Source organism: Diospyros lotus, chromosome 7 (assembly GCF_014633365.1).
Source record: "Diospyros lotus cultivar Yz01 chromosome 7, ASM1463336v1, whole genome shotgun sequence".
Taxonomy (NCBI): domain Eukaryota; kingdom Viridiplantae; phylum Streptophyta; class Magnoliopsida; order Ericales; family Ebenaceae; genus Diospyros; species Diospyros lotus.
Window position 1 is genome coordinate 72,418 of NC_068344.1, and position 246,280 is coordinate 318,697.

General features: G+C 36.7%; 7 protein-coding genes across 14 annotated transcripts; 5 read left to right on the top strand and 2 right to left on the bottom strand.

Annotated features, from left to right (window-relative positions):
• The first annotated feature begins 18,783 nt into the window (after positions 1-18,783).
• Positions 18,784-39,503, top strand: LOC127806716 (uncharacterized). 2 transcript variants are annotated; one of them, XM_052344178.1, is made up of 6 exons: positions 18,784-19,417; positions 21,584-21,695; positions 21,793-21,886; positions 22,013-22,190; positions 22,270-22,339; positions 39,060-39,503. In XM_052344178.1, the coding sequence occupies exons 1-6, from the start codon at positions 18,834-18,836 to the stop codon at positions 39,390-39,392; spliced, it is 1,371 nt and encodes a 456-aa protein (XP_052200138.1). In that variant the 5' UTR covers positions 18,784-18,833; the 3' UTR covers positions 39,393-39,503. The 2 variants fall into 2 exon arrangements, with proteins under 2 accessions (XP_052200138.1, XP_052200140.1); XM_052344180.1 differs by having other exon boundaries at positions 39,069-39,503.
• A 24,402-nt stretch (positions 39,504-63,905) lies between these two features.
• Positions 63,906-141,967, top strand: LOC127806013 (probable polyribonucleotide nucleotidyltransferase 1, chloroplastic). 2 transcript variants are annotated; one of them, XM_052342951.1, is made up of 25 exons: positions 63,906-64,389; positions 76,944-77,012; positions 84,684-84,790; positions 84,880-84,922; positions 88,790-88,873; positions 89,340-89,404; positions 89,648-89,804; positions 94,658-94,714; positions 97,625-97,738; positions 99,964-100,227; positions 102,568-102,642; positions 105,429-105,542; positions 106,599-106,691; positions 126,560-126,738; positions 127,395-127,578; positions 127,786-127,833; positions 128,125-128,197; positions 132,567-132,640; positions 132,731-132,838; positions 132,922-133,016; positions 133,614-133,677; positions 135,118-135,171; positions 135,250-135,291; positions 137,426-137,928; positions 141,601-141,967. In XM_052342951.1, exons 1-24 carry the CDS (start codon positions 64,057-64,059, stop codon positions 137,852-137,854), a joined length of 2,925 nt encoding a protein of 974 aa, XP_052198911.1. In that variant the 5' UTR covers positions 63,906-64,056; the 3' UTR covers positions 137,855-137,928; positions 141,601-141,967. The 2 variants fall into 2 exon arrangements, with proteins under 2 accessions (XP_052198911.1, XP_052198912.1); XM_052342952.1 differs by lacking the exon at positions 94,658-94,714.
• Positions 141,968-143,676: 1,709 nt separating this feature from the next.
• LOC127806229 (replication factor C subunit 3) lies at positions 143,677-187,350 on the top strand. 2 transcript variants are annotated; one of them, XM_052343381.1, is made up of 11 exons: positions 143,677-143,904; positions 144,010-144,120; positions 144,260-144,292; positions 170,327-170,495; positions 170,772-170,953; positions 172,423-172,559; positions 172,675-172,773; positions 173,691-173,760; positions 173,840-173,890; positions 184,199-184,244; positions 186,913-187,350. In XM_052343381.1, exons 1-11 carry the CDS (start codon positions 143,818-143,820, stop codon positions 186,969-186,971), a joined length of 1,044 nt encoding a protein of 347 aa, XP_052199341.1. In that variant the 5' UTR covers positions 143,677-143,817; the 3' UTR covers positions 186,972-187,350. The 2 variants fall into 2 exon arrangements, with proteins under 2 accessions (XP_052199341.1, XP_052199340.1); XM_052343380.1 differs by having other exon boundaries at positions 143,678-143,904; positions 173,840-173,914.
• Positions 187,351-188,160: 810 nt separating this feature from the next.
• Positions 188,161-211,685, top strand: LOC127806211 (probable zinc metalloprotease EGY1, chloroplastic). Of its 2 annotated transcripts, XR_008024371.1 has the most exons (11): positions 188,161-188,761; positions 191,959-192,423; positions 192,565-192,705; positions 194,686-194,787; positions 206,130-206,341; positions 206,839-206,889; positions 206,961-207,030; positions 209,592-209,660; positions 210,639-210,689; positions 210,828-211,040; positions 211,135-211,685. XR_008024371.1 is itself a non-coding variant. In XM_052343350.1 (10 exons), exons 1-10 carry the CDS (start codon positions 188,387-188,389, stop codon positions 210,984-210,986), a joined length of 1,695 nt encoding a protein of 564 aa, XP_052199310.1. In that variant the 5' UTR covers positions 188,161-188,386; the 3' UTR covers positions 210,987-211,119. The 2 variants fall into 2 exon arrangements, 1 of the variants encoding a protein (XP_052199310.1); XM_052343350.1 differs by lacking the exon at positions 211,135-211,685 and having other exon boundaries at positions 210,828-211,119.
• A 6,788-nt stretch (positions 211,686-218,473) lies between these two features.
• LOC127806188 (histone-lysine N-methyltransferase SUVR3) lies at positions 218,474-224,859 on the top strand. Its single transcript, XM_052343311.1, has 2 exons — positions 218,474-219,411; positions 224,212-224,859. The coding sequence occupies exons 1-2, from the start codon at positions 218,709-218,711 to the stop codon at positions 224,598-224,600; spliced, it is 1,092 nt and encodes a 363-aa protein (XP_052199271.1). The 5' UTR covers positions 218,474-218,708; the 3' UTR covers positions 224,601-224,859.
• Positions 224,860-225,054: 195 nt separating this feature from the next.
• On the bottom strand, positions 225,055-231,248 carry LOC127806187 (probable inactive leucine-rich repeat receptor-like protein kinase At3g03770). 4 transcript variants are annotated; one of them, XM_052343308.1, is made up of 9 exons: positions 230,682-231,248; positions 230,311-230,385; positions 228,453-229,963; positions 227,510-227,643; positions 226,859-227,099; positions 226,473-226,678; positions 226,327-226,376; positions 225,816-225,927; positions 225,055-225,510 (listed from the first exon to the last, which is right to left on the bottom strand). In XM_052343308.1, exons 3-9 carry the CDS (start codon positions 229,822-229,824, stop codon positions 225,223-225,225), a joined length of 2,403 nt encoding a protein of 800 aa, XP_052199268.1. In that variant the 5' UTR covers positions 229,825-229,963; positions 230,311-230,385; positions 230,682-231,248; the 3' UTR covers positions 225,055-225,222. The 4 variants fall into 4 exon arrangements, with proteins under 4 accessions (XP_052199268.1, XP_052199269.1, XP_052199267.1 ...); XM_052343309.1 differs by having other exon boundaries at positions 230,677-231,248; XM_052343307.1 differs by lacking the exon at positions 230,311-230,385.
• A 6,668-nt stretch (positions 231,249-237,916) lies between these two features.
• LOC127806320 (LOB domain-containing protein 29-like) lies at positions 237,917-238,465 on the bottom strand. The gene has a single exon (XM_052343540.1). The coding sequence runs from the start codon at positions 238,463-238,465 to the stop codon at positions 237,917-237,919; it is 549 nt and encodes a 182-aa protein (XP_052199500.1).
• Positions 238,466-246,280: the final 7,815 nt, after the last annotated feature.

Genomic DNA, 246,280 nt, shown 5'->3' on the forward strand with positions numbered 1-246,280 from the left:
TTCATATTTAGATCTCAATTCAATTTAACACTTTTCAATAAAATTTGTATTCACAATTATAATTCAATGAATGATTATAATTGGTCAACTTGTGAATACATCCAAATATGACACTCAAATAGATCTTTCCTTCATCCTGAAATCTTTCCATCATAATTCAATTGCTTTTCCAGATATGCTCCATCCAACTGGATCATACATAGTCTTTGGTAGCATTCCAAGATAGTTGCACTGAATCATAATTTCAAGAAACAATTAAAGGTCAAAGGGTCTTTTACAAGATCCTTGTGACTTCGAGGCTCTCACACAACTAAAAGAAGAGATACATATCTTTTGTTACCTTGTTTTGGTTAAACTTTACACACGTGGTATGAAACAAGTGCTACTGTATTATTCTCCTTTTCTCATGGAGCGTATGTCTGTCATTGTATAAATACCGTACAGGTAATAGTTCAGATATACTCAGTATCTAACTTGAGTTCACAACTCTACTTTTCACATATTTTTTAAACATGACTCATACTTGACATTCTTAGACAAATAAGGTGAAAAGTGGGACCTTCACATTTCGACTACTCTTTATAGCCTTATCTTGATGACACATCAAGGCGATTTTGTTTTAAACTTGAGCTCTCATTTGCTCGCATTTATGATATGCTTAAAACTTATCTTTCATCTATGCACCACTCAGTCATGGATGCGGTTTCTTATGTGAGAAACCCAACCATCTGCCCGACATACCTTTAATTATTGCATGAAGTATTGTATATATGTGTAGGCATTATAAATTTGTGTACTAAACACAATTGGCATTAATAAAAAAAAATAGCATGAATCATTTAACTACATAAATTGGGAAAAAAATAATATTACATATCAATGTTCATAAGAATACATTTAACATCTATGCATTCCCAAAGATTTAACATAACTCTGAAATAAATCTCTTGAAATGGGTTTTGTGAATGGATCTGCTATCATTTTATGTGTAGAGATATACTTCAAGCACACATCTTTCTATACAATAATATCTCTCACAAAATTATATCTTGTGTCAATATGTTTAGTCTTCAAATGATATTTGGGATCCCTAGTGAACGCTATTGCAACTTGACTGTCACAATTCACAATAACAGAATTCAACAAGTCATTCACAACTCCCAAATGGTTCAGAAACCTTTTCAACCAAACAACTTCTTATATTGCAACTGATAATGCTACAAACTCGGCTTCCATAGTAGACAAAGCTACAAAAGTTTGTTTCTTGCTACTCCAAAAGATAACTCCATTGCCAAGTAGAAAAGCATATCCAGAGGTAGATTTTCTTTCATCTAAATTTCCTCCCCAGTCAGCATTAGTGTATCCCTCAAGATGCAGATTTTTTCCTTGATAACAAAGGGAATAAACTCACATAGACAAATAGAATATGTCATTTTCTAGGAAATTCTCTAGTGTCTTGGGCAAGCAAAAAGCAAAACATTGTTGCATTATCATCAACAAAAACTGAGTATGTAGCAGCTAGTCTTTGTTGTACACAAGTACTTTGGATCAAGCACCAACTAGAGGACTATGGCATACCCTTAGATAAAATACCAATCAAGTCTGACAACACTAGTACAATAGCTTTGTCTAAAAATCCCGTATTTCATGCAAGAACAAAGCATATATAAATTAAACATCATTTCTTGAGAGACCATGTTCAAAAAGAAGAAATTATTTTGGAATTAGTGAGCACAAATAATCAAGTAACTGATATTTTCACTAAGCCCTTGGATATTGCAAAGTTTAAACACTTTAGATCGTGTCTAAACTTGTTAGAAATTAAATTCTAGGCAAATCTCTCTCAAAATTCGGGTTTTAAGTGTTTTTGTCTATGTGAGTTTCGAAACATCAATATTAGGTGTCGAAACCTTCCATTCCAGAACATCATGTTTCGAAACATCGTGTTTCCTATTTCAAAACATAAAGCAGTTTATTTTCAATTAGGATTTGCAGAAAATTATATTTCGAAACATGTCTTCATATATTTCGAAACATGTCTTCCAGAAAGTTTTATTTCGAAACATTTTGTTCCATATTTTGAAACCTTAGAAAACATTGAGTTATATTTCAAAACATAGGGTCAATGTTTCAAAACATAAAGTCGACATTATAAATAACCGCGAGGGTCCGACTGCTTAGTTTCTTCCAGTTCTTCTCTTTGTTTCGAAACCCTGGCCCGCAAATCTTCTCATCTCTTTGTTCCAATCCAAAATCTCTACAAAATCACCATGGTTCGCACCAAGAAATCAGCCTAGAAAATTCAATGCACTGATCTCTTTCCTTATCTTCCTCGTCTTGATTTTCATGAAGGTTTTCCAGCCTTCAATCTTTTCCAATCTGATTTCTCCAAATGCGAGGTACTTCCTGATCATGTTTTTTATTTAGAACTGCTAGGTGAAGCAATTTTTTCATTTCTTGCCACTCTTCGTAGCAAAAAATGGTTACCCCTTCTAGAACTCAAAAAACTCGTATTGTTATATTATGTTTGCATGTTTTATTCCAATGCCCAAAGTTCCTTAATGGGCACGATTATAGTGATCGTTTCCAAACATTTACGCAAAACTCCGAATTTGAATTCACTCCTAAAACTCTAGCTCAATTTTTAGAAATTCTGGACAAAGGTGCCATTTATGTTCCTCATATGTTCGACTCGTTAAAAGCTTGTAAAACTATTTTCAAAAATCCAAATCTTGCAAAGTCCTTCACGAATTTGAATAACCTTTCAGTTGGTCTTCGTATTCTACATCTGATCGTTTATCAAGTGTTAAGTCCTCGAAAAGGAAATTTTACTAGACTCTACCCCAAAGATCTTTGGTTTTTGGAAAAACTTGTCAAGAACAAGGATATCAATCTTCCTTCAATTATGTGCAACAAAATGGTGAATGAACGTCATTGTCAGAACCAATCATTACCTTATGGATGTATCATCTCATGCTTCATTCAAACCCATTTTCGTCACCTAAAATCCTTAGCTATTTTGTCCAACAAATCCTCATCCATTTTTCCCGTCTCTCGACTTCCTATTTTCAATCACATCTCTTCTCAAAATGGGGTGTGTTTTCGACCAAACCCATTCCAAATATATTAAATTAGTCCATCATCACAAACATTTCCATCATGACAAAGACTCCGAGAATGCAAACGAAGGCAATGCTGAAGCCCCTATGCATGTTGCCCCCACACCTCACGAAGAAGCCAAATCCTCCTCTCAAGTTACCTCAAATATGTTTGCATCCCTTCAATCCTCCATAACTGAAGGCATTGCCACCATGTCTAAAAGATTTGAAGAAGCCATAGCGCTCCAACAAGCTTCTTTTTCATTTCACCTGCAAGCCCTAAATGATATAATGGATGTCAACTATCACCATAAATAGGAAACCTAGAAGAGTTAGTCAACAACCTTCATAGGGATGACTCTTCTAGCTCTCCATCTCATTAGACTTGTTTGTTGGGTTCCATATAATTTTTTGTGTCTTGTTAAACTCAAATGTAGTTATTTGAACTATGTCATGCATTCATGAGCTATGTTTTGTTGCTTGATTAATTCTCTTTGCTTATCTATGGTTCATATTTTTTGATCATGATAAAAAAAGGGAGAAAAAATATGGATCACATGATTGCTTGGTATGATTGTTTAGTAAGTGTTAATGAACTTGTATATTATGTGTTTTGGTATTGATGATGACAAGCATTCCAAAAGAGGAAGACTCTCTACTCGTCAGGTTTGTTCTATCACTCCCGTGTGAGTTTAAAGGGGAGTTATTGTGTTTTTCAAAAGTTTTATCATTATCAAAAAATAGGGGGAGATTTGTTATGACATATTTTTTGATATATGAGAAAAAATGTTGATGAAAAACCAAATTAGAGCCTTCAAATTCAATTTGTTAAATTCATATTTCAAATCAAGCATTTTATGTTTCGAAATTTGCATATATAGTTTTGGCTCGAAATTTTAAAAGTTTGAAAAATTCTGAAGTTTAAGCATAATGTTTCGAAACATTGTTGCTCATATTTCGAAATATATGTTTCTATTAGTAATGTTTCGAAACTTGGTGAGTATATTTTGAAACCTCTGAAAAACATGTTTTTATGCTATGTTTTGAAACATCTCATAATGCATTTTTTGTCTGAGTATTCATATTTTGAATCTTGCATTTCATGTTTCGAAACTTCTATCGTTTCAGATAACAAATTAAAGAAAATTTGAAATACATTCTTATGGAAATTTTTCTTCTTGTATCTAAAAACTTTTTAAGTTGTTGGAACTATTTTTGTGAAACATATTTCAAATTTAAAAAAGGTAATCATAGAAAATCTGGTAGGTAAGAGTCTTTGCTTTGCATTAAATGCAATCTTAGTCTGCAGGGACCAACTGTAAGGTCAAAGATTTCGAAACATGGGATACATGTTTTGAAACCTTAGTGCAAATTGGGATGTTTTAAAACCTCATATGTTGTGTTTCGAAACATGTAATCAAACTTCGTGAAAACTTGTCTTTAACAGCTAGAAATGGCCAAAACTTTATGTCTTGATATAAATAGCAAATGTTTGAGGAGAGAGATAAGATAAAGAAGAACAAAAAAAATTATTGAAGCATCAAGCTACATTTCTCAATAAATCTTGTGCATTGAATGTGAAAAGGAAGAGCAAGTGAATTCAAGTGGTATATCTACTTCTAAGCTCTCCATGTCTAAAGGCTTGGTAAAAGGTTGGTACAGCCATTGGTAAGGAGTTATTGTTATAAATCCTTTTGGGTTATAAAATTAAATCAATTACTTTTATCAATTGGTGTGAGGTTTGAGTTTAGCCTTGAAAACTCATTGTATGTAACAATTTTAGGGTGAACCTTGATAAAAACCCTTGTTTATTTTGATTGATAGTGTTTGAGATTGAAAATCCTTCAAGTGGGGAGACTTAAAGGTAGTGGACTAGGATTTAGTGTCGAACCACTCTAAAATTTTTGTGTTCTCTATTCTACTTTCTTTATTATCTATTGCTCAATTACTTTTAGGCATTTTATTCAAAGTTAAAAATAATTCTTTTTTTCAAGCTAGGAAAATTGATTATAAACATTGTCCCCATTATTTCTCAAGAAAGTCCTTACTTTGATAAAATTGAGGTTTTGAATTATAAGTTTAAAATTTTGAAATATCCAAAATCAAAAAGCTTTATTTCGAAACATTACAATCATATTTCAAAACTTGTCAAATAAAAAGTTTAGTTTCGAAACATTGCATTCATATTTTGAAACCTGTCAAACAAAAAGTTTAGTTTCGAAACATTGCATTCATATTTCGAAACCTGTCACATAGAAAGTTTAGTTTTGAAACATTGCATCCATATTTCGAAACTTGTCAAACAAAAAGTTTAGTTTTGAAACATATATTGTTCTTCCTCTATATAGTGTTATTAAAATTTAAAATTTACAGATATCCCATTTCACCCCCCTCTCTTGGGATATTTTCGCCATTCATCAAACTATCAATGGCTCTTGAGAAAGAGCTAACAATTTCTTTAAACGATCTCTCTTAATCTTAACACCAAGAATGTATGTTGCTTCGCCTAAGTCCTTCATCTCGAAATTGGAGGACAACCATTCTTTGATACTCAAAAGATACTCCTTATCATTCCCAATCAAAAGTATGTCATCAACATAAAGATATAAGATTACTAACTTATCGTTAGATCTTTTGACATACACACAGTGGTCTTCATCAATCATTTAAAAATCACATGAGATAATCGATTAATGAAATCTTAAATACCATTGTTTGGAAGATTATTTTAATCCATAAATGGATCTCAATAGTATGCACACTTTATGCTCTTGACCTTTTTTTTATGAAACTTTTGGATTGTTCCATATAAATTTCTTCTTCCAATTCACTGTTTAGAAATGTCATTTTTACATCCATTTGATGTAATTCCAAATCTAAACTGGCCACTATTGCTAGAATAAGGCGTATAGAGGCAAATTTTACAATAGGAGAAAATGTTTCCTCATAGTCAATTCCTTCCTACTGAGCATGGCTACTAAACATGCCTTATATCTCTCAATGGATCCATCAATTTTATGCTTGATTTTCAGAACCCATTTATTTCCAATAGCCTTGCGATCCATTGGAAGGTCCACCAATGTCCAAACTTGATTTGATTTCATTGAATCAATTTCTTCTTCCATTGCCTTTTGTCATTTTTCTTTAACAAGTCCAGAAAGAGCCTCTTGTATAGAATTAGGTTCTTCCTTATCTTGTTGAGCAATTAAAAAGACTTCAACCTCAACATCAAAATGACATCGAGGTATGTGTCCACAACTACTTTTTCTAATTTAAGATTCACGTGAAACAAATTCAAGAACTCTCGTCTCGCTCCCATTTGGGTCAGATTCCCTAGGTACATTTTCAGGTAAATGTACTAGACGATTTTGAACAATGGAATTGTAATATCCCGAAATGTTGGAGACGATAATAATTATTAAATTTCGGTATTTGGGGTCCGTAATGAAAATTTGAGGATTTAAGGTAATCAAATAATAGTAAAAATAATACTACTAATAATAATAAATGTGTAAATTATGTTAACTTAATTTAAATTAATGAATTAATATATAAATACATATATATATTGCCAATAATAATAATAATGATAATGATAAGTTAAATCAAATTAAATTAAATTAATTAATATGTTTATAAGTGAGTGGTTGTGCGTGTGTGCTTGGAGACTAAGTCGTGCACAGTGACCATTTCTTTTAAATTGAAACAAAGGTGAGAGAGAGGGAGAGTTTGGGAGTGATATAATATATATATATATGTGTGTGTGTGTGTGTGTGTATGCATGTGCGTGCCCTTCTATTGGCCATTTATTTTTGTGGCTTAAAAGCCACTTGGATTGAGTATAAAAGGGCCAATTTTGGCCTTCTTTGAGCCAGTAAGCGAATGAGAGAAATGGGAGAAAGATGGGAAAGGCGCACAACAACGAGGAAATGAGGAAATTTGGAGATTTTTTAAATTAATTCGTGATTTAAGTGTATAGGTGAGTAGGTAAAATTAGTATAAATATCATATTTTTAAATTATAAATTTTATACGGTTAGATTATATAGTTTTCGAGGTTAGATTTAATTAATTTAAGCCACGATTTTATTAATTGTTAGGAAAACATTTTACTTCGCAACGGGAGCACAAAAGAGGTAGGAATCAGCTGGCTTCAGGCAAGTTCCTAACCCTATCCTCGCATTATTTATTTCCCGTAAAAGTCTTCGAGGTTTCTTGTATTTTAAACCCTCCCTCATCTTGACTCGGTTCCACGCTTTAATAATAATACTCCACGTGGCAACCACCCTACGATTTATATGTTATTAATGAGGTTATTGTTGATGAAATAAGTTAAGCAAATATATCTTGGTGTCTTTCATTTTAACCGTTACGGAGCTTTGTATCGCTCCATTTCCCTTGGGAATGATGCCGAACCCACTGGGGCTAGGTTCTTAGAACATGATATGGCATTATGGAAACATGTTAAAAGTCTATTATGTATGTTGAGATGGTTTTCTACGAATGAGAATGGTATCATGATATTATGTGGTTATGTACATGAAAAGTTATGGAGAAATGATGGGTAATGTTAAGTTTAGAAGATATAAAGTTAATAATGTCAATAAGTGTGTCTAAGGGTATGGGTACAAAGCCATTGACTGTCGACCGTGGGTCGTCGCAGTTGATGGCTGGATGTATGGGCGTCAGTCATCGGTTATTACGATAAGCGCTAGACGGCCAAAAGAACTGGTACTCCAGATTCCCGCTTTGATTTGTGCATATCATGATGTGTGTGCTACAAGGGGCTGGGTTGCATTCACGTGGGGACATGCTTTGTGTGTGATGGGATGCGTGAGCATTTGCATAACCCGGTTGGTCTAAGAGCCAATTTGGGTATCCTAGGTAAGCATATGCATTTAGAGTATGTCGCATGTGTGAATTCTTATGTGTGGGCGTAGTAGGGCTTGATGCTTGGTTTATGGGGGCCTTGTCATCATGTTTATACTACAGAAGCCCTTGCATTTCTTATGTGTTGCATTGCATGGTTCTAATGTTACTGTTATTCTGGACGGGAGTATCATGCCAGTGTCGGGAGTACCGACTTGGTGAGCTTCGGCTCGGCTTAGATATTAGCTCGAGGTTGGCCCGAGAGAAGACCAAGATCGCGGAAGTATATGATAATGTGATGATGATAGGAAGAGCACATGAGGGTATGATGGGTAACAAGAAGAACATGTAATGAGCATCAGGAAAAGTCAAATGTTGAATGTTAGGAAAAGCCGACCATGGTCAGGAAAATGTGGGTCTTTATGGATAATGAAATGGTAGCCTATGTTAGGCTGCAACAGGTTTGTATGCGGAACCTGGGTGCCAATGTGTGACTTATGTGGGCTCCTGGTTCCTTATGTGCAATTAATTTTATGTTATGCATGTAGAAGTAAGGCACATATGGCTCATGACATGGCGTGGTTGCATTGGCATGAATTGCATGGGGTGTCATGGGAAGAGTCTTATCCTAAACCCTCAACCTTTCCTTCTTGAGCTTGCTGAGTCTCTCGACTCACGTTTGCTTTACATCATTCCAGGTAGGAGTATCCTGAAATCGCAGGTGTGTACGCGCGAGGTTGGGTTCAGGCCGTCGAGTCATGATAGCAAGTGCAGAGTCCTCCCGAGACTAGGTCCTGAGTGTCGCTGTGCCTATGTTAGATTAATGTTTATATTTTTGAGATTATTGTATGTTATGTAAGCCCATGTGGGCCCAGTTGATGAATGATTTTGTAAAGACGATTATGTGATGTGCTATGATAAAAATATTGCGATTTTAGTAAGAGAGTAGTTATGTTATTGTTCGATATCATTTTAGTAATAACTCTCTCACGGATCCTCTTTGTACACGAGGAGGCTCCAGGAGACGGGCCGTTACAAGAATCGTCCTGATCCTTAATTTCATAAAGAGACAAATTATGATTTATCTCTCCCCTGCTATGAAACTCATTTTCCAAGAAAAATGCATCCCCAAATTCAAACTCGGTAACACTCCCACTTACCTGATCACCAATAAAAACATATCCCTTTGAGTGTGCTGAGTATCTTACAAATATACTATTTTTACCTCTCAAACCCAACTTTCTATGTTTGTGAGAAGGATCATGAACATAAGTTGCACATCCTAGGCTCTCAAATGACTTAGATCAAGTTCCCTTCCAATCCATAACTCATATGGGGTAGAAGGTACAAATTTGAAAGGTACTAAATTGAGTACTGTCAACAATGCATCACCCCAAAAAGTGATTGACAATTTTGCCCCTAACATCATTAACCTAACCATTTCTAGAAGAGTTATATTTCTTCTTTCCACAACACCATTTTGTTGTGGAGTATATGGAATGGTTAATTTTCTCTCAATTCCTTTTTCATCACACAACAATTTAAATTGTTCAGACAAATACTCGAAACCTCTATCGGTTCTTAATGCTTTAACTTTTCTGTCTAATTGATTTTCAACTAAGTTCAAATATATTTTGAAGCATTCTAAAGCTTTAGACTTATGGGGAATCAAATAGATAAAGCCAAAACGGGTATAGTCATCAATGAAAGTGATGAAATAAACACCTCAATTCCTGGCCCTGACATTCATTGGACCACATATGTCGGAATGAATTAATTGCAATGGATTTTCAGCTCTAATCGCTTTGCCAAATGGTTTCCTTGCCATTTTTCCTGCCAGACAACTTTCACAAGTTGGTAGATTCACTTTTTAAACTTAGCCCAATAAGCCTTCTTTTGTTAATCTATCCAATCTTTGTTTTCCTATATGGCCTAATTTCGCATGCCATATATTCTCTTCTTCATGCGAATTTTTAGAAAAAGTAATGAGGGGAGAAATGGTATTTTGTAATTTGCTACATGAAGCATAATCTACATCAAGTACAATTAAACCATTTTGCAAATTATCACAACCATAATATATTGAATTTAAAAATAGTTCAACCATTGTGTCATGGAAATATATGGCAAAGCCATAACTAAAAAGAATAGGTATAGAAACAAAATTTTCGTCTAATTTCTGGAACAAACAATATATCATATAAATACAAGGTTTAACCACCACGCATACCCAATTTGTAGGCACCAATGCCTTTAACTTCAAATCTTGTATTGTTTCCCACATAGATCCACTTAGTTCCATATGGTATTCGACAATATTTCACGAAAGAACTTATGTCTCTTTCTACATGGTCTGTGGCTTCTGAATCAACAGTCCACGAAAGATTAGATTCAATTAAGAGTATTGAACTCAAAACATATATAGCATTTGAAAATACATTTAGGGCATGTACCTTTTTTGGTTCATTGCATTCACGTGCAAAGTGCCCCTTATTGCCACAATTATAGCACTTTACATTTGCCATGTTCTTTTTTTTTTTTTTTTGAGGGATTGTGAGCTGATCCCTTACCCTTGCCATGGTGACTCTCAGATTTTTAAAACGAGCATCTTTGCTTTTCTTTGGGACATGATTCCTTTTCTTTCCTTTGTAAAAAAAAATTATGCTTAAACTTGGAAGCGCCTTTGGAGCTAGATGCCATCGTATAGACATCAGTATTAGGTCTAAAGGCCTCAATAAGGTCCTCCTCTAACTCTAAATGACATAAAGTATCAACCATTGTCTTTTTGTTCACGTTATGAGTAAGGTAAATTTTCATATGCTCCCAGTTGTAGGGTAAGGATCTAATAATAGCTTGCACTTGTTGTTCATCAGTGAGGTTCACACCAGCATCTTTAAGTTCATTGACCATTTGTAACATCTTACATCGAGTGATAGGAAGGACCGGATCAATTTACCATGATGGGCCTACACGAACTTCCCAGAGGTCACCCATCCTTGAGTTACCTTAGCTCAAACACATTTAATTTGGGAGTTATTTATCCACATTCAATCCAAAAGATATTCAACTGGTGTTATTTTCTTTCTTAGTATCCTCGATATATATACTAAGTTCTCTAGAGTCCCTTCTTAGACCTGATCTTCAGTTCTCGAATATATTAGCTTTTCTAGCCTTTCTTAGACCTGACCTTGGCCTCTCGGATATACTAGCTTCTCTAGAGTCTCTTCTTATACCTAACCTTGGGCTCTCGGGTATAAGAAGGGACTCTAGAGAAGCTAGTATATCCGAGAACCCAAAGTCAGGTCTAAGAAAGGAATCTAGAGAAGCTAGTATATATATCGAAGATAGTAAAGAAGGAAACAAAACCAGCTGAATAACTTTTGGGCTGAATGTGGATAAATAACTCTCGGATTAAGCGTGCTTAAGGTATGGTAGCTCAATGATGGGTGACTCCTAAGAAGTTCACGTAGGCTATCAGGATATGTTGATCCGATCCCTTCTATCGCTTGATGCAAGATGTTACAATGCATATACAAAAATGCACATTTACATATACATACGTATATATATATGTATGCATATATACATATATATAACATATATGTAAACATAAGTATACGTGTGCATAAATTTACCTACATATATATACAAACATTAAGTATTTATAATATATATACATACATAAATACATATACATATAGACATGTCTATACATATATATCTACAGATAAATAAACAAATATAACATACATATATGCTTATGTATACAAGTATATATACATACATAAGTATATACATAAAATTATATATATACATACATCCATATATATAAACATATATACATACATATACATGTATATAGATACATTAACGTGCATATACAGATATATACATATATATTTGAACACATAATACATAAACATATATATACATTTATAGATAAATATATGCATACATATATATAAATATATGTGCATATACATAGAAACACATATTCACATATGCATATGCGTACATACATATATAGGTTGATACATGCCTACACAGATATATACATATAAATATAAGTATATACAAAAATATATACCTATATTTATATATAGGTATATATGCATGGATACAAAATATATACATATATACATTTGAATACATACATAAGTGTATACACACGAACACAGATACATATATATACACATATATGTAATATATTATATATATACGTATAACATGCATATAGAAATATATATACATGTATACGTATTGATGTTTATGTATGCATTTATATGTACATATAACATTTATACTATACATACATATAAATTATATATATATTTGTAAATATTGTGTATATAAACAAATGTACAAGATAAGCATATGTATAAATATACTATATATGTATACAAATTTACACATATACATATATATATATTTATATTTGCATAAATAAACATATATGCATGCATTTTGCACATATACATATACATATAGCCATATCTATACAGATATATCCATATTTACATATCCATAATATATAAATAAATATATATATATATATAACATACATATATGCTTATGTGTATAGGCATATATATATAAACAAATATACATACACAAACATACATATATATGCACATAGATAGATACACACACACATATATATATGTATACATAAATACACATGGGTACATACTTACATTGATACATACCCACACATATATAGATATATATATATACACATATATATATATATATATGCTTACAAATAAATGTACATAGATATATATATTCACATGTACACATACAAATACAACAGTCTATATACATACATCCAGCTATACATATGTACATACACATATACATATGCATATAAATACCTATGCACAAATATATACAAATTTAATAATATACATATCTAAATACATACATATATAATTAATAAATATAATAACTGTATACATGTATATATACACAAATACATATATATTTATATATACATAAATAAACATATATACATATCTATAAAATGTCTATACTATATATTCAAATAACAAATGTATACACATATACATACATATAGACATATATATACATACATAAATATACAAATATATTTACGTATATATGTATGTATGTTATATAACTCTTTATGTATATATATACTAGCATATACCCGTACCTAAAGGTATGGTGTAAATAATATTAAGATAAAAATGTAATTATAATTTATACGTTTTATGTTAAAATTTGTGAAGAATTTATAATAATTTTGTTTGTATTAAATGCTATACAAAACTCAACAAACATATAAGATTTATAATATTCACTAATATTGCAAATCAAAATAAAAAAACAAGTAAAAAAAAATTGTAAACATTAAACAAAAAACAAAAAACAAAAATTAAAATTATTATATACTTGTTAATGTTTTATAATAAAAAGAAAAAAATACCAACTTATATTCTACATACCAGTCTGTATTATAATAAATTTCAATATAATAATGCAGCTTATATTCTATATACATGTACGAATTCTACAATTCCAGCTTATATTCTATAATTAAATACCAGCTTGTATTATACAATTCCAAACAAATAAAATATAAAAAAATAAATACAAAATAATGCACAGCAATCAATGCTCTGCAATCTAAAAGAAATTAAAATCAAAATGCACACCAATTAGTACTACTAACATCAAATTATAACTACATAAAAAAAAAATTACATTATCATACACCGATTGATATCCGCCAGCCGATATATATACATGTGAGTATATATGTGTCTGTGTACATAAATATATATGTGTGCTTGTGTGTATAGATATATATGTGCCTGTGTATGTGTATGTTTGTGTTTGTATATATGTATGTGTGTGTTTGTGGACGGAAAAATTATTAATCTCAACCATTCAAATGTATCAAAACTTCATCCCATCCATTGAAATGTATCTCTCATACATTTGAGACATTTTCAAAAACCATCTTGTCGTTTGCATCCATACATATATAATATATATATATATATACATAAACAAATACATGCATATATATTTATATATGTTTATAGGTACATATATGACCATATACATGTATATACTTACATTTATATATATATATATATATATATACACATACATATAGTCATATATGTCTATCATTATACATAGAGACATACAATTGTTCACATGCATATGCATATATGTGTGTATATACCAACATAAGGTTATACATAAACATATATATATGTGTACGCATATTTACATTGTATATACTTCTGTATGTATTGTGTATATAAACATATGTACATATATATAGATTTATATATACATAAATAAACATATATAAATGCATTTTGACATATACATATATACAAAATATCAGCATGCATTTATTTAAATCAGTATACATGTACAAATATACATATATACACATACATATATGCATAGATATATGTAAATATAAGCATATACGTAGATACAAGTATATACATATATACATTTGCTTAAGTACATATGCTTATACATGTATTTCTATGGAAACATATATACATACACATATATGCACACATATATATACCTATATAAATACATACAAATTTATTTATATACATATCTATACGTACATACATATAGAAATGTGCATATTTACATATACACCCCCACATATATCTACATATATACATGTTTATAACATACATATATATATATCCATATATTTAAAACATACATATACATATGTATATATATAAACATATATAGATGAATATACATAGATACATATATACATGTAGATGTTTATGTATACATTTATATGTACATATAACATTTATACTATACATACCTAAGCATTATATATACATTTGTATGTATTGTGTATATAAACAAATATACAAGATAAGCATACATATATATACTGTACATGTATACAAATTTACATACATACATATATATTTATATTTGCATAAATAAATGTGCATGAAGTTTGCACATGTATACATATAGCCATGTCTATTCAAATACGTCCATATATACATATACATAAATATATAAATAAATAAATATATATAACATACACATGCTTGTGTATAGGTATATATACAAACATGCATATATATAAACAAATATACATACACATACATACATATATATGCACATAGATAGATACACATATATATATATGTATACATATATACACATGGGTACATACATACATTGATACATACCCGCACATATATAGATATATATACACATATATATGTATATGCTTACAAATATATGTATATAGATACATAGATACATGTATTCACATATCACAAGCATATAGAACAATATATATACATACATGTAGATATACGTTTATATGGACACATATATACATACGCATATATCCCACGACGTCATTTATCTCGCTTTGATATATTTTCAGATTTATTTTTTATTATTACTTTTTTTTCTTTTCTTTTCTTTTTTTCCTTTTCTTATTTCTTCTTTCTTCTTCTCTTCCTTCTCCTTCTTCTACTTCTTTCTTCTTTCTTCTTCCTTACGCGCATGCTGCTGCCAGCTATCCTTGCATACCAGCCCACATGCCGTCATTTGCAACTCCGCCACCACGCAACTTTAATGCTGCTATTACATCGATCAAATCATAAGGCAATATCAAACATGACTTAATTGCCTTTTTCGAGATGCCTCAATCCCTTATCCTTCCCTCGATCGCACATCCATCTTAGAAAATATCTCAGCATTTTGCAGTTGTTTAACAATTCATCAAATCCCAGTAAAAATATATCATCTCATTCAAAGCCTAAAAATCTACATCCTCAATCAAGCTATACATAGTTAAGCATCCAAAAATCTCAAGCGATCGAACATTTATAATTTATAATCTCAAATCGCGCATGCACAAATATATGTATATATATTACACATTTGGTCCACATAATACATCCTTATATCACTTGGGAATTTCCCTAATTGCAAATACACCCTCTAACATTTGAATAAATTTGCATTACGATATTTAAAATACAAAATTAATAACTCCAAACTTATTCGAAGAAATCGATTTCGCTTCGGTATCCTCACCGAGCTATTGATTCATCCCAAAATCATCTCATGATTGCCTCATTCTCAAAATCGGATCACCTCTAGGGTTCCCTCAGCTTTCCAAAGGCCCCCTTCAACCACTCGATTTTTCAGTCCGAAACACAACTGCATTTTAGTTGTACCAAAAATCGTCTTTGATCCAATTTCTTTTAATACCATAAATCTTATCTTGGAACGCTCATTGAGACTCTATCATTTTCCTTAAACCTTTACATTCTGAGACATTCCCCGCAGTCGATTCGGTACATATAACTGTAAGAAATTATACTTAAGCCCCTAATCTCTTGATAATTTTACCTACGGCCCAAATTAAATTACTACAATAACATACAAATACACACATATATATACATATATACATACAATCATATGGATACATTCGTTTATGTGTACATATATGTCTATATTTATGTATGTATACATGTATATAAAAATATATAGGCACATATGTCTTTATATATTTATTCTGATGTATACATGTATCGATATATATATTTTATTTTTTATATACATATATATACAAATACATATATGCATTCATATATATACCTATGCACACAAATATATTCAAATTTACTTATATACATATATATAAACATGAAAATATCCAACTGCACAACATATCCATTAGTGCAGACAAATAGATCGACCAATGTGATTGGTTGTTCAAGAGCTAGAGACTCCCTTAGTGGCAAAATGGTGGTCCCTTACAAAAAAGCCGACACAGCTACAATTTTACACTTCCAACATCGCATTTCTAAAACAGTCTAGATATTGCCTCAACGTCTCCATGGGACCTTGTCGGATGCTAATGAAGTATATAGGGTCGTTCTTTCTTGAGGCGTTACCTGTGAAAGCCACAACAAACTCTACTTGCAACTGTTCATAGAATGTGATGTAGCTAGATGGCAACTCACTGAACCAAGCGTGAGCATACTCTAAAAAGATTACAGGAAAACTACGCATGTGGCGTTACTTCATTTGTACAGGGATTCGAATCATTGGGCATGGATGATGGGATCCCATCTCCCACTATATTCAGGTAGGTGCGAGAGCTTGAACTTGGGCTAAAGGGCATGACTGAACACATCTTTAGAGAAAAAAATCCTCTGCGGTTGCCTGTCATCGGATAATGCCCCCGTCGTCTTTTTTCTCAAAAACTTCCTAAATTAGCTTCTTGATTTCCCAGCCTCAAGAAGCTAGGAAGGCCTCGGGTTTGGAATCCCATGCAAGTCTATGCGCATCCCTACTAAAAGTGGTGCTTCCTACAATTTCATCCTCTGTAATGGCTTTACTAGTGTTCCTACGCCTTTCTGAGTACAAAACCTCGCAGTAGGAGGTAGGTTGCTATGATTTAGGAGGGGCCACTGGAGACTGAGATGAGTGTTGTTGCGGGGGCATTGAAGTTTGTCTAGAAGTGCTAATGCAGATTCCTCTTGAGACAAACGTCTTTGGGGCTTGAGTTTCCCTAGGAGTAGAAAGGAGCCTGCACAACAACTCAAATAGGTGCTTCAAGGTTTTGGATTTTTCCTCATCGTTTTTCCTTAAATCTTCATATCTTTGCTCCGACATCTGGAATTCCTTGAGGGATACGATAGAGGACTTCTTAGCCCCAAAGGTTATGGGAATATTGGCTTGCACTTGGCCGCCTTCAGTGTTGCTTGGTTGGACTAGTTCGGGGATCTATCTGGGGGATGTCCTTGTTACCCAGAAGGCTACCAAGGGTGTCCAGAAGTTTAGCGTGTAGAGGAGTAGGTGCAGGAGAATTTTGTTCAATGGACCAATCTTGCTCTAGCAGGCACCATTCATTGGCCACCTCGCTTCTCTGTCTCCTCTAGGAAGTCATGGGCTCTGGGGAAATAGCTGGCAAATGCTCCCTAGTAGTAGCCTCTCGTTGTACTAGGGTACTAAAATGTGTAACTTTAAGCTGAGGTCCTCTTATTCAAGTGGATCTTGTAGTCTTCGGAGAATGACTTTTTACCTATTTTTCATAAACGATGCTAAATTGTTATTTTTTAATTACAACATTAAGTTTATTTATTTTAGGGAACAGCTCAGGCAAAGTCCAGACAAAAGCTCAAGATCTAGGTAGAGAAGGGTCAATAGGCATATATTTATATCTAGCTCAAGATATATAATTTTATTAATTAATCATATATTTAAATTAAATGTATTAATAAAAAATCAAATTTATTTTATAACTACTTTTGATAATATATGAAATACTTCATTACAAGGTACAATTAGTAAAATCCTTTACCCAAAAAGTCATTTTTTGAATGGATTTATTTGTAAAAATAAGTGGTATGTTTTTTATTCATTACTTTCTAGCTTTTCACAACTTATAATTTTTTTTTTGTTTATTAAACATATAATTATGTAACTAACAGTTTAAAATTCATCTTATTCAAACACTTTTAATATTATATTATTACCATAAGCTATTGTAACTTAAAAACATTATCGAACTTTTAAGTGAAACAAGCTCTTTAAGGAAATGTAAAATGTGATAGGGCTAAGCTTAAAATGGAGTGAAGTGTACAAAATATGTCTAAAATTATTTAGCATTTTTCGTATTTTAATTGGGTGCTATATTAAAAATTATTTTTTAACATAATGCTATGTTGGTAAAATTTAAAAAAAAATTCCGTAATACGTGTATTATCTACGCTCGTTGAATCCCAATCCCAAAGAAAGAAAGTATGAGAGGGCTTCCCGTTATTCCCTTCCTCGCTGGAAGTAGGCAGCGGGCGCCATTATGGGAGCAACCAGTACCACATTCTCGTCATTACCATCTGCCACATCTGCTGCTAGGTATGCTAATCAATCAGTTAACCATAAAGCCGGCATCTTGTCTCCTTCACTGCCGTCAATGGTACGAGGTCTTGGGCCTCTGCCGATCGGCGAGCCTCACGGATTCACAGGTAGTTTCTTAAATTACAATCGTCATCCACTGAACGGTATTGCTGCTGGTCATTGTTTCCGCAAGCGGAAGAATCCCGTAATTTCCATTATCTCTGAAATGAATGTCACGAATAATGATGATGAAGCCTCATCCGTGACCGCTTACGCAACTTTCTTCTCCGATTCTGCCGTACCGAGCATTGGCAGAGATACTCAGAGGAGCACTGGCAACCACAGTAGCTTGGAGTTGTCTTTGGAAGTTAGAGAGATAGAAGAAAGGTGCAATAAATGGCAATGGAGGGGCCACGACATTAATTACTTAGTTCATCATGGTAGAGGGGTCGAAGACGCGAACAATCCTTCAAATTCAGATTCTAATATTCGGCCGCCTCTCCTCCTTGTTCACGGGTTTGGTGCTTCTGTTGCTCATTGGCGCAGGTACTAGTGATTTTGCTTCGTCTAGGAACTCATAAATGCTTGCTTCACGTCCAGTGTCCTAGTTGGTCTGGTAATTCGGTTTATGTTTCCGTAAATTTCATTTTAATTAACTCTTGCTACAGCGCAACCCATTTAGCTTCCTAATTTAATATTCTCTTCCCTGCTTAGCTTTTTTAGCATGTTCCGTTGGTCTTACCTTTTTCATTCTTTCTAATCAATACTTGATTTTTTTTTTTTGTTCTGAATTGGAAGTAAGAATTGCCATGACAGATTTTCTTCTAAATTATTGAAGCGTTAGGATGAGCTTGAGATTAAACTGAAGACAATGAGTGTAATTTTTTTTTTTTTTTTTTTTACTTCTGTAAGTTGGCTACACTATGTGATAATCTTTGTATAATTTTTCCCAAGTTGAATTTTCTGTGTTAATTAAATTGCTTGGTGTTGGTTAGATCATGTTTTGTTTGGAGGCGGAAAAGGAGTTGGAATTTGTATTCTAATTTTGCTTAATTAGGTTAATCTCCTATTAGTAGCATTATTGGGGGGAGGTTAAGCCCTTGCCCCAGAAGCGTGAGGTGTTAAGAGGAAGGCAGCCTAGTGCTGCCTCAATTCCTCACCTCCCCATGAGACAGCTGCACCCAGCATGCACACTTGTCCAGCTATTCATCTGGCCATACCAACACATGCTCCATCTGAAATCAACCATCGAAGCCAAACTTTCGTGGGGTTAGGCTACTTTGGCCAATGTACTGAGACTTGGGGTTGCTTTAGCAAGGAGAGCCATTTCAAAGAAATGTGAATTACTGGTCTGTCTGATTGTCTCTTTTTAGTGCCCTCCCTTTCCCTTTTGCCTGTGTATGTTATGCACTCCAGTTGAAGTCAGAGTACCAAATGGATGTCACTGTGGAGTCAGCTGAATCGTCCAACAAGATAGCTATCGTGATTGAGAAACAATGTTGATGGAAATGATGTATGGTCCTATACTACCAGTACTTCTTTCATGAGAGGCTACTGTTTGTGTTTCCAATATTCTGTGTATTCTAGTTTGCGATAACTTATGTTGAACTACTAATGTATCAAAACAATGGTAAATCCTCACTTGAATGTTGGATTCTGACTTATATCTGGACCTATTGGTTTGCAAGCAATAAATTCTTTATCCTGCCCCTGGGTACAGATAATCGCATTTTTTTTATATGAAAGTTCTAATGGTCATAGTTTGTGATGTATGTGATTATCTCCTACCTGTCTGCCACTGTCATCCTTCCATCTTCTCGATCTCGTACGCCATTTCATCGTTTTGTCCGTTGCCATCGTCCTTCTGTCTTCTTGATCTTGTCCTGGTTTTGCTATTCCGTCCACCACCGTCGTCCTTTCATCTTCTCAATCTCATAGTGGTTCTGCCGCTCTGTCGTTCCATCCGTCTTTGACCCACGATTGCAACTCCGAGCTCTTCAACTGGCAACCAGTGGCCAGTGACCATCCATCTTCTCATTTGTATGTATTTATATATTCTTATTCCTAACTCTTTTCTGGGTGGACTGTGAATGTATTATGAATGTATAAATATATTTATATATATATATATTGTGAATGTATGTATATAGTTGTGACTGTGAATATATGTACATATATAGTTGTGATTCTGTGAATATATGTATGTATATATATGTGTGTGTAGAGAGAGAGTGATGATGAAGTGGAAGAACTTTCATAAATTTTATTGTGTTTAATTATCTTCTTTCTTTGGATTTATTGTTTGTTTTTAATTATTAAATCATGATTCATGAGTAATAGAACTTGTGTTTATGTTTGTTTATATTTGTTTGAATGGATTATGGAATTTATGTTTATGTTTGATTGAATAATTATTTTTTTTAAACTTTTATATTAAAAATTATATTTACAAAAGGCTCCTATCTTTTTCTTTATTTACGTTCTTTTCCCGCGTTTCCGTTTCTTATTTTTTTGGAGAATGCCATTTTTCCATTTCTGTTCCGTATCATATCCATTTCCCATTTCTATTTCCATGCAAGCTAGTTACCTGTTACTGGAGAAAGATTGTCATTCTTTACTCATCAAGTGAGTGGAGATGATGACTATATGTTTCTAAGTATTGCTTTAACTTATACTGCTTTAACTTTTAAGTGATATTTAAGGTCTCTCCAGGAATATTTTGACACTGGCTCAAAATCACACTGTTTATGTAATTGACCTTCTTGGTTTTGGTGCTTCTGATAAACCAGCAGATTTTCCATATAGCACAGAATCATGGGCTCAGGTACATCTTTGAGAGAACTTTAAATTCGTGGTTTTTGAATGTCATTGGACTCTTAGCATTTGGAGTTAGTCTCACATCAGTAATTCAATGTGGGCAGTTAATATTGGATTTCTTGAATGAAATTGTTCAAAGGCCAACTGTACTGATAGGGAATTCTGTCGGAAGTCTTGCTTGTGTTATTGCTGCTTCAGGTATGTTCTCCTGTTCTAACTGAACGAATAAATATTTCCTTATTTGTGAGATATTGGAATGGACCAGTAAGTTTGGAAACATTTTGACACTGATGTTCCGTTTGTTTGCTTGTTTTCTCCAATCAGAACCTACTCAGTCCTTGGTTCGAGGGCTTGTTCTTTTAAATTGTGCTGGTGGCATGAACAATAAGGCAATTGTTGATGATTGGAGGATCAGGCTGTTGTTACCACTCCTTTGGTTTTTTGACTTCTTATTGAATCAAAGGAGGATTGCTTCATTCATCTTTGAACGTGTGACACAGCGGTACTTTCTCTCTTAGGTGTTTATTTTGATTTGGGATGTTAGAAGGCTGAATGTGAAAATTCACATTTCATGGATGCAGAGATAATTTGAGGAACATCTTACTCTCTGTTTATGGAAATAAGGAGTCTGTGGATGAAGATCTGGTACAGGTACTATAATTTTCCTGTCAATGCTTGCTTTTGTATGTCAATGATATAAGGGTTTTTACATCTACCATAGCCTGAAGGATTTGCATTGATCTCTAGACAACTTAAGTGCATACAGACTAACTTCTGAACATGTAATGACTCACCATGGTCTATCTGGTCAATCCGATTGTAGTACTGCACCTTAATTTAAAAATCACAGTTAACGTACTGGGGTGAGATGTCGCCAAAGGAGGATGATGCAAATGCTTTGCTATAAGTTAGTTTTGACCAGGGTACTTCCCTTTATAATTAATATTTCTTAACACCCTGCATCCTGTTTGAGGCTTAAAGGAAGAATAAGGGTGAACGGAAAGTTGAGAGCCTACCCATTGTAGGGAGAATTGATGTATTTTTTAATTGACTTATGGAAGCAAGAATGTTAAAACTCAAGTAAGCAGCTGACTTAAAAGTCAAATTTGGGAGACTAAATGAAGAGACAATTAATTGCATTTTTGGGTATGTTATTAAGCTTAATGAGATAGTTCTAATGACATAGAATTATTAATTTTGGTTGAAATTTGTAAAAGTTGGGATTAGAGGCCAATCAAAGTGATCAAAAGTAATTGAGAGGGTGGAGGTTAAGGAACTTCTAGCTTTCTCCAGCAATCTGGAATAAGGAAACGGCTTCTAGAATAGTGATGAGGTGTCCTATGGTTGCTGAAATAGGTAATGTTATATCACACAAAAAATTGCCACCACAAGAATGACACGTGGCAGCAGCTTTTGTTGGAGCAGGTAACTGAGTATTGCATAAGGATTTTTTTTTTTATGGTTGCTGAAATAGGTAATGTTATATCACACAAAAAATTGCCACCACAAGAATGACATGTGGCAGCAGCTTTTGTTGGAGCAGGTAACTGAGTATTGCATAAGGATTTTTTTTTTTTTTTTTTCTGAGTGTTGCATAAGGGTAATTATAGGGGTGTGCGTGGTTTGGTTTTTCAAAAAAATAGAACCGAACTGCTTGGTTTGATTTTTTTTCAGTTCTGGTTCTTGAAAAACATAGCCTTTTCTCTTTTTCTTTTTTCCTGTAAATAATCTTTTTCCTTTTACCAAAATTAAAAAAATTGAAATGGTAATTAGGAACCTGTCATGGTCCTAGGGTTTAGCCTAGGATTGGAATGGAAATCGGAAGGATCCGATACAGTGAAGGTCAAGAACAGAATGTATAGAAGGGAAGTTGAAGAAGAATGAGGGAGAAATTAGAGAGAATTGAGGGAGAATGGCAGACTTCCAATGCAGTGAAGGTCAAGAACAGAATGTATAGAAGGGAAGTTGAAGAAGAATGGGGGAGAAATTAGAGAGAATTGAGGGAGAATGGCAGACTTCCAATGCAGTGAAGGTCAAGAACAGAATGTATAGAAGGGAAGTTGAAGAAGAATGGGGGAGAAATTAGAGAGAATTGAGGGAGAATGGCAGACGAACAAGAGAGAGAGATTAGAGAGAAATCTTGGGAGAGAAATTGGAATTTCTATTATCATTCAACGTAAGAATCCCATCCATTCATAGCAGCCTTATATAGGCATACTTGTCTCCTAACAGCCTTGCACATGCAGCCATGTGCTCCTAACTAATTGCTAAAATATCTCCTAATAAGCCTATTACTACATTATCCCTTTAATGCTCCTTGGGTCATGACAATTCCTCCCTCTTGAGAGAGTTCTTGTCCTCAAGAACTTATAGCAAGTAGCCATTGCTTCATCCAATTCCTGCCTTTGCTATCTGATCTATCTTTATTTCTTTCTCTTTCTAGGCCTCTTCTTCTTCCTCGTTCTGAAGTGTTGAAGATCAACTCCAAGCCTAAGTTGTCCCACTTCCATAGGAGAAACTTTATCAAATGCAAGCCCCATACAACCACCTCCTCCTATAACTGTCCAATCAATTTCGGTCTTCCATTGAAAAACATGATCAACCACGCCTAGCCTGATATGGTTAGTAGTTGGAACTTGGAGTCTAAAGGAAGAGTTAATTGTATCCATGGCTTCCTTAGATAGTTCATCCCCGTCCCATACAAGTAAGTTAAGCAAGTATCGCTAGCTGCAGTTATTGCATTTCCATCCAACCCACTACCATGTTCTATTGCAAAATTACCAACATCCTGGAAATGCAACAATGGGAAATTGTTGACTTGCCTTAGAAACTTAGACAAGGCTTGCTTGTGAGCTTCAGAACTAGGTGCTGCCACAACCCCAATTCTAGCAGTTGGTTCCTCTGTCAATACAGTAGACATAAACATGAATTTTCCCGTTGGAGCAAGAACCACTAGAGCAGCTGTAGTTCCATTCCTTACTATCAAACTTTTGACTTCTTCAGTTATCTCTCTTAGCTTCCCACCAGTTATCAGATGTCCCTAAAATTCCTTATCCAATCCACACATCTTCACAACGTTAGAAGATGTTTCCACAGGGGATGCATGTTCAATCATGCCATTTCTAGTTATAGTAAGGGACTCAATCTTCCTTGCCAACCAAACCTAGCCCTGATATTGCAGCTCACCAACCATAATTTGAACAATTGCAACAGCAGGAAACTCCTTTCCTAGAGCTGTTTCCTGATCATTGTCGTACACCCCATACGTATCTTCCCCACTTTCCTCTTCCAGCCTTTCAGTAGGTGCTTCCTGAGGTATTATTTCTTCTTTTAACTCCTCAATCACTACAACTAAATCCCTCTCCAATTCTAGAGATTCCTTTGTGTCTCTTGTCATTCCTGACAACTGATTGAATGCCTCAAGCATCTCTTGTCTTGGACTTTCGATATTATCATCTGGATCATCCTCATCAACAACCTCCTTTCCAAATGAATCAGAGTACTCCTTTAATTCTTCTTTTATCCAAACACCTTGAACTAACCCCTCAGACTTTCTGTTGTTGCTACCAGCACTGTCCTGACAGTCACTCCTCCTACTTCTCCTTCAAATTCGAGTTGACACTAACGTCCTTGTGTGTCGGAATCAATTCTGAGATTCAATGGCCGTCTCCGTCTTCAAAACTCGAACATGAGTGTCTTTGATTTGCAACTGAATTGCCGTTCAGAACCGCCTAACGCAATGGATCAACCACCTCCGTACTCTAGTTTTAATCACTGAAATTAATTTCAGTAGCCTTCTAATTGAATCGGAACCCAAGCCAGGGACAGCTACAGCCCCATCACTATCCAATCACTCCAGAACCACTGGAATTCGCCAAACTCTGATCGTTGAATATTAATAGGATTTGATGAATCATAGCCGAGAATCGTTGGCTATGATACCATTTGTCGTGGTCCTAGAGTTTAGCCTAGGACTAGAATCGAAATCGGAAGGATCCGATACAATGAAGGTCAAGAACAAAATGTATAGAAGGGAAGTTGAAGAAGAATGGGGGAGAAATTAGAGAAAATTGAGGGAGAATGGTAGACAAACGAGAGAGAGAGATTGGAAAGAAATCTTGGGAGAGAAATTGGAATTTCTATTATCATTCAACATAAGAATCTCATCCATTTACAGCAGCCTTATATAGGCATATTTGTCTCCTAATTGCTAAAATATCTCCTAATAAGCCTATTACTACATTACCCCTTTAATGCTCCTTGGGTCATGACAGAACCATGCTCTAAATATTAATTTCTCTATTCCTCCTTAATTCTGAAGAAACCAAAGCTTGGGCTGTTCCAAACTTCCAGTCATTCATCAATGGGAGGGCATGTTCTATTTGGTAATCTCCTCGCAAGCACAAATCAACTGATACTTTTATAATTTTTTAAAAATATAAAACAACTATAAACAATTAAACATATTGATTTTTTTTTAAAAAATTTAACTGCAGACTCAAACCATTGCAACTGCATCAGTCTTTCCATCTTAATTTATCATCAACAATGGCCAGCTTACTACAAATTTCTGTGCACTCTTGATACCACCATTGTTACTTGTTTAAATCTCTTGCTGAACATTCACATTTCCAAAGGAATCTCTCTTTGTTATTCACAGCACATGAACTTTCTCTATTTATATTTTTCAGTTTCTATTCTGCAAAACAGAACCAAAAATGTATAAAAATACATAAAATATATAAAAGAAATTCAACAAAACAGTTTCCTGATGGTTAAATATTAACAGCAAATAGGTGTTTTTAGTTGTTTTTTGTACAATAGGTCGAAAATAACATTTAAAGCCTGTTTGGAACCAATTTCAATATAATGGGAATTCAAATTCCATAGTTTTAATGATTCCGACAGAATTGGAATTCTAATTATTTCGTTTAGTGCAAATCCTTAAAAATTAGAATTGAATTCCAATTCTTGAGTTTAGAACAAGATGAGAATAAAATTAAATAAATGGTTTGACCATATTACCCTTATCAACTCAATAAAAAAAAAGTTAATGGATAACATTAAACAATTAATATTAAGTCTACATGTTCTCGATAAAATAAATAACATTGAATTACATATTCTTGTATTGTAGAAAAATTTAATTAAGATATTAAATGTCAAAAATAAGATTACACAGCCATCATATATATAACCATGACATTTTATCATTGAAAATATAATAATTAATAAAATGTTAACTTAAATAATGTTAAAAATATGATTTCATCAAGTATTTTTTTCACAATTTCTAAGATAAGGTAAGAAAATTAACATTACAAACATGAAGAAAAAGAATGAGGATGAGGATGTAAGAAAACCTAGGAAGATGAGAAAATCATATATATATTATAAATAGAATTCTAGCTCCAGAGTTTAAGCGTAAATGGAATTCCAATCCCTACATTTTTTAATTCCAAACACAATAATTCATTAAAATTGTGGAATTGGAACTCCAATTCTGAAGTTTTTGAGGATTCTAAACAAGCTGTTAAGATCCCAAAATTGGAATCAAGATTCCAATTCTGAAGTGGGGTTATGGTTCGGTTTTTTGGTCCCATTCGATCGTTTAGCACTACTAACCAAAATCGATACAAGGTCCTTGGTTTTTTGAAAAGTAAGAATCAAACCAAACCGAATGGTAACAAAACTTGAAGTGGACCAAATGGAAATGTTCAGTTTGGCTTAGTTTCTCAATCTTTCTGGATCATATGCACACAGCACACCCTATGGAGAATGCAACCAAGCAAAGGCTATGAAGCACATTTAGTTGCTTCAACACCTTAGAATTTGCCCATAAATAGGCCATTTCCCTGTTACGACCCTAAGGGGTTGACAAGGGCCTAAATGTAATTAGTTTTCGGAAGGAGCAAGTTGTAATTAGCCTCTTATTGTAATAACCCATAGTTGTACCAATTAGTTACAGCTATCTCCACTTGCGCATGGCAGTTAGAAGCCATGCAAGGCCTATAAAAGGGATGTAATACCGAGGATGGGATTTTATGAAAGGAAATAGAACATAAATCTTTCCCTCTAAATTCTCCCTCCTATCATTCAAACATCCTTTCTCCCTCCAATCCAAATTCATTCCCTAATTGTATAAGTCTTAGATCCGAGACTTATCATTTGGTATTAGAGCCAAACATCCTTGGCGATTGAAGCGGATAGTACTTGAAGCAAATTTAATGGCGAAAGGCACACGTATGAAGCAACTGGAGACGCGCTTGGAGGCTCTAGAGTTTGGGATGAATCAAACTCATGAGGCGATTGCGCAAGGTCGGGAAGATCAAGTTGCTGCCAGGGAGATGATGCAAAGGGAATTGGAGAAGCATCGGGAAACCATTGATCAGTATGGCCAGAGAATTCACAGCATATTCAATATGCTCTCTGCCCTCCCACAATTCAGGTTGCCACCTGAATTTTCCCCACGATCGATAGTTGAAACCAGCCATTCCGGCCACGGAATACTTCCATGACTTGACGAACTGATGGAGACAAGCGAGCCGTCAAAGGCAGACACTGGAGCACCGGTAAGAGGTCCGAATTCTTTCACTCCAAAGCCTCGTTTAGAGATTCCGTTGTTTGACAGATCCAACCCGAAGTGGTGGATCCGTCGATGTTAGAGGTTCTTCCAATTATATAATGTGGCCGAAGGACAGAGGATCACCATGGCAACGGCGTATCTCAATGATACTGCTAACTCATGGTATCAAGGGTGGACTAAGGTGAGAGAGGTGGAAGCGGGATGGAATGAGTTCGCAGAGGAACTTTGTGTCAGATTTGGGGAGAAGAACATGTCCGACGTGATCGAGGAGTTCAAGATGTTAAAACAAACGAGCACGGTGAACGACTATCTGGATAAGTTCGAGGAACTAAGAGCACTCATGTGGAACGCACAACCATGTTTAACGAAACAGTACTTTGTCTCAAACTTTGTGAGTGGCCTCAGAGGAGAATTGCGATCGATGGTGAAGATGATGCTGCCTACGACAGTGAGGCAGGCTGCAGAAAAGGCCAGGCTCCAAGAAGCAACACTAGAAGCCATATTCGAGAGGGGAAAAACGTAGCTTAGAGGTAATACAAACCCTTCCCCATCGCTGGGGATGGGAATAAATTCGAAGGGATTGAATGTGGGGGTAACCCCAGGGCTCCCTAAGGCAAATTACAATGGTGCAAGAAGTATCACAATGGAACAGAGAAGGCAGCTCGGGCTATGTTACAAATGTGGTGAGAAGTATGGAATAGGCCATCAGTGTAAACGACAACTATTGAAAATGGAAGGCAAGGAAGAGGAAGAAGGAGAGATCAAGGAGGACGACCTGGAGTTGGTGAAAACAACAGAGATAGAAGATGAAGGGGGAGAGATATCCTTCATGCATTAAAAGGAGAACCCAAGGGGAAAATAATAAAAGTCAAAGGAGAAGCTGGAAGGAGGAAGTTGATGGTTCTCATAGACAGTGGCAGCACACATAGCTTCCTGAGTGAAGCCACTGCCACTGATCTTCAGTGTGAACTAATGGCCACCACACCGTTGTCTATTACGCTGGCCAATGGTAACCGAATGTTCAGTTCAGCCACTACAAATGCGCGGGATTCCAGTGGATCATGCAAGGGCAGGAGTTTTCGATGGACCTAAGAGTGCTCGATTTAGGAGGCTATGATATCGTCCTATGGGTGGATTGGATGAGGACCGTCAGGCCCCTTACATTTGATTTCAATAAGCTGGAAGTGACAGTAAAGGTGGAGGGTAAGAAGCTAACACTGGTGGGAAGTCTAGAGTTAGGAGAATGCAGAATCATCACAGGGAAAAAGTTGCAAAAATTGCTCGCAAAAGGGAAGGACCACATCTCACAGCTATTCTCCATTCATGCTGTGGAAATGGTGGAGACTAGCTACACGGAACTAAGAGGTAGTAAGGAACAGAAAGAGGAAGTCGAACCACTTCAGAAGAGGTAAACTCCTTCGATGTAATCAATGAACTTTTGATTGAATTTAAGGATTTGTTTACTGAACCCACTTCCCTTCCTCCTACCCGAACCTTAGACCATGCCATTCCCTTGAAGCCAAATTCAGAACCCGTTAACATACAACCCTATCGTTACCCTCCCATACAGAAGTCTGAAATAGAAAAACAAGTCAAACAAATGCTTTCTTCCTCAATTATACAACCCAGCCAAAGTCCCTATGCATCACTGGTTCTACCTGTTAAAAAAAAAGATGGCACCTAGTGATTTTGTATAGACTACCGCCAACTCAACTCCCTAACCATCAAAAATAAATTCCCTATTCCTATCATAGAAGATTTGATGGATGAATTACATGGGGCAACTATTTTTTCTAAGCTAGATTTACGATCTAGATACCACCAGATCAGAATGAAGCCTTCTAACACCCATAAAACCGCATTTCGAACTCACCAAGGCCTCTATGAATTTCTTGTTATGCCTTTTGACCTCACTAATGCTCCAGCTACCTTTCAAGCCTTAATGAACCAATTATTTGCTCCTTACCTCAGAAAATTCATATTAGTATTCTGTGATGATATACTAATATATAGCCATAGCCTGGAACTCCATCTTTCCCACCTACGAACAGCATTTCAAATCCTTAAACACAATCAATTGTATGTTAAGAAATCAAAATGCTTGTTTGCTCAAAAGGAGGTGGAATATCTGGGACATGTGATATCAGAAAAATGAGTAAGTACTGATCCAAAGAAGATCACTGCTATGAAAAAATGGCCGCAGCCTACAAATGTTAAAGAACTGAGGGGATTTCTGGGACTCATAGGCTACTACCGACGATTTGTGCCTCACTATGGAATAATCAATAAGCCTATGACAAAACTGCTAAAGAAAGATAAGTTTCAGTGGAATCCCAAGGCAAATATGGCCCTTACAACCCTGAAGGAGGCAATGACAAAGGTTCCCATATTGGCTCTTCCTGATTTCTCAAAGCCGTTTGTGCTAGAGACGGACATCAGTGACATAGGGGTGGGAGCAGTGCTCATGCAGGAAGGCAGGCCATTAGCATACCTTAGCCAAGCGCTAGCCACAAGGCATTCAGGGCTAAGTGTATATGATAAGGAGCTAATAGTTGTATTGGTAGCAGTTGACAAATGGAGGCACTATCTAAAGGGAGGCCCCCTTTCATCATCAAGACCAATCATGACAGTTTGAGACACTTAATGCAACAAAGGCTACACACTCAGCTCCAAAGGAAAGGGGTCTCTAAATTGTTGGGATTGGATTATGTAATCCAACACAGACAAGGGAGGGAAAATAAAGTGGCCGACGCATTGTCCGGACGGGAAGAAAAGGCCAATTGCAGTGCCATCACCGCCGTTATTCCTGATTGGGTAAAAGAGGTCACAGAAAGCTATGAGCACACCACACATTTGAAGGAACTACAAGAACAGTTGGCCGTAAATCCTAATGAAAGCAGAGGATATACAATGGCACAAGGATTGATCCGTTACCGAGGCAGAATAGTAGTTGGGGAAGACCCGAGACTAAGAAGACGGATTCTGCAATCCTTGCATGACTCTCCCGAAGGGGGCATTCAGGCATTCGGGCTACCTACCACAGGGTCAAACGTATGTTCTTTTGGACAGGACTCAAGAAAGAAGTAATGGAGTTTGTGTTATCTTGTCCTACTTGCCAAAGATGCAAACATGAGCATGTAGCCTTACCGGGACTCCTCCAACCACTAGCCATTCCAGAACGGGTTTTGAAGGGGTGTCTATGGACTTCGTTGAAGGACTTCCCCGATCTGAAGGTAAGGACACCATTCTAGTAATTGTGGATAAGCTGACCAAATTTGCTTATTTCGTCAGCCTCACCCACCCCTTCACGGCCCAAGAAGTGGCCAGGCAATTCCTTGATTCGGTGGTGAAGATTCATGGGATTCCAAAATCAATAATGTCCAATAGGGACAAAATTTTTACAAGCCATTTTTGGCAGGAACTGTTTAAGCACCTGGGCGTAGGATTGCATATGTCCACAGCATATCATCTGAAGATGGACGGACAAACGGAGAGGGTGAACCAATGTTTGAAGTCCTACCTATGTTGTATCTGTTTTGCTAAGCCTAAGAGTTGGGGTAGATGGCTTTCCATGGCACAATGGTGGTACAATTCCAGCTACCACAATGCCATCAAAAAGTCCCCCTTTGAGGCACTATTTGGATACCCAGCTCCTACCCTGCCCGCTCTAATGAATGCTCCCACAGTAGTGCCGACCGTGGGCGAATATCTGTAGCAAAGGCAGATGGTAACTTAGCTATTAAAGAAGAAACTAACCACTGCTCAAAATCGGATGAAGCAAGTGGCAGACAGAAGGAGAAGTGACCAGGACTTCAATGTGAGTGATAAGGTTTATTTGAAAGTCAAGAGGTTCCTCCAACACTCCTTCTCCTCAACCCCTGCCTCTAAATTGAGTCCCAAGTACTTCAGGCCATTCACTGTGCTTGCTAAAGTGGGCAAAGTAGCTTATAAGTTGAAACTTCCGAAAGGGACAGTCACCCACCCGGTGTTCCATGTATCGCTACTGAAGAAAGCAATAGAACCAAGGGCAACAACCAGCTCCCAACTTCCGCCAATGGATGAAGACATGGAGGTTATTGTAGAACCCCAAGCTATTGTAGACCGACGGATCACCTACAAGGATACTATCCTACTAACGGAAGTGCTGGTCCAATGGAGCCACTTGCACCCAGATAATGCAACCTGGGAGTACCTACCCGATCTACTGAAGCACACCCTCGAGCAGCCCAGCTACTGTCCTTTCTTGGGGACAAGAAAGATCTCAAGGGGAGGGGAAATGTTACGACCCTAAGGGGTTGACAAGGGCCAAAATGTAATTAGTTTTCGGAAGGAGCAAGCTGTAATTAGCCTCTTATTGTAATAACCCATAGATGTACCAATTAGTTACAGTTATCTCCACTTGTGAATGGCAGTTAGAAGCCATGCAAGGCCTATAAAAGGGATGTAATACCGAGGATGGGATTTTATGAAAGGAAATACAACATAAATCTTTCCCTCCAAATTTCTCTTCCTTATTTCCCTCTAAATTCTCCCTCCTATCATTCAAACATCCTTTCTCCCTCCAATCCAAATTCATTCCCTAATTGTATAAGTCTCAGATCCGAGACTTATCATTCCCATTCATTTCATAGCACAAGGAGTTAAGAGTGAGAAAGTGCTGAGAGGAGAATAAAAAGAGGGAAGTTGAGGAGGTTTTGTAGGAATTCAAGAAAAGCTTGAAGAAGTTGTTTATGGTTAATTAATGTTGGCATGATCCATGAAATCATTTTTATGGCAGCTTGCTATGCATTAGAGGAGCATATAAAGTTGGTTTATGTTATATTTTTATGATTAAGCTCAGTTGGAGACTAAAATTAAATGTATGTAGGCAGGCATGGAAAGACCAGTCGATTAGAAATCAATTGAATGCATGATAGTTGACTACTCTTGTGACTGCTGAAAAACTGAATCGAAGGAAGGTTAACTAGTAGCTGGGATAGTAGAAGGTCATGGTCAGCTGTCACTTGAAAGATTAGCTGTGTGAGGAAGGGACAATTGACTATGGGCTGACTATCCATAGCCAAGGCAGGAGAGTCAACTAGTTACACCGATTAATGGGCATAAAGAACTGAAAATGAGAAGAAATACACTTTCAAAGTGAAGGTTCTGCACAAATGAAATAACGGCAAGTTGTACTCATCGAGTGAATGCTATTTGGCATTTAATTCATGAAGAGGCTTTTTATAAATAATGCGCCCATATGAAAGAAAATCTTCTTTTGAGTGCAGTGTGTCATGCCAGCTTTGGTGGTCAAATTTTTGGATTAATGGCGGTAGGCTTGTTTGTATAGGAAGTATGCTTGAGTTTTGAGCCTTATTCCTTCATGCTTCATGCGATATATTTGGCATGTAAGGATTTGAGAGCTTTTCGGGGGTTGAGAGTCATTATTGTATATGTGTGCTTTTGCCTTTGTTTTGCATAGGGTTCACCCCCCATTTTAGTGTCTACTACTCTTCGTACTAGTTTATTTATCATATCATAGCTTATGTATAGATATTTAAATATATAAGTAGAAGCATAAGCTGAAAGAGCAACACATCTTGTTCATGTGCCATGTGGGTTCAAATGAATGCTCTTTTATTTTCCCATTTCTATTCCTCAAAGGAACTCTGCCTATGAATTCCTATATACAGTCAGTCCTAACCCTGAATAAAAGAGAAGGGTTATATTAGGTAGCTTTTTTTTTTTTTTTTTTGAAAGAAGATATGAATTTATTAATTAATTTAAGAGAGAACCGTGAACAACAAAAACAACCCAAACAGATCAAAACCCTCACACCACCAAATGAGACTTAAGATAGCCAACGTAATGCTCGTTGGATCAAGCAACATGAATTCTAGATAAATGACAAATCATTGGCTTTTGGTTTCATAGCTACACCATTGCACTCTTGCTTGTGGTGAAAAATGAGGTAGAGTCGCTAGATTGGTGCTTGAATGTAAAGTCTACTAGGGTTCCCACATTTTCATGGACAAATGCATGCTAAGAAGTTAGTCAAAGATCATAGATTAAAGATTAGATTATGGAAAATTGGGACTTTGCGCAGAAAATCTATATATGGAAGTAGTGGAAGTGATGATTAGGAGAAAGATTAATATTATGTGCCTCTAAAAAGCGAATATGATAGAGAGAGCTAAAATGTTGACAAAATCTGGATATAAACTTTGGTACTAAAGGAATATTTAGGCAAAGAATGAGTGGGCACTATTATGGATAAGTCTTTGAAGTACAGGGTAGTAGATGTGTAAAGGATAGGAGATAGGATTATTACAACTAAAATTGATCTAGGAGAGAAAAAAAAAAAACTATGAATGTATTAGTGCATATGCACCGCAAGTTGGGCTAGGAGAGGAGATAAACAAAGAAATTCAAAAAGATACATAGAGGGGTTGATACAAGAAATACTTAGAGGAGAGAATATCATCATAGGAGGTGGCTTAAATGGTTGTGTGGGTAGAGAAGGAAAAGGGAATGGGTATTGAGATGTACATGGAGGTTATGAATTTGAAGAAAGAAATAATGAGGGTAAAGTTATAATTTGGATTTTGCCATGACATATGAGCTCATAATAGTTAACACTAGGTTCAAAAAACGAGATGAACACTTACATATTAGGCATACATGTGTTTTTAGATCTTAAGATTGCTCCTTTGTAACTGGAAAGTCATGGGTTCAAGTTGTGAATTCGACTTCTTTTTGAAGCAAGGGTAAGGTTTTGTACAAAAATGACCCTTGCAAAGCAAGAAGCCTCTTACACTATGGATGCCTATAAATTTAATTGATCCTTAGTATCCATACCAAGGATTTAGAACATTCAAATTTCTAGATATCTTCATGTTGCTTTATTTTAGCAGAGGTATATATTTGGTTTTTTATGTGACACTGGGCTATTAGGATCTAGCTTATTGCAGTGTATCCGAACACCAAACTTGTACCAAGTCAACTTGCTCTATTCTGATGATTCAAATCAATATATCTAAGACTAGTTAGGAACTTGAATTACTTGACTATTATTGAAATGGATACATCTAATGGGAGCACATGGCCATTGGTACTCATTTATGATCATGTTCATATTGCTCCTAAATCCTAATCTAGGATTTTAGAGAGGATTAAACCTAGAGTTTTTTTAATTAAAATAATATCCAGTTCAAAATTTACCAAACTAGTATCCTACAAGCCACCTCACCTGCCAGAGTTGCAAAAATGCTAGTGTGGGCAGGCCAAGTTGAGAACTTGTAGTGGTATTAGCAGTTCTCCTCCAAGTTAAAACCGTTGGCATTACCAGTGGTTTTAAACTGAAGAAGAAATATTTCTGAAACAATCTGAAGATGCCTTAAAAGAGAAAAAAAACCCTAGCAAGCAATAAGAATTCTTTGTATTGACATTACTATTACACCCCCTCTACATCCCAAGTTTCAACAATGTGTCCTCTGATGATTCCAAATTTTCCCAACCATATAAGCATCCCAAACATATTCCATTTTAGAGACTTTGAAGTATGTTAACATACAAGAAACTAAAAAGAACAGTTGGAAAGTGCGCGCGCAATTATGGTTGTGCATGAATTACACATATATACACAGTCATATACATGATTATTTTTCATCTTGGGACTTCAATTAAACAACATAACAACAACATATCCAACTGTTATCCCACTATGTGGAGTTGGCTACATGAATTTTAGACTTCTATGTGGATTACATCCCAACAGATAGTTTGTCTAGAATTCATATTAGGATCCGACTAGGTTTTATGCTAGCTGTCGGCTACCTAACCCAACCCTCCTCTTTTATCCGGGTTTGGGACCGACAGTGGATAATATCCCCTGACGAAGTAATGATGAAATAAAATTTCAACACCATCTTCATATGGAGAAGTTTCATAAGATGGTGGTGAATGAAGATAATTGATATAGTTGTGTTCTATCACTTAGTTGACACGGTGAAACCAACAAGTACAATATGGAAACACAACACTTATGTTTTAATAATATTATGTTTAATCCTTTCACACTTAGATATACAAATAGGAAGTCTGTTCTAAAGGTGACATTGTAATAGATATATAGAGAGACAATTGTCAAAATATCCTAGAAGTATTTACTTGACTGCATGAAAATGGGCTATATGTGAAAAATATAAATATATACTTATATATATACACATTTTTTTTTTACAAGAATGAGTGTTCTTTCTTGGATATGTCAAGAAAGAAGAGTGGAAGTTATCAATATTATTCTTGACTTGTTCAGTGAACTTGGTTATATTATACTACCAATGGTTGCATATGCAAAAATTGTGCTCAACTCCAAAACAAAGAAAATTTGTGGAAATAAAGAAGAAATGGCCAATAAACAAGGATGCAACCAAGACTTTTCTATTTGCTCATCTTATTTTTGAAAGGCCAGGATAGACTAGCAATAACAGTAAACAACTAGAAGTAAACTAATCAAACACCAAAATCTTAGGGCCTTCTCAGTTATAGAAAACATTTTTAATTTTTCAACTCTAATTTTCTATTAAATGGTTGAATCTCCAATTAGAAAATAAAAAACTCAATTTTCTATGTTTTCAACTCTATGCCATGAATTGGAAAACATCAAAAAAGATGTTCTCTAAATTTTTTAAAAAATGAATTCTATTTCTTTTTGAAACATAAAATGTTAAAGTATGTTTAGTTGTAAATTGGAGTTGAAAATGAAAAAATATTTTCTACAACTGAATGGACCTTTAATTTCTTCATTTGGTTTAAAAAGTAAAGCCTGATATTTTATTTTACTCAAATTTTACTCTCCATGTCGTTTGCAGCCAAATCAAAGATGGTTTTTGAAACATAAGTTTTCATTTATGGATATATTCATACATGGGCACAAACAAGGAGGAACCTATGAATATTTGATCGAAAAATAGGGATTAATAGTCTTATATTTTTTTTTCAACAAATCTGTCCTAACAAAGCCAAAATGAAACTTTACAATAGGATATAACCAATTCATTGTGGAATCCTATGTGAAGTATAACTAAAGCAAAAAATAAAAGTTTATTTAGCATATACATGTTTGTGTTAAAGAAAACTCAAGGCAAAACTAGACTCTTACACATGGAGATGAAGCAAATGGATACTTTACAAAGTGAAGAGGAAATCTTATGAACCCGCTAACATATATATACACCTCAACCCCAACTTAACGAGCCTAAATCATGACAAAACACATGGTGATAATATGCCATTTGATTCATCATCTAACGGAATTTTATTATATTTTCATATTCAAGCCCCTCATGAAAATTTCTTTACATTGCAATGGACTGTGTTTTACCTGAAAAGTCTAACAAACAGATGGAGTGAGTTTTTTTATATAAACTTAGTAAGATGATATATAAATATGCATATTGATACAGAAGTACCAAGTCATTGTACAGGGGAGTCACATAATAGTTTAGTAAAACAATGCAGATCACATTGCCCCCATGATTACTCAGTATTTACACAGATTTGCATCGATGCTAGAATAGCAACCTTCTTGTTGCAATTTCAGAATAGCAACTTTGTTGTTGGCTTGTTGCATAATCAGAATAGCATAATCGAAATAGCAGCTGAGTTTAGTTGTATCGGAAAATCAAGTACAGTACCATCTTACCTTCCAAAATTTTGCTTCAAAAATCTTTTGCTTCCAGTCTCAAAGGTCTTTACTTAATCTCAAATTTTTGTTTTATTACCCATCACTAACACCTTCTCTCTATTCTTTCATCTTGTTTATTTACTTCCAGAATCTACTCGTTCTGTGCCAATTGTTAATATATATTTTTTTTCTATTTTCTTCCTTGACTGCCAAGCATGGTTACTTGAACTAAATTGAGTGTCCTTACCATTAGTTTGAAACTTGCTAGTTGCTTGTGGATAGGGACGTGAGACTTTGAGAGACTTGAGTTGAGTGAGATATATTTATTCTAAGCAACTGCCATGTGATACGGATGCTCCAGCTTGAGGGACACAAAGTGATATGGATTTTTTCTGGCCTAGGGCTACAAGTGTGAAGCATAAAATATGGAAATTGGTCTAAGTAACCAAATCTAGAAAGACAGGAAGGGCTAACATCAGGGAAATACTCTTCCTAATATGACAATTCAAAAATCTATCTAATCTAGGCATGGAAGGAGAATTCCTAGGGTTGGCACAAATGAAGCAACCATTCTTTTCTAGATGAATCCATAACCTCTCCTCAAAATCTATGAAATCCGAGAAGCCTAATCACATTAGGCTACAAGCCGCCTATCCAAATAAAACCGTGCTCCGGATTTTTTTTTTTTTTTAAAATAGATGATAAACAAAGAATAACCTCATACAAATGTGAAATCTTGGAGAGAATCTTTGAAACTGACAGGACCAAACTGCCCCTGGCACGCCCCATGTTTCCAGACTGCCCCAAGCTACCCAAGGTGTTCTCATATAGTCCTAGCAATATCTGAAGATACCAACTACGTCTTAAGTCTCTTAGAGGCACACCCAATTGTCCTTCCACTTTCTAATTAAGAAAGCATAATTCCGCAGTAAAGACTAATGCAGTTTAGTTTGAGGTTTTGTCTCAATCAAGGTTTTCAGTATTAGGTTTATAAGAGTATTATTAGTAATCATTTCCATTTGTGTTGTATGACTGCAACAGTGCAACTTATTGCTTCAGATCATGTAAATGCGATTTTTTTCCTGATAGTTTATGTATTTACTATTAATGGTTAAAAGAAATTGCAGATCATTAAGCAACCAACACATGATCAAGGAGCTCTTGACGCTTTTGTTTCCATTGTGACGGGGCCACCAGGGCCGAATCCTGTGCAGTTGATGCCAAGGATCACCTTACCTGTACTAGTTTTATGGGGTGATCAAGACCCTTTCACCCCTTTGGATGGTCCTGTAGGTAGATACTTCTCGTCCTTGCCAGCTCAACTACCAAATGTAAGTCTGTTTGTTCTGGAAGGCGTAGGACATTGCCCTCATGATGACAGACCAGACTTGGTACATGGAAAACTGATTCCGTGGCTGGATCTTCTCCCCGCTTCCAAGACATTGTCATGATTTGAGCGTCCATTTGTTAACTCGACGTGACTGATATTTCCAGTGGACGTATAACGAATGCCCCAGTGATTATATGACATAACAAATGGATAACTATGTTCTAAATCTTTCTACTTTCATCTGTGTATTCTTGTTTAGCTCGCAGCTACCTGGCAAAAATGACATTCGAAGAAAAAGAATTAGAAACAAAAAGTAATGATATAACTAACCGGACAGGTTGGGCATGGCCAATTTGGGGTTCAAAACAATGGTATGCGTCAGCTACTGATACAAGGAAGGAAACCGTGGAGCGGGATAGACTAAATATAGATTAAAAAAAGTAAAATATGAAAGTATTTTAAATAAAAATATTTTTTATTATATTTGTTAAATTTATTTTATAACCTTTGAAAAAAAAATTGTGATTTCTTATTTGGGATTATCTAGATAAATTTATTTCTTCCCTCATTTCAGATAAATTTATCTTAAATTTTATGGATAAGGAAAAATAATCTATATGCTTCCAATGCATTTTAAAAAATTTAATAAATAGTTTAATAAATATCTTAAAATGTTTATTATTCTTTTCTTAACTATTTCATATCTTGATTCGAAAAGTATTTTAATCGTATCTTAATGTAATCTTATTTTACTCATTTTAACAAACAAAATCTTAGCATATGTGTGTATATAATTTTCACAATTGCGCAAGCCCCCACTAGCTTCATTTAATTACCTTTGTACATTTAATTTTTTTAAATAACAAAATTTACCTTTAATAATTTTCTTTTGGCCCTCTAAATTTTATAAACTTTCTTTTCTAGACATTACTTCACTCAATCAAGTTTGGGGTCACTGAACCCAACCCAAAGATTCCCTCTTAAAGGTGCGCCCAAGCCTACTTAAAAAGTCATTAATCTATTCGGTCAATAACGAGTTGAGTTCTTTGAGTCACATATAATTGACATATTGGGACCTTTATTTCAATTTCAACTACCCTAAGATTTTATCTCACTTTAAATGGACCTTTTATGAGGCTTAGTTAATGTTCTTAAAGTCTCATTTGAAAAATTCAGTTTTCATAACCAGCACCACTAATTCATCCTAGGTGGATTATTTTGCCCCTAGAACCCCCATAGTTTTATTTAGTTCAAGTTGTTTTAGTTTCTTTCATGCTTACTTAAAATGTAAGCTTTAAACATGAGATATGACAATAATGATGAATAAGAATCATTGGCGAAGAAGATTTAAAAGAAGAAAAAGAATTAACAATGAACTATTGACTACATTTTCATTGTTGATGAAAAAAAAAATGTAGAAGGTGTCAACTATGAAGAAGAAGAAGGAGAAGAAATAACAAAAATGGTAATGCACAAATTTTCTTCAAAACTCATATTTGTTATGCCAATTCTTTTTTTGCCTCTCACTCTTTCTTTTTCTCTTTCTTTCACACTTAGATTTGAACGATGGATTCATTGAAATTTATTGTCTTAAGGTGTGATGTGCTAATATTTTTTATATATTTCTTATATTATGTTTAATTCTCATGTTTTTATATATATTTTTATATTAATTTTAGATAATTTGTTATTTTGATATAATTTAAAGAAAAAGTAAGAAATAAGAGCAAAAATTATGAATTTTTATTGTTCAAAAAATTAAAAAAAGGGGCAGCGTGTCATTGGAGGCGGAATTGAAATTGAAAATGTCTTGGAGAATTGAAAGTCAGGTTGACATGCTTTACATATAATAATATAAGAAGATTATTAAAAAAGAAAAAAGTTAAGCGACTCGCGCGCACATATACATATATATATATATTTATATATATTATACTAAAAATGAAAGAAAAATCAAGAAGGGAACAAAGGCCATGTTTTATATATAATATTGGAACAATCAAGTGGCAGCTGCGATTAAATAATTGAAAGGAGCGGCGACCATTAAAGAAATTAAAGTTGGAAGTTGAGGAAGAAGCACGGCCTATTAAAGAAATTTAAAGAAGTCCAAATTGGAATGGAAATAAATAATTGAAAAGAGGAGGTCGTGTCTATAAAGAAAAGAAGAATGCAAGCAGAGAGGGGGAGCGAGTTGATTTTTGGAGAAACTGGTGGCAGACGTGAAAGAGTTTGGAATAGTGGAGAATTAGAGCATTTTTTGTGAAGGATTTTTTAAATTTTCTTTAAGAATTGGTGACATTATTTTTTAGAGAAGAAAATTCTACACATCAAAAGAGTTTTTATAATCTTCTTTTATTTTTTAAAAATTTTATATTTATGTTCATTTATTTTGTTATAGATTTTATTATTTGTAATATAAATTAGGATATTTTGATGTGATCTAGATATGATAATTTGATCTCAATGGATTGATTTTTTTTATTCATGCAGGTGTTTATTATTATACTTAATGCTATCAAATACTTGTCCAGCATTTGATTCATATGTTGATATAGATTTAGACAAGAAGGAAAAATATATAACTTGATCTAAATAATAAACACAATAATATAATTAAAACAGAAATAAAAATTTAACTTATGTGATTAATTATCATTGTATGAACAATTAAATTTGAATTGACAATCATTTAAATTAAACTAAATTATTTAAGTGAAATTGAAATACCATAGTGCTCTTAAAAACTTGAAATTCTCCATTTTTTTTCTTAAATTAATTAATTCATCACTTAATCAATTGTTTAAATAACATTTAAGTCAATATAATTTTAGTAATTATCACCCGATCCTTATGGGAATAATATTCTTACTTACTACTATATTACTTGTACGACTCGTACACTTGTAAGAAAATCGCTATCAATTTGGATTCTTTAGAACCCAAACAACGATGTGTTCAAAATAACCCATGGTTGGTGGGCTCCCATCGTCGATGGATTTTTGGAACCCACTAATATTTGGTTATATCTCATCACTATCAATTAGTTTTTGCAAGTAGAACTGAGTCAAAAGGGTTGGGAAGAACCTAAGCTATTATTAATTTAGGGGTTCCCCAACCCCTTACTGAAAAATAAAAAAATTATTAATTTTATTTTAATAATAAAATTAAAATAATTATTTTATTTCAATAGCTTTCATCCTTTTGATCCCCCTTATTTTGGGAGCCCTAGGCACATGCCTCACCAGCCTACCCCTTGAGCCGGCACTGTCTGCAAGTTCTCTCTTTAGAATATATTTTCAAAATAGACGACAAGTTTTAAATCTTAATGATGACGATATATATATTTTTTATTTTCTATTTTTATTTGGGTTAAATTTAGATTTAATTTAACATAATTAGCATTTCATTTTCTATTTTTATTAATTAGCTTAAGCATGTTTTATTTTTTTATTTTCTATTTTTTATTTAAGTTAAACTAATTTGGGGGGTTTAGGCGAAAAACTTGGTCGTGGCTGTAATATCCTCAAATTTTTGAAAATAATAATAAAAGAATAAATTAATTTAATTTAATTAATATGTTATAATTTTGTGTGGCGGTGCGCGTGTGCTTAGAGGTTAAGCAAAGTGGCCACTTTCTGTCAAAATAAATCAAAGAAGAAATAGAGGAAGAGAGAAAGAGAGCTTGCGTGAGAGTGGGCCGAGAGATTGGGTGAGAGAGAGAGCTCAGCCAAGAGGGAGAGAGAGATAGAAAAAGGGAGAGGTGAGGACGCCATGGAAGCCCTCGGCCATGGCAGCCGAGCAAGGCAGCAGGCGGCCGCTGGTGCGTGGGTTGCAGGAAGAATGAGCAGCGAACGCAGGGGAGAAGAAGAAGAAGAAAAGAAATAAGAAAAAGAAGGAAATGAAGGGAGAAGAAGAATGGCGCGCAGGGAGCAGTGGGCGCGGGAAGGAGGAGAAGAAAGGAAGAGGAAGAAGAAAATGAAGGAAAGAAAGAAAAGAGAAGAAAGAAAAGAAAATAAGGAAAAATAAAATAATTTTGGAATTTTTCGGCATGAGAAGTGATCAAGTACGTAGGTAAAAATTAGTAGAAGCGTGATATGTCTAAATTATAAATTTTACGCGATTAGAATTTTATTTTGGGTCTAATTTTATTAATTTTGGGAGTTATTCTATTTGCAGCGTGTATTAATTTGGTGATGTTTAAACGGGGAAACGCTGTAAACGACTAGATACAGGCAAGCTCTCATCTGCCCTTACAATCTTTTTCCATTTTATGATCCCCTCGTCTTCCCTTAACTCGTTTCGGTTTCGCGTATTAATTATACGAAATGAGGATTTTATTAGCATGATTTAATTCGCATCGGGAACACAAGAAAGGCTGAAAGCAGCTATTTTCAGACAAGTTCCTAACCCTCTCCTCGTGTTCTTTAATTCTCGTGAGAGACTTCGTAGTTTCTCGTATTTTATCATCTCCCTTACTCTAATTCGGCGCATAGCCTTATTTGTTGGATTATTATCCATTTGTGTTAATGTAAATTAAATTCGAGGCTTCTAGAATTTTATTCGTTGTGAGCCTATGGGGGTTTGTACCGTCTCCACTCCTTTTGGGAATGATGCTGACCCATCCTGGGGACTAGGTTCCTAGACGTGTGGGTTATTTATGATTTTCTCGGATTTATTTATGGTTCGGTTAGAGCTATCGAGCAGTAGGGCAGGGGTCGATTGTTGGTGACATTGGGGTAGACTATTGTATGGCCCTGAAGTGGACCATCGGGTGGACACTCCTAGTCACTGGCCGTTGACCGGTGCCGGGCACTACTGACTAGCTCTGCCGGTATGTGATTGACTGCACGTTTAGATTTATTATATTGTTGTCCATGATTTGATATGCACATGGGTACGGGTTGCATATTGGGATATTCATTTATTGAGTATGTTTGGACACGGACATACTAGCTTAGTTAGGTTGCATCCAGCACGGGCATATGCATCGCATGTGGTTTACTATGTGGGCGGAGCATGGCCTGATGCCTGGATGTATGGGCGCTAGTGTATCACGTTGATGCTCACTATGCCATTGCATTTCTATGTGCATTACATGGCTACTGGTAGTATTTAGTTCTCGGACGGGAGTACCGTTCCGAGGGAGCCTCTGGCTCGGATGTCGGGAGTACCGACATGGACGGGTGACAGGAGTACCTACCTGGGACAGCGCGCGCAGGTTTGTTGGATATACATGTTGCCTTTCAGGGTAGCGGCAGGTTGGTATGGGACTTGGGTGCCAGGTGTCTTGTGTAGGCCCCAAGGACCGGTATGTATTTTTATTTTGCTATACTATTGTGTTGTAGCGTCTCATGGCTTGTGTGTGCCTGGGGGTTTATTCTCGGGAGAGATTTCTGGTTTTGTGTAGCCTTCAGCCTTTCTTTTCTTACGCTTGTTGAGTCTCTCGACTCACCTTGCTTTCCATCATTACAGGTAGAGGCAGCATGGGCCATGGCAAGGGAGTCAGCCTCTAGTGGCAGAATCCGTATGGTGTACAGGCAGTCCCGGCTAACTCTAATAGTTCAGTAGAATTTACTTTATTATTTTCGACTGTGCTAGGTCATCCCTCGAGTCTCATGTATGTTGGCACAAGAGTCTCTGATTATTTATTTATCAAGTGATCGCTGTGATAGCGGGATACCCGTAGTGCATGCATGTGTTTAGCTTCACTTCCGTTGTTCCTATTTTTGTGTATGCACGCCAGGGTAGTTTTGTCTCATGTTTCATTCTTTCTCCTTCCGTAGGCGCTCCCGTTAGGGTAGTCCGAGTGATTGGGAATATCCGAGCGGGGGTGCTTACAGTGGCCTTCTCAAGACCATTAATTTTTGTTGTAAAAAATAAATAATATACATTTTTATAAGAAAAATTCATCATTTCATTAAATTAAAAAAGAAAAAAAGTTAAAGTTCAATCAACTATAAAATACGATAATCTCTTAACGATAGTAAATTTTAAACTAAAATATAATATCTCAAAGAAAAGAAAAAAAAAAACACAAACAAACAGCCTACTACAACAAACAAAGAAAAAAATAAAACTATTTTTTTTTAAACTCTAAGAAGGCCGGTGCAAATAGAACAAAAAACTATACATTTTTTATTCTCCTATAGAATGAAACAAAACAAAGCATTAAATGGCTATGTATTGACATTTTACTCTTGTTAATGAATGTTTGAATCTAACTGCTTCACCAATTGAATGATCTCTATGAGGTGCTTGGCTTAAAGGGGAGTCTATTTTCATGTATGCTCTCAGTGTGTTCCAAGAGGGGGAATATTTAAATCTTTTTTATTTTGACAAAAAGAGGGAGATAAAATGAATTCATTGATTTTCATACTTGTTTTGTCATCATCAAAAAGGGAGAGATTGATATTTTACTCTTGAAAAATAAAATAGTTTTGATAATGACTATATAAAAATCAATCTCTCTAAATGAGTGAGTACATCTATATGGATAAGTTTGTTTTTGAATTAATCTATATGAATGAGAAAATCAATCTTTAAATCTTCTTGAAGCAAAGTTATGAAAATCTATATAGGAGAAATATGGAGTATGGTTGAGTGTGTTTAAATTCAAAATAAACATGTGTTTGATAATCTCATTCTGTTTTCAAAAGGATCAAAATGAGGATATGTTAAGTATTCAATTTTTCATAATGGATAGTCGACTATGTGTTAGTGTTGTCGATTATGCCTGTCAATAGTCGACTATGTACTTGAGGATAGTCGACTATGCTTATATGTTTTGTCGATTATATATGACATCTGTCGACTATTATATAAGGATTGTCGACTATGTGTTTTCTTCTGTCGACTATTATATAAGGATAGTCGACTATGTGTTTTCTTCTGTTGACTATATATACATATGATGTATTTTTGTATCTGTCAACTATGTAAAAGAATTTGTCGATTATTAGTAGATTTTGTTGAACAATAGTCGACTATACTTTCTTGTCTGTCGATTATGTCTTGTTTTATTTGAAAATATAATCGACTAACCATTTTTTTCTGTCGACAATTTGTTTCTCAGAAACTTATAATGGCTAGTTTTTAGCGCAATTAATGCTCGTCCAACCACCTTCAACGGTCCAAATTTTAAACTTATCCACCATCAACTATAAATATGAGTTGAGAGAATTAATTGCAGTTACTGAACACATTGAATATCTTCAACCACCAAGCTTTCAGTGTTACATCAAGTGTTTAATTTTTCTCTTTGTATTTTCATTTCTGAGGCTTTGATATCTCACTGGTCCATTCATTTTAAGTTTCGAGTATTCATCTAAAGAAAGAGTTTGTAATTAAGAGTTGTACTCTTAGACTCTCAATTTCAATATTTCTGTAATTTTCCTAGCATGAGCTAGAGGGCCCATTAAATTGGTAGGGTTGTATATTTCCTAATCAATGACTAGAGGACATGCTCGTATTGAGTAGGGGGTTGATAGTGAAGTTATTTCAAAATCCTTAGTGGGTAGCTAAGGTAGTGGACTAGGCTTGGAAAGCCAAACCACTATAAATCTTTGTCTCCTTACTCTCTGTTTGTGTTTGTCTCAGTTGGCATTTTTATTTTTATTTATTTAAATCGTTTATTCATAAGATCTTATTTTTATTCTTCAAAACGAGATTGTCTTTACACGATTGATACCTCATCATGCCATTTCAAGGTTTTGAGGTTTAACGAATCCGTGGTCTTAACAGACGATTTTTCTGTTTTTCAAAAATTATTTTTAATATACCAATTCACCCCTCTCTTGATGTGTGCCATATCATTTCAATTCTATCACAAACATGTGTTGAACATGTTCAATTTTATGTAAAATCAATTTTTCTTGCCTTTAGAGATACATAATTGTTGATTAAATTTCTACAATCAAGTTTATTTAATAAATCATGTTTAATGGATAATATAACTAATCAATTCAATATTTCTTGCGACATAGTTGACCTCAAATATGACTTTTATCAATTTCAATTTTGAAAAAACTTCTTTCTACAGAAGTCACTGAAATTGAAATTGTGAACAATACTCTATAAGCAATATATGCATTCGAAAAATAATTGAATCTTTTGATATAATGGAGAATTTCCATTATACTATTTTTTTCTTCTTAAAAAAATTATCTTAACACTCTTAATTTAAAAAAAAAAATTAAACCATCTATATCAAAAAGTTGATATTTTACTCTTGTGTTTAGTTTTGATGATGAAAAATTTCAAATGTCTTTTTATTTTCTCTCAATCAAAGCATATGGTTTGGAAACTAAAATCAATTTCAAAGTGCTTTGTTAAAATGATCTATGATCTTTTATATTATTTGGAGATTAGCATAAACAAGTTTTAAGATCTAAAAAGAATCTCCTTGAAATCGTTGGTCAAAATAATTCTAAGGCAAAAGACCAACTAGAACATGTTTTTGAAAGTATGTTCATTTTAGAAAACTATCTCCTAGTATTTTGATATCTAATATCTCTTAGTAATGAAATGGTTTTGATGAATGTCTATATGAAAATCAATTTCTACTATGTGGATTATATGAATGAGAAAATGAATTTTTAGTATATAAGCTTTGAAGCAAGATATGAAAACTTATAGAAGAAATATTGAGTATGGTTGAGAGTGATTTGAAAAACTTGCTTGTTGAGAGTGATTTGTTTCAAAATATACTTTTGATAATCTCAACTTGCTTTAAAGATAATCAAAATGAGTTTTTAAAGAATCAAATAAGGATGTATTGAAAATTCAAGATTTTCTATAGAATAGTCGACTATCAGGATCATTCTGTCGACTATGCTTCAAAATAGTCGACTATTTTTTATGTTATGTCGACTATTTAAGCATCTGTCGACTATTTTAGCATCTGTCGACTATTGAGTAAAAATAGTCGACTATGCCTTCTGATCTGTCGACTATTTTTGTTCATAAGTTTCAAAAATTTCTTCATATCTCAGCATCTGTCGACTATTGGAATGTGTCTGTCGACTATTGAAATTTTGTGTTATAAAATAGTCGACTATTCGTTTTGTCTGTCGACTATTTCTTGCTTTAGTTGTAAAAATAGTCAACTATATATTTCTTCTGTCGACTATTTCTTTTTGCAGAAAGTTCCAACGGCTATTTTTTCAAATCCCAACGGCTCCAAACGGCTATATTTCTCTTCAACTTCGTGGGACACTTATATATACATGTCATAGATGATCAAGAGGAGGCTAATGGACGGAAACGAGATGATCTAGCAATTGCAAACAATTTTATTCGATCTTACAGTGTTTGGGATTTCATTGTTTTATTTTTTCTCTCCAAGGCTTTGCTTTTCTATCATTGTAAATCCATTCAATTAAGCCTTGTATCATTTTTGAGAGATCATTGTAACTAAGAGTTGTACTCTTAGATTCTATATTCGATTGTTTGTATTTTTCCTAGCAATAGCTAGAGGGCCCATTAAATTGGGAGGTTGTATTTTCCTAGCAGTAGCTAGAGGGCCCATTAAATTGGGAGGTTGTTTTTCCTAGCTTGTGTAGCTAGAGGGCCTACTTGTGTAAGTAGGAGGTTTTAGTGAATTGGTTTAAAATCCTTAGTGGGAGCTAAGGTAGTGGATTAGGCTTGGTTTAAGCCGAACCACTATAAATCTTGGTGTTCTTGTGTGCTTGTGTTCTTTAAATCATCTTTATCTTTCCAAGCATTCCTCACTTGATTCACATTTGTCATTTTATATGCTTCACGTTTTAAATCTTTAAAACTTCAACCTGTATTAAAAGTTTTTCAAGTTCTATCAATTAAGTTTTTAATTATACCAATTCACCCCCCCTCTTGGTGTGTGCCATAGCATCTCCCGTTCTAACAAAAGTCCATCAAATTTAAGGACGTTTTCAAGATTCAAACAATACCCTTTTAAAACATCTTCATCAATTGATTTTAATTTCTTGAAATTGCATAGAAATCTATTTTTTTTTTCATATATTCCAAATTGCTCAAACCTATTTTAAAGTGAAGAAATGAATTAATCAGTCATATGTATAAAATAATCAACTCTAAAGAATTCTTCAACAAATTGTGTTTTATCATCATCGACATTTTTATCAAATTGATTTTTCCTACGAATCACATGTTTTTCACGAAATATGGGTTATACTTTTATTTCATGTGCAAGTTTTTTAGCAGAAATCATAGCAGATTGAAATTTGTTTTCCCTATAAGTTTAAAAAAAAAAATAAAAGATCTTTTAATTGATCTATAGCAATGTCAATATGCATATCTTCACTTTGAAAACTCTTACTAACTGAATTAAATGCATACAAAATATTATACCAAATAGTTATGCCCAAAAAAAATTTAAAATTCTCTAATTCATACATTGCAAGACATTTAACTTTATTCTTTATTTTAGGATTATCACTACTTTCTGCTAATTTAAACAAAATATCGTATTTTTTTAGCTTGAAATCTAATTACCTTGACACTTTCAATATAATTTTTCCAGTGAGTTTGTGACAATGATTTTACAGTTAAATTAGATATGTTATCCTTTAATATTTTTCATCTTTTTGGTGAAAAAGAGAATAATGAATATATGCGTTGTAGAACTCCGAAAAATGATACAGCTCTAACACAAGAGGCGGCAATATTATAAATTATTAAATTAAGATTATGACAACCGCATGGTGTATATAATGCTCTAGAATTTATCTCCAATTGTCTTTTATGCACTCCTTGTTGCTTTCCCTTAATGTTAGACCTGTTATCATATACTTGTCCTCTTATATCATTGATATTGAGATTCAAATTTTTAATTTCTCTTATAAGTTCACTAATGAGATTTTTCCAAAAGTGTCATCCAGTTTTTAAAATCCTACAAAGCATTCTTCAATTATTATTGGACTAGTTGAAATATCCACACACTTTAATATGAGAGACATTTGTTTTTTATGACTTAAATCTACATTACAATCAAGTATAATAGAAAAATATTTTACCTCTTTAATTTTCTTCGAAATCATGCTCTTGACTTCATGTGCTAACATTTGTACCAATTCATTTTGAATATTATGTTCCAGACAATGATTATGAATTTCACCATTTTAAATATGTCGGACATGTTCTTGTAATACTGGATTAAATTCAACTATAATCTCAATGTGACTTAAAAAATTTCCATTATTCACATGATAGATTTTTCATTTGTTCCACAAAATGCCAAATTATTTTTAGGTAGAGTTTTTACCATAACAATTATTCTTTTTAAAACATTTATCCAATATTCTTTTTCTTTACTAATTCTCACTTGCACATCCCTGTCATTTTCTTTACTCTTATAAAATCTCAATTCTAAATCAAACCAAGCATTAATATTAAGTAAGTGATCCTTACTTGTTTCATGACTTTTTTACTTAGTACTAAAATTTTTCCAATCTTTAGTTCATTCATTATCAAATTAACTCCCATTAGGTTTTGTAGCAAATAGTTTGTAACAAAAGTAATAAACTTTGTCAAAATCCTTTGAATATACCAATCATATTCTATCACGAGTTTCCCCGTTTAATATCCTCCTCGTATAATAAAAAGTTGAGAAATGCCTAGAAGTTTCATTATTCAAAAATTTTATATCACTTTTTCTAATTTGACATTTTTCGACTAACAAGTCTCTTACCTTAATATTAATATTTTCCCATCTTCTCGGATCATAAATATTAATATAAGCATACTCAGGTTATAATCAATATCCTTAGTTTCTACAGTAATTTTCTCATCTTCTATATTTTCTTCACATTCTCTACCAATCATATTATTACAGTTTTCATTGTTATAATTCTCTATGATTTGTTCTACCATCACCTCATTTTCTCCTATTTTATTTAAAGTTTCGTGTTCAGTTGGTTTATTACTTTGGCTATTTAGATATCTTTTATTATCCATGATAAATTTTTCAAGAGTGTCTTTTTGAGATTGAATCAAACTATCTATTCTCATTTTTTTCTTAAATTTCTCATACCCTGATATATATTTTCTATTGAACATATTAACTTGGCGATAAAAATTAAGTAATTGAGTAAAAAGAAATGTATTACCTATGAAATCTTATAAAGTATATAACAATTCCAAATTTTTTCAAAATTCAAATTAGACTTTTCAAGTGATTTTCTGCAATGATGATCAAGTCAACTGAATCATAACATGAACCAAAATAAATTTTTGCATGGGTTGATGACACTATTACACTCTTCCAAAATTCCTAGATTTAAACCACAATAGGCAGAGTCTTTGTAAAATTAAACTTAAATCATAAATTATTTGAATGGAATTTATTTAAAATTTGTCCAATTCCTGCATGCCCATTATTTAAATTTCATAAACATACTATTCAATAAAAAAAAAAAGCACACACATTGATGAATCCAACCACTAATTTAATCCCAAAAAATTGACAATAAACACTTATTTAATACAAACACAGAAGACCCATAAAAATGAAATTGACAATAAGCACCGATTGAATGACTTCCAACTTCACCCACAACGAGCATATAAAAGTATAAAGCAAAAATACTTGAAATTGGATCAAAAATTGAAGGCTCTTATCCTTGACCATCTAATCTAAACACCCAAAATTCATCCGCCCAAAACTTCTCTTTTTTTTCTCTAAATAATTCTCACAAACAGGGCATATGCATATTAATAGACTCATAATCAATGAATCATATAGCCAAAATGAAGGAAATATAGCTAATTGCAACAAATCAAAGTCAAAAAAATACCCACACAGTAATACTTAGAAAACCAAAAAAATAACACACCCAAAAATAAAAGTTAAAGTAAAAAGAAATCAAAACACCGACCGAACACGGATGCTGATTGTTGAAGCCTGAAGAGGCTGCGACTTGAACTTGAGAGAGAGAGGTAGGGGCCAAGAAGAAGAAAAACACAGATGCTGAAGCACGTGCTTAAGAGAAAGGGGGGGGAGTGGGAAAAATTGGGAAGGAAAAAATGGGTTTAATAAGAATAAGTAGCAGTAACAAAATTTGGGAAGAGAATAGGGAAGACAAAAGGTTACATTGTATTTTGTATTTAAATTTCTTTTAATAAAATATTTTTCATTAAAAATAAAAATATATAAATTACAAAATTTTGAAATTTGGAGCCTTCCTAATTTGGGGCTTAGGCATCTGCCTACCTCGTTTTACTGTTGGGTCGGCTCTGGTTATGATATTTGTGCAAATTAGTAATGGTGAAAGTAATTTATTTGATTGGGTATTATTCATTGTGAGATTGTGGTTAATAGAAAAAAAATCACTTATTATTAAAAGAGTAATGCTATTTACCTCTAATAGAAATAAACAACGGTGATGTGATAGTCCATAATACATAAACTACTTTTGAAATGAAACATGAGTAATAAGTTGTGCTCAATATTTTTTTTCCTTCTTAATATAATCTTTCTCCTTTGTTACTATGTATATTAGATCATTCACAGACCACTCTTTTTTGTAAGTGTTGTAGGAATTCTCAATACATCAAACTGAGATAGAAGGGATTCCCAACACTTACCAAACCAGATATAGTTGTGTTGTATGCATAGTCAGCCCATTATTCCTCATAGTTGGTCCCAGTAAGAGTTTTAACTAAAGTATTTGGCAGAGACATCAAAGAAACTGAGGAATATATATATATTGCAAAAGTTAACATCTTTATTTATTCAGCAAGTATAGTCAAATGAAGAGGCACAAACCTTATGTAAGGCCCGCTTTCGAATACTCGAAAGAAGGTCATTACAGAGATGATATAGAATAAAACTGAACTCAACTCATTTCATTTCTAGCAGCGAAAATTTAAATAAGATTTAATTACATTCCCAATATCTCATAACTCTAGGCTTGATGGCCATACAAAATAATAAGAGACTCAAATGCCCATAACATAATAAATTCTCATTATTACAAACCTCACCAAATCATTAACTATGATCTTTAAAGCTAGGACGCATCTCCGTACACCACTATCCCTGGGCTGCAGTCCTACTGGACTTGCCCCCAATAACCGTCTTTCCTTTACTTGGAATGGCAAAGAAAATCAAGTGAGCCACAAGGCTCAGCAAGTTCGAGAAACAATAAATAATATATATAGGATATCCAAGAACACGATGACACCAAGAAGAGTAATCAAGGATTCTACAATCATGTACAAGATTCATAATTCATGAATTTATCAATTCAACTTAATATATCATGTCACCATGTATCACTATGCAAATGTGCATAAAATTCCAATATCATTATCAATTCTCCCAGGCTTGCAAGCTATCATTCAATACATGCAAGAGTGCATCATTTCATTATCAATATCAATTTCCCCGGCTCACAAGCTGTAATACCCCATGTTCGTATGAAGTTGCCACGTAATTCTGATAAGTTTATAATACCGAAAAATTGGTTTGATAGCAATTATAAGTACCGAATCGACTGCAGGGAATGCCTCAAAGTGGAATTGTCTAAGAAAAATGATATGATTTCGATGAGTGTTCTGAGTTAGGATTTATGATATCGAAAGAAATCGGATCAGGAACAATTTTCGGTACAACTAAAATACAGCTGCCATTTAGGCTGAAAAATCGAATCGTTGTAGGAGACTCCCAAAAAATTGACGGAACCCTAGGGGGGCTTCGGTTTTGCGTAATGAACAACCTTTCAATGGTTTCGGGATGAAACGATAGCCCGGTAAGGACACTGGGGCGAAATCGTCCTTTTCAACTAAGAATTGGATTATTAATTTTGCATTTTTCAATATTGTAAAGCAAATAAATTCGATATTTAAGGGCATAGTTGCAATTAGAGAATTGTTCTAATAAATTTATGATTTGAGGTTTAAATGTATAAAATTGTTGTTAATATAGTATAATATATAACATTATATATATATATTGATATATATGTACGTAGCTGGGCGCCTCTGCAAGAATTTTATGGCCGAGATTTGCGCAAGATTGAAGGGATTTTAGCAGGATTTAGGGAGAGATATGGTAGTTAGAATTAAGGAAGAGGCAGCGAGATTTGAGGAAACAAAAACAGCGAGATTTGTGGAAATTTTCTGATTAAGTGCATGTTGGGCAAGCTTGTAACAGTGATATATATATATATATTTTTAGACGGATGGAGTGGTGGCCAAGGCGCTGTGGCTATAAATTGGAATTCATTTTGTCGATTAAGAGCAGCAAGCAAGTGGGAGATTGAGAGAGAGAGAGAGTTGCAGAGGGAGGAAGCAAGGGCCGATTCGGCCATGGCAATGAGTTGCCGAGAGTTGCCAAAATTACCGAGAGAGTGAGGGCATGGAGAAAGGCCATGAGAGCTTGGCCGAGTGAAGATAGTAGCCGAGGGAAGCCGCGACGGAAGCTCGCAAGAGCTGCGAGCAGCAGGTGGGAGCAAGCGAGGCAGCCATGGCTGCGCGCTGCAAGCAGGTCGCGGGCGGAGCTGGGCTACGCGAGTGAGCAGCGGTGGCCGGTAAAGCGGCCAAGGGCAATGGCAATGCGGCCGAAGGCCACGGTGAGTGGCGGAGGCAAGCTGCAGTTGAGGAACCGGTGCGCGTGTGTGTTGCAGGCTGGTTGTGCGCAGGAGCTCGGCCGAGCACGCATGCCTGTGCATGGGTGCGGTGAGAAGAAGAAGAAGAAGAAGAAAGAAAAAAAGAAAGAAGAAAAGAATGAAGAGGGCATGGCTGTGCGCAGGTGAAGGAAGTGGAGAAGAAGATAAACAGTAGAGAAAAAAGAAAAAAAAAAGGAAAAATTCTAGAAAAATAGGATTTGGATATTTGAAAATATTTCAGAGATTTTGGGTGAGAAAATAGTTCGGGCACGCATTTCGAGGATATGACACGCATACCGAGGAAGCCGAGGAAGCTAAGTTAAGGTAAGTAAAATTTCTTAGAAAATTTCAGAAATTTAGGAATATTATTTTATGAATTTTCGTAGTGAAATATTTGAAAAAATATTTTAGAAATATTAAATCTGGGAAAAATAGGAAGAAATAGAGAGAAAATTATAGAAAATGCCAAAAATTATGGAAAAATAGGTTTTAATATTTATTTAAATAATTATGGTTATTAGGATGCTTTGAGAAATAAATTGAAGTGACTTGTTGAATTTTGAGGTTGGCACGCAAATCGAGGCGATGCACGAGGTAAGACACGGATATCGAGGTAGCCCGATAAGCTTTAGAAGGTAAGTGGTACTCCCTAATTAAAGTTAGTTTTTTGAAAAATGGTTGGGTTGTAAGTGATTTATGTTTCTCGAAAATATTTTCATCATATTGACATGCCCTGATATGTATCCATTACGTAGACTGCATACATGACATGACTATAAAATACATAAATACACATTGATATCATTGATCACTCGCATTTGAGACCGTAGGGAGTATGAACTGGCACCGCTACTTTACCAAGGGTGCACCCATACACGTCGGCTTCGAAAGGTGGGGCCGCAAAAATGGTAGGTAGCATAAGGGGTGCAGTTGACACCTACGAAATAAGACATTATATACACACATGATATAGCATTATGTACCCTTACTTAGATGATTCATCATCTAACTTGAGCTTTGCCCCTAGAATATTCAAACATTCCAGGTGGAGTTTGTAGCAAATACAAGAATAAATGAGGCATGAAATGGCACTTAGCATAGTGCATGAAGAGTGAAATGTATGTGATGTAGCCCATGTATTTAAGTTCTGCTACTTTAAATTCTGAATGTTTTGAAGAATGTTAATGTATATCCTTGTGGTTAATGAAGATGTAAGAATTGATTTATGATCAATGTTAAGATATCATGTTTCAATTTTTGCTTCCGCATTTGATGCGTATAATGATTCTCTTTTGAGATTAATGTATGGGAATTCTGGGACGGATTCGAAGAATGATGTGGTTTAGTTTTAGTGTTTGAAAGAAAAAAAAAATTTGTCCTGGAATTGTCCCAAGTTATAACATGCCCGAGAAGCTGGGCGTTACACAAGCTATAAATCGATGCATGCAAAAGTGCATAAGTCCTATCAAACCTCACAAAAAAATATGGAGCCAACCTGCCGGGCTATGGCTACTTTGTCCCGTGTCAAGTGCTCTAGGGTACCCTTTCTCCCTCCGCGCAAAATAATAGGTGCGTAAAACATATATATATGTAACATGTACATGTATGCATCATGTATGCATTTGCCAATCACATATTTTTAAATTCTTGTTTCTGCGTTATTCATACTTTCAACATTACTTACCCATATCGGGTATTTTTCCATCATCAGATAAATTCAACATATATTATTTCATAACGTTTACCACATTCAAGATGTAATTTATGCCACAGAAATGCTTGATGTAATTTATAACACAGGAATAATTTTTAAGAGATGCTATTTAATATCAAATATCAATTCACCAGCTGAGAAGTATTATAAATTAAATAACTATTTTTCCCATCATATGATTGTTGTGATTTCATTTAACTAGTGATAGTATGCATTTATTTGCATTCGTGTCCATAGCTCAAATTCATGATTAGTCCCATGCAATCAAATGATCACACCACGTGAAATTGCTGACCAAACATAAACTTGAAATTTTTCTAAGGCGAAGGATCAATTAGAACATATTTTGAAAATGTCTTCATTTTGAAAAACTAACTCCCGGTAATTTGATAACTAGCATTCATTGTTGTAAAAATGATTTTTAATGAAATTTTCAAGAAACGGAAATTATGTATTTCGATTGTGGTAAAATTACAAATTTGTGAATTTGTACTAAAACCAAAATTCTATCTTTTTATTGTTATGGATTTTAATTTTTTTTGATATTTTTATTGAATCTAAATGGGGGGTACTTTCTTATTTACATTTATGTATTAAAGTAAATGAAAGGTAAAATATAAATTAAGGAAAATGCAAATATTTACTTAAGTTAAGGAAAGGTAAATAGATAGGGAGTGAGCAGGAATCTCCCATTCAAAGACTTATGAGAAGAGCTTGAGGTCATGAGCTCGCGGCTTACGGGAGAGCTCGCGGAAAGGACATGCGGAAAGAGCTCGAGACAAGCTCGAGGTTATGAGGTGAATAAGAGTTCGCTGAACAAGCTCGCAATCAAGGGGTTGAGCAAGAGCTTGCTGGATGAGCTTGAGGTCAGGCGCGCGGCAAGAGCTCGCGGCCAACAGCTTGAGAAATGAGCTCGCGGGAATGAGCTTGCGATTAAGCTTATGGTCAGCGAGCATATAGGTGTGAGCTCGCGGCAAAGAGCTGGAACGAGCTCGCTGAAAAAACTGGAACGAGCTCGTTAGAACATCAATGAAGTTGAACGTGTATATATATATATATATATAACTGGGTTTGTCGAACAAAACTAGGGCATTCGAACGACTGTTTAAGCATGAGTATATGGTGGATTAGCTAGGCAGGGCATGCTCTAATAAGCTTTACAAATCTCTGAGAGGTATTAGCTCGTTACGCATGTTGTATATATGTATTTATAAGTGGGTCTCATATATGGGTGAACAGTATATATATTCTCAATGAAATCATTCGAATGAGTGGCAGATGACTTAGCATTTTACATTCCGACATAACACATACAACTATAAAAGGCATGGAACAACGAGCTCATTCAGATGTGATATACATGCAGATATATATATATATATACATCTAACACTGCTTCTTTGGATAGAGAACGACAGAGGTTCTCATCCACACCTAGTTATATAAAATGCCATTCACGAAAAAAGTTTGGGGTGAAAACAAACCCCATTTCGAGACCGCAAGAAGACCCACAAAGAGATACATAAACATAGGTTGAACACAGTGAGCTAAATGAATACAGTGAGCTATAATGAACACAACAATCGTAACAGAAGCAAGAAGATACAGACTAACTCGTACAGGGATATAAAAGGATGTATAAGAGAACTTGCACTGAAAATCAAAAGGGAGTGTAAGAAGAACTTGCCTGATAACTTCACTATGCAGAAAAATTCTCCATTCCTGAAGCTGCTATCATTCCAGACGAAAAATACAAGCAGCCAAGAAGGAAGAGAAGAAATAAGAAGAAAAAGCCATAGATAGGAAATGTGGGTACACTCAGGAGAAAGGTTGCCAGTGCAGGTGCAGCACGAAGAAGGAAAATGTGCAGTCTGCACCTGCCACTTGGTCGAAATAACCTGATTACCCTTCACCTTTACCATGGTCAAAGGAAAGATCAAGGGCACTATTGACATTTGATGGCTAATTTAATTTATTATGATTTTCTTTTAAAGATTTCAAATTTCATTTCTCAATTAGGCTCAGCCCATGCCGTGGGCCATTCTATGGCCCAACTCATTAACCTAAATAAATTATCATAATCCAAGCCCATTCATAATATAATTAAAATTTCAAACACATCTCAATGGCCTAATCTATTTGGACCTTCCCCACATTTTGAATCCCAATTAGATAGGCTACCAAATTCTCTTCATTCCATAAACAAAGAAAAATATTTTCAACTCTCAATTAATTAAAGCAAAATATTTTAAACCCAAAATAAAATATCCGAAAATGTCTAGACCCCTAACGGGTCGTTACACCTTATGAACTATCTACCCATTGTATATGGATAGTTCATAAGAGTACTAAATACTTAAATAAATATATGTTTATGTTTGTTCAAAAAAATACCAACAGCAAAAAGTTAAAAATTATGTGCCATTAATTTGTGTTAGGCCAAATAGGATAACGCATATCTCAAAATCTTCATTGTTTTACTATTTTTAAGAGTAATTTATACACCATGCATGTTTAATTAAAATTTAACTTAATTATTAAAAAATACACATCACAGATAAAATTCAAAAGTAATTTAATTTGAGTGTTGGTAAATCATCAATCAATCGGTCAATAGCTCACTCATTCAAATTCAAAATAAAATTAAGGTTTTTATATATGTTTTGATTTTTTTTTGGTTATATAAATTTTAATCGAATGTCAAATAAATAACAAATTTAAAATTTTTAGTTTAATAATTTGGAGTAAAGTCTTTGAAACAATCAAAATACTATTATTTTTCTACTTCATTTTCAACCATGCTGTCGATGTTTGGAATTGGTCGACGGAGATTTGTTGACCCGCACTTGTATGGTAGATCCGAGAGGTGAACAACGAGGCGTCCGGTCTGGTTTGCTGAGCCGACGGTCCGTCCCTACAAGGTACTTCGAATCCCAAATTAGAGAGCGAGTAAGTAAGTTTATGTCGGATTTTTTTGTGTATATTCCCCAAAGTACATACCTTGGCCTTAAGAGAGCTGGTTGATATATACGTTAACCGAAAGCTTCTTTGCTTGTTCCGTACGTGTACAAATGATGGGATGGAGTGGCCGGCGGGGATGTCCCTGCCTCGACGAGGTGTCGATGAGACCCTCATTAATGTGGATGAGATCAATCATTAATGTAGATGAGATCAGTCATTAATGCGGATGGGATCTAAGGGGGATGTCCAGAAATTCAAGTGCGGCTGTAATGATGTTGTTGTTAGAAGGCCCGGATGGGACTGGCATGGGCCGAGAGAATGGGCCCAAGGGATCTAGTCAAGTCATCCCCTGGCTGGCTGGTATGCCGCAACACGCGCTTTTTCTGTGATGCAAGCTAACGAGCTAAGGCGACGAACTGTGAAGGTTGCTGAGAACTTGCCCAGAGTATAGCTGGGGGCCGTTTGAATATGCTAAAGAGTTAAAAGTGCTACCGAGAGCTCGCTTGGCCCCGATGTTTGACCTTGAGCTTTAGCACCATCCGAGCCTGCTTTAACGAGCTCAGTCGAATTTATTGGGCCTCGAACGTTTGGGTTGAATCATCATGTTGGGTCCGGCCTATGCAAAACAGAGCGATAAATACCCGTAACATTAAGCCCCCCAGCTCGCAGCGCGACCTTCGGGCTGGGAGTTGACACCTACCCGACTGCTTCAGCCTTCAATACGTCTTTTTAGCTTTCTGCCCAATCGTTTCAAATTACACTGTTTCGCGCTGCACGTCTTGTCTACGACACATTTAATGTGCACGTTTCCTATAACTGCTAATCATCATGTTCGTATTCCCATGCTTTCGCGCATTGCCATTGGATCTGGGGAAGCTCGTTGGTCTCTTCATCCAACGGCGGGTGTCCTGGATTATAAAAAGGGAAAGGGGGTCATTTGGCTACCTTTTTACGGTCTTACTTCAAAGATTTCCCTCGTTCCTTCGACTTGCTTTCTTTAGATTTTGAGACTCCATCGCTGTCGGTCCCGAAGCCTGTCCGTCCCAAATTCTCGACTGGTTCCTGCTTGTAACCTTCATAGCAATCGACTTAAGAACAGTGAGTTTCTCGTATCTCTTCAGTATGCTTCGGCTCTGCTTCCGTCTCTATTTTTTTTTTTATTTCCGCCTCTATACCTTGCTACTTAGCGATGGCGGGGCGGTTTATGGAGATGGGCTTCGCCTATTTCTAAAGCGTTAGTGATTTAGGAAACCCCCGCCCCTCTTTTTCCTTCCGAGTCATGCCCTATTGCTAAGTGCGCGACCTGACATGTAAAAGGCATCTCTAGGAGCTTTGATTCAACGCCCTAATTCTTTTCTTTTCCTTCTTCTTCCCCCCCTTTTTTTTTGTTTAGATGTCGACATTAGATCAGAAGCGTCGCACCTACAGGGTAGAAAGTGATGAAGGCTCCAACTTTTCGGGGCAAAGGGGAGTGTTGCCGCCGCGGACTGTTGAAGATGTGGCTTCATCTCGCTCAGAGGTCGCTGAGAGAGCTTTTCAGTAGGCCGTACCCGTTTTAACCCAGTGATCTACTGAGGAACATGCGACTCGCGAGATCTTCAAGCGGTATCCCTCAAGGCTGACGATCGGCGAACTGACGTCACATGCCGCCACGTATCGCCTCCCCTGTGGGACTCGTTTGATGGTCCCTTCCCCTGGTGACCACGCAGCTTTCCCCCCTATGGGGTTTGTTGCCATTAGCCCCCAACACTTAGAGTTTGGTTTTAGGTGTCCACTCCAGCCTTACCTCATAGATATTCTGAACAACCTTAAGCTCGCCCCTTTCCAGTTGACGCCCAATTCGTATGCCCAAATAACTTCCCTTGCCCTTCTCTTTAGAAAGAACAAACTCCCCATTCCAACTCCTAGAGTACTTAGGTACCTTTATTCTTTCAAGGGCACCAAGGATGGGCTGTATTACATGGCAGCTCGTTCCTCAGACTGCAAGAGAGTCTTGCCTCAGGGAAAGGCCAATGGTAGGTCTAACGTTGGAGACTACAAGTCCCAATGGTTTTAACTGTCATGTTCTTCTCTCAAAGACCTCAACAACTTCAGTTTTGTTCTTGTGCCGAGTGAGTAGTAATTTCCCACTCCCCACTCTCTCTTTCTCTTTGTTTTTTTTTTTTTTTTTTTTTTTCAGTTCGGCTGTGCTTACCTTTCCTTCATATGCCTTTTTGGTTTTACAGACGTCATAGGAGGTCAGCCCGAACTAACCCTTTCTGAAAGTCAAAATCTTCAAGCGGCTTTGGACTTAAAGACTGACGAAGATGACTGCGAGTTCTACGAGTCCGCTCTTTGCGACTATCAGCTCGCCCTTCCCTTTGGCATTAAGGAAGTCAGAAAAAACGACATCGGAATACGCGGCCAAAGGGATATAAGGTTGATTTTTTACGAAATTGACTTTGACGGGAGTCCGATTGGGAGAGTAGGGCTCGCGGTGAGGTTACAGTTGCAGCGCTACCGACAGCATCCGAGGCGATGAGGCTCCAGCTCGAACGACCCGGTTCTTCCGCCCTCTCTAGCGTTCCCAAGGCCGTCTGTGCATCCTCTTCCCCTACGAAGGCCCAGGGGCTTGGAGCCCGTACTGAAGCAACTAGTCCAAGGCGCGACCCCCCTCGGTCTTCCGGGCGCTAAGCCTGCACCAGTGGCCGCAGTTCCCTCAAGGTCCATCCTTGGGGGAACCTCTTCATAGCCTGGGGGGGCCGAGACCGCAGTCAGTTGCGGGAAATCAGTGGGTCGCGAGGAATCTTTTGGGAGCAAGAGGAAGATTCCTCCGATCTTATAGCTCGATCAAAGGGCCCAAGTGGACAAGAGGAAAAGACCGAGCACCTCCACGGGGCCAGACACGTCAGATGTCGTGGACGATGGGACGTACTTCGCCCATTTCTTGACAGCATGGACGGTGTCCTTGGTAATTATGCCAAGAGCCTGGACAGGAAAGAAGTATCGGGCGAGGCGCTCGAGGATTATGTCGCCCGCCATAGTCTCCTGGTGAGGATTACGTCGCCCTCCTTCTAGCGCCAAAATGTCGACGTTTGGAATTGGTCAACGGAGATTTGTTGACCCGCACTTGTATGGTAGATCCGAGAGGCGAACAGCGAGGCGTCCGATCTAGTTTGTTGAGCCGACGGTCCGTCCCTGCAAGGTACTTTGAAGCCCAAATTAGAGAGCGAGTAAGTAAGTTTATGTCAGATGTTTTTTTGTGTATATTTCCCAAAGTACATACCTTGGCCTTTAAGAGAGCTGGTTGATATATATACATTAGCCGAAAGTTTCTTTGCTTGCTCCGTACGTGTACAGATGATGAGATGGAGTGGTCGGTGGGGATGTCCCTTGCCTCGGCGAGGTGTCGATGAAACCCTCATTAATGTGGATGTGATCAGTCATTAATGAGGATGAGATTAGTCATTAATGCAGATGGGATCTAAAGGGGATGTCCAGAAATCCAGGTGCGGTTGTAATGATATTGTTGTTAGAAGGCCAGGATGGGACTGGCATGGGCCGAGAGAATGGGCCCAAGGGGTCCAGTCAAGGCATCCCCTGGCTGGCTGGTATGCCGCCACATGCGCATTTTCTGTGATGCAAGCTAACGAGCTAAGGTGACGAACTGTGAAGGTCGCTAAGAACTTGCCCAAAGTATAGCTGGGGGCTGTTTGAATATGCCAAAGAGTTAAAAGTGCTACCGGGAGCTCGCTTGACCCCGATGTTTAACCCTGAGCTTTAGCACCATCCGAGCCTGCTTTAACGAGCTTAGTCGGATTTATTGAGCCTCGAACGTTTGGGTTGAATCATCATGTTGGGTTCAGCCTACGCAAAGCAGAGCGAGAAATACCCATAACACATGCAAACTATAACTTTGGTGGGTTTATTTAATTCACAACTCTCAATATTTTTATAAAAATAAAATGTTGCTTTTATTGATATATTTCTTTATTTTTTTTATTAATTCTTGTAATTGAAATCGTGTTGAATATTTAAATCGCTAAGTTATATTTTATGTGATTTCAATAATTATGTGACAATTATTTATGATTTAAAAGATAAATATATCATTTAAGGGGACTCGATTTAGAAAATATACTCTAAACTTTTATCGCATACCTTGATTAAAAAATAAAGATTTATTTTGAGGGTATTTTAAATATTTTAGAGAAAATTAATTAATGGCGTTAAACAAATTATAGGGAGGGAGAAATGGTAATGAAGTTAACAAAATAAAAATAGTTAGACATTCTTATATGTCAAACATACTTCATGCGTTCATTAAAGAAAGATATCGAATGCATTTTTTTCCTAAAACAAAATACGGTAACATTCGATGCGAGAGAGAGAGAGCGCAAACTCTTTCTATCTATTTTATTTTCTAGCTCTAGAGAGCGAAGCAAACGGATAAGTCTTTCCGTCTCTCGTGCCAGCCAGCCAGCCAGCCGGTGTCAGCAGTCACGCATTCCCTTGTTGAAGCGGAGATGTTAGCAAACCCTAGCTTCCATGGAGGAGGACCTGCTTGTCCTACTGGGCTCGCTCGGTTCACGTACTCGGATCGCTACACACTTTCTCTCTCCTCTTCCATTGGCCCTTTCCGTATTCTTCCCAAGACGACCCTGGTGTTACCTTCCTCCCCTTATTCATTTTCTTTATCACTCAATCTACCAAGAAAAGGAATTATTAGAAGAAGCTCCTCTGCTCGGTTCCATCTTAAGTCTTCCGGCGAATCCGAAATTTTAGAGTCAGAGACCCATAGCAATACCGCCCAATATTGTCAGCCCCACTCTGTCAAAATTCCGGTTGGCGACAGACATGTAAGTGAATAGTGGTGAAGTCTGCTCATTTGAGTATGTGCATTACATTTTAGGATCTTACTTTCCGACAGTTTTTCTGTATTGCACTTTGCTGCTCGACTAACACTAAATGAAGTTCCTGTTGTAAATTCGACCTTTTGATACTGTTTTATCCATTGATTCCGAATAAATGATAATATCGGCGGTTTAGCATCTTGGTTCGGGGTACAGAACTTTACCTTCTCTTTAACGTTGATCAATGCGATATTAGTTGACATGTCCAGACTGTGTGAAGGATGTCAAACTGAATAGAGAGCCTACTGGACTGCGCGTGTCATCAACGAAACAAAAATTAACACAAAATGCAACATATATTTTGGCTCTGATTGCCAGCACCTTATTTTTAAAAAACTTGGCTTACAAAAAGTAGTAACAGAAGATGGTCTAAAAATTTAAGACGGTTAAAAAGTCTTCAATTTTTTTTTTTTACCCTCAATACGAGGACATCATCAAGATTGCATAAAAAGTTAAAAGTATATCTCACTTCTTTTATTACTCTAAAGAAAAGTAGAAGGGCTTTTGTTTTTTGTATTTCTTGCCATTTTAGCTTGTATTTTTTTAAATTAAAAAAGCTTGCATTTCTAAGCAAAAAGGAACAGCTTCAATAGAGTTGTTTATTTTTAGCATAAAAGATCCAGAAAAACATTTGCCGTTAACACCATGAATACCAGGGCCACGTTAGCTCATAAAAATAACCACCCCTAACATAGACCATTGGTAGCTCATTACTTAGTGACCTTTTCTCCTAAGCTAGATTCTTGGTAGCTCATTGTTCTTGAATTAGCTCCTGTTTCTTCTGTCAACTACACTATAAAAGGCTAAGCAAGGCCATGGCATCAAATCCATTGAACTTCAAATACAGAGAACAATACAATGAAAATGAACAAGCTTAATGCTAGTTGGTTTTGTATTAGAAAACATTATCTCCAATTTGTCATAAAATACTATGCATTTCTGAGGGAGAAAGAATATTTTCTGTTGAAACCGAGACTATGATCTCTCAAAAATCACTCAAGAACCTCACAAAATTCAAACATTATTGAAGATTGAAAGTAGATAATGAAAATAGAATTAAAAGTAGAGAAAATCAAACCAGATTGCAGCACATAAGATATACCCTGGTTCATGCCATTTACATGGCACTACATCCAGCAATCCAAGAAGCAAACAATCCACTAGAAACAAATTAGAAACCAGTACAAGAATACACGTCTTTCACTCCTCCTTGCCTCTCGAATACAATACTCTAATGAAGACAACAAGAACTAGAATCGCACAGCTCTTACTCTCGCCTCTCACTGTATCCGAACACAAGGAATGAAAGATATGAATGTTTTGATAATCTCGGCTAACCTCTGCACCCATCTATTTATAGACTAGGGGGGGCGGAATTACCTAAGGGAAAATAACTAACTCATAAAAGTCAAATCTACCCTTAATAAAGCAATTAGATACATTTATGTCCTATTAACTAATTGCTATCAAAACATCTTCATATCTTCCTGATTTCTTCATTAAATCCAGTATTCAATTACTTTAGGCAAAACAGTAACAAATCTTCACCATTTTGCTTTAAGTAATTCTGGAATTTCAACCTTCTAGCCCTGCTCACTTCTTGAATAACCTGAAAACACATCCATCAAAACACATCAAACTGTAACAACATTAAGCAATGAAGTAACTTGGATAATGGGACAACCTTAGTGAAAATATCTGCAGCATTTTCACTTCCAGCAACTTTTATAAGCTCTACCTCCTTCTTCTCAAGGACTTCTCTTATAAAATGATATCTAATGTCAATGTGTTTTGTTCTTTCATGATGACTCTGATTTTTGGCCAAATGGATGGCACTTTGACTATCACACTTTAAAGTAACCCTCACATCATATCCTAGGAGTTCACTAATCAAACCTTTCAGCCATAAAGACTCTTTAATAGCTTTTGTTACAGCTATGTACTCAGATTCTATAGTTGAAAGTGCTACAACTGATTGAAGGTTAGATTTCCAGCTAATTGTAGACTTCCACAATTGAAAAACATAACCAGTTGTAGATCTTCTTCTATCTAAATCTGAAGCATAATCTGCATCAAAATATCCTATAATGTTTGGCTTTTTAAAGTCATCAGCTCCACCATAAATCAAAACCTTGTCAATTGATCCCTTTAGATATCTAAATACCCATTTAACTGCTGTCCAATGTTCTTTCCCTGGATTTGCCATAAATCTACTTATCACACTCATGGCATGAGCTAAATTAGGCCTAGAACACACCATTGCATACATAATGCTGCCAACAACATTAGAATAGGGAATTCTTTTCATTTCTGATAAATTCTTTTCATCTGTTGGAGATTGAGCATGAGAAAGTTTAAAATGTTGAGCAAATGGTATATTTACTACTTTTGCATCTAACATATGAAATTTTCTCATAATTTTCTGTAAGTAGGCTTTCTGGGATAGCTGAAGAGTTTTATTCTTCCTATCTCTATATATTTCCATTCCTAAAATCTTCTTGGCTTCACCAAGTTCTTTCATCTCAAAAACTGACTTGAGTTTTAAGTTTTAAACTTTGAATTTCAGCTGTTGATTGACTTGCTATGAGCATGTCATATACATACAGCAAGAGATAAATTGCTATTTTAGTGAAAATATGTTTAAGATAGACACAACAATCAAAAGAACTTCTTATAAACCCTTGACTTATCATAAAAGAATCGAATTTCTTGTACCACTGGCCTATGGGACTGCTTTAGTCCATATAAGGACTTCCTCAACAAGCAAACCTTGTCTTCTTTTCCCCTAACTTCAAAACCTCTAGGCTGATCCATTATAATTTCTTCCTCTAATTCACTATGAAGGAATGCTGTGGTAACATCCATTTGTTCTAGGTAAAGGTCTAGATGGGCTGTTATTGCAAGCAGAATTCTTATAGAAGTGTGCCTTACAACTGGTGAAAACACTTCATTAAAATCAATTCCTGCTACTTGGGTGAAACCCCTAGCTACTAACCTAGCTTTATATCTAGGTTTGAAGTTATCTCCAGCTCCTTCTTTTACTTTAAACAACCACCTACAGCCTACAATTTTTTTTCCCAAAGGTCTATCCACTAACACCCATGTTCCATTTTTTCTTAAGGATTCCATCTTAGCTTCCATGGCTTCCTGCCATTTCTGAGCTTCCTTAGAACTTATAGCTTCTTCATAGGTTTGTGGTTCTTCTCCCGCTGTTTCTTCTGCACTTAAGAGTGCATATGCTACCAGATCCGAGAACCCATATCTCATTGGAGGCCTACTTATTCTTCTTTGTCTATCCCTACTTGCATTATACCTATCTCCAATAGGATCTCCAACTGTATTGGATGAACCAGCACTGTCCATGTGCTGATCTTCATCATAACTGGATGAGTCCCTAACTTCTATAGATCTATCAAGACTATCTTGGCTTGAGGATTCTTCACCAGCACTTGGCTTGTCCTGGAAAGGTTCTAATGGAGAATTTTGAATAGCAACAGCATCCTGTTGCTGCTGTTCAAAATTTACAGCTTTGTCTTTCCCTTCCCTATCCTCATTTTTATTTCCTAGATCAATAAATGAACTTTCATTAAAGGTTACATCTCTACTTATCATGGTTCTAGGCATGTCTTTTTCTAAATTCCACAACTTATACCCCTTAACTCCTGAAGGATAACCAATAAACACACACTTCTTAGCCCTAGGCTCTAATTTTCCTTATTTTATATGTGCATAAGCTATCCACCCAAAAACCCTAAGGTGATCTAGGTTTGGCTTATACCACATTTCATAAGGAGTCTTAAACTCTAAGGCTGATGAATGTGACCTGTTTAAAATGGGCTGCTGAAACAACAGCCTCTTCCCAAAATGCTTTTGAAAGCCTAGCATGGAATAGCATACATCTTACCCTCTCAAGGAGGGTCCTATTCATGTGCTCGGCCAGGCCATTTTGTTTAGGATTTCCAGGGGCAGTAAGATGTCTTAAGATGCCATTTTCATTGCACAATTGGGTGAATTCCTTATTACAAAATTCTAAGCCATTATCAGTCCTAATGACTTTTAATTTCCCACCCTTTTGATTTTCAATCATGATTTTCTAGGTTTTAAAAGTATCAAAAGTGTTATCTTTTGTTTTTAAAACAGAAACCCAAACCATTCTTGAATAGTCATCTATAATAGAAAGAAAATACCTAGCTCCATCATGAGTTGGAGTTTGACTGGGGCCCCATAAGTCCGAATGGACATATTCTAAAGGACCTTTAGTGATATGCAATGCTTTCTTAGGGGATTTTGTTTTCACAGATTTTCCATAGATGCAAGTTTCACATGTATCTAAATTTGTCATTTTTTTGGAACCTAAGATCCCTTGGTTAGCTAATCCTTTAAGCCCTTGGATACTTATATGAGCCATCCTAAAATGCCATAGTTTTGATAGTTCATAGGTCTTTTCTTCCCCTATGGCTGCATCTCCACATACTGTGGAAGCTATCATAACAAATATTCCATTTTTAAGGACTGCCTTCATACATATAAGTGATCCTTTAGCTACTTTAAGAATATCCCCACAGCCACTATAACTGTAGCCATTCTTAGCTAGTTCTCCCAGGGAAATCAGATTTCTTTTAAGTTCTGGGATATACCTAACAGATGTCAAAGTTCTGATTGATCCATCAAACATCTTTAGCTTAATATCCCCAATCCCCTTTATCCCACACTTTTGGTTGTTACCGAGTAAAACCTTCCCCCCCCCCTCATGTCTTTATAATTCAAGAACCATTCTATGTGAGGTGACATATGGAAGGAGCATCTGGAATCTAAAACCCATATCACTTCATCCGAATGTCTTGAAACCACAAGAACATCCGAACTATCATAGTCTAACTCACGAATTGAGTTTGAAACCTCTAATTTACCTTTATTAGAAAAATCTTGCTTCCTTTTAGGACAGTTTTTCTTTATATGTCCTTCCTCATGATAATGAAAACATCTAAATGTTTTCTTGCCATTTATGGACTTTGATCTAGACCTTCCTTTATCCTTAGAGTCTTTCTTTTCAGATCTATACCTAGTTGAAAGGGCATCACCAGCTGTTTTCTTTGATTCTACTTTCTGTTGTAAATCTTTAGAATTAAGGGCACCTATAACATCTTCTAAAGATATGGTATCTCTTCCATGCTTTAAAATGTCTACAAAATGCTCATATGACTTAGGCAGTGAATGCAACAGAATTAGGGCCTTATCTTCTTCTTCATATGATATACTTAAGATAAATTCATCAATATGATTTTGAAGCTTTTGCCCTTCTTGCATTTTGAAAGTAAAAAATTTTGCTTTCAGATATAGCCAACTTGAAAGGGATTTAGTCATATATAGGCTTTCTAGTTTGGCCCACAAATCCTCGGCAGTTTCCATTTTAGACACTTCTCTTAGGACTTTATCTCCTAAACTCAAGATTAGGGTGTTGAAAGCTCTTTCACTGATTTCTTGCCTACGATTATTGGCTTCTAATCTTTGTTCGGCAGTAGCAATTTCTGGGAAAGGTTTTTGGGGTGCTAAAGCTTCCTTTAACCCTAAATTTCCCATCAAGGCTTTCATCTTAATCCTCCAAAGTCCAAAATCATTTGTGCCATCAAATTTTTCGATATCATACCGGGCAGCTGGGGTCGCGGAAGCCATGATAGACAACTCGTCTATAGGTTTCTAAAGATTCTATGGGTTTCTTGATGTTTCTTGATTAAATGACCTAAAGCTCTGATACCAAATTGTTGAAACCGAGACTATGATCTCTCAAGAATCACTCAAGAACCTCACAAAATTCAAACAATATTGAAGATTGAAAGTAGATAATGAAAACAGAATTAAAAGTAGAGAAAATCAAACCAGATTGCAGCACACAAAATTTACCTTGGTTCATGCCATTTACATGGCACTACATCCAGCAATCCAAGAAGCAAATAATCCACTAGAAACGAATTAGAAACCAGTACAAGAATACTTGTCTTTCACTCCTCCTTGCCTCTCGAATACAATACTCTAATGAAGACAACAAGAACTAGACTCGCACAGCTCTTACTCTCGCCTCTCACTGTATCCGAACACAAGGAATGAAAGATATGAATGTTTTGATAATCTCGGCTAACCTCTGCACCCATCTATTTATAGACTAGGGGGGGGGGGGGGGGGCGGAATTACCTAAGGGAAAATAACTAACTCATAAAAGTCAAATCTATCCTTAATAAAGCAATTAGATACATTTATGTCCTATTAACTAACTGCTGTCAAAACATCTTCATATCTTCTTGATTTCTTCATTAAATCCAGTATTCAATTACTTTAGGCAAAACAGTAACATTTTCCAAAGTGGATTGGAATACTCTTGATGTTGAAGATGAAGGAGGCGTCCTCTCAACGGTTTAAAGGGGAAGACATTTAAGGAGGTTGATTGAATTTTTAATAGAAGAGCTCCTCTCTCCACTTCCCCACGGAAGGTAGTGGCGAGGCACTATTTTACCCCTAGCAAAGGACAGGTAGCACACCTTGTGATTTAACTGATAGCGGATATATTTGGTGGCCATAGGATTGATTGGAAATTTGAATAATTTATCTCTCACAACTGAAAGAAGTTGGGTGAACATATGTCAACTCACAGTATTAGGAGCTTTGTATTGTCGGGTCAAGCCCTAAAACTTCACTTGAAAGTAGCTAGATTGTCAAGTTTGCTAGTCTTTGATTTGACACTTTTTGATGAGGGAGGTGGATTAGAGTGGGCATTGTTTTAGATTTTGCTTCTTGTGTTGACAAGAAAATCTTTTCCAGAAAATTTGAACAGAATTCTTGGTTGGAGATAGTGGATCTTACCTAAATGCAGAGGGTTTGAAATATTGAGCATCCAAGCGCTGGAAGGTCCAACATGAATAGAGTTGAAGGAACTCTGTAGGGCATTCCACCATTCCACCTATTTGCGTTTTTGTCTAAGACTCTAAGGTAGAGGGTTGTAGAATTAGAAATCAAAATGGTATTTCTAAAATCATTTCCTATTGTTAGATTGGTGGACATTACTCAGAGGAACTAACTGTGAAGAAAAGAGTTGAAAGGGACACATGTAAGAGTTCTAGAGTTGCTTCACTTGTGGGGGTTTGAAATGTTTACTGCCATTGAGAACCATTGCATGGTTTTGTGGGCTTGGGTGAATAAATGGCTGCAAAAGCATCTTCAGTGGGTTTTTTGTTTAGCTGCTGATCACTTGGCAGAGTCAATCTTTGGTTCTCATCAGCCCCATGGTGATACTGTTCTTGCCATGTTATTGCTTCCCTTGCTAACCTATACCACCTCGAACCTTACAGTGATAATTTAGATGACCCTGTTGTGCACAGTTGAAATAAACTCGTGGTGTCCCATCACATTTGTATTTCAAAGACTGAGGCTGCCCACACTTGAAGCAAGGTTTCTGTGCTGGGCTCTGCTCTCAAATCTGGTTGCTTTGTGGTTGGCGCATTTCTCTTGTTATCGGTGCTTTGACTTGTGTTCCATAATTTTACACTTTATGATTCTTCTTAAATTGCTCTCTCCCATTAATCCTTTAAAGTCTTTGAACTAGAAGGGCCTGACTGACTGTCTCAGGTAGGGTTTTTGTCTGGAACTTTGCAACCCTTCCTCTAATTGCTGAAAATAACCCTTTCTAAGAAAGGACTGCCTTATCAACCCTTGCCAACTGTTGCCGGCGCAGACTGATTTAACTCAGTAAATTCTGCATTGTACTTGATTATTGTTATGTTCCACTACTCAACTGTAAGAAATTTCAGCTTGCTTCTGTTGTTGAATTGCCACTGGATAGCATTTTTTTTTTCCCGCGGGGGGGGGGGGGGGGGGGGGGGATTCAAACAACTTCATGAAGGTTCCCCATGTCATGTTTTGATTCTGGTTTGGGCAAATAGAAATTTCTCCTCCAAAGGTGTTCCTTTGCATTCTTTTCCAAGTAGTCCTTTGAATTATCAAGTAAAGAGTTGTAAAATGCCGCTATCTTCAATTACCAAAAGTAAAAAAAGCCACTATCTTCCATTCTTCTGGCCAAATCTCCCTAGTTGTGTTCCATTGTTTGACTGTGAATTTCTTCATGTCTCTCATGGTCATACATATTATAATCATCATATCATGTCAGATTTTTATTTTTCATGTATTCTTGGTAATTTCCTTGATAACTGCATTTGGGACAGGGATGTCTGACTCCTTCCTAAATGTCCAAATAATTTGTGGCATTTATGGCTAATCAAAATGCTTATTCTATTGAGCAAATGTAATTTTAATACACAATCTAATCAAAATGCTCCAATCATATCATATGCGTTAAAGATTGTCTAGAGTTAGTGATAGGTTAAATAAGCAGTTTTGTATGTGGTTTTCAGTAGTTGATAGGCGGGTGGCTTTCTTGTAATAATTAGTTATTAATGGAGGGCAAAACTGGTATTATCATAACCGGCCCTAGGAAATATCATCTTATTCTCTATAAATAGGGGGGGGGGGGGGCTAAGGGATAGAGAAACCGCATGTTCTCTTATGTTTTTGCGAGAGCCGAGAGAGTGAGAAAGCTGTGAATTAGAATATGCTTATTCATTCTTGGAAGGCTTGTATCGTGAGAGAGAGAATAGGGAAGTTTTTTACTGTTTTCATCAAATAAAGAAGGCTGCTTGGTGGTGGTTTAAAGGATGGATGTAGTGCCAATTCAATTGGCATGAACCAGGATAAAAGGCTGTCTTCTTATATGGTTTGAATGTTTCTTTCTTGTTCTGTTCTTACTTAAATTCTGTTCTTTATTGACTATTTGTGATGTGGTGTGTTGGATGGTGAGTTGTGAGTGTTTGGAGGGGTGTTTGATCGGTTTCTTGGAGGCTTTAAAGGCTGCCAGTGCTCCCAATTTATAACAATATGGATGCAAATCTATCTATTTTAGACGTTCTCACCCTAATAGGTATACTTACATACTCTAGGGACTAGAACTCTACTTACTAGCACCTTAATGGATTTTCCCATAAAGCATGCTCTAGTACCATTTTTGTCACACCTTTGGGTGGGATTGTTGGCTTAGGCAACATGAAAGCCTTAAACATTTAACACAAGTCATCTCCAAAATTGAGTTATATAAAACTAATATCAACCGTAGTAAGCCTTAATCCTACTAGGTGGTGTTGGCTTGATAAATTCTAGCTCATTAATCATTTCTATCTATGGCCATTTACTTTGCAAGAGCTTTATATCATACATAAGAGTTTTCCACCAAGTCAGTACACTTGATTCTCAAATAACCGAAAATAACCTCTGCTTTAGTGAGTGTTAAGTCAGCCTTTCATCTCTCCTAGAGATGATAAACATTGAAAAGAGGAGCTCAAGTTTGAGTCAATAGGAGACTTGTAATATGATGCGGTCACCAATCAAGACTCGGCCCAAGGCCGACCCAACCAAATCGGAACAGTATCACCAAAATAGTAGTGCCATAATGTTATTTTAATACTTCTCAAGTTTTAGAATTCTACTTGATTTAGGATTCTAGTTTATATTTCTACTTGATTTAGAATTCTATTTCATGTTTCTACTTGATTTAGGATTCTACTTCATGTTTGATTAGGGTTTTATTTTTATTAGGATTTTAGTTGACTTTTATTTAGGATTTATTTCTATTAGAATTCTAGTTGGATTTTGTTTACAAATATTAGATGGATTTGGATTAGCCAAATACTATAAATATGCCTAGGATCTAGAGTTTGTAATCAAGTTTTTCTTAATCAAATTTCAGCAACTTATTTGAGTTTTCTTAGCAAAACAGTCTTGTTTTTGCGTCTTCTTGAAAGCCAAGCTTTGGCCATTGAAGTTTGTTCTTTCAAAGGTTTATTTTGGTGTGTTTTTTTCACACACGCGCTACACGCTACGTCAGGTGGTATCAGAGTGGCTCATCAACCAATCAGATGGCCAATCTTGAAGGTAACGGTAGCAACCAGCCTCTTGACGGTGATCGGGGGCTGCCTGCGATTTGGAGAGCAATCGAAGAACAACGGGAAATAACTTGTACAATGGAGCAGCAATTGGAGCGAATCCGCAACCAATTGAGCATTTTACAACGAGTTAAGGATAATCGGAACCAGACTAATGGCGTGAATCAAGCCGGTTACATTAAACCGGGAAGACCAGCCATTAATCCTGTCCTTATTAATCCTAGAAGTCCAATGATGGATGATAGCGACGATGAGGATGATCTTGGTCGTATGATAGCTAACTCTAGTGGTAAAGTGGTTAGGAGGAATGCGCAGCAACACAACCATTGGGGAAACAACGAGTATAAACTAAAGAATGGCTTTTCGATGAGTTTGGAGCTTGATTTTGAAGATTATGTTGTCCCAGCAACCTCAACGTTTGCAAACTCAGGTCTGATTTATGCTGCTAACATGATAGAAACTCCAAGGTTATTGACTCATACAGGGGTATTTTCCAATCTTGAGGGCTCAGGCATTGCTTCGCAATCCAAGGATGGTGGTGTTTCTTTTGATCGGCTTGCGACTGTAAAGGAGATGGAGGTCATGGTAGCAAATCCTTCTACAGTTTATTCAAGTTCTGGCATGGTTGAATCGAAGGCAATAGGAACATATTCACCGTCGCGATTACAAAAGCAAGATGGTCACATGGGTCTCTTTGTGGATAGGGGTGTTGGATCTCCTGGGCTAGTTAACTCGAGTAGTGCAACTGCTTTTGATATTAATCTGAAATTAGATTTCAAAACTAAAAATGCTGTAACAGCTGCTGCTATAGCTGATCAAGTGCTTAGACCAGATGAGGATTCAAGCATCAATATTTTAAGTGATGGAGAGACTGCTGGTAGTCATGGAATAAGCCTTTATTCAAAGCAGTTGCAAAAGAATGCTTCTCCAGGCATGAAAAATTTACAGATGAATTCAGAAGCTGTTAAGGAGTCAAAATCAAAAAACTAATGAAAGGAGAAGGACATGTGATAAGATCTACAGATTAGAGAAGCGCTCAAGATGGAATGTTCAATTTCCTCTATTTAATGGTAATAATACAATGGAGGCAGAGGGCAACAAACATGGCGATGGTTGGACCCATGCCAACGAAGATAGGACTTAGAGGGGGAGAAATGTCTTTGCTCATGTTCCCTTAGCAGAAAAGTTCAAGCGGTTCGGGAAGGTGTCAAGCAAAAGTTGCACAAATAAGAAGTACAAGGCGATAGCTGACAAGCATAGGAAGCACAAGGTATTTGAGATTGGAGATGAAGTCATGATATTCTTGAAGAAAGAATGGATTTTAGCAGGACAACAGAACAAGCTCAATCCAAAGAAGTATGATCCTTACAAGATTACAAAGAATATCAATGATAATGCTTATGTTGTGGATTTGCCTAATCATATGGGTATTTCCAAACATTCAATGTGGTTAATCTCTCTTTGTACTTACTGGACGTGGATTTGTCATACCCAGATTAAAATTCGAGGTCGAATTTTTTCTCAAGTGGAGGTGAATGATGCGATCACCAATCAAGACTCGGCCCAAGGCCGACCCAACCAAATCAGAACAGTATCACCAAAATAGTAGTGCCATAATGTTATTTTAATATTTCTTAAGTTTTAGAATTCTACTTGATTTAGGATTCTAGTTTATATTTCTACTTAATTTAGGATTCTATTTCATATTTCTACTTGATTTAGGATTCTACTTCATGTTTGATTAGGGTTTTATTTTTATTAGGATTTTTGTTGACTTTTATTTAGGATTTATTTCTATTAGAATTCTAGTTGGATTTTGTTTACAAATATTAGATGGATTTGGATTAGCCAAATACTATAAATATGCCTAGGATCTAGAGTTTGTAATCAAGTTTTTCTTAATCAAATTTCAGCAACCTATTTGGGTTTTCTTAACAAAACAGTCTTGTTTTTGCGTCTTATTGAAAGCCAAGCTTCGGCCATTGAAGTTTGTTCTTTCAAGGGTTTATTTTGGTGTGTTTTTTCACATACGCGTTACACGCTGCGTCATAATACTAGAGAAAGGAAGAATATAACTTTAGGAGTTATCTTCTTGGATCTTGAAGGATGGCTTGGGCAAATGAGGCCTCCTCCTCATAATGCGCTCTTCACCTTATAATGGGCAGTAGAGATTAATTACAATGAATGTTCAGGAGTGAATTCTAGAACATTCTACTCAAAATATGTAAGATATTTACAAAGGAGAATTCAAGAACATGGAGTGTACGGAATCATTTAGAATCCCTATAGCCTTCCAGAAAACGCTAGCTTGGGCTATAAGTTTCTTTATCACAAGGCCTTTCTCCTTGCAAGAAGTGCTACCAAAAGTGCCATCAAGTTTTGCAAATGTTTCCATCCTGGATTACTTTGTGCATTTACAGTCATTTTGTTAATAGATTTACCTAAGTAATGAGGTTACATTATTTAAACTATGCTGAGTATGCTCCTACGGATAAATGCTGATTTCATTGCAATTTATAGATATTGGTTGAGACAGGTCACATGGGGAGACAAGCTAGTGCAGCTGTTACAGTAACAGATGGAGAAACTGTATGCTCTCTCTCTCTCTCTCTCTGCATGTGCGTGTTCGCTCCCACACATATATCTAGGTTTATTTGTTTAATATTCTCAAAAGTCCTAGATATATTAATACCAGATGGAGCCTGGGTTTTATTTTGCTTTCTTTATAATTATTTAGATCTGTTAAAAGTTCATTCTTATTTTATTTGTAGAGTTCATATTGCACATGTCTTGAAATGATACTATGTAATAAGCAAGGATCAAAATTTCATTTAGATTTGCTGTTTTGGTTCATTTAGAAATTGAAATGGTTTGAACACGGAACTGAAACATTAAAAAAGGTTAAAAATATTTGAAAATAAATAGAGTTATATAAATGCTTATACAATATTAGAATTAATAAGTTAAATGTTCTTTGAGTTATAGGCATCTTTTTAAATATAGTTGCAAGTAAGAAAATAGAAGTGCATTCAACCCTATGAAATTAGTGTCTAATAAATTAGTTAAATGAATCAGGTACCTATATTTTCAAATATGATCAGCATTCTTAACCAAATGAACCTACAAAGGTATTAATAATTACAATAAAGAAATGCTAAAAGGTCCTGATATATGAGAGGTCTGTAGTAAAGCATGCCAATTTTCTTTTTCATAACAACATTAAGAATGGGGTTTAATAAAGAGTAACAAATGCTAAAAACTTTGGAATTCAAAGTTTTAGTTGGTTAGTTGCACAATAGGTTACCAAAAAAAAGATAGATAGGTATAGTAGGAGGGTATAGTGAAGATCTCATTATAACACAACAATAATATATCAAGCCTTTATCCCACTTTATGGGGTTAACTACATAAATTCTAGATTTCTGTTCATTTTTATCCATTGTCTTTTCTTTAGTAAGGCCCATATACTTAATATCTAACCTGAGCGTCTCTCACCAAGGTTTTTTTTGCCCATCCTTTACTTCTTTTATTAACTACTTGCTCCATGCCATTAGCTCTCGTCACAAGAGCTTTTATTGGTCTTCCTTTTATGACCAAACCATCTCAATCAAGTCTCTCGTATCTTATTTTTAACAAGAGTCACTCCAACCTTATTATGAATAAACTTGTTGAATTGTTAACCAATTTCTCATCTAAAAGCATAAGCTGCTAGATAGAGGGTTAATTTTATCTTTTTATATGACTATTTTTACTATTTACATGTCCCTTCATGTGTGACCAGGCTTCATTGCATAATTGGTCCAAACACATGCAACAATTTAAATATTGGGTTAGTGGTGAGGTTTGAACTTAGAACATTTTCTTGTTTTAATATCATGTTGAATTGTTAACTACTATCTCTTCTGAAACCTTAAGTTGTTAGATAAAATAGATAGGCGATTAATTTTATCTTTTTATATTACTAATTTTCACTCTCAACCAAACTCATTCTAGTTTTATATTTTCTGGTATGGCTACACATCCATCTTAACATCTTGATCTCGACCACACTTATGTTTTGCACTTGTTGGTACTTTATGTCACAACCCAAGGGTATAGAAGTAATTGTTCAATATATGTAATTCTTCTTTGTTGTACTGTAGGATGCTGTAGTATTGTACCTTTCAGTTAATTACTAACTGAAAGAAGAGAACAACCTATAAATAGGTTAGATTAGTTAGAGAATGTTGTTGATGAATGAAATTGGAATTCTTCCTACTCGAATTCTCTCTCTCCCTCTGATTTCTCCCTATATTCTTTCGATTTCCCCCTCCATTCTTTTGAACTCTTCCGTCCCTTCTATTCTCTCTTCCTTCCAAATTCCAATTCTAAACCCTAGGTAAACCCTAGGTGCATGACATTTGGTATTAGAGCTGGTTGATTCTCGGTTGTGATTCCATCAATTCCTAGCAGCTAATCAAGGTTCAAAGTTGGAGGCGATGCAAGCCAACGATACTTGGCTGTGATTCTGGCGACTTCTGTTAGCTGCAACAGAGTTGATTAGAGCAAGGCTATTCTCGGAAGCTGATCGCAAGCGATTTTCAAAGAAGCTGCAACGGTAATTCACTGTAGATCTAAGATGACTTGAGGAATGGTAGAAGGTACCAAGATGAAGTAGCTGGAAGCAAGGATGGAGGTGATGGAATTGGGACTGCTGAAGACTTTGGAGCCGAGGAGTCGTAGCAGGAAGAGAACTCTGCCATACGAGAAAGTGTGCAGAGAGATGTCACTGCAACTCGAGAGAGTGTGTAGAGAGAATTGGAGAAAAGTAGAGAAGAAATTGTGAGAACATTGGATCATTTTGGCCAAAGAATAGATAGCATGTTCAACATGTTGAAATTATTGGCTCAATTTCGTTTATCAGCAGATTTTCCACTGAGATCCACTTCTAATCCAGTCTTGCCTGGTGATGGAATTCTTCCTTGAGTTTCAGGATTGGAGTTTCCACGGAGATCCATTTATGATCCTATCTTCCCTGGTGATGGAATTCTTCCTTGAGTTTCAGGAATGCAAGAGGCTGAGGAATTTCAGATTCTGGAGCTAGCAGTCCAGGTAAGAGGTTCTTCTCAAACCTCGCATTATACTCCCATGCCAAGGTTGGAGATACCAGTTTTTGAAGAATCAAAACCGAGATGTGGATTCATAGATGCGAGAGATTTTTTCAGCATTATACCTATCTCAACAATAGGGCTGACTCGTGGTATCAAGGTTGGAATAAGATGAGGAGATTTGAGGCTAATTGGACTGAGCTCGTGGAGGATCTATGGGACCGGTTTGAAGAGAAGTCAATGACTGATGTGGTTGAAGAATTTAACAAATTAAAGCAAGACAGATCTGTGATGGAGTATCAGATCCGGTTTGAAGAACTAAGGTCTTTAATTCTGAATTCTCAGCTTGCTTTAACCGAGCAATATTTTGTTTCCAACTTCATAAGTGGCCTTAAGGCTGAATTAAGGCCAATTGTAAAAATGATGCAACTTGCTACTGTTAAGTAGGCTGCTGAGAAGGCAAGGCTACAGGAGCTTGCATTGGAAGCGATTATCAAAAAGTACACTATCTTACTGGAAATTCAGCCTTCGTTCAGCCAACAGTTGTAAGGAAATCAAGACCATTTGAATTCTAGCGTTTATCCTAACCCTAATGCAGTTGAATCATCTACTATGGAGCAGATAAGAAAGTTAGGATTGTGCTATAAATGTGGAGATAAATTCAGTCTCGACCATCAATATAGAAGATAGTTACTGGATTTGGAAGGCTTAGAGGAAGAAAACGAAGGAGGAGAGCCAGCGGGAGTTGGATGAAGAACGACGACTCTGTTGTTTCTTAGGAACAAGAAACCTCTCAAGGAGGGGGGATTATCACGACCCAAGGGTATAGAAGTAATTGTTCAATACATGTAATTCTTCTTTGTTATACTGAAGGCTGCTATAGTATTGTACCTTTGAGTTTATTACTAACGAAAAGGAGAGAACAACCTATAAATAGGCTGGATTAGTTAGAGAATGTTGTTGATGAATGAATTCTATATTCTTTCTTCTTGAATTCTCTCTGATTTCTCCCGCCATTCTTCTGATTTCCCCCTCCATTCTTCTGAATTATCCCTTCCTTTCTATTCTCTATTCCTTGATTCCTTCCAAATTCCAATTCTAAACTCTAGGAAAACCCTAGGTGCATGACACTTTTCTGCCCCTCCATACAATAAAGTTGGTCTTATTGTTGTCTTATAAAATTTTTCTTTTAGCTTTATTGGAATCTTACTATCACATAAAACCCTGATGCACTTTTCCATTTTAACAAGCCCACCTTAATTCTATAAGTAACATTCTCATTAATCTTTCCATCTCTTTGGATTATTTATCTTAAATCTAAGTTGGTCGTTTCTTAATATGATTTGATTTTCCAATTTTACCATAACATTATGCATACTTATATTCTTACTAAACTTACATTCCATATATTTTGATTTCACCCAACTTAATTTAAATCCTTCAAATTCTAGAGTGTTCTTCCATAACTCGAGCTTAGTATTCGCGTTTTCTTTTGTCTCATCCTCTATAACACTATGTCATTTGCAAATAGCATGCACTTTGGCACCTTTGCTTGAACTTGTTTAGTGAGTTTATCCATCACTAAGACAAATAAGTAAGGACTTAATGCAGATGTTTGATGTAATCCTATTGTAATTGGAAAAGTCTCAATATCTCCTTCACATGTTTTGACACCTATTTTTGCTCCATGATACATGCCTTTAATAACTTGTATATAAGCAATTTAGACTCCTTTTTTCTTTGAAACCCTCTGTAAGACTTCTCTAGGCACTTTGCCATACACTTTCTCAAGATCTATAAACACAACATGTAAATCCTTTTGGTTATCTCTATACATTTCCATTAGGTGCCTCAACAAATATATGGCTTCCATTTTTGACCAACGAGGCATGAACCAAATTGATTTTTAAATACCTTTGTTTCTCCTCTTAATTTTTGTTTAATCACTGTCTCCTAAAGTTTCATAATGTGGATCATTCACTTGTTTTATTCATAATTTCCACTATTCTGAATGTCTCCTTTGTTCTTGTAAAAATAGGCACTAAATTGCTCTTCCTCCACTTGACTGACATCCTTTTTGATTTAAGGGTCACATTAAATAATTTCGTTAACCAAAAAATGCCCTCTTCTCCCATGCATTTATGTATTTCTATTGGTATATTATTTGGTTCAACTGCTTTACTATCCTTCATCTTTTTTAGTGCTTTTTTTTTTATTTCAACATATACGTCTATAAAACATGTAATTTTTATCTTCTTCAGAATTACTAAGATGCCCCAACATAACACACTTGTTTCTCTATCTTCATTGAATAACTTCGTAAAATACTCCTTCCATCTCCCCTTGATTGCCCCCTCAGTCACTAATTTTGGTTTTCATCTTTTATGCATTTCACTTGCCTTAAGTCTCTTATTTTACTTTCTCTTGCTTTAGCTAGGTTATATATATACATCTATCTTCCTCCATCTTTTGTATGAAATTGTTGTTATAGATTCTCATCAACTTTTGACCTTGCATCACTAACGACCTTTTTTGCTTCTTTTTTGGCCAAATTGTATCTATTTGGGTTTTTCTTCATTATGACACTTTTTTGAAGTCTTGTAGGAAGCTATCTTAGTTTTGATTTTCTCTTTTTCCTCTTCATTCCACCACCAAGACTCTTTGATTTGGGACTTTTCCCTTTGATTCTCCAAGAACCATCTTCACTGTACTTCAAACAATCGTAGCCATTTCACTCTGCGTTTGATTAGTCTCTCCTTCTACGGTTCAATCTCTTCTAGACCACACTTTTTCCTAGAAAATGATTTGTTTTTCACCTTTTAAATCCCACCATCTAGTTCTTGAACTTCATTTTTGTCCTAGAAAATGATTTGTTTCATTTTTTTTTTCACCTCTTAAACTCTATGTTGAGTAATCAAGCATTTTGTTGCTATAACCTTACAATCCATGCATCATAACCGATCCTCTTGTCTCATAAGAATGTAATTTATTTGGCTGGTTGATTCACCATTTTTATTAAAGATCTATTTATAGTATCTGTACAAAAAGAGTAACAATATGTGGCAATGAACAAAGAGAAAGATGACTAATTGTTGTGTAATCTTCTTTCTATTTTATATATTTTGTCCAATCTTCCTAATATATATTAAAATTCTTTTGGTTCTCAAATATATTCATAATGAAATAAATCTATAAAATGACTCTTATTAGATTTCCCTCATTTTGTTGAAACAAGTCACCATTTCAAAATGAGATATGAAAGAGTTATTGCTTCAAAATATGTCGGTGTATTTTGATGTCTTATGAGAAACAATGGAATTTTTCTTTACCAATAATATTTTGTATCATTGCTAGGAAAACAAGCGTTCAACCATTTCAGTGGAAATGTAACTAAATTTTATTCCATGTATATAATGTTTGCTCACTACTAGCTATTGAATTATTGTTTTCCCAATGAAGTATATTACAAATAGTGGGCAGTTTTTTCTAGTTCTAACATGCTACTTGAGATGTAGTCTTAACTGTCTGTGGTTGATCTCTTGTATTAAGATGGGATGTAAAATTCATTTTGCTAACATAAAGCTCTTTTAGATTTTGGTTGCTCTGTTATATTAGGATGGGTAGGAAATTCATTTGGGTTATATAAAGTTCAACCTCTCCGTGATTGTCTTAAGTGGTTTGTGGGTCCTGCAGTTGTAGAAGGAGGTCCAATTTTAGATGTTTGGCTAAGTCCATTAGGGCCTACTTGGTTGGACGAAATGGTTTTGAAGGGAATGGGATGGAATAGATTTTATTGCCATGTTTAGTACGGGTAGGAATGGGATGACCATTCCGTTCCATTGTTATGTTTGGAGATGGCTGTTTCAGCGGTTTGTGGTGGCTCCGACAGAAGGAGGGTCAAGTTGGTGGGGATGGTGGTTGTTAATGGTGGAGATCGATGGACAGTGGTTTTGGCAGAGGAGGTGGTGGATTGCAGTGGAATGGGTAGAAAAATAGGAAAGAAATGAGAAAGGTGAAGAAGGATATTAGGACGATTTCCAGCTCACAGTGGCAGACGGCAGCTCATGGTGGTAGGCTGCGGTGGCAACTGTTGGGGAGGAGTTGGCAGCAGATAGGTGTAGATGGAGAGGTTATAAATGATTTTAGGGCAGGCTTGTATACATGGCATGCTGTAATTTCATGAAGAAGTTGAGGGTAAATATGTAAAGTGTACACCCATTCCATGGAATCGATATCCATTCCATCCATTTTGTGAGGTTCCCATTCAATCAAACGTTACCTTAGCATTCCTATTAGGTCCTGTTTTTAAAGTGTCACAAGGTTGAGACAGCCTAGTTTCAGTTATGATCTTCGAACTTATTTTGTTAAATCAAAGCTTACCTGCTTAAGTAACATAGGAAAAAGCTGAAATTCGGGGAAAAGCAGTCACCAGAACTGGATGTTTTATATTTAACCCATGCAAAGATTGGGCGAGCAGTCACCAGCCATGCAAAGATGCTTTATATTTAACCCATTGAGTGTTGAGTTGACAACAATCAGGTATCACATTCTAACCAGAACTGGATGTCAAACTGCAACCTCTGGTTGTTTTGGCAAGAGGTCTAGAGTTCATGTAGCTGACCCACCTAGTGGCATTAAGGCTTTTGATTATTGTTGGAATCTCGGGTAAAGAGGGCAGGGAAGACAGCTGTTACAGCTGTAAATATATGGTTAGTATGGAAAGGTTGACCATAGTGGTGCAAGGCTGTAAATGGCTGATTCTATAGCAGTAATCAAGGAAGACAACAAAGCAATCAATATAAAATAATCGTGAATGTATATATGCTGTGATTAGGATGTTTCTTGTGTATACTTTCCTTATGTATTCTTTCCTTTTTTAGATTCTTAAACTGTAAATTCTGAGATTATAAATAGAGGATAATCCGAAGAGGCAAGGAGTCTTTTGCCTACAATTTCAAAGCCTAGATGCTGCTATTTTTACAATTATTGTTATTCCAATAGAGCCTGTATATGAGTTTATGTTATTTTTAATTTTTCCCCTTTTCAGCGTTGTACTATGTGTATTGCTGCATCAATGGGTTCTTGAATTTTAAACTGTTGGGGTGTGAATTCTACTATTCCATTTGGTGCTGTTGCTCATAAAAAAATAATGAGTATGTGTTTGTTCTTTTAGATTGTCTATACATCTGTTTGTTTGGCCGATGTTCCGAGTGAGCCTGCTGATTTTTTCCCTCTTTCTGTACATTATCAAGAGCGTTTTTCAGCGGCAGGTCGAACAAGGTATGACTTAAAATGTTTTTCTTCTGTAACTTCGTTTATTAAACTGTAATTAAGAAAGCTTACCTTTGTGCGGCTGTCTGCTATTTCAGTGGGGGTTTTTTCAAACGGGAAGGAAGGACAAAAGATCATGAGGTATGAATTACTTTTATTTGGACCTAAAGAAACTTAGTTCTTCTGGCAACTTTGGGATTTAATGATTTTCTCCTTTTTTTTTTTTTCACATGGTGTTATTTTCCATTCCATTTACCCCTTGATTGGACAGAAGGTATAGAGGGGGTAGGGGAGTGCTATTCCTTGATTTTCATAATTTAATGGAAGGGGAAGTGAGGGTATGATAGCCTCCGATATCACAGTTTTCCTTACACAGTAATTTCAGGTGTAGGGAGGGGGAGGAAACACATTAATAAATAATTTTATTGTTTTTACTATTTTACCCTTATCATTTTTGTCTAAACCCGGTGTCATCCTTAGTCTAAAAAAAATCATATAATACAAACCAAAGCTCAAAATATTATAATTTAACACGATATATTTTATGTAAATACTCAAAATAATATGTATATATATCTAGAACACAATCAAAAGCTCATCCAAAATTAGATTTTTCCCATACAATGCAAAAAGAAAAAACATATTTTGTATGTTGTGATTTATTTTGAAAGTGATCAGGGGTATAATTATCACTTTGTTTTATTACTTTACTATTTCGTCCCTTCCATTCTCTATCGAAACAAAATGGAGTTATTTTCTGCTCTTTTTTTGCTACATTCTTCCCAAACAAGGTGAGAGTACAATCTTACGTTACTTTCTTTACTGATCCATTTTATTTCGTTTATGTACCATTTTGTCCTCTACCCTACCCCTCTCCAATCAAAGCCTTAGGTATATTATGGGAATATATGCTTATGGTGGTTAGTCTACAGGTATAAATTTGTGACTTGCATAATACATATAACCGTGTGCCTACTATTCCATGAACTAAAAAGAGAAATGAGGCATGCTCAAGTTTCAAGATTTCACTTGAGAAGAAAGAATATCTTTTAGTGGGGTGAAAGACATTCTTCATTTGGTGGACAATGGCGAGGGATTATTGTTGTGGTGGAATGATGCATAGAGATACACAAATCAATTGGTTGATTGAGGAATAGTTCTTGCTGTTGGGTGCTGCTTGTTGAAGGATGGAGGTTATTTATAGAGTAGGGGAATGGTGAATTGAGATTTTAGGTGCCTAGCTAACAATGGAGGTAGATGCTTGGTTGTTTCAGTGGGGTGAATGGTAGGCACAACTGGCTGTTCATTCTGTTGTTGAAGGATGGAGGTTGGGGAATGTGTCTTTCACATTAAGATCATTTGTGGTACAGTATTTGGTGAAGCATACTCTAGTCCAAGAGCTTCTTTTCTACAAATTGCTGGTTTAGATCTTAGCTAGACTCTTTCATTGTGCATAAATCTTCAACTGTCTGTTTAGTTATAGAAAACATTTTCTTATTTTCTATCTTTAGTTTTTCACTTCATTAGCTAGTTTCTTTCGGACAAAAAAATTTACAAAATGTGTTACATTCTTGAATGAGAAAATTATTTTTTTATGTTGAAAACTGAAAAATGTTCAAAATGGTTGTACATAATGTTTTCAATGTTATATAATCTAATATCATGTTATTAATAATATGATCATAATATTAAAATATTAATAATTATATTGTTATTTGTTATAAAATTAATACTATAAATAAATAAAACTTCCTGCTTTGCAGGGGTTGGTGGCTGATTGTTCTTGTACTCAATCTTATTTTTGCTTTGCAAAGAGGCAATTTTCAACACTCAAACTTGTGACCTTCTAATACAATAATGTATTGTTGAAATAATTTAGTAGTAATATTATAATATTTAAGATTGTGAATAAATTAGATTGATAATGTTTTGTTTACCATTATAAATATAGTATTCTTGATATTGCTAATATTGTAATATCAGTAAAAATCATTAATGGTATTGATGTTAATTTTATTTGTTCCACAATTTTAGAAATTTATAATAATTACATTTTTGTTATTAATATTTTGGGTAAAATACACCTTGGACTCTTGGGGTTAGGTATAAATATAGGGAGCACCCCTCATTTTTAAGATATTATACTGTCTACACCTATTGTCCAAAAGTTGTATCAACTTACCCTCTTGCTGTTAGATATTTACGTCACACAGGGTACTTTTGACATTTTACATACTTGCACAAATTTTTTAATGTTCGTTTATTGGAGGAGAGGTTGATATGATTTCCAAAATGTGGGGGTTACAAACTGTCATTTAATGAAACCTCAGGGATGCCAAGTATGGTGTACTCTAATATTTTTACTATTTATGATACTAATATTGTTGATATTGTTAATATTATAATATTATTTGTTATTAGCCAATTTTAATTTTTTTTTATTATTTTACAATTTCTAATAAGTAATAAGAATTTTTTTTGCTATTGCTCATATTACAATATTACTTATTGCTATTCAGTTTTTCTATTTATCAATGTGTTTAGTATTATAAATACTAATATTGTTTTTATTTTTAACATATATTGTTAGTTATTGTTAATCAATCTTAAAATTTATATTTTTACTATTTATATTGATATTAATATAGGTACAGTTAATATCGTTTTTGGTTGAGCTAGAAAAGAAGATTTTTTTTAAAAAAAAATGGGAAACATCTTAAAATAATCATTTGAAAACTGAAAAATAGAGTCCTTTGTTTTTCATTTGAAAATTTTTCTCACTTGAACTCAAGACATGTTTATTCTTCTTCTTTTTGTCAATTGAGATAGCAGATCCTAGAGTTGGTTTTTTGAGAACCAAGTTGAAGATGCTTCCTGTAGAATCAGGACATCCCAAGAAAATATAAACTTAGATGTCTTGGGTTAATCATCTAAAAAATGGGTAGATTAATGAGGATGTTACCAATAGAATTAAGCCTGGTAGATTAAAATTGAAAAGTCTATCAGACATTTTATGCGATAGTAAAATTCTGTTAAAATTAAAAAGAAAATTTATAAGACTACTCTAAGATTAGTTTTGTTGTATGGCACAAAATGTTTAGCAGTGAAGCACCGACATGTGCAAAATAGGAGTTTACCGAAGGTGAGAATGTTATGATGGTTGATGGATGTGCAACAATACAAGGAAGGATAAAATTAGAAATAAAGTTATTTGTAATAAGGTCAGAATGACTGCTATTGAAAATAAAATGTGTTAGACATGACTAAAATGATTTTTTTATATGAAAAAAAGATCAATAGAGGCTTCTGTGAAAAGAGTGGATGGAAGGGATGAAGTCTTTGGCAAAAGAGGCAGAGGAAGATTAAGAAAAATACAGTGGGTGTTTTTAGGTATGATAGTGGTTATATGGGGCTCATAGAAGATAAGTAGAGGTTGGAGTGATGGACACAAGTGGTTATTGATCTATTGAGGATTTTGTTGAAGCAATCTAGGTGAGAATTTGTATCTTGTTGGGTCATGTAGGTTAAAGTCTTGGGACCAATAGTTGATTAGTGCAATGAGTTTACAAACTTGGATGAAGTATGTAGGTTAAAGTCTTGGGACCAATAGTTGATTAGTGCAATGAGTTTACAAACTTGGATGAAGTGACAGTCAACAGAATCCAATTTGTGGTGGACTAGGGTGCGTGTCAAGGTTTGGGTGTGAGTTGTGGATTTCACACACACACACACATCCTAAGATTTCTTTTTAACAGGACTTCTTGTTACCTGCTGCATCCTTTATTTACTCTTTCCTATTTGAACATTGGATAGGATAATATATTTTTCTCAGCATCTTTTAATATCCTAAAATTTGACTGATATTATGTTCGGAATATAAAGGCCCTGCTTTAACTAGGGTTCCAAGTAAGCCAGTATTTGCTATTTTGGATAAATGTGATACATGACAGGTTTACGAGAGCTTTATATGTCATTTAGTTGTCTAAGTGTATTTTTTATTGTGTATAGGTTCTTATTTGTAGATTGATTGATAGGCCTCTGCGTCCAACCATGCTTAAGGGATTCTATCATGAAACTCAGATACTATCTTGGGTATGATTTCTGTGCACATCCCTTAAAGTATTTCTTTGCTTCAGCTTCTTCTTTGGCTAATTATTCACTTCATTTATTTAATACATGCACATAAAGGACAACCTAGTTATAACCCTTTTATTGGATGCCGTTTTAAGTGTGGTCATGTATCAATTGTGCTTCAAATTTGACTGAAATTTAATTTGTAAAAATTGATGATTTAGTAGCTATGATTTGCATAGTGGCATGATTTCTTAAGCAATTAATTTTTAGGGGATTTATTTTGAATAAAGAAGCGAAATTAATCTTAGTTTTTTTTTTTTCATGGAAACATTAAATAAAACTAAAGATTTCTTTCTTTCTTTCTTTCTTCATTTTTCACTCCCACAAGAATTGCTGCTACATTAAAATGAAACACATGCACACACATACAAATAAAAGAGAGGAAAAAAGAAATGAAATTGCTGATCTCATGTTATGGTGCCAGGTCTTGAGCTATGATGGTTTGCACTCTCCTGATTCCATGGCAGTCACTGCAGCAGGAATCGCAATGTAAGTTTGATATTTTCTTTTGCCTTAATAACTTTGGGGCATTTAGACTTGTTTGATATATTATATTTGTTTTCATGTTTAGTTACTTCAATATAACATAGCAGATTTTTGAAGTGCAGCAAATTCAAAAGTTAATTCAGGATTTCAAATTGATCATTGGTTTTGCTGCGATAGCTTTAGGAAAATTCAGCCTCATTTGATGTTAAACATTTGTTTTCAAGTTCTAATTGCTTGATGTCACAGAGCACTTTCTGAAGTGCCAAATACAAAAGTTGTTGCGGGAGTTCGAATTGGTCTTGTTAATGATAAGTTTATTGTGAATCCAACAACAAAAGAGATGGAAGAGTCTGAGTTGGATTTGTTGCTAGCTGGTACGGACAGTGCAATTTTGATGATAGAGGTGGGCGCTCTTCACCCTTCTTTCATTCTTAGGAAGTTAGTGGATCTTATCTTAATTGTCATGCTCAAATAGTTGACTATGCACTCCTGAAAGCATATGTATAGTTTATCTGTACTCAGCTGCAAGTGTTAATTTTTTTTTTTCAATAAGACAAACGTGCTCAACACAAATGTGCTCAACTTTGTTATGAACATTAGGTTGTAAATAAAATCATAAATTTCTGTTCTTTCTTTATGCTATTCATGTGACCTTAATCACTGGTGTGGAAGATCCTTGCATGTCTCAGAATATCTATGCATGTTTCTGATGGTGGCAGAGAGTCTTTTTTCTCTTACAGATTGATTGCATCACTTTTATGCTATTTCAATGCCATATTAGCGTTTTAATGTAAAGCTGAAGAATGCATTGATTGGCAGCCATACTAGTCTGAATTCTCTGTTCTTTCTAATGTATGCATACTCACAGAACTGGCCATTGATTAATTTTTGAATTCACGGGCCACAATTTGCAGGTGGTGGGGACATTTTGAGCCTAACAAAATTTAGAAACTAGAATGTAAAATATATATTTTGCAGTATGTAGTTTAAGGTTGGAAAAATATCCAGTTATAGTGCATATAATTATTTATAATGATTTGTGGTAATAATGGTGAGGTGGCTCTTCTGTAACTGGAAGGTTATAGGTTCAAGTTGGGGAAACAGTCTCCTTGCAAATAAGCAGCTTAAAGAAATGACCATCTCCATGACAAACCCCCCCCCCACTGCAACATTGACCAGTACTAACCTTTAATGAATCATAGGCTCATTAGGGTCAAACAGGCCTCCATACCAATGATAACAATAACAAATAATAACTAATAAACTGAACCATAACAATATCAAACAATCAACATCACTTTCCTCCTTTTGAGAGGTATCGTCAACCTCTGTTGTGTGCTTGTGATTGGGAAGTTGACTTCTTCTGCCACCACATCCCCTAGTTGGTTCAGTCATGAAGCTTCCAACAAGTCCCTTCTAGTGTGTTTAGGCTTCCCTCAATAGTCACATTTTTAAGTGCTCCTTCCCCCCTAAAAACTGCTCACTAAGACGGCTTTGCTTGTTATCTTGCTGGATAGGTTTAACAGCCATCACTGGTTCTTTTAGAAGAGTGGACTGCAACATAGCATTCCTCCTGCTCTCCTCTTGCTGCACATAAGATTGAGCTTGCCTCAAGGATGCAAATGGGTCCTTGCCAAGAACTTGGATCCTAATTTGATCATACTTACTCAACATTGAGACCAGCCCAAAAATCATAGATATACTCTTTGTCTAAGAGCTTCTGAAATTTGGCAGCGTCTTTAGGGCCCTCTGCTTGAAAATCTTGGTCAAAGTCCTATTCTTGCCACAAGCTATTCAACTCAGCAAAGTATTTTATCCATAGTCATCTCACCTTGTGTGGCCTCATGAACCTTTTTCCGATGCTCATATATACTCGAGCATCATTGCCTGTTTGAGAGTAATTTTATGAAACAACATTCCAAATCTTATCTGCAGTATCCAAAAGTATGTACCCACAGGCTATATGTGGCTGCATCGAGTTAATAAGCCAATACATGATCAAGGAATTCTCTGCTTCCCACTTGTTGATGGCTAGAGGATCCTTAGTCGGTTTCTTCATTTCTATTGTTAGGTAGTCATATAGTCCTCGTGCTTCAATGAACAGCACACACGATTTGGACCAAGGAAGATAGTTGCTGCTCCCATCTAATTGTACAAGACTGATTTGAAATGACGGGCTATCATTTAGCAGCCCAGACCTGCTCCAGCTACTTCCTTCCCTGGATTGCGAAGCATCACTAACCTTCGATGTGTCCATAGAGGAGAGTGAATACCAACACTGTAAGAATCTGAATTCAATAAAGGAGTTGTGCACAAAAGAGACTGGCTCCAGAAAGAGGCAACTCTCAAGAACAAGTATGAACCCGATTTAGCATGAATAGACCATAAACCAGCAACTTATCATGACTATCACACACTAATGGAGATGGAGCTGCAATGCAATCAAGGCTTCATTCAAATCAATGGATAACAACACTCCAGAGCCAGTTGAACCTATTGGACCAATATTGAAGTCAAATCATCACCGTAAAATCGGATTTGAAGAAATCACACTCAGTAGGATTTTCTGCTACTGAGCTGAAATCTGCCAAATTGATTGTTGAACGGTGGCTGAAACTCCTAAAAAATTGAGGGGATTTGCTCACTGGCGAGAGAGAAGTGTCCAAATGACGAGAAATCCAATCACTCTTTCATTCAAAGGTTACAAGAAATATATACACAGCCTATTCTAACATATAAGCAGTTTCATAATTAGACACTTTCCTAAACTAGATTAGGAAATATTTATAACTACAATTACAAATACAATCAAAATATAATCTCCTAGAAATATAGAAAGATACATCAACTGAAATCAATCCCCATATCAATCAAATATGGACAGTAATCTCTCGGATTTCTAACAAGAAGGCGGCCGGTGGTCTTGCTGGAGCTCAATGATATGCTGACATCAGCATGATGTCATTGCTGATGTCAACAACTCAAGCCTGCTGATCATTCTAATGCAAGTGAACCTGGCTCTGATACCAAGTTGAAAAACAGAGAATTTATGGAGAGAAAAGAGAGGAAAAAAGGTTTATAAAAGAGAAGAAGAAGAATTAGAGGAATACTGTAGGGGCATATTTTGCTTCTGATCTACTACTCTATTTATAATGAAAGCAGGAAAGATAATACAGCTGTAGAACTAGAATATTCTGTCAACCTTCCTAATAATCAACTCCTAACAATTAGCTAATCAATCACCCTAAATCAAGTAATCAATTAGCTACCAATCAATCAATCTCCCAAATTATAGCAATCAACAAAAACCATAGCATTTTTCAAAGTAAGTTTTTAAATTTTACTATTGAAAAAATGTCCGGAATAATAAAGGACTTGTTCTGATATTCTAAGCTGTACAGTTTAACGACAAACAATTTTGCATGTAGGGAATTAAGAAAGAAAGGTTTTGAGAGAACATTTTTTTGTTTCTCAAGTATTTCAAATTCCATTTTGTGCAATCATAGAAAAAATATTTATTTATACACATCCATACATGCCGATTCCTACATGGATTTGGGAAGAGATACTACCTATTCTTGTATGGATTTAGCATGAAACATATGTATTCCTACATGGATTAGGCAGGGTATATATACTTATTTCTATATATATTTAAGTATATGTACATATCTTACATGGATTTGATGTTGCATCTATTCCTACATAGATTTGAGTTTTTATAGGCTGCCCTTTAGTGATTCAATTTGGTAAAATCTCATGCATGTTGTTCATCATTATCGTCATTATTACTTGCACCTTATCCTAATTAAGTTAGGGTCAGTGGCACAACATTCATATGTCAGTTGACTTCTTAAAAGTCACATTGACAATGCAAATCTATGCAAAATAACAAAGTGACAATTTTTTTGTTTTTTTGCTAGATGCCCTTCCTAACACAACCCTCTAGTGACAGAATGATCAGATAAAGTTTCAATACCTTCATGTGTAAAAGTTTCATGAGACGATAGTGAATGAAGATAATTAATATGGTTGAGTTCCATCTCGTAGTTGACATTTTCATGAGTAATTTCTATAGACTGGTACCTACTGTTTTTCTCCTGGTTACATTTGGATTTGATGCTGGATACTTTTTTTTCTTCAAAATCCTTTACCTTTAGGTCATATCTTTTTGAAAGGACCCAGGTTTAGATTTTTAGACAGGAGTGTCTTTGTCTTCTTGAAATGATCATTAATTATTACTTTAATTTGTATTGAAATTATATGTTCCATTGTCTTTTATATTGCACATTCCAGAAATGCATGACACACAACATATTCCGTTTAATAAATGATAATGCTATTCCCCTTTGGGCTTGTCATGTGGCATTTCTGTCCTGATTATTTGGCAAGGATATTCGTCAACGTCTCTTGGGACTTGTAGGTGGATTTAGCACCCCCTGGTTTTACTGGAGATTGTAGGCGAGCTTGATGTTTCTCCATGTGCATCTCCACATGACTGGCTGAGACCTACGCTATGGTAAGGTCCAAGGCTTCTCTTCATGCAGAACCTGGGTGACTTTTGGATTAGATCCTAAGGTTTCTAGGTACCTGCCCCCTTGGAACTGGTCACTCATTCTTGATCAATTAGGAGATAAACAGACTTGTCTTTCAGACAGACTTCAGTTCCCTACTTTGCAAGGACATGCCTTTATCTGGGAGCTAACCTAGCATCATCACTTGATGCAATAGTGAAAAAAATCTCAATCCTTTGAAGGCATTGTTGTTGACAGTGCTATTTCTCAGAGCATAGATCAACTCCTCCCTGTCTCGGGCCCCAGAGGGCAAGTCATTAGTACTTTGAGAGAGGATCAGGCCTCCTATAATCACACTTCTGTAACATATTACAACATATCCTAAAAGGCAATCTTCCTGGCTCATCCCATCCCCTCTCTCCTCTCTTGATTTGGTTTTCTTCCTCCCAGTACCTCTAACATTCCAATATATTAGTTTACACCATTACTGTGTTGTCTAGTGCTTTTTCCTAAGAACTCTTTCATCCACAAGAGCATGGTGTAGCGCAATGGTAGACCAATCACCAGGACCAAAGAATGTTATATGATCACATCTCCAGGAATAATACTGGAAGATGCAGCCATTGAAACTCAAATTGTGGCATGTGATACAATTATGTATCCACAAATCTATTTGTTGCGAACTTGTTCTTATCACCTGCCTTTATCATCTCACTGACAAGTGCAAAGTTGTTTACCACAGGGTTACTGCAATTTCCTCCCTGAGGAGAAGTTACTGCAAGCAGTAGAAGTTGGGCAGGTTGTGTATCTAAAATGTTGCTTCTTGCAGTAATTTATTTCAGTTTAATGTTGTTTTTACTTGAAATTAAGTGTTATTTTAGCCATTCCTCTTCTTTTATTCATTTGGATTCCTAGATTTCCTTGACAAGGTATTTCTTGTTTCATCTTCGTATCATCATGGTTAATTACATCTAGACTGTCATAACTGGCTTATTCTTGGTTGACACCCTCAACACCCCCCCCCCCCCCCCCCCCCCAACACACACACACACACAGATTTTAGACTATACCAACAATTGTATTCTTCAGTGGTACCTCGCCCCTGGTCGGGCCTCCTACAAGAAGTTGGAAGGGTGCCTTTCCGCTAGATACCTTAACATGTGGTTAGTCCCTCAGTTCCCATTCTGATCCCAAGTCTAGCGTTCATTATCAGGGGTTTCACTTTTCTCACATCTATACACAAAGGCAAGATAGCGTCAAGTATGAATTTTATCACTATATCCTCATTCTATTTATCTCATGTATAGCTTTATTACATGAACATACTATTGAACATGCTATGACATGCTTTGATATCATAATACCCAAACACACATGCTTCCAGGTAGAAGACATACTTTCATTTATGGCATGTCTTCAGATTTAGTTTGCACTTCAAAATAGAAAGTCTGCAGTGCACATGCTAACAGCTCCCTTTCTTCTTCAGCTTTTTCCTCACTTTTTTCTCTCCTTCATCTCTCGTTTCCTCCCTCTCTCTATCTTGTGGAGAGCTTCTATCTCTACCATTTTGTGTTGAAAGTTGAAACCAAATGGATGGAAGGCCTATTTATTGGCATTCCAAGCTGCTGAAGCAGCTGATGGGTGGCAGCTTGCTTGGCCCCTAGCACTACATGTGGTCACTTTTGTTGAGTCAAACCTAGCCACCTACTTGAGATGAGAAGCTGTTGCCACCATTCTCTCATCTTTGACTACCACCTAGACCTGAATCCACCTGACTTGGCTTTCCAACTGCTCTGCTTGCTTCAGCTCTCTAAACCTCTACAAGTTTCTTACAGCTAGGGCTTTACTAGTCTTGCTTAGTTAATCCTGATTACCCTTCATTAGGCTCTTAATCCAACTCTTTAGATCTCAACCAAAATTAATAACTTTTATACAATTAGAATCCTCTTTATGCTTAATAGCATATCTAAAATAGCTAAGGTATTTCTTCATTTAGTCCCTCAAAATTGAGTTTAAAATCAGCTGCTTACATCACCAACACACATGTTTGTGTTCCCTTATATATATGTGTGTGTGGCAATAATTTTAGAATTTAGCTTATTCTCTTTAATCTCTATCTCTTTACTGGCTTGTGATGTAGCTTAATATATTATATTTAAATATTGCCACCTCATTCTTTACATTGCAAGACGCCTTCTATGTTAATGGAAGATGATGCCATCGCTCTAGTTTATCTAAGGTGTTACGCTAAGCTTGCCACCTCCCCATGTTTAAGCCACCCCCTACATTCATCCATCGATATTTTACATTTTCTACATGGTGGAATACACGTGATATCTCATCTCACCATCACACCTCAAGCATACCATACACATTAAAGTTTCTGGAATTTATATCAACAAATGGCACCCAAAAGGGGAATTCGATAAAATATGTATAATTTCCGAACACATGCCTCACTTTGCAGGATTGTTATAGGAGGTGACTTAAATGCTCATGTGGGTAGAGAAGAAACATGCTTTTCCATTTTTCCATGGCATACGAGCTCATCATAGCCAACACTAGGTTAAAAAAGCAAGAACAACACTTGATCACACATAAGATGGTGTATCAACCACCCAAATAGACTACTTTTTTATTAGGCAAGATGGTGGTTATGCCGTAAGGATTGTAAGGTTATACCGGGAGAATGCTTGCATACTTAACATAGAGTTTTGGCCCTTGACATCCATATCAAAAAATGGAAGAGAAAAAATAACACCAAAACAAACCCAAGGATTGAATGGTGGGATTTAAAAGGTGAAAAACAAATCATCTTCAAAAAAGTGTGGTGTATAAGGGAATAGATCGTAGAAGGAGAGGCTAACCAAATGTGGAGTGAAATAGCCATGACTATTTGAAGTATAGTGAAGATGGTTCTTGGAGAGTCAAAAGGGAAAAATCTCAAATCTAAAAGAGTCTCGGTGGTGAAATGAAGAGGTGCAAGAGAAAATCAAAACTAAGATAGCTTGCTGCATAACTTTACGTAAGTGTCCTAATGAAGAAAACCCAAAGGGATATAGTTTGGCCAATAAAGAAGCCAAAAAGGCCATTAGTGAAGTAAGGTTAAGAGCTTATGAGAATCTATGTCAACAACTCGATACAGAAGATGGAGAAAGATATATATATATATATATATAAACTAGCTAAAACAATAGAAAGAAAAACAAGACTTAAGCCAAGTGTAATGAGGTGAGCGAGGAGAGATGGAAGGAATACTTCTTGATGTTATTCAATGAAGATAGAGAAACAAGTGTCATGTTGGCACATCTTAGTAACTCTAAAGAAAATATAAATTACATGTTCTATAGACTTATATATCCAAAAGAAATAAAGTAAGCATTCAAAACGATGAAGAATAGTAAATTAGTTGGGCCAGATAATATACCAATAGAAGTATGGAAATGCATCATTTTCTGTTGTTTTGCTTGTTCTGTAAATGTTTGGAGTGAAAATTGTGAACACTAGGTTCTCATTTTGGTACCACAATGTGACCGTTTTGTCATTTCACAGTTTTATCTTGTTTCTTCTGTGATATTAACTGTAGTTTTCTTCAATAGAATTAGTCATACTTGGAAAGGCAGGGTCTTGATTCACGGATTTCACTTCAAATATCCATTCAGAATGCAAATAAATTATCGTTATTGTAACTCTCTTCGACAATTACCAGGTTGCAGTGCAAGGAATTTGCAATGAGGTCGAGGCTTTAGCCAGAAGGTGTGGGAAACCAAAAATGCTTGATGCCATCAAATTACCACCCCCTGAACTATATAGGCATGTTGAAGTATGCATCCTTCTTTGCTGTTTTATTCAATCACGAATTGTTATTATTTTCTTTTGGACTTTTGAACCTTTGTTTTCATTTGTATGTAGGAGTGCAGTATATTAAAAATTTATGTTTTGACTACAATGAATGAAAAAAGTTGAAGATTCAGAGTTCATCTGAAGTCTAGTAGTCATGGGGCTTATCTTAAGGTGCTCAAAATAGATAAAGCTAGTTTTTTGGTAGTTAAATTAAGCATTAGGTAGGTACTGTTGCTTAAGAGTAGGATGAAGAAATTTCTTCTGAGAAACTGTTTCGAAAGCCTGCGACATGGTAATTGGTTCTGCTTTTCCCCATTTAGGATCTGTATAACTTCTTTCTTTGAGTAGTATACTGGACTTTTTCTTTCTCAAATTTGATTGATTAAGTAAAAACTTGCTGATACTAATGCCAGGTAGGTTGCAATAACAGAATTAGAGCCCATATTCAAAATTGAGCTCTTCTGTGAATTGTTGAAAAGCAATAAGGATTTATGAACTTCATTAAAAGACAAAAATGAAATGTATAATACGAGTTCATTAAAAGACAAAATGAAAGGTATAGTACGAGGTCATCTACTGTCTTCTTTGCATTTGCAACACATCAACCTCTGTTGTCTGTAGGCAACAAGTATTGCAAAATCAGAGTTATAGCCCATGTTCAAAATTGATCTCTTCTATGAATTGCAGAAAAGCAATAAGGATTTATAGAACTTTATAAAAAGGCCAAAAGTGAAAGGTATTATACAAGTTCATCTACTGTCCTCTTTGCATGTACAACACATCAAACACAAAAGTGGTGGGAACTCTTAAAGCTCTTCATTCTCTTGGAGCAGTTATGTGTCTCTGAACACTTAAAAGGTAGGAGCGTGCCAGTATAATATCCAGGGATAACAAAATAGAGAAATGAACTCCCCTGCTTGATTACCACATCACAATTGTTAAATTGTTAACCACCATCTCATCTAAAAGGTTAAGTTTGTAAATAGAGGGTTAACTTTATCTTTTATCTTATTATTTTTATTCTCAACTATAAATGAGGAGTTAACCTACCAACTCTTCTACTTTCCAAAAGAACCATTACTGGGGAGCAGGTTCCTGTTTTTCGCTTGAGTGTTCATCAAGAAAATGGTATCAATCACTGATGAACAAATAAAAAGTTCCACTTTGGAAGGAACTTCTATAAAGCATCAAAATATTACCCACCCCCTTGAATTCAAGATTTGCAGTTTGAATAGAGATGGTGGTCATGCAATCCTTTGATTTGTGATCAAGCAGTAAGTTGTAAAGCATTCTTATCCTCCTAAATTCAAGAAATCCTGTGAATTGTTAAATGGAGAATCATCCACACAAACCATGGCACTATCTATGGTCTTAGCCCATCTGCAATAACAAACGCAATGTTTTGGAAGAGATCTTGCAATCGTTTTTTAATATCCTTCCATAAACTCACTTTGGAAAAACTGTGCCTATTGAAGTTCATACTTGGAGCCATATTGCAAGAAAAATCCCCTCCCCATGGAGGTTCTCTCTATAGCACCCCTCCCAACCCGACCTCCTACTCAAATCAATTCTTCATTAATCATTTTCAAGTGCTTCATTCCGAAACTTCTCCTTCAAGGGGGAACACAGGGGTACTTTCTCTGTGTGTGTTTTGGATAAATAACAAAATAAAGTGTCTAAAAGGGGACACATTCATTAGAATAAAACTGCAAGGGCTACAAACTCCGTGAGCTCATTTATAAACTGAATGAAATAAAAGAAGGAAGATGGAACAAAATGGAACACCTTGTAAAAAGTGAAAAAAATAATAGAACCCTTGAGATTGTGGATAGAAGGGTCCATGCACTCCAAAGCTTTATTATGCCATTCTTCCTAGATGTGCCACCAAACAAAACAAAACAAAACAAAAAAAAAAAAAAAAAGGAAAGGAAAGGAAAAGATGCTAGAAGTACCTCTGGCTAGAGCATGAACAACCCAGCTCCAGGTGCAAAAAGAATCATTCATGGATGTTGGCATAAGCCAAGATCTATCAAAAATGTCGAAGCTCTCTAGCTACATAGTAGTGGAGAAGAAGATGATATGTATACTCTTTTTTGCTGTTCTGTCATATGCATTGTCCAATAAATAAAATAATTATTCACATAGTTATACTCTCTTCATCCTTTAAAATTTGGCAATTGGTAAACCCATTATGATTGTATACAGGAAATTGCTGGTACAGAATTTGTCAATGTGCTTCAAATTAAGAACAAAATACCTAGAAGAAAGGCTATCTCATCATTGGAAGAGAAAGTTTTGACTATACTCACAGAGACAGGTTATGTTAGTAAGGATGAGGCTTTCGGAGCTACTGAGGCAGTACCAGACTTGTTTGAGGATGAAGATGAAGATGAAGAAGTGGTTGTAGATGGTGAAGTTGATGAAGGTGATGTTCACATAAAGCCAGTTTCACGAAAATCTACTCCCTTGGTAAAGTTAAACTCCTTTTCACCCTACATTTGCACACGCATCCATTAGCATATCGGATAAGTCAAGAATTTATTTTTTTCCTATCTCCGTCTTACAAAATAAACATGCCCTTTCCAAGTCTTTGAATCTTCTGTAACAGGGTGTTGATTTTTTGTGGTTTCTTTTGACAAGTTTAACAACCCCTATTTCCACTAAGCTTCAATGCTATTTCAAATAGACTTGCAGAGTTATCCATTGCACTGACTATTTCTTTCCTTGGGGATCATTGTATTGTGATTGAGGATAATTATGTCATTTCTGTTTTTTAAGGATAAATTATCAAATTAAATCAAAATATTGTTGAAAATGGAGCTTGTTGATTCAGTCCCCTTTCTTCTTCATCCTTTGCTGTTGTTTAATAGGCAGTTCTTCTCTCTCTCTCTCTCTCTCTCTCTCTCAAATGATTGGAAGTTGGGGATTTGCCTCCAGTTGCCTGGATGGAAACAGGGCTCATCTTGCTTTGGCTGGGAAACTCTGGAAAAAGAGAATGTCTTTGGCTGCTACACATTTTTGAACTGTAATAGATTTCAACTTTGTTTTTGTTTTTGTTTCTGTTTTTTTTTTTTTATTTGCTTGATGAAAGGTCAAAAGGCCAGAAAACAAACAGAAATATGAATCACAGGACACCTCTCTAGAATTCGCAACAGCAGCAAGGTCCTCTTGGACTAGTGACTACAAACAGTTGGGAAGATTGGAATGAGTCCACCTCAACTATAACACGACACCACCCCTGATCAGAAGCTAGCAGCAGTACCTGCTGTAAAGCTTTGGCCTCCCCAGCTTCTATTAATACTGCACATCCAAGAAAGGTATGTGAGGTAATCACAGCACCTACATTATCACATGCTGTAATACCAGCAACCATAAAATGATCCATAAAACCAGCCTTGAGTTATTCTTGATAACTCAGTCCGGGGAAGATTGCCAATAACTTTCGATAATATCCATAATACTAAAGTTAAGATTCTGAAGGGTATCCTGTTGCGAAGCTTTGGAAATGCAAATCAACAACTACCCATCCGTGTATTTTTCCCATCACTCGTACCAAATTGCCCAAGCTGTGGGGCAATGCACAAATAGATGAAGAAGAGATTATTCCTCTTGACTACACAAATAACAAGCCAGATCAGAAATAGGAAATCTCCCGGGCAGAACATACTTAGCTGGCAAAATATCAGACAGAACTTGCCAAATCAACATCTTAAGCCTCCCATGTAAAGGACTGCTCCAGATTTTATCCCATGGAAATGCTGTCTCCACAGTGTTCCACTCAATTATAGTGAAATAGACTGATCTAGTTGAGAATGTATGAGAGTTTGTATCTAGCCAGCACCAAGAGTCCTCACACGGGAGATGAGGAATAGGGATATCAAGGATGTAGGGAATAGACAACAGATGAAATAATTGGATAAGCTTGTTTGTCAACCAAGTTGTCCTTACGGGGCACAAAACTGGTAATAACACCAAATTATTTGGACCAATGGAAGGGGCCTAGAACCTGGTAATCCGGGAAGCCAAGTCTCATTCCAAATGCAAATAGAAGAGTTTGATCCAATCAGTTTACAAGTCCTTTTGGAGAGGATGTTGCGATACTGCAACATAGAACACCATATTCTAGAATCTTAAGCCGATGACACTTCCATAAAAGACTGATTTCTGCAATATTTGTGCCTCATAATTTTAACCCAAACAAGGCTGGATTTTGTTTGATGCTCAGGGAGAAATTTCCACCACAACTTAGCCAAAAGAGCACGGTTCATAGCAGCAGATTGGTGGAAACAGAAGCTGCCTCCTGATTCCAGTCTACAAGAAGCAGCCCAAGATTTAAGAAACAAGCCTCTCTGATTCTCCTCCTTTCCCACCAAAAATAACTCATGCTCCTATCTAACAATGGCACACCTTCTTGGGGATACTCATGGTGGACATGGCATATATGGGAAGAGATGCTGCTGCTGCTTTAAGAAGAATAGCCAGCTTGCCTTCCAACTTAGTATCCAATTAATTGACATTTCTAATTGGTAACCTATTGGATTTCATTTCATGCTAAGAGATCACATTTCCTTTGTCTAATCATATCTTGTCCATCCATGTTCATAGTTCTACACTTGCATTGCTCTATGGGATTAGTAGTTATGCACCAGCTTGTTTATGTTTCAGTAGGATCATACTTTTTCCTTTAAAACTGTATCTTGAATTCTAAATCAATGAATTCTGGGTACTTTCTCAGTATCTCAATGATGATTTATGATTGAAAAATCATGAGTCAAACATATTTACCTGATAATTGCTTTCCTTGTATAGTTATTCTCCGAGGTAGATGTGAAGTTGGTATTCAAAGAAGTTACATCCAAATTCCTACGCAAACGCATTGTCGAGGTATGTAACTTTGTTAACTGGGACACTTTCTTCTAAATGTATTATTCTTTTGCTCTTAGTTATTTCTGGCCCTGAACTGTCAATTAGATAATACTCGTTGAAGTTACCATTAAAAAGGGGGGATGTCTCCAATTTGTGGAATTTCATTAGGAATTCCTTTGTCAACTGCTATGGTTCAGTGTTCAGTTTGTTGGTATTTAGAATGTAGTTAGAGGGATTGTTGATTATCTTTCTTCCCCATTGAGTTATTTCTAAGCAGCTAGCTATATCTTCCAAATTGGAGGTTTGGGAACTCAATAATGAGTACCACATTATTCATCTGCAGCCATGACCCCCCCCCCCCCCCCCCTTAAATCTTTGTAGTCCAATTAAAATTTCTCCTTTTATTACCTGAATTGAGTTGCTCAATTAATCATGAAGGTGAGTTAGCAAGGGTATGCCTGTAAAATGAGGAATATCGTGTTGTCGAGGTTCATGACCCTAGGCAAACCTTAACTATGACACCTTGCTCCATTGAACACACATTACTCTTCCAACTAGAGGTAACTTAACCCACCCCAGCTGTACCTTTGACTCCTCAAGGATTAAAACTTCATGACTTTCTGATGTTTAGAGACATCCTCATTATCATCTGAAAATTGTTGATATTAGGACTATCAAAATAGGACCAAACCGAAAAGAATTCTCACTCGAAAGCTTGCACACTCACAGAACTTAGAAACCAATTAAGAAAACAACAGAATGAAAATTAAATTGCAGAAAGATAAAACAAACCAACAAGGAGACAGTAGCTATCCTGGTTCGGAATGCCTTTAGCAAACCTACATCCAACAGTCAACACCCACACACAGAGCAACCTTTATTCAGATGAAAACGATCAGTACATCAAGCGTCTAATCCCTCATCTATATCCCCGAGTACATGCATTCTCTCAAGAACACAAGACTAAACACTAAGCCTTTCTTTCTCAAGAATGGAAACCAGCACTCGATCATAGATGAAATAGAAACTCTCTCTTGGATTGCTCTTCCCGACTAACTCCCGAGCCCTCTTATTTATAGAAAGGGCGGACATCCCAATATAATTAACTACTATTGGGATATTACAATTAGGCCCCCTAAATACTAAGTAATTACACTTGGTATTTTAACCCTAATTGATCTAATCTTCCAGCCGATGCATCTCCAATATTTTACTGATCTTCTACCGCATAAACTCTAGGCAAACTCAACAAAAATATTTCCCACTTTTTGAAATCATTTAAAAATAGGTCTCAAGTCCTCCTTTCATTCTTCTGGAGAATGCTATTTCGAGACACCTTCCTTTAGATTTCAAAACATTGCATCCTGATTCTGAAACTTGGTCCCCGTTGTTCTCATTCTGGAAGCTAGTTTCAAAGCCTCCCCTTCTCCTTTTCAAAACTAGTAGCCTGGTGTTCATATTTTGGAATACCTGGGTTCATCACACAGCTCTCAATGTTTTGTTCAAGTTTCAAAACCTCCAAAAATCAAGGTTTATATCTTAAAAATCATTGGGTATTTTTTGTATTTCAATCTCCTTAACTTATTCCAAATTGTGTATTTAACATTACCATGAATATGATTTATTGAGACTAAGCCCAACATCTTGCTGGAAAACAACGCATTTCATCCCTTTTTTTAAAAAACATATTGTTTGAAGAGTTACATATCTAATACAACAAAACAATTCATTTGAGGGATATAATAGTTGAGGGAGAGTGAGGGATGCAATAGTTAGATAAAATTCCAACCTATATCATGGGACGAGCTAATAATTCTCTTACCACATTCACTAAGCTAAATGGACTCCCAAGCCCAAATCTAGAGCCTCCTTGCTCAATGTTGGCTGACCCAACCTTGGTGAACAAAACTCTCAATGCATCGAATAACTTGAAGAGAAATAACTACACATTTTTCATGCATTATTTCTAGTTCTAATGAACCCTTACCAACTTGTCTTCCTGTCATTTATAGCTCTATCTCATTTATTTTCTTTGTAATACACTTGTAAGTGTACTTTTGGAGAGAGATTTCATCCCCCCTTCTTTGTCCCTCCCTCACTCCCCCCCACCCACCCCCCGCCTCTCACATCTAAAAGTTTAAGCTATTAGATATAGGATTAACGTTATCTTTTATATTATTGTTTTTTTTTCCCTGTAACTTTCATATTATTGTTTTTACCCTCAACATAACCAACTGCCCAATTACAACCATCAGTTTGAATCGTCTCTCCTCTTTTTCATATCCATCAAGTCACACTGATTTGCATCTATTCATGACCATGTCATGTCTTATCTGTACAACAAGGTCGCATCATATGTTGTAGATAAATTCGTTATCTTGCCTGCCATGCACTGTTTTCACCTAAAAAATTGTGCCAACTGCATTTTCCCAGAATTTATTATCCATAATACCATTGTCCTCTTCTTGGGGGTGAGGAATCTGAATTCAATCTTCATATTTCTGAATAGCCCCTTATATATATTTACATATATTTCATTATTTTGTCAGCAAGCCTTGAAACCTCCCTCTATATCTGCATTCTGGAGGACTCAGTTCAAAATGCCCTTCCCAGGTTTCAAAACATGACCTTTCCTTGACTTGCATTTTGGCTGTCTGTGCACTTCAATTTACTGTTTTCTCAAAATTTGATCCAGAAATTAACTTAATTGTGAGTAATAATTACAGAATAGGATTGGGTATTTTGTTGATGATATTATTTACACTCGGTTATCCCTATCCTTAATTTATCCTGTGGTTATTCAGGGAGGGAAAAGAAGTGATGGACGAGCTGCATCTGAGATACGATTGATTGACTCAAGATGTGGATTACTTCCTAGAGCACATGGAAGCGCTCTTTTCACACGTGGGGAAACACAGGTCTATCGAAGTGTTATTTTCTGTACACAAATGAAAATCATTGGGCAATTTGATATGGGCATATGATCTTAAGTTCATTTTTGGTGTTTTCTTCATGGTATTGATCTGTGAATTATTACTTTAACAAAAATATGTTTGTTCAACAAATCTTCTGCTTTTGACTGCATCAGTCTCATAATTTTGTGAGAAAAATTTAAAATGTTTTTGTATTTCCTTTGTGTAAGTTATGCCTTTCACCTTTTCTCTTATTTAAGTATTAACATTTCTGTTATGTTGTCCATGAAAATATCAGTGCATTTGAGCATGCACTGCCCATATCTTTTAACTCAAGTTGTAAGTAATTTTCAACTCTGTATCTAAAGTGAACCTTGTGGTTCACCTAAGTTATTCTAGTTTCTTTTTTCTAGATTATGACGCATAGGTTTCTTTGAACTTGTTTTAATGAATGTTTCAGTATCCTTTGTTGGTCACCTTTCTTCAATTTTTTTGGTAATGCTTCTTGATCACCAGAATGTGTTTGATTTGAGGCATTCTTTGCATGTGTCCTGGCTGTTTTGATTTATTCAACAAGCACATGGCTCAACTTTTGTACCATAAAAGACTTTGGTTTCCTTCCAAGCAACTGAGTTGCATATCTGGACTATTTTGTTTTGCAACATATCTGTTATTCATCCAACATAACTACTATCTAGATCATTTGGAGTTTTCTTGTATCTATTTTGTTGCAGATAAATCTATTTTCATCTGGTAAACAACTGAGCATCAAAGATTTTGAAGTCTAGTTCTTTGCTTGTTGTAGTAATAAACTAGTGCAGAGTCTAGCTGTGAGCTTGCAAGGGATTATGCCTGTATAAATTTAAACAACCCAGGAAAAGACTTTCCCCTCTGATCTCCTGTTTTCTTTTAGTTTTAGTTCTCAATTCAGATTAATGCCCAGAAGGTGCAGCTGGAATGCATGTGAAAAAGTGCAAGCTATTCTTTTCTCTTGTCTATAAGTACCACAGACTAACTCCTTAGTTTTGCTTTTTTCCATCCTCTTTGTGTCTCCTGTTTCAGTCGCTTGCTGTTGTTACTCTTGGTGATAAACAAATGGCGCAAAGAATTGACAACCTTGAAGGTGCAGATGAATTTAAGCAATTCTATCTTCAGGTGCCTCTCCCAAACCCCAAAAAACATAGAGTTCTTTGCTATGCTTGTAATTATAATTATTAGGTTTCTTGAGCTGCTTGAACTTTGCAACAATTTTTTCTTTCCATGATTTTGCAGGTAAGTGATGGTAGTAGTTATCAACCCCCCCCGGGTTGTGTGACCAATCATGAACCCTAAGCCAATGCTTAAAGTTCATGAAGCCTAAATATTTATCCAATTTATCATCAAAGAAAATAACCAATATTCTTAACTGTAATAACTAATATTCCACTGAACTCCTTGGTCTCACACAATCTAAATAGGTGACATTAACTGAAAAACAAACTAGCCTAACTGAATCCACTTGTGAATCCTCTAGTATGAGTTCACACATATAGCGCAATTAATCTTGGTCACCTGAAAAATGTTAGGAGAGGGGTGAGCTTAAAGCCAGTGGAGGTTACCCCATATAATAGATCAATATCCAAAATAAATAATTTGATACATATAATAAACGGAATTCAATTTCAAAATTTCACCAATATTCCCCATGCAACAACACATATTAACAAAAGAATCATTTCATGCATCTCTGTTATTCAAGTTTGCATTGAGTGGTTGGAAAGTTTGGAAGGACTCGGATATTCTTTAGGGGATTATGTGCGGCAGTGGCAGTTAGAGAAATTAGGCTAACTGTATATATTATATTAAGTGAGGGGTAGTTAGGGAAACTTCTCAGTTATATCATCCCTCTTGTAACTCACGGCCTTGTGTCTATAAATAATAGGTGTGGGGTAATCTGTCGGACACTTGTGATTGATCATTCTTGTTGATAGTTTTCGAGAGCTGTATTGTAAGAGAAAGCCTAGAAAGATAGCCTTGTAATCTTGCAGTGAGAGTTCTTGTGTATCAGTGAGGGAAGAGGGATTGTGCGAGGGTGATTTTTGTACTGTTTTTCATCAAGTCCTAGTGGATTGCTCTCTCTATGAAGGCTGGATGTAGGACTGATTTCAATCAGTCTAAACCAGGATAAATCTCGGTGTATATTGTGTGGTTTGATTGCTTTAACTCTACTTTTTGTCAATTCTTTATTTTCTATTTATGTTGTATGGTTGAATCAATGAGGGAGTGCATCAAGAGTGTTTATATTTGTTGGTTTATTGGGTGAATTCATAGATCGACAGTGCTCCCAATTCTAACAAATTGGTATCAAAGCCGAGTCTCTCATCAAGAACCTTCAAGGATCATTAGAATTTGACACATACCCATAGGAATGGCTTCTACAGCCTTTGCCACACAGTATGATGTGGAGAAATTCGATGGCCAAAACAATTTTGGCCTATGAAAAATGAAGATGAGGGCCTTATTGGGAAACCTAGGTCTGGAAGAAGCCTTAGAGGCTGAAAAGAAAATACCTGAAACTTTCACTGAGGAATAGAAAAAGGAAATCTGTGAAAGGAGAAAGAAAATCAACAAGAAAGCATTTAACACTCTAATTCTTAGCCTTAGAGACAAAGTGTTGCGGGAGGTGTCAAAGATGACAACCGCGGAAGACCTTTGGAATAGGCTAGAAACTCTTTACATGACTAAAACTCTTTCTACCCGATTATATTTGAAAACAAAGTTCTTTTCATTCAGGATGATTGAGAGTCAAAGGTTACAAGATCACATTGATAGTTTTAATAAACTATGTTTAGATCTTGAAAATATTGATATTAAGTATGATGATGAGGATAAGGCATTAGTCTTATTGCACTCACTTCCAAAATCATATGAGACTGTTATAGACATCTTGAAGCATGGTAGAGACAAATTGGCTCTAGATGATGTTATAGGGGCTTTGAATTCTAAGGAATTACAACATAAAGTAGAGGCTAAGAAGACTACTGGAGATGTATTAGCAGTGAAATTTAGGACAGAAAAGAGAGACCCTAGACATAAAGGTAGGTCTTAGTCAAAGTCTAGAAGTGGCAAGAAAGTGATTAAGTGCTTCCATTGCCATGAGGAGGGGCATATAAAGAAGCACTGTCCAAATAGGAAGAAAGAGTATCATGATAAGTCTAGCCCAGAATTTTCAAACTCCATTTGTGACTATGATAGTGCCGATGCACTAGTAGTGTCCAGTAAGGATGAGAAGGATGTGTGGGTGTGCTTGATTCGGGGTGTTCATTTCATATGACTCCTCACAAAGAATGGTTGTTAGACTATAAGGAAATTGGTGGAGGTAGAGTCCTTTTAGGAAACAACCATGAGTGTGGAATAGTGGGAATTGGAAATATTAGACTTAGGATGCATGATGGATTAGTTAAAATTTTAAATAATGTTAGGTATGTTCCTGATTTAAAAAGGAACTTAATATCACTTGGAGAATTAGATAAAAATGGCTACTCCTATAAGGGAGATAGTGGAATGCTTCAGGTAGTGAGAGGGTCCCTAGTGTGCATGAAGGCTGTCCTTAAGAATGGCATTTATGTGCTGCAGGCAGCCACATTAAGTGGTGATGCAGCCTTAGGAGAAGCCAACTGTTGTGTCAGTCTAGTTTATGGCACTTTAGGATGACCCATATAAGTGATCAAGGCCTTAAGGAGTTGTCTAATCAAGGAATCTTAAGTGCTGGAAAATTTACAGCATTAGACAAGTGTGAAACCTGCATTCTAGGAAAGTCTATTAAAGACAAATTCCCTAAGAAAGCCACCCACTCATCACAAGCCCCATTAGATTATATCCATTTGGATTTATGGGGCCCTAGTCAATCCTTAACCCATGGAGGGGCAAGGTATTTCTTATCCATAATAGATGATTTCTGTAGGATGGTTTGGGTTTTTGTTTTAAAATCAAAAGATCAAACTTTTGAGGTATTTAAAACTTGGAAAATTATGATAGAAAATCAAATGGGTAAGAAAATAAAGATAATTAAGACTGATAATGGGCTAGAATATTGTAATAAAGACTTCTCCCATATGTGTAGTGAAAATGGCATAGTGAGACACCTTACAGCCCCCAGAAACCCTAGGCAAAATGGCTTGGCCGAGAGGATGAATAGAACCCTCTTAGAGAGGGTGAGATGCATGTTGATACATGCTAGGCTATCTAAGTCCTTTTGGGGAAAAGCTGTAATTACAGCTGCATATTTGATTAATAGGTCCCCTTCTGCAGCTATAGGCTTTAAAACACCTTATGAGATGTGGAAAGGTCGTAAGCCAAGCCTTGAGCATTGTTAAATAAGATAAGTAAGGGGTATTAGTGTATTTATTTTTAAGTACATGTATGTATATATATATGCTTGTATTGTACACTTGTGGTAGAATACATACATACAATTTATTTTATACTCATAACATGATATCAGAGCCCAAACCCTAGCCGCTGCTGCTGTCGCCAATCGACACCATCACCGTCGGTCGCTTCGCCCGTTGTCGCCATCACCGCCGGTCACTTCATCGGTTGCTAGTTTCGTTGGTCACGCGACCATTTCGTTGATATCGTGACTCTCTTTCTCCAGATCCGACCATCTTCTTCAGGTCGCGCCCAGATCCAGATCTCGCCCTCGCCCTCGTCGACCGCCGTTGCATCCCAGATCTCGCCCTCGCCCTCGCCCTCGCCCTCGCCCTCGCCGCGCCTGCCCAGATCCGACCATCTTCTATCGACTGCCCCTAGATCTCGCCCTCATTGTCACCGTGCCTGTCTAGATCCGACCATCCTCAGGGCGACCCCAGCTTTGGCCGTTGGTCTTCAAATCTGGTGACTCTCAGCTTCAGCTTTTCTACGCCTAGATCTGCCATTGCTCCAGATCTGCTGTTCTTTCCGCATCATGTCTTCATCCACAAGCCACTCTACCATGTCCACACCTGTGACCATTCCCCATTTTTTCGGGCACACCAGTTATTACCATGGAGAAGTTGAGTGGACAGAATTATTCCGCTTGGTCATCTGCAGTTGAAATTTGGTTTCTTGGCCATGGCCTTGAGGATCATTTATTAAAGACTATTTCAACTGTTCATGCGGGCAATCAACTTCTTTGGCAGAAAGTGGATGCTCAATTATTGAGTTTATTGTGGTAGACCATTGAGCCGACCTTGATGCTGATATTTCAACCTCTTCGGGAGTGTAGCGCCCTTTGGACTCGGGCTCGTGAGCTGTTTACTAGTGACATCACTTGTATTTATGATGTGATTGGTGCTTTGTTCAATTTACGACAGGCTAATTTGGATATGACCACATATTTGGGTAAGCTTCAAGCTTCTATTACTGACTTTAACGAGTTGATGCCCTTTGATACTGATATCAAGAAACAATAGCAACAACGTGATCAAATGTTTACTATCCTCTGTCTTCATGGAATTCGACCGGGGCTTGACTCAGTTAAGACAGATTCTTGGCAGTGCTTCTCTCACTCCTCTGACAGAGGTATTTGCCAGGCTACTTAGAACCTCTTCTATTACTATTGATCGTGGCATGTTTGTACCTAGAGATCACTCTGCCCTTGTTACGACCTCGATTGATCGTGGTCGTCGGGGTGGTGGTTGTCCTCGACCTCAGTGTTCTTATTGTAATCGTCTTGGTCACACTAGAGAGACTTGCTATCGCCTACATGGTCATCTACCACACGCAGCCAGTACTGCTAACATGGTTGTGGGCGCTTCAAAGGGTCAGACATCTATCACACCCAGTGATTCCTTACCAGTGACTATCTCCGAGGGGGAGTATGCTCAGTTTCTTTAGTTCCGGAAAGCACAACATGGTACTTCACTTGTGACATCCTTTGCTGACACTGGTAACCCTACTGCCTGCTTTACTAAGTCTTCATCTTCTCTTGGCCCATGGATCTTCGACTCCGGTGCCATCAATTGCATGTTTGGTAATCGTTCTCTCCTATCTCATGTTTAAACTTTGCAGTCTCTACCTCCTGTTACATTGGTTGATGGCTCTCAAGCCTCAATCATGGGTATTAGCACCGCTACACCTTTTCCTACTTTACCATTATTATCTGTTTTACATTTACCACAATGTACCTTTAATTTGTTCTTTGTCAGTCAACTCACTCGTAGTCTTAATTGCTCTATAACTTTTTTGTCTGATTCTGTTCTTGTGCAAGATCGGAGGATTGGATGGACGATTGGTATGGGGTTTGAGTCTCACAGTCTCTACTATTTGTCTCTCCTTGCTTCTTCAGTAGCATGCACAACGACAACTTTCCCACTACAAGTCCATTGTCCGCTGGGGCACCCATCTCTTCCCAATCTCAAGAAGATGGTTCTCAATCTCTCTAGTATTTCTTCCTTAGAGTGTGAGTCTTGTCAACTTGGGAAACATAGTCGTAGTTCTTTCCCAAGTAGAGTCAATAAACGTGCTAGTTCTCCTTTTTCAGTAGTCCATTCAGATGTATGGGGTCTCGGTCGTGTCAGTTTAAAAGATGGCTTTCATTATTTTGTAACATTTATTGATGATTTCTCTCGAACTACATAGCTATATTTAATGAAAATGCGTTCAGAGTTATTTTCAGTCTTCACTACATTTTGTGCTAAAATTAGAACACAGTTTAACTTTCCTATCCGTGTTCTTCGTAGTGATAATGCTCTTGAATATTTGTCTATCCCCTTTAGATCTTATATGGCATCCAATGGGATTCTTCACTTGACTTCGTGTCTTGGAACCCCACAACAAAATGGGGTAGTTGAATGCAAGAATCATCATTTAATTGAGATAGCCCGCACGTTTCTTCTTCATATGCATGTTTCGCTTTAATACTGGAGTGATGCCGTTTTAACTGCATGTTACTTAATTAACCGCATGCCATCTTCTATCCTTAATGGCCAGATGTTACCTTCTTTGAGTCATCTCCTTATTTCCCTTCTTTGTCTGAGGTCTCCGAGTCTGTGTCTGCTGGGTTACCTTTGCTTGTCCCTTTTCTTGACCTTAGATCATCTCCATCTCCAACGTCTTCACCGTCTCCACCATCCTTTGCCTCTCGCCTTGATTGCCCCGATCTTCAGGTCTATTAATGGCGTCCACAACTCGTGGTCTAACTAGCATCGACTGTTGTCGCTAGTCCGAGGGAGTCGTCTCCTGGCTCATCCCCTGTGCCGATTCGTTCTTCCTCCTTTGGTTTGTCGCCTTTGACTTCTGATCTTGACTTACCTATTGCTCTTCATAAAGGTACTCGCCATCCCATTTCCCATTTTGTTAGTCATGATTCTTTGTCCCTTGGATAATTTGCTTTTGTTTCTTCTTATCTTCTATTTCTCCTCCTAAATCTATTCCCGAAGCTCTTTCCCATCCAGGGTGGTGGGCTGCTATGGTCGAAGAAATGTTTGCTTTACATTCCACCAGGACTTGGGACTTGGTACCTCTTCCCAAGGGTAAGTTTACTGTTGGTTGCCGCTGGGTTTACACTGTACACTGTTAAAGTTGGCCTTGATGGCCGGATTGATCGTCTTAAGGCTCGCCTTGTTGCCAAAGGATACACTTAGGTTTTTGGTCTTGATTATGGCGATACATTTTCTCCTGTTGCTAAGATCTCTTTTGTTCGCCTTTTCTTGTCCCTTGTTGCTATGTTTCACTGGCCTCTTCATCAACTAGACATAAAAAATGCCTTTCTCCATGGCAATTTGTAGGAGGAGGTGTATATGGAGCAACCTTTTGGATTTGTTGCTCAGGGGGAGTTTTGGCTAGTGTGTCGCCTTCGAAAATCTTTATACGGTTTAAAATATTCTTCTTGAGCTTGGTTTGGTTGATTTAGTTCAGTTGTTCTTGAGTTTGGGTTAACTCGAAGTGAAGTTGATCATTCTGTTTTTTATCGTTCCCAGTCTGGCCGCCACATTTTTTTAGTGGTGTATGTTGATGATATAGTACTTACAGGGGATGATGATGTTGGTATCACTGAATTGAAGGTACATCTTCACCAACAGTTTCAGACTAAGGATCTGGATCCTTTGATATATTTTTTGGGTATTAAGGTAACTCGATCAAAACAAGGCATCTATATTTCTCAAAGGAAGTATGCCTTGGATATGCTAGAGGAGGTAGGATTGCTTGGATGTAAGCCTACAGATACCCCTATGGATCTAAATATTAGGTTGTTACCGAGACAGGGGGAGCCTCTTTCTAATCCTGGGCGCTACTGTCGACTAGTTGGGAAACTTAATTACCTCACTGTCACTCGTCCTGATATTTCATTTGTTGTGAGTGTGGTAAGTCAGTTATTGAATTCACCTTGTGACAATCACTGGGATGCAATGATCCATATTCTTCGGTATATGAAGGCTACCCCTGGTTGGGGTGTATTGTATCAAAATCATGGGCACAGTTAGATTATGGGATATACGGATACTAATTGGGCAGAATCACTTAGTGATAGGAGATTCACATCTGAATACTGTGTATTTGTGGGTGGAAACCTAGTCTCTTGGAAATGTAAGAAGCAAATTGTTATCGCCAGATCTAGTGCAGAGGCTGAATACAAGGCAATGGTCGTAACATGTGAGCTAGTGTAGTTGAAACAATTAATTGAGGAGTTAGGAGTTACACATATTAAGTCTATGCAATTGGTTTGTGATAACTAGGCTACAATGCATATTGCTTCTAATCCTGTGTTTCATGAGATAACCAAACATATTGAAATTGATTGCCATTTTGTTAGAGAAAATGTGCTCTCTAGGGATATAGTTACAACATATGTGGGTTCCAGTGATCAACTGGACTTAAGCAACCCTCTAGACAGTGGTACAAGAAATTTGACACATTCATGTTATATCAAGGGTTAAAAAGGAGTGATTTTGATAGTTGTGTTTATTTTAGGCATGTTTCTTCTAAGATTTCCATATATCTCCTCCTTTATGTAGATGACATGCTGATTGCAAGTTAATCACATGTGAAAATCTAAAGTTTAAAGATGAAATTAAATTCAATCTTTGAAATGAGGGAATTAGGAGAGGTTAGGAAGATCTTAGGTATTGAAATATCTAAAAATAGACAGCTAAGGAAGGTCTAACAATCTCAAAGGTCCTATCTTGAGAAGTTCATTAGGAAGTTCCATATGCTTGAGGCAAAGGAAGTCAATGTTCCTTTTACTCAGCATTTTAAATTGTCCCACATGCAATCACCGAGTGATGAAGAGAGCATGAGAGAGATGAAGAAAATTCCCTACTCAAGTGTTGTAGGTAGTCTTATGTACTGTATGGTGTGTACAAGGCCGGATTTAGCCCATGCTATGAGTGTTGCAAGTAGGTTCATGGGAACAGACCATTGGATAGCCGTTAAGTGGATATTTAGGTACTTAAAAGGAACAATCAATATGGCATTAGTTTATGGTGGAGGTAGTTTAGATGTAGAGCCTAATATTCTAGGGTTCACTGATGCTAATTATGCAACGGATATAGATAAGAGTAGATCCTCTACAGGATATGTGTTTAAGCTATGGAATTCAACCATAGGTGGAAAACTAATTTACAATCTGTAGTGGTTTTCTTCACCACTGAGGCTGAGTATATAGCTGTTACTGAAGCTATAAAAGAGGCCTTATGGTTGAAGGGTACAGTAGGTGAACTCTAGGGAAAGATATTAAGGCTACTCTAATGTGTGATTGTCAAAGTGCTATACACTTGGCTAAAAATCAAGCTCACCATGAGAGAACTAAGCATATTGATGTGAATACCATTTTATTGGAGAGATACTTGAAAGAAAGGAAGTAGACCTAATTAAGGTGGCTGGTGAGGATAATGCAACCGATATATTCACTAAGGCAGTGCCTATGGGTAAATTACACCATTGTCTAAGACTCTTGCAGGTTATATTATGTAAACGATCAGTTTTATGTAGATCTAGATGATGAGCAGCTTGATGAGGGCAGGTTTTAGGCAGCAACTCAATGCAAAATGGTGGAGAATTGTTATTCAAGTTTTGCATTGAGTGGTTGGAAAGTTTAGAAGGACTCGGACATTCTTTTGGGGATTATGTGTAGTAGTGGCAGTTAGTGAAATTAGGCTAACTGTATATATTATATTGAGGGGTAGTTAGGGAAATGTCCCGATTATATCATTCCTCTTGTAACTCACACCATTGTGTCTATAAATAAGAGGTGTGGGGTAATCTGTCGGACACTTGTGATTGATCATTCTCATTTATAGTTTCTGAGAGCTGTATTGTAAGAGAAAGCCTAGAAAGATAGCCTTGTAATCTTGCAGTGAGAGTTCTTGTGTATCAGTGGGCGAAGAGGGATTGTGCGAGGGTGATTCTTGTACTGTTTTTTATCAAGTCCTAGTGGATTGCTCTTTTTGTGAAGGCTGGATGTAGGACTGATTTCAATTAGTCCAAACTAGGATAAATCTTGGTGTATATTGTGTGGTTTGATTGCCCTAACTCTACTCTTTGTCAATTCTTTATTTTTTGTTTTCTGTTGTATGGTTGAATCGGTGAGGAGTGCATCTAGAGTGTTTATATTTGTTGGTTTATTGGGTAAATTTATAGACCGACAGTGGTCCCAATTGTAACAATCTCAAAGTTATCTATCAAATTTCCATAGTATTAATAATTCATCATCTCAACAAACATTTCAATGGCAATATAGCCTGGATTCATTGATGCAAGAGAGGACCCAGTACTCTTTTTGGATCTAGCCAGTAACTAGTTGGTGCCCCTATCTTCTTAGAATCTATCAGTGTTCAAGGTAACCCAATACTCCTCTCGGATCTAGCCAATACCCTATCTTCCTGGATTCACCATATACAAGGTAATCCAATACTTTTCATGGATCTAGTAGGTACCCCTTTCTTCCTAGAGTTTACCAATGTACTAAATTTCACAACATTGGATTTCCATATGCCACATTCATGGTGAATCCAGCCTCCAACTAGTTACTGGCTATACTTTGGGACCACTGTCGGTCTATACTTTGAAAAGGAATTCAAGTTCAAATTTATTTTAATCTGTAATGTATTGTTATTTAAATTTGTTGTATCCCATTTTTGTATTTTAGGAGATTTTTTAGGATATCTTGTGTATATATATCTCAACCTACGGATCAATGAAGTATGAAGGAAGAACTTATTTTATCCAGCCTCCAAACCTTCGATATATCTCTCCTATCTAGTTTTTATTTGATATATATATCATTCTAATTTATTCCAATTTATTCAAGTCCTAATTTCTGAGATCAAGTTTATCGTCAATTCAAATTTCTAGCCCAATCTAAATCCCTCCACAACTATGATACTCCCTCTCATCTCAATCTCCATTTAGAATATAAACTCAACTCCCAATCTCTTTGAAATTATGATTAAATTATCCTAATCTACAATGGCTTCAGCTAGCCTATTTTCTTTTGAAACTATATATAAATATATATTATTGTGTTTCTTTCAAAAATTCAGTTGTTACAGCAATGCCTTTACATTCAGCAACTTTATCTCTCCTGTTAGTTTCTAGCTATGTGAAACATAGCTACATTGAATGTAATCGTGATTTGCATAGTTTCCAGGGCTCATGCAATATTTAGACACTGGTCAAAAAAATTTAGTTAGGGAACTCCAATAGGATAAGTATATTACATGGAACCCTAGTCCTTTATATTTTATTTGAATTCACAGTGCTAGTGGTGGCTTTCACTGGTTGATCCCAGATTAGTGTTGAGCTTGATGACAAGGGGCAAATTTCAAATTGCATGTATCATATGTCTATCTTTGTGCTGGATTTTAGTTCGGTAACTATAAAAGCTTTGCCAATTGGTTGTAGTGTTGGCCTATTATTTATTTTGGTCTTCTTGTTGGCTTATTGTATGTTTGTGTTAGGTTCAGAAACATTCTTATCACTTAAAAGAGTTCAAGTTTTCTATCCTTCATGGTCTGAGCCTATTGAGCAGGGAAACAAATGGTCATATGATCAGTAAAGCTACAAGAAAATAGAGAAAGGAGTGTAAACTGCTATTATCAGGTGAACCTACCCAATGAACATCTGCAAGGGCTTCAATTCTCAAATGACCATGGTTTACAAACAGCAACCTCCTTCCAGGAACACACTTCAAATTTCTCAGGATGCAATAAACCATTTCAAACTAGGGTGTGGTAGGACTATCAATTATGCATGAACTAACCACACTAACAACATAAGCTATATTTGGATGAGTGTAGGAGAGAGATATCATCCTACCCACCAAATCTCTGATATCTTTTTGGTGTCTGTCTTTCTCCCTCCCTACATTTTGAGATGATTATTTACATCAATAGGTTATTCTGTAGGTTTACACCCTCACATATTGGATTTTTCTAAAAGATCCAAAACCTACTATATCTATGAAATAAAGATGCCCGTAATCTTACTTCCATCTTAGATCACGAAGTGTTTCCTACCAAATCCTAGGATAGAAAATACTAGACAAAGAAAAAATGTAAAATATATAGGAGGAAGACAAGGAAAAAATATAAAATATATAGGAAGAAGACAAGGAATTATATGAAACAAAGTTGCATATTGGATGTTGAGTTCAAGATTGAACTCCTTTTTTTAAGATCAATATGAATGTTGATATAGGAGATGGAACATGGAACTTACTACAAATTGGAGCTAAAGATTGTGATTGAGCAAGATCCAAGGATGGTTTTGCTTTTGTCTGGAGCATCTTACTAGATCATCTTTCTCTAGTTCATCAAGAGTAACATAATTTGTGCTCTCGTATTCTCGAACAACATAACATGTGCTCTCGTTCTTCATCTTGTACCCCAAAGTGCTTTGCCAACCTTGCCTTGTCTGGGGCTACCATTCCTAGATGCCCTTCTTTTGGACCTCTTCTTTTCCACTATGCTTGTGTCATTCTTCATTGTGTTGCCAATTGCTTTTACCAAACTTGCCTTATATAAGGAAACCAATCTTGGACATCTATGAAGTAGGGATACTTTACTTTGAGTATCATTCCCATTTTCAACATGTATTAAATGCATAATACTCCTTAGACATGCAAGGATGCATGTTAGATATGTCAAATGGTATGTCTTGAATTTTTATTATTACTTTGTCCTCATGCACTTTGAGGACATGCAATTGACCTTGCAAAATAAGGAGCCTCATTATCACACCCCCCTCTACGAGTTGTGTGACCAGCTATGAACCCTAAGCCAAGACTTGAGGTTCATAAAGCCTAGAATCCTTCCATATTTATGTAAAATAAGTGAAAGTTTAAATTGCCCTAAACTGAATCCAATGGTAATCCCCCGATTCAAGTTCACATCTAACCCCACTAATCCTATTCACCTAAAAAATATGTTAGGGAGAGTGGTGAGCTTAAAGCCTGGTGAAGGTTATCCCACATAATAGATCAATATCTAAAGTAAAGATTTTTTTATACCTATACAATGAAAACATATCTCAATTCACCAATATTCCCCATGCACTAGCATATATTACCAATAAAAATCACATCATATCACATGGTGTAACCGACACTTTCCATGAAGTATAAATCACCAATAAATCAAGGACCTAGTAATTTCCTTGGGATCTACCCTTGAGTACCCAATGGAGTGTGACAAAATCATCATTTCATCTCCTCTCATTGAGAAACTAAAGTTCTCATGGCATCGTATAGAGAGCCAAATTTTAATTGTCAAATCAACCCCTTGACTTCCCTAGTGGTTCCACAACAATTTATATCAACATGCTAACACCATCAATAATCTTTTCAAATCGTTCTGAATTTGTTTTTAAATCAACAGTTTTAAGAATATATATCAAGTAATGAAATTGAGAACATATATTTCTCAAAATAATTTTCAACATGCATGAGAATGACTTTTAAAGCATAATAGTGCAAGACTAACCACTCTCCCAACCCCTTTGTAGAGAAAATCCACAAATATCTAGCAACTTTTTTTCTCATTGATTTTCGTAGCCGAAAGCTTCTTAGGGTTCATCCAATTCCTCTTTGGTTTTGGATTCAATTTTCCCTTTTGTTTCTAAGTCTCCAATTAATAATAATCCTTATCAAATCCTATAAAGATAATATATAGGCTTTTCTTCTAATTTATCCTCAAAATCTACATCTTTAATCCTAATCCCTCTTTAGTAAGGAATTAGTTTGCTTCCAAATTTTGGATAAATAATTCTTGTTTAACAAGGAATTGGTTTGTTTCCAATTCTTTAATAAATCCCACTCCTCAAATTTTCTTGCAATAATATATATATATATATATATTGTTGAAATCCAGAATGATTTGAAGAGGATTTGGAGGAGATTGTGGTGATTGAGATCACAATATTTGGAAGGTTTAGGCTGATTATTTGGGGCTGATTTCTTGGGTTAAATCTTATGTTTCCATTTTTGTTCTCTATGTACATGATAAATAGGGACCAAGTATGTAAAGGAAGAGTAGACTAATTGAATATAAGTCTGATTTAATTTTCTCATCGTCTACATGGTATCAGAGCCTAGGTCACTCTAAAAACCCTAGAAGCCATGGCCGCCAGCCATGAATCTATCCAGTCGGTAACTTAGGAGGGAGAATCAGAGATAATCCCCTCCATGGGTTTGACTGGTGGGTTTGAAAATTCTTCAATTTGTCTTACCGTAGAGAAGCTAAATGGGAAGAACTACCGAGAATGGGCCCAATCCATCAAGCTGGTCATCGACGGCAAAGGCAAATTGGGCTTCCTTACCGGCGAGATCAAACAACCATCTTCCAAGGAGGTAGCGGCTTTCCAGAAATGGCGGTCTGAGAATTCCCTCATCACCTCTTACTTGATCAACTCCATGCGACCAGCGATCGGCAAGACATACATGTTCCTGCCGATAGCAAAGGATGTATGGGAAGCAGTTTGCGAGACCTACTCCGACGCCGAGAATGCCTCTCAAATCTTCGAGATAAAGGCTCGATTGTGGCAAATGAAGCAAGGAGAAAGAGAAGTGATGGAATACTGCACGAAGATGCTGGGTTTATGGCAAGAACTGGACCTTAGCTGTGAAGAATCTTGGGAGTGCACGAGTGACAGTGTGCGATTCAAGAAGAAGATGGAGAACGAGAGGGTGTACGAGTTTTTGGCTGGGCTCAACAGAGAGCTCGACGATGTGAGAAGCCGAGTCTTGGGTTGTCGGCCATTACCTTCCATTCGGGAGGTATTCTCTGAAATTCGGCGAGAAGAAAGTAGGCGGAAGGTTATGTTGAGGGAGAAGAGTGCGGCTGGGCCTGAGGCTTCAGCCCTTGTATCGCGTGGGCCTTCATCTCGTGGGCCTTTCACAGCATCTGGGCTGAAACAAAACAAAAGGCTTTTCTGTGACCATTGCAAAAAATCAAGCCATTCCAAAGATACTTGCTGGGTTTTACATGGCAACCCTGCTGATTGGAAGCCCAGGCAGCCCAATAAACCTCATGGGTACCAAGCCTTGACTGAACAGCAAATAGAATCAGCCCATCATACTCAGTTAGCCCCTACTGGGGGTTTTAACTCCGAGCAACTTGAGAAGTTATATGCTTTTTTTCAACCTTTCAAGCCTCGGGTCAGTCTTCCTCGCCTCCTTGATCAAGTTCCTTAGCCCACAAAGGTACTTTTTTGACTGCTCTTAGTACTACTTCGCGTTGTACTCCCTGGATTATTGATTCTGGCGCATCCGATCATATGACTAATTCCCATCATTTATTTTCCACATACTCACCTTGTGCCAGTAACTTGAAATTAAAAATTGCAGATGGTACTGTATCCCCGGTAGCTGGCAAGGGGAGTATCTGTATCTCTGAATTTATTACTTTGGAGTCTGTCCTTCATGTTCCTAATTTGTCTTGCAATCTGTTGTCTATTAGTCAGCTAACCAACCAATCTCATTGCTCAGCTACTTTTTTGTCTTCCCATTGTGTCTTTCAGGAGCTATCATCGGGGAAGACGATTGGCAGTGCTAAGGAATGCGAGGGACTCTGCTACTTTGATGACGCTCACATGAGTAAACAGTGTCATCATTCTTTTTGTAATTCTGCATCTAGTCCTAGGCATAATGACCTATTGTTATGGCATAAACGAATGGGTCATCCAAGTTTTCAATATCTAAAACGTTTGTTTCCTTCACTTTGTTCGAATAAAAATCTTTTGGATTTACAATGTGAAGTCTGTGAACTTGCAAAACATCCTCGCACTACTTTTCCCTCCAGTCCTTATAAACCATCTCTGCCTTTTACTTTGATTCACAGTGACCTTTGGGGGCCTTCACATGTCCCCAATAGGACCCACACAAAATGGTTTATTACCTTTATTGATGACCATTCTCGTCTTTGTTGGGTGTATTTACTACATGATAAATTTGAGGTTAGTTTTGTCTTCATGAACTTCTACACTATGATTTATACCCAATTTCACACAAAAATTCAAATTCTTCGTACTGATAATGGCATTGAGTCTTCAATCATTCTTTGGGCCCCTATCTTCAAGCCAAAGGTATTGTTCACCAGAGTTCTTGTGTTCACACCCCCCAACAAAATGGGGTTGCTAAACGGAAAAACCAGCATATTCTTGAGGTAGCTCGTGCCCTCTTATTCACCTCTCACATGAAAAATAATTTTTGGAGTGATGCCATTTTGACTGCTGCATTCCTCATCAACCGAATGCCTAGTCGAATTCTCTCATTTGCAACCCCTCTCCAAAAATTTCAAGAGATCTTTCCTAATTCTCGACTCAGTTCATCTCTCCCGCTTCATGTTTTTGGGTCCACCGTGTTTGTCCACATTCACGCCTCCCAACGTACCAAGTTGGATCCAAGAGCCCTCAAATGTGTCTTCCTTGGTTACTCTCCTACTCAGAAGGGTTACAAGTGTTATGACCCTCTTTCACATAAATTATATATTAGTCTGGATGTCACATTTTTTGAGCATACTCCCTACTACTCGCCTCAGGGGGAGTCCTTGAGTGAAGCTCGTCCCTCAGACACCGACTTTGATGTTGCGATCTTTGAGTCTGCTCCCTATGATATACCATCTCCATCTCCTTCTTTGTCCAACGCAGAAGGAATCTTAAACTCAGGGGGAGATGTGGAAGAACAAATAGACAAGGAGCCACTTGTCTACTCAAGGAGACCTAAATCAAAACCCATTGAGACTCTCGCATCTGAAGCATCAAAAGAGTTTGAACCGGTGATAGCTCCAAATACTCATGAGCCAAAACCCAATCCTGACCAGGTAAAAAATCTTGATGACTTACCCATTGCTCTTAGAAAACAACCTCGTTCATGTACTCTCCATTCTATCTCCAAATTTGTATCTTACAATGCCCTTTCTGCCAAGTGTCGTGCTTTTACGTCTAACCTTGACAAAACCCAGATTGCTAAGAATATTCAAGAAGCCTTGGAGATTCCAAAATGGAGAGAAGCAGTGATGGAAGAAATAAGGGCATTAGAAAAAAATGGAACTTGGGAGGTGATGACGTTGCCAAGGGGGAAGAAACCAGTGGGCTGCAAGTGGGTATTCACGGTGAAGTATAAGGCGGATGGCACAGTAGAGCGGTACAAAGCCCGCCTAGTTGCAAAGGGGTTCACCCAAACATATGGTATTGACTACACTGAGACATTTGCACCAGTAGCCAAGCTGAATACTATACGAGTTCTCTTGTCCTTGGCAGCAAATCTAGATTGACCACTCCATCAGTTTGACATTAAGAATGCCTTTCTGAATGGTGAGCTAGAGGAAGAAGTATTCATGACATTACCACCAAGATTTTACAAGGAGGAAAAAGAAACCAGAGTATGTAGATTGAAGAAATCTCTATATGGGCTCAAGCAATCACCAAGAGCGTGGTTTGATAGATTTGTGAAGGTAATTAAGAATCAAGGATATCAATAGGGGCAGTCAGATCATACTATGTTCTTCAAACTATCCAATGATGGTAGGAGGACCATTCTGATTGTGTATGTGGATGACATCATACTTACTGGAAATAACATAGGAGAGGTGGAGAGGTTGAAGAAGGTCTTAGCCACAGAGTTTGAAGTAAAAAACCTAGGTTAAATGCGATATTTTTTGGGGAATGGAAGTCGCCAGATCAAAGAAGGGAATTAGTGTCTCTCAAAGAAAGTACGTTCTTGACCTTTTGACTGAGACTAGAGCTGGCAATTTTGGACATGACACGATACGACACGGAGTTAAGCGGGTTAGGGTTGGGGTTAATCGGGTTCGGGTCATAAACGGGTCAACCCGTTTAACCCGTTTAGACACGAAATGACATGTTTAATTAAACGTGTTAACGGGTTGATCCGAACACGTTAACATGATTATATACGAAATGACACGTTTAATTAAAAGGGTTAGTGGGTTGATTTGAACACATTAACATGATTATACACGAAATAACACGTTTAAAACTAAATAACACGTTTAACAGGTGATACAACACGACCCATTTAAATTAAACGGGTTAAACAGGTTAACAGGTGACATGACACGACACGACATGTTTAGTTAAACGGGTTAAACGGGTCGTGTCGTGTTACACGTTTAATAAACGTGTTGTGTTTGGGTTTAAGAAATTTGACACGATTATTAAACGGGTCGTGTTCGGGTTAGCCTGACACGTGTTATACATGTGTCTCGACACGACACGATTACGACCCGCCAACACGAATTGCCACCCCTAACTGAGACTGGTATGCTTGGTTGCAAGCCAAGCAATACCCCGATTGAGGTAGGAAAAAGAATGGAAGACGGTGGAAAGTCTGTGGATAGAGAAAGATATCAGAGGCTAGTAGGTAGATTGATCTACCTATCTCACACTAGACCCGACATTGCTTTCGTCGTAAGTGTTGTCAGTCAGCATATGCATTCACCAAAGGAAAGTCACCTAGAAGCAGTGTATAAGATTCTCAGATATCTGAAAAGCTCACCAGGGCGGGGTCTATTCTTTAAGAAAGGAGATGGTAAGAAGATAGAGATCTATACAGATGCAGATTGGGCAGGCTTAGCAGAAGATAGAAGATCTACTACCGGCTATTGTACTTATGTTTGGGGAAATCTAGTAACATGGAGAAGTAAGAAGCAGAACGTGGTAGCCAAAAGTAGTGCTGAAGCTGAATTTAGAGCTGTTGCTCAAGGGATGTGTGAAGGGCTATGGTTACAAAAGCTTTTGGAGGAACTACATATCACAGTAGAGGTTCCCATCAAACTCTACTGTGACAACAAAGCTGCTATTAGTATTTCCCATAATCCGGTCCAGCACGACAGGACTAAACATATATAAGTTGACAAACATTTCATAAAGGAGAAAATTGAGAAAGGAACAATCTGCATGATCTATATTCCTACTAGAGAACAATTGGCAGATATATTCACTAAGGGGTTACAGAGATCTAGTTTTGAAGAGTTTATCTCCAAGTTGGACATGATCAACATCTATGATCCAACTTGAGGGGGAGTGTTGAAATCCAGAATGATTTGAAGAGGATTTGGAGGAGATTGTGGTGATTGAGATCACAATATTTGGAAGGTTTAGGCTGATTATTTGGGGCTGATTTCTTGGGTTAAATCTTATGTTTCCATTTTTGTTTTCTATGTACATGATAAATAGGGACCAAGTATGTAAAGGAAGAGTAGACTAATTGAATATAAGTCTGATTTAATTTTCTCATCGTCTACATATATCATTCTAATTTTAAAGAGAGAAAAATATTCTATATATTGCAGACTCATTACACTATTATACATACATTCTAGATCCTAGGATCATGCTTAGGATATTCTACTTTCTGTATTTACAGATTTGACTATCCTACACATTCTATTCTTACAATATTGAATGCGTTAGCTGTCTAGTTTCTATATATTTATATAGTTTCTATAAATAACACTAATTTATCCCAAATTATCCAAGACAATTTTTGAAATCAAGTCTATCCTCAATTCAAACTTCCAGCCCAATCTAAATCCCTCCACAACTATGATAATGTCTCTCATCTCAATCTCCAATTAGAATTTGAACTCAATTCCAATTTCTTTGAAACTTTAATTATCCTAATCTACAATGGCTTTAGAAATCCTATTTCATCTTGGATTTTTCTCTCCCTTTTATTTGTCTCTTTATAAAAATTTGGGTGTCACTCACAGACTAGGCACACTCTTCAGTGGGTGTTTATTTCTTTTTTTTTTTTTAATATTTTTATATGTGAGAGTTACTATTAGAGTGGAATGGTATCTACATATGGACTAGTGTACTAGTGCTACTTTTGCAATAATTTTTTTTTACTTTTTGTTTTTTTTTTTAAATTATGTTCACAAATATTATAATTTGGGCAGTAAGTCCCAAGATTTGCAAATATGAGTGTAATTGAGATGAGGATGCCATGGTGGATCTGCTGCCTCACACACACACACACACGATTAAAATGGTATGGATATGTAAGAAAAAGGCTAATAGACATGCCTATGAGGAGTGTATGAAATGACAAAAGTTTGTAGCAAAAGAGGGAGAGGAAGGCCAAAGTAAATATGATGGGTAACTCTTAAAATAAGATATAATGGTCTTAGAGAGAAGCTAGGGATAGAGATGGTTGGAGGTCTAGAATTCATGTAGCTAACCTCACCTAGGGGGATTATGGCTTATGATTGTTGTAATTGTTTTAGTATTTTTATTACTGGACAATATCTTTAAAAGTACCCATCTCCTTATTTTTTCCAAATTACTCCATTCCTTGTCTGTACCCTTATCATTGTCCATTTAATTGCTTCTTAGCTGGACACCCTTCTTTGGACTTCCTGTGTTCATCTTCCATTCATGAGTGAGTTGTGGTTACTTGACTTGAAACTGCTCATGCTTGGATAATCTGTTTTTGTATTTCCCAGTACTGTAAATTAGAGATCCTTATCTAATTTGTACATTTTAGTTTGTTCCTATTTCCTTTCAGAAGCTACTCCCTGATCTACTAGTGGTTTTATTTGCAGTACTCTTTTCCTCCATCATGTGTTGGGGAAGTTGGGCGAATGGGAGCACCCAGTAGAAGAGAAATTGGTCACGGGATGCTTGCAGAGAGAGCCCTCGAACCTATTTTACCTTCTGAAGATGATTTCCCTTATACAATACGTGTTGAGAGTACCATCACTGAGAGCAATGGCTCTTCAAGGTGGGGAGCCTGTATTTAATGAATATAAAGGAAAGGGTTCAATGGATTTTATGTCATGGACACCACACAAAAACATTTTTATTTACGTACTATTAATCTTTGTTCATGTTGTATTTTTTCTTTCTATCATCATCTTTGGATTCAAATTATTTAGATTTTTCTCTTTTGCGCCTTCATATTTACTTAATATTGTGTAGCAGTAATGTTCTTTCAATCTTGCAAGATACTCGTCAATGATGAGTTCAATATATCATATTCAGCAGAATGACAAATATCACTTGCTCACTTTTTTAATAGAAAGGAAGAGATTTATTCATTATTAAACAACTACTTATCCACGAACCTCATGTGGGACTAATAGTTTTCATTTCCCAAGTCATCAAAATCCTTTTTCCTCCACTTAGCCTTATCCCCACTAGGGATATTCTACTGATTGGTTCCCTAGAAACTAGACAATCCTTAATTGGTCAAGAACCTATCAACAAACTCTTATTTCCTTTCTCTTGTTGATTTTTGAAGAAGATATTCTTAAAATGCATTAGGGAACTTTGAAACCATGTTCACGATCAATGTTATCTTTCTGCCCATTCTCTCCAGATCTGATATTTCATTTAGTTTTATTTTAAATCTTAACATCATGTAGTATTATGTGTCAGCATGGCCTCTGTTTGTGGAGGATGCTTAGCGTTGCAAGATGCTGGTGTCCCTGTTAAGTGCCGTATTGCTGGTATTGCGATGGGCATGGTTTTGGATACCGCGGAATTTGGGGGAGATGGAACACCTCTCATTCTTTCTGACATCACTGGATCTGAAGATGCATCGGGAGACATGGATTTCAAGGTATCATCGTTTGAATTTCTTCTATACATACTATTACAGCGTGTTAAGTTAGTTTTTTTAGTCTTTGTTGGTGCAGTTTGTCAAAGTCTTTGTTGGTTCATATAATATCCATTTGGCAGAAATCTTGAAGAATTACATTAGTACTTCTTAATGCAGAATCTGAAAGCATGGGAAGGGAATACTTAACTAGATAGTGTACTCTTGCAGGTTGCTGGAAATGAAGATGGTGTAACGGCATTTCAGATGGACGTAAAGGTTATATAGAACTTAGATTTCAATTCTTTGCTTTACCCACCGAAATAGTAGTAGTTCTTTGGGTTTCTTTAAACTTGGTGTGTACATGCCTATCTTCATTCCTTTCCTTTGCTCCATAATGAATGAAATGTTTTCTCTGAAGACATTTCTACTCTTGTTGATCACTGTCATGCTACTATAATGACTTTCATGTTTTCTCTGAAGACAGCTTGCTCTTTCATTTTGTAATTACTTTTTAGGTACCATACAAATTGCCAGCTAAAACTTCTCTACCACACTGTTTAATGACAGGTTGGAGGAATTACTTTACCGGTCATGAGGCATGCACTCCAACAAGCAAGAGATGGCCGGAAGCATATTCTTGGTAAAGTATATTGGTGACATAATTTATGAGTCTCTGGTTGGCATTCATAGATATAAACCCTTTTCTGTTTAGTTGTGTTTGAAAGAATTAAAGTGGTCTCCAGATTCATAGGAGATGACCTTATTTATCAGACATTCATCAGAGTGTGCCCTGTTAATTCTTAACTTTTGCACAACCTAGAACTTTAGAGACAATTTGGTTGTACTTGTGTTTAAAGTGGGAAAAAAAATGGCATCACTTATATATTAAGCCCACATTTGAAGTTTAAAAAGAATAAGATGAAAATGGATTAGATAGTACAAACTGTATGAGTATCACTTTTATCACCCTTTCCTCTCTAAAATTTTGAACTTCAAGAGTTTGGGGACCTCATAATTTTTAGCCTTTTTAATGAAGTTTGCTTTGTAAAAGAGTCGTTACAAAATCTTTTCTCTCCTGAATAGGTATTTGGACTTTTCTTTCCCCTTTAAACATCTTGTCCGTGTCCCATGTTTGTATCTCTATTTTGTGATCATATCTATGTCAATGCTTCTTATACGTCTATGGTTTAGTGTGGCATATGATATTCTGCACCAAGTCTAACTTATCCCGAAAACCATAAAGAAAAAGGAAGCACTTTATATGATGTGGAGAAAAGTTCGAATTTTGGTGGCTGTAGGACACTATTGTTATGTTGTGGGAGTTTTTCCTTTCACATTGCATCACCCTGTGTTTAACTAATATTCTTTGCATTACAATAGTGTGCTGGTTGATAGGGCTGAAGTCAAGCAGGTTGGAACTTGAACTAGTCAAACCAAACCTTAGCTTATTTTTGACATGGGCAACTTTTTTCAGTTCTTATGTGGGGCTTGGGCATTTTTGTTCTTCTCAGTTAATAGGTTGGCCCTCAATAAAAGCTCAATCGTAAATTCATTTGTTTGGTATTTTATGTGCACTTCATTTATAAAATAATAATGATATTTTCAGCATTTGCCCCTCAATGACAAGAGAACATACTTTAACCAATGTTAACATCATAATGCAACGAGGCAAGAAAACGAACCACTGCATGTAATTTAAATCACTGCCCAAAATCAATCTCCCAAAACATGTGTCCTTCTAAATCAAGACAATCACTAACCTTAGGCTACCATTCCAAGCTAGCAAAAAATGTTTCAACTTCTCATCCTACAGCATAGTTGGCATAAGAATAGACCCTACAAAGTAACATTGTGTGCTTATTTGCTTCAAGGTTGGTGGCCTTTTTGGTTCATAGTCATTTTTAAAGTTGGTTGTTTGGATCCACTTCAATGGCCCATGGGACTGTAGTTTGGAGATAGTATGTTAGTTTGGAGGGTTGTCTGCTGCTCATGGTCATGGAGCTATTTTCATGATTGATAACCTGCAGAAAAGAAGTCATTATTTGACTGACTGCTATTTTATGTGTAAGACCAACTTTGAGTTGACCAAAAAACTGTTTCTTCATTGTTAAGTTGTCAGAGGAGCTTCTGTTTTGCCTATTTGGTTCAGTGGATCATCTAGGCTTCAACAACTGATTGGCAGTTTACTTGGGGCTCAGATTCCTCACTCTTGCCACAAAGATGGTTTTGGCATTTCCTTCCATTGTTAGTGAGACAGCATTTTGTGGTGTGAGAAGAATGATGTTAGGGAACGAATCAAGCGATAAAGAAAAATTGGAACAAAATCACACACACAAGACTGAATTTACGTGGTTCAACAAAGAATGCCTACATCCACTACCAAACTAGGTGTTTTTTTTCACTATTTGAGAATGTTACAATTACAAGAATTATACCCACATATTTATATACGAAGACTAGGGCAAAAATAGAATTCCTAACTGGGGCTTGTTTAGATTTCGGGGACTCTGCCCCCTTGACCCTTGCCCGTTGATCCAGTGGCTGGACCCCCATATTGGCACTGAGTAGGTGTCATAAATTGAATTAGACTCCACATCTCCAACAAATGTTATAGCCTTTGAAAGAGTGGGCTTCATCCATTTCCTTGGGGTTTCATCTATTCTCTTTGCATCTTCTTTTGTTGATTTACTATATGAATTGTTTTAGTTTCAGCTCGTGAGTTTGCTTTACAGGACATGGTTTTCCCATTTATGGCCTTGCTTTGTGATGTTTATCTTACTGATATCTTTAAAAAATATATCCTTACACCATTCCATTCCCAAACGTGAAGATTTGAGTCTACTGAGGCTGTATTTAGATTCTTAGTCACAAGCAAATTTCAGCATTTTCAAGGGTATATTTTTTCCTTTCCAGTAGTATTGAATAAAAAAATTGTGTTGGAATTTTAGAAAGAGAATGCATAGGGGCAGTGCTGTAAATAGTAGTATCAGTTCAGAGTTTAGAAAGTTAAGAGGGTTCAATTAAAAAAGGGAGGAGGGGAAGTGCTACAATAGGGAGTGTGGGCAGAAATGGGAGTTATTTGGCAGTTGTTTCTTCATGAAGTAAAAGTTATCGTTGGGAATGGGCAGGACAATGAGATTAATTGGAGAAGTTCGGAATGAAAGCAGTAAAAAGTATCAGGGGATCATTCTTGAATAATTGCTCATGGACCAGGAAAATGTTTATTCCACTGAAAAGACTGTAATGCCAAGCTCTAACTAAACTGCTGCCTCCTGCCTGTCACGACCCTAGGGGTATAACTGTAATTGAGAGACACTTACCTTGTATGAGCCGTTGGGCTAACTGGAAGGGGTAGGTGGGTAAAAGCTAAATGTACAACAGCTATCTGTTTTGGCTGGCTGTTAGGTGGTTGCATAGTTGATGAATTGTGCTAGAGGCTTTATATAGAGACCCATGGCAGTAAGGAAAGTATCCTTCGAGAATAATACAGAATTCCTTTCTCTCATTTCTGCTTCTCTCTCTCTCGTTCTCTCTTTCTTCCTTCCCTCACTCTATCTGTTCCTTTCTCCCTCCAGTTCTGTTCTTTCTTCTTCTAAATTTCCTATTCATTTCCTATTCAAACCCTAGTAAACCCTAAGGTTGTGACCTATTTTCCTATCAAGCTGCTGGAATCTTTATTATTTGTTATTGAGTGAATTTGGATACTTCCTTTAGGAAAATTTTGCAACTAATCCCTCTTTAGAACCCGCGATCCTTCCAATCTTCTAAAGCTAAAACACTTCTTCAATTCTTAAAGCACTAAAAGCAGAAATTTTATATCTTTTCCTGCCATAAGAACATTAATGAACAGCATTGACTTAAAACTTTTCAAATGTCAACCCCATCCGGAACGGAGGAAACTAACTATGTGGACACAACATAATGCACAATAGATATATAAACATAGCAGACCTAAGAAACAAGAGCACAAACACCAAAAGGACAGACTGTTTTCTTCTTTGGTTTTTTTACAAAAATCATCATGCATTTGTGTTGCAGCTATGTTTCTCCCTTATCATGCTGCTTTACTGGAACCAACTGTATAGCATACTCCTTTTAGAGAAGCTCTCTTCATGCCTCCTGACGTCAGATGTGTTTGCAATATCAAAGTCTTTCCATCATAATAACAATTAGAAAATTAGGGTAAATATGCCATCATACAATGGCAATGCTGGCCTTATGTCTATGCCATTTCAAAAGGCAAGTTTACTGCAAAGAGGTGCATTTAAGATGAGAGTGCCTATGCCGATCTAGTGTACCTGTGTGCTTATTGAATGGAGGCATATCAGGGTTGGAAAGCTGGTAATTAGAACACTCTTATTTATGGTGATGGTGGACTTGCAGCGCATATTGATTTGTATGTTACAAGCCCCTTGGAGGCAAACACACTGAAAGAGTTGGGCAGAAGAAGCAAAAGGCTGCTCCTAAAGAGTGAGATGAGAAAGGATGAGTAAATAATGTTAGGAATAGAGATATCCAATCTCCATCTTTCATTACCAATGACCTCACCTGATTGCCACCTGAGAACTTCTGTTGAACAAATGCTGTTGTGAGTTCTGCTTGCTGCTTCACATGGATCAGAATGCTGAATTGCAAGATAATAAGTGGTTAATAAATGCAGATAAACATATACCTTCCCATTGTAGTTCGAAGTATTTTTTAAATAGAGGGCCTACTCATCTTGTTTGATGACATAGAATTACTTTCCACCCACTATGTAGTGCTTATTTTTATACTTAATATTCTGTTCTTGTTTAAAATTTGCTTGTCAGCACTGGTTCACTTTGTGCTATCGTTTTACACATGTGCATCCATCATTTGTTTATGGTTCAAGATGTCGTGGAATCCTTGATGTATGAGAGATTATTGTCTTGTTTTATGTTGAAAAATCATATTACAATTTATTTTGTCTGCTTAAATTTTGAAGTCAAATTGCTTACTCTTCTCTATCTCATTTTGATCACATTCAGATGAGATGTCAAAATGCTCACCACCTCCTTCAGAAAAGCTTTCAAAATATGCTCCATTGATTCATGTTATGAAGGTTTGTTAAGCTTCCAGATACTGTTTTGTGTGTGACTTGATATAGAGTTGATAATTATGTATTGTTTGCATTTGCACTCGAAATTCATAGGTGAAGCCAGAGAAAATCAACCTTATTATTGGTTCTGGTGGGAAGAAGGTGAAGAGTATTATTGAAGAAACTGGTGTAGAAGCTATTGACACAAGAGATGATGGAATGGTAATCTATATAAGGAGCTCACCTTCAAATACTTCTGATTGATGCTTATTATACTGTGGTTTAACATCTATGTGATTTTGTAGGTGAAAATTACTGCCAAGGATCTGTCCAGTCTAGAGAAATCGAAAGCCATTATCAGCAATCTGACAATGGTTCCCACTGTTGGTGATATCTACAGGTTCCTCTTCCCCCTTATTTTTCTCCATTTTTCTCTTGTTTCTGTATGTAGGAGTGTATGTGTTTGTCTATAGCCCTACTTAAAAAGGATTGGTTGAAATGGTGTTAATTGATGAATGCCTCTTTATCAAAATTGTGTTGAACATTCTTTTCTTAAGCACTTAATTTCTTAATTAGAAATTTGTCCCCATCAGGAGAGCATTTTCTTTGCATGAACTTGACATTTTTTGTTGCCCCCTTGTCTCTTCTTTCAGTATGTATCTATGTGTATGCCAAACTAAAATAGATTGGTCAGAATACCTCTCATAAAATGGATCCCCCTTTCTTACAAATGCATTCCACAATTTTCTCTTGAGCACGCATTTCCTATTTTAGAATACGCTGTCCAACAGAATGATTCTCTCTTGGCCTGTTGAAACTGACCCTTTCTATTGAGCCTGCATAAGTCGTTTTAATTAGATTTAGCAGACTCGTAACTGATGCTTGCTGGCTTCTTTTCTATATGAACTGTATTTAGTTTGCTTTACTAGTTAGAATTTGATCTCCTGTGATGAGATTTGTATATAACTTTTCCTTTTCTTTTCCATTTTTAAATCAGAAACTGTGAGATCAAATCAGTGGCCCCTTATGGAGCTTTTGTTGAGATAGCACCTGGGCTTGAGGTATGTATTGTGTCTCTAGTTTCACTTGCCAAGTTCTTCATTCATTTTTCTATGTTGCTTAGGAAATGGTTGAGAAGTATCACGTGATCGAATTCCATGATTATGCTGTTTAGAATGACAAAACCATAAACACTGAGTGGATAATCGACACATTTGAATATAGGAGCATATGGAAAAAGGATGAGAACTTTGCAATGAAGATACGTAGATCTACCTATCTATTTATATTAGATAATTTAACTTTTACATTTTTATCTTGTAAAGGATTGAACCAAAAGTTCCATTTCATTAAAAGCCTGAAGCAATTAAAAAATAGGAACTTGTCGGGTTTAGTAAGTAGGAAAATTTTAGTTAAAGTATATGATGTATATGAACTTTAGCTTCATCATCAATTAGACTAGAGGAACTTGTTGGGTTTAGAGTTTTGAAAAATAAGTCTCTAAGTAGGAAAATGTTAGCTTAGTCATCTAATATGGTTTTCATCAATTGGCTCGAGTGGGCATTGTCATGTACCTAGGGTTTTCCTAGGGTTTTGATAGGAAATTGAGAGACATCAGAGGAAGAATTAGACGGAGAGGGAGGAAAAGGCAGCAAGAATTGGGGGAGGAATAGAGAGAACAACAAAGAGAGAGAGAGAGAGATCAAAGGGATCGTGAGAGGGAGTTTAGGGACACATACGAGAGAATTCAAGAGGGAAAAATGAGGGAATTCATTCATCAATCAAAACATAATCCTCCTAACCTTAGCTGTGGCTTATATATAGCCTAACAGTCTCCCACATGCACCCATGTGCATTGCAACAAATAGCATAACTACCTATAGTTAAGGACAAAGCCCTGTAACAGAAAAGGGAAAGAGAATTACAATTATTGTGCAATGCAAGTAGGCTAACTACTACTATATTTACTAATCTATCCTTGGGAACCCTTGGGGTCATGGCAGGCATTTGCTTGGATTCATTTTACGATTAGCTTAACTATCTGGAATGGTTGCACCAAGTTGATCTTATAATTTTTGAGATTAGGTTCTGAAATGGTTTTCGTCAACCGGCTCAAGTGGTTTTTTTCTTGGATTCGTGTTACTATCAGCCTAGCTATACGGAATGGTCACGTCAAGTTGCTCTTTTAATCTTTTGAGATAAGCTGGAGTTCAGGAGCTTTCTCTTGGCCAAATTCTCCCCTTGCTTTTTGAGGAATATATCATACATAAATCACAAGCTGGAGAAGCATGTCCGTGCATCTTGCAAGACCTCTGCATCTGAGAGTTGGTTTTGCTTTCTGTCATCTGTTTAGAGTTCCCTTATTGAACCTCAGACCTGTGTCTGGAATTTTCTTATTTTATTGTTGTTTATCTGTATAAGTGTTCTTTCATGGAGGTTGTGAAAAAAAGAAACAAGGGGGGAAATCAAATAAATCACAGTATATTTCAATTTTATTGCAGGGACTTTGTCATATCAGTGAGTTGAGTGCAAATTTCCTGGCAAAAACTGAAGATGTAAGCACACCTTTTATTGTTGAAATAGATATGTAGCTATGATAGTAGATTATCATTTCTTTTGTTATTTGACTGTAGGCTTTCAATGTCGGAGACCGTGTCGATGTGAAGCTTATTGAGGTCAGGAATTTCCTATCCCTTTCATTCATTATTCAAAGATTGAAGTTTTTTCAAATGATAAATAGCTTTCATATTTTCAGCTTTAGATCTTAAACTCGTCTTATCTTACTTATCTTAATATATTTTTGTCTCTGTTTTTAGAGGGTGAGCCTTGGTAGCAATGGTAAAGTTTCTCCTTTATGCCTAGGTCACTGAATAGCCTCTTTGCAAAAACGCAAAGGGGAGGCCACACAGAAATACCTCCTCTCCCAATAAATCCGGTCTGTTTGGGGAGGGTATGAACTTGAAATTTTATTGACCCCGGGGGGCGGGGGGAGGTGGCGTACGACCCAAGAAATAAAAAATCTGTGCGGGCATGGGTAGGGTGCACAGGGAGGTGCCTCCCATCCATACCCGACCTGTATATATTACTAAATAAGTATTTTTACTTAATTGTTAACTAGCCAAGCTCAAGTCAAATTCTCATTTACCCACCAATTAAGCCTAACCCATTGCTCATGGGCCCACTAATCTATGAAATCACTAATCTATGAAATGAAACAAATAACAAAAGCCAAATGAATTGAAATTGAAGATAAAAATTACAGAACTCTGTTATCCTATATATTCATATATTCAATTACTTTGTTTTTGTTGAAAATATTTTATGTTGTATGGATTATATATATATTTTATTGCTTTGTTATATCATGCATGTTAAATTTTGATTGAGAATTTCAGAGAAAATTGAATAAATATATATATTTTTAATTTAAATTGAACCAGTACGAATATCCAACGGATATCCGTTACCCTATGGGGATGGGGATGGAGGACTAAATGCGTTATTCGACAAGTATGGATACAGGTATTAGGCTGGGGATGTGGGTACGAGTAAGGGTGAAGGTATATCTTTTTCGTTGCCATCCCTAACTATATGCTACTGCAGATATTATATATGTACACAAAGTTAGAGGATATGCATAAATTCACACAAACACCTCATACTAGTACAACTATATACTAACACTCTCCTTCAAGTTGGAGCATACATATCATATGTACCAAGCTTGCAACAAATATAATTTGCCCTAGGGCCTCCAAGCGATTTATTTAACATGTCAGCTAACTGGTCATTTGAGTTCACAAAAGCAGTAGCTATATCTCCCGTTACCACATATGAGTTGCATGGGGCCTGTGTCACCAAATTTTAATTCCATAAGGAGTTGCTTTAGCTTTATAAGTTCATAGGTTTCTTACGCCTTAGCTCAGTATTTAGCTTATGCACTCGACCTTGCAACTATACTTTGCTTCTTGCTTTTTCGAAGAGATCATATTACTGTCAATGAGAATATCTTGAAGTTGAACACCATCTGAAGGATCGCGTGCTTAGTCTATATCTGTATAACCAACAATTTAAGAATGTTATCTATCAGTATATAATAAACCTTTACCCGGCACTTGCTTTATATGTATGAGAATTCAAACTACGTCTCAATGATTATCAGATGGTGAATTTAGAAGCTTGTTGACCACACTCACAATGAAGGAAATATTGGGTCGAGTTATTATGAGGTAGTTTCGTTTTCCTTCTAGCCTTTGGTGTCTGCCAGGATCTAATAATAACTCCCCCTATGTTGGTAGAAATTTGACATTGGGATCCATAGGAGTATCAATAGGTTTGGATCCCAACATTTTAATATTTTCAAGTATATCTATAGCATATTTTTGTTGTGAAATACAAACTATCCTTTGATTTATTACTTTCGTGTGCAAGATTCTTAATTCTTTTTTTACCGTTAAATATTTGTAACTGCACAATATTCTTGATTTTTCATTAACTTCCATTCAGAACAATTGAGTTGTAAATACATCATTAATAGCGGGTAATGGCTTGAGTAAAGGCGTAACCTAGGGGGATGTAATATTTATTATTTTTAATTATGCTTCACACTACTCTGAATTACAGAAGCTAATATGTGCATGTTACTGATTAACTGATCTATTTTTATTTTTGTTTTTTTTTTTTTTGGCTAAATATTTATTTTCCTTTCATGATACCTTCAATCTTTTGCCTTTTACATGGTGGAATTTTATTGAAAAATCTGCAGTAATGTAAAGACCTCTCTCTAATAATTGTATGCTTGAAATACAGATGAATGAAAAGGGACAACTTCGCCTAAGCCACCGTGCTCTACTTGCAGACATGCATCCAGAGAAACCCAATTTGAAGCAACGAGCGAGTGGGCTTACCAAGGAAAGCATAGCTTCCGAAAAAGCTCCTGATAAGGTTACACCTAAGAAAGTTGTGAACGTGCAGAAGGATGGTTTAGCAGAAGGGAAAACAGAACAGTCCACTCGTAAAAGTAGCAGTGTCAAACAAACAAGCCCCCTTAAAGGTCATCTGGGTGAGGGCAATCTACTGAAGGAACCTAAAGAGAAGATTGTTAAGAGATTTGTCAAATCTACGAAGGATGGTGCCTCTACCGTCAAAGAGAAGCCAACAACGAGCAGCAGTGAAGCTGTTAGCAGTTTTGGTGAAACCAAAAGTATCTTGGTTGATGGAGATGCCAAAGTCAGATAGTGGGCAACAAAAAGAGATCAGTTTTCAACTTCTTAATTGAGATAGACAGCCTTCCACCTAAAAAAGGAAAAAAGGTACGAATTTGGGCATATTATTTTCAAAGTGTGATACTTTAATATCGTCATAAATAGGTTATACTTTTTTCAGATTGGGTTCTTTAGTTGATTGGGGCATTGAAAACCTCATTTATTAGGGACTCTCTGTTATACAGTAAGATATATATAGTCCTATTCAGCAAAAGAAAATAAAAAAGAAAAGAAAGCAAGAAGTGTCGAGAATCAAGGCTGTTATTAAGTATAGAAAATTCTGGAATTAAGTATAGAGAGTTAAGGTTAGAATTAAGGATGTAATTAGTCTTCTGTACATAGAAGTTTACCTTAATTAGGTGATTAGGAAATCTGCCTCTGTTTCCATATTTGTAAATCATCTACTGTATATATATTTCCATTGATTCAATGAAGAATATACAGAAGTATATTTAGTTGTCCTTAGTAGTTTATAACTTTTTAATAGTCTCTTAATTGGGAGGTATTTGAGTAGCCTACTTTCGTGTGAGGCTTATAGTTCTAAATTCATTATTTGTTAATGTGTTTGTGTAAACAGTGTATGTGAAGGTTATCTTGGAGGAAGAATGATACAAAACAAAGCCCATGAATCAGGTGATGAGATTTAAAAGATGAAAACAAGCTATTTTCAAGGAAAAAGAGTGACTGAAAACATTGGATAGTAGAAGGAAAGCCTAACCAAACATGGCAAAAAATAGTTCTAGGAAAGTCAAAGGGAAAAGCCCCGAATCAAAAAGAGTCTTGGTGGTATAATGAAGAGGTACAAGAACCACTCAAATTTAAGAGACCTTGCTACTAGATCTTACGTAAATGCCATAATTAAAAAAACCCTGAAGAGGGATATTTTGGCTAAAAAAGAAGCCAAGAAAGGAATTAGTTAAGCAAAATCAAAAGCTTATGAAAATTTATACCGACGACTTTACACAAAAGTCAAGGAAATATATATATATATATATATACACGCTCATAAATTAGCTAAGGTGAGACAAAGAAAATGAGGGATTAGGTTCAAGTGAAATGCATAAGAGATGAAAACCAAAAATATTAGTAAATGAGGGGAGATCAAGGAAGGATGGAATGCGTATTTCTTGAAGTTATTTAATGAAGGTGGACAAACAAGTGTTGTGTTGGGGCATTTTAGTAACTCTGATGAAGATAGGAATTACATGTTCTGTAGGTGCATTTTTCCCAAATGAAATAAAGTATACATCGAAAAAGATGAAGAATAGTATAACAATTGAACCAAACAATGTCCCTATAGAAACACGAAAATCTACATGAGAAAAGGACATTGGTTTGGTTAACGAAATTATTTACTATGATCCTTAAATCAAAAAGGATATTGAATGAGTGGAGGAATTGCACTTTAGTGTCTCGTTATAAGAATAAAGGACATGTTCAAAGTTGTCGTCGAAGATGTAGAGGAATCAAGTTAATGAACCAAAATGTGAAACTTTAGGAGAAAGTGTTGAGTAAAGATTAAGAAGAGAAATCAGTGTGTCCGAAAACCAATTTGATTTCATATCTAGTAGGTCAACAATGGAAGCTATATACTTGTTAAGGTGTCTAATAGAAAGATATAAAGCTAAACAAAAGAATTTAAGCATAATGTTTATAGATTTTGAAAAAGCTTATGACAAAGTTCCTAGAAGAAAATAGCATGAATTTGATATGTTATTAGAGACATGTATCGAGGAGTAGAAACGTGTGTTAGAACATGTGGAGGTGATATTAAGACTCTGCCAATTACAATTGGGATTAATCAATTATCTATATTAAGCCATTATGAATTCATTAAACAAATCTAAGCAAATGTGTGTTGGTGTGTGCTATACGCAGATGACATTGTTTTGGTGAGTAAGAAAGCATGAATACTAAAGTTGAGATATGAAAAAACACTTCAAAATCTAGAGGTTCTAAGTTAAGCAGATTTAAAAAATGAATATATAGAATTTAAGGTTAAAAATACAAGTGTGGATGATATTATGGTAAAACTTGATAAAGTCCTACTAAGAAAAGATCAATTCAAATAAGGATGTTATGATAGATGTGCAACCATACAAGAAAATATAGTATTGCAAATAAAGTTTTTTGTAATAAGATAAAAGTAACTCTTATTAAAGATAAAGTGCGTGAAATTCAATTAAGATGGTTTTGCCATGTCAAAAGAAGACTAGTGTAAGGCTCTTGTGAGGAGAGTGGAAGGAATGAAACAAGTCTTTATCGAAAAAGGTGGAGAAACACCAAGAAAAACTTGGTGCAAGAGACTATTAGATGTGATATGAGTTATAAACGCCTTAAAAAAAATGAGGTCATCAAAAGAAATGGTTGGCAAGGTATAATTCATGTAACTGACCTCACATTGTGGGGTTAAGGCTTGAGATATTATTGTTACAAATCCATATGAATGACATTGATTTAACATTATATTAAGAATTTATATTATTTTGATTTAATTGATTACTTCTCAATATCATATAATTGCTTAACCTTTTCCTCTCTATCTCCCATAATCGATCTCCTAAGATAATTAATTATCTTTGTGAGTGAAAATGTTTATGTAGTCCCTTCTTTGGAGCTCTTTTTTCATACCTACCGAAAGTTACTTTTCTTTTTCCTTTAAATTAACTGATAGGCACCACTATCAACTGGATTGGCTGCCCTGCTTGTGGGGTATTCATGATTGACTGCATACAACCTCACAACATATATTCTAATATCAGTATTTATAATGATTTCTGCTGTTGTTTGCTTTGAGTGATTGCATACAACCTTACAACTTCATAATCTAATGTGAGTATTTATGATTCTCACATCCCCCTCTACAGATTGTGTGACCGGTCATGAATCGTATACCAAGAATTAAAGTTCATGAAACCTAAAAACTTGTCCAACAATATTCATAACTAAACAATAATCCATGAAAATCCTCAAAATTTACGTGACTGAATTAACCAAAAATAACTAAAAGTTTAAACTTTTCCAAACTAAGTCCACTGGTAATCCCCCAATCCAAGTCCATGTTTAGCCCCATTCATCCTACTCACCTAAAAATATGTTAGGGAGAGTGGTGAGTTTAAAGCCTAGTGAAGGTTGCTCCACATAATAGATCAATATTCAAAATACATATTTTGATAGATATTAAGAAACAAAATTTCAGTTTCAAAGTTCATCAAGATTTCCCATGCAACAAAATAATCAACGTGTATAGTATCACGTAGCCTATCTATTCAATTTCCATGATGTAAATAAATTATCATCTCAACAAATATTTCCATGGCAATATAGCAAGAGGGGACCTAGTACTCTTCCCAAATTTAGTCAATAACTAGTTGGTACCCCTATCTTCCTGAAGTCCAACCATACAAGTTAATGCAATACTCTTCCCAGATATAGCCAATACTCATTTCTTCCTAGATCCCATCAACACGCAACCCTTTTTCCTGTGATGGGTCTATTAAACTGACTCTCTCCTGGGGGGGAACACCTTCAATCGCCTAAACTGTTGTTGTCTTTGATTTGATTGAACAAGGCTGCTCCATCATTTTCCTTTTTCTTTTTCTTCTTCTTCAATGAATGCCCTTCCTAAAAAATGGAATGAAAACGCACTGCCCATTAACAGGAGCCTGGAAGACATTTTCTTTTTTATAATAATGGCCGATAACTATATGTGGTTGGCAGGAAGTTGTTCAATTCATAGAGAGCTTGGAACGCATTGGAGAGTTAAAATTGTTGCAATGAGCGAAAGAAGCCAATGAAGCATGGGCCCTCATAGGGTTACTTTTTGTGGAGGGGATTCGCACCTGCTGGCAGCTGGAATCGTTTAGTCTGGGAAGCTCGATCTTTGATTGGTAATATCGCTTAAAAAAATTGCCCTGGTGGAGGCCATTCTTAACTGCTGCAACTACAACAATTTCTGGTGTTTTGTAACGAGATAAAGATATTTTATTTGATTGTATTCTTTGGGTAAATTATTTGTTTGAGATTATAAGTTTATAGATTGCTTATTGCCCAATTTATAAGGATATGGATCGTATTTTCCTCTTTATTCTTGTTTTCCTAAATGTATGTTACTTTTCCTGAAGGTGCCGATCCCAAAATTCATTTCATTTGTTATGGACGAACTATTAACGGAATGAAGAGTAATCAAACGATTAGCATTTATTTAAATTCAGTCCCTCCCTCCTGCTGTCCCTGCTAGCTATTGGTCTGTTCAATACATGAGAATCAGTTTAGATATGGACTGAGGACTGTACCGTCTGCTCACTGGATGCCCGGGCCATGCTAAGGCTACCATTGTGCCGGGGAGGGAATGGAAAACAAAGCATGTGAAAGAAACATAGAACCCAAATTCCTTTTAAGTGTGCTCTAAATATGCAAACATCGGATTTGGTGTATGGAGTCCTATAAAATTGCGACCATACAATTGCTTGCAGAATAAACAATTGTGTGAGGCCTACAAAAGCAAAGCAATTTTTGAAGAAAACGGAAAGAAACTGTTGCATTCTGTATGGGGAAGTAGTTACCTAAAAAAAAAATTTGTTGCATGGAGAATTCTTTTTTTAAGAAAATAAAAAAGAGAAAAGAAAATAGTACTTATTTTTCCTTTCCTCAAGAAAATAATACTTACCCCCAAGCTATCTATGCTCCTTTTCGTTGTTGTGTATATTTTCTCTCATTTATTTTATCTCTTCTCAAGCAAAGTATGAGAAAATCATCTTTCAAGCTCCCAAGGCATATGCTGAGTAGTTGAATAAACAATATCTTGATATTAATTTAGTAAGTTATAAGTTAAATTCTTGTTCAATGCAGGGGTTAAATGTCCAACTTGTAATTTACTTTTTTTAGCATAATCGAGGGTGCAAACATCAGAAATTGGATAAATGTGGTTATCTCAAGAAAATCATCTCTGGATGGTAAAATAATATCTTATTAAGATTTATGTTATTTGATACATAAAATATAAGTTTGGTAAAATAAATTAATACCAAGGAGTGGTATATTTATAGGGACGTCATTCTAGTTCGAGTAATTATAAAGACTTTTATTATTATTAAATATGAAATAAATTATTTATTTTTTCTTACATTATTTTTATATATTTTTTTATTTTTGTTATTTTATGTCTCATCTCTCACTAGAAAATTTGAAAAAATTAAAATTAATAAAAAATATTGATGATAATTGTCAAATAATCTATTGTAGTCAATGGGTAGGATCAAATAGAATCCAAATGGTTTGTTGGGTTCTTTTAACAAATTAAAAAAAATTAGATTTGAAATGATGTTTATAAGTTATTTGAAAAATAAAAATTTAACACAGGTGGTTGTTGGTTCTTTATTATCAAAGAATCAAAACTTTGGTTGACTTGCAAAAATTATTTAATTTCAAATATCATAAATCTTACAATATGTTGATAGTAACAATAGATAGAGAGATAAAAAGAAATATGATAGAGATATATCATCATTCTAATTAAAGAAAATTTAAAAATAATTCATCAATAAAAAAAATAATGAGAGAAGAAAGAGATAGATAAATGGAGAGAATTGTTTACCAAAACTTTTACTAATTTTAAAATTGGAAGAATACTTGTGCGTATTGAAATTAGAAAGTTAGTCTTAGTCCGTGAATTAGACTTTACCTCAGGGTTCAGTAGTGTGTTTTACCCAATTTAGTATCTGAAGAGTAAATTTGTATAATTAAGAGGAGCAAGCTGCAATTTCACACATTTACTGCCTTCTTTTCCATTGATGCCTCCTGCATACAAGACCCGCCCTCGAGTCCAATTATCATCTCTGTCTTGTGCCGATACTTTCCCGCCAGAATACTTTGCCATCTTTCACTTCCCCGTCTTCCCTCACTCTCTCTCTGTCTTTTTGCGGAAGTCTTGAAGATATGTTGTGGGTAGACAAGTACCGGCCGAAAACCCTAGACAAAATGACGATGGTACACGAAGATGTCGCCCAAAATCTCAGGAAACTGGTATCTTTGGTTTCCGCTGTGCAATATGCGCACAAGCTGTCAAGTCTTGTTAAACTTTCAGACACTATAGTGGGTTTTTGGTTTAATTGGATTGTTCTTGTGTAGGTAACAGAGCAAGATTGCCCTCATTTGCTGTTTTATGGTCCTTCTGGTTCCGGCAAGAAAACCCTAATCATGGCCCTACTCCGGCAGATGTTCGGACCCAGTGCCGAGAAGGTAAGCTCTTTCATCACTCATTCTTTTCTTATTTCAGTTATCATCAGCTTGTGATATTTTGTGCGATTTATTTTGTTTTTATGGATTTTGTTTCTGTCAGAAGTCTTTATGAATTTTATTTTCAAATGGTTATGTGCAGGTGAAGGTAGAGAACAAGACCTGGAAAGTTGACGTGAGTTTTTCTTATTGTTCCTACTCATTATTTTTTGGTACAAGTCATTATACAAGGTAACAAGGCGATGCGCCTGCATCACATAGGTAACTACCAAATTGAACTAAATTTGTAAGTTCTGAAATTTTGTGCAATTGAAGCTAGGAGGGCCAAAATGAAACCTAAAGAAAATTATAGGGACTGCGAGTATAGTAGACCTATAAATTGGATGTATAGATTCTCAAACATACAAATAAATAAACAAGCTTTGGTCACATGCCTATTGATGTCTGCTGCCTAGTACATGTACTTTACATTTTGAACTAGAGCAATGGCACGATCTTTCATGTGTGATAAAATGAATCTGGTCATATCAACCTGCAAAAGGGGCACTTACAAGACATCCATCATGACACATGTTCAACGGTTTTGCCGTAGCACTTGTAACATCCCGTTCGAGCGATAGGAAGGATCGGAACAACTTATCTTGATGGGCCTACGCGAACTTCCCAGGGGGGTCACCCATCTCTGAATTACCTCAGGTCAAGCACGCTTAACTTGGGAGTTCTTTGCCAACATTCAGCCTAAAAGGTATCCAGCTGGTGTTTTTTCTTTCTTACACTATCCTCAATATATACTAACTTTTCTGGGCTCTCGAGGTATTACAGCATTACCAACTTAAACAGGTGTGGATTGCCTCTAGGATAGTTTGAGAAGGAGACACATACTCCATCATTATTTGGATGGATCTTCAAAAGACACCACTATGATCCCGCAGTTAAGGACACACAAATGCTTCACAACAAAGCCCAAATGGTCGTCCACTTATGTAATCGTTGGTAGATGGAACCCTTTCCTTTCCCCAACTTGCAAGTTTTGCTCAACCATGCTTAGTTTAATCGAGTTGAATCTAAAACAAGAAAAAACATAATGCTTAATTAATTAATTCTCGAGGAATAGGGGAAGAATATATACACAAAGGTCCCTTATCTTATCTTCTACATTTTAGGAGAAGATTTAGGATTCTTTATCTCTTGAAAACTAGGAACAAACCAAACTTAAAATACAAATTTGAAATACGAATTTACAACAACTACTCTACAAGGATAATGACTTATCCTTATCTTATCAATCTCCTATTTTGACTTTCGAATCTTCTTGATCTCGCCCAACACTTCCCCTCAAGCTTAGGAATAGTTGCAAGTTATTCCTAGCTTGACTGTTAGAGATTCGAACCCTGGTTTCATCATAGCTTTTGTGAACACATCTGCAATTTGATCAGTGGTTGGAACATAGGACATAATTATTTCCCCCTTCCTCAATTTCACGCTTTGTAAAATTCTTGTCTATCCTTATATGTTTCATACGATCATGTTGGACAGGATTCCTCACAATACTAATAACAGACTTACTATCATTGTATACCCTTGTAGGTTGAGTCAAAGGTATCCTTAGGTCCTCCATTAACATTTCTAACCAAATTACCTCTTAAATGCCTTGAGCTATTACTCGAAATTCTACCTCAACACTGTTGCGAGCCACCACTAATTGCTTCTTACTTCTCCAAGTCACAACATTTTCCCATACCTTAGTGCAATAACCAGTTGCTGACTTGCTATCCTCTATAGAGTCTGCCCAATCTGCATCAACAAACCCTTTGATTCCTCGTTCTTTGGTTTTTTTAAACATCAACCCTTTCCCAAGTGTCCCTTTTAGGTATCTAAGCACATGAAACACAACATTCATGTACTTCTTTGTAGGAACATGCATGTATTGACTAATCTTGCTTACTGCATAGGTTATGTTGGTCTTGGTAAGAGACAAATAGATCAACCTGCCCACTAGCTTTTGGTATCTCTTTTTTCAACTGGGATATCATTATCCTTCTCTTCAAATTTTCAGCCTTTGTCTAATGGGGTACTAGCTGGTCTGCATGTTAGCATTCCTGTGTCTTTGAGTAAATCCACTATGTATTTTCTGTGAGAGATAAATAAGCCTTCCTTGCTTCTAGCCACCTCCATTCCTAGGAAGTACCTCATGAGTCCTAGGTCCTTCACCTCAAACTCGGCTCTCAGTTGCTCTTTTAGTATCTTGATACCCTGCTCATCATCACCTGTTACAATGATATCATCAACATAGACAATTAGTATAGACTTTCTTCCAATTTCTGTGGTTTTGATAAACAAAGTATGGTCAAGTTGTCCTTGGTTTAAGGCTAAATTTCTTAAACCAAGTCCGAGGTGATTGCTTCAAACCATAGGGATTTCTTTAGTTTACAAACCTTTCCTCCGTAGCCCATTTCATCTTCAAAACCTGGTGGAATTTTCATATAAATCTCCTCATCTAAGTCCCCATTAAGAAATGTTTTTTTTATATCAAATTGAAACAAAGGCCAATCCAAATTTACAACAATTGAGATTATTACCCGAATAGAGTTGAGTTTAGCTACAGGGGCAAAGGTCTCTTCATAGTCTATCCCATATGTTTGAGTAAACCCTTGTGCTACTAACCCTGCCTTATACCTTTTAATACTACCATATGCATTTTGCTTGATGATAAACACCCATTTGCATCCCACGGTTCTCTTATCTAGGGGTAATTCAACTATATCCCAAGTGTGGTTTCCAACCAAGGCCTTCATTTCTTCCATCACAGTTGCTTTCCACTTAGGATCTCCCATAGCTCCTTGAATATTTTAGGAATTTCAACATTGTCAAGCCTTGCAATAAATGCTCTAAGTTGAGGAGACACTTTTGCATAAGTTAAATAATTGGACAGAGGATATTTAGAATGTTTAACACAAGATCTTACACCCTTTTGGAGAGCTATAGGTACTGCCTAGTCTAGCCCATCATCTTGAATAGCACCACTATTAGTTCTGGGTTGATTGATCCTCAGTTTCTTCCATTAATTTAGTCTCATCCTCTGTTAAATCAGCACCTACTTTATTGCCTTTTGATAGACCATCATCGAGGGAGGATGATTGACCCTGCTGGACTTCAAATGGACCTTTAGGTCTTCGGGAATATGCAAACCAGGGAGGACTGGTACGTTGTTGAGTTTAAGATTGAGGAGATAAGGGCTGCATAGGTTTAGAGATGGGTGACTGAATAGGAGTTGAAGAAATTGAAAGTAAACTGGAAGGCTTAGGGTTTGTTGCTGCTAGCATCTTATTAGGGATGGATATTAATTCTCCCCCTTGAGAAGATGCTGGCAGGAGGGGAGGAAAAAATGAAGGAACAAGAAGGGAATCGGTAAGATTGGTTTGAGAATTAGTGTGCGAATAATAGGCAAGATTCTCATAGAAAGTGACATCGGTGAAGGTATAAAACCGTCGATTGATGGGACAATAACACTTGTAGCCCTTTTGTGAAGGAGATGTGCCAATAAAAACACATTTTAGGGCTTTTGGATCTAACTTGGTTCGAGACACATTGTGATTGTGAACATACACAACACAACCAAAAATTTTAGGCTCAATGGAAGGAAAGAAGGGTGTATTAGGATAGAATTCACAAAGAGTTTCAAGAGGGGTTTTGAATTTGAGGGTTTTAGAAGGGAGACGATTCATCAAATATCCGGCTGTAAGAACGTCCTCCCCCCAAAATGAATGAGGCACATGAGTGGTGAACATCATAGCCCTTGCCACTTCTAAGAGATGCCGATTTTTTTTTTTCAGCCACATCATTTTGTTGTAGTGTGTAGGGACAAGAACTTTGATGCAAAATACCATGCTCAAGTCATGAGAAAAATATTCTTGACTATTGTCGGTTCGAAAGATTCGGATAGAGGTTTGAAACATATTCAAAACATACTTGTGAAATCTTTTGAGTATGCTACTTGCTTTTGATTTATCTTTCATAAGATACACCCAGCATGTCCTAGAATGGTCATCAATAAAAGTTATAAACCATCTTGAACCAGAAAGATTAGGATGTTTAGAGAGGCCCCAAATGTCACTATGGATTAAATGAAATGATTTAGAAGGCTTATAAGATTGAATGGGGTGATGGACTCTTGATTGTTTTGCAAGAGTACATTGTTCACAAGAAAGAATTTGGTCTTTATTGATAAAAAATTAAGGATACAAGAATCTAAGATAGGGAAAGCTAGGGTGTCTTAACCGTTTATGCCATAATATAATCTTGGCATTGGAGGTAATAGTTAGGATTGTTTTATTCGTATGACATGAGGCTGAAGTATTCTTCGTCAACTAGTAGAGTCCATCTCTTGCTTCAGCATTGCCAATCATCATCCCTGATGCTTGGTCCTGAAACACACAACATGAGGGAAGAAATATCACTCTACAATTTATATCTTTGGTAATCCTACTCACTGATAAGAGATTATAACTCAACCCAGGTACATATAAAACTGATTCTAACTTTAGATTTGAAAGACAAACAGTCCCATGACCCACGATAGGAGAGATAGTACCATCATCCATTTAAATATCAATTGAATCTTTACAGGGAGTGTATTCGGTCATATCCTTAGTAGAACTAGACATATGGTCTGATGCCTCTATGTCTATTATCCAAGCGTCCTTCGGCAGTCTATGTGTTGTCAATGAGAGATAGGGTGTTAGAGATTAGGAGCACAATAGGATTAGTTCTTGCCAATTCTCACACCCTCAACACACCCGATTGCAATGCAATTGGACATAAATATAACTAGAAATAAAACAGACGAAACAACAAAAAATATAAAACTGTAAAGGAACAAACACACCGCACAAGAAGACCAAGAATTATACTGGTTCAGGCCAATTTTTGGCCCTACATCCAATCGCCCAAGGCACACAACAATCCTTTAGAAACTGGCTAAATCAGATGTAGTACACAATCCCAACAATCCCTATTTCCAGCGCTCTCAAGTACAAACTTCCCAAGAGATTACAAAAGATCGCTCCAAGAACAATTCTCACAATCTCTCTCTTTTACACTGCACTCAAGCGCTCAAGGGATTCCCAATAATCAGAATGTTTGGATGCCCGAGACTGGTGCCTTCCACCTCTGTTTATAGAGGTTTGGGGCACCGACAATGAGGGATTATTTTAAACCTATACAAAAGTCTAAAATGCCCCTTATAATACATAGGAAAAACATCCTACACTACTTAGTCTCTCGGGCGAACTCCTCTTTCACGGGACTGTATGCATCCTCTCTTCTAGATACAATTGACTCTATGCAAAACTCTAACATAGGGATTACTTTGCAGAGCCATAGATGCAGTAGGCTGATGTGTAGAGGGGCTGGTACCTTAATTTAGCAATCGATAAAGGGCTTGAATTTGTTTTTCTGATAGATTTAAATCTATCCTACTTCTGCCCTCACTAGGTGCCTCGATAATATAGGTTGATCAGGTATTTTCTCTCTTGTTTTTAGGCTTCTAGTTTGCCGGTTTACCATAGATCTTCCAACATGTATCCTTTGTATGATACGACCTTTTACAATGGGCACACCACAGTTTTTCCCTTCCAACTCCTTTTGAGAAATTTTCCCTTGGTTTAACATGTGGAAGCACCTAATGTCTTGTTATGATTGTTATGGTTGTTGTATTGCTGTATTACATATGTTTAGTTGTTATTGTTAGTTGGTAGTTGATAGTCTTGCATTTGTTCTTAAGTTGTGAGGCAGTTCTTTTCTATTAGATTTGAGCAGTATGTATATCAGCTCATTGCTCATGTAATCTTTATCTTTTCATTCTTGATTCTTAATACATTTCGCTCGAGGTATTCTTCTTCGTTTCCTGTTTGTTTCTTTACCTAGGGTTTCATTACATAACAGTTGCAAGAGCAGAATTTTGTTGGTTTATACTTAGATCATTGAGTTGATGAAGCATTACCTTTCGTCGACTTTCTTCTCTTTTCACCTTGACAAAGACCTCCCTGAGAGATAGTAGGGGTTTTGTTCCTAAAATCCTGTCTCTTACTTCACCTAAATCAGTATTAAGTACATGAAGGAAATCAAATATCCTATTTTTTTCAATCATCTTGTAATACCTCTTGTAGTCAGCAATAGTATGGAATAAATCCATTTCATGCTATAACTCAGCCAATATATTAAAGTAATATGTAACACTCATGTTACCTTGTCGTGTTGTCCTAATGGCTGATCGTATTTCAAAGCTTTGAGAGGAGTTTTCCAAGTCGGAATACATCTCCTGGACAGAATCCCAAATCTCCTTGGCGGTTTTGTGAAATAGGTAAGTCCGCCCTAGTCTTGGCTCAATCGAGTTGATCAACCATGCCATTATGGTTGAATTTTTCACTTCCCAAGTGCCATAGGTGGCAAAGTCGATCGGAGGAGTAGGAATATCCCCCATTAGATAGCTGGATTTTTCTTTCCCTTTGATCACCAATAAAACAGATTGAAACTATTCCCTAAAATTACTACCATTTAACTTGTGGTGAGTAATTTGTATGGGATGGTTGTCGATAGAGTTAGTTGGTAGATTTTGAGAAGAAGGGGTTGAAACAGAAGGAGGAAGAGGGTAAGGGGAGCTTGTAGCGGAGGCTTGGGTTAGGGTAGGATTCTGGTGAATATCGGCCATGATCTTTGAGAAAGAGAAAAAGAACAACGAAGAGCTTTAATGCTATTTGTCGAGCCTTAGCTCTAATACCATGGAACAAGCAAAAATAGAATGCTTAATTAATTAATTCTCGAGGAATAGGGAAAAATATGTAGACAAGGGTCCCTTATCTTATCTCCTACATTTTAGGAGAAGATTTAGGATTCTTTCTCTCCTAAAAACTAGGAACAAACCAAACTTAAAATACAAACTTGAAATAGAAATTTACAACTACTACTCTACAAGGATAATGACTTATCTTATCAATCTCCTATTTTGACTTTCGAATCTTCTTGATCTTGTCCAACATAATGAAATAAGTAAAGCGAGAAGATGTAAATATGTCAATTGTGTCAGCAAATCAATATGAGGTGCTCCACAAACTGACTTTCCTAAGCATTTATTCTCTCATTTGCCTCTTGTTCTCAATCTTTTTTCAACTAAAAATTGACTAGGTGTTAAACAAATGAATTCTCAATTATTCATTACATCCTAAAGTATATCTCTTGCCATGTTGGAGAACATGAAGCACCAACAATATTGACTACTCAACATTAATTGAATGATCACACATTTGATTTTTGTTGCAACCTTGCCAATCTGTTTGAGAGAATGATCTCAGTGTAATAATATCTTTTTCATGTGATAATGTTCATTGATATACAAAGACAAAATCGTGAGTAACAGATCCAATTGGGTACATTCTTCTATCAATGTATGCTCCATTAATTTTTCATATTGAATTTGTGCTTTTATCTTGATATCACAGCTAGTGGATTTTAGCCAATCTGAGAGAGGGAAAGGCGTGTTGGACACACGCTGTCCTTCCTCTAGCTCACGACTAAAGCCATTACAAAAAACGACAAGAGATTGTGCCAAACTTGACCCTTGCTGTAAGAAACTGTTGACCGGTTTCAAGGAAGCAATCGATTGGTTTGCACCAATCAGCAAGGTCCGATCAATTGGTTCCCAACCTGTTGATTGGTTCGGCCAAGGTTGGTTGACCAGCTTTGTCCCTTTGTTCCAATTTTTCGCAAATTGCATCTAGACTTGCCATTAACTCTTAATAGCCCGTTCATTATCTTATAATGAAACCAAGGCCCCCGTTAACTCTTAATGGCATGCTTGTCAACTCTTGACAATTGCTTCGATTAATTTAAACACGATTTGTTAACTTTTAACGGTGTCATCATTAACTCTTAATGATGAACAACATTAATTACAATTTTATATCACTAGTTAACCATTACACTCGAATATACGTGTGACCTTCTAGGTTTACCACAAAGAAGCAATCGGAACACGTCAAATCCTTTGACGCCGACCAAACACTTTGATCTACAACGAGGATCTCTTCATCTCCTCGATATACCCCGGAAGACTCTAAGTGACAACTAGCATTATATTAGGGCGATCTTACCAGTAATGAAGTCATACTTCAAGAGAACCTGTTAGGGCTTTCGATTACCATGTATTATAATCCCTCAATCGACTAACTTTCCAATCAAGTGAGAGTTATGGACTGATCAAACTCACTAACTCGATAGCTATGCCAAGATCTAGTGTGATGTGATTGAGATGACACATCGGAACTCCTTCACACATTGGAAACACTTTTCCAATCAAGTGCACCCTAGCTAGGGGTTTATACAATCACAATCACCACTAATTGCATAGGATGTTCACCTCACGCTGGAGGTCAATGGATCTCATTAACAATCACATGCCTCCATACGTCACTGCACAGAGACCAAACAGTGCATCTCCCATCTCGGTAATTGGGTGGTTCTTAGCAACGACAAATCTCTGGCACTAATATACAAAACAACTGTATTGCCTCCAGTCTAAGGACCAGTAATACAATCAAAATCAGTGACAGATCATAGATCTTCTCAGACATGTGATCTGTCACTTGCGTCACATTTCACAAATGTTCAACTAACATCCACCCACATGTCTACTATATCAATTTCATAAATTATGGCATGTGACTCACCATCATTTAATCATTAGTATCTCATACTAATCATTAGTCTATGTGCCTGTCCATAATTGATTAATCATAGTCCCCTTCTGATAAATTTAAGGACTATGAATCACTTCAAGAAATCCTTAATTCAAAGGTCTTTGTCACATATTCTTAACACTTAAGAATAAGACCTTCTTATTAGGAAATTTAGGGAGTCATTTAGACAAATAATTGGAGAGTTATGAATCAAGATATCACCTTAAAATATGAAAACATATTTTATCACATTTGCAAGATTTACATCATTAGTCCCATAATACATGTCAGCACCGATTGGTCTGACAAGGGGGTGAGACGGAATTCAAGGAAATTCCGGCCTGAACAGAAGAGAGTAGAGAGAGAGAGAGAGAGAATAGAAAGGAAGAATAACAGAAAGGAGAGAGAAAACAATTGAGATTCTTTGTAATAATAATGCCCAACGGCTTCAGTACAATCCGTATATATAGGTTGTTAGCGGCCATTCTAGAAGGTCACTCAGATTCCTAATATGCCGAGGCTCACTCATTAGTGAATTACAAAATATGGATGGTCCTAAATACCCCTATCTCATATCAGCTACGTGACAATACATTTGCTAGATGTCATCTAAATCCAGCATTAAGGGTACTAACACTAACATTCTATATGTATATATATAAATGTTTGTTTATACAAGCACTTGTATGTAGTTTGACGAGGCATATAGATTTGTAGATAGGCCTTTACCATAGTTGTCAAAGGCTCAAGGAGCTCTGAGACACAAGAGTGTTTGGAGCCTGGACACAAGGCATGGGTATGAGCCTTTTGCATGTGAGGCACACATTTATTAGATAGTTAATAGGGTGTTTTTATTGTTATCTCAAATTTCTTTTAATTTTTTTCCTAGTTATTATTGGTTAGATTTTAACAAGTTCATCAAAAAATAAACTGACAAAAAAAAGGACATAGGCACAAAAGGTGTGTGCCTTACTCCTCAGGGTGAGGCACACACATTCGATCCTAGGTGCACGCCTCATAGAGCAAGACACCCTCAGCTGAGCCTTTAGCCTAGGCATGTGCCTGAGGTGCGCTTTTGACAACTATGCTTGCTACACTTCTTAGCCATATAAAATATTTGTTTGATATGGCAAATAATGGTGATAGTGTCCTTTTTTTTCACATGGTCCCTAAGGATCTGTTCAATTTGTTTTGAATTCCAATTCTCCATGTTTCAGGTTGTAAATGCCATCTTAGCCAATGTAAACCACTCTAATCAGATAATAAACTGGCTTCAATTTAAAGCAATTTAACAATTTTGGATGTACAAGTTTTCAGCGTCATTGCATACATCAGAACCACCTGTCATCATTCAATCTATCATTGTCCAGTTATTGTTCCTGGGTATTTTATATTTGTTCTTTCTACTCTTTCAATGCCTAAAAATCAATTCTCTTTTATTTGTCTCTGTTTGTACATCCACCAGTCATCAAAGTCGGTGTTCAGGATCAATTAAGCAACTATTATGTAATGAATCCATGGGCTGGGCTGCTTATGTAGCTTGCACGAGCATGATACAAAATTTGCATTTCTTCAAAATAATTGTCACTCCTAATTAGTTGGCATGTTGGTCAATCCACGATCTCTTAATTCTAAGGCTTGAATCTACAACAACTACCTCATCATACTATTTAATTGAATATTAGTGACTTATTTAGAGTATAATTTTATGTAAATTTAGTGTATAATTTTACTTAGTGTTATATTGCTTATTTGTGTTAAATAATGAATATGTTGTGTTGAATGATCGTCCCCTAAAATGGGTGTCAGGGGCCTAAGAGAGAATTTAAGGAAAGTAACAAGATGTTGAATGTTGCTTGACCTTATTAGCAGGCTGCTTGCTAATATGTAAGTGATGGAGGGGTGGCCTTAACAGCCTTCTTGTAAAAGCCAGAGTCCATTATTGAGGATTCTAAGTGACCATGTAACCTTGATTATTTGCTTGATCGATCAAAAGGGACATAGTCTTCAAGGATGAAAGGTCTGAATAACCTTGGACCCAACAGAGAGGGCCTGTTAACCCTTGCCTGATGTGTAAAATGGTAAATTTTTCAATCACCTTTATCTTTCTTCTTAGATCCACCACCATAGTTTCCCAACTTACCACTAGACTTGTTGTTTTCACCTCCACCTGTCCTCTCCCTCTACGTCTGGATTCTTTTCACCAACACACCACCATGTTTCTCTTTCTCATTACTAACTCACAATCACATCTTCATTTCCTTCACCAACAAAGCACATCACCTCTACCTATTTTTCTCTTCATCTAATGTTATAATTGGGAGCACTGGCAGCCTTTGTTCCTCTCAATAAACCAATCAAACACCTCCTGATCACACTCTCAATCACTCTCAACACACCAGTCAATAAACCACAAAGCAAACAGATAATAAAGAACAGAAATTAATCAAAGAACATAACAGGAAATGAAACACGCAAACCACATAAGAAGACATAATTTTATCTTGGTTCATGCCAATTGAATTGTCACTACATCCAACCTTGAAACCGCCACCGAGCAGCCATCTTCATTGATGAAAATAGTACAAGACTTCCATCTTCACTCTCTCACGATACAAGTCTTCCTAAAAGTGTACAAGACTACAACTTTTTCACTCTCTAGGCTCTTGCGAAATCAGGAGAGAACATGCGGTATTAGTCCCTCAGCCCCCCCCCCCCCCTATTTATAGAAAATAGGGTGATATTTCCTAGGGCTGGTTATGATATTTTTGGTTTTGCTCTCCACTAATAACTAATATTACAAGAGAACCACCCACCTATCAACTAATTCCATAAGCGCATATGAATCTGTATATTAACCTATCACTAACTCTAGATAATTTTTAACAAATCTCCACCATTGTCTTGAGTGTGATACCTTCCATCTTCGTCCATCAAAACCTTTGGCTTGCTCTTCCTTTGGTTTCCCGCATGATAACCTGACCATCAAATCAATCAACAAACATTAAGAACATAAAAAACAATGTTGTATATTTCACAAATGGATCACCTTTGGACAATATTTCCAACTGCACATCCTACACATGCAACTCTAATTAGGATTTATCCTCCTCAAGGGGCTTTCCTAATGAATATATTCTTAACATCAATATGATTGGTCTCTCCATGGTGGGACTGAATCTAAGCCAAGTGGACTGCCCATTGGCTATTTCAACTCCTCCTACCCAGACTTTTCTTTAGGGTTCCTGCTGCATACAAATGCAACATATATGCCCTAAATTCATAACTATTCATCTAGGCACAGTCCACCATAAACCAAATCCATACTTGGTGTTATTCCTTAATCCCAAAAGGTTCCAACCTTTTACAAAGCATCACAACACAGTGTACTTCACCCGGATTGGCCTTTCCACTGCTAGACTTACTCCTAGCTTCCCAAAAAACCAGTTGTTAGGCTTTGCCGCTGTCTTTTCTCTAATGTTTGTTTCAAACTTAAAGGCTGCTCGAGTTTTTCTTTTATCTACCTACCAGTCTACCAAAATATGTTTAAGATTAGGGTAACCTAGGCTGCCATAAGCTGTCCAATTCCTATTCCAACCTCTATGCCTTAGAATTTCCAGCTTCTCCTCTATCCTATACTCTCAAACACTGACCTAAGTTCCCAGCTACACCTTGAGAGCATGGACAAATTTCCAAAGAAGTTCCTTACATTTCACTAGGCATATCATTGGAATACTCACAGCTACACCTTGAGAGTCCTCATGCACTCAATTTTAACCCTTTTGGACTCTTCCAATCTTATATCTTACCTAAAGAATTACTATCATACCTAGAGAGACCTTCTAAGTAATCAATCCTTGCTTACCTTTCCCTCTAGCCTCTTATCCCTCGTCTACACTATAAGATCACTTTTCCCTTAGTTTCCACGTGGATAATTAGCTGTTTGAGATACCTATTTGATCCAAAGTTAAGCCTTCATGTGCTGCTTTAACCAATGGCCATTTGTCTAGCCTTTTTTCTAGACTTTTCCCATTTCCAGCACCTTCCTTAATTCTCAAATAGACACTTACACAGCACTCCAACCATTTAACCTAAGGGATCTTCCACCTAAGTCCAAGATTCTCCCCAAATTTACATGGCTCCATGCCATTCATTTAGACAAGAGTGTATCACCTCTTCTTATACAAGAGGTTCCATTTTCCAACCTGTTCCTTAGCACTCAAAAACAGTGCATAAGTATCTTAAACCCAACTCTTTCCATATCTCACTGGTACTTTCTTGTGGTTCTATCTATTCCCATCCTAGGCAACACTAGACCTTCTATTCCCTTGCTCATTACCTACAAGATGATTCTCCTTCCTTTTCCTTGCTTAATCTGGACTTTTGATCAACATGGGCTACACCATACAAGACAAAACTTGCACACACCCTTTTCCCCCTCACTGTTCACAAGGACCCTCAATGCAAGAGCCAAAGCTATCTTAAACACTAGCTTCCTCCTCTCACAATCCAGCCCAAGTTTACACAATGAGAATGATAAATTTTTTTCTAGATTTTCCTATTGCTATACCCTGGTTCATGGGTTAGTTTAGGACATTCCCAAAGGATTATACATGCTGTTTTATTTTCCAGCATCCTAGATTCCATCCCTTGCCCTTAGCATCAGCTAATTTTATGTCCTATTGGTAGAGTTTTTCCACACAGGTAAGAACCCTAGCTTTTAGAAGACCTAGGCATACCTATTCCACAACTCTACTCCACCTAACCTTCCATGCTAGAAGCAATTTCCAGCAAGCTCATATACGCTTGGGAATTCCTTAGGGACACACCATCTCCACTAGGTTCACCTCACCTAGCTCCACCATGAGACAAGGCCTAGATAGGTCCCCCTAGATCCTAGGAACTGATCTCTAATGGGCTTTTGACATATACAAGGTCTGTTTTGGAGACTTTTACATTTGGTAATCTTACCAAACTACATGGTTCCTATTCCCTTATACCTGTAAACTTTTCCCTCCCCTCATATCCCTAGCCTTAGATACCTTTTTTAGTCCTTGCTCACCATTGTGAGTTGTAGATCGGAAGCTGATGGAAGGCTGAGTTGTCGAGCTAATGGCCGAGCTGATGGAGGGTCGAGCTGTCGAGCTAATGGTCGAGCTATCGAGTTGCTGAACTCGTTATCTGTTGATTTATCTTCTGTAATTTATCTTGATTTATATTGCTATTACATCTTATCTTTCTTAGTTATTTTTGGTTAGATTTGTTTGTATTTAAGGTTGTTGTAATTTAGTCCTACAAAGTAGGAATCTAATCTCTAAATTCTAAGAGAATTCTTAGGATCCATTGTGTATATATTTGTGGCATTATCAAGGGAATAAACACAACGTATTATTCTCCCAAAAAGAGGATGCCCTATCTTATGGCCACCTATCTTATAAATAGAATGCTCTCATGAATTCTCAAACATCACACTCCAAGTCAGCTTCTCCTTGCTTCTTTTTCCCACACCCAAGTTTTTTCTCAACTTTCTCTCAAGATTTTTGGCTGCACCTCTTTTGTTCACATTCACCCTCAATTTCAGAGAAAACTTGACCCAAAGTCCATCAAATGTATATTTCTTGGCTACTCTCCCCACCAAAGAGGTTACAAATGTTACTCTCCAAGTCTTAAGAGATTCTTCACCTCAATGGATGTAACCTTTTTTGAAGACCAGCCATATTATCCCAAATCTGATATTTAGGGGGAGAATAGACCAAACAATCCTCAAGAATATCAGTTTTGGGAATACCAATAGCAACCTGAACATCAACAGCCTGGAATTTAGCCACCTGCAAACCCTACAAATCTGTCTTCTCCTCCCAGCCTTCAGTTTGAGGAGTCAAAAGTAGACCAGTCTTCTTCCAGTTCACCTCCTATTGGTCATAATCCTTCTTATCCTCATGAACTTCAAGTTTATTCTAGAAAAAAGTCTAAACAAAAGGAAAGTGGGGAACCGACATGTCCTAGGACTAATCAAGAGTCTGATTCGAACCCGAATCTGGAATTGTTACAAAAGGAGAATACCATGATTGCTAGTGAGAATTCTGAAATTTCAGCTATGGATGAAGATTTACATTGGCCTATAGCATTGAGAAAGGGAGGATGATCATGCACTCAACATCTCATTCACAATTACATTTCTTACAAAGGTCTGTCACCTAATTTCAGAACAATTGTATCAAATATCAGTAAGGTGCAGGTTCCTAGAATTATTTTCGAGGCCTTTCAACATCCTAAGTGGAAGGAGGCGATTCTCGAGGAAATGAAGGCCTTGAAAAAGAATGAGTGATGAGAATCATGGAGGGCCGACTAACAATGATGCAATCGGACAAGTCAACCTCGTCAACCATGCCGGAATTGGATGATTGACAAGATTTGCACATAAAAAGGAATAGTTATTGATTGATTGGTTGATTGCAAGATTTGGGCGCATGATTGATTGATTGATTAGTTAATTGATTGACAAGATTTGAGAGCATAAAAAGGAATGGATGATTGATTGATTACCTGATTGATTGATTGATTACCTGATTGATTGATTAAAAAGATCTTGGAATATAAAAGGAATGATTGATTGATTGACCAGATCTAGTTATTTATTTTCTATGTAATTTAGGATTTTTATTAATTTCCATGTAGAATTAGGATTTAATTATTTGCCTATTTAAAGGCTTTTCCATTGTAAACATTAGACAGAAATTATTATGAATTTTTGAATTTGAGAGATTTATCTCTTTTATCTTGTTCTTCAATGAACAAAACTTCGAACTTATCAATGGAGTGATTCCTTTGTGGCGTTCAAAACCCGAACTTATCAAAGATCTGGGCAGTCTTTGTGGCGTTCAACAATTCTTGGTTCTTGCTTCCGTATAATCAACGGGTCTAGATTTTAATATAGTCTAGGTTCTTGGTTCGTGAATCAGCGGGTCGAGAATTCTTTGCCTTCTATTTGATTTTGGCTTTTCTGGGGTTCGTTTCAATCTTTTGTGGGTTCCTTTGGTCTTGTCCCATCGCGGGTTCACATCAGTTGGTATCAGAGCTTTGGCTCTAAAATCGAGTATTTATCTATCCTTTTTTTTTTTCATTCTTATATCATTTAAAAATACAAAAAAATATTCACATCCTAAGGTTTTATTCCTTCTTTTGATTCTACGTCACATTATCTTGAGTCTTGTTATTCGAAATTCCTAGAGTCATCCGTATTAGAAAGTTAAAATAAAGAGTTTTTTTTTTTTTTTTCTTTTGGTATCTTGTTCTGTTCTTTTCGTTATTCCTCACATTTCGTTCTTGAGTCATTTTGTTTGATATTTCTTAGAGTCATACAAAAAAAAAAAAAATGCTTGAAAGTTTGCAGACTTTCGGGGATGTGACTATTTGTGAGATTGCCTAGAAGTTGATCCTTCCAGTTCACGATTCGAGGACGAATCGTCTTGAAGAGAGAGGGAATGATGAGAATCATGGAGGGCCGACTAACAATGATGCAATCGGACAAGTCAACCTCGTCAACCATGTCGGAATTGGATGATTGACAAGATTTGCGCATAAAAATGAATGGTTATTGATTGATTGGTTGATTGCAAGATTTGGGCGCATGATTGATTGATTGATTAGTTAATTGATTGACAAGATTTGAGAGCATAAAAAGGAATGGATGATTGATTGATTGAAAAGATCTGGGAATATAAAAGGAATGATTGATTGATTGACCAGATCTAGTTATTTATTTATTTTCTATGTAATTTAGGATTTTTATTAATTTCCATGTAGAATTAGGATTTAATTATTTGCCTATTTAAAGGCTTTTCCATTGTAAACATTAGATAGAAATTATTATGAATTTTTGAATTTGAGAGATTTATCTCTTTTATCTTGTTCTTTAATGAACAAAACTTCGAACTTATCAATAGAGTGATTCATTTGTGGCGTTCAAAACCCGAACTTATCAAAGATCTGGGTAGTCTTTGTGGCGTTCAACAATTCTTGGTTCTTGCTTCCGTATAATCAACGGGTCTAGATTTTAATATAGTCTAGGTTCTTGGTTCGTGAATCAACGGGTCAGGAATTCTTTGCCTTCTACCCGATTTTGGCTTTTCTGGGGTTCGTTTCAATCTTTTGTGGGTTCCTTTGGTCTTGTCCCATCGCGGGTTCACATCAGTTGGTATCAGAGCTTTGGCTCTAAAATCGGGTATTTATCTATCCCTTTTTTTTTTTTCATTCTTATATCATTTAAAAACACAAAAAAAATATTCACATCCTAAGGTTTTGTTCCGTCTTTTCATTCTACGTCACATTATCTTGAGTCTTGTTATTCAAAATTCCTAGAGTCATTTGTATTAGAACGTTAAAAAAAAAAAAGATTTTTTTTCTTCTGGTATCTGGTTCCGTTCTTTTCGTTATTCCTCACATTTCGTTCTTGAGTCATTTTGTTTGATATTTATTAGAGTTAAACAAAAAAAAAAAAAAATGCTTGAAAGTTTGCAGGCTTTCAAGGATGTGACTATTTGTGAGATTGCCTACAAGCTAATCCTTCCAGTTCACGATTCGAGGACGAATCATCTTGAAGAGAGAGGGAATGATGAGAATCATGGAGGGCCGACTAACAATGATGCAATCGGACAAGTCAACCTCGTCAACCATGTCGGAATTGGATGATTGACAAGATTTGCGCATAAAAAGGAATGGTTATTGATTGATTGGTTGATTGCAAGATTTGGGCGCATGATTGATTGATTGATTAGTTAATTGATTGACAAGATTTGAGAGCATAAAAAGGAATGGATGATTGATTGATTGACCAGATCTAGTTATTTATTTTCTATGTAATTTAGGATTTTTATTAATTTCTATGTAGAATTAGGATTTAATTATTTGCCTATTTAAAGGCTTTTCCATTGTAAACATTAGACAGAAATTATTATGAATTTTTGAATTTGAGAGATTTATCTCTTTTATCTTGTTCTTCAATGAACAAAACTTCGAACTTATCAATGGAGTGATTCCTTTGTGGCATTCAAAACCCGAACTTATCAAAGATCTGGGCAGTCTTTGTGGCGTTCAACAATTCTTGGTTCTTGCTTCCGTATAATCAACGGGTCTAGATTTTAATATAGTCTAGGTTCTTGGTTCGTGAATCAGCGGGTCGAGAATTCTTTGCCTTCTATTTGATTTTGGCTTTTTTGGGGTTCGTTTCAATCTTTTGTGGGTTCCTTTGGTCTTGTCCCATCGCGGGTTCACATCCATGAGACTTGGGAGATTACAGAATTATCCCCTAGAAAACATCATGTAGGTTGCAAATGGGTATTTACGGTCAAATACAAAGATGGAAGAATTGACAGATTTAAGGCCCGCCCAGTTGCAATAGGGTTCACTCAATCTTATGGTATAGATTACCAAGAAATTTTGCTCTGATGGAAAAATTGAATACTATCAGAGTCTTGCTATCCCTAGCTGTAAACTTGGATTGGCCATTTTACCAATTGGATGTGAAGAATGCTTTTCTAAATGGAGATCTCGAAGAAGAAGAATATATGGAAATTCCTCACAGATTTGAAACTATCCTGACAAGAAACAAGGTATGCAAACTAAGGAGATCTCTTTATGGGCTCGAATAGTCTCCTAGAGCCTGGTTCGAGAAATTTACTAAGGCAGTCAAGAAGTATGGGTATAGCCAATGTCAGACAGACCATACCTTATTCATCAAGCATTCTTTGGAAGGTAAAATATCCATTCTTATTGTGTATGTTGATGATATAATTGTTACAGGAGATAATATTTCTGAAATCAAGGATCTTAAAGAAGTCCTGGTGAAAGAATTTGAAATCAAAGATCTAGGAAACATAAGATACTTCCTAGGCATGGAAGTAGGAAGTAGCAAGGTCCAAGGAAGGAATTTCAGTTTCTCAACGAAAATATACCCTAGATCTTCTTACTAAAGAAGGCATGTTGGGATGCAAATCAGCTGATAAACCAATAGAAACCACTTCAAAACTGGATGTTAGCAAAGAAAGTGCTCCAGTAGATAAAAGGAGATATCAAAGATTAGTGGGAAAACTCATATACTTGTCACATACTAGACCAAATATAGGTTTTCCTGTAAGTGTGGTAAGCCAATTTATGAATGATCATAGAGAAAGACACTGAGAGGCTGTATATCAAATTCTGAGATATCTATAGTTGACTCCAGGCAAGGGGCTAATGTTCAGGAAAACAGCGAACCAAGGGGTGAAAATCTACAGTGATGCTGATTGGGCAGGTTCAATTTTTGATAGAAGGTCAATCTCGGGATATTGCTCATTTGTTTGGGGAAATTTAGTTACTTGGCGCAGTAATAAGTAATCAGTGGTTTCTAGGAGTAGCGCAGAAACTGAGTTTAGAGTAATGGCTCATGGGTTTTGTGAGGGTATGTGGCTAAAAAGGTTGCTACAAGAGTTATAGGTGACTATGGCACAACCAATACTAGTATTATGTGACAACCAATCGGTTATCAATATTGTCAAAAATCCTGTTCACCATGATCGGACAAAACATGTAGAAATTGACAGACACTTAATCAAATAGAAATTAGAAGAAGGAATTTTTCAACTAAGCTACAGTTCTACAAACAACCAGGTCGCAGATATTCTGACTAAGCTATTACAAAGAAGAGTATTTGATGAGTTAAGTACCAAGTTTGGCTTGAATAATATATTTTGCCCAACTTGAGGGGGAGTGTAGATTGGAAGCTGATGGAAGGTCGAGCTGCCAAGTTAATGGCCGAGCTGATGGAGGGCTAAGCTGCTGAGCTAATGGTCGAGCTGCTGAGTTGCTGAACTCGTTATCTGTTGATTTATCTTCCTTAATTTATCTTGATTTGTATTTTGTTACATCTTATCTTTCTTAGTTATTTTTTGTTAGATTTGTTTGTATTTAAGGTTGTTGTAATCTAGTCCTACAAAGTAGGAATCTAATATCTAAAATTTAAGAGAATTCTTAGGATCCATTGCGTATATATTTGTGGCATTACCAAGGGAATAAACACAGCGTATTGTTCTCCTAAAAAGAGGATTTCTGCATGAGCCATCCTCAACAAATGAATGACACAGCCTGACCTTATCATAGGATATCCTTTAGTGGTTGTAGCTATCCACATATAAATGCAAGCATGCACCATATAACCTCCATTCTTGAGGGTTGCTACCATCTCTCTAAGAGATCCTTGCAACTTCTTAAGACTCCAATTCTCCTTTGTAGGAGAAATCCTTTCTATTTAATTCTTCCTAAGGACATTAGGCTTTCTTTTTTAAAACATGGACATATTTTTACAACTTCTAATATTCTAGAATAGCTCCACCATGCTTCCTATTCTCTACCATCTCCAATTCCCTTGACCTTAATTTATTGCCTCGACAAACCATTTCCTCCTCCACCATGTCTCAATGGGTAAATACCCTTTTCCTATGAGAAGTACACCCTAACCCTAGAACCTATGCTATTTTTATTTCATACTTAGAAAAAACTATAGGACATCTGTGTCACAACTCAAGGGTAGTTAGAAGGGCATTATTGTAATAAGGTTGTAGTAGTAGGAGGAGGTATTTTGTGAGTTGTTAGGAGCACATGGGTGCTATTTTTCAGATTTCATTTACTATTGAATAGCCTATAAATAGGCCCTAATATGTAGAAAAAGGTATGTTGATGAATGAAGTGGATTCTTATCTCCCTAATTCTCTCTCCCTCTCGTTTTCTCTCTAATCTCTCCCACTCTCTTTCTTTGATTTCTGTCTCCCTAATTCCAATCACAACCCTAGGTAACCCTAGGAATGTGACAAATGGTATCAGAGTTGGCCCTTCCTCGGCTGTGATTTTTGATAAATTCGTATTAGCTTGGTTCGAAATCGAGAAGGCGCAAGCAAATCTTGGCTCGAACTTGTAGGTGGAGTCCATTGCGAGAAGTAGATTCCTTTGCTCATTGATTTTCGAACCTTAGGCGGTATAAATCGATAAATTGTTAGGCAATCCTTAGTGGCAATGGAATTAATTGAACTTTTAAGAGGCGATTCCAGAAATAGCAAAGAGTTGACGTAGCAAGGATCTGACTTTGTTATTGATCTCCGACGATGACAAATGTTGGCGATTAGGTGAAGCAATTCCAATAAATTATGAAACCGAGCTAGTGGTCGCAAATCGGGTCGGCGATTGGGTGAGGAGTCGTCAGGGGAAGCGATTGTTGAATTTGCAGCAATTGCGAGCAGAGCCGATTTCGGCCAACGGCAACAGAGACGATGGTGTTGATAGCGCTTTCGGAGACGCCTAGAGCAGCTCCAGTTGATCGGAACTTGCAGGTGAATTAAACCTCCTTGATTCCAACGGGCCTGGTGATTGTCGGTGCTTCAGGCGAGTAAAATTTAGTGGATAATTGAAGTAGAGGTGATTGAGGCGAGAAGGAACAACATCGACGATTCCTGGCGAATTGTGAAGACTGTCGGTGATTGGGCAAGAAGAGCGAATTGAAGCAGATCCAAATCTGAGTTTGAACGGAACCAAGATGATTCCAAATTTTAGGTGAATTTTGACAAATCAAGGTCGGTGATTGGGCACGAAGTGGACGTAGGCCTGGGCGAACTGAAGCGGAGTGATCAACTTCAGGAAGTGATTGGAGTTGATCAATTTTAGGAGAATCTTTCAGAACATTGATTCTGTAGACCTAGACAATTTTAGCAGGCGATATTAGGGGGCTGATTCAGATCTATCGCCCAACAGTAGTTTCAATTTGAATTTGAAGTCAAATCAGAGTGGCACAGCGGGTTTGGGATCTGAAACGGATCTTGAAGGTGGAGTTAGGAGTTGATTCCGACTGTGAATTCTGCTAAATTGAGTGCGAAACTCAAAAGGCGATTCTGACGGTGACTGCGAACCAATGCGGTCATGTATAGTTGATTAAGGCGAGCTTAGTACTGTTGAATTTGGATTTTGCAAAAGGTGACTGCAGGAAACAATCTCATGTGATTGTTGAACATCAATGAATTGTTGATCAGAAATGATCCTAGCGAAGTGGATTTGATTGGTTCTCTAGAAGCTGAGAGAGGCGAGTTCCAGGTTATTTCTGACTAGATTCCAGCAGATTTTATTAGCTGCATCGGAATCGATCAACAGAGAAGGTGGATCCAAAGCAGTCAATTGCGATTGGGAAGTGGTGAGAAGTGAAACGAAGCAATTAGAGCCATTGTAATCACTATTGGATTTTGGAAAATTTGGTTTGGAGCCTATTCAGCATCAAGAATTAAGGTTGCTGAACTGAAAGCAACCATTGCAGGGCTGAATTAGATGTCCAGGATTAAGGATTGCTGAATTTTAATATGAGGAGGAGTTACCAAAGGGATCCTTAGAGGTTGATCAAGAGGCCGTTACAGGGTGCAATTTCAAGGAATTGAACCGAGGAGATGGCTGAAGGACTAATTGTTGCAACAAAGGAAATTAAGGACCTCCATAGGCAGGTGGACCATTTTTTGATCTTGTGTTCACATAAATTTCAGACTGCTAATCGGACTTTATCGACCTCAATTTCAAGTGTCAATTTTCCCACTCTTGCTCCATTGGCTATTCCGGTGTTTGACAGGGATAGGCCAACATGATGGATCTAACAATGTGAACGAGTGTTCTACCAACATTGAGTAGCTGAAAAGGAGAAGGTAAAAATGGTTGCAACTAATCTAAGTGGAATTCCATACGTTTGGTTCCGGAATTGGAGCTGGGGAAAGGTGGAATTGAGCTGGCCGCAGTTTGTAATTGACTTGTGTAACCGGTTTGGAGAAAGGACCAAAACCTATATTATCAAGGGAGCTTCTACAGCTGTTGAGGATGAAGCTGAGATGTTCGCTAGCAATCTGGGAGCCAAAGATCTTGGAATGGAAACGACCACAACAACTTTAGATTATGGAGATCTTAAATTTATTTTTCTTGAAAGAATAGGAATGGAAGGAGTTGCTAAACTACCCACTATGGATCAGGTAACTCTAACTGAGAAATCAGTCAATTGGGAGGAAACTTGTGCCTTAATTGAAGTGGATAATCAATGGAGGGCAGTTCAAGATTGGTTAAAGGTTAAGGGAGGATGCTTGCATGAAATTGATTGCACTAAAACCTTCCAACAGTATGTTTCTAATCTGGAGTAATGAAGGGAGCAAAAGGATAAAGCAAAGCAAGATGAAAGGAAGAAAGGGAAGGAATTCTTTGTTGAAGGGATTGAGACCCTTGTTGTTTTGCTTAGTCATGTTTCCATTAGTGTGGCAACAAGACATAATGTTGTTGCTGCTGAGGAGAAAGAAAAAAGAAAGCAAAAGAGAAGAGAAAAACAAGATAAGAAAAAGAAAAAGCGAAGAAGAAACCAATGGGTGAAGATGGGCATTGGATGAAGAAACAATGGCTTGGTTGTATTAAGTTTCTTGGGGAATGTCACAACTCAAGGGTAGTTAGAAGGGCATTATTGTAATAAGGTTGTAGTAGTAGTAGGAGGTATTTTGTGAGTTGTTAGGATCACGTGGGTGCTATTTTTCAGATTTCATTTACTATTGAATAGTTTATAAATAGGCCATAATATGTAGAGAAAGGTATGTTGATGAATGAAGTGGATTCTTATCTCCCTAATTCTCTCTCCCTTTTGTTTTCTCTCTAATCTCTCCCACTCTCTTTCTTTGATTTCTCTCTCCCTCCTTTAATTCTATCATTCAGTTTGTGAAGTCATTTGAGCTAGATTAATTTCTGTACTTAGTTTTTCCTTATGTAAATCTGTTGGCATATTTCTCTATTGTAATGGGAGGATTTGTTAGTTAGCATAGGCTGACCGGAAGTTGTTATAAATTCGGTCAGTCGGGTCAGTCGGTTATAACTAACCTGGCCGCCCTTATGGTTTATAAATAGGGGCTAGGAGGGCATGGCTATAACATGAAAACAGTTGGGGTATCTTGAGACGGTAAGCGAGTATGTGCTAGGCTGAGAGAAGGGTTATCTTTGTATGTTCTCTTGGGGTTTTCATCTCTGTATAGTCTAGGGTTTTACACTATGGGAAAGAGAGGTAGTTCTAGTGCATGTAATCGTCAAAAGCATTCAAGATAGTGGAGTTTTCATGGTGCCCAAGGCAATCTGGATGTAGGTCTCATTTATGAGACTGAACTAGGATAAAATCCCTGATTCTTGTGTGGTTGTGTTGCTGTTTGTGTTCCCATTCTTGTTGTTTCTGTCGTGTGCTGTGTGGTGTGTATTTGAGGGTGTAATCGGTGAGTTCTTGAGTGATATTTAGACTGTATATGTGGCGGTCCTAAGTACAACACAATTCTCTCCCTAATTCCAATCACAACCCTAGGAATGTGACAATCCGCACTCTCATAGCCAAAACCACACATGGTGTTTGAACATTCAAGGCTGGTTCTTTCTTGGGATTCTTTCTTCCTATTTGGGCAGTTCTTCTTCATATGCCCTTCTTCATGGCAATGACCACTTTCTTGCCACTCCTAGACTTAGACTGAGACCTACTTTTGAACCTAGGGTCTCCTTTTTCTGTTCTAGAGTTCACTGCCAAAGCTTCTATGGCAAATTTATGGGACTCTACTTTGTGCTACAAATCCTTGGAATTCAAAGCTCCTATCACATCATCTAGGGTTAGCTTATCTCTTCCATGTTTCAAGATATCCACAAAGGTCTCATAGGACTTAGGAAGAGAGTGTAGTAAGACCAAAGCCTTATCCTCATCTTCATACTTAATATTTATATTCTCAAGATCCAAACACAATTTATTAAAACTGTCCATATGATCTTGCAACCTTTGATTCTCACTCATCTTGAAAGAAAAGAATTTTGATTTCAAGAACAACCGGTTGGAGAGGGTTTTAGTCATATAAAGTGCAGCTAACCTATTCCAAAGCTTCTCCGCAGTTGTCATTTTTGACACCTCTCGCAAGGCTTTGTCTCCTAGGCTTAGAATAAGGGTGTTAAAGGCTCTTTTGTTGGTTTCTTTCCTTCTATCCCTGATTTCATTTTTCTAGACTTCGGTTAGGGTTTCAGGCATAGGCTTTTCAACCTCTAGGGCATCCTCCAGTCCAAGATTTCCCGAAAGGGCTCTCATCTTCATCTTCCATAGGCCAAAATCATTTTGGCCATCAAATTTCTCAACATCATATCGTGTGGTAGAGGCTATAGAAACCATTCCCGCAGGTATGTGATGAAATTCTAAGTTCTTGATGGTTCTTGATGAGAAGACTCGGCTCTGATACCAATTTGTTATAATTGGGAGCACTGGTAGCGTTTGTTCCTCTCAAGAAATCAATCAAACACCTCCCGATCACACTCTCAATCACTCTCAACACACCGGCCAATAAACCACAAAGCAAATAGATATTAAAGAACATAAATTAATCAAAGAACATAACAGGAAATAAAACACGCAAACCACATAAGAAAACAAAATTTTATCTTGGTTCATGCCAATTGAATTGGCACTACATCCAACCTTGAAACCACCATCTAGCAGCCTTCTTTATTGATGAAAATAGTACAAGACTTCCTCTTCACTCACTCACGATACAAGCCTTCCCAAAAGTGTACAAGACTACAACTTTCTCATTCTCTAGGCTCTCGCAAAATCAAAAGAGAACATCCAGTATTAGTCCCTCAGCCCCCCCTCCCCCCCTTATTTATAAAAAATAGGGTGATATTTCCTAGGGCCGGTTATGATATTTTTTGTTTTGCCCTTCACTAATAACTAATATTACAAGAGAGCCACCCACCTATCAACTAATCCCATAACCGCATTCAAATCTATATATTAACCTATCACTAACTCTAGACAATCTTTAACATCTAACTAAACCACCTCTCTCTCTCTCTCCCCCCACCGTCATCATCTCCTGCTTATCTTTCTCTTCATTGAATCTCATTCCCTCTCTTTGTTTTTTTACACTAGTCCACTATGAACACCAATACCACATCCCCCTGCCCTTCCTCCTTAACAACCAATCTTTCCACCCATATTGGTGTCTTGCATGGGGTATAAATATTTTTATCTTCAACCCACCACTATAGTTGTCTTGCATGGGGTATAAATATTTTTATCTTCTTCCTTTAGTTATGTGGCATTTGTTGCAGCAGAGAAACAGTTAAGAGCTTTTGAAAGAGTAGGAGCATTCCATTTATTTCCACAAGGGCCAGCTACCTCTGTCGTTACTTTCCTTGTTATCTTGTCCAGTTCATTTGTCAGTTTTATCTTCTGCTTATTATCTAGATGAGCTGTTGTAATTGTGTTTTTTTCTGTTCATTAGTTTGATCACTTTTTTATGGTCCCCCCCCCCCCCCCCCCCCCCTTCTCTTAATGGTAGTTTTTTTTATCCATATAGCAGTTATCATGAAAAAAACAATCATCTACTGTCTTGATGACTTCTTTTTCTTTTTTGGGCTATAATTCCATTCAGGCTGGAACTCGAACTATTGATCTGGAGCTTACAACATTAGCTAGTACGTACCATGTGGAACTCAATCCCAGTGATGCAGGGTTTCAAGACAGATATATTGTTCAAGAGATTATCAAAGAAATGGCAAAAAACAGACCTATTGATACGAAAGGGAAGAAAGGATTTAAAGGTAACCCATCACTTGCCTTTAATTATAGCTTTTGTTTCGTGTGGTTTTGTTTCTAGATTCATGTAAGTCGCATCAGTATGTGCACAACTATGTGGCAACTGATTTTATTATTAATTTGTATAGATAGTCATATGAAGTCATATATATGTTTGATAAAATGGCCTGCTACACCAACAGGGATAGGCTATTGTACTGTGCATGCAATAAGTCCTAGGAGGCCATGTACTTGAGTATGCCATTTTTTGTGGTAATGGAATGTGATATTCTGCAATACAGTATTGGTGCTTAATGAGGTAGATAAACTATCAAGAGAAGCTCAGCATTCTCTTCGACGAACAATGGAGAAATACAGTACGTCATGCCGGCTAATTCTGTGTTGCAATAGCTCTTCAAAGGTCACTGAAGCAGTCCGTTCTCGTTGTCTGAATGTGCGGATAAGTGCACCGACAGAGGACCAGGTTTGAAAATCTATACCGTGCTTGAGTTCTTTGCATAGAGGATGTCTCTTGATGAGCTTATTGTTAACACCACATGCTGCAAACTAAACATTAAAAAGTAACTTGGTTGACACTAGTTCCGTTTATTTTATTTTTTTTCATTTCCTGTTCTTATGTCTAGCAGCTTAATTTTATTTATTTATTTTTGATAAGGAAATATGTATTAACGCTAAGAATCCCAACCTTCAATAAGAAACAGGTAGGGAACCAGAAGTCATTCTATCACTAATGAAGAACTAAAATATAAAGCAAAATAGAGGACAAATACACTCAAATATGTCAGGCCTTTAACTCACTATTTGGGGTCAGCTACATGAATTGTAGCTCGTCCTAATTCACTCAAAAAAGAAAAAGGGAAAAAAAAGAAGAGAAGAAATAATGTTTCCCTGAAAAAAAGAAAAGAAAAAACCCTCTCTAGGTTTTCAAAAGCTCATTCTGATTCTCTCACACCTTATACACGACATAACAGAAAAGGAAATGAAGCCCAACTTTATTAGTGCATGAAGATAATTGAGCATTGTTGTTCATTTCTTTGAAGTTGAATTGTGATCATGTACTCTTGAGGTCTTTTGGGGCTACTTGCATCATGGCCTATATATGCATATATTCGAAAAGGGTTTTGTTTTGTTTTGTTTTGTTTTTTTTTTTTTTTGATAGATAGAACATTTTGATGCACCTTAATCTAAAATTTGATAAATTGGATTCACACTCCTGTGGTTTAGGTCATTTGCACAAAGATCCCTTATGGTTTAAAAATGGCTCTAGAGGTCCTTGTGGTTTAGTTTTTTTTTTCTTGGATACCCCCTCCGTCGCAAACACCATTAATTAAATCTTAATTAAGCTAAATTAAGTTAATTTAGCCTTAATTAGCTAAAATTAAACTAATTAAATAATTATTATTTTTAAAATTAACCAAAACAAAACCTGAACAGATTCGACGATACTAGCCCATTTTTCATTATACTTGGGCAATATAAAACATCACCACAAGTGTTACTACCAATTGAAATGATTTTTTGGTCAAAGTCCATGATAAGTAGATTTTGACAATTTTTATGCTGGTTGTTGGCTATAAGACCAGTTTTTTTGTATGGCATAAAATGTTGGCCAATAAAGTGCCAAAATTTGCAAATATAAATCTAGATAACATGAGGATTTACTGTGTATGTGCAGTCCAAGATGGGACAGAATTAAAAATGAGGTTGTCCATTATAAAGATGAACTTCAAAGTTATTAAGATGGTTTGGTTATATGAGAAAAAGATAACCATAGGAAAAATACCAATATATGCTCATGTGAAGAGAATGTATGGGATGGAAGAAGGTTGTAGTAATAGAGGTAGAGGAATACCAATACAAACTTGGTAGGAAACTCTTAGGCATGATATGGCCACAGATTGAGATGATTTTACATTTTTTTTTGGGTGCCAGATTGTCAAAGTGTTGGAGTTTATTGGCAGGAAAGAAGGACTGCAACTTCCTCCCGGATTTGTTGCCCGTATTGCGGAAAAGTCAAATCGGAGTTTAAGGAGGTCTATTTTGGCATTTGAGACTTGCCGGGTCCAACAGTTAAAGCTCCATTTGCTTTTCTCATCTCTTTTTCTTCTGTTAACTATTCAGCGTTTTATTTTTATACTGTTCCTAATACCATTGCTATTTTCTATGTTATTAATATGGCTATAGGTATCCATTTACAAGTAACCAAGCTTTACCTCCAATGGACTGGGAGGAATATGTTTCTGAGATAGCATCAGATATAATGAAGGAGCAGAGCCCTAAAAGGTGTGTTGCCAGTGGAAATCCTTGCAAAAAAGTGTTGCACTAATTGTTTTAGACTGTGTATATGTGCACAGCCTATCCTTGACATGGCAGTGCCCAACTCTTAGGAAGGAGCTTGGGTGTTTAGCCAAGTCCATTATTCTAATGAGATAAAAATACTTATTATGGTGTTACTGAGATCTCCCCATCATTGTCATGTTTTGTGGAAGATTGATGCATAGGCAATTTTGTGATTTAAGTAAATAATGGAAGATTGTTCCATCAATTCATCTAATTGATATTATGAAAAATAAGTTCCTTTTAAATATTTTTGGAAATGTAAATTCTATTAAGAATACATATTTTATTAGTAGTGATAAGAAAAATTGTTGATTTACACATGTATGTTATTTAATGAATCAAGTGACTTGGAAGATTAGAATATAGTTGCTTGTAACTATGGGATGCAATGTTCTAAATGAATTTTGTCAAGTTCAACATAGCCTGAACTGGTGAAATGAAGAGGTATAAAAAAAAAAAACCCAAGAAAGTTTGCTACAAGACTTTTCACACATGCTATGACAAAAAAAAAAAACCTGAACAGATATGCTTCAGCAAAACAAAGTCAAAATCTCATGAGAATTTGTGTCACTGACTTGACAAAAAACTGATATATTTTTCTTGTAAAATTATCCATTTAGCATCACTGGTATGTGTTAATGACATGGGACACTAAAATATTTCTTCATTTAATTGATCACATCTGATTCTGTGGATCATATCAATATTAATGTCTCTATTTTGTGCAAAAGAGAGGGATACTTCTTGGCCTTTGTTAATAAATACCTTCCAGTTTTTGTTGTCTGTAAATCAAAAAGTGTACATATTCTTGATTGATTTTGCCGCTGACTTTATGATAAAGAATCGGTGTCATGATGCAGGCTCTTTCAGGTTCGTGGAAAGTTGTACGAGCTACTTCTGAATTGCATTCCGCCAGAGATAGTATTGAAGGTCAGCAAAACACTATTTTCTTTGTCATCCTTTTCAATTGTATTCTTGACTTAATTTGTCTCTTTTTGTTTTGTTCTAGAGGCTGCTGTTTGAGCTGTTGAAGAAACTGGATGCTGAATTAAAGCATGAAGTATGTCATTGGGCTGCATATTATGTGAGTTCATTGCAATATTTTACTTTTCTGCATCCTCTTGTACTTAGCTGTCTTTGTAATTATATTGTGGTCGCTTGAAGCTATTTGAATTTCACATCTGTTATCTCTAATAACTCAATATCTTCTTTGTTCTGTTCATTTCAGACAATACTAACATTTTATTCCAGATATTTATGCATTGTATATCACATTTAACTACTCACCAATGTGTCCACATTGTTATATTCAACTTCTAAACAAAAATACTAGAATCCTAAGAGTAAGGATTTAAAAATGTCCAACTCATGAACACACACCCATACTCAATAATTATACTCAGGCTCATATAGTATGGTTAATGTCCATGCCCAATAGGAGACAAAGAGGCTTTTGGAGCATTTTCCTTTATATGTGACACATCCCATAATTGGTGTGAAAAGTAGGATGGTTTTTTTTTGACTTGGTAAATAAGATGGCATTGAAGTCTAGAATTCATGCAACTGATCCCACAAAGTGAGATAAAGGCTGGATGTGTTGTTGTGGTAAATAAGATGGTATTTTGAGTGGTGATCTGTTTTTAGGCAACTGTTCAACAACTACATAACAAGCCTTTCTGTCCATTATATGAATTCTAGATTTCCCTTTCATTTTTGTCCATTGTGTTGTCTTCTGGAAGGTTATATTTAACTTCAAACCTAAATGTCACCAACCAAATCTTTTTATATCTTCCTCTACCTCTTCTTCTAACTACATGTTTATATTTCATCAACTCTTCTCATAGGGGTTGTAAAGCTTAGGAAGAAAACCCTAGCTTTTAATATGTATTTACCACCTTATTAAACTCATAGATTATACACCTATATATACAAATACAATAGGCCATGGGCCATGGGCTCTAATATAAGATTAACCTTAGATTATAACCATATAACTCAACACTCCCCCTCAAGTTGGAGCATATATATCATATGCACCGAGCTTGCTACAAATATGCTCAATTCGAGGATCCCTGAGAGATTTAGTGAAGACATCTGCTAACTAGTCATTGGAATTGACAAAATATGTGGTAATACAGCCAGATAAAATCTTCTCTCGAATGAAGTGACAATCTATCTCGATATGTTTGGTCCTCTCAAGAAAGATTGGATTGGAAGCAATATGTAATGCAGCTTGATTGTCACAAATTAATCTCATTTGTGATATCTTCCCAAACTTTAGCTCCTGAAGCAATTGTTTTAACTAGAAAAATTCACACGTTGTCAATGTCATAGCACGATATTCTGCTTCTGCACTCGATCTAGCAACAACCTCCTGCTTTTTACTTTTCCAAGACATTAGGTTTCCTCCAACTAGAACACAATATCCTGAAGTAGACCGTCTATTAGAGGGAGAATCTGCCCAATCAGCATCAGAATATCCAACTACTTGAGGATGACCCCTGTCCTCATACAATAGTCCTCTCCCTAGAGCTCCCTTAATATACCTGAGAATTCGGACTACCGCATCCCAATGACTATCGCAAGGAGATTGCAAAAACTGACTGACAACACTAACTGAGAAAGAAATATTTGAGTGAGTGATAGTGAGATAATTAAGTTTTTTGACTAGCCTGCGGTATCTTTCAGGATCAACAGGAGGCTCCCCTTGTCCTGGTAAGAGCTTTACATTAGGGTCCATAGAAGAATCTATAGGTTTACAATTAAGCATCCCAGTTTCTTCCAAAATGTCTAACACATACTTTTGTTGAGAGATAACAATACCAGAACTGGATTGAGTAACTTCTATGCCAAGAAAGTATTTAAGTAACCCCAAGTCCTTAGTCTGAAAATGATGGAAAAGATGTTTCTTCAACTGAATAATACCATCATGATCATCACCTGTAATAACAATATCATCCACATAGACAACCAAGTATATATACCTCCCCTGTGATGTGTACAACAACAACAACATATCCAGCCTTTATCCCATTATGTGGGGTCGGCTACATGAATTCTAGACTTCCATGTATTTCTGTCTTTTGTCATATCCTCATTTAGATCCATATATTTCATATCAAATTTTAATGTCTCTCCCAAAGTCTTCTTGGGTCTACCTCTACCTCTTTTTGTGACTAATTGTTCCATTTCATCAACTCTCCTCACAGGAGCGTCTCTTAGTCTCCTTCTCACATGACCAAACCATCTTAGTCTAGTCTCTCTCATCTTCTCCTCGATTGGCACTACTCCTACCTTATTACGAATAACTTCATTTCTAATTTTATCCTTTCTTGTATGTCCGCACATCCATCTTAACATCCTCATCTCTGCTACACTCGTCTTTTGCTCATACTGGTATTTGACTGCCCAACATTCTAAGCCATACAGCAAGACAGGTCTTATAGCTGTCCTATAAAATTTTCCTTTCAATTTTAATGGGATTTTACCATCATATAACACCCCCGATGCATTTCTCCATTTTAGCCAACTTGCCTTAATTCTATGTGCGACATCCTCGTGGATTTTTCCATCTTTTTGAATCACTGATCCCAAATATCAAAAATGGTCTTTTCTTTGTAAGATTTGGTCTTCTAATTTTATTATAACATCATCCACTCTTGCATTTTTACTAAATTTGCATTCCATATATTCTGTTTTCTTTCTACTTAATTTAAATCCCTTAGATTCTAAATTGTTTCTCCACAACTCAAGCTTAGTGTTCACTCCTTCTTTTGTTTCATCCACCAACACTATGTCGTTTGCAAATAGCATACACCATGGCACATCTGTCTGAATATCTTTAGTGAGTTCATCCATTACTAGGGCAAATAAATATGGACTTAGTGCAGAACCTTGATGCAGTCTTATTGTAGTTGTAAATGGTTCAGTATTCCTTTCGCATGTTCTGACCCTTGTCTCTACACCATGATACATGTCCTTAAGGGCTTGTATATAGGCTATTTTGACTCATTTCTTCTCTAAAACCCTCCATAATACTTCTCTAGGGACCCTATCATAGGCCTTTTTCTAGATCTATAAACACCATATGTAGGTCCTTCTGATGATCTCGATATCTTTCCATTAGATGCCTCAGTAAATATATAGTGTTGACCTACCAGGCATGAAACCAAACTGATTTTCTGACACATTTGTTTCCTTTCTGAGCTTCTGTTGTATTACTCTCTCCCAGAGTTTCATGGTATGACTCATTAACTTAATTCCTCTATAATTTTCACAGTTTTGAACATCTCCTTTGTTCTTGTATATAGGAACCAAAGTACTCTTCCTCCACTCATCTGGCATCTTTTTTGATTTAAGGATGGCGTTAAATAGTTGCGTTAGCCAGGAGATGCCCTCTTCTCCCATGCATTTCCATGCTTCTATTGGTATATTATCTGGTCCCACTGCCTTATGATTTTTCATCTTTTTTAATGCTTGCCTTATTTCATTTGAACTTATGCGTCAATAGAATGTGTAGCTCACGTTCCCTTCGGAGTTACTAAGATGTCCCAACCTAACTCTTGTGTCACCACCATCATTGAATAATTTTGTGAAATACTCCTTCCATCTCTCCTTAATCGCTCCCTCATTTACTAAAACATTTTGATTGTCATCTTTTATGCATTTCACTTGATTTAAATCCCGTGTTTTTCTTTCTCTTGCTTTAGCTAATTTATATATATCCCTTTCTCCATCTTTTGTATCCAGTCGTTTATATAGATTCTCATATGCTTTTGACTTTACTTCACTAACAGCTCTTTTTGCTGCCTTTTTTGCTTCTTTATAATTTTTTTGATTTTCTTCATTGTTGCATTGATATACCGACTTATAGCAAGTTTTCTTATTTTTAATTTTCAATTGTACCTCTTTATTCCTCCACCAAGACTCCTTAAGGTTAGGGGTTCTACCATTTGTCTCTCCAAGGACTACCTTTGCCGTGCTTCTCAGAGCATTAGCCATTTCTTTCCACATTTGGTTTGTCTGTCTTTCTCCATTCCATTCCCTTCTACCCCTTAATTTTTCTTTGAAGATTAGTTGTTTCTCCCCTTTTAAATTCCACTATCTGATTCTTGGATTTTGTTTTATGTGATTTTTTCTCTTCCAATTTCTTACTTGGACGTCAAGTACTAGAAGTCTATGTTAAGTAGTCAAACACTCTCCCGGTATCACCTTACAATTCCTACAACATAACCGATCCTCTTGCCTCGTGAGGAAGTAATCTATTTGGGTGCTTGAGGTGATATTTTTATATGTGATTAAATGTTCGTCCCATTTTTTGAACCTAGTATTGGTTATAATGAGCCCATATGCCATAGCAAAATCTAGGATAAATTTACCTTCATTATTAATTTCCCCGAATCCATACCCTCCATGTACCTCTCTATATCCGTTTCCGTTTCTACCCACGTGCCCATTTAAGTCACCTCCTATAATCACTCTCTCTCCTTTTGGTATCATTTGTATGAGTCCCTCTAGGTCCTCCCAGAATTTTGCTTTTATCTCATCACCTAACCCCGCTTGTGGTGCATATGTACTAAAGATATTCATAGTCATTCTTCCTAGACTAATCTTCACCATAATAATCCTATCCCCTATTCTCTTTACATCTACTACCTCATCTATTAAGCTTTTATCTATAATAATCCCCACTCCATTTTTCGCTCGATCAATTCCTGTGTATCATATTTTATATCCAGCTTCTGATAAAGTTTTTGCTTTTTTCCCTACCCATCTCGTCTCTTGAAGGCACATAATATTAATTTTTCTCCTAATCATCACATCCACCACTTCCATAGCTTTGCCTGTTAATGTTCCTATGTTCCATGACCCAATTCTTAATCTATGATTTTGTTTTTGGCTTTGACTTTGGATTTGATTTTGTTTTTGGCCTTGACTTTGAATTTGATTTTGTTTTTGATTTTGATTTTGGTTTTGGTTTTGATTTTGATGTTGGTTTTGATTTTGATTTTGATTTTGGTTTTGATTTTGGACTAGCTTCTTTACCCACATTCGTCCAAGCAAATGCGGGAACCCCTGCTCATTTATCACTACATCCGGGCGCCGATGCAGCGACTCTAGCTCACTTGTCACTACATGGGGGCAGTGTAGCGCGTCGCTATGAAGGGTTACGCCCACACCCAAACGATTTTTCATAATTTGTCTAGAGTTCATGTTTTGGATCCGACTAAATTTTATGTGTGTTTATAAAAAATCGAATGATTAGACTCACTACGAGTCATACTAAAGTCTTGAATGACAGCACTGAAACGACCAAACCAAACTTGAGAAGACTGCTTCAACCCATATAGTGAGCGACAGAGTTTACAAACCTGCCCAGACTCCCCCTGAGCAACAAACCCAGGAGGTTGCTCCATATAAATCTCCTCTTGAAGCTCACCATGTAAGAAGGCATTCTTAATGTCTAGCTGATACAACGGCTAGTAGCGCATAGCTGTTATAGAGAGAAACAAACGCACATAAGACATCTTAGCAACAGGGGAAAAAGTGTCACCATAGTCAAGACCATAAACTTGAGTATATCCCTTGGCAACCAAACTGGCCTTAAGGCAATCAATCTGCCGATCACGACCCACCTTGACAGAATATATCCATCGACAGCCAACAAGAGATTTTCTTGGGGGTAAAGGGACCAAATCCCAAGTACCATTGGAATGCAAAGCAGTCATCTCATCCACCATTGCTTGTCGCCACCCCGGATCAGAAAATGCCTCACTAACAGTCTTAAGTACTGAAACACAGGATAAGGAAGACACAAAAGCACAAAAAGGAGATGAGAAACGGTGATAGCTAAGAAAATTATAAATGGGGTGAGGATTGCGAGAAAAACGGGTACCTTTCCGAAGAGCAATAGGAAGCAGATCCTCAAAAGGCAAGACTGCAGCAGGTGGAGAGACTAGAGCAAGATGTGAGGCAGTAGGAGTCACAGAAGTAGTAGGAGACACGGGAGAAGGCGCAGGAACAACATCTCCACTGGGAGGAGACCGAGGCTGATGACGCTGATGATACACCTACAATGGGGTAGAAGAAGGAACATGGAGAATAGAAGCGAGAGGACTCACGGAAAGAGGGATTGCCTCAAAAATGGGTTGACACTCGGAAGGAGGTGAAGAGTAGAAAGGAGACGACTCAAAGAAGGTAACATCCGCCGAAAGAAAATGGCGGCGGGTGTCAGGAGAGTAACACCGATAACCCTTCTGAAGGCGAGAGTAACCAAGAAAAATGCACTTGATGGACTGAGCAGACTATTTATCTTGATCGGGAGACAAGTTATGGACAAAGCAGGTGTAACCAAAGACACGGGGAGGAAGAATATATAATGGTTGATCAAGAAACAAAAGAGAGTGAGGAATATGGTGCTGAATAATTGAGGAGGGCATCCTATTAATGAGATAGCAAGCAGCAAGAACAGCTTCAACCCAAAAGCGAAAAGGGACATGATGATGTAGAAGAAGAGTGCGAGCAGTTTCAATCAAATGTTTATTTTTATGCTCAACAACCCCATTCTATTGTGGTGTACATGCACAAGATGACTAATGCAAAATCCCCTGAGAAGACATAAAAGTAATAAAGGGAATAGAAAAATACTCGGGGGCATTGTTACTGCGCAATACTTGGACAGATGTATGAAATTGCATTTTGATTTTAGCACAAAAGGATTCAAAAATTGAGAATAATTTAGAACGATTTTTCATTAAATATAACCATGTGCAACGAGAATAATTGTCGATGAACGTTACAAAATATTGAAAACCTAAAACAGACGTGACACGACTAGGACCCCAGACATCAGAATGAATTGAAGCAAACGGGGACACAGCCCGATTATTGACACGCTTTGGAAAAGAAGTGCGAGACTGTTTTCCAAGTTGACAAGATTCACAATGAAAAGACGGCAAACTAGACAAATTGGGGACCATCTTTTGAAATTTAGCCAAACTGGGATGTCCCAAACGATTGTGGAGAAGAGCAGGAGACTCAATTACCGAGCAAGCAACAGGGGATGCAAGAAGGTTGAGATGATAGAGACCCTGCGACTCACATCCGACGCCAATCATCTATCCCGTACCGCGATCCTGGATAGTAACAGAATGATCATCAAAAGTGATGGAGCAATTTAAGGCACGCGTAAGTTTACTAACAGATACAAGATTAAAGGGACAATGAGGAAGATAAAGGACAGAATCTAAAGGCAGAGAAGGTAAGGGTTAGGCATTGCTAACAGCCTTAGTAACCGCTTTGGACGCATTAGCTAATGTCACAGAAGATAAAGAAATAGAATTAGTAAAATGAGAGAACAAATGGGGATTACCAGAGATATGGTTAGAAGCACCTGAGTCTAGGACCCATGGTCTTAAAGAGGACGACTAAGCGAGACAGGCAGTGGAATCACCAGAGTGGGCGACAGAAGCAACTGTGGATGAGGATTGTTGAGACGTCTTATACTTGAGATACTCATCATAGTCAGCCCCAGTGAGAAGGACGGATTGCGGTGGATGACCATCAAAGGACTCAGATCGAGAACCATCCGCATGAGCAACATTAACACGAGGAGGGCGGCCATGTAACTTATAACATTGTTCCTTAGTATGTCCCCACTTGTGACAGTAGTTACACTTGGGGCGTTTGCCCCGATTACCACGATATCCTCCCTGTTCGCCATTACTTTGAACCTGTGAAGCCATAACTGAATGATCACCTGCAGAAGATGAAGCTACTGTAGGAACAGATGAAACCCGTAGAAGACGAGAATACACTTCATCCATAGTAGGTACAGTAGGACTAGCAAGAATCTGATTACGAACAGGAGCAAGTTCAGGACCAGTAGTAGTAAGAGTACACACCATGAAGAATTTATCTCGCTGAGCGAGATCCTCTGCAGCAGTCTTACCAGCAGGTAATAAGGAGTTAAATTCAGCTTTAATAAAGGCCATCCGACCAAGAAAATCAGGAAGACTCAGACCCTGTTGTCGTAAACTAAGCAAATTAAACACCACTGAATACAGACGTTGAATGTTATTAGTGTATAGCGCCTTGGCCTGAGCCCACAACTCACAGCACGTGGTGTAGTTAGTATAGATCGAATGAAGAGAATGATCAATTGACCGCCATAAGAGACTGCACAATAGAGCATTAGCTCTCTGCCACTCAGTTTTAGCTATGGTCACATTCTCGGCCTTAGTTAGATGATCCTGTAAACCTTGGACCAAGAGATATAATTGGAACTGCCCATCAACTTCTCAGTAGCAATAGCTGAAGAGGGAGACAAAATACCAGAGAATGAGCCAGATTTACTAGTACCAGCCATGTTGGACAGAAGGGAGCTCTACAAGATCAACAGATCTAAAACAAAATGGGGGTTAAAAAATAGCCAAATAGAGAGGCTGGATGATCCAGCACAGAGAATGAGGTGCGTTGGAGACGGGAGATAGCGGATGGCGACGAAATCACCTGGACTGCGATGAACTAAAGGAGGCGAGTCCAATGGTGAAGACGGCATCGCGATCGAAGTACTGGAGAGAGAGATCGGAGCCAAAACAAGTCTCTGAATAGTGCGAGAGAGGCGGCACGTGGCGGACGACGATCCTCCGGGGGTCGACAGATTGGAGGCCGGCGAACGCAACGGTGGTGGCGGTGTGCGTGATCGGCCATTGGACAATGAAGACCCGCTGCAGACCAGTAGCGTGAGCACGGTGGTGGCGGTGTGCGTGAGCGGCGACAACAGTGGCAAGGCAGGCTGCGACGGTTAGAGGCGACACGATCGACAGTGGTCGTCGATGATGTGGGCAGCGGCAACGGCGGCTAGGGTTTGTATTTTGGCTCTGATACCATGTAAAGCTTAGGAAGAAAACCCTAGCTTTTAATATGTATTTACCACCTTATTAAACTCATAGATTATACACCTATATATACAAATACAATGGGCCATGGGCTCTAATATAAGATTAACCTTAGATTATAACCATATAACTCAACAGGGGTCTTATTGGTCTTCTTCTCACATGACCAAACCATTTTAATCGTGTCTCTTATATCTTATCTTCAATAAAATCCATTGTGACCTTATTACAAATAACCTCATTTCTAATTTTATCTTTTGTTGTATGGCCATGCATCTGTCTTGGCATCTTTTTGCAACATGTTGGTATTTTATTGCCTGACATTCCATGCCATATATTTGGTTTTACTCTACTTAATTTAAAACCTTTAGATTCTAAGCTGTTTCTCCATATCTTGAACTTAGTATTCCCATCTTCTTTTGTCTCATCTACCAACAGCCATCCTTTCCCATTATAATTTCAAATAAAGATTTAGAGGGAACTTAGCATGTAAACAAATGACTGTTAGCTAATCTCTCATTTTTTTTATGGATAATTCATGCTGTTATTGCTGCTAGAGGACAAGGGAAGATGAGAAAATTGAAAGAGAAGTGGGGGAGGGGGGAATAAACAATTATCCTTGTTTGGATTGCCAGAGCCAGAAAATGGAGGAAGGTAAAGGTCCAAAGATGGTGTTGTAATGTACTTTTAGTGATTTTTTGTTACACTTGGGTTTAAATAAACTTCCCCTCCAAACTTCATTTATAATCTGAAGCAAGAGCTTCTATGAAGGAGAAAGAAAGAAAATAAACGGGAGAGAGAGAGAGAGAGAGCTGAAACTTTGCTGAAAATTATTTCTCAACGACCAAATCAGAAGAGCAGTTGAGTGTATATATTTGTACTACTCAACTAACTCTGTTAGAGACAAAACTGTACTTGACGGCTGTACAAAAATGATAGGACAAGCCTTAACTGACTAGCAAACTCAACCATGACTGGACGAGCCCTAACTGACTAACAAACTTAACTGATTGGATAGTAACTCACATAATATGCAGGTGTTTGAAATATTTCCTTCCTCCCCCCCCCTCCTGTTCTTTCCTACAAAGTAACTGAACCCAGGAAAAAATATTTTTAACCAGTCCCCCTTCTTTCCTTCTTACATACCAAGAATGTCATGAAGTTGACCTTTTAGATCAAAAGCAGTCTATATCCTACTTGTATGCTTTATGTGTGATCCAATATGTGAGATCTGTTTTTCTATATTTGTCATTGATACTTGAATAAAAGGCAATTATTCTTTCTGTGTGGAAATAAAACATTTATAATCCATATGCAACCAGCTGCAACTTAGCAAGTGGTAAATAAGCATTTTACTTATTTTTATGATAGTGAGTTCTAGTTGAAATAGCAATTATTTATTAGGAATTTGATAATTTGATGGATGAAATAGTCTCTTGTAACCCTGCTTTTTCTTGTTATTTTCCCAGGAACATAGGATGCGCCTTGGACAGAAAGCTATCTTTCACTTGGAAGGTACTTTTGAAAATTCTCATCTAATCTTGCAGACTAAATGAACCACATGCATGCTTCCCCATCAATTGTTTTGTGACTTAAGTTTTCTTCTCTTTATGCTATCTTCTTCAGGTCACTACAATTCAATTCATAGTAAAGCAGTTGGATTGGATAATATACAGATCCATGCATGGAAATGCATGGGGAAGACATTTTCCTGTTAATGAAATTATTTAATATGATCCTGGAATCAAAAAGCATGTTGGACGAGTGGAGGAAGAGCATTTTAGTTCCTAAAGAAGAATTAATGATATGTTCAAAGTTGTGGAAATTATGGAGAAATCAAGTTAATGAGCCACACTATTGAACTTTGGGAGAGTGATTAAGCAAAGATTAAGAAGAGCAACTAAGGTGTTTAAAACCAATTTGGTTTTATTCTTGATAGATTAACAATGGAAGCAATATACTTGGGCGGCTAATCGAAAGGTATAGAGAAACAAAAGGATTTGCATATGCTGTTTATATATTAAAAAAATTATGAGAAAGTTCCTAGAGAAGTCTTATGGACGGTTTTAGAGAAGAAAGGAGTTCGATTTTGTTTATGTACAGGTTAGGTTTTTAAAGAGATGTATCATGGAGCAAAAACACATTATGAGAAGTCTTTTCCAATTATATTTAGATTACATCAAGGATATTCTTTAAGCCCTTAGTTATTTGTCGTAGCAATGGATGGACTCACTAAAAATATACAAACAGAGGGGCCTTGGTGTATGTTCTTTGTAGATGACATTGTATTGGTGGATAAGCCAAATAAACGGTATAATAAGCTCAAGATATGGAGGAACACTTAGGAATCTAGAGGTTTTAAGTTAAGCAAATTGAAAATCTAGAATGTAAGTAAAAATATGCACGAATGATGTTTTGCTAAAACTAGAGGATCAAGTTATATCAAGAAAAGATTAATCCAAATATATTGGATTAATCATCCAAAAAGTTGGAGAGATTGGCGAGGATGTTACCAATAGAACTAAGGATCGTTAGAATGGAAAAGTGCACCCTACATTTATGTGATACTAAGATTCCATTAAAGCTAAAAGAAAAATTTTATAAGACTGCTATACGATTAGCTTGGTTGTGTGACATAGAATGTTTGGCAATAATGCATCAACATGTGCAAAGTATGAGCATAATAGAGATAAGGATGTTAATATGGATGCACAAACATACAAGAAGAGATAATTAGAAATGAAGTTATTTGTAATAAGATCGGAATGGCCCTACTAAAAGATAAGATATGTGAGACACAATTAAGACGGTTTTGTCATGTGGGAAGAAGAGTAATAGAGACTTTTGTGAGAAGAGTGCATGGAATGGAACAAGTATCTAACAAAAGTGCTAGAGGAAGACTAAAAAAAACTTGGTGGGAGACTTAGTTATGAAGGCCTCTTGGAAGATAAGAGATAGAAATGACTAGCGAATTAGAATTCATGTAGTCTACCCTACATAGTGGATAAAGGCTTGATGCAACGTTTATTGTTACCCAGAGCTATTTGGTTGTTTATCCTTATCTAGTTTCCAAGTGTTTTAACAATTTTATTAAAGATGTTATTTACAGAATCAGCATAAGATGGTCAAACTCTAGAAGTCTGTTGCTGTCCACATTTTATGTAATTGTAAATTTCTTTAAATTTAAAAAGAAAGTTTTATTGAATGGCTATAAGACTATTTTTGTTCTATAGTTAAGTACCAAATTGTGTAGAATATGAACAAAATTGAGACGATGATGTTATATTAAATACATGTGGCCATACAATAAAAGATGGACCTAGAAACAGATTATTCATAATGTGGTTAGAGTAATGTCTATTAAAGATAAGATGCATAAGGTGCAATTAAGATGGTCTAGGCATGAGAGAAAAAGACCAATAAACAAACTAGTGAAAGAGTGGATGGAATGGGATGGAAGAAGTAGCAAAAGAGGTAGAGAAAGATTAAAGAAAATTTAGTAAAAAAATCCTTGGACATAACAATGGGATATAATAGATTTACAGAAGATATGGCCATGGTTAGAAATAATTGGAGACGTAGAATTCATGTGATGACCTTATCTAGTGGGTTAAGGCTTCACGGTGATGATGAATTGGAATGTTTGGCTGTGCCTGGCTTCTCATTAAATACAATTAAGGCATTTCATATATTTTCCCAAAAAGAGCCATTATGACTTTTATTTAGTGTTTTTTCACAGCACTTTATAACGGCTGAAAATTCTATTAGGAGAGGTTTATTCAACTTCTCTTTCGGACCAAATTGTTCTACTCTCTTGCTTCCTGTACAAAATGTGACGCATTCCAGTGAAGCGAAGATCTCATGTATTAGTTTGTTTTCATGTTGTTTATTTCCTATATCGACACTACTTGTTTGCTACATGAACTTGGGGAGCTTAAAGTGCTGGGCAGGAGGCTTACCAGCCACATAATGATAATGCATTGCCTTTGTGGCATATGGCTTTCCAAAATCCTTCTCACTCATCATGCACTTGCACATGCATACAATAGTTGATAAACTAAAAAAGATCGTCTTTCATGCTCAAATTGTGATGTCAGGTGAAATTTTTACTATGAATTGCTATTCTAATCTGTATTGGCAGAGCTTTTTTGGCTGCATTTTAATCTCTTAATCATCTTTGCAGCATTTGTAGCCAAGTTCATGAGCATTTATAAGAGTTTCTTGATTGCAACATTTGGTTGAAGTGAGATCTCTTCTAGTTCGCCTTTTGGGTTTTTTGCCTCGGCAGCTATGCAGCATCTCATCGGGAAGGGTCTTCAGGATTTGTGGTTTTGCCCAACTTGGTTATCTTACTGAAATTTCATGCTACAGAAGATCCGATGATACTTGTTTTATGTAATCTAAGACTCTGCACTTACCGCAGTGACTTTGAGCCAGATCTCGTGTTTTTTTATAGTGTTCGAACACCTGAAGCCCAAACAAGGATATGAAGCCATTGTTGTTGGATTGATGTCGATCACTGTAAACAAATTGAAACTAATCATGTAAACTTGCTGGCGGGAAGCAGCAGGTCATTCAAGGCTGGTTTGACTAATAATTTGGTCTTTTTGTTTGTTAGTCATGAGATGAGATGTACACACAAGCTTGTATATGCACAATGAGATTAAAGCCATGCGGTATGAACAAATCAATTGATGGTACGTAGTTATATGACCCTAAACGATATACCACCCAAAAAATAAATAAAGAGATATTTATAAATGAAAAGAGAAGCACAAATAAATAGAGTAACTGCAGAAGTAATTTCGTCTATTTTCAAAATAAATTAATGTAATATTGTTGCTGATCTTTAATTTACTATAATATAAAATCAGACTTCTTTGACATTAACTATATTGATTCATATAAAGTAATATCCATAAAATGCATATGACCAAGGCGAGCTTACTTTAGAGGGCACGAGAGGTAGGCTAATTTTAATTTAGCTCTAAGGTGAGCTTAGTATCGTGTTTATACATATAATATATGGTTTCACATACCAATAAGAAAATTAATGACACATGAGTTCAACACCAACAGTACCATGAAATATTGATGCATATAAAATAATATCCATAAAATGTTATAATTGAATTATCTCAATCTAAACAACAATTTAGTTCCTTATTATACACTTTTATACTACTTTTTTGTTTTTTGAGAAACTGTCAAGAACAAATTGTATTTATAATAATATTTATTGATTTAATTAAAATTTATTCGAGTTTAGATTGTTATATTGATATTTAGCATGAAAAACACTAAATTATAAACATTAATCATATTGTGTAAGGTGAAAAAGAAATAAGAGATTTTATTTATTTTTTTAAAAAAGAGAGAGAATAGATATTTTAGGGAGCTATAAAAAGAAGAGCGAGCGAGAATGAATATTAGATAGATATTATTCATTAGAGGATATGCTGCTGATGCTGCCACATCCAAAGGAAACAAGGCAAGCACGCAACGCAGAGACAGGCATCGTCGCTACTCCTGCTCCGTGTTTGCTTCAGCCACCGTATCTACCCCATGCGGGCCGCCGCTGCTTGAAGTTCTCTCGGGGCACGAAGAAGACACCCACCCTATCCCGTGGGATTGCGCATTGAACTTCTCTTTTTTCTATGGCAACGCTCACGAGCTGCAGTTTCTGCATTGTGAACCTGAAGTTCATTCGCTGGACTCAAAATGGCAACCCCAGCAGAAAAAGAATTCTACTCTTGGAACGTAAGAGCAAGTGCTTTTTGTGGGGCAGGCAGGACGATCAGGTACCCAAGAAGAGGCATCGAGCTACTTTTGTTAGGCCTAATTTTTATAGGTTTAGGTGTTTTGGAGCGAATGACCGTGGTGATAACGTCGGGGAGGGTGGCAACAATTCGTCCAAGGATTCGAATTTGGCTACTGCGACATCATCGATGGATGAGTCGGAAGAAGACAGAAGAATGAGCACTACCGATGAATTTGATTCCGATAAGTCGCCTCCTTCCGTTTCATCAAGGGTGTGGTCTCTCTCTCTCTCTCTCTCTCTATATATATATATATATATATTTGGTCAATCATTGTGTTTGAAATGAAATATACATCTATTCAGGAAAGAATTATTCAAATAGATCTCTTTGGTGGCTGAAAATGCGAAGAAAAGGACAGCTAATGTCTGTTTGGAATTAGGACTGTGTTGTTGGAAACAAGAGATAGATTTTTTATATTAAAACCAATTTTGACAGAGAACCCAGTATTGGGGCACCCTAGAAAACTTTATTGATAAATTCCTTATATTCAACAAGATATCTAACATAGGAGTATTGAAGACCGACGTCCATTAAAATTGACATTTGCTTTGGTAATGACCATGAGAACAAAATAAACTCCTAGATACTAGGATGCAACTCAAATGCTTAGAGACGTAAAAGGTTTGTATGCGTGGTTCTGACGAGGTATGGACTTTTACATCTTGTATATTAGAATATGAGTTGTGATCTGGTAATGAGGAAACTTGCATAATCCACCTTGCGCATACAGTGGTTCACATTGAAAATCACACAATGCAGCTCAAATTTAGGCGATCTTATACCTATAATAAGAACGACCTTTATGCATTTTTCTTAATGTCCCAGCTTGGTGAGTTTTCTTTTCTTTTCTTTTTTTATTCTATCATATATTGTGTACTTGGATTTAGATAATTATATTATTGGTTATGGATCATGTCATTCATTTTATTGTATACTAACTAAAATTATTATTTCAGGAGTGCCATACTTTCCCGCTGCCTTATTATTATTACCTTTATGCATGCATTCTTACTTATATTTCCCTTTGGATCCCAATAGATTCTCAGTTGTATATTCATCTATTATTTGCCAACGATTATGTTAATTAAGTCATTATAAAATATGATGTTTTATTTTATTAGGACTAGATAGTCGTTTGGTCCATTCTGTCCAATATTAGACACAAAAGAGTTCAACTTGGCAATGAAAAGTAAACTTCTGAACTATTGACTGACTGCATAACATTCTATTTGTCTTGTTAGGGTCATGCAATGGTAACCTGTATCTACTATCCTTCCAACTTGAATTTTAGAAGGAGCACTATTATTAAGTTGTTTCACTTAATTTAAGGTATTTTGCATGAACTTTTTAACTTTTTCAAAGAAAAAGAAGCTTTTTTTTTTCTAATAAAAGAAGCTATTTTTTCATTAATAAGATATCATGCTTATTTTTAAATTTTGAATTTTTCTTATGAATTTAACATAGAATCTTTAGCCACTCAGTGAATTATGTGTAATTCCTTCATAAATTTAATCCTAAACTCCACTATTTGCAATACCACTGATTCTACATACAAAATAGTATAACCATTATTTTATATATGAAAACCTAAAATTGGATGAGCAATGTCCTATGATACTATTGGTACCCATTCACTTAGATAGCCCACACACTCAGGTTCAAAACCCTGGGGTCTTCTCCTCTTGATTGACAGAGGGATTCCCTTGATCAAGTGAATGAGCAACTCTAAGGTACTTTAGCACTTAGAATCCCTGTGAAGGGGTTCCAAAGTGCCTCCTCTAGGGATACTAGGATCTCATAGTTTAGTGGCAAGAGATTGGAAGCTTGTCACTTGCATGGTTCCTTTGCCCAAAGCAATTTTTGACATGACCAGTTTGAGAGAAAGATTGGGGTTATCCATCTCTAACAAGGGGACTAGTTTTGCCAACGAGATCCTTCTATAACCGCATCTCAAACTTAATGTATAATTTAACAATTTGGGCCCAACCTTTACAACAAGGTTGTAGAACTCCTCTCCCATGCCACCTATAAATGGACAAATGGATCAATGGAGAGGTTGACACACATTCAACCTTCACTATGTATAAATTATCCCGCCAACCTCCTCCAAACTACTTCTACATTGCCCCTGCTGATTAATAGTATCCTGATATCTAACTTTGCCTCTGGGTATCAACCATCCAATGTATACAAATCAAATTATTGTGGAGGAATTTTTGTTGCTAGAAATTCCAAGAAACAAAATTACCAAAACAATTTATGTTATATGTTTATAAAGAGTAACTCAATGAAACTATGTCACGACCCATTGGGGGGCCCACGACCACCACCTAACCCTTAATGAACCATAGGCCCATTAGGATTAGGGAAGCCTCTCTATGCATCATTTCATGACAATAACATTAATATTTAACTGAATTGAAACAAAATCCATTCCACAAAATAAACTGAACAATTCTCTAAACAATCCTGCCTATAACAAAATCTTGTAGCAAACTACTAAGAATAATAAAAACTACTAAGACAACACTAATGCCCGCAAGAACAAAAGGGACCATACCAAAGTGAAATAAGTAAGCTAAACTTGACTGGATTTCTTCAAAAGATTTGATGGTTCCACAGCTGAACCTTGACCTAAAAATTTAAAAATATCTATAATGAGTCGAAACCAGTGAATAGAACAATATATACCTTCAAGAATAATGACAAGTAACACACTTGAGCTTCTATTCAAAAAATATTTTCCTTATTATCTTTTTTCCTAAAATTTTGGGTTCTTACAAAATGTCTTAAAAGTAACAATCCCATTTTTGGATATTATTTTTTATCATTAAAATTTGTTTATTCTGTTTCTAAGAAACTATTGATTAAAATATTCGCAAAAATAATATTTTCATAACTCCATATAGGGGTTTTCAGGATGGATCAATAGCAATTTATTATAAATTGATATTTTCCAAGATGGTTTAAAGAAAATATTATTGATTGCCATTAGTTAGTTGTCAGTTTCAACTAAAACACCAGTACAATCTAAAAAAAAAAAAATGCAATGCTGCTTATGCTAAACCCTAATATATAATTACCAATATAATTATTAATTCTTTATTTTAGTTTTTATTAGTTGAGTATACACATTCTTTTTCCCTATTAAACCTTTAGTGATTAATGTTAAGTGAAAATTACTAAAGGAGTGTTTCAATTGGATCAATATATATTACCAGCTAATGTCATTTACAGATATAGCTGCATGCATGCCATTATATCTTTAGGTATGATATAGAAAGAGAGACGAGCGCATAGGGCGAGAGATTTGAGGGACAAACTAAAATGGTTAAATGTATTTATATGCCTCTGCCTAAAGTGGCAATGACAATGCTGATTCAGATATATTTGTTTTGCTTGTTCAGCCACCAACAATTTCACCTGTTGAACCAGCTTATAATAATTTCCAAGTTGACTCTTTCAAACTGATGGAACTCCTCGGACCAGAGAAGGTTGATCCTGGGGATGTAAAGCTTATAAAGGAAAAGCTTTTTGGCTATTCCACCTTTTGGGTGACCAAAGAAGAGCCATTTGGAGACTTAGGAGAGGGTATTCTTTTTCTTGGCAACTTGAGGGGCAAGAGAGAGGAGGTTTTTTCCAAACTTCAGAGTCAGCTGACTGACCTTATGGGTGACAAGTACAACCTATTTATGGTGGAGGAACCCAATTCAGAAGGACCAGATCCCCGTGGGGGTCCTCGTGTTAGTTTTGGCATGCTGCGTAAAGAGGTCTCAGAACCACAGTCAACAACATTATGGCAATATGTGATTGCTCTTTTGTTGTTCCTTCTCACCATTGGTTCCTCTGTGGAGCTAGGAATTGCATCTCAGGTATTCCTACTTTCTTTTATTCTTGACATTATTGTATTGATTGATTACTTGCCTTTTATTTTCATATCTTTTTTATCATTATGATAGCAAAAAGTGCATTACTTAATGTATATACATTCATTCCATTTCTTAATTAAGCAGATAAATAGGCTTCCACCAGAAGTAGTAAAATACTTCACAGACCCAAATGCAATTGAACCACCAGATATGCAGCTTCTATTCCCATTTGTGGAGTCTGCTCTGCCCCTGGCATATGGTGTCCTGGGAGTTCAGCTATTTCATGTAAGAACAGTTGCTATTTTATTATTGATTCAACTAATTGACCACATTTTCTTGAGGAAAAAACAAAATGCTTTTTCTTGTACCAACGTATATACTGTCTCCATGCAGAAAAATGTTTCCATTAAGCTTCTTTCTCTATCATTTCCTGTAACTGTATTGTAAGGCCTCAAAGTTCATAAACTAAAACAGCCTGTTATCATCCTTATCTACTGTAGTAAGTAGCCCTCATTAGTTAATGCACTTCTCTCTCTTTTCGACCTCCTCCTCCTCTCCCTTTTTTTTGTTTTCTCATTTTTTCTTGTAATCATCATTGGGGAGCTTGCAATAAAATTTCTGTTTGGAATTTTTCTCTTCTTTTTTTTATTTGTGGTGCCTTTTCTTATTTACTCAAGCTGGCATTTTAGTTATGTAAACCACTTTAAGCCTCTTTGGTATTGTTATGCTTTTAAAGCGCAGTAGCTTTTTAGCAAAAATTTTAAAAAGTAGCTTTTTGGTTGAGAGCAACTTCGCTTTTAAGGCACAGCTGCTTCTTTGAAAAAAAAAAAGAAAAAGAAAAAGGTTAAGCTGTTTTTAAGCAAAAACAAGGACTCCTTTCTTTTTACAAAAGAGCAACAGCTTTTACTGCGAGCCATAAGCATGCCACTTTTCATAATTTCTATCTCATATACTAGTGTCTTTTTTAGTCATTTATACATTTACAACCAGAGATGGCAAACGGGCCCGCCACCAAGTGGCCCGCGGGCCGGGCCAAATCAGCCCGCTTAAAAACGGGCCAGCAGATTGCTGGCCCTAGCCCGGCCCTACACAGGCCCGCGGGCCAAACGGGCCAGCCCAGCCCGCCCAGAGGCAGGTGGCGTGAGAGCAAGGGCGAGCAGCAGCAGGCAGTGAGCGAGAGAGGGCGAGGGGCGAGACTGAGAGCGAGGGGCGCGGGCAGAGGGCGAGACAAGGGCGACTGAGGGGCGAGGGCGAGACGAGGGCGAGGGCGAGAGGCGAGGCTGAGAGCAAGGGGCGCGGGCTGTTTGGGAGTGGGCTATTTGGGGGGGGGGGGGGTGGCCGATTAGCGGGCCGAGCCAAATCGGCCCGGCCTTAAATGGGCCAGCAAAATGCTGGCCCTAGCCCGGTGCAGGGCCGGGCCCCAACAGGCCAGCCCGTCGGGCCAAGCCCATTTTGCCATCTCTATTTACAACACAACAGTAAAATATTAACCAAACACTTATCCCTTGCATTTAGCATTAATAAGCTAAAGCTTAGCACCACACTTAGTTACCAAAAACCACTTTTGTCAACATTGCTTTCGCAGAACAACATAATAAAGCGCAACACAGCATAATGGCCACAACACAACAATACCAAACAGGTTCATCTGGTGAAAATCCAACTTTTTTACCTGAATCCTTACAAAATCATTTTTGTCCAATGTTATGTGCTTCTTTTCACCATTTGCTTCTCATTTGAAAATCAGTTGGTCAGAGAACAATTTTCAGTCAAAATAATTGATTATTAGTGGATGGAATTGTTAGAAGCAGCCTGTGCATCGAATCACTAACAATGCATGCAAAAACAGAGGGTGTTGTCACTTGCACTTTTTATAGTTCATTCATTGAATGCTCCATTGGTTGCATTATATATTTCCTTTTTTATTTGAGTAAACCCAGAAATATGTTCTTATTTCTGTTCAAGAGAATTTGAAGTGGGAATTGGCTTCCATTAACTGTTAAAATTTACTTGTTGCTGGACCAGTAAAAACCCTTTCTTGTGTTCTCTTTGGATCTCTGTTCTGAGAAATAGTTTCCAAAAAACATGATTGTATTTTATGTTCTGTAAAAATTTAAAACAAGAGCATAACAACATGAATCTTGGTGCAGACCAGAAAGGACTCTACGTTTCCTGTTACGGGAATAATATTCATTTCAAATCTTTCAATCATGTAATTTGTTATAATCTGAATCTGTAAATAATAAGGCAATCCATTTTATGCAGGAAGTAGGGCATTTTTTGGCTGCTTTCCCAAAGAAAGTAAAACTAAGCATTCCATACTTCATTCCTAACATTACTCTTGGCAGCTTTGGCGCAATCACTCAGGTAAGTATCTTTATTATCTCCCAACGGATGTTAATTCAATGGAGATATATACATATCTTTATTGTTTTCCATGTGAAAATGCCTCGTAAGATGGTGTTGTTGCTCGTGCATGGTGAAATGTTGGGCAATCAACTGTGAGAATAAGGAGTCAAAAATAGGGAAGAGTAAAAGTTCAGTTTACCTAAACTAATCGAACTGCACCGACCGAACTTGTTAGTTCGGTTCGGTTTTTTTCTTGCATTGGTTTGGTTCGGTTAATTTTTCTCAAAAGTTTGGTTTTTAATTTTCGGTTTTCAATTCAATTTTTTGGTTGGAAGGACCCAACTAACTATACCAAACTAACTTTAAAACGATGTTTTGATGTTTATAAAACGATGTCGTTTTCTTCAGTTTTGTGTGTTTTCTATTGGTTACTTCGGTTTTCTTTAGGTTTTTTTTTTGCGTTTCTTCGTTTTAATCAGTTCGGTTCGGTTTTTTTGGTTATCGGTTAGTTCGGTTTTTTGGGTTAATCGGTTAAAAAATAAATCTGTTGGGTTTATGCCCAGTCCACCCCTCCTAGTCTAGTAGCAATGGACTAATAATCTTCTGGTCCTTTCTTGGGGAACTTTCGTTGGAAAATGAAGTAGGTTTAAATTGAATGGTTCATTGAATAAAAAGAATATAGAAGAAAGTTATGCATGATCAAATGTGCTGCTATATTATGGATATTTTGGTTACCAACACTGGCTTATCATTAATAAAATAGACTTACGTGCCATGTCAACTAATCCATTCACTATATGTTAAGTTTCTGTCCTATTCTCTTTTCTTATTCAGTTTCTTCACTTTCTTGATAATCATACATGACATTTAGGCTAATTGAACTTTATGCATTAAAATAAATTAATGCAACTTCTGTCCATGTATGACTTGCTTCTAGTCTTTTAACCATTCATATGCCAAGTCTTCAGAATTTAGCTATTGGTAAAATTGTGTCATGAACCTAGGGTTCATAACAGGGTTGAATTGGCAATCGGAAGGATCCGATTGAATAGAACTGAGACAAAATGATTCAAGAGGGAAATGGGACATAAATGGGGAAAGAAATTAGAGGGAAAAGAGGGAGAATTGCAAAATGGAACAAGAGGGAGAATGGGGAGAGAATTCTAGATAGAAAAATGAGAGATTCAATATCAATTCAAGCCTAAGGCTTCCGGCCAAACTCCTCATGTCTGAGGCTTCTAGCCAAACTCCTCAAAATTCAAGCCTAAGGAGAGAATCCCTTCTCAAAATTCTTTTCCCATGCCTGAGGCTTCTGGCCAAACTCCTCATGTTTCCAGCTGAAAATGCAACCTTCTTCTACTGCCATTGAGACTCCATTTGTTTCATGCATGAACTGCTCCCCATGGTCGACTTCTCACTAACAGAACACTGCTTCACCTTCCCTATTCAAACTCGTGTTTGCTTGCTTGTTGGAAATTAACGACGTCGGCAGCAATATCCAAAAACCAATCGGAATTCTCTTAGCTCAATCGCCATCAAAGTCCTTCTCTCGAACTCCAAGCCTAATTGCCCCCTACCAGACACCTTCCAATTCAGATTGGAAACCCAACCAATCGCGGTCAATCCCAATTTGCGACAGCCGCAACCCACCCAATCATCGTCCATTGGTCGCGACCACTGGCTTAGTCTCGTAATTTATCAGAATTGCTTCACCTAATCGCTAACATCAATCACCGTCAGAGATCAATAACAAAGTCGGTTCCTCGCTCCATCAACTCTTTGCTATTTCTAGAATCGCCTCCTAAAAGTTCAATTAATTCCATTGCAGCTAAGGATCGCTTAACAATTGATCGATTTCTGCTGCCTAGGGTTTGGAAATCAATTCCGAGATTCAACCGGAAATTTTTGGTTGCTTCTCTGTCTAGAATGCCAAATTCACCGGAATAGTTGGAATTGCACCAGAAGAAGAAACCGGAGGCTAAGGATCTGCTCTAGGAGTCACCCCTGCCTCGTCTTCTCTCTTGCGCACTCTGATTATCGCCTAAACCTCCTTTCGCTGGAAATCACTACAATTGATCGCTATGGATCAGCAACCTCCAAATCTGATCTCAATCATTGATCATCAGTTCTACTGCAGTTGTTGGCTCCTATGACGTAGCTTCCTATGATTCGTCTACTCTGTTGAATTCGCCGGACTCGCCGAACCGCTGTTAAATCACCTTACCGGAGTCTTTGGAAACACTGTCGGAACTGTTTGATATACCTCCTAAGATTACAGCCTACCTTGTTGTTGAGAGCTAAACGATCTTACGGAAGACATAGCCAATGATGATTACTCTGATACTATTTGTCATGAACCCAGGGTTCATAACAAGGTTGAATTGGCAATCGGAAGGATCCGATTGAATAGAATTGAGACATAATGATTCAAGAGGGAATTGGGACAGAAATGGGGGAAGAAATTAGAGGGAAAAGAGGGAGAATTGCAGAAGGGAGAATGGGGAGAGAATTGTAGAAAGAAAAATGAGAGATTCAATATCAATTCAAGCCTAAAATCTTTCATCCTCAGTTGTGGCTTATATATAGCCTAACAGCCCCCTCCTCACCCAACTTGCACCCATGTGCAATGTAACAAATAGCATAACTACCTAGTAGCTAAAGACAAAGGCCTATAACAGAAAATACAAAGGAAATGTAAACTCCTACTATTATATTTACTAATCTATCCTTGAGAAATCCTTAGGGTCATGACAAATTGTTCCTTCAGTCATAGTTCCATGGCTCATAACTAAAGGGTGTTAGAGGGCTTGATACGCACTATTAAACTCTTCCCTAAAAGTTTGGGATCTTTGAAATATTAGAACATGGTATTGGGATGGTTCCAGCAAAAGAGGTAGAGGAATAGGAGGGAGACATTTTGGTATGATATCCGTTATAAGGGTCTTACAAAAGATAAGGCCCTCCAATTAATGTAGCTGACCCCACGTATTGGGATAAAGTTTGGTATGTTGTTAGTTTTGGTATGTTGTTAGTATCAGGATGGTTCCTTGAGGCGATGACTTTATTATGGCCTCTGTCTGTTTACCATTATTATTGTGCATGCCTTTGTGTGTTTACCATTATTATTTTGCACAATGCATGTGCATTTGACGCAGCGTGTAGCGCGTGTGTGAAAAAAAACACACCAAAATAAACCCTTGAAAGAGCAAACTCCAATGGCCGAAGCTTGGCTTTCAAGAAGACGCAAAAACAAGACCGTTTTGCTAAGAAAACCCAAATAGATTGCTGAAATTTGATTGATTAAAACTTGATTACAAACTCTAGATCCTAGGCATATTTATAGTATTTGGCTAATTCAAATCCATCTAATATTTGTAAACAAAATCTAACTAAAATTCTAATAGAAATAAATCATAATCCAACATGAAGTAGGAATCCTAAATCAAGTAGAAACATGAAATTGAATCTTAAATCAAGTAGAATTCTAAAAACTTAAGAAGTATTAAAATATTGTTCCGGCGTGGTCGGGTCGGCTTTGGGCCGGGTCTTGATTGGTGATCGCATCATTCACCTCCACTTGAGAAGAATTCGTCCTCGAATTATGATCTGGGTATGACAACTCAACGTTTGGCAAATACAAAGAAAGATCAGCAACATTGAATGTTTTGGAAATACCCATATGATTTGGCAAATCCACAACATAAGCATTATCATTGATCTTCTTTGTAATCTTGTAAGGACCATATTTCTTTGGCTTGAGCTTGTTCTGTTATCCTGTAGGAATCCGTTCCTTCTTCAAGAATATCATGACTTCATCTCCAACCGCAAATACCTTGTGCTTCCTATGCTTGTCAGCTGCTGCCTTGTACTTCTTATTCGCCTCGTGCAACTTTTGCTTGACATCTTCCTGAACTACTTGAACGTGTTCAGCTAAGTCACTAGCTGCAACACTGAAACCTGGTACCTTTGGCAATTTTACCAAATCCAATGCATGATTAGGAACTTTCATGTATACGATAGAGAATGGTGATCTTCCTGTTGAGCTATGCACGGCGTTGTTGTAGGCAAATTCCGCTTGAGCTATGACTAGGTCCCATTGTCTTAGCTTGTCTTTGCAAACACTGCGAATCAGATTTCCTAAGGTACGATTCACCACCTCTGTCTGTCCATCAGTCTAGGGATGTGCTGTGCTACTGAAATTCAAAGATGAATCAAACATTCTCCACAAGGTAATCCAAAAGTGACTCAAAAACCTTGTGTCACGATCCGAAGTAATAGTTTTAGGGACTCCATGTAGTCTAACAATCTCTTTGAAAAACAATTTGGTTGTAGCTACTGCATCTGTCGTCTTCTTGCATGGGAGAAAGTGCGTCATCTTGGAAAACCTATCAACCACTACAAAAACAGAATCCATACCTCGTTGGGTTCGCGGTAGACCCAACACGAAGTCCATAGACAAATCTTCCCAAATAGCATTGGGAACAGGCAATGGCATGTAGAGACCGGCATTAGAAGAGTGCCCCTTAGCTATTTGACATATATAACACCTCGCCACAATAATAGAAACATCTCTCCTTGCTCTTGGCCAATAATACCGTCCCATAACAGCTTCAATAGTCTTGTCTCTGCCAAGATGCCCTACTAAGCCACCACCATGCAAATCCTAAATAATTTTCTCACGAAGAGATGTGCAAGGGATGCACAACTGATTTCCCTTCATGAGAAACCCATCATGCACATAGAAATCTCCTGATGGTTGCTGAGACATGCATTGTTCCCACACATGTTTGAAATCCTCGTCTACCGCATATAATTCTTTCAAGCACTCAAACCCAACAATCTCAACACTAAGGGTCTTGATCAAATCCACACGCCTACTCAAAGCGTCCGCCACTCGATTATGCTGTCCCGACTTATGTACAATTTTATATGAAAATTTATCAATAAAAGCAAACCATCTAGCATGCATATTCACTCCTCAATTGCCTTTGGCTACTCAAGTACTTAAGAGCTTGGTGATCCATGTAAAGAACAAATTCTTTGGCAATCAAGTAATGTTTCCATGTCTTAAGAGCCCTCACTACTGCATAAAACTCCTTATCATAAGTAGACCACTTTCTTCTGGCTTCACACAACTTCTCACTGAAAAATGCAATTGGTCTCTTCTCTTGGGACAACACAGCACCTATACCCACTCCATTCACATCACACTCAACCTCAAACAATTTGGCAAAGCTAAGACAGGAGCGGTACATAATTTCTCTTTTATCAAGGTGAAACTTTGCTCTTGTTCTTCACCCCAATGGAACTTTCCTTTCTTTAAACACTCAGTAATTGGAGCCACAATACTACTAAAGTGTTTGATAAACCGCCTATAGAAAGTTGCTAACCCATGGAAACTTCGCACATCACTGACATTTTTAGGGGTTGGCCACTCTCTAATAGCTCGCACTTTTTCCTCATCTACCTTTACGCCCTCTTTGCTTATAACAAAGCCCAAAAACAACAAGCTCTCACTCATAAAAGTACACTTTTTCAAATTAGCATAAAGTTTGTTTTCCCTCAACACACTCAACACCTCCTGAATATGCCCCTCATGCTCATTAATAGACTTACTGTATATCAAAATATCATCAAAATACACCACAACGAATTTACCAATGAAATGGCATAATACTTGGTTCATTAGTCTCATGAAAGTGCTTGGTGCATTGGTTAGTCCAAAAGGCATGACTAACCACTCAAACAACCCATCTCTCGTCTTGAAAGCTGTCTTCCACTCATCTCCAAGTCGAATTCTGTTTTAATGATAACCACTTCTAAGATCAATTTTGGTAAAAATCACAACCCCATCAAGTTGATCAAGCATGTCGTCTAGCCTAAGAATTGGAAATTTGTACCCAATAGTAATTTTGTTGATGGCTCTACTGTCAGCACACATCCTCCAACTCCCATCTTTCTTTGGTGTCAATAATGCTGGCACTGCACATGGACTCATGCTAGTCTGAATGTGCCATTTTCTCAACAATTCCTCTACCTGCCCATGCAAAATCTCATTCTCCCTAGGACTCATCCTGTAGTGTGGTAGGTTAGGCAAGCTAGCACCAGGAACCAAGTCAATGTGGTGTTGAATATCTCTCATAAGAGGTAGCTCATTAGGTAACTCCTCAGGAACCACATCATGAAATTCCTCCAACAATCCCTGCACCTCCACTGGAATTTGATTCACCTTCAGTGGCTTACTCACACTCTTTCCCTTGATAACCAATAAGTGAACCTCTCAAGTATCCTTACACTCCCTCACAAACTCAGTGTGTTTATGTGTAATGGTAAGAAAATTTCGCCCCTCCACTTTAGAAGCTTTGGTTTGATTCTTTTCCACTATGGGTAACAAAGTATAACGCACACCTTCTTTCTCAAGTTGATATGTGTTCTTCCTACCCGAGTGCTTAGCATCCACATCAAATTGCCAAGGCCTCCCAAATAAAATATGGCAAGCATCCATATCAACAATATCACAATAGACTTCGTCGAAGTACTTACCAATAGAGAAAGGCACCCTGCAACGTTCATCCACATGTATGCCACCAACTTCTTTGATCCATCCAATCATGTAAGGGCTTGGATGTTTTTCAGGAGTTAACTACATCTTTGCCACCACATCTCTTCCTATGATGTTCTCCTGACTTCCACTATCAATAATCAACTCAAAGATTTTTCCTTTCACCGTACACCTCGTGCGAAAAAGCTTATGCCGTTGAGTAGTATCTTCATTCTTTTGAGATAGCATTAACTTCCTCACTACATAGGTATATTGCCCATGTCCATAATCTTCTTCGTCATCCTCCCCATCAAGCCCACAATATACTTCCTCTTCCTTTTCTACAATGTTAACTGTTTTCCTCCTTGGACAATCACTAGATCGATGCCCAACCTCATTGCACTTGAAACATTTTAAAAGAATAGGCTTTGCATAAGGATTAGGGGATTTTGGAAGATTAGAAGTAGTACCTCGAATGTTTCCCCCCGTTGTAGCCTTATTAGGGTTGACTGTATGGGGTGGATTGGAGGGTTGCGCTCCTTGAACCGACTTGCCTTTATCAAAAGCTGGTTGTTTATTTTCATTCCCACTATACCGACGATAGTTGTCATTACGAGATCTCTCACTCAACATTAACTTAGCATTTAAAGCTAAGTTCCTTGCTTCTTGCACACTCAGAACCATCTGAACCCCAATTTTATCACGAATAGCAGGCTTCAATCCATTCAAGTAACGAGCTGCTTGTTGATTGTCACTTTCTAACAATTGGTTTCTCCCGCCAATTGCAGAAACTCAAAGGTATATTCATTCACACTCTTCATTCCTTGTGCACATCTTTGATAAGCTTCAAACATATATTGTTCATAGTCAGGGTGCAAAAACCTATCTCTTAACAGCTGCTTCATTCGTCTCCATGTCTGTACTAGCTGTCGGCCTTCCCTCAATCTCGTTTCTCTTAATCGCTCCCACCAAACAGATGCACCGCCCTTCAACCTGTAAGCCACTAACTTTACTTGTCATTCATCTGGGATCTCCATGTATTCGAAAAAACGATCAACCTCAGTGATCCAATCTAGGAACCCCTCAAAATCAAGATCTCCACTAAAGGTAGGAATATCAACTTTTAGTTTATACTCATCGTTGCTATCATCCATCATTGGTCTTCTAGGATTAATGAGGACAGGATTAATGGCTAGTCTTTCCGGTTTGACATAGCCGGCTTGATTCACGCCATTAGTCCGGTTCCGATTATCCTTAACTCGTTGTAAAATGCCCAATTGGTTGCAGATTTGCTCCAATTGCTGCTCCATTGTACGAGTTATTTCCTGTTGTTCTTCAATTGCTCTCCAAACCGCGGGCAGCCCCCGGTCACCGTCACGAGGCTGGTTGCTACCGTTACCTTCAAGATTGGCCATCTGATTGGTTGATGAACCGCTCTGATACCACCTGACGCAGCGTGTAGCGCGTGTGTGAAAAAAAAACACCAAAATAAACCCTTAAAAGAGCAAACTTCAATGGCCGAAACTTGGCTTTCAAGAAGACGCAAAAACAAGACTGTTTTGCTAAGAAAACCCAAATAGATTGCTGAAATTTGATTAATTAAAACTTGATTACAAACTCTAGATTCTAGGCATATTTATAGTATTTGGCTAATCCAAATCCGTCTAATATTTGTAAACAAAATCCAACTAAAATGCTAATAGAAATAAATCATAATCCAACATGAAGTAGGAATCATAAATCAAGTAGAAACATGAAATTGAATTCTAAATCAAGTAGAATTCTAAAAACTTAAGAAGTATTAAAATATTGTTCCGGCGTGGTCGGGTCGGCTTTGGGCCGGGTCTTGATTGGTGACCGCATTAGCATTAGTACATTTTTTACAATGACTTTACACCCATGATCATTACACAGTTAAGTATGGTCTTCAAGAGGACTTATTTATTAATATGTTTCTTCTCAAACACCTGGGCTTATACAGGTATGAGTTCTCTGCTTTAGGTATCAGCACATGCCACGGTCATGAGCACCTACAATCCCACAATTTAATTTTCTTCTTTTCTTTATTTCTGGTGATAATTATCAATATTATCCTTTTCTGGTGATATCTTCATAATCATCTCATGACACCTTATTTTAGTGAAAATAATTCTTTTCTCTTTTCTTTTCTTTTTCTATTTACAGTAAATCATATGATTCCGCCCCCCATCCCACCCTTCTCATGGTATCTAAATTACGACAACTTCTCATGTCAGATTTAGTTAGGAAATGAAGTATACTTCTTTTCTCTTTGTTCCTCTCTTATAACTAACACTAACAGGGTTAGGAAAATTAGTAAACAAATGTACACTTAATAAAAAGGCCTTGTGGACCCAATTGGAAATAACTTCTTGTCAAATTTTAGTCTGTTATGATAAATATATCTTTATGGATCGTTGAATTTGTTAGCCTTGCTACTGTGTGCCTAAAATTTTCTCTACCCTTATATGCAACAAAGCTTCTTCGATTCTTCTTTCTTTGTACAACACCTCCATCAAGCACACCCTGCACAACCCCTCTTTGTTTCTGCTACTATCACCACCTTCTTGTTCTCCTCATTCTCAACAACTGCTACCTGAAGCATCACCTTTCAGTATCCCCTCCATCCAGACATTCGCTCCACCATTATCAGCCCCACTCCATTTCCCTTCTTTATTGACCCAACCTAAATCATAATAATGCCTCCAGTACTTCCTGTTGCCACCTTTGATTTATCCCTCATCGTTGTCATCGTCATCGTCTCTCTCTCTCTCCCCCCCCTCCCCCCGCCCCCCTCTTTGCCCCTCCTCCCAACTGAAATCAAAATTATTTTGTTTCCTCTCTTTCTTTAACTAGCCATTGCCCTACCACTTCTAACAGAAAACCAAAAGCCCCAAAGCATTGTTTGACAAAGATGAAGATGATGACATGACAATTGAGGTAGTATAGCATTTAAAACTAGCAAAGACTAACCCATCACTAGATGATGACAGGGCCATTGTTCTTGACAATTTTTTAGGTGTAATCTTCATGATTGGGATTTGAATTACTTGATGACCAACCCATCACTAGGTAGGGGGAGGACTGTTGGACACTTAAAGTTGGACAGGAGAGTACTTTGCCTTGAGAGGCTATTTAGAAAGTGGGAACTTATCCTAAAGGGCCTTGTTTTCTTGGGCAGCATCACATGATTCCATCTTTACTGTTGACAACTTGAGAAAGAGAAGGCATGTTGTACCAGGTTGGTGCTTCTTGTCTAAGGAGGGCAAGAACCCATGGGCTACCTTCTCCTGCATTGTTTTGGTGACTTGCCAATCACGAATTGAAGATGTTTGAATTTCCATGATGATATTTTAGTTTTTCATCACATTTGGTATTGCTTACCACATTGAAGAAATTAACACTAAGATTATGTTGTTTTAATATCAAAATGATGTAGGCTGGACTGGAAGCTGACCTGAATAAACTTGGATCAAAGGACAAATGATGCAGAATTTGCAAATCCTTGTGTAATGGCTTCAGTACCATGAATTATGACCTCCAATAAACCGTAAAGAAGCAAACAATTATGGAACTACTACAACAACAAAATCACAAGCCTTGATCCAACTAGGTGGGGCAGTTGGTTAAGCAAACATTAAGGAACTAAAATATATGATTTGAATTGTACCTGTTGATGTTTTGCCCGAGTTAATGTGCTGGAAGTTTAGAGGAAGTCGGGAGAGATTATGAGGATGATTGGATGGCAGTTAGAGTGCAGGACTTATCTGTAATTAACTATAATTAGTAGGGGTAATTTAGACTTTGTAATAGTCGGTTATTTCCCTTAGGAAGGTCTGCCCTTTTAGTTTATAAATAGGAGGGCAAGGGGACCTGTTATGATCATCAATCATTTTATCATTCCATTCTCTTGTTCAAGTGCAATGAGAAAAGAGAGAGAGCTGTGATATAGACTAGTTCTTGGAGTCTTTTTGTGAGTATTGTACTCGAGAGATAAGAGAAGGCGAGTGAGTGATTCTTGTATTGATTTCTGAAGTTCTTAGTGGATTTTTCTCTTCGTTGGAGTGCTGGATGTAGTGTCACTTCTATGGCATGAACCAGGGTAAATTGGTGTGCATCATCTTGTGGTTTGAATTTCTGTTCTCTTTCAGTTCTGTCAATTACTTACTTTCTGTTTTATGTTTGTGTTGTGATTGATTCGGTGAGGATTGAGTGAGTATATTGGGCAATATCAAGTGTTCGGTTTCAACAGTACCCTCTCCAGAACTCTCCTAGAACTTCTATAACAGTAGATTTATATAATATTCCCTCACACTTGGCCTCTAACAGTACTAATATGGAAATTACTTTTAAGTCAAAGACAACTCAACCCCTGAATCATGTTTAATCAAGTCTAAACAGTCAATATTTATATTAGAATCAAATTAAATCATATCAATCTCTATATTAGGCCCTTATCAAATGCAATTTTCTAGATAAACAGGATCCTTCGATATTGCCCTATTTCCTGACTTGAAATGGCTTTATGACCATGGATAAATGAGGGCAATTTTAGGCAGTCTGCTATTCTGATCCAAATATACACTTTTTTCACCTATATTTTAGTCCCTTTTCTTTTCCTTTTCCTTTTCCTTTTCCCCCTGTTGGAAGTTTGATATGTGCTGTTTCTTTTTCATATTTTGCAAACCAACTTGCCAACAACAAGAAAGGCTGCCATTGACAGTGGGACTTATTCTTTTCTTTGGTATATGCATTATCCCTTAGTTATTGCTTAAAAATTACCAAATCTTGATTCCTGCAGTTCAAATCTATTCTTCCTGATCGGAAGACAAAGGTTGATATTTCTCTTGCTGGTCCATTTGCTGGGGCTGCACTATCCTTTTCTATGTTTTCTGTTGGATTACTGCTTTCATCAAACCCAGATGCTGCAGGGGATTTGGTGCAGGTTCCTAGCATGCTATTTCAAGGTTCTTTGCTACTTGGGTTAATCAGCAGAGCCATTTTGGGTTATGCGTAAGTCTCTTTTGCTAATGATCACACAAATTGATAAAACTTGAGATCTCATTGGAACAAACCTTTTTGGATTATATATTGTAGCAAATATCCTGCATTGGATCCCTCACACGCTCAGTCTTATGACAAGGGGAAAAAAAATGTTTCATCATCATAAGTCTTAATCCCACTAGGTGGGATCGGCTGTATGAATTATAGCTTTGCAATTTTGTGTAGAATTCAAGTTCAAAATTCTAATGAATTTATGTTGGCTATTCATTACCATGGCCACCCTCCTCCTTTATCAGAATCTAGACTTGGAATCAGCTGTGATGAAGAGGAATACCTTCAACATTGTAACTGTTGAGGAGATTACTCAAAATGAATATGCTCTTCTTGTGAAACTAATGCATTGAATATTATCTCAATTGTCTTCTTAAACTAGTTGAAGTGTCTTTTCGATATATAGTTTTTTTTTTATCTTGACGATGTTATTGACAGTTAATAAGTCTTTGCAGAGCGATGCATGCCGGGACAGTTTCGGTCCATCCTCTTGTAATTGCAGGCTGGTGAGGCACCACTTTTTTGAACATCATTTCTTTGACGATGTATCCATGATTAATCACTCAGGTTCTTGTAGGTGTGGGTTAACTACATCAGCTTTTAATATGCTCCCGGTGGGATGTCTTGATGGTGGAAGAGCAGTGCAGGTAAAACTTTCTCCTATCATTGATTGATAAAATGGTTTGGGGTAATTTGATGTAAGGACGCACCATGTGCTTGGATGAGGCTTAAAGGCTATCTCCTTTCATTGTTTGATAAACTGTTGAAGCTAATTTTAGATCAGGAAACACCTTGGAGCTTGGAAATAGCTTGAAGGCTACGCTTTTGCTATGATAAATTGTGAAAACTTATCCAAGTTAACAAGAAGATTAATTTCTCCTAGGAGCTTCTTATTAGTAATTGATGAGAGTGGAAATGATAATATAAAAGATAAAGTTAGTTCTCTGTCTACAACTTAAGTTTTTAGATGAGATGGTGGTTAACAATCAATATGGTATCAAAGGTGGCAAAGGTTTTGAGTTCAAACCTCATCTCTGATCCAATATTTAAATTGTTACATTTGTTTGGATCAATTATGTAGTGAAGTCTGACTACATATGAGGGGTGTGATGAGAGCGAAAATGATAAAATAAAAGATAAAGTTAGCTTTCTATCTTATATCTTAAGCTGTTAGATGTGATGGTGGTTAACAATTCACTAGTAATGATACCAAATATAAAGGGGAAGAGCCACAGTGATGTAGGTCGTGGAGAGGTTGCATATGGAATGTCCACGAACTTCAGTTTCAGTTATTTTTGAAAATTTATTTCAAAACAAAACCAGAAATCAAAATTTAAAATATGCATATAGAAACCAGAATGAATTAAATTAACCAAATTATGTCAATTCAGTTCAAATGTCTTTTTTATCCTACCTGACAAATGCAACATACTTGTACATTTTTATAATATTTGGTGCCCTATCACTTTTATGACCAAGGTTACCTGAAAACTGGGACATGCTTGGGTAGAATACATCCTACACATTTGCTCAAGCTGGTCTGACCTCAAGGCACCAGATGGCTTGATATTTTCTGCCGGCATTCTCTTGTGACTTCTTTTCCTGTTACAAAGTATTAGAGCACTATTGAGAGCATAGTTGGATAAGAAGGTGAATGCCTGATATCCTTCCACGGAGGTATTTCACATCACTTGATTGAAACAATATCCAGGACATATTATAAGAAGATGAAGGTGCCAAACGTCTAAATTGCCAAAGAATACTGGAGTATCAAGGAAGTGTTTTATTTGTGTCACCTCAGTTTGGTTTGCACCTAAGACCTGATTCAATCACCTCTGGCTGCAAGGAGCAAAAGCATTAATGGAATGAAATATTAAAAGAATCTCCGGTAGAATGATGGCTCCTGCCTATTTTTCCCTTCACAATCAATCTAGTCCTAGATCTTTATAACCACTTTAAAGAGGAGAGAATGCAGTAGTTCAGTTTGTTTGATACCACGAATCTCTTGAGAAAGGATGTTTCTTTTAGTAGAACTGGTAAGAAGGTGATTGCATGTCACTTTGTTCTGTCCAATCCCAAACTTCTTTTACAAACATGCCCAATGGAAAGGCCTCACTAATGTCACTCAAGGGGAATGGCCTATATTCACCTTGGGAGCAGCATTGGATTCCTTGTTCTAAATTTTGAGTTTTGTACCAATTCAAGATTTCTTATAAAATACTTCAATTTTAAAACATATTTTAAAAAATACAGCTTCCAAACTATTTGTTAAACTACTACAAATTTTTCTCACAATTTTCCATGTATTTGGCTGAATGGAACTCACACCTGCAAGGGGCAAAATCCACAAACCTGGCCAACAAGCAGAGCAAGACCCTCTGTTGAAGTACAAGGAAAATTTGAGTAGAAAATTTGTATTTGTAATAGTTTTACAAATAGTTTGAAAGTTGTAGTATTTTCTAAAATATGTTTTAAAATTGTAGTATTTTTATGAAAAATTCCCAATTCAAATCAATGCATTGTGAAATTTAAACAATTGAAAAAAAAAAAACCATAGAAGAAGTAAAGAAACAATTTCAGGATTGATTAGCCTCTTAGTCAAGACATTGAGGATTGATTAGCCTCTTACAACAGAAACTGGTACTGGTATCGGATATGTGTCTGAACAATGGGGATCCAAATTGGAAGCTTCAATGCCCTAGTGCTTGGTGATGCTTGAAGAGAAAGGGGAACAAAAAAGAAAAACACATAATTTGGGTTTCTATCAAAGTTTTCCATCTAAGTTCCATAATAGGATATGAGTCTATTTGAGAAAATTGAACTTAGATGAAGATAAGGTGCAGCTCTTCTGATAAGAGTTTTACAAATCTGTGAACAAAAAATTGGAATTTTGTATTCTGCAAAGTACACGGGTTGTATTTCAAGGCGACCTTGTGATTCTTCATCATGTGAAGAAAACTGAAGCAATTTTAAATATATGTATGTGAACATGGGCTTTTTGCCTTTTATGTTTTTCTTGCACGTGTGGTGTACATTAAGTTATGGGCCTCTCTATTGTTAATATCGTTTGATTACTAACCATTTGTGATAGCAAACATTTAAGTTCCATGTATTAATAAATTCCAAAATCCTAGGAAGTTTATACAATTACCAATAATTTTAATATGTTATCATGAATAAATTTTTTGGGATTTTGATTTTTTGACAGGGTGCCTTTGGAAAAAATGCACTGATTGGATTTGGTTTGACGACCTACACATTGCTTGGACTGGGAGTGGTATGCCTGCAAATTTTCTTAAATGATTTTTTTTTCTTTCTTAGCTTATAATGAGGTTATCTGTTTGACAGATTCGCAAGAACTTATGGAAGGACATAATTGTCCTCAGTTTGTGAAGTGTTCAATTTAAGGGAAAAATAGAAATAACAGGACAATGTTAGGACAAGTATTTGGTACAGCTCTCCTCTCATAATAGGACTCATTTATATCTGATATGGTGTCGAACGCAATATGGCATTTTGGCGGAACTGTTGCTTTTTAGGTGATACGAGCACTAATTTTCAGTTCTTTTTCTCACTGGGCTCTGTGGCTTTTTAGGTGATACTTGCACTAATTTTCCGTTCTTTTTCTCACTGGGCTTTGCTTTGAAGCTTTTTTCCTCCTTGCAACTGGCACAGGAGTTATAAAACAAACAAAATGTTAAGCTTCTTCTTCTTCTTCTTCTTCTTCTTATTTTGCTAAATAATGTTGAAGCTTGTTTGTTGTGAACAGAGTTAATCTACCCCTGTATGACAAGTATAGTAGTTTGTGTTAGGAAGGACATCGGCATAAAATTTTGCAACATTGTTCTTTTGCATGGATTTATATTGTTAGTGTGACTTTTAGAAGGCAATTGACATTATGAATACCGTACCACCAATCCTAAGTTAGGATAAAGGTGTAGTTAATGATGATGACGATGATGACAACAACAATAACAACTTTGCATGTTGCTGATGTTGTTTGCAAGCCATAGACCACGACTAAAGAAATTTTATTTGACACTAAACCACCACTAGATGTTGAAGCTTCATATTGTGAACAGAGTTAATCTAACCCTGTAGGCTAGTATTTTGCTTGTGGGTTAATGTATTGATTTTTAAACCACTTGCCGTGCCGTTATTGTTTTCAAACCATAAACGACACTAACCAAAATTATCTGGCAATTTTTTGTTTGAATGAAGTTTATGGTATTGATTTGGTCTTTTCTCCTTCCAGCTTGGTGGGCCGTTGTCGCTTCCATGGGGCCTGTATGTGTTGATATGTCAGGTATGAAATCCGTGAGCTTTATAAGAAAAAAGAGAAGCTAAAGTAAATGCGAATCACTATATTGTTTTCTTAAAGAATGAGAATGAAGTGATGGTTCACAAGCATAATTTAAATTTTCTGGAAATACTCCCTGTGCAGAGGGCACCAGAGAAACCGTGTTTGAATGATGTGACAGAGGTTGGAACATGGAGGAAAACAGTTCTTGGGGCGGCTATTTTACTTGTTGTGTTGACACTCTTTCCCGTATGGGACGAGCTTGCAGAGGAGCTGGGTATAGGCCTTATAACTACATTTTGATGCAAATAACATAGCTATCCAATTTTGGCTTTGAAAGTAAAATTAGAAATAAAGGTATTGATGGCTTAGTTAATCAAGCCATTTCCATTGTATATTCAGATTTATTTTCTAATGAAAAGGTTGGTATGTTGTCTGTGCTGACTTTTAGGAGGGTGTGAGATGATTTTCTAGTTGGGATTCTAGGCAACTGCAACCATACCTGTGGCTGGAAACCAAACCAACTTCAGTTGCGTTTCGGTTACAACCCAATCTTGAGAGGAGGTCTTGCACGCTGGAAAATATGTTTAGTCTGAAAAGCTAACAACCCTTGGGACACTTGCTTTATCATCATTCAAATCAAACGTAATGTTTTTGAAGTCTCCGCACATTCAAGGAGTTTCTTTGACATGTGATAAAGAGAACTAGGTAGGTCGGGAGGACCATGCTATTTTGCCAGAGGGGTTTATTTGTTTATTTATTGATTGATAGAAGCATGTCAAAATAATAAAAATACCCTCCACACTCATGCCTTCTGTAATTGTTTCCCCTTCCTTTTCATAATTGTTGCATCTCTCATCTCTCCCCCTTTCCATAGCCACCATCACCTTGTCTCCTCACTGTTTTTCCTCACGCCTCGTGTTGCCTCGCTTCTCATCTACTGACCGTCGTTGTATCCACCTCCAACCATGGAAAATGAGAGAAATGAGAGAGGCGATGGCCATGGAAGGGAAAGTAATTACAAAGGGCATTTTCATTATTTTAGAGCCTTTCGTGTAAAATTCCTTAAGGTGGCCCAAATATTTTTCCATTATTATGGTTGTGGGTTGTAAAGGAATTCTTTAAATTTTTGTGGCCCAACAGTTTTCATGATTATATTTATTGATTGAGTTGTAAAGTGGTAAAATATGTATATTCTTGATGGAAGAATGCAATATAAATTCATGGTTTTGGTCCCTAAACTTAATTATCCCTTCTCTTCATCATACACCATCACTTGGGGTTTGTAACATGTTAGATTATCTATATTTATCTAACAGTTAGTATTAGAGCACTGTTTGCCTCTGTCTTGATATTTTCAGAATAAAATTTTTTCAGTAAGAATATATGTTGAAGTTTTGATTATATCTACACGATTGTGACATTTCGATAATTTAAGTTTAGAAATCTTTGGGAAGTTGTTTTGTGAGTATTCTGCAATTTAAATCATCAATTTTTATGATTGAAATTATGAGATATAACCGAGTCTTCAAAACGAATTGAAATCAGGTCAAAATGACCCGAGTGGAGGTTAAAGATGACACTGTTCATTAGTGGCTAGGCTATTTTTCTGTGGGCCATTAAGTAGGGATGGGCTTTGCTATTGATATTTTAATTTTGGGCCTGTTTTCATGGGCTGTTATTTTAATTATTGGGTTTGGGCCTATTTTCATGGATTATTATTTTAATTAATGGGTTTGGGCCTATTTTCATGAGTTGTTATTTTAATTATTGGGTTTTGGCCTGTTTTTATTGGACATGTTTTAATTATTGGCCTGCAGAATTAAATGTGTTGATGGCCCATTTCTGTTAAAATAAAAATAAAAAATTTTGTATTTATTTACTTCAATTATTTGCATAAACTAATTTATTATGTCCATATTAATTTATGCAAAATATTGAATGAGTTCATAAATTAATAATATGTGCATAATATTATGATTTAATTATGCAATATTATTTTTATGCATGAGATAACATATTGTGCATAGTTAAATCATGCAATTTAGATTATTTGCATAAAATTTAGTTTTATGCATAATATTTAAATGTCTAGTGCCATATAATTTTAATTAATTAAGGATTAGCCACAGCACCCTTAATTAAATAAAATTATTTATCATGTTTATTTGGGATCACATGAAGATTCATAGACATTAATTGTAATTAATTATACTTAATATAATAAATTTTATCTCACAAGAACTTTTATTATATTTATATAATTAATTAGGATAAAATATCAAATTATTCTCATAATATTCTCAAAGGAATTATGAGTTAGTATATAATTTGATGGTTTTATCATAAAGTTTATTTTTAAAGAATTAACGTACCCATAAATCTTCAATTGAGTATATAATTTGATAATTCTATCATAAGAAACACATGAATCTACTTGAATTAAAAATTTAGTCCACAGGTAATTTTTATGTCATTAGATTCATTCATGTATAATTTACATTGGTAAAACATACAATTTATTTAATTAGACCTCAAATTTTGACATAAGCATTTATGATATTTATACAGCTTCACAACTTGCTAATTTCTCTGATATTCGTTGCGATAGTCTTGAATTAACGGGTGATAATTTTAAGATATGGAAGGAAAGAATTATTCTCCATTTAGGGTGGATGGACATTGATTATGCTATTAGGAAAAACGAGCCACCAGTAATCACTGATAGCAGCACTGCAACGGATATCACGCTTTATGAATGATGAGAGTGATCTAATCACCTCAACGTGATGTTCATTAAGACTAAAATTTCGGATAGTATACGTGGTTCTGTCGATCAGTATGAAAAAGTCCAGGACTTACTGAAAGCCATTGATGATCAATTCATCACTTCAGATAAGGCAATAGCAAACACCCTAATTATGAAGTTCTCATCCTTAAGGCTCACCAGCGTGAAAGATGTGCATGAGCACATCATGCAAATAAGGGACATTACGGCTTAACCTAAGAAACTCGAGATTACAATGTCTAATTCATTTCTGGTGCACTATATCCTGAACATTCTCCCATCACAATACGAGCCATTCAAAATCTCATACAACACTCATAAGGATAAGTGGTCGATTAATGAATTAATGACTATGTGTTCAAGAGGAAGGTAGGCTTGTGATGGAGCATGGTGAAAGCGCAATGCTGACTACAACACGGGGAAAAGGCAAATCTCATGCCAATTAGAAAGGGAAGGGTAAAATACCACCCCAGACTAATATTAAGAAAGAGTCTAAGTGTTTCTTCTGTAAGAAGAAGGGACACATGAAGAAGGACTGTGCTAAATTCAAGAAATGGCTTAAGGATAAAGGTAATCCAACCTCGTTTGTTTGTTATGAATCTAATATGGTTAATGTTAATATTAACACCTGGCGAATTGACTCTGGCTCTATAATCCATATTGCAAACTTCTTGTAGGGTATGCAAAACCTAAGGAAGCGGAAGCCAGTGGGAAGTGAGCAAAGCATCTTATCCGGAAACAAGATGGGCTCACATGTGGAGGCTATAGGGACGTGTGTTTTAACTTTAAGTGGTGGTTTTATTTTAAAATTAGATAGGACCTTCTATGTTCCAAGTTTTTCACCAAATTTGATTTCAGTTTCTAGACTTGTGCCTTTCGGATATTTCTTAAAATTATCAGGCACATCATTTGGTTTGTTTTATAACTCTGATCGTGTTGGGAATGATATTTTGTCTGCTGGTCTTTATCATATTAATTTACAAGACAATACCACTTACAGTTCAATGCATGTTCATGCTGGTACTAAAAGGTGTATTATTAACGAAGACTCATTTATATTATGGCACTGAAGATTAGGACATATCTCCATAGATAGAATTAAGAGATTAATAAAAGATGGGGTACTTAGTACTCTAGATTTTACTGATTTTGAAATATGTGTGGACTGCATTAAGGGAAAACAAACCAACAAATCCAAGAAAGGTGCCAATAGGAGTTCAGACATATTAGAAATCAGACATACTGATATATGTAGTCTAAACATGGACTCACATGGTCAGAAATATTTCATCACCTTTATTGATGATTACTCACGATATATGTATTTCTACTTGCTTCATAACAAAAGCGAAGCATTAGATGCATTTAAAATCTTTAAAGCTGAAGTAGAAAAACAATGTGGGAAACAAATAAAATCATGAGATCAAACAGGGGTGGAGAATATTATGGTAGATACACTAATGATGGACAAGTACCTGGTCCGTTTGCTAAATTTCTTCAAGAGCATGGAATAGTTTCTCAATACACAATGCCCAGTTCATCAAACCAGAATGGTGTGGCAGAAAAAAGAAATCGAACATTATTAGACATGGTGCGAAGTATGCTTAGCAGCTCCAATCTTCCTAAATCTTTGTGGACTGAAGCACTAAAGACGACTGTGTATATATTAAACCGGGTTCCAACCAAAGCTGTTCCAAAGACATCATTTGAATCATGGAAAAGTCGGAAATCAAGTTTGCGACATATGCGCGTTTGGGGATGCCCGTCTAAAGTGAGAATTTATAATCCACAAGAGAAGAAGTTGGACCCGAGGACCATTAATGGGTTTTTCATTGGATATGCCGAAAGATCTAAAGGATACAGATTTTATTGTCCATGTCCATCTCACAGCACTAGATTGTGGAATCAAGAAATGCCAAGTTTCTTGAGAATGACTTGATCAGTAAGAGCGATCATATTAGGAATAAAATTCCTAAACATGATCATTCAGAATTTCAACCTTCCACTTCAAATGATAGATGGTTATAGTTCACAACACCTCTCAAGTTCCAACTAGTGTTGAACAACTAATCAATGAAGTTCCACAAGCTACTGGCAACATTCCAGTGGATCAAGTAGTTCAGGAATTACCAGCACCTCCTGAACAGCCAATTGAATCACAAGTTTCTCAGGAAGATGTTGATACAACATTAAGGAGATCCACTGGAACTAAGAAGTCACCAATCCCTAGTGATTATATAGTATACCTACAAGAATCTGACTACAACATTGAAACCGGAAATGATCCTGAGTTATTTTTAGGCCATGAGTTGTAAAGAGTCAAAATTATGGTATAATGCCATGAAGGAGGAGATGAGTTCTATGAAAAGTAACGGAGTCTGGGATCTTGTTAAGTTGCCTCATGATGCAAAAGCCATTGGTTGTAAATAGGTCTTTAAGACTAAGAAGGACTTATTAGGCAACACTGAGAGATACAAGGCAAGACTCGTTGCTAAGGGATTCACTCAGAAGAAAGGAATCGATTACACATAGACCTTTTCTCCTGTATTTAAGAAAGATTCCTTACGCGTTATTTTGGCATTAGTAGCTCATTTTAACCTTGAGTTGCAACAAATGGATGTGAAAATGGCTTTTCTCAATGGAGATTTGGAGGATGAGGTTTATATGAAACAACTTGAAGTATTCCTCTCTACTGATGGTGAGCATTTGGTTTGCAAGCTCAAGAAATCTATATACGGCCTAAAATAAGCGTCCCGTCAATGATATTTTAAATTCCATGAGACAATTTCTTCATTCGGATTTGTTAAAAACCCCATGGATCAATGTATATACCAAAAGGTCAGTGGGAGTAAGATTTGTTTTCTTGTTTTATACGTGGATGAAATTTTGGTTGCAACCAATGATAAGGTTTGCTACATGAGGTAAAACATTTCCTCTCTAAAAATTTTGATATCAAGGATATGGGTGAGGCATCTTATGTCATTGGCATTAAGATCCATAGAGATAGATTTCGAGGAATTTTGGGTTTGTCTCAGGAAACCTATATCAATAAAGTTTTAGAGAGATTTCGGATGAATGATTGCTCACCAAGTGTAGCTCCCATTATGAAGGGTGATAGGTTCATTTTGAACCAATACCCGAAGAACGATTTTGAAAATGAACAAATAAAGAACATTCCATATGCTTCTGTTGTCGGAAGCCTGATGTATGCTCAGGTCTGCACAATGGCTGACATTGCATTTGCTGTAGGAATGTTAGGACGATATCAGAGTAATCCAGGTATGGACTACTGGAGAGCTACAAAGAAAGTACTAAGGTACCTTCAAGGGACTAAGGACTATATGCTTATGTATAGATGAAAAGATAATTTGGAAGTAATTGGCTACTCAGATTCTGACTTTGCTGGCTGCGTTGATTCTAGTAAATCAACATCAAGATATATTTTTATGATAGCCGGTGGAGCTGTATCATGAAAAGAATGTCAAGCATATATTGACTGCTACTTCCACTATGGAGACCGAGTTCGTCTCTTATTTTGAGGCTACTTCGCACGATGTATGGATCAAGAGTTTCATATCTGGGCTTAAGATTATGGATTCCATTTCTAAGCCATTAAGAGTTTTCTGTGACAATTCAGCTGATGTCTTTATGGCTAAGAATAACAAAAGTGGAAGTCGAAATAAACACATCGACATTAAGTACTTAGCTGTAAGAGAACGTGTTAAAGAAAAGAAAGTGGTCATTGAACACGTCAGTATTGAGTTGATGATGGCTGATCCTTTGAATAAAGGCATGCCATCATTGAAATTCAAGGGTCATGTTGACAAGATGGGACTTGGTTTCACTATGTAATTGTATACATTTGGTATATGGATGAAACTCTTATTTATTGTAATGTTTTCTCATATTCATGTGCACCTTAATTTATTTGAGAAAAACACATAAAGGACCAAGAATAAACATAGGGTTTATTCATTAGGTAATGTTGCCACATAAAATATAATTCTTGAGAAACTAAATGTATCGTAATATATGGAAAGTAATACTCATTGTTAGAGGACTTATCGTCATGATTTATGTATTTATTTATTAAGAAACGACAATCAATAAGATTAAGTTAAGACATCAGGTTAAACATTTGGACTAAGTGGGAGAATGTAAAGTTTCTTAAGGTAGCCCAAATGTTTTTCCATTATTATGGTTGTGGGTTGTAAAAGAATTTTTTATATTTCTGTGGCCCAACAGTTTTCATAATTATGTTTTCATGATTATACTTATTGATTGAGTTGTAAAGTGGTAAAATATGTATATTCTTGATGGAAGAATGTAATATAAATTCATAATTTTAGTCCTTAAACTTAATCATCCATTCTCTTCATTATATACCATCACTTGGGGTGTTTGAGAGCTTGAAAGAGCTAATACCAAAATTGAAAAAAACGATAATGGCTGGAGGAAATTTTATCTATTTTTCGTATTAATCTAAATACTATTTTTGGTATTTGTAGCATGTTAGATCATCTATATTTATCTAAATCTCGAGCAAAGTAGCAATTTCCATGTAGAGGAAAGGGGTTTCGAAAGTAAAGTGTCTATTGTAGTCGTTGATCGACAAAGCAAAAACATATTTTATATGGCATATTTGTCAATCATCAAGGTATTTTATGAAGTAACTAGAGGGACGATTGGGCTTCTGGGTGTGGAAATGGAGGAACTTGTTAGTGATTGAAGACTCTCTTGCTATTAATTGTCAAGGTATTTAATTACGAGAATATAAGATAGAAATAATCGTCTAAAATTTATACCTACTTTATTATCATTTTTATAGATAATTCTTATTTTTAATAAATGTTTGAATATCGACAACTGCATATGCAAAATTTTTAAATATTATTTTTGAAAGTCCTTAAAGTTTCCTAATTATTATATAAATTTTTGACTATTTTACTACTTTTAAAAAAAAATAAATTTACAATAATTATATACGAAAATACCATTTTTTGGCGGTCTCGCTGAAGAAGGGAACCAGAGTGGTACAGTGGCTTGTACGTGAAGAGGTGAAGGCCATGGCAACTTGAGCATAGAGCTACTATTGCCTGCCACAGCCCACGAGCGATTACATTGAATAAAAAAAAAAGAAGCTTGATGTGATCTTCATGCTATGGTTGACGGAGGGAGGAGGGGCAGGCGCAAGCGAAAATGCGGAATTAGAGCAGCAGGCGCCCCCAACCTGATAAATGGAAGAACTTGTGAGAGTGAGAGTGAGGACCAAGGAGCAGGAGCAAGACGACGGACGAGGTAGAGGAACGGCGGAGGGAGGTGTGCTGGAAGAGTGGGCCCAGCTGGTGCTGCCATGGCTGGATCCCGCTGAATTAACTGCCATCTCCTCCACCTGCAAAACCCTAAACCGTATCTCCAAGTGCGTCACCGCCAGAAGAGCCTCCGACGCTTCCAGAGGCTTTGAGAGCCTCCCCATACCTTTCTTTAACCCCCTTCACGACCACCGCCGCCAGCAGCAACCCTACGCTTACTTCATCTACACACCTACGCAGCTGCAGCTGCAAGGCTCCCCTTCTTCTCTTGCTCCTCTTCTTCGTCAGCCTTGGGGGGAGAGTCGGCCCCTTCCCCTTCCCCTTCCCCTTCCCCTTCCATATTCGGTTTCGCCCTCGCCCTCTGGATGTGACTGTGAGAGCGAGAGGTGTGATGATGGGGACTCGGCCGCCGCCTGCCCCTGCTATAACCTACAAAATTCATCCTTGTTGGTTCTCGAATGTGGTCCAAGTTGCCGCTGTGCTCTGCGTCCCCGCCACCACTGCGGGAATCGGTTGACTCAGGGAGGGATCTCGCTTCGGCTGAAAATTGTGAAAGATGCGAGGAAAGGTTGGGGCTTGCACGCTGGCGAGTTCATTGGCCGTGACCAATTTGTTTGTGAGTATGCAGGTACCTACCCACTGCAACCTCAACGTATTGTCATTCCATCTTCTGCACAATTCTCTACTTCATGCGGAAGGTGTGTGTTTGTGAGCCAGTGAACCCCTGCCCTTCTTCCTTTTTCCATTTACACACACATTCTATATGTAGAAACGCTCACACTTCTAGCAAAACCCTTGCAACCAAAAATTTGACTTCAGAAGAGAGACGCCTCCTACTTGTTATCAAATCAAGGTAGTAGCTGTAAATGATTGATTTTCATTTTTTTTCCTGGTTAGTTCTGGTGCCCAATTTGACCTTTTGTTTAACTTTATTCTCTTTGTTAACAATTAATTGCTATAGAACTAAAAGTTGTGAATGACTAGTTGAGTGCATCAAGCTGGAGTCCTATCTGCTTTATCTAATTCCTTTATTCAAGGATGTTTAGTTTATCCGAACTGAAGATATAATTGAATTCCCAGCCAGAGTTATTCATTTCTAATATCAAGTACAATTTTACTTCATCAGAGACCATATCGTTTTTACAAACTGACCTGTTCAAAATAGATATCCAGACTGTCTATTCATATTCTTCTTGTGCAATGTAAAAATTGATTTATCTCTACGTTTAATCTTTCTAAAATTTTCATCTTGGCCAATCATTTGTGGATTACATTCATGCCGCAAGTGCATACTCATGCTTATGCCACATGCAAAGTCAGCACAACGGACTAAAGAAGGCTGCTTTGTGAATTTGTCCTGGTAGTTACTGTTATTATAATAATAGTCATAAGCATTTTTATCCAAAAGGATTTGTTTTGGGGACTTATTATCCTTTTTGTTGAACTTCCTCTCTTTGGGAGGGTCTGAGTTTGTTTCTGTTTTTGAGTATGGCTCCTTTGTTCAGTGAAATGTCTAGATTAGATGGTTAATGGTGGTTTTTCAAATTGACAATGCAATGGTTAGGTTTTTGGCTATCAAATGATGCCATACACCACATTCTACTGTGGTCTTCTTGCCATTCTAGATTTTTGTTTGTCTACTTGTAAAGTATGGAAATTCCCCTTAATTCATTTTATACAATGGAAGCGTGACATAACATATTCCCAATTCTTTTACATAACATTTGGGCCCATCCGCCCCAATAGGATACAAAGACATTACTACCAACAAAAATATGATAGTGCCCCCCTCCTCCCCCCCCCCCGGCCAGGACAGGGAACGCACAAAACCACCCAAACATCTTTTGGTCAGGGGATCTCTACACACACCACCCATGAAGGATCAGACACAACTAGAGCCACCCTCAACGATCACTTTGCCCTTACCTGAAATGATGTAAAGCAAGGGTGTGTCACAAGACTCAGCAAATATATAATGAAACAAAGGGAAAACATGTTAAATATAGCATTCCCCAAACACCACACACAAGCCATGCATGCCGCGAATCACAACTCGACCCATCCGTCATAAACACATCATGCACACATATAATGAACTAAAGGACCCACATAAGATACACACTAGCACCCAGGGTTCGGCATACAAACCTGACTGTAGCCATGTATTGGCTAGCATATATCTCACATGAGCCAAAGCTCTCATACTACATCCATCAACACCACATCCACCATGAGCCAAAGCTCTCAACACAATCTCGAGCCAATGCTTGTATAACAACATCTCAAGCCAATGCTTGTATAATATCATCATAGCAAGCCAAGCTCGCGAGTACCCCATGGATAAATTCGTTGTGCGCATCTATAACCATGCAATGCAACACATAGAAAATGCATGGCAGTATAAGCATAAACATGATACAAGACCCCCATAAAACTAGTCATCAAGTCATGCTTTGCTTACATAGTAATACACATGCAATGCAATGCTTGTGCACGACCTCACCTTAGCCATTCTAAAATGCCCGTGCCTAAGCACTCATAGTGTATGGCCCCCCAGTGATGCATTCCCGAACCCCAACACCACAATGTAATGTTGAATGACAATTATTAGCAGAGCTGATTGATAGTTCTCTGGCACCGATCGACAGATCGTGTGTCTGGGGCTAACTGTCGACAGCCTGCTCGGGCCGGTCGATAGTTCCCACCCCGCAACACCAAACGGTCGACAGCCAAGCCCAACTGATCCATAGCCCCTGCAACCAGCACCCAAAAACTTGCTTGCAAAGAGACCCAAAGCTTTTCTACCCACATGGTACTAACCCCAAAAGAGGTTCAGCATCATTCCTTGGAATTGAGGGTGATTCAAGACCCTCTTTAAGAATTCAAGTGAGGTTTAACAAGAATTTGAGACAACAACAAGATGCAGTCCAATTGATTTAATATGGACAGATTTAACTGAATTAAACGGAGTTCCAGCCAACAACAAATCGACCAATTAAATAGGAAGAGGGGCACCCAAAGCTCCTTCCACCATGACAAGAAAAGTTGTGAACTTGCAGCAGTCAAAAGAAAGAAATAAGTGAGCTTGCCAATAAGAAAGAAAAGTGTGAACTTGCAGCTGTAATGAAGGGGAAATAGAACAGCTTATCCTCACATCGATTAAAGGTCCAAGAACCCGCATATAGCAAGAGAAAGAAAATACACCAAAAAGAAAGAGGAGAGAGAACTTGCTTCTTTAACAAAAAGAAAGAGGAAGTAGAGCTTGCCTTTAGAGATAGAAAGAAAGATGGCCGAACCAAGGAGAAGATGCAACCTGCTGGATCTTGCTCCCCTTCATCTAAAAGCTCCAAAACCAAAAAATACACCAAGAAGAAGGAGAGAATAAGGAAAGAGAAAGAAGAAGAAATGAAGGAGAGGAGAAGAAGAAGAAGACTCACCGCCTCTCGGCTCTCTCCCTCCTTCTACAAGCTTCCACCGACTTCTCTCTCCCTCATCCCTCTCAAATTTATATACCAAATGGCCTAGAAAATCATGCCTAGCCGCAATCAATCGACAATTTTGAAGGCATTTGTCGACTACCAGAAACAATCCTTCCCAATCTGTCGACAGATCCACTCCCATCTGTCGACAGATTCCTTCTTCCCCTACAATTGGTCGACAGATCCCACACCTTCTGTCAATAGACAGAACCCTCTGCACCAATCGGTCGACATCCTTCCCCCATCTATCGACAGCTAGCTACCTTCTCCTCTCACTTTGCTACCTACTACCTCAATTTGCCACCCCTCAATCCCATATACAATATCTCCACATGCATTCACTCACATACACCATACACTTGGCTACCCTTCTTCCAACTATCCCAAATTTTGACTTTGATTACACAATATCCCATGCCTTTATAATTCTCTTCGCTTGGCTTTTCTATATTTCTTTTCACCTTTAGCTTTAAACTTTCGATACCATATTTAGTTATTTCAATCCTCAAACACCACATGCGACCTTCCTCCTAGCCCTCAAACCACTAGCAAACCATAACTAACTTAACCTAGAATTAATTGATTTATTCCCCTCCATTTATTCCTTCCCCGAAATACCGGGTTGTTACATTGCTTGCTTGCTTTCGTCTTGTCTTTCTTTCTTTCTTTTTTCTTTTCCTGTTGGTGGTTCTACTCCATTGCAGGCCTAATTTATAACTTATTCCCATGTGATTTTCTGAGATGGTATAACAGATAACGCTGCAAAATATGCATGACTTATATAATATAAATAGAAAACCAAGCTATATGAGGATTCACTTTATAGTGGTTACTGTGCTCTTAATCAGTTCGTGTTTGGGAAAGGCTAGTAAAGCATGAAGTGGCCATTTGTGTTATCCCACAGTAGTCTAAACATGTGTTATAATGATAATGATAAGGACACCCATAACTGGAAAACAATACAAAAGTATGGCGTTTTACAAACTGAATAGCTAGTATGACTTGCAGAAATAAAGCTTGATAAAGTATCTCATGCAAATAGTACTTAACACGTGTGTCTCCCATTGACTTCAAAAGTCAAGGTTCTTTTTCTTTTTGATACATACATACATACATATATATATATATATGAGATGAAGGTAATTGTTTTTTGTCTTCTCTGGTATGATCAGTAGCAGAAGGCAATGATGTCACATTGAGCAGAGGTTTTACAAAATTGACTTGATCGATTTCTGGTAACATTTGCTTCTTTCCCTCGAATGATGATATCCCTCAGGCCATATTGATTCTTTCGCTTCTGTGAAAACAGAAGAAAAGTTCGTTCTTCAAGAAAATTCCAATCCCTATTTCAAAGTTGGAAATCTTAAGATGGATGAACAGGCCACATGGAAGTTTATTTCACTTTGCCTTTGCAAGCAATTAAAAGCCCAAGCCTTACCATCACAGATCACACCATTCAACATTGTATTCTGGTCCCTTTCGTTTGTGTGAGGTTCTTAACACAGGACTAAAAATGGTAGATCCATCTAATTCATCTGGCAGGATTTATGAGTGTATCTAATCCAAAATTTTTAGGTCTGAAGTCAACTTCTGAATATGATACTTGGTTTACACCAATTCAGGTGTGCATTCGCACACACACACACTAGAGTAAACTAACTAGTTTCAACATTTTGTTAATTAACCTCCAACCTTTCATTATTTGTCCAGTTGATCGTACAATTGTTATCCTGCACAAGCTAGTCCAACTAAATAGTCTTTTTAGCCTGTTCATCAACATTCTTAAGCTTTCTTTAGATGATTTATTTTTCGCTGCATCTGCTTTATTTTGATTATCATGGCTAGCAAGCGCACATATTTTGAGTTAATCATATTTAGGGAGCTGTTGCTTGAGAACATCACGCTTATGAATTGTCTTCAACTTTACTATGCCATGTTTACATGAATAGGTGAACTTTTAACAACTAAAGAAGCAAGAGAGCGGCAACAAAGATATGACCAACTCTCATCAGGGGGGAGGTTTTGTTCTGCTCTTTTGGTTGTGAGGGAGCATCTTCCATCTGGAAAAGCATGCATGCGGATGAACATCGATGCCACAGTGATTGGGAATGTTGCACGTTTCATTAACCATTCTTGCGACGGTGGGAATCTGTCAACAGTACTAGTGCGGAGCTCAGGAGCTTTACTGCCTCGCCTATGCTTCTTTGCCTCCAGAGATATACAAGAAGGTGAAGAGCTTACATTCAGTTATGGGGAGAATAGGGTTAGGTCAAAAGGCTTGCAGTGTTTCTGTGGTAGTTCTTCTTGTTCTGGAATACTGCCTTCAGAGGTTACTTGATAATCACCCTGCCGGGGGGGGGGTGTAGAATTTTGTACAAGGAACACTCTGTCCCCGTCTGTCTGGGTGGTTAATCTTAAGGATTGGAAGGCAGGTTTAGATGGACATCTTCTGCAAGGGTGGAATATAATACTGTGAAACATTACATTATTGTGCTTGAACTGGGGATGAGTCGGCTAATGTGGCCTAGCTCTTAGGAGAGGTGTCCATTTCAATTTTCAAAAAGAATGAAACTACACCAAAGAGTCGTAGTATCCAATACTTCTTCCCTGCTGCTTCCTATTTTGTCCCAACAGATAAACTGTTGGAGCTTGCTAGGATAACTCGACCAGACTGTCGCATCCGACAATGCATCCTTGTCCTTTGTGAAAGATGGCCTAATTAAGATTCACAAGACCAGTGGGCATGCATAAATGCCAAGACGAGATGAAGCCATAGCTTTATATATATATCAGATGCAACCTTAGCTAGCTTGCTATATATTGAATGAAAATAGAAAGTTTGGTTAAAAGGATGAGCGGAATAAAAATATAATATTTATCGAAGGTGAGTTATAATATTTATCAAAGATGTCTGCATAAGGGAGGGAGTGAGTTGGGGGGGGGGGGGGTGTTGCGGGGTGTTATTGAAGACTGAGGTGGTGGCGCGACAGTGAGACTACGGGAGAGCCGCCGTCACTGCTCTGCTGGGAGTAGGCATCCTCCTGAACCTGCGCTGCAAATTGCAAGTTCCACAGCACATCTTCCATGGAAGGCCTCTCTTCCGGATCCTTATGCAGACATCTCATGCATATCTCAATCATCGTCTTCAACGATTCAGCTGAACATGCACCATCCTCCTGCTGGATTAATATTGCTGGATCCTCTGCTTTCCTTCGAGCTGCATCATCACCTGTTACCATCCTCTGTAACTGCACCACCACCACGCTTGTTAAAAGCTATCTATCTATCTATCTATCCATCTATCTATCTATATATATATATGTAGTCCACTGATGATACATTCTGCATCAGCAGCAGCAAGCCAGCCAAACGTTTAGGAGGACCAAAGCTCATGATTGTCCCCAGTGACTATTCTCAGTATCTCCAAATAAGGGAAACCCAAAAGCTCATTAGTCTCATAAAGAGTTGACTCATAATTACTCACAATATATGTCTAGACTCTTAGGAACTAATATGGAAGAAACAACTTAAAGGTAAAGAGCAACAATCTTACTTGAGCTCTTGCAACATCCACTTCAATCCTTGAATTCAGCGGTCTTCCCACAATCATTTCCAGCAATATTGCTCCGAAATCATAAACATCAGTCTTGTCCTCTTGTTTTACCCTGTTGAGAAACAGAGTTCAAGTAGAGCAGCCACAGAAACAAAGCATTTAAGTTTACTATGCCAAGAAGTAGCATACATGCACGTCTTCTTCTGTTATCAGTCAGAAAGAATATCGTTTTTAAATGGAGACGTTTGCAGGCAAGTTGCACAAGATAGGCAAGCAACACCAGTGTCATAAAACCATTTGCCTAGTGAGTTAAAAAGTCTGTTTGGTCAAGGCAAAATGTTGATGCTCTAACATTCCATGATGATAAAGGTGCATCATTAAGTAGACATAGTTTATTTCCTTGGCCGTCAAAGTATCAGCCATGTGACTACTATTGAACTAATCTGATGGTACCAACATAATGAACTTTTAGCAACATGGTCTTTGAACATAGCACAATCTTATTACGAACCTCATATTGTTAAGCTCTTTGGATCCACCAGAAGAAATTTGAATACCAACCTGAGACGCATAAAAGATCCAAATATAATTTGATACCAATATGTCCAAGATTCGAGGCTATGTTGAATCTTAAATAAAGGTTTCTCCTCTCCATACCTTTATCATGTTCTCTGCTAAGAAAGGTAGGTTGTAACCACTAATTTTTGCAGCAAGGTTCTGATCCAATAAAACATCTGTTATTTTCAAATTATTAGAAAAGAGACCGGGAACAATTCCTGTGTGGAGAAACTGAAGGCCCTTTGCCACCCCTATAGCAGCTGCTATGCGTTGTGTCCAACCAAGTTTCCGTCTGGCAAGTCTCTCTGCCAAGCAATTTTATCAAATATTAAAAAGCACAACCATAAAGTCGAAAGAAAAAATATTGGGGGGGGGGGGGGGGGGGGGGGTTGGTATGCTATCCATTTAAGGTAGTCTTACAGCCAAGGTTTGATTGAAAAATCAAACCACAATTATTGGTTAGGCTAGCAAGTTAATTTGATTACCAGATATCCAGCTCCTCAGCGTTCCATTTGGAACATACTCAAAGACAAGGAATAATCTGCTGACACTTGAATCATCCAAGTAGCACTCAAAGCAGTGTCCAAGAGCGCTAACCAAATGGCGATGTCTGAGTTTTGAGAACAACTCTATCTGATGCTTAAAATGTTGAGTGCTGTAGCTTCTTTTCATCTTCAGGCATCTGATGGCAACAAGGGAACCGTCCTTGAGACAGCCGCTGTACATCTGAGCTCATAAGAAGCCATCAGCGGTTGTTGCAACGTAAGACACAAATTCCATAATATTTAAACCACAATAAAAGGGGGAGACAAAAAAGAGTTGACATGTATTGCCCCAAGTTGTCAGTTTATATGGATAATTCCAGAAGCGCACACAGGGTCAGAAACAAGGTCAAATTCGTTCAAACTCCATTGACAAGAAACAAAGATAAAAACAATCAGTATTGACCATCTGGAATTGAAATCTATTTCTGAAACAAAAGAAGGAAAGAAACTGAAATTAAACCGACTGAAATGTATGTAGGCATTCATTGGCTCAACGTCAAACTACACAACAAAGCGACTCATTTAGACTAGGTAAGAAAATTTTCTTGAAGCATGATAGAATTCAACTGATGTTAGAATGGATTGGCATACCTGTCCATGTGAACCTTCACCCAAGAAAAATGACGTATCAAAGTTACGTGTTGCCTCCTCAAGTTCTTCCAACGAAAAAGTTCGGTAAGTTGGAAGGCCAAGAGCTCCTAGCTTCATTGTTTGGGATATATACCCTTCAAAGGAAAAAAGAGATACTGTTACATCTTGCATGTATAAGAAATACAATCGGAACTTCTTCATACCCATACTAATTTTTGTTTTGTATTCCTTCTGTTCCCACACCAAAATGATGGTCTCAATTAACAGTAGCAACTACCCTTGTTATTACTCAAGGGAAAGTTCTGATATCAATGAAATACTTTTCTGAATATTTCTTCGTTTTCATTCTAGAGCTGTACTAATCAGACTACGTTTGCCAACTACTGGTAGTTGGCTACACTACAGATACATGCATGTTTTCACTCGAAGGTGACAGTAACCCTTGTGATTAAGCAAAGAAAATTTTATTTTAAAAAGAAAGATATATAAACCTCCACATTCTTAAATTGGTGTTGATAAATATCTGAGCTACAATTTTGATCTCAAGAAAAAAAATATTGAACCCCAGAGGATTTGTGAATTGTCAAAGCAATAGGAGACAGTCCGGCTCATCAATTAAATTCTTTTCTTCATCGCCTTCATATATAAAAATGTATTTTTGATAGTTGGAAAGATATTAACCTAATTTTCCGAGTGTGGTCGGATGCAGGGGGGAATACAGATACAGAAGAATGGAGGCCAGAGCAGTTCAAATTAAACATTGGTGGCTCACAAAAATTTACCTCCAGCCATTATTCTTGTTTGGCCCAACAATTGAAAATTTTGCAATTTCTTCTGTAATTCATTAAATTTTCATTAATATCAGTGGTCACAAACATTGACTCCAACCACAGGCGCACACGAACACACACACACACAGAGGGCAAGAGAGAGCTGAACATACTTGCATCTGATAGAATTTTTGAGGTGTACCCAGTTGATGTACTCTCCGATAATCTTGGTGTTGGTGTTCCTCTTGTCCTTTTCAGATGCACTCTTCTAACAATCAAGAAAGCTAGACCAACAAGTGCAGTTCCTCCAATGATCCCTCCACAGATGCTCAAGGCAAGAACTACTTTGGATGCTTTTTCAGGTTTCCGCCGATGAGGCAAGATTCCCACAGCTAGAGCTTCATTTCGGCAAAAGGAAACTGGGTGTTGTCTTTCATCTCCCCCAGTCAGACAATTCTCACCATAGAGCACAACTCTGTTCTTGGATTTGGATGAAAAACAGTTTGGCAAGCTTCCAGTCAGGAGATTTGCGGACAAATCCACATATTGGAGTTCAGAATTGCAAGATAAATTCTCAAAAAGCATTCCAGTAAATCTGTTTCCTGCAATACTCAGATAAGTAATTGATGGTAGGGCTAACAATGACAGGGGAAATGGACCTACAAATCTGTTGAAAGAAATATCAAGCTTCTGGAGCTGATAATAGGAGGTAACTTCATCTGGGATGCCCGAGCTGAACTTGTTCTTCCTCAGTACAAGGTTAACTATTTTGCTACCAAGATAAGGAAATTGAGGCCCAAGAGAATTATCTTCCAAGTCAAGAACCTGAAGGCTTGTCAAACTGCCAAGATCAGGCACTTCGCCAGAAAAATGGTTATGCGAAAGTGCAAGAACTCTCAGATTCTCCAAGCGTCCCAATGATTCTGGCAAGGATCCAATTAATGAATTGTTCTTCAAACTCAAAACAGTCAAAACTGAAAGTGAGCTCAGCCAATCCGGAAGTTGACAGTTGAACATGTTCTCATCAAGTATAAGTGTTTGAAGGTTTGTTAAGGAAGAGATTTCGTGTGGAATGGCACCATATAAATAATTTGAACTCATGTTGAGTATTTCCAAGGATGATAACCTCTCAATTTTACCAGGCAATGCCCCCCACAGACCAAGAGAAACCAATGTGAGGACTTTCAAGCTTGGAAGCTTGACAAGTGTAGTAACAAAGGAATCTACAGAGAAATTCCGAGGTAACGGGGAAACTCCCTTCTTCCCAATTATATGCAGCTGGGTTATGCTTCCATCATAGCACACAACAGTAAGAGATGGACTTGGCTCAGTATTGCAGAAATCGGTGTCATTATTCCAGCTACTTAAAACATCGGGGAAATTTAGAAGTTGTTGAATCCTCAAAAGGGTCTGCACATGAGATGACTGTAGTTGCTCCGAGCAATGAATTGAAAAGGACATGACAACCAGAACAAGAAGTGCCGAATGGCTGCAACTCTTTGCCATTGGCACAAATTTCAAAAGTGGCAATAGCTCAGAATGCATAACCAACTAAACAACTTGAAAGATTGATCTGCTCGGTCTCTTATCAGTCAAGTATCTTCCAGAAAGTACTAGAAGCGTGTTAAAAGTTGGAGTTTCTAAATGGCTGGGTCTCAGCTTCCCATGACAACATAGTCAAGCTCTGGGTCCACAGCAAGTGAAAAAAGAATTAAAAATAGAGATGGAAGGTGGATTAACACAAAGAATAAAGGAAAACAATGATCTACGACTCAAATGGTGTACAATAGAGAAGGAAGCAGAATTCCTAGACTTCAGCTTTTTTCAACATCTAGTCTAGGCATATATATTGCGGTAGTTTGCCATGGTTATTGTGTTTGTCGTGTTAACCAAAGAATAATTTTCATATTTATAATTTAATCAATTGAAGAGTATTTCTTGTGCAATCCGACCATCTAAGGATAATATGAAGGTGTACAATAAAAATGGTAGCTAACATTACAATATGAAGGATAACTACAGGAAGCTTACATCGCTTGGGTGGGGGGAGAAATAAATCATATTCTGAGTTCGGATTTGACTTGTTCAATTATGAAACCCAAATACCTGGGATACAGATAAACCAAAATCAAACGCCCAAATTTGTGCTGATTCTTTCCTTAAGAAGACACCACCTAATTAGCGGCAAACAGAACTTTCAAATGAGGCAAGTGGCCGTAAGTACTAGTCTTGCGAACTTGAGATAAATCAAAGCTTGTCAAGCCCAATTCAAGTTGACAACTTTCAATCCTTCCAATACCAGCTTTAGACTAAGCGTACGCGTACGGTTATGTATCTTTAGTTGTTTACATGTGGAAATTCAAATGTGAATAGAGAATAGAGGGAAACAAAGCAGACCTCACCAGTTTATTTTCTTTCCCAAATAGAGGCCAGAGGACTTGAGTTCTTCAAAGCAATAAATTCCTCAGAAATGAAAGAGTAAAAACCCCTCAATCTCACTGTGACGCGGAGGCCATAATGAAGAGCGGGTTCCAACAAACAGCGCAAGGCAATTTAAGGGAAGCTGGTTCAAGAAACTGAGAGGCAAAATTCTTGTTCTACTGAGTTACTGAGTAGCTGCCGATACTATTCCGAAAACAGACAGTTCCCCTCTCTCCCTCCCCTCCTCGGGCTCTTTCTGGGCTTCGGTATTCCCACATCACAGCAGCGTCGCTCTTGAAGCTTTAACTCATGCACTGTTGGACGCAGAAGAAAAGCAAAAGAAAAAGGAGGAAAGATTCTCGAGGAAGAAATTGGACTCTTTATTCTGTGCAATGAATGGCCTGCTTTTACGTTTTTAATGCACGACCGGTCGTTGGCGCAAACACTTTAGAGAAGAAGAAGATACAGAATTGAATGAAGGGATCTTTAACGGCCGATACGTAGATCAGCTTGGAACACTTGCTAGCACTCTGAATGACTATCCTTCAACAAAAAAAATTTAGTTTAGGGCCGATACATATGATCATGGCCTGGCCATGGCCCACGGACGGGGGCTGCCCTTTTCCATTTATTAATTAATTAATGGGGTGTTTGTCAATGAGTGGGAGCTTTCGCTTTCGAGTTTGGGGGTTTCTTTTGTGGTTTTCAGATTGACTATGACCTCTCTCTCTCTCAGATCTCAGGCTAGGCTCCCGCTCAGCTGTGTTGTGGCCCTCCCCCTTCTTTACGTAGCCAGCCAGTGCCCCCCAGTTGCCAAAGACAAAGAGGGATGGAGAGAGCTGCCAGCTTCAACCCAAATTGATTGATGCCTAGTAGTAGTAGTAGTAGTAGTAGTAGTAGTATAGGGGTGTGAACTGTGAAATTGCATTGCAAACATCATTGAAACGAAACTAGTGATTGTTTCTGTTTAGGGTGGTTCATTGTTCATATATGCATATACAGTTAAGTTGGCTCACCCAACCCAAGGGCCAAGGCCGGGCCGGGCTGGGGTTGCCCTTGTTGGAGTTGGACCACATGACCATCACGTGAAAGAAGGGAACAAGCCAGCTGTTGTACACTCCTACTTCTCTTATTTTTCTTTATTTTTTACATATCTAAGGAGTAATTTTATCATTTATAGTATATTGTGTAACTCATCATTTTGGATGAGGGATATTTTAATTATGCGTCTCATCATTTTATATCGTCTCATCATTTCACTTTACTAATTTGAGAAAGAAATATTTTTAATATTTTAATTATATTATATAATTTTAATACCAATAACATTTTTTTTAACTATTATATTGTATTGAGGAGACTATATGTATACATTACGTATACCTATATTTTGTTGGCTAATGAGATTCATTTCAATTCCAGGGAGAGAGAGATTGAAGCAAGCGCTAATGCTTGTTGCGTAGCGGCAACCCATAAAAGGCACCTGCCCCACTTGGCTTGTGGCACGTATGTACGTACACGCTGTAGCTGTCTTGTCTGTCTCTATGTAGCCTCTCTAGTACTGAAAGATATGGTTGTCGCACACTAAGTATCAATTTTAGTTCAGCCAAGCCAACACCCCAAGTCAAAGCTCGTCTCGTCGGTACCCAATCCAGCTTATCCGAAGCCGAACAAACGTCGGTAATCTTTCATAGGACGCCCTCTCTCTAACATGTGCTCTCCTCCTTCCTTCCTTTTGGCTTTTATTACCAAACTGTTAATTATTAGGTTTTCTTAGTCTACGTACTTTTAACTTTCAAATAATTATCAAATGTAACTTTGATGAGAAACTCCATCATGGAGATGACGAAATGATATTCAAGACCACCGCTGGTCCCACGGATCTCTTCTAAAATGTAATTAAGTTCGATATCAAACTTATTTTATTTTTATTTTTTTTGCATATGTATATTTTCCGTATAATGCCCACCCAAGTCTCTCTTTCTCTCAGCCATTCAGGGCTCTTCTACGTCGCCAAACTGTGGTTTCAGAAGGAGACCCTGACCTTGAGTTGAGCCTGAGGGAATAGAACAAGAAGAATAGGGCTTACGGCCGGGACTTATCTGAAAATGGAATTAATGGGTTGCGGGCAGAACTGTATGTTTTAACCCAATGGAGTAGTTAAAATGCTTATTCCCGATGTTACGTATCACCAACCAAAACTAGTGTTAGCCTGTTAGGTACAAACTACTATATATCGTATAAAAACAAAAAAAATCCCCTCCCCCCCCCCCCCCCCCCCCCCCTCCCCAGTCCCCATCTTTCATCCCCCCTCTTTTACACAAAAAGCTGAAGCCTGAAGGAATATAGAAACAGAATGCGTTGCTTCTTTGGCAAGATCTGCCATAAAAAGACAAGATACAACAAACGTGGAAGTTGGAAGCGCCATTGTAACATTTCACCAAACGTAACGAAATAAAACGACTATGGACTCCAAAAGTAAATGCAATTACTCTATATATACCATGAGACCTATGTTGTTCTGATTAAGATCCGGCAACTTAATCTTTACTTCTCTTCTTATTCCTATTCTCTAACCATACATTTCCTTGATGACGGCTTCTGAGCAAAAAATACGAATCACCACTAGTCCCCATCTGCTACAGTCTACAATTAAAACCCATGTTGATGTCGCTCTTAAATCTTCGTCTTTCTAATCTCACAACCTCATTAGCCTTTCAAAATAACACACCGGGCAAGAGTAAAGAAGACAAAAATAACAAAGACACACGTATTTCCACCCCATTCGATGACTACCCACTCCACCTCCAGAATGCAATTAGGATGACGACTGTCAAAACCGTGCCAACTTACTCAATCCATTTATCAACTCGATGCCGCCTCTCAATGAGCCTTAATGCAGAATTTGATAAACCCTACGGTGTTAAGTACATCCAATGCCTTCCGTTGTGCTCTCTGCGGCAAAAATACAAGTTATATCAGTCAGGTGCATATGATAGGACTAAAATTTCGTGCTCTAGTTCCTGTTCTAACAACTTTAGTATCGCCAATAATGTATCCCAATTGTACATGTTTTGGCATCTATTTTACCAAAAACTAAGCCAACCACAAACAATCTGAATGAGACCTCTAACTCTTCATCATTTGTAACAAGAAAGAATGCAAGATGCGTAACCAAGTAGGTAAGCAGGATGGAGGCTCAAAGAAAAGACAATGCAAGGAAAAAGTAGTTAGCCATAGGAAACAAGAGGAATTAGCAGCAGTTGAAGAAAGAAAAAAGAAATGAGCAGTGAAGAGCAAAATATTTCAGTGTAGTCGGAATTAAAGAAAATTATAAAAAATAATAGAATAATTGAGGAAAGACAAAATAAATATAGAATATTTGTCAGGTAAGGCATTTCTGAAAAATTATCTTTAGGATAGTAATTTTTTCACTAAATGCAAATGGTTTAATGAAAATCCTAAGCCCAAGATACAATGTCTAACTATAAGAAATCAAAGTTCCACTCTTTGATCCCTTTTACCACCAAAAACTCAACTCAATAATTAGAGAAAATAGAGAGCAAATAAAGAGATAAATGATAGTAATTGAATGAAGAAGTATAAAAGGCTTTTTGTATCTCTTTGCACCCCAAGTGTCCTAAACTATTTATAGACAATGAAAGGGTGCTTATCAATAAACACAAAAACTAAATAACACAACCTATTGAAAGATCATGTTTTTTTGAGAATAGACTTATACTTTGGAAAGATCAACTCTTATATATAAAAGACATAACTTTAAAATTTGAAAGTATATGTCTTTTAAATTTAAATCAAATGACATATCTTTTCATTCAATAACTACCACTTTATTTAAATAAAAGAAATCGAAGAATAAATTATAATATATATAATAAAACTATCAATATTATTATTATTAAATAATATTAATATATATTTATATATAACACAAAGAACTCATCAGTAGTTGCAAGCAATGTGACAAAGATACAAGGGAAAAGGTTAAGTCTAAATTTTTAACTGCCCACTCCCGAATATCCCGCTAGCATAAGAATCCGAAAGGAGATCTCTACAAAATTGATATAGATATAATTTAAAATGCTTACAATTCCAATTTACTATATGAACAACATAAGCCCAAAATAATGACTACAATATCATTCATTTGACATTTCTCTTTGGCCTTAACGACCGACACATAACAAAATAAAAGGGCTACTAAAAATTTAAATACAAAATAAATCTCTTTCTACACGCCCTCAAAATAACTCCCTATGGACCTTTTTAGTTGGGATATGTTTATACACATATTACCCCAGGGCTCTAGCTCTACTGAACTCGCTCTCAATTACTTATTTTCTTTTACCTGAAATGATGCAAGGAAATAAGGTGAACCACAAGATTCAGCAAGCATAATATAAAGCAAGTGAGAGCATTTTGAATCAAGGCATGCATAATAGGAAATGAAATATAATAGAACTACTCATAACAACTACAATATTTCTCAGCATGCCTTATCACAGCATATAACATATATCCATGCCATGCCTTCCAATACCATACAATTCATGCACTCACTCCATTATTCACATATGACCCTTAGCCCACATATAACAAATGCTTGTACATACATAATCTCAATGCATTCATTAAATTGTGTACTGAGACCCATTAGTCTGGCTCATAGCCATAGCTCGTCCGCTTCAAGCGCTTATCCATTTTACTTTTGGATATCCTTTTCCCCACTCAGAACATAGCCATCGTGCAAAATAATAAGTTCACAAATATGTATCATGCAACACTTGAGCATTTCAAGCACATGCCACCACATAAATCAAATAAATAAATTTTCCTCATCAACCACTCCCCCCCCCCCACACACAAAATTTCAATACATTTCTATCACATTATGCAACATTTCAAATCATGCCCATTGTATACCCATGGATAACATCTACACTCCCCAAAGACGATAATCAAGATTCTCATCAATAAAAGATTTAACAATAATTAATGTAGGGTTTGGAGATCAAAAGACATGAAATAACAAGTAATAGACGAACAACAACAGAAATGGTCGATAGATTGGGCCTATCTGTCAACCACTAGAACCCACTCCAAGGGCAATCAACAACTTGCCCTCAACGGTCAGCAATCAGGGCTATTTTGCCCTCAATTAGTCGACAATTAAGGCCAACCAGTCGACAGCCAAAAGTTAAGACCCACACAAATAACATGAACATAGCCTAATGGTCGACAGATAAAGGCGTCAGTCAATAGACAGGTATAACACCCCAACGATCAACAGCCCAAGGCTCAATTGTCTATCGATAGAAGCCTATCACCCCACAACCCACACAACGAGGCCAAACGGTCGACAGGCCCAAACCCAACTGTCAATCGATAGTAACCTGGGATGCAAAGAATGAGAGCGAATGACCAAAAATGATTACAAGCTTTCACCAAATTCTTACATCAATTTAAGCTCTAACCAAGAAAACGCCATTTCTTTGAAGAATATAGGGTGAACCAAAACCTTATCGAAACTTTCAACAAAACGTATTGAGACTCCAAGAAGTCCCATAGGATTTTTCAAAAATAAAGAAGAAAGAGACACAACCCAAAAATGAGCTCCAATAACAAAGTTTCAAAGAATGTAAAAGAACCAATGATTCATGGACCAACGAGAAATTAATTTAAGACAAAAATTTGAACGATCGAGGAGAAGAATAGGAACTCATATCAACAAGAATAAGAGAAGAAGAACTGGCTTTTAAAATAGAGAAAAGAAAAAGAACTTGTTTTAAAGAGAAACAAGAAAAGAAGAACTTGTCTTAATGATTGAACCGAAAAGGAAGAAGCAACTTGTTGAAAAGAATCTAGAAATCCCCACCACTTGAAGCTCCAAACTAAGAAGAAAATAAGAGAAGAAGAAAATAAACAAGAAAACAACAGTTTAGAGATGAATTTTTTTAGACGGATTTTTTTGTTTCAAATTAGAGATAAATTTTGAGACGAATTTTTTTTAGACGGGTTTAGAGACCGAAGTTAATCTCTCTCAAATTGAGATGGAAAAAATTTCGTCTCTAATTTGAGACGAAAAAATTTCTATCTCTAAAATTCGTCTCAAATTTGAGATGGATTTCGAGATGAAAATTAATCCGTCTCAAATTAGAGACAAATTTATTTTCATCTCTAAATCTATCTCAATTTGAGAGGGAATTTGAAATGAAAATTTTTCAGTCTTAAATTAGGAACGAAATTTTTTTATCTCAAAATCTGTCTTAATTTAAGATGAATTTTGGAGACGGAAACTAATCTATCTCAATTTGAGACGGATGTAGGAATGGATTTTTATGGTCTCAAAATCCATCTCAATTTGAGAGGAATTTTGGAGACGGAAGTTAATTCATCTTAATTTGTGACGAATATTTTTTCGTCTCAAAATCCCTCTTAAATTTATAAAATATAAAATTAATTTATAAAATGTAAAATATTAAAATATTAATTTATAAAATATAAAATTTTTATTTATAGATATAGAAATTAAATTCTAATTAAACATATAAATTAATATATTTCATGTGCATAAAATATAAAATAAAGTATATATACATGTAAACTAATATATATAAAAATTTATAAATTAAAAAATATATTAAATATATAATAATTAACTATTTGTAATAGTTTTTAAATATATACAAAATGATCACACTATTTGTAATAGCTATTAATATTCTTAATTATGGCAAAATTTATTCATTTAATAATAAAAAATAAATTTAGTCATTGCAAAATTTTAGAAAATGTATAAAAAAATTAAAAATATATATATTAACTCTTCTTCTTTTTTTAATCAATTAATTTATTCCATTATTTTTTTATTTTTTTATTAAAATTTTAATTTAATTTTTTAAATAATTACCCACACAATTGGTAATAAACAAATACTACAAATTTTATATAATAATTAACTATAAAATCAAGGGTATGATGAAAATATAAAAGATCAGTTTAGCTTGAATAGAAAAAAAATAATGACTGCAGCTCATTTGTCAGAGAATTACGTGCTAATCTTTTAACCACAGATCGAAAGTTACCCAAAATATAACATTCATTCCATATGTTCAACACATTTACAAGAGACCAACCATGAGGTAGTACACAAAAAAAAAAGTCAAACCATAGAAATTGATAATGTTGCCGATGCTTAGTGTCGACGATGGTTGCTGAACACGACAGGTCTGAGCTCATCAATGTCATCCCGGAGCGACATCTGGCTACTACTAGTGTCATCAGGGTAAGGTAAAGAAGTGGCATCGAGAAAACTAGGGAGCGAGGCATTTTCTAGAATAATGGAAAGATCAGGGCTCCAGTTTGGGTTTGTATCAGGTTGTGGAACAGGTTGAGAATCTGCAAAATAGTGTACGAATAGTGAATCCTGCAATAGAGCTTGATAAGCTTGTAGATCACTAACATGTTGTTGAAGTGCAAGAATATGAGACACACAACCATAGACGGGATCCTGAAGCAGGGCTTGAGCTTCAAATAAGAGTGTTATAGCAGCTCCAAGCCGGTCACTTACCGGAAGATGGGCTAGGAGGATTGAGGCATTTCTAGAATCAAAAATGCGATGGATGGCAGCAAAATAAGTGGATCCTTTCTCATGACAAAAATAAGGAACAAGGATGCACAATGGGGTACACTGTCTTCTCAAAACTGTACAGGCACTGCATCGAAATGGGTCGAACCTTGGCATGATAAATCTAAGCAAATCAAGTATGGGTCAAATCTAATTGGATGGATTGAATCAGATGGTTCAAATCTAATTGGATGGGTTGAATCAAATATGGGTCAGATATAATTAGATGGGTCGAATCAGATATGAATCAGATCTAATTGGATGGGTCGAACCTGAATCGGGTTGGGTCAAGCCGACCTAAATCTAACTTCAGATCCAATAGCAGCATTGATAGCTGGCGGAGGCGGCTATGGTCGTAGTACATATGTGGAAGGTGCGTAGTGTAGATCTGGAAGGTGCGCGATGCAGATGTGGAAGGTGTGCAATGCAAACCGGGAGCCACCGGTAGATCTGGAAGGTGCACGGTGCAGATCTGGAAGCAAAGAGGCGACCAATGGATCTGGAAGGAGAGAGGCGATCGATGGATCTGGAAGGCGATGCAGATTTGGAAGAAGAAAGGCGATCGGTGGATCAGGTAGCCAGTGCCGATGGATCTGGAAGGAGAGAGGTGATCGATGGATTGAAGCTGGTGCTGGTGGATCTGGAATGAGAGAAGACGCAAGGAAGAAGGAGAAGAAAATGAAACATTTTTAAAAATAGAAATGAATTTAGAGACGGAAAAAAAATTCGTCTCAAATTTGAAACGGATTAATTTTTGTCTCAAAATTCTCTCTCAAATTTGAGATGAATTTTTTTCCGTCTCTAAATTTCGTCTCAAATGTAAAATTTTGAAATTAATCCGTCTCTAAATTTTAAGTAAATATTAAATTTTAATTATCATAATTTAGCCATCTGGACATGTGATTATTGAAATTCTTTATTAATTTGGATTGCAATGCAAAGCAAAGCAAAGCTAAGCTTATGCGAATCATTATTTGAAGAATTCATATATACACGTTGGACGAGACCTTTTTAAGAGTGGGGGACAGATTGTATTTGGGACCATTCAAAAGCTATCAAAATTAAATAGAAAAGGTATGCTTTAATTTCCTGAAGGTTTCTACATCTCAAGATGGCGGGTTAAGCAAGGAATGTTTGCTAATTCAAACCTTACAAATCTGGAAGAGTGACTTATTACTGGCCCCTATTTAACAGGTCTCTCCGCGAGAAGTTCGACCCACCAGAGATGAAAGTCGAGGCTCCAGCATTGCTGATCATGGGCGAGAAGAATTATTTTCTAAAATTTCCAGGAGTGGAGGACTACATAAGGAGTGGACAGGTGAAAGCATTTACGCACCACCTGGAGATAGCTTACTCGCCCGGAGTAAGCCATTTCGTTCAAGAGCAATTCCCGGATCAGGTAAACCGCCTAATCCTCATCTTCCTCGACAACCATAGCTGAATTGGTTAAGGAAGATCTGCTGCTGTTCAACAAGTGCGCTTCCCAGGTTAGCGGATTTTCCTGGATCGATCGATCTGATTCTCTTTATTCTTCTGTTTGCTTTGCTTCTTCTCTTTCCTCTCATATGGTTCCTTTTGCAGCCTTCGTAGTGAATGGAGACTTTCAAGACCCAAGTCTGAAAATAAAGAACCAGATCGAAAAATATATAATAAGATTATTTGTGAATTCACGGTAGTGTAGAAGAAACACTTGGTGGTGCTGCCATTTTGAAGAAAGAGGAGATTATTTTACTGGTTCAGAGACAGAATGAAGAAGAGGAGCGAGAAGAAGACGAAACAACTCTAGAGTGTGTCTGAATCGTTAAAGAAGTAATGATGAAGCAGCTTTAGGACGTGGGGACAGAGAGAAAGACAGTGTGTGTCACTGCCTGGGTACTGTGTAGGGACTGTGACTAGGGTTTTGGGAAATGGCATGAAGGAAGAAATTAATAGGACGGGCTTTTAAAAAAGATTAAAAAAATTTAAAACTCGTTGTTGTTTTACAGAGGAAGGGCCACCTGTCATTTTACATTTTAAATTTTGCGAATAATAACAAAAGCTTCGAGCATGAATGGATGTAGACGTAGTGCTTCTATTTTGAAATTTTTTAAAAGAAAATTAAATTAATTTTGATTTTTTTTTTAAAAAAATTAAATAATTTTTTTTAATTATATTTAAATTTGAAACGAATTTTGAGAGGGATTGTTTCATCTCTAAATTTGAGACAGATTTAGAGACAGAAAAATCTATCTCAAAATCTCTCTTAAATTTGAAACAGAAAAAATCTGTTTTAGAATCCCTCTCAAATTTGAAATGAAAAAATCCGTCTCAAAACCACTCTCAAAATTGAGATAGATTTCGAGATGAAAAATTTGTCTCAAATTTTAAATGAAAAAAATTCGTCTTTAAATTCGTCTCAAATTTGAGATGGAAAATCCGTCTCAAAATCCCTTTCAAATTTGAGAAGGATTTTGAGACGTGAAAATTCAGGAAAAATTTGTCTCAAAATCCCTATTAATTTGAGACGAAAAATCCATCTCAAAATCCCTCCCAAGTTGAGACGGAAAAATCCGTCTTAAATCCATCTTAAAATCCGTCTCAAATCGAAAATTCGTCTCAAAATTTGTCTCTAAACAACTGTTTTCTTGTAGTGAGAAGAAAATGAAAAAAATCAATCAGATAGGAATAAAAAAGAGATGAGAGAAAAGATGAAGTATGAGAAGGAGAGGAAGGAGGAGTGGCATGCCGCCACTTTCCAACAACTCCCACCTCTCATTTTTTTCATCTTACCCCTCTCATTTATTCAATAATACATATAGATCCCTTCCTATATATACACACACATATACCTATACCCCTAATTAATTTTGACTTTTCATGTAATACCTAAAAAATCCTTAAGGGTATAAACGATATTTTATGAAGGGTATAAAACGGAGTTATCGAAAGAATGAAGCTTTAGAGTACACTATCGCAGTCTTAAGAGATCGAGTTGACCAAAGAGAGTACCCCAGACCCTAGATAATTAATAAAAATATAATGGTATTAACGAGTAATACGAGTTATGATTTTAGGTGATAAGAGAAATGTGATCGAGAATAGTTTTCGGTACAACTGTCGACCGGGCTGAGAAAATTGAATCGACGAAGGGAACTTTCGAAGAGTCAACGAAATGTACTAAGGACCAATATTTTACGTGTAGAACAACCCTCTAGCGATTTCGGGTTGAAACGAAGAGATTTAGAATCAAAACGATCAATCAGGCCAAAGTGTAATTTTTTAATTTTACCCGAGGAATGTCAAAAAGGTAGTTTTTCATAAATTTCAAGGGTGAAATGAGGATTACTAAACTTGTGGGTCTTATTGGTATAGTAGGATAGTTCAGGGGTGCTTAGGAAAGGCCAAAATAAGACTGGAAAAAACTACGAGAGGTCAAACTGTAATAAATTGAAGTTGCAATGTGAATGCGCAAGGAGAAATCGGCCACCACCTTTCACCACACGTGGCCGTCGTTTCCGATGATGGGATGGCCAATGGAGACTTAGGGAAGGTGGTATATGGCGCATGGAGGCTTGGGGGTCAAGTCATGGTCGCTGATTGGTCGGAATTTGGCTATAAATAACTAGGTTTTTGGCCGAGAATGAATGTGCAAATTGCTCACGATTGAGACAGAATCGAAGAGAGTGGATAGAGAGCTTTTGCTCCTTAGAGTGTGGACTTCGTTTCTGGAGTATTTCGAATCGATTGGTGTTTATTTGGAGGCTATTCGAAGGCCGGTCGGAAAAGCGAGGCGGACCACCATGTCATGTTTGCAATCTATCGTTTGGGGCCTTTTCCGGTGGCCTTTCGGCCGACAAGTAATACCCCTAGGATCAACTAGTCAAGGGCTTCAAAGTGGTGGTCTTAGGGAAAGAAGGCGGCGCGTGAGCAAGGGTATTTCTGGTATTTTTCTTCCAATATTTTTCTTGAATTATTTTAGGATTTATCATGTTAAAAAAATTGGGAAAAAGTTTGAAAAGATAATTATTTTGGAATTATTGAGGTGAAAATTGGGAGGAAAATAGAGAAAAATATGAAAAAATTGAGAAAAATGGATTTTGATGCTTCTTTAATTAAATATGTTGTTTAGGAAGTGTCATGGCTTGAGGTTGAGTATAAGTTCGAGTGTTTGTGATTTTGCACGTAAATCGAGGTAATGCACGAGGATCGATGCGATCTGAATACATTTGAGGTGAGTGTTCTACCGAAAAACTTGATTTTGACTTGTGAGTGGTTCTTCCCCAAACTTGTATACTATGGGTATTTCTACCCTAAAACTTGGTATTTGTGTTACCTAAATGTGTTGTGGTTTTATGCTAAACAGTTTTATTGCATGCGAACGATAACTGGTAATAGTTGGTTTATGAGAGAGGTTCGTCCCTAAATGTTTTGAACTTATGCATTGTATTTTATAAAATGTTGTTTATATGATGCATTGAATTGTGAAATGTGGCATTGTCATGCGTTTTGTGTTGTTCATATGGAATGTCAGTCTAGAATGTTGTCTGGATAGTATAACCATAATTCTCCAAAAGCGTGACAAAATAATAGGGGTATCTTGTGCTGGTGTGCATGCTGAGATAATCGCATTGGTTTCCGTGCCGAGTCGTTTGGTTAGAGAAGTTGCACTAGGATCACTAGGTGGTCCATATAGGATTTTGAGTTGGAATATGGGATGTCAGCCTAAAATGTTATTTAGATAGTGTAGTCATAATTCTCCAAGAGCGTGACGGAATAATAGAAGTATCTTGTGCTGGTATGCATGCTAGGATAGCCGCCTTGGTTTCCATGCCAGGCCGTTTGGTCAAGAAAGTTGCACTAGGATGACTAAGTGGTCCATATGGGATTGTGTGGTGGTTCTTGGATGTTTAGAGTGGAAACGTAATCTCCGACGTAAATGTGGTGAGTCGGGTTCCTGCGTTAATGTGACCCTTCTGTGCCGCAAGTTGATAACGATTGTTTCCGAGATGTTGGGGAAATACGTTGACTTGCCCCTCTTAAGCTAGAACCGCATCGTGTCGGTGTGTCAGAATGGTGGCATGACTTTTAGAGAGATTTCTCTTTCCCCGTACGTGGTACGGTTAAGTGTTGTGGGATTCTCTTAGGCTAAAGTTTGCCCAGTTGTGTTGGTTTATTTCATGTCTTGCATTCATTCATGAAAATATGTTTTAAACTCTCACTTAGATGATTCATCATCTAATATGGACTATGTCTCTGGAATATTCAAACGTTCAAGATGAAAGCAGCGGTACGAAAGGAAAGGGAATTGCCGAGGAGTGACGACGATTAGTTGATGTTTTATATTATGTTGTTTCAATTATGTTGTTTATTTTGAAGACATCATGTAAAACGTTGGTTTGACTTTATATTATAAATAAAGTGGGTTCGGTTATAATTTATTGAGATTTCGATATAGTTTCCGCATTTGAGGTGATTTATCTATCTTAGTTTATTGATGGTTCATAATTAATATACTGAGAAGGTGTAACGAGATTTTTTGAGAACAATTTTATGTTGAGTTTTCATTGTTTGAAAAAAAATATATTTCTAGAATCTTATGTTATCTAACGCCTTGAGAAGCAAGGTCATACAACCCTTGGCTTTTTTACTTTTTCCATATTTATTTGACTTTTCAACTCTTTTTAAAAATCACATTTTCTATGACTTTCCAACTATCAGTTAAATTTCCTTTTCATTGAGTTAGACTTTTCATCACAAACTAATTTCATTTATTTTGTGCTTTTCACATTTATATCTTTTAAGCACCTATCATAATGTATCAAAATATCGCAGTACAAAAATAACGACCAAATAATATAGACTCACTAACGAGTCATTACAATTAATCTACGAAAGTAATTATATTAGAGAACAATATAGGATAAAATAAATAGAACCCCCAAAGATAAAATCAAGATTCCCAGCAGGATCAAATCATTCCCATTCTCAAGACATGGAACACGGACATCTTTCATAAGCCCTAGATTTCCATCTACAGGTGCCCTACTTGTCATGCGCCAATCCTTGAAATTGTGAATTAGATCCCACATTCCAGCCTGTGTGTAGATCACTGGGGCGTCCAAGGTAGGTCAAGACAATGGTAGATGGCCATATATATAAGCCTAATGTTTGAGCAAGACAAGGCAGGTCACATACAGGGGCATGCAAGGTCGGTCGAGAAAAGGGTGAGTGGCCATCCATGCCTGATGTAGGAGAAACAAGGTTGGTAAAAGGATCGACACACTCATTTCATGTGCTATGCACCATCTGTTCTTCCATGAAATGATGCATAAAGTTCTGCATAAGTAGAGCACAGTATAGCCTGGGATCTTGCATGGCTGGCAAAAATCCCCATTTTTCCTCCTTTCTGCACTTTCGCATCTCCTACAACCCACGGTGAGTCTGTGAGGATGTGTATTTATGCGGATGCATTTGAGGCATGAGGGACCAAGGGGCTTAAAGCAGCCTGAAGCACAGTCGTGTATATGTGAAAGCAATGTGGTCTTCTCTTGTGAGCATCGATCCTATCATGCACATGAGAATCTAACCTACTAAACGTCTGGTTCACCCATGCGAGTGCTTGTGTGACTAGAGGACTTGGGAGAATGAAGGGAAAGAGGAGCCTATGGATGGAAACAAGGGTTGCGGGAAACGAGCTCACCTCTGGGCATGCTGAATTAAGTTACTATATATTTGAAGGGCATCTGGGTGTTTGTGCTGTTGCAGGCCTCAAGTCCCTTGTATATTTTGTAAAACCACTTTACTATGTGCAAAAATTGTAACTTTTTGTAATGAACATGACTGCATGTAAAGCTTAGGCATTTCAGTTGGCTTCGCAACAGGTGGATTGGAACGGCTAACCCAACAAAGCAAAATACTTTGTAACCAAAGGGAGGAAAGATCCTAAAGACTCTTAGGACACCAAGTAGACAACCCTGAGTGGAAAATATAAGTGGGTCTGCATCCAATCCAGTAGGGCTGAAAAAGAAACCAGGGTTACTGCAGCAGGCAAGGCAACACCAGTTTTGCTGGTGCAGAGCCCAGACTGGTCTATCTGTGACCTTTTAGGTGATAATAAATCTAGAATTTTTTTTTTCCTGTAACTAAATCTAGAAATTAGGGTCTATGTAATTATATGCTTTTGTACTAATAAACGCTTCTGGTTTTTTAGAAATTGTAACCTTGTTTAGGGATAATGGGTTATGTTAGGATGGTTGTAATTGGGCCCTAATTGTTGGAATTGTTCTTCAAGATTGGCCAATGTTTATCGTAAGTTTTGTTTCGTGACCAAATTTCTTGCTCATGTCTTCAGAGGAGAAGTTCTTAATCAGATGACTTGCCACCGAAGAAACGTGAGACAGTCAAGTACATGGATCTTTCATATGTGAAACGACGGCCCAAATATGAAGTTAGCAAGGGATTCATTAAAAGGTTTGACAAGGCATTAGGCATCTGCTTTAAAATAAAAGAACAACATGTGTGAAAACATAGATCAGACAACAAATTGTTTAAAAGATCACGAGATGGAAGAATCAGATTAAGGAACACTAGCAAAAAATGCAATCGGGATATTAATTGGACTAAAAAGCATACATAGTTAGGACTCCAGTCTGCAGACGAAAGAAAGGGGTGATTGCATGATTAGTATGAGATATATATGGAGAGAGAATAGAACAGGAAATGGACCTTTTTCCAGAGGTTGCGGTGGGATCTGGGTGGGACGGAGTGCCAAAGAGGCGGTCGATCTTGATACAGAAGGAGCGGATTTGAGTGATACCATGCTTGACCGTGGTGGAGTCTGCACCACCTCCGACGCTGCCACCCTGGTGTCTCGAGTCCTCAATAGCAGCCTCTTCGAACTCTGGTACACCTCCGACGATGTCACTCCACCACCCCCTTCCATGCTTTATTAGC

What these genes read in the sequence shown, in the direction of transcription:
- LOC127806716 (XM_052344178.1), top strand. Translation starts at nt 18,834, where the DNA reads ATGGGAGCAACCAGTACCACATTCTCGTCATTACCATCTGCCACATCT. An exon ending in TTTGAACGTGTGACACAGCG is followed by an intron (nt 22,191 to 22,269) that starts GTACTTTCTCTC and finishes TCATGGATGCAG; the next exon opens with AGATAATTTGAGGAACATCT. An exon ending in TGGATGAAGATCTGGTACAG is followed by an intron (nt 22,340 to 39,059) that starts GTACTATAATTT and finishes AATGGTTAAAAG; the next exon opens with AAATTGCAGATCATTAAGCA.
- LOC127806013 (XM_052342951.1), top strand. Translation starts at nt 64,057, where the DNA reads ATGTTAGCAAACCCTAGCTTCCATGGAGGAGGACCTGCTTGTCCTACT. An exon ending in TACGCAAACGCATTGTCGAG is followed by an intron (nt 102,643 to 105,428) that starts GTATGTAACTTT and finishes GTGGTTATTCAG; the next exon opens with GGAGGGAAAAGAAGTGATGG. An exon ending in AGATAGCACCTGGGCTTGAG is followed by an intron (nt 133,678 to 135,117) that starts GTATGTATTGTG and finishes ATTTTATTGCAG; the next exon opens with GGACTTTGTCATATCAGTGA.
- LOC127806229 (XM_052343380.1), top strand. Translation starts at nt 143,818, where the DNA reads ATGTTGTGGGTAGACAAGTACCGGCCGAAAACCCTAGACAAAATGACG. An exon ending in CCCAAAATCTCAGGAAACTG is followed by an intron (nt 143,905 to 144,009) that starts GTATCTTTGGTT and finishes GTTCTTGTGTAG; the next exon opens with GTAACAGAGCAAGATTGCCC. An exon ending in GAGACTTGCCGGGTCCAACA is followed by an intron (nt 172,560 to 172,674) that starts GTTAAAGCTCCA and finishes ATATGGCTATAG; the next exon opens with GTATCCATTTACAAGTAACC.
- LOC127806211 (XM_052343350.1), top strand. Translation starts at nt 188,387, where the DNA reads ATGGCAACGCTCACGAGCTGCAGTTTCTGCATTGTGAACCTGAAGTTC. An exon ending in TGGGAGTTCAGCTATTTCAT is followed by an intron (nt 192,706 to 194,685) that starts GTAAGAACAGTT and finishes CATTTTATGCAG; the next exon opens with GAAGTAGGGCATTTTTTGGC. An exon ending in AGAGCCATTTTGGGTTATGC is followed by an intron (nt 206,342 to 206,838) that starts GTAAGTCTCTTT and finishes AAGTCTTTGCAG; the next exon opens with AGCGATGCATGCCGGGACAG.
- LOC127806188 (XM_052343311.1), top strand. Translation starts at nt 218,709, where the DNA reads ATGGAAGAACTTGTGAGAGTGAGAGTGAGGACCAAGGAGCAGGAGCAA. An exon ending in ATTTGTTTGTGAGTATGCAG is followed by an intron (nt 219,412 to 224,211) that starts GTACCTACCCAC and finishes TTACATGAATAG; the next exon opens with GTGAACTTTTAACAACTAAA.
- LOC127806187 (XM_052343307.1), bottom strand. Translation starts at nt 229,824, where the DNA reads ATGCATTCTGAGCTATTGCCACTTTTGAAATTTGTGCCAATGGCAAAG. An exon ending in GTGAAGGTTCACATGGACAG is followed by an intron (nt 227,100 to 227,509) that starts GTATGCCAATCC and finishes TTATGAGCTCAG; the next exon opens with ATGTACAGCGGCTGTCTCAA. An exon ending in AAAGAGCTTAACAATATGAG is followed by an intron (nt 225,928 to 226,326) that starts GTTCGTAATAAG and finishes GTTTCTCAACAG; the next exon opens with GGTAAAACAAGAGGACAAGA.
- LOC127806320 (XM_052343540.1), bottom strand. Translation starts at nt 238,465, where the DNA reads ATGCCAAGGTTCGACCCATTTCGATGCAGTGCCTGTACAGTTTTGAGA.